Genomic DNA, 288,358 nt, shown 5'->3' with positions numbered 1-288,358 from the left:
GATAATAGTTTCTGAAACATGGAACTGCTTGAAGTATCCTTTATTCAGAGCAAATAAATAACATCTCAGCATAGAAATGGTTTTGATTTTTAATCTCTAGCTTTATATTTCCAAATACTTAAAAAAAACTTACTTACTTCATCTTACTAGCTTCCGAGAATCTTTACTGGAGGTGAACCCTATTCTGTACCACTTCAGTCCTATTTAACACTGTGTGTGTGAGAGAGAGAGAGAGAGAGAGAGAGACAGACAGACAGACAGACAGACAGACAGACAGACAGACAGACAGACAGACAGACAGACAGTTTTCTCAAAAGACACCTTACAAAATAATACTATAGAGGGATATAGCATTGCTTCCAGCTGTACGGATTCAGCTCCAGTGATCTTAGAAGCCGATGTCTTAGAAGAACTTGAACGATTAAAGATAAATAAGGCAATGGGTCCAGATGGCATCCACTCCAGAGTTCTTAAAGAACTCAGATCTGTCATTGCTACCCCCCTGACTGATTTGTTTAACCAATCCTTGTTAACAGGAGAAGTTCCTGAGGATTGGAGAATGGCCAGTGTTGTGCCTATTCACAAGAAGGGCAGTAGAGAAGAAGCTGGTAACTACAGGCCAGTTAGCTTGACATCAGTTGTAGTTAAAATGATGGAGACTCTACTCAAAAAGAGGATAAATCAGCACCTAAAAAACAATAACTTATTAGACCCAAATCGGCATGGCTTTACTGAAGGCAAATCATGTCAAACTAATCTCATTGATTTCTTTGACTATGTCACAAAGGTGTTGGATGAAGGTGGTGCCGTGGATATTGCCTACCTGGACTTCAGCAAAGCTTTTGATACGGTTCCACATAAAGAGCTGATAGATAAATTAGTGAAGATTGGACTTAATCCCTGGATAGTTCAATGGATTTGCAGCTGGCTGAAGCGTAGACATCAGAGAGTTATTGTTAATGGTGAGTATTCTGAGCAGAGTCAGGTTACAAGCGGTGTGCCACAAGGATCTGTTCTGGGTCCTATTCTTTTTAATATATTTGTGAGTGACATAGGGGAAGGTTTGGTAGGGAAGGTTTGCCTATTTGCCGATGACTCTAAAGTGTGCAATAGGGTTGATATTCCTGGAGGCGTCTGTAATATGGTAAATGATTTAGCTTTACTAGATAAATGGTCTAAGCAATGGAAACTGCAGTTTAATGTTTCCAAATGTAAAATAATGCACTTGGGGAAAAGGAATCCTCAATCTGAGTATTGTATTGGCAGTTCAGTGTTGGCAAATACTTCAAAAGAAAAGGATTTAGGGGTAGTGATTTCTGACAGTCTCAAAATGGGTGAACAGTGCAGTCAGGCGGTAGGGAAAGCAAGTAGGATGCTTGGCTGCATAGCTAGAGGTATAACAAGCAGGAAGAGGGAGATTATGATCCCACTATATAGAATGCTGGTGAGACCACATTTGGAATACTGTGTTCAGTTCTGGAGACCTCACCTACAAAAAGATATTGACAAAATTGAACGGGTCCAAAGACGGGCTACAAGAATGGTGGAAGGTCTTAAGCATAAAACGTATCAGGAAAGACTTAATGAACTCAATCTGTATAGTCTGGAGGACAGAAGGAAAAGGAGGGACATGATCGAAACATTTAAATATATTAAAGGGTTAAATAAGGTCCAGGAGGGAAGTGTTTTTAATAGGAAAGTGAACACAAGAACAAGGGGACACAATCTGAAGTTAGTTGGGGGAAAGATCAAAAGCAACATGAGAAAATATTATTTTACTGAAAGAGTAGTAGATCCTTGGAACAAACTTCCAGCAGATGTGGTAGATAAATCCACAGTAACTGAATTTAAACATGCCTGGGATAAACATATATCCATCCTAAGATAAAATACAGAAAATAGTATAAGGGCAGACTAGATGGACCATGAGGTCTTTTTCTGCCATCAGACTTCTATGTTTCTATGTTTCTATGTTTGCTGGATTTGAAAATTAAGGGAGACTAGGACAGATCTATTTCGGCCTTATTCTGGTCTCATCAGCTAGCCATACCCTCACTGGGACTTGAACTTGCAGCCTTTGCCTTGTAAGGCAGAGAATTAGCCTCTGGGGAAGGGTGTATGTGTACATACAGAATACAGTTTGACGGCTATGAATAATCTATCTATTCTCTTTTTCAAAGCCTCCAGAGATGGAGCATCCACAACTCCCAAAGGCAAGCTGTTCTTTTGGTTGATTGCTCTCACCATTAGGAAATTTCTCCTTAGTTTTAGGTTGCTTCTCTCCTAGGTTAGTTTCCAACCATTGTTTCTTAGTTTCTCTTTTGCTGCTTTTGAAAATAGTTTGACCCCCTTGTCTTTGTAGGAATCCGTCAAATATTGGACCACTGCTATCATGTCTCCCCTAGTCCTTCAAGGACTAATAAAAGAATTAGGAGTTAGTGATTCTTGACCAACAGCAAGAAAGAAATGATGACAGGCTTTCACCAGGGAGCATCAACTGGGGATTTTGAGGTTAAAGACTGCAGAGGCGAAAGGGATTGAAACTGCTACGTGGCCTAGCTATTTCTTTGGGCATTTGGCAAGAGGAAGAGGAAAGATGGTTTGTTTAAATCAGTTCTGTGCCTTTGAAATTTACCACATTCTTATGCAGACCACCCAGTTAGATGTATATGAGAGAAAAAGAATGGACTGTTATGAACAAATGTCACTCCAGAATACCAAAACGATTCATATCATTCGTTCAAAACGTGGTATGGTCTAAATTTTGTACCCCTGCACAATGCTGTTTGTAGAACTGGAGGGTTATGCAAATAGCAAGCTAGTCTTATTTGTTTACAATTAGAGGTTTATTGAAAAAATGAATATTCAAAGGAAAGAGGCAAGAAAATAATGCTGGCTGCTAGGAATATAAAGGAGCTTTATTTGGGATCCCTCTCTCCCTCTCCCCACCTCTCCATAATTAAAAGTTTCAAGAACAATAATAAGAACTAAAACTACATTAGAACAGAAAATGTGAACAAGAAAAAAACACCAGCAAAAGCTAACAATTCAATACAGTGTTCCCTCAATTTTCGCCGGGGATGCGTTCCGAGACCGCCTGCGAAAGTCAAATTTCCGCGAAGTAGAGATGCGGAGGTAAATACACCATTTTTGGCTATGAACGGTATCACAAGCCATCCCTTAACACTTTAAACCCCTAAATTACCATTTCCCCTTCCCTTAACAACTGTTTACTCACCATTATTACTGGTACTCACCATTGAATAAGACACTTAGTGATCCTGATATTTATAAACATAATTATTTATTAACAATATGATGTCATCGGGCGGGAAAAACTGTGGTATAGAAAAAAACCGCGAAGTATTTTTTGATTAATATTTTTTGAAAAACCGTGGTATAGGCTATTCGCAAAGTTCGGACCCACAAAAATCAAGGGAACACTTTTTATATATATATAATAAGGGTTTTTAGTTGTTTTATTAAATTGGATTGTTACTTGTTGTTTTTTTATCATTGTTGTTAGCCACCCCGAGTCTGCGGAGAGGGCCGGCATACAAATCCAATAATTAAAATAAATAAATAAATAAATAAATAAACACTGTATACCTTATTCCACCAGACTTGAAATACAGTGATCCCCCGATTATCGCGAGGGTTCCGTTAGAAGACCCCTCGCGATAATCGATTTTTCGGGACGTAGTGGTGCGGAAGTAAAAACACCATCTGCGCATGCGCGCCCCTTTTTCCATGGCCGCGCATGCGCAGATGGTGTTTTTACTTCCGCACATGGGAAGACCCAGCAGCTGAGGAGCCGCCTGCCTGCCCGCTTGTCCGCCACTTTTCCGCTTGTCCGCCGCTTGTCCGCTTGTCCGGCCACCGCTTTTCCGCCCGCCGCTTGTCCGCCGCTTTTCCGCTTGTCCGGGTGCTTGTCCGCTTGTCCGGCCACCGCTTTTCTTGTCCGGCCGCCGCTTGTCCGCCGCTTGTCCGCCCGCCGCTTGTCCGCCGCTCTGGGAGTTGAAGACCCAGGGAAGGTTCCTTCGGCCGCCCACCAGCTGATCTGCTTGGCAGCACAGTAGCAGCGAGGAGCCGAAGATGGGGTTTCCCCGTTGCCCACGCAAAGGGGAAACCCCATCTTCGGCTCCTCGCTGCTACTGCGCTGCCGAGCAGATCAGCTGGTGGGCGGCCGAAGGAACCTTCCCTGGGTGCCGCCCGCCGCTCAAGAGCAAGAGGGGGAGAGATAGAGAAAGAGAGAGAAGGAAAGAAAGAGATGAGAGAGGGAGGAAGAGAGTGTGAGAGAGGAAGAAGCAAGATAGAGAAAGAGAGAGAGAAAGAAAGATGAGAAAGGAAGGGAGTGACGTCATCGGGTGGAAAAATCGCGATATAGCGTTTCGCAAAGATCGAGATCGCGAAACTCGGGGGATCACTGTACTGCGATTAGACCATTTACAACTATGTCCCTCCAATCTGATCTAACAGTAGTTCATAAAATCATATGACAAAATGTCCTTCCTGTTAGTGACTACTTCACCTTCAATCACAACAACACACAAGCACGTAATAGATTCAAATTTAACATAAACCGCTCCAAGCTAGATTGCAAAAAATACTTCAGCAATAGAGTGATTAACGCCTGGTATGCATTACCTGGCTCTGTGGTTTCTTCCCCAAATCCCTAAATCTTTAACCTTAGATTGTCTACAGTTGACCTCTCCCCTTTTCTAAGAGGTAACGGGCATGCTTAAGCGCACCATAGTGCCTACTGTCCCTGTCCTACTGTCCTATTGTCCTTTTTATCATTACTTTTTACTTATGTTTATACAAACTACAATCCTATACTTGTTTGACTAAATAAATAAATAAATACCTTTGGAATCGTCTTCTGCTGCACGAATCCCAGCGACCGATTAGGTCCAACAGAGTTGGCCTTCTCCGGATCCTGTCGACTAAGCAATGTTGTCTGGCGGGCCCCAGGGGAAGAGCCTTCTCTGTGGCGGCCCCGGCCCTCGGGAATCAACTCCCCCTGGAGATCAGAAGCGCCCCCACCCTCCTTGCCTTTCGTAATTACTGAAGACCCACCTATGTCATCAGGCATGGGGAAACTAAGCCCCTGGGTTTATATTATTTATGTATGGTATGTGTTGTATTGTTTTAATAATGGGGGTTTAGATGTTTTTTAAATGTATTAGATTTGTTTACATTGTTGTTATTGTTGTGAGCCGCTACGAGTCTCTGGAGAGGGCCGGCATACAAATCTAATAAATTAAATTTAAAAATTAAATTAAGTTAAGTTAAGTTAAGTTAAGTTAAATTAAATTAAACTAAATTAAATTAAATTAAATTAAAACTGTAATAGAATAAAAGAACAAGATATTGTGAAAGTTAAAGACATAGAGAATATCCTTTGCATTCATAAGAAGGTTATATTTTAACCTCTCTAAACAACTCTCTACAACTCTCTATAATTATGCTGTCAGAAAACAAGAGCTATATTTTCATCATTTAAAATACAATCAATAAAATTAAAGCAAACCTACCCTCTAATAACAAAAACTATTAGCAACCACTTGTGGGCAAAGCTTACACATACGATTGGCAACTTTTGCTACTTTTAGAGAAATAAATTTATCTTGATTATTTCTCAAATAGTGCAGATAAAAGTTGTGATTATTTGAATGGTATATCAGTTGTCAAAAAAGGTATAATCTGAAACAAAAATATCATTCTATCAAAAACATTCATTTTAATATGATGTTATTAAATTTCAAAAATATGAAGTGTCTCCCCCCCCAAAAAAAAAACACCAGAAAAAGGAAGGGGAAAAGTAAAGAAAAGGATAAAACACAATAAAAAGAAAGGGGGAAAGTAAAGAAAAGGGAAAAAAGAATGGCTCCTGCCTTTCTTTGGTATAAATAGATAAAAAATGCATCATATAAAACATTCATTTTTATCACAGAGGTTATCTCCAACATTGACAAATTTAATTTTTCCGATCTTCTAAATTTCATTCCATGTCTTAACAAAATTATTTTGAAATATCATACAATTTATATTTTTCATAGCAATACTCCAAGTATTTTACTTTTTTCAAAATCTTGCGAGCGGACACATGTGCACATGAGATTTTGGTGATTTTTTTTGCTTCTGTGCATGCACAGAAACAAAATGTCACCACGATATCACGCATCTGCGCATACCTTCACATGCGCAGAAGCAAAAAAACCACTGAGATGTGCGCACACACAGGAGAATGGAAGCTGTACGCACAGCACAACTTTCGCTACCAGTGCACCATCCTTATCTGTATCAGTAGCAACACGCTACGCTGAAGGCGTCAAAGTGATTGCAAAGAGCATTGGAGGAAAGAATGGCTACAGCAACAACAGCCATCATTTCAAATTTAACAGAACATAACACAAATGCAATTGTCTACATTTGCATTCTTGTCACCACCAAATCCCTTCAGCAGTGATACAGAGTTCATCTAATGAGAAAGTTTGGGTTGCCACGTATCTCTTGTTTTGCCATATGGAGTGTGTTTATTAGAACTCCGCAGATATAAGGGTTACAGAGGTTTTCTTTTGCTGGCTGGCTGGCAATACAAACATATTGCATAAACTGGCCATGCATATCAGAGTTTGGAATAGCCATAATGTTTTATTTCATTTAAAAGATAAACCCCTGTAAACACATGAAGGGGCTGAATAAGATAACTATTTTATGAAGCACATTTGCTTCTTGTTATAAAATGATTATCATGAATATTTGCAGGACTCTGTGGTTGGAGCATGGGGCAGCTCCTACAAACTTGCCTTTTTGGTAATACACTTTAGATAGATGCCTATTGACTCATGCCTTTGAAACTTCCTTGCAGAAATAAAAAGAAGATGTTTTAACAGCTGGCAATGGTTTGTAATGAAATGCAGATGCGAGAACATGTGGTGTAAAGGTGTCCTTCTAGGAAGAAACTGCCTGGGACAGAAGTATGTTCGGTAAAGCAACTCATGATAGTCTGTAACATAGGTAAACTTACTTTCTTCTTTTATACAGGGAGGAGGCTCACTTGTCTGAGTTTTAATAAATGAATATTACAGGAGCTTTACTAAAACCAGGCCCAACCACTCACCTTTTTCACAAATAATTAGCATTTACATTGAGTTTCTAAATTTATCAAAGCATTGGTGCATATGAACTGAATTGGTTTAGGTCAGGGGTAGGCAAAGTTAGCTCTTCTATGACTTGTGGACTTCAGGTCCCAGAATTCCTGAGCCAATCATGCTATTTTAGGAATTCTGGGAGTTGAGGTCCATGCTGGTTCAGGAATTCTGGGAGTTGAAGTCCATGCGGATTCAGGAATTATGGGGGTTGAAGTCCATGCTGGTTCAGGAGTTCTAGATGTTGAAGTCCATGCTAGCTCAGGAATTCTGGGAGTTAAAGTCCACATGTCATAGAAGAGCCAACTTTGCCTACCTCTGGTTTAGGTCAAACCAATTGGATTGTGAAGTGGGAGCAAAGTTCAAAGTGAGCTACTGAAAATAAATCTATTGTAAACCCCTTCCCTGGTCTCTTTCTATGCTGTCTCCTCCAGTCTGATATTCCACCAATGTTTAGGGACCATAACCTTGAGAAATCCCCATCAGAGCACAGGCCAATGCAACTAAAGACTATCAGTTTAGGGATAGTGGAGCTACAGGAACCTTTTTGCCTGGCTAGGAAATTATTTAATTTATATAGCCACCCTACTCACACCTTACAATATTAAAAAATACACAACCTTAAAAACCCCAACCCCCGTACACCAGGAAAAGAGCTTGAAAAAATAATTCAATCTTACTCCATTTTGGTCTCTGTGAGAGTGAACAGTTTTGGATGTATAGTGAAGAGGTAAATATGAAAGAGTGGAGATGAGAAACACAAGAGAATAAAAAGTAATAATGCATTTAGGTGAATTAATGTCAGTATTCCATGAGTGCTATTTTATTGTTCTAGGGCAGGGTCAAAAGGCTGCTCATGTGCGCAATAGCGCTGGCGTGGATGCCCACACCAAAGGTGGGTTACCCCCGGTTCGGACAAGATTGCCCAAAACAGTAATGATGTCACTGAACTAGATCAGTCAGTGCTGGTCCATGGGCACGACCATCTTTTTTTATTGATTTTTTTTTTTACTTTTTGAAGGCTTTTCCTGTTCTGCTGCTTGAAAGAGGACCCTCCCACCTGCCCCTTAGGTTTATACCAACCTTTATTCCTTTGCCCAAAGAACAGGTGATCAGCTGTGTTTCGGGCTGATTCCAGCTACTCTACGGAAACAAAATTGCACAAATGTTGCAATGCAAACTGGTGGGGAAGGTAAGTAGACCTACATCCATAATGCAATGCCCTCCTTACCCATGTATGTGCATAATCCCTGCACTGTCCCCCTGTGCATGTGCACAGGTCTCACTGAAGTCTCTGGATTTCCAGAGACCCATTTGGGCTGTTGTTCGTTCTCCCCAGGGTTCAGGAAAGCCTCCTGAAGCCTGAGGATGGTGAAAAATGGCTCAAAGGGCCAATCAGAAGTTCGGAAATGAAATGGAAGTGGAGCTGCCCTACTATTTACCTTCAGATAGTTGCAACCAGGCCTCCCACACCTCGGCCCATTTTTTTTACAGCCAACAAGACTTTCCTGAAGGCCTCTATAGCTGATAGCAGAGCTCTGGATCGATCTTCACGGTCAGCCTTCACAAAAGCCTTGCAGGCTACAGAAGAAATTGGCCGAGGTGTGGGAGGCCTGACTGCAACTGTCCAAAGGTGAAGAAGTTTCTGAAGACCCCTGAAAGCAAAAAAGAGACTGGGAGCGATACACACAAGTTCGCCCGTTGGACCATTTTTGCCGTCCCCAGGCTTCAGGAGGCTTTCCTGAAGCCTGGGGAGAGTGGAAACAGCCAAAAAGAAGGCTGAAAATGAGTTGGCCAGGGCATACATGTGCGCTGAAGCTGACAAAGGGCAACATCTCCCATGCCCTCATATAAGCCCTCAGATATGGTTCGTGTGTCATAGGTTCACCATCACTGTTCTAGGGTATGGAAACAGAATTTTGGTAACAGCTCCAAAACTCCTTTTTAAAAACAATAACATAATGGCAGGATTATTCTTAGATCTCCTTCTACTGCTTTTTACTTGGGCTGAGCAACTATTTCACCTCTACTACCTGTATCCGAAGTCTAGAAAGCTAAACTCCTATTACATCAATGCCTTTCAGACTTGGCAACTTTAAGGTATGAGGACTTCAACTACCAGAAATTTCCTAACTGACAGTTCTTATGTGTTGAAGCTCCCATATCTTAAAGTTACAAATATGAGGAAAAATTAATCTTCCCTAGATAGTCTGATAGAAGTGTCAGTTGAATGATATTTCTGTGTGGGAATTACCTCTTTAGATGGTAAATTTTATGCACTTATTTACTTCACCAGAGCACACAGATGGACACTTGTTTTACTTATTTAATTCTTTCATTTATGTCATCACATTTCTATCTTACCTTTCCTTCAGCGGCCTTTGGAACAGATAGCTATTAACTATTGATTTTCTGTTCCAAGAAAATGCATATAACTGTTGGCTAGTTTGCAGAATCAGTAGGTAAGTTATGTAAATGCGATAAAGCATAAATGAAATGCTTCTTTTAGAGTTTTCTGCTTATTATATGCAAAGAACAGTTCCAAAGTCTTGTTGGTCATCTCATCAGAGATGCGAATAGCAGCTTGCACTGCAGGTATATGAATTAGTTTTTCAGGACGACTGATAACAGAGCAACTTAGTTCGTTCACCCTGCCCTCTTTTGATAACTACATATAAATGGTCTAACAATTTACGTCAATGGCCATGGAAAGTGCTGCATGGACTAACAAAGAAATGAGCTTTTTTACTTAGAAAAATCAGCCTTTGCCTTATAGTAGCTTAATAAATAAAAAAAGTAAATACTTTATCCAGATCTCTTGCTGACATGCTGCAGTAATGATTGGCAGTCCTTAGAAAGAAAGATGGTGTCAGGTGCACTTCCATTCAAAGTCCAGGAAAGAAAAACTCCAACTCCATGTTGATAGAGATGAATAATTTTACTAGGCAAAAACTGACAGTAGCAAAAGGAGAGCAAATTCTGAAGCAAATGGTGTGCAAATGCATATAAGAAGGCTTACATGCATTTGTATAATGCATTTATATAAGCCCAAGAAGGCCTCAAGAGTTGTTAATCTAATCCTACGTAGCTTCAGCTCTGGCAATCTCACAATGCCAGCACTACCAGATCTTAGAACCGGACCAAACTGGGAGCAACCCACTGCTGCCCTTACTCCCTTACCCATCAGGCAGCAGCCACTTACCTGTCTGCTGGCCATAGACTTGCAACTTCCTGCTGGCTTCCTTGCTGACTTACTCTCTGCAAGCTTCCCAAGAGCAATACGTAGGAAAATCAGCAGGAATAGCGAAATAGGATAACCAGCGGGAATTCTAGGAAGGAAAAGGAAGAAGATCCCTTCACTCCACCACTCGAAATAGAATACCCTACGAGACTAGACTTTCAATCCTGGGCCTAGAAAGTTTAGAACTAAGATGCCTTAAACAAGATCTAAGTATTGCCCACAAGATCATATGCTGCAACGTCCTGCCTGTCGGTGACTACTTCAGCTTCAACCACAACAACACAAGAGCACACAACAGATTTAAACTTAATATTAAGCGCTCCAAACTTGACTGTAAAAAATATGACTTCAGTAACCGAGTTGTCGAAGCGTGGAACTCATTACCGGACTCCATAGTGTCATCCCCAAACCCCCAACATTTACCCTTAGATTATCTACAGTTGACCTATCCAGATTCCTAAGAGGTCAGCAAGGGGCGAGTACAAGTGCACTAGAGTGCCTCCCATCCCCTGTCCTATTGCTCTCCTATATCTCCTATACCTTTCTTCTATTCCTATATCTCTTCTTCTATTCTTTCATTGATATGTTCTATTACTATATCTTCTTTTCTATTCTTTCTTAGATATATTTTACTATGAGTATCTCCTCTATAACCTTCATCATGTATTTTACTATGTGTATATAGATATATACCCACTAAAACCCTCATTGTGTATTGGACAAAATAAATAAATAAAAAATAAAATAAATAAATAAATAAGATCCTAAAATGCCTAGCCAATAGGGCATGGATTGTCGAGTTCAGTGATGGAGAATTTTTTTTTTCCTCAGGTGCCGAAACAACGTGCACAGGCTCAAGTGCCCACAGTCAGAATTCAATGCCTGGGGAAGATGAAAACAGCGTACCCCACCCTCCAGAGGCCCTCAGGTTCAAGTTTCACCCTCCCCAGGCTCCAAAAGCTTCCCTGGAGCCAAGGGAGGGTAAAAGCGCCCTCCCCCTCCCCCTGGAGGCTCTCTGGAAGCCACAAATGCCCTCCCAGAGCCTCTGTGTGAGCCAAAAATCAGCTGGCTGGCACATACATGCATGTTGGAGCTGAGCTAGGGCAATGGCTCATGTGCCAGAAGATAAGATTCCGGGTGCCATCTGTGGTATCTGTGCCATAGGTTTGCCATCACTGATCTAGTTCATATTAATAAACATAATCCTTCAGAAACACCATTCTTCTTAATTACAACTCCTTTTTCCTTAAGTAATATTATTTATTTATTTATTCATTCATTCAATTTATACAGGGTACGTTCAAAAAGTAATGCAATTATTTTTTTAAAAAAGTAATTTATTGAACAGATTTGCATAAACACTTAAAATTCTTCAAAGTACTTTCCTTGGGCCTCTACACATTTTTTCCAGAGACACGGTACATGCCCTGGAAGTTTAGTTTAGTTTAGTTTAATCAGATTTGTATGCCGCCCCTCTCCGCAGACTCGGGGCGGCTCACAGCAACAGCAATACAAGACAAATCCAATATTAAATTAATTTTAAGAACACCACAAGTTAAAAACCAATCATACACACTAGCATACCATACACAAATTTTATAAGCCTAGGGGGAAGGAACATGTCAATTCCCCCATGCCTGATGACAGAGGTGGGTTTTAAGGAGCTTACGAAAGGCTAGGAGGGTGGGGGCAACTCTGATATCTGGGGGGAGTTGATTCCAAAGGGTCGGGGCTGCCACAGAGAAGGCTATTCCCCTGGGTCCCGCCAAACGACATTGTTTAGTTGACGGGACCCGGAGAAGGCCAACTCTGTGGGACCTAACTGGTCGCTGGGATTCGTGCGGCAGAAGGCAGTCCCGGAGATATTCTGGTCCGGTGCCATGAAGGGCTTTATAGGTCATAACCAACACTTTGAATTGTGACCGGAAACTGATCGGCAACCAATGCAGATTGCGGAGTGTTGGTGTGACATGGGCAAATTTAGGAAAGCCCATGATAGCTCTCGCAGCTGCATTCTGCACGATCTGAAGTTTCCGAACACTTTTCAAAGGTAGCCCCATGTAGAGAGCGTTACAGTAGTCGAGCCTCGAGGTGATGAAGGCATGAGTGACTGTGAGCAGTGACTCCCGGTCCAAATAGGGCCGCAACTGGTGCACCAGACGAACCTGGGCAAACGCCCCCCTCGCCACAGCTGAAAGATGTTTCTCTAATGTGAGCTGTGGATCGAGGAGGACACCCAAGTTGCGGACCCTCTCTGAGGGGGTTAGTGACTCCCCCCCCAGGGTGATGGATGGACAGATGGAATTGTCCTTGGGAGGCAAAACCCACAGCCACTCCGTCTTATCCGGGTTGAGTTTGAGTCTGTTGACACCCATCCAGACCCCAACAGCCTCCAAGCACCGGCACATCACTTCCACTGCTTCGCCGACTGGACAAGGGGTGGAGATGTAAAGCTGGGTATCATCTGCATACTGATGATACCTCACCCCATGCCCTTGGATGATCTCACCCAGCGGTTTCATGTAGATATTAAATAGTAGGGGGGAGAGGACCGACCCCTGAGGCACCCCACAAGGGAGTAACCTAGAGGTCGACCTCTGACCCCCCACTAACACCGACTGCGACCGGCCAGAGAGGTAGGAAGAGAACCACTGAAGGACAGTGCCTCCCACTCCCAACCCCTCCAGCCGGTGCAGAAGGATACCATGGTCGATGGTATCGAAAGCCGCTGAGAGGTCAAGAAGCACCAGGACAGAGGATAAACCCCTGTCCCGGGCCCGCCAGAGATCATCCATCAGCGCGACCAAAGCAGTTTCCGTGCTGTAGCCGGGCCTGAATCCTGACTGCTGAGGACCTAGATAATCGGCTTCTTCCAAGGACCGCTGGAGCTGGAGCGCCACCACCTTCTCAACAACCTTCCCCATAAAGGGAAGGTTGGAGACTGGTCGATAGTTGTTGAGAATGGCTGGGTCCAGGGAAGGCTTCTTGAGGAGGGGGCGCACAAGTGCCTCCTTGTAGGGATCCGGGAAGGACCCCCTCCCCAAAGAAGCGTTGACAATCTCCTGGACCCAGCTCCGTGTCACCTCCCTGCTGGCCGAAACCAGCCAGGAGGGACACGGATCCAGTAAACAGGTGGCGGAACTCACAGCTCCAATGGCCTTGTCCACTTCATCAGGTGTCACCAGATCAAACCCTTCCCAGACAGGTGGACAAGTACGTGCCCCAGTCACCTCAACTGACTCGTCAGTCGACTCTGTATTCCAATTGGAGTCGAGGTCCGCTCGGATCCGAGCGATTTTATCAGCGAAAAACGTGTTAAAATCCTCGGCGCTACTCTGCAAGGGCTCCCCAACTCCCCCCTGATTAAGAAGGGAGCGGGTCACCCTAAACAGAGCGGCCGGGCGGGATTCCGCTGATGCAATCAAGGCGGAATGATACGCGCATCTTGCCGCCTTGAGCGCCACTTTGTAAGTCTTAACATGTGCTCTTACAAGTGTTCGATCGCATTCGGACTTACTCTTCCTCCATCGCTTCTCTAGACGTCTCTTCTGGTGTTTCAACTCCCGGAGCTCCTCGTTGAACCATGGAGCTCTACGGGGTCTAGTGCCGCGGAGAGGTCGCAACGGCGCAATTCGGTCAAAAGCCTCAAGCGTCTTCAGAGACCTCTCGCAAGGTCTTTGTCACGGCTGACTGGATCTCTTCTATGGACGAAAAACGGGTTCCTTTCAGGGCTGTCTTAATCCGAGGGAACAAAAAGAAGTCTAATGTCAAGGCTATAGGTGAGTGGTCAGCGTTGGCACCTGGTGTTTGGCCAGGAACTCATGGACTCTTAGCGCATTGTGGCAAGGCACGTTGTCATGATGGAATCTTTCCAGCACATCTACCTAGTAGGTAGCGTTAACTGTCTGTCCTTGAGGAACAAACTCCTTATGGACCACTCCTTTACTGTAGAAAAAAACAATGAGCATTGTTTTCACTTTTGATTTGCCTTTTTGGGCTTGGGGGACTGGTTGGTATGCCACTCAGAGCTTTGGCATTTTGTTTCTGGGTCGTATTTAAAAACCCAGGTTTCATCACCAGTGATGATGTTGTCAAAATAATCAGGTTCAATTTCTATATATTGCAAAAGTTCACTTGAAATTTCCATTCCATTTTTTTCGTGACACGGTCAGCGCACAGAGGTTTACAATAACTGATGTCCTGCTGCTTCCACAGCTTGGAGAGCACAGAGACTGGTTTCGCGGCAAAACTTAGCATCCCCCCCACCTACTCCAAGTGCTTCAGTCCCACTCTGACCAATAGGTGCGGCACGGGAAATTCAATTGCATTACTTTTGGAGCGCACCCTGTATAACTGCCCATCTCAAAATCATGTTAAGTAGTTAGTCAGTTAATTGGTTCATAATGCGTCATTAGCAGATCCAAGAAGAGCCAGGCAAAAAAATTTACTAAAATCTGAACAAGCAAAGATTTTACAAATTTCTTGATATAACAAAGTAATATGAAAATTCTTCTAAAAGAAAAAAGGCTGTTCTTTAAAAAAGGAACATGAACTAATGTTTCAATTACATCCCCTTCACAAGAGAAAATATTTTCTAACAAGATTTGATTTTTTTAATTGATTGATTGGTTGGTTGGTTGATTGATTGATTGGATTTGTATGCTGCCCCTCTCCGAGGACTGTTTATATACCTGCCTTCTACTGAGGGAAGAAAATTAAAGATCTACATGGGTACAATATTTTTCTATAAAAATATGTTCAAATATCTTGCCATCTGAAGCTTGAACATCCTACTGCCAATCACTTCTTATGAACAGTTATTTTTACTGTTTCTCAATATCATTTCCCCTCAGTCTTAATACTGAATTAGCAATCACATCCCTTCCTCAGAAAAATGTGTGAGGTAAGACCTTGATAGAGCATTTTCTTTTTAAAATCCTCTACCCTTCAGAGTTTTCTTAAGAATGCTTAACCATGCACATTTCCTCACCAGGCAAAAAGTAAAAGAACAAAGATCTCAGTTCTGACGCACGACTTATATGAAAGGTAAATGCTTCAGTTGTAGTAAAATCTGTTACCTTTGAGCTGATTATCATTAAGATCTCTTTTTTTATCCAAAACAACATCAATAACATCAGACAATATTGCTCCACTTTACCTATGAGACTTTTATATTCAGCATACTGAAATTGCTAAAGTATAACACTAGAATTTTTCAAAAACTAAGAGATATTTTGAGTAGTTCGATCTGTAAATGTCTCACTTTTATAGTGAGTGGGCGGTTACCGAGAGGGTTACTTACATAGTTAGATAAAATACTAATGATATTATCAAAAATAGAACATGTGAATTGAATGTTATTTTCCCTCTTATAGCATTTTCAACACACACACACACACACTTCTACTGCCACTGTGCCTCAGTCAAAACACAACTGTTGAAGATAATCAGTGCTGCACACTAACATTCAGAAAAATCCCAGTTGGGAAAACTCATTATCAAATAGATATGTTTGTATTTTGTTCCTGGAAGAATGTAAAGAAAATAAACTATAACAGAAAATAAAATAACGGACTTTGGGAAGCACTTTCTGAAAGCCCTTAAATCGGTGATTCCCAAAATGGGCAGTACCACCCCTGGGCGGAAGTGGGAACAGTTAGAGGGGGTGGTAAGAGACAAGGGGGATTGCGGGGGAATGCCAGGGGGGTGCGGCAGGTGGTTCACCATGCTTTTCCCACCAGTAGGCATTTCCAGCCTATCCACCCCTCCCGCTTATAGAACTTATTCCCGTGCCAACAACTTGCCTCGCCTTGCCTTGCCTCGCCTTGCCTTGCAAACGCCTTGCCTCATCGTTGCTTGCTCGCCCTGACCCTTGCCTGCCTTCAGCACTGAACCCACTGAACTAGGTAAGACAGCCTCCCTGTTCTTGGCACCAGCTAAGTGATTTGCCCACTCCCACTGCCTCATGGAGCAGGACTATGTAAGGCTTGTGCCCAGTGATGGGCTCCTACGGGAATGGCCAGGAACACAGTTCTGGTAGCCAAATTTGGAGCTCCAGCCCAGAGCACCCAATTTGCACTGAAAGATGTTGAAACAAAATGCATAAGCCATGCCCACAGTGTGGTAGTAAAAATTTTGGTAGCCCATCACTGCTTGTGCCATTGCATGCATGAACTGAAGAACTGCCGTGAGCTTCATCATACCAGCACAGCTGGGGTCCTCCTGTGGTTCCTGCATGCAACGGCACAAGCCTTGCAGAGTCCTGCTCCATGAGGCAGTGACGGTGGTGTGAATAGTCTCACAGGGATTCCTTTCTGGAGATGGGACATGTTGGGCCGCCAGACGTGCATCCTACCTAACACTTGTAGCTCCATCGCATTCCTTGACATTGTGTCCAGAGAAGCCCATTTTAAAAGAAAACATGAGATGTTTATTTTAGAACGGGCCGCCCTGCTACTGCTGTCTTTTTCGCTCACCTCCCACCACCCTTTCGTTCTGCTGCTGCCCCTTTGGCTGTGCCTATCACTGCTGCCTCCCTCCCTCGCTTGCTTGGCCACCATAAAAAGAGATGCTCACAGCCGCGAGAGTGACAGCAAGCAAGAGGTGGATGCATGCACACACCACGGGACTAGCTCAGATCCTCTGGGCTCTGCCTATGGCAATTTAAAACGAGCATCGATTCCTGCCTCTCTGCAGGCAAGAGTACATTTTAAAACACTACCACAGGCAGCCCAGAGCAGCCAAGCCAGTCCTGTAGGGTGTATGCATAAGAACATAAGAACATAAGAAGAGCCATGCTGAATCAGGCCAAAGGCCATTGAGTCCAGCATTCTGCGTCACACAGTGGCCCACCAATTGTACATGGGGATCTGGAGCAGAAGGAGAAGGCAAGACCCTCCCTTTCCCCTGACCTCCAACAAATGGTACTCAAGGGAATCCTGCCTGCCTCAACCAACATAGAGGCGGCACATGGACATCCGTTTCAATAACCACAAATACACTTAGAAACATAGAAACATAGAAGACTGATGGCAGAAAAAGACTTCATGGTCCATCTAGTCTGCCCTTATACTATTTCCTGTGTTTTATCTTAAGATGGATATATGTTTATCCCAGGCATGTTTAAATTCAGTTACTGTGGATTTACCAACCACGTCTGCTGGAAGTTTGTTCCAAGGATCTGCTACTCTTTCAGTGAAATAATATTTCCTCACGTTGCTTTTGATCTTTCCCCCAACTAACTTCAGATTGTGTCCCCTTGTTCTTGTGTTCACTTTCCTATTAAAAACACTTCCCTCCTGAACCTTATTTAACCCTTTAACAAATTTAAATGTTTCGATCATGTCCCCCCTTTTCCTTCTGTCCTCCAGACTATACAGATGGAGTTCATTAAGTCTTTCCTCATACGTTTTATGCTTAAGACCTTCCACCATTCTTGTAGCCCGTCTTTGGACCCATTCAATTTTGTCAATATCTTTTTGTAAGGTGAGGTCTCCAGAACTGAACACAGTATTCCAAATGTGGTCTCACCAGCGCTCTATATAAGGGGATCACAATCTCCCTCTTCCTGCTTGTTATACCTCTAGCTATGCAGCCAAGCATCCTACTTGCTTTTCCTACTGCCCGACAACACTTCTCACCCATTTTGAGACTGTCAGAAATCACTACCCCTAAATCCTTCTCTTCTGAAGTTTTTGCTAACACAGAACTGCCAATGCAATACTCAGATTGAGGATTCCTTTTCCCCAAGTGCATTATTTTACATTTGGAAACATTAAACTGCAGTTTCCATTGCTTTGACCATTTATCTAGTAAAGCTAAATCATTTACCATATTACAGACCCCTCCAGGAATATCAACCCTATTGCACACTTTAGAGTCATCGGCAAATAGGCAAACCTTCCCTACCAAACCTTCCCCTATGTCACTCACAAACATATTAAAAAGAATAGGACCCAGAACAGACCCTTATGGCACACCGCTTGTAACCTGTCTCTGCTCAGAATACTAGCCATTAACAATAACTCTCTGATGTCTATGCTTCAGCCAGCTTGAAATCCACTGAACTATCCAGGGATTAAGTCCAATCTTCACTAATTTATCTATCAGCTCTTTATGTGGAACCGTATCAAAGGCTTTGCTGCAGTCCAGATAGGCAATATCCACGGCAGCACCTTGATCCAACACCTTTATGACATAGTCAAAGAAATCAATGAGATTAGTCTGACATGATTTGCCTTCAGTAAAGCCATGCTGATTTGGGTCCAATAAGTTATTGTTTTTTAGGTACTGATTTATCCTCTTTTTGAGTAGAGTCTCCATCATTTTAACTATAACTGATGTCAAGCTAACTGGCCTGTAGTTACCAGCTTCTTCTCTACTGCCCTTCTTGTGGATAGGCACAACACTGGCCATTCTCCAATCCTCAGGAACATCTCCTGTTAACAGGGATTGGTTAAACAAATCAGTCAGGGGGGTAGCAATGACAGATCTGAGTTCTTTAAGAACTCTGGGGTGGATGCCATCTGGACCCATTGCCTTATTTATCTTTAATCGTTCAAGTTCTTTTAAGACATCGGCTTCAAAGATCACTGGAGCTGAATCCGTACAGCTGGAAACAATGCTATATCCCTCTGTAGTATTATTTTGTAAGGTGTCTTTTGAGAAAACTTGGCATACATGAATCTGTCTAATCCTGCCTTGAAGCTATCAAGGCTGACAGCTGTCACGACCTCTTCTGGAAGTGAATTCCATAAAACAACAACCATCTGGGTGAAGAAATATTTCCCTTTATTTGTCTTCACTTTCTTACCTATGAGCTTTAGGGAGTGTCCCCTTGTCATAGTATTGTGTGATAGAGAAAATATTTTTTCTCTATCCACCTTTTCTATCCCATGCATGATTTTATGCACTTCAATCAAGTCACCCCTTAAACGCCGTCTTTCAAGGCTGAAAAGATCAAGGCGTTGCAACCTGGTATCATAAGGGAGGTGCTCCATTTCCTTTACCAATGTTGTTGCCCTTTTTTGCACCTTTCCCAGTTCCATTATATCCTTCTTAAGGTGCGTTGACCAGAAATTTATACAGTACTCCAAGCGTGGTCTCACCATCAATTTGTACAGAGGCAATACAACACTTACCGACTTATTTTTGATTCCCTTCCTAATCATGCCATGCATAGAATTTGCTTTTTTTACTGCTGCTGCGCACTGGGTTGACATCTTCATTGAGCTGTCCACCAAAACCCCAAGATCCCTTTCTTGGGTTGTCTCAGAAAGTTTGGTCCCCATCAGTTGATAGGTATAATTGGGGTTCTTTGCCCCAATGTGCAAAACTTTGCACTTGTTTAGGTTAAAATGCATTTGCCACTTTGTTGCCCACTCACTCAATTTCAAGAGATTCTTGTGGAACTCCCGATAATCAGTTTCACTTTTCACTACCCGGAACAATTTAGTGTCATCAGCAAACTTTGCTATCTCACTATTGATGCCCATCTCACATCCTTCCCAGTCCCTGGTCACCCGCAAACTGCGTTCCACCATGAGACGGGCATCCTACCTAAGACTTGTAGCTCCACCACGTTTCTTGGTCTTGTGTCCAGAGAAGCCCATTATAAAAGAAAACGTCTTGCGGGTTCAATCAAACCTCTCAAATTTGGGTGATATTTTCTTTTACAATGGGCTGCCCTGGATACAAGACTGAGGAACTCAACGAAGCCACACGTGTTAGGTAGGACTCATGGCCTGCCCAGCCCCCACTCCGCCCCACCTGACCGGTTACCCCCAAACTGCATGCCACCACGAGATGGGTGTCCTACCTAAGACTTGTAGCTCCATCATGTTCCTCAGTCTTGTGTCCAAGACAGCTGGACGTAACTTCAAAGATATTGTGTAGTTAATTGTCTGTTCAAGCAAATGTATTTGTTAATGCTTTGATCACAGGGTTGTAGAATTAAAATTGGTTCTCATGGGCTCACTAACTTTCATTACTGTAAATCGCACCATGGAGGTAAATGAAGCTAAAGTTCAGTACTTTAGATCAATTTCTCAACCATTTATTTTCCTTAGTCTGCATGGATATTGCTGAGTTGGCTGTAACAGCCAAACATTGTTTTAGTAATCCGAAGATTGCTGAATCAGTTACATGTTTTTTCGCTGTATCAGGAGGAACAGCAGAATGTGTATTTCTTTCCTTCTACCCTCCCTCCTTTTTTTCTGTTTCTCTGTTGGTCTTCTTTCCTTCCTTCCTTCCTTTCCACCACCTTTCTGTCTTTCTTTTTCCTTTTTCTTTCCTTTTTCTTTCTCTTCCCTCCCTCCTTTCTTTTTCTCTCTATCTTCCTTCCTTCCTACCACCTTTCTGTCTGTCTTCCTATTTCTTTCTTTCTTCCTTCCTTCCTTTTTCTTTCTCCTTTCCCTTCACTTTCCTCCCTCCTTTATTTTTCTGTCTGTCTGTCTTCCTTCCTTCCTACCACCTTTCTGTTTGTCTGTCTTACTTTTTCTTTCTTTTTTCCTTTTTCTTTCCTTCTTCCCTCCCTTCTCTTCCCCTTCATTTTTCTGTCTGTCTTCCTTCCTACCTACCACTTTTTGTCTGTCTTTCTTTTTCTTTTTTTCCCTTTTTCTTTCCTTCTTCCCTCCCTCCTTTTTGTCTTCCTTCCTAGCTTTGTTTCTTTCTTTCTTTCTTTCTTTCTGTCTGTCTGTCTTTTTCTTTCTTTCTTTCTTTCTTTCTTTCTTTCTTTCCTTCTTTCCTCCCTTCCCTTTCCTCTCTCCTTTCTTTTTATGCCTGTCTTCCTTCCTACCTACCTTTCTTTCTGTCTGTCTTTCTTCCTTCCTAAGAGCCCCCACCCTGCTCCACCCCACCCAACCTGTCACCCCAAAACTTCATCCCACTGCAAGATGGGTGTCTTACTGGAGTTTAACCGCTCTGTGTGTCTGTCAGCTGGTCTCTTTAGAGAAAAAAAGATTGCAAAATACAGAAACTTCTGGCAGCAAGAAGAATTTCTGTATTTTGCAATTTTTTTCCCCTAAAGACACCAATTGACAGACATAGTTTGGGGGGACAGGTCAGGTAGGGTGTCTGGCACAAATGGTTATGGACACAGAAATGGTGCAAGCATCTGAGGACACAGAAATGGTGCAAGCATCCTGTATTCCTGGTACCTTAGAGTGACAGTGAAAGTGATGAGGGCTCTGTCAGGATTAGTACCTGAGGTAATATTCCAGGTACTGCTAGAATGTAATTAGTGTAAATTAAAAGGAATACTAAGTCATGATGGATCAGCAGAATGTGCTACAACTGATTGCATAGGCAATCCATAGGGTTAGCCTGTGGTTAGTCTTTGGTTGGTCTACAATTGTGGTTAGTGGATTATGGTGTCGTCTAGTAAGATACTGTTGTCACGGTTTGTAAATGATTAATGTCCGTTTGAAAATTAACCCACCGTGAAGGCGACGGATGAGAGCCCATTCATTTGTTTTCAAAGCAAGATTTCTTTTTATTATAAAAGTAGAAAAATAAACATGTCCCGGTGGACAAAACAACAAATACGTCTTACATGATGGAGGTTAGAATAGGAATGGAAATCTTTGCATGAAGAAGAAGGATGTGAGGTTAGATGTGGCAGGATATTACATCATAATAGGATCTTAATAAAACACACACAGTTAACTATTTAATTACTGAATGTCTCTGGGGCTGTCAATATTCAGCGTGACAAGTGTTGGTGTTATGTAAATAGAATATAGAGAGTATAATTTTGCTATGAAGAAGAAGTAAAAGTCTTCTCAAGAATTCCTGCAGTATTGTCTTCATTCTGAAACGTCTTCAGTTCCTGATATTGTATCTGAGTCTGGGTGGGCAGCTTCCGAATGCAACTCCGACAGGTTATGGGCTCAGAGTCCTGAACCAGGATTGGCAGTAAAACAGGATTGGTAACCAGAGCTGGTAGGAATTTAGACATAGGCAGGAGAACAAGTTTTGGCAAGAAACCAGGTTTCTGAGGGAAACAGAGTCTGGATTTCTCAACCAAGACTTGAATACAAGAAGTCAAAAAGGATGAGGAGAGAAAAGTTGGTGTGGAGCAGCATCATGGCCTATTCTGGAAAACTATGCCTGCTACAAAATCCCAGCTATTTTAAATTATTTTTAAAAAAAAAATAGAAAAAAAATATTTATTTATTTTTTCTCATAAGGAAAAATCAACAGAGTTATTCAAATCCTTAGAAAACCCCAGTTCTTTGGAACCTATTTCCTTAAAGGAGAAGGTGCTCAAATAGGTTTATGAGGGGACAGAGGTCATTTTGTTCCATCTTCCTGTGCCGTGAGATCCCTCCCTGCTTTCCCAAATGAAATTTACCTGTAAACGTAATTGGCTTTGTTTATGACCCATTTGCTTTCTTTGTAGTCACGTATGCTTTGGGATTGATTGTTCCTCCAATTCATGCTGAAGTGTCTGAAACAGAAGTAATACATGAATGCAGAAAGGGAGAAAATAATATTTGTGAACGAAGCAAAGACTCTATTTCATATAACCAAAAAGCACCCCACTTATACTTTCAAATCCAATATGGTTAAAGTGACCAGACGTCCCACTCTTAGCGGGACAGTCACGCTTTTTAATCTTTTGTCCCGCATTCCGCGCCCTTTGAAAACGATCCCGCTTTTTTTCCTCCCAACCAGCCCCCTTGGGAAGAGGCTGGAGGGAGGGGATTCTGCTCACCCGTTTCCCCTACCCCGCCCCTGGACAGGCCCAGTCGTGTGCCAGTACTGCAGCCCTGCGGAAGAGGGAATGGCAGGTGGGAGGATTTGCCGCGACCTGGGAGGAGCTTAAGGGACAGCTGGGCCTCTGCTGGCTGCTCTTCCTTCTCAGCCCCCTGCTCCAAAGAGGAAGGGTGGTTGCGTGGGTGAGTAATGGGGCAGTGGAACTGGGGGAGGTCATCCTTCCATTCCCTCCCCCCCCCCCCCCGCAGCTGGCCTTCTGTGGCGGTCTTGAGCTGGACCGGGTGTGTGAAAGAGCAGTGGAGGAACTTGGAGGGTGGGTCAGGGGGCTGTCTAGGTCCGCTGGGCAGAGATTCCATGGGAGAAGAGAAGCACCTACTGAGCCTTTGGACCCGCTTCACCCCCTCCACCTCCTCTCCCGCCTTCGCCTCCACCCTGGCACCATTGGGGCAAGGAAGAGAGAGAAAGAGAGAGAGAGAAGAGAGAGAGAGAAAGAAAGAAAGAAAGAAGGAAGGAAAGAAAGAAAGAAAGGGAGTGAGAGAAAAAGAAATAGAATGGGAGAAAGAGAGAGAGGGAGGGAGAGAGGAAGGAACAGAGAGAAAGCGAGAGCAAAAAGAGAGGAAGGAAGGAAGGAAGGAAGGAAGGAAGAGAAAAAGGGACAGAGAGAGAAAGAGAGAGAAATAGAAAGGGATGGAGGAAGAGAGAGAGAGAGAGAATTTTTTTTGGCTACACTTTTTTTACCCCCCACCCCAGCTCAATGGTGTCCCTCTTTCCCAATCTTAAAATCTGGTCACTTTAAATACGGTATGCCTTATTATTAGATTGACTCAGCCTTCCATCCTTCTTAGGTGGGTAATATGCTGCCTTTGATCTGTCTTTATTAACACAAAGTATATCCAGGCAAGGTCTTCATCTGTTTTTTTCATGGAAAATTAGGAATATCTAGGCAAAAGGGCAGGTTTGCCTAGATATCCATATCTTTTTAAAAAATGTCTGAATGATGGCCACAACCATGCAACTGAAGCCTCATCTTTTAACACATTTTGACATATGAAAAAAGGGGCAGGGCTTTGAATAGCTTTTAGAGTCCTTATGATTGCCCAAAACATAGTTGTGGCTGTCATCTTGAATTTTCTTTTTAATTAACCCTGCAGATATCTACAGTTGCTTCCATTTGAATAACTGCTGTGTTTTCCTTCCTCCTTTCATTTCTCTCCCCAGAAAGCCTATTAAGGATAAAAAGGCTGAATGGCTTTGGAGTCTCTGTTAATTAATAGCCCTTTCTGATTAAAAACATCTACAAGGGAACAAGTCCTTCTATCATTTACCTACTCCAGACAAAAGGATACCATACAAAGATCTGGTGGTTGTGAATGAGAAAATAAAGAAGAAATGATTACTGTATTTTTGGAGTATAAGTGTCAGGACCAAGATTTAAATGTGAATTCAAAAGCTTTCGCAGAAGTTGCCTTGCCTTTAACCGAGTTACTAAAGACTGGACCAGCCCCTACTAAGCCCAGACCCTCTCAACCACTCAGGTGGACGATGGAATGCCAAAGGGCTTTCGAAAGGCTCAAATGACTTTTTTCAAAGGAGCCCATCCTGCAACATCCTGACCCCTAACGGAAGTTTGTGATCCAGTCCGATGCCAGCAATGTGGCAATAGCTGCGGTGCTTTTACAAGACAATGGAAGGGGACAGTTGCTGCCTTGTGCATACCTTTCCAAGAAGCTGACCCCCACCAAGAGGAGGTGGGCTATTTGGGAGAAAGAAGCCTTTGCTGTACGTGTAGCACTGGTTACATGGAGGCATTTACTGGAAGGCGGAGCCATTCCTTTCGAAGTGTGGACTGACCACAAGAACCTGGAAGCATTAAAGACCCCACAGAGGCTTTCTCCTAAGCAAGTACGATGGGCCCAATATTTCCCACGGTTCAATTTTACACTGAAACATATCCCAGCTGGGAAGAACCTCATTGCTGATGCTCTATCATGAAAACCACAGTACAATAGCAAGAGAGAGGAAGAAGTGCATCCGATTATCCCATGTCTTTCCCCCCCCCTTGTGAAAGTAAGGAGAAAGCTGCATCTGTTGTCACCCAAGACCAGACCAGAAAATAGGTTCCACCTGGGAAGGGGGATTGGGAGAAAAAATTGAAGTCAGTTTTGCCTACTGACCCGTGGTTCAACGATCATAAGGAAATCCTAACACTGAGGGAAGGATTGGCTTGGAAAGGAACCAAGTTGTATGTGCCTGCCAGCCTGCGACTAGATATTCTCCAACAGAGTCATGACTCCAGACTAGGGGGCCACTGTGGGTTCTTGAAAACATTGCATCTGTGTCGGAGATAATTCTGGGGGCCTAGAATGAGAGCAGAAGTCAAAGACTATGTGAGAAGTTGTGCCACCTGTGCCACTAGAAAGCATTGGCCGGGAAACCCCCCTGGATTGCTGCAGCAAGTAGCCAACCCTACTAGGCCCTGGGAAGAAATAGCAATGGGTTTCATAGTGGAGCTCCCCGTGAGCAAGGGTAACACTGTTATTTGGACTGTCATCGATTTGTTCTCTAAACAAGTCCATTTCATCGCTTGTTCAGGGCTACCCACAACCAGATATTTGGCTAAGCTGTTCCTAAAACACATCTACAGGTTGCATGGAGCACCCCGCAGAATCATATCAGATCGGGGGGTCCAATTCACAGCCACATTCTGGAGAGAATTCATTCGCACCATTGGTTCCACCCAAGGACTCAGTTCTGCGTTCCACCCTTCCACAAATGGAGCAGCAGAAAGAGCCAACGCCCTAGTGGAACCATACCTTAGATGTTATGTGAGTTACCAGCAGAACAATTGGGCTGAATTGCTGCCTTTTGCAGAAGTAGCATACAATAATTCTGTACACAGTAGCACGGGACTAACTCCTTTTCAGGTTACCAGTGGTCGAGATTTCGTTCCCATGCCAGAACTACCTACAGAACCTCCCTCGTCCATCACGTTGGTGGAGTGGATGGAGAAGCTGAAGAGAGGATGGGAGGACACGAAGAAGGCGCTGACAGAGGCAGTGCAAGCCTACAAGAAACAAGCAGATAAGCACCGATCGCCCCAACCGCTTTTCAGAGTGGGAGATAAAGTTTTTCTCTCTACCAAATACATTCGGTTAAGGCTGCCTAGCAAAAAGCTAGGTCCTAAATTCTTGGGCCCTTTTCCAATAGTGAGAATAATCAACCCGGTCACGGTGCAGCTTGCATTACCTAGAATCCTAGGGAGGATCCACTCTGTATTTCACTGCAGCCTACTTAAGCCGGTGATCAGATCCAACGTTAGGCCAAATGCACAGCCGCCCCTTTCCCCTGTAGTAATTCAAGGAGAACCTTATTATCAAGTGAAAAGAATTTTGGATTCCCGCATTTTCCGGGGAATGTTGCAGTACCTAATTCATTGGAAGGGGTACCCTCTGTCGGAGGCTACCTGGGTAAAGAGTCGGGACATCAGTGCCGATCGGTTAGTCAAGCAGTTCCATGAAAATTATCCGAACAAGCCAAAGGGTCCCAGAGGCTGAAGGTAGGATGGTTTGAAACGGTGCAATCCCTAGTCTCAGGCGAGGCCGCATGTCAGGCCCAAGATTTAAATGTGAATTCAAAGGCTGGCTTGACACAGTAAAGAAAAAAAATGTTTTGTTTTAAGTGAGATGATATGCACGTAACACACATTCCTTCACGCAGAATCTAAAGTAACTGAACACAGGAAGGAATTAGAAATCTCTGCATTGGATTTGTCCACCTGATTGTCCTTGTGGGGATGGTAGATGAGCTTTTTGACCTGGATGTAATCACAAGGGACCTTAAGTTGGAATGAAACATGTTGAATCAAATTTGGCTCTATTAATAAATATGACTCTACGCTAAAGAAATAAGACATGGAAGTTCATTTATTTTCTCAGATGTCTCAATTGTTCACCTGACAATAAGATGCACCTTTTCCCCAAAAAAGAGGGTGGAAATGTTGGTGTGTCTTATACACTGGATACAGCCATTTTTAGCCTTTGAAGCCCTGCCATCTCATCCCATTTTTCACAAAAATGGGTTAGGCAGAGTGTCTAGGAAGCCTGCAGATAGCTCTGGGGACTGGGGGAAGGCAAAAATGCCTCAATTGCCATCCCCCAGCATCCAGGAGCTTTCTGTAGGCTTCCCAGATCCTTTGCCCACCCAATTTTTGTGAAAAATCTCCAAAAAATGCCCCCCCTTTTTTTTTTTCAAAAAAAGGGGATGTTCATGCCTTCTAATTCCCCCATCTAGCATGACTGGAGGAGGAATTCTGGGAGTTGAAGTCCACTAAAGCTGTGGAGTTTGAAGACTCCTGGGTTAAGGGTTAGAGGTGCAAGGGTCTTCAAGCTTGGCAAATTTAAGACTTGTGGACTTTACAAGTCATTCCTGAGCTAGCATGAGCTGGAGGATGAATTCTTGGAGTTTAAGTTCACAAATTTTAAAGCTGTCAATTTTGAAGTTTGTAAAAAATGTAAAAAGGCAACTCTATGGTTGCTCTGTTTGGCTGAGTCATCATCCCAACAATTGATCAAAATATAGGTACAAAAGGCTGTCTTCCATGTCAGCTGATTTAAAAGAAATATAGATATAAAATATATTTTATAAATATAAAAATATATTTTAAATTTAAAAATATATTTTAATTTCTAAAATGTGCAGGTTAAGATGCATTCATTGTTCTAATAAACTGAATATTTGAAAATGAACAAATTGTCTGGACTAGGAAAAAATGCTTTTAACTCACTTTAATGGGACAAAAAGATGCAATGGGTGGCAGGTTTCCAGCAAGTCCATTTCAGAAGAAATTGATTGTTTTTGTTCCTTATCAATAATTATTTTTTAAAAACATAATAAAACTCTGGCACTCTTATCATTTCAATGCTCTGATTGTCTGAAATCAGATCTATAATTGCTCTGCTAGTTGAGTCATCATCTCAACTGTTGATCAAAATATGGATACTAAAGGCTGTCTTCTATGTCAGCTGATTTAAAAGAAAAAGGGCAAGGTAAAAGAAGAGTTAGCTACCATGGTGATTAATTAACTTATTACAAACATCCTAATACCTAAGCATGAATCAAAATGCAATTGGAAAAATTGGAAATTTGGAAAAACTAGAGCTTTTAGAACTCTTGCCTGTTCTATGCTAAATCAAATTTTCTCCTACTGGTTTTCCAAAAATCTGTATGCAAGGAGATTGGAGGGGAAGGGAAGGGAAGAGGGGAGGGGAGGAGAGGAGGGGAGGGGAGGGGAGGGGAGGAGAGGAGAGGAGAGGAGAAGAGAAGAGAAGAGAAGAGAAGAGAAGAGAAGAGAAGAGAAGAGAATCTTGGAATCTACAATCTAGCACTCTGCATGGTGCTACCCTTGAAGAGTGTTCGGAGACTGCAAATAGTCCAGACTGCAGCCGTGCGAACTGTTATGGGTGTACCTCTGTACGCCCATATAACACCAATACTCCACAAGCTGCACTGGCTACTGATTAGTCTCCGATCACAATTCAAGATGTTGGTTATCCGATATAAAGCCCTACATGGCTAAGGACCTCACTATTTATGGGACCGTCTTCTGCCACATACCTCCCAGAGGCCTATTAGATCGAACAGAATCGGCCTCCTCCAGGTCTTGTCGACTAAACTATATAGGACTGCGAGGGGGGGCCTTCTCTGTTGCTGCTCTATGGAATTAACTCCCCCTTCCGATGTTTGCACTGCTCCCATTCTATTGACTTTTGGAAAAGCTGTTAAAATCTGGCTTTGTTGACATGCCTGGGGGCCGTGATGTTTAACGTCAGGTGTGCCCGAATTATGTTTGTTTGGTATGTATGTTTGTTAGATTGGTTTTTGAGGGTTTTTTAATGGGTTCTTAGGGTCAAGGGGTTTTATTTACTGTAGTTGTTTGACTTCTTTTTTATTATTGTATTGTTTTTATTGTTGTAGGCTGCCCCAAGTCCTACAGGATTGGGCGGCATAGAAGTCGAATAAATTAAATCCCCTTAAGAAGACCACCTCATATAATTTCAGACAAATGCTTCTCCAATCTCTTCTTAAGAGCCTCCAGTAGTGGAGCACTCACAATGTTTGAATGCCATCTGTTTCACTGATTAATTGTTCTCATTTCTTTCACTGTTCGCCAAAACACATGGCACATTGACATAAACAGAAATCTTTCTGTAATAACTTGTTTAAGGAAGAAATCTGAAGGTTTCCTAAATTTGCATATATTTGTAACCTTTGTAATGGTGTAATAATTACCCTAAAGTGAGAGACTGAAAGTATTTGACTTGTTCAAAGTCACGTACTAAGTATTACCGAGAAATAAACTGGCAATACCGACTGACCTAGCCAAAGCTCTAAAGTTAAGCAAGTTGGACTGGTTAGTACTTATTAGTTAAATAATTCTAAACATATATGAACTGCCAATAATTTCAGAATGGTTACCAAGAAATTACATGGATATATTCATGATGCTATCAGCATTTAAGCTCAACTTGGAGATTTTAAGAATGTGATTGTCAAAGCCAAATAGGAGACAGCAAAAAGAGTCAATACTCATTTCTATCATAGTTATAATATCTGAAATGATATATTGAAAACTGCATGTACAGAGAGTTTACATTTTTAGAACAATGCTTCCATGCAAACATTGCATTTTTTTTCCATTTTTTTTTATTTATTAGATTTGTATGCCATCCTTCTCCGAAGACTAGGGGTAGCTCACAAGGTACAATATAAAATAATGCGTACAATCAAATCTAATTAGTTAAAAAACTACAAGCTAAAAACCCAATATATTAAAATCAATCTACCAATTCAATCACAACCATACATAAGGTTTAGTGATTTTCTTTAATGGGAGCAATGAGTGTTCTGTCATAACCAGTTAACAATCAATAAATTTTGTTTTTCAGTTCCACTTCATACTATGCCTTTAATAGTAGACACAGGATTTAAAGCTTTTGATCAAGAAAATCGAGCACCTCCCTTATGATACCAGGTTGCAACACCTTGGTCTCTTCAGCCTTGAAAGACAGCATTTAAGGGGTGACTTGATCGAAGTGTATAAAATCATGCATGGGATAGAAAAGATGGATAGAGAAAAATTATTTTCTCTATCACACAATACTAGGACAAGGGGGCACTGCCTAAAGCTCATAGGTAAGAAAGTGAGGACAAATCAAGGGAAATATTTCTTCACCCAGAGGGTCATTGGTTTATGGAATTCACTTCCAGAAAAGGTCATGACAGCTGTCAGTCTTGATAGCTTCAAGGCAGGATTAGACAGATTCAGGGATGCCAAGTGCATCGGTGGTTATTGAAACGGATGTCCAAGTGCTGCCTCTATGTTGGTTGAGGCAGGCAGGATTCCCTTGAGTACCATTTGTTGGGGGTCAGGGAAAAGGGACGGTCTTGCCTTCTCTTTCTGCTCAAGATCCCCATGTACGATTGGTGGGCCACTGTGTGACACAGAATGCTGGACTCGATGGGCTTTGGCCTGATTCAGCATGGCTCTTCTTATGTTCTTATGTTCTTAACCTGCATTATCTATATCTATAAAGGAGAGGAAAAAAGTAGGACTTTGTTCATATTCTAATTTCTGTATTTTAGAATAGTCAGTGGATTCCTTTGCAACAAGTTATTATATAGCGACAAGGAACTGACTGAATGAAAGGGACAAAGTGGCAATAATAATAATAATAATAATAATAATAATAATAATAATAATAATAATAATAAACAGAGTTGGAAGGGACCTTGGAGGTCTTCTAGTCCAATCCCCTGCTTAGTCAGGAAACCTTATACCACTTCATACAAATGGTTATCCAACATCTGCTTTAAAACTTCCTGTATTGGAGAATTTACAACTTCTGGAGGCAAGCTATTCCACTGATTAATTGTTCTGTCAGGAAATTTCTCCTTAGTTCTAAGTTGCTTCTCTCCTTGTTCTGTTTTAGACAGTGGGTTTTTTTTAGCTTTAGACAGTGATTTTTTTAAATGACAGGATGCAGTTCAGTGGCTTCACCTTGGTAAGTTAGTAGGATGGAATATTATTTTGATTAATTGCCTAAGTATCAATATTGACAAGTCTGGAAAGAGCTGGCAGTCCAACACTGGTAAAGTCCAAATTATTTTTTTAAATTGCACTGGTCAAGTTCAGTGACAGACTCCACCAAAACAGATGTATTTCCTATTGTGTTTCAGAATAACAAACCAAACAAGTCTGTAGATCTTAATTTGGTCTTAAATTATCTAAAAATCTAATTCCCTCCACGCAAAGTAAGTGCTAGCCTTACTTATTTCAATGACACAACTGCACCACTTTTTTGTTCACTATCTGCTCTCTGATTGTAAAAGTATTAATTCAACCCCTGAAAAAGGGTTTGTCTTTGCTCTAAATTATGCAACTCTTGTCTTCTTACCAAAGATTTTAAAAATAGTATTTATTTATTCCTTTGGAGTACATGCAATTTGAATTAAGTAAAATATCAATGCACTTTTTTCCCTTTAAAATGCCAAGACAGGTGAATGAGTAATTGTTTACCACTATGTCCTGCTTTCACAGAATCCTGGCAAGCGAAGTTATAGTTATATTGTATACTGTGGAATAATGAGTTCAAAACTGTATAATCTAGAAAACATTTACTACATGAAATGGTTTTACAGGCACTAAAGTTGAAACATCATTTGTTATCATTGCCGCAACAGTCTCTAAATGTTTTAAAGCCTAGCCAAGATATTTTCAAACTGAACCTGACTAATCTGAATGTTTTGGTCTATTAATTAGATGGGAAATACAGTTCACCTTGATTAATATGATTATATCATTCAAGAGCAGCTCAAATCCCTGAAATAATATGGGATACAAAGTGAAGAGGGTTGCTTCAATTTACAACATCAAAAATAATCTGGTTTCCATCCAAAGATAGACAGCAGGCCAGAATATCGAAAGAAATGGATCTGATTTAATTTTAAAGAGAAGAATGTTCCATCAGGCAGATGCCACCACAGAGAATCCAGTCTCCAGTGGCCCACCATATGTAGGTCCCTAAACAATGGTATCTGCAGCATGCCTTCTTTTCCAAATGGAGGAGGTTGGTGTAACTTCAGCTGGTGCAAAATGCAGTGGCGCATGCAATAATGAGTATACCTAGGTATGCCCATGTTACTCCATCTTTACGTGAGCTGCATTGGTTGCCTGTTGGTCTCCGAACCCAATTCAAGGTGTTGGATATTACCTTTAAAGTCCTAAATGGCTGAGGGCCAGACTAATTATGGGACTGCCTCTGACCTCATACTTCATTATGGCCAGTAAGGGCTCACAGAGTCAGCTTTCTCCAGGTCCCGTCTGACAAGCAATGCCAGTTGCAGGACCTCGTGGAAGAACCTTTTCTGTGACGGCTCTGACCCTCTGGAATCAACTGCCCCCAAAGATTTGCACTCCCTACCAGTCTTTCGGAAAGCCGTTAACACCTGGCTTTTCTGGCAGGCTTGGAATTAGATCGATTGCTGCGTGTGTATGGTTCTTTTCAAGATATTATTTTATTATTATTATATTACTGATTTTATTATGTAATTTTGATTGTATTTTAATACTATTGTATTTATCCCACTTGTTAGTCGCTCTGAGTCCGCTTTGGAATGAGCGGCGGATGAATGAATGAATGAATGAATGAATGAATGAATGAATGAATAATCATGGAGGTGTAGTCCGTTAGGTAGCCCCCTCCAGTGTCATGAAGGGCTTAACACCAGACTCTTGAATTGTACCTGGAAGCAAACTGGTAGGCAATACAGCTCACAGAGCAGAGGTATAACATGTGCTGTTCTACTAAGAGCAGGGGTGGGCTACTGACCGGACGGGAGTGAACGCAGTGGGGCAGCGAAAAGGAAGCTCCACCCCAGAGCACCCAATTTGCACTGAAAGATGTTGAAACGAAATGCATAAGCCATGCCCATAGTGTGGTAGTAAAAAATTTGGTAGCCCATCACTGACTAAGAGCATATATAAGTGCCCAGGTTGCTGCATTCTCTACTAGCCAAAGCTTCCAATTACTCTTCAAGGGGAGCCCCATGTAGAGTACACTGTCATTATCCAATCTGGAAGGGACCAGGACATGACTGTGGCCAGGGCCTGCCAATCCAGGAACAAGTGCAACTGGGCACAAGCTAAAGCTGTGCAAAGACACTCCTAGCCACAACTGCCATCTGTTCAACAAACAGGAATTGTAACTCTAGGAGGACCTCCAGACTGTGCACTGGTCTGTCTGGGATAGTGCAACCCTATAACCATCATCCATCACCAAGGATAATATAGTCCTAGAAACGGTGGGGGCCCAAATTGAAAGCCACTTACTTTTGCCAGATAATACCTTTTGCCAGATGTTATAAACACTAGACCCTGTGGCACTCCCACATAATTCATTTAATTGTCCATTTGTTACCTCAACACATTAGCGTTATGATGAGGGTATCATGGGAAGGTTTGTGTGTAACAGGCATACAAGCTCAAAAAGCCACAACTGTCTTCTCTCAAGTATGCCCATTCTTTTGCTCGAGGCAGAGACACTTTTTGGGTGAAAAACAGCTCAGCTAAAACAAAGGCCAAAGACCTTCTACAACAGGTACAAAACCTGGTTTCAGGAGTTGTAGGTTCTCAGCCAATAGCTGGACTTCCAGCAGTTCAGAGAGGAAGAGGGGAGATAGAGTGGAGAAACATGGCAGTTTGGATGATCCTGGCCTGCTCTGGAAAATTATGTCTGCATTTTCTTCCATTCAATCATGTCTGATTCTTATGCTACAAAATACCAGTTACAGTGGTACCTCTACTTAAGAACGTCTCTACTTAAGAATTTTTCTAGATAAGAACCGGGTGTTCAAGACTTTTTAAACTTTACTTAAGAACCATTTTCTACTTAAGAAACCGAGCCTAGAAAAGCTTCCCAGGAAATTTGAGAGCAGCACGAAGGCCCAGGCAGTTTCCTGCCATTCCCCCTTTAAACCCGTCCATCTCGGCCTTTTCTGGGCTGCCAGAGGAGCCTTTTGGTGGTGCTTAAGGAGGCTTTGGCAGTCCAGAGCGAAGGGAGCATTTTCCTTTCTCTGGGCGCTTGGACAGGGAATAAACGTCTGCCAGCGCACAGAGAAAAGAAATGCTCCCTTCGCTCCGGACAGTCGAGGAGTCACCACAGCAAAGGAAAGGGGCCGGCTACAAAGCAAGTGAGCATGAGGAGAGGGGAACCCTTCAGCATGGGAAGGAAGAGGTATCAAATAGCAGCAGCAGCAGCCAGTGTATGGGAGGCAGTGTATAGGAGGCAGCCTCGCACAGGGCGTATGGGAGACACATGCTCCTCCTCACTGCCTCAGAGTCCCTCTTTTTTTTTTAAGCTTTAAGGTTTGGGATTTTTTGATTCACTTCACCTCACCTTCTTCCTTTGGCAGCAACTGTCCTCCTCCTCTTCTTCCTCTTTCTCCTCCCACCCAAATTCTTTTATTTCTTTCCCAATGGTTTGCACGGATTATTTGCTTTTACATTGATTCTTATAGGAAAAATTGCTTCTACTTAAGAACGTTTCTACTTAAGAACCTGGTCACGGAACAAATTAAGTTCTTAAGTAGAGGTACCACTGTATTTAAGAAATAATACTGTTTTTAAACTCTGAAGAAAATGTTGTACTTTTTCCCTAAGGAAAAATCAACAGAATTACTCAAAGCTTTGGAAATATCTACAGTAACTTCTCAAGTCTTTGTGGAATATTGTTTTCAATGAGAAAGTGCTGGTAAATTTGGGAGGGAATGGGGTCACTTTGCTAGAAATGTGATAAATACACTAGGGTATAAAGCTTTTTTTTATATCTTGTAAAATGATGTACATATTTTTCTGAAATACTCTCTATTTTCTATTATAAATACGAGGAGAAAATATAAAGAAAGAAATAGCGCTTGTTATTTCTAAAAATTATTTATTTAATAGATAGCAAAACTAGTTGTGAACATAAAACATTTCATTTGTTTAAATAAATCAATGTTATATATTGGATTCTTATGTCATTCTCAACAAATAAAGTGCACAAACACAAGAACAATTGTACATATGATGGTTGGTACTTGAAATCCCATAGAAATTATTGTCAGAATTCAAGTTTAAAGCTTCCAAACAAATTTCAATTTCAAAGAGTTTTTGTGGTCCTGATGGAAAGTAAAAGTGACTTCAGAGGAAGCCATAACATAAACTTTCGTTTAATGAAGTTGATACATTCTAAAGATGATACATCATAAATATAAATTTCATAAATTTTATATTCAAAGTCCATAATCTGATAATGAAACATTTCAAACATTCATAAAAGCCATTGCATTTGCAGGAGTCTTTGTAATATTCTAGTTAAGATTTTTATGAGTTTTTGATCTTCCAATTTCTCACAAAAATTAAATCCTGTATCTCTCCTGAAATCATAGATGTATCAAGGCTATCAGGAACTCCACCAAAAAGCAGAGAGAAAAATCTTAAGCTATACAACATGCATGATTTACGGTAGTTGGTGGAACAATGGTGCCATATCCAAATTTTAATAGTCTTAAATTACTGAACAATATAAGGTATTGCCAATAAATAAATCAATAAACCTTGTTTATGTGGCAAGTCCTGCCTAAATAAAATGGCAGTTGTAAATCTAATCAGTACAATAAAGCCATTGAAATGCCAGATGTGTAGATCAATAATTTTACAGAAAGTGGAAATTTTGGTGAGTGCCCCCAACTTGTACAGATTAAATAAAGTACTACATTTCAGCTTGGTCTCATCTGGCATGAATCAAATTCAAACACAGAAATTTGTAGTAACATTTTGTATTTTGTTATGAGTTTGCAAATGCAATGGCCTTTTTCATTGATACAGAATTTGAAAATGGCTATCGTGGTGCCCCTTTTTATCTGTATATTTCTACAAGTCCTGTTGTTTACCCTCATCTTCCATGTTCTGATTAAGAATTACAATCAAAAAATCCAAATGAATGATGTATATTTCTTTAAAATACAGAAGAGCACTTATCTGTATTTATGAAAACAATTTAACACTTCTTTATTTATTATATACACTTTTGGAATTAAAAACAACAATGACTGCCATCCCAACAAAGCATTATTGCCCATTTGGAGATATGTCGTGCAATAGTTTTTAAAGGTATTGTAGGTTTTAGAAGAAAATTTCTATTTATTTAAGGCAACATAAATAGGCATACACACATACATTCATACATACATACATACATACATACATACATACATACATACATACATACACCCACACACACACAAACACAAAAAATTTAAAAACGGTATCACTACTGAACAAATAGTAAGAGCACTTAAACTTATATACCACTTCACAGTGTTTTACAGCTTTCCCTAAGCGGTTTACAAAGTCAGCATACTGCCCCCAATAGTCTGGGTCCTCCTAATCCCAGTTTATGCTACAAAAGTGCAAATATAACAAGTATTAACAGAAATAGAGAAAAATACAGTAGGCAGTAATTATAATCATTTGTTTTCCATTAAATTTTGCATGGAACAGTATTAATTTCAAACAGCAGCATTAATTTCATGGGTGATACCCATTGTTCATTGCCAATAGTTTTGTTAAAACTTGCTCATAATTTTTTTTGAGGTCCACATTCCTGATCCTCAACTTGCAAAAACCCAACGTGAAATTAATAACATTCAACAAAACATGAAATAAAACAAATAGTGCTTTGATATCATACACAGAATTTGTTTAGTAGGATAACATTTTACTGTCCATAATAAGTCAAAAAACCAGTGTACTGATTGGGTGGGAGTGAATTATATTCAGTGTAGGCAGATACAGTATATGGATTAGTCTTTTATTCCATTCCCACCTCTAAGATATTCCTAGCAACTTTATTTTTTGCAAGTTTATATTTATGTTATATTTATTTAGCAAATTTATATAGCCACCCATTTCACCAAAAGTGGCTCTGGACAGCATACAAGCAAAATACAGTAATTCAAATTGTATTGCAATACTAAAAACATCAGACATAAATGAAAAAGCCTTAAAGAAATGAAAACATGAAAGAAACTCAAGATAGCAGAAGGGCAATCATTATTCAGCTTCACTCAATCCATTTACATGGCTATAAAGGCAGTACTTAAAGAAAATATTCAAAGGGTTTACATTTATGTATATTTATTTGGATTGAGGTTTAAAATAGGCCACCAAGTCTAAGATCTAAAATTCTTTTTAAAAAATGGCTTAAAGGAAGTCCCATAATTTCAATATATATATATATATATATATATATATATATTCAATAGCACCATATTACAGAAGAAGAGAGAGAGAAAAACAGTATCAGAAATGCTCAGTGTATCCATAGGATTACTCTATTAAAACAAAGTCAAGAGATATGTTCTATCCTGCCTAAGGCAAATAAAAATCCTTACTTCTCTCAGCTTTACTTCTTTGCTAATTTAATGACAAATGCACAAGCGCACCTTGAAAAACTCACATTTTATCTCCCATGGCATATAATCCAATAAACTATTTCAAATGTTTGTTTTAAAATATTCCAGCATTTTATAATTACTGGAATATGAGGAAAATGTAAAGACAGTAAGAAAAGAAACTAATTTGAATATTTCCATTCATATTTCAGGAAGAATATAGTTCTTCATTTATGAACTACAAAAGGGTGATTGGTTCTTTTGCTGATTTAACTCTTACTCCCTACACGCATGGGGCCTATTTACTTACTTTTCTCCTTTTCACCTATCTCAAGTAAACAGAAAAATTAAGTTCAGTGAAAAATAAAGATATGCTATAAGCTAGCACAATCATAAAGGAGTAAGGCTTGCAACCTGCATCCTAATTAATACATTAAACCAAACAAAAATCTCTACCTTCTTGAGATTACTATTTGCATCTGAAGGATGAGTACCCTAACAATTCAGGCAAGGATTGAAGAGTGATCTGAGCAGAAGACACCTCTATTCATTGAATAAACGCTTTCTCCTTTTCTCTTTGCAGGGCAGGATAGCAAACAGGGTCGGCATTGCTCATTTGCCCAACATTAAGAAAATGGCTGCCCATTTCAACCAGACCTTAGAAGAAACTAATGGCATCTGTTTTAGTTGTAGTGCTTGGTATTCAACTTGGTATTCAACTTTCAACTTCTGCTCCCCAGAAACATGGCAAACACTCGCCAACAGCTACTTCTTTTTCAACCAAAGGAAGCTTTGTACAAGGAAGCTCCTCAATAAAAAAAAATTTGAGACAAACATTTTGTAGAATATATTTACCCCAAAGTCTAAAAATGAGTGGTATTTTTTGGTGCCGTTGTTTCACTTTTTTCTTTATAACTGTCCTTAGAGCAACTGTTCTTTTTTACCATGTCTTCAGCCCACGTGGGTTCAACAGGAATTTCTATGGAATCTTTCTTTTGGAAGACCTTCTTCAGTGATGGAGAAAAGCTGCCTATTGTTTCACTGTAACCATTCATCTGAGAAAGGAGAGCATCCTTCTGGTTGCAGCACAACTGGGGATCGCAGGATCTGGAGATACACGGTGTACTGCAGAGGACCTTATGACAATTGTGGTCTAGGTACTCTGGCTGGATGGTCACTGAATGGATCCCTTCTTCATGGAACACCTCCCTGATTTTGTAGGAAATAACGGGGTAGTCAGAAGTAGAATGACACTTGACATGGAGTGTGGCAATGTTCTTCCCCTTGATAAATTCCCAGACATGAAGCTCATGAATGCTGCTAACACCTGGCACCTCCAATAATTTGTTGGCTAGGAAGAAGGAAAAAAAGAAATACAGACAAAGTGATAATCACATTTTTATCCAGGTTCTATAGTATTCCATTTAATATTTAACTGCATCTACAAACACAAAGAATGCCTCTTCAAATGGACGGAATAAGAACCCGATTATAAATTTTCCAGGCTGTACAATAATGTAGGGCTGATACAACAGAAAGCATCCCCAGATAAAATAATGAGTCCATGTCTCACTCTTGCAACAGCTTCCAAATAAGAAATAAGGAGCCAGAGGCTGTTGGGTGGAACCTGTTGAGATTCTTCCTGACAACATTAATGATTACATTGGAAGAAACAGAAGAAAGTTCATTTCTGCTGCTTCATATATCTTGCAGGTGGGTTGAGAATTCTGGGAGCTGAATGGGAACTGGAGGGCAACAGGATGAAGATCATAAGTCTCAGTAAAAGTGGGAAAAAACAGTATCCATTTGTAATATATTTGTAGTATGTAAAGCAGACCTGGGCAAGGGGCCGCCCGTGGGCTGCATCCGGCCCGCCCGCTGTCTATGACTGGTCTGTGGAGGTCGGGGTCCGCTCCAGTGCGAGGATGAAAGAGCTCACCGCATCTGCCGGGACTCCTCCGGTTCCGGCTTTCCTGATGAATCATGAGGAAGGCAGAAACCGGAGGAGTCTCAGCAGACGCGGTGAGCTCTTTCATCCTCGCACTGGAGCGGACCCCGGCCTTCTATCGAGAGCAGCCAAGCACAGAAACCATGCGAACCCTCCAGTGCAGTGACTAAGGTGCACCGTGTTGCCGTAAAGCAACAGTTAGGCAAAGTTAACAATTTTCTAAAGTGAACAATCACAAGCTAGTTGCAGTTCATCATCTCATCATTAAATAATGATGTAATTAGGTCCTCCATATTTTCACTATATTGTAAATCTTTGCATTGTTTAACATACTGTTTGTTAATGAAAAGATAGCATATGTATACTATATACAGTATTGGGTAGAACTGAGTTAATTATATTAGTCCAACCCTCTAAAACCATCCCAATTTCTCATGCGGCTCCATGGCAAAATTAATTGCCCACCCCTGATGTAAAGTGCTACTTTGGAGTATGTTCTTTAAAAACTGAAGAATGCACTCTTCCACATATTGATCTACGGGATTGATTCAGCAAGCAAATCTCATTATACATTTCTAGGTTCAGAGGAGTGGGGGTGGGGGGATGAAATCAACCATAACAAGACAGACAGATAGACAGACAGAAGTATGTATAGGAATTTCTGCAAACAGCTTCATTCTTCCTATGTGAGCTGTTCTCAAAATATTTTATGTGTTTTTATTAATCCTCCAAGACTTGAGTCATATTGCTAGGAAATACCCACATGTAACCTTTGAGCATGTAATGCTGCAGTGAATGTATAGTCCAGAAACAGCACCAGCTTTTGAGGATGAAAACAGTCCTTAAAGCAACTTACCCAATATTTGCATATTCACATTTTTGGGGACCATTTGCAACAAAATGGTTGCCGTCTCCTTGATCAGTGGAAAGGCTGAAGACAGTATGATAAACACCATAACAATAGTCAGGCTTGGATCAATGTAACACTGCCAGTTACAAGGTGTGTTCTCATCCAGAGGAAGTATATAGAATATGGAAGCAGCAACCACAACAACAACTGAGCCAAGAGCATCTCCCAGCACATGCAAAAGAACGCCTGAAACAAAGCATAAGGAAAATATTAGGTAACCAGAAAAAAAATGGATATATTGGAATACTTTAAGATTCCAAAATTTTGTATAAACTTGTAAATAGAGCAGCAATAAATAAGAATATCTCATCTCTAATTATGGCTGCCTTGTTCTGGAAAAATCTTTCAACTCTAATATAGTACCTCTGATGTTCAAGGCTTCGGACTTTTTTTCTTTTTTATGTTTCTGATCCTCTTCAGGTTTTTTCTCCATATCCTCAGAATCACCTGCATTCAAATAAGAAACACTGTATTGTTTATAAGTTCTACACACATCTTTTCAAAACCAACTTATCTTAATCATTCAGAACTAGCAAGTTACTTATACATGCAAAGTGTAGTAGAATTACAATTACAACCAGAATTGTTTAATTTTCATAAGAACCACCTTATACAACCTGACATCTAATTACCGGTAATTCTGAATCTCTTCTCTATTATTGTAGTTTAGAAAAAAGTTATTTATAGTTATCAAAAGACTGTGAAAACAAACATTAACTACCACAAAGATTGCTTCAGTTTATTTACTTTAATGTTACAAATACAATTATTTATATTTATTCAGTAATAAATTATTATGCAAATACTCTGCCAGTACATTGTTATACATGTAATGTAATAACAGTAGGAATGAGTGGTATAAATATAAGAACAGGCAAATAGAATAATCAGAAAAGAATGAATGAGAATTAGCAGAAAGAAACACATGCAACACAACACTTTCCAAAAGGAATGGAGTGGAATGGAATAGAATTCTTTACTGGCCAAGTGTGATTGGACACACAATGAATTTGTCAATGGTGCATAAAGTCCCAGAGAGTTTGGCAGCATAAAAATCGAAAGAAAGAAAGAAAGAAAGAAAGAAAGAAAGAAAGAAAGAAAGAAAGAAAGAAAGAAAGAAAGAAAGAAAGAAAAATTGGGGAAGATGCTGCGAAGGTCGAGCAGGGAGGCAAGCGGGTGGCACCTGCTTTCGGGCGGGGCTCAAGGGCGCTGCCGCTGTTTTCCGCCATCCCCGCTAAGGCGACGGGGCTGCCAGCGAGAGTCCGAGATGGGCACCCGTCCTCGGGGCTCTCATAGGGCGGGGGCGGCTCCTCTGGGCCGCAGCAGCAGCAACAGGCCCAGTCCTGGAAGACGAGGAGTCCCACGACGTTGATGGCCAGGCCGATGGCGCCTACCACCAGGATGAGCAGGGCGTTGTTGACCGCCTCCGGCGCCGCCAGCCGCTGCAGCGACCTCACCAGGATGGTGAAGTAGAGGGCAAGCAGGAAGACGGTGTTGCAGAGGGTGCCCACCACCTCGGCCCTCCCGGAGCCGTAAGAGGCGCCGGGGCGGCGTCCGCGTTGGCGGGATAGGCGTCCGGTGACGATGCCCATGCACAGAGCGATCACGTCGGAGAGCATGGCGAAGGAGTCGGAGATCAGCGCGATCGAGTTGCCTATGTAGCCCGACACCAGCTCGGTCACGAAAAAACTCGCGGTCATGACTAGCATGAAGATTAGCCGGCACGTCCTGCCCGTGAAGCGTCCCATGAGGAGAGCTGGAAGCGCCGCTCTTTTACTACCGCTTGAAGTTTCTCCCAGGACTCGTCCCGGGACGGGCTGTGAGTTGCCTCCCTCCTTCCTTCCTTCCTCTGAACTGGCGACAAGTGGCTGGGAGATGGTGGCGATCTTGGCCCTTTGCTTTATAAAGGCGCGGGCAACGCCCCTCTGGCCAGGGAACGGAGTAATTTGCAGGTGTGGTCTGGACACATTTAGTAAATACTGTACTAGCCATTCATACAGCAACAAATTAATCTCATATGCAAAACAACATTTTATTTTCTATGTTAAGCAGAAAATCCAGAAACAATTTCCCAGCAGAAACAAAATTAGATCAAATTAGATTTCTTTATTGGCCAGGTGTGATTGGACACACAAGAAATTTGTCATTGATGCACGTGCTATATAAAAGAAAATATACAATTCTTGAGAATCATGGGGTGCAATACTTAGTGATTGTCATAAGATGCAAATAGGCAATCAGGAAAAAATATAAATCTTAAGGATACAAACAACAAGTTACAGTCAACCCGTATAAATGGGAGGAGATGGGTTATGGGAAGGATGAGAAGATTAATAGTAATACTACTGCAGACTTTGTAAATAGTTTGACAGTGGTGAGGGAATTATTTGTTTAACAGAGTGATGGCCTTGGGGTGGACGGACTGTTCTTGTGCCTAGTTGTCTTGGTATGCTGTGCTCTATATAGGGTCATTTGAAGTAAGAGTTGAAACAATTTATGCCCAGGATGCGAGGGGTCATTAAATATTTTCACCACCCTCTTTTTGACTCGTGCAGTATACAGGTCTTCAATGGAAGGCAGATTGGCATCAATTGTTTTTTTTCCCCCTATAGTTCTGATTATCCTCTGTGTCTGTCTTGGGTTGCAGAACCAAATGAGACAGTTATAGAGGTGCAGATGGCAGACTCAGTGATTCCTCTGTAGAACTGTATCAGCAGCTTCTTGGGCAGTTTGAGCTTCCCAAGTTGGCGCAGAAAGAACATTATTTGTTGTGCTTTTTGGATTGGGTTTTGAAGTTAGGTGACCATTTTAGGTCTTGAGACATGATAGAACCTAGAAATTTAAAGGTCTCTACTGTTGATAGTGTGTTGCCTAGTATTGCAAGAGGTGGTAGGATGGGAGGGTTTCTCCTAAAGTCTACCACCATTTCAATGGTTTGGAGTGTGTTCACTTCCAGATTGTTCCAGTCACACCATGAGACTAGTTGTTCAACCTCCCATCTGTGTGCAATTTCATCGTCTTGAATGAGACCAATCACTGTTGTATCATCTGCAAACATCAGTAGTTTAATAGATGGATCATTTGAGATGCAGTCATTGATGTTTAGAGAGAAGAGAAGTGGTGAGAGTACACAGCCTTGGGGGACCTCTGTGCTAATTGTACAGGTACCTGATGTGATTTTGCCCAGCTTCACCTGCTGCTTCCTGTCTGTTAGGAAGCGTGTGTTCAGGTACTGCTGGCTGATTTAGTTTAGTTAGAAGAATGTCCAGTATGATGGTATTGAATGCTGAACTTAATAGATGTATTCTTTTCACTGATTTTAACAGTTCATTTTGACATCTCTGCTTGGTCCACTTTTTCCATCACATTGTGGGGATTGACTTTTTCTTTTTTCCTCCATTTTTTTACTTCTAAAATTCTCAGATGTAGTCAACATATATAATAACGAAGTTCCAGGGCTTTTTTCACACTCCCTTCCAATAATTCTAAAAGGAAAGCCTCTAGTTTAAATTTCTCTGTCCAGGTATGGTTGTAGCAAAAGTTGTAGCCGCCTGGAACAAGGCTTAATCAGGGGCACTGGATCGGATTGTGCCTTTGCAATCTCTCTGTGACAGTGGATCCAGGAGAGCTCCTTCGTTTACTGAGGAGCTCTGGGAGATGAAGCGCTGGCAGAGACATCTAGAGCAGTGTTTCCCAACCTTGACAACTTGAAGATATTTGGACTTCAACTCCCAGAATTCCCCAGCCAGCGAATTCTTGGAGTTGAAGTCCAGATATCTTCAAGTTGCCAAGGTTGGGAAACACTGGTCTAGAGCAATGCTGGAGAACCAGTAAATCTGAGTCTGACTGAACACTGTTAAGCGCCTTTATTAGGACTTACCTAGTGGCTGTACAGGCGGCAAAATGTTAGCATTTTTCCACACTTATTGCATCCACAGATTCGCGACCACCTGCCCTTTTTAGGGCAACTCATTTCCATTCCCTCAGGGTACAGCTGAGTAATTTGTTCAGTTTCTGGTGTACAAAGTCGCCCAGATTCAGATGGACCTGGAGTCTGATTGGGCAATTCCAATCGAGTTGACAGGAGTAGGTCTTAATCCTATTGTGTGGGATGAGTTTGATCCTGTGGCTCCTGGGGAAGTAGACAAGGCTATGAGAGCAATGATTCCTCCACTTGTTTATTGGACCCGGCCCCTCTTGCCAGATCTTGGCCAGCAGGGAGGTGACACAAGACTGATTCCAGGCTCTGGTCAATGCCTCCTTGAGTGAGGGGTCTTTCCCACAACGTTTAAGGAAGTGGTTGTGCAGTTCCTCCTCAAGAAGCCTTTCCTGGGGATTTGGGGCTCCCCCACGGAACGCAGGGGAGTCAAAGAGGTGCCATAGGGCTTGCTACTCACTCCCATTTAACATCTATATGAATCCATTGGGTGAGATCATCTGTCACCATAGGATGAGGTATCACCAAGGGACCGTTGGCTGCCTTAAGGCCGGTGGCGTTTGCAGTGGTAGCGGGGTACAAAGGACCCTGGTGGTAAGTCAAGAAGAAAGGTGGGGGAGGTCTGCTGATGTGCGTAGTTTATGCAGACACCCGTCAGCATGCCCCGCACTGGTCGCGGCGGTGTGACGCTCATCCAGGAGGCAGGCATCATCCCCGGTATAAAGAGGCAGGGTGCAGCCCACCTCATCTTTTCCTGCGATTGCCGCCGGCCTGTCTTGCAGGCACCCACCCGCCCTCCCTTTGTCGCAGTGTGGCTGGTGGTCGCCCACGAGGGGCCGAGTAGGAATTTTTGGTGGCCATTACACTCTTAGTTTTGGCTGGGTTTTTTGCCTACTCCACACTGGTAGCAAGGGAGGGCTTGTTTAGGGGGTGTCCAGCTTTTGTTCATGGATTTAGGTCAATTTGGCCAAAATTCAGACCATTTCTTAGCTTATGTCCCTTTGGTCATGGGGAAAATGGGAAGTAACAGCAACTGTGTGATCTCCTTTGGGCACTTTTAGAAGGTGACGGGCCACTCCCGCCATGTTACAAGGCTAGGCCGGCCCGGATATGGCGGCGAGATGCCCTTAGGGCTCACCCACCGCATGCCCAGAAATGACTACCTGGGTGGGTGTGTCCCCCCACATGCATGTGCGTGGCGAGGAGCAAGAGATGGTCAAGTTTAAGTTCAAGGCCAAGGGGAGCCTCCCTTGCTCAGCAGGGGCTTCGCCCTATAGTTGCCCAGGAATGTTGAATGGTAGTTTCCGCCCGCTTTGTCTTATTTATTTATTTTATTTTATTTATTTATTAGATTTGTATGCCGCCCCTCTCCAAAGACTCTGGGCAGCAGGTCCTGAGTTATTTAATAAATGTGACCCATTTATATCCCAGTTCTGTGTCCTTGTGCTTACTCCGCATCCACCGCAATATGCTGATGATACCCAACTATAGACCTCCAACCCGGGTGGAGTGATGCAGTGGACATCTTTGGCAATGTCTGGATTTTTGGGGGGTCTGGATGGGGAATAACAAACTTCAACTGAAGTCTGGTAAGATGGAGTGGCTATGGGTGGACCCTTCTGTGTCCAGGAGATCATCACCTTTGCTTCTGGATGGTGTTGCACTACCCCCCCAAAAGACCCAGTGTTTAATTTGGGGGTCCTTTTGGACTCATGGCTCCTGATCAAAAAGAAGGTGCATCCATGGCCAGGAGGGTCTTTTCCTAATTTTATATTGTGAACCAGTTACGTCCCTTCCTGGAGAGGGAGGCTCTCTCCATTCAGTCACTCACACTCTGGTCATCTTCTAGTTGAACAATTACAACATATTCTACTTGGGGCTACCCTTGAAAAGTATCCGGAAACTTCAACTGGTACAGATGATGGCTGCATGAGCTATACTGGGTGCCCAAAGAAGGGCACATATGCTCCGAAAACTGCACTGGTGCCAGTTTGCTTCCAGATCCAATACAACTTGTTAGTGTTATAGCTCTATATAGAAGATATGGGGATTTATAGGTACTTATGGGACTGGATTTGCCCCACTGCATCAGCCCATCCCACTTGTTCAGGCAGGGAAAGAACGCTACAGACCCCATCAGAGAATTCTGACTGACGGAATCAAGGAAGAGGGCCTTTTCTGCTGCTGTCTCTGCTTTGTGGGTCATCTTGCCCCCCAGGTGAGGAAAATCCCCAATCTTCTGGTCTTTCAGAAAATGTTCAAAACCTGACTGTGTTATTTTGCATGAGGGACACAGGGGCCCTTGGGTTGGTTGGCCCCACGTAACCACCATACACACCTGCTATATATTAATCACTCTTAATCCCCCCACCTTGGGTCTCTCAATCTCTTGCAATTTTATAATGTTTTACATTTACATTTTTAAATATTAAATTATTCAATTTGAATGTTTTATTGTAATGATTAAATTGTCCACTACCCAGATTCCCCCTATAAGAAAAATGGGGATTAATTAGTTTGATTAAAACAACATTCCTTTGAGTTTGTTCCAAATAGAAATTTTCTCCTCTTCAAAATATCTGTTAGGAGGGATTAAGCTTTCAAAATATCTGTTAGGAGGGATTAAGCTTTGCTTTTTCTCAAAATTCTGACAGGAATTTCCTTTAAGACAGTTATGATCACATCGTCAATCTTCTGTACCAATCAATCAAAGCAGATTATTTGATATACCTTGTCCATCTCTAATTCAGGTTTTTTTTCCTCCTACTAAGCTATTAATTGGTACAGAACACAATGGTAGGGATATTTCTGAGGCCCCTTGAATGACTCATGTAACACAGCTGCTGGACAAGCTTTACTGGTTGCATTTGCTTCTGGGTCCTATTCAAAGTGCTGATTAGTACCTTTAAAGCCTGTTTTGAAAGGGTCCAGGGTATCTGAGGAGCCATCTTGCCCCAGTGCGATTGGCCCATCTAGCAGAAAAAGGCCTACTTTGGTCTGTCAAAGAATTTTAACTGGCGGGGTGCAAGACAAGGCATTTTCTGCTGTGGCCACTTCTCTCTGGAATATGTTTCTTCAAGATGGCGTCGATGACGACTGCCTCAGTGAAAAGCTCTCTTTAGGAGAAACCCACCCATATTTCCACATATCAACAGTAGAGTCCTTACACACAATATCGACAGTAGAGCCATTTTTAGGGTCTACCATTCCGCAAGTAGAGCCATTTCTAGGGTCTACCATTCCGCAAGATCTAAAATGACACCTAACATCAAAAACGCCATCCAAAAAGCACAACAAATAATGTTTTTTCTGCGCCAACTCAGGAAGCTCAAACTGCCCAAGGAGCTGCTGATACGGTTCTACAGAGGAATTATTGAGTCTGTCATCTGCACCTCTATAACTGTCTGGTTTGGTTCTGCAACCCCACAAGACCGACACAGACTTCAGAGGATAATCAGAACTGCAGAAAAAACAATTGCTACCCACCTGCCTTCCATTGAGGACCTGTATACTGCACGAGTCAAAAAGAGGGTTGTGAAAATATTTACAGACACCTCACATTCTGAACACAAACTGTTTCAACTCCTACCCTCAAAACGATGCTAAAGAGCATTGCACTCCAGAACAACTATACATAAAATAGTTTTTTCCCCAATGCCATCACTCTGCTAAATAAATAACTCCCTCAACACTGTCAAACTATTCACTAAGGCTGCATTACTATTAATCGTCTCATTGTTCACATCACTCATCTCCTCCCACAAATGACTGTATAACTGTAACTTTGTTGCTTGTATCCTTATACTGTAGTTGTATCTATATGGACTGGTTACTAATATGATTTGATGGCTTATTTGTACCCGGACTATCATCAAGTGATGGACAAGGTATATCAAATAATCTGCTTTGATTGATTGGTACAGCAGATTGACGATGTGATCATAATGATTCTTGACTAACTTATCTTTCTTTTATGTACACTGAGAGCATATTTACCAAGACAGATTCCTTGTGTGTCCAATCACTCTTGGCCAATAAAAAAATTCTATTCTATTCCATTCCCTTCTATATATTCTGCTGGAGATGAGGTCCAGCCAGACTTTTTGAAAGAGCCTTAAAACTTGGTTCTGCCAACTGGTGTGGGGTCTCATTGGGTGTATTCTTTGCTACCAGTGGCTGATGGTGTAGAGAGAAGATCCTCATGCTCCTGTCACCTGTCCTCTTAGGTTTTAGTCTCTAATTAATCTTTCTTCATTTTATTTGATTCATGATCATCTTTTTATCATTCTGTAAATTGTCCAAAATCATTTCAATAGTAGGATGGGTGACATATAAATTTAAAAAATTAATATATAAACTTTCATTTGGATTCCTGCACTGGAGTTCCAGCTGATAGCCTAAACAACCTTGTTCAACTCTCATGATTTTGTGAAACTAGAGGGCACTCTTGCACTTTCTATTTAGTGTGTAGAAAGGACTATAATCAAGCAGAAACTTCAGCTGAAAAAACAGAGTGAAACTAGAGGGCAGTCTTCCACTTCGTATTTAGTGTGTAGAAAAGACTACAACCAAGCAGAAAAAACGGAGTGGATTTTTTTTTTCTGAATCCTTCAGTTAACTCCCTCACTACTACTGTTCTTCAGGTTCCTACAAATGGACTAAAACCTTAGTAGGAACTAAGTATTTTTTTTCTGTTACACTAAGGTGTAACAGAATGAAACGTAAGAAAGATGCAATTTCACAAGCAGAGATGGAATATTTTAGAAACATAGAAACATAGAAGACTGAAGGCAGAAAAAGACCTCATGATCCATCTAGTCTGTCCTTATACTATTTTCTGTATTTTATCTTACAATGGATATATGTTTATCCCAGGCATGTTTAAATTCAGTTACTGTGGATTTACCAACCACGTCTGCTGGAAATTTGTTCCAAGGATCTACTACTCTTTCAGTAAAATAATATTTTCTCATGTTGCTTTTGATCTTTCCCCCAACTAACTTCAGATTGTGTCCCCTTGTTCTTGTGTTCACTTTCCTATTAAAAACACTTCCCTCCTGGACCTTATTTAACCCTTTAACATATTTAAATGTTTCAATCATGTCCCCCTTTTTCCTTCTGTCCTCCAGATTATACAGATTGAGTTCATTAAGTCTTTCCTGATACGTTTTATGCTTAAGACCTTCCACCATTCTTGTAGCCTGTCTTTGGACCCGTTCAATTTTGTCAATATCTTGTAGGTGAGGTCTCCAGAACTGAACACAGTATTCCAAATGTGGTCTCACCAGCACTCTATATAGCGGCATCATAATCTCCCTCTTCCTGCTTGTTATACCTCTAGCTATGCAGCCAAGCATCCTACTTGCTTTCCCTACCGCCTGACTGCACTGTTCACCCATTTTGAGACTGTCAGAAATCACTACCCCTAAATCCTTCTCTTCTGAAATTTTTGCTAACACAGAACTGCCAATACAATACTCAGATTGAGGATTCCTTTTCCCCAAGTGCATTATTTTACATTTGGAAACATTAAACTGCAGTTTCCATTGCTTTGACCATTTATCTTATTCCATTTATTTTATTTATTTTATTTCTATTTCTGAAATGCCCATTTCCTTCAAGGAGATAGAATCAGTTGGAAGCATTATCTGTGTTTTATCTGTGCTGTAACAACTTACACATTTATATCATGGGTTTTCTTCTGAATGCTTCCATCAGAAGAGGATGGAAGCAGTCAGAAGAAAACCCATGATATACATGTGTAAGTTGTTACAGGAATTGAATAGATTGCACTATGTAAAACACTACAAAGACTTCGACTAATACCAGATTGGTCCAATTTCAAAAGATCCCTGAAGTCTCTAGAGTAATCAGTCTCTTTCCTAATAGCTATCTGGCAAGAATAGAAGAAGCAAGAAAATTCCATTCAGAAGGCAGAGATATTTCACTTTTTCCTAATTGACTGGATTCACACATCGCACTAAACTGTGGTTTGTTTAACTGAGGATTATTGAATACATGAAGGTTGGAGACAATAAAAACCATGGCCAGGCAAACCACATTATAATTAAATATAATGTATGACACCCCCCCCCCCAAAAAGAGGAGCTTTATCATTGGCTGTGATTTTTCATTAAACCCTCTACAGAAAAAAGAAGTTCTTTCTCGATAAGAGATTATAGAATAGAATAGAATAGAATTTTATTGGCCAAGTGTGATTGGACACACAAGGAATTTGTCTTGGTGCATATGCTCTCAGCGTACATAAAATAAAATATACATTTGTCAAGAATCATGTGGTACGACACTTAATGATTGTCATAGGGGTCAAATAAGCAATGAAGAAGCAATATTAATAAAAATCTTAGGATATAAGCAACAAGTTACAGTCATACAGTCAACATGGGAGGAAATGGGTGATAGGAATGATGAGAAAAACTAGTAGAATAGAAGTGCAGATTTAGTAGAAAGTCTGACAGTGTTGAGGGAATTATTTGTTTAGTAGAGTGATGGCATTCGGGAAAAAACTGTTCCTGTGTCTAGTTGTCTTATAAAAGTAACTATCAGCATTTGAATGGTACATCAAATCCTGCTTTCCAGGAAAGGGAACCGTGTACAGTGATCCCTCGATTTTCGCAATCTCAATCTTCACGAAACGCTATATCGCGATTTTTCCACCCGATGACGTCACTCCTTTCCTTTCTCATCTTTCTTTCTCTCTCTCTTTCTCTATCTTGCTTCTTCCTCTCTCACACTCTCTTCCTCCCTCTCTCATCTCTTTCTTTCCTTCTCTCTCTTTCTCTATCTCTCCCCCTCTTGCTCTCGAGCGGCAAGCGAGCAGCCGGGCGGGCGGGTGAACGGGCAAGCGGCAAGCAGCAAGCGAGCGGCTGGGTAGGCGGGTGACGGGCAAGCGGCAAGCGGCAAGCGAGCAGCTGGGCGGGTGGGCGAACGGGCAAGCGGCAAGCGAGCGGCTGGGTGGGCGGGTGAACGGGCAAGCGGCAAGCGAGCGGCTGGGTGGGCGGGTGAACGGGCAAGCGGCAAGCGAGCGGCTGGGTGGGCGGGTGAACGGGTGAACGGGCAAGCCGCAAGCGGCAAGCGAGCAGCCGGGCGGGCGGGTGAACGGGCAAGCCGCAAGCGGCAAGCGAGCGGCTGGGTGGGCGGGTGAACAGGCAAGCCGCAAGCGGCAAGCGAACAGCCGGGCGGGCGGGTGAACGGGCAAGCGGCAAGCGAGCGGCTGGGTGGGCGGGTGAACGGGCAAGCGGCAAGCGAGCAGCTGGGTGGGCGGGTGAACGGGCAAGCGGCAAGCGAGCGGCTGGGTGGGCGGGTGAACGGGCAAGCGGCAAGCGAGCGGCTGGGTGGGCGGGTGAACGGGCAAGCGGCAAGCGAGCAGCCGGGCGGGCGGGTGAACAGGCAAGCGGCAAGCGAGCCGCCGGCCGGGCGGGTGAACGGGCAAGCGAGCGGCCGGGCAGGCGGGTGACGGGCAAGCGGCAAGCGATCTTGGGGTTTCCCCTTTGCCTGGGCGGCGGGAAGACCCAGGGAAGGTTCCTTCGGCCGCCCAGCAGCTGATCTGCTCCGCAGCGTGGCAGCAGCAAGGAGCCAAAGATGGGGTTTCCCCTTTGCCTGGGCAACAGGGAAACCCCATCTTCGGCTCCTCGCTGCTGCCACGCTGCGGAGCAGATCAGCTGCTGGGCGGCCGAAGGAACCTTCCCTGGGTGCCGCCCGCCGCCCACGCAAACTCCACCATCTGCGCATGTACGGCCATGAAAAAAAGGGCGCGCATGCGCAGATGGTGTTTTTACTTCCGCAACCCTACATCGCGAAAAATCGATTATCGCGAGGGGTCTTGGAACGGAACCCTCGCGATACTCGAGGGATTACTGTAGTTGAAAATATTTTGTAATTTGCAATCTTTTTCCTGTATGCCCAAAATATGTGAACTTTCATCCCAAAGAATAATTCTGTAAAGTTCCCTGGTCTTTCACTCACAATAACTCATTGATTATAGTTAACTTGCAGTGTTATCTAGCTGACATCTATACAATCACCAAATCCTTAACTGCTAAAAAGGGATATCGTATACCCTTGGACCTCACTAAATTGCAGAATTGTCACTAGTGTCACAGGGTACAGACAAGTCAGGGAGTACAAAAAGTCAACGAGTGCAAAGAGTTTGTAGCATACGAAAATCTGCTTCCTCAGCTCCTGATCTGCAAGGAATAGAAGCTATGTATCTAAGTAATGCCAATACTTCACTTAAAAGACCCCCGAACAAAGGTAACTGATCCAATTTTGAAGTGAGCTTTTTCCACAAAAATGATTGAAGAAATAAAATTTATCTTCTAAATGCATACATCAGGAATGCCCAAACTTTTAGCAGTCAGGGAATATTTTGATTTAATTTTTTAGTGGGCAAGGACCAGAATGAGTAAGAAGGTTGGTGAAATTATGTCATAGGTTTGAGAATGGCATGGACTGTGATTCGTTGGTTAAAGTGTTAGACATGGACTTTGGAAACCTAAATTCATATTCACCCTCAATCTTGAAAGCTTATTGGGTGACATTGAGCCAATCATTCTTTGGCCAACCCATTGGGGAAAATGATAAGCATCTTTTCTAGAGATATTAAAGTTCTGTTAGATGAATCCACCACATTCTATTTAGAAACACTCAACAGAATAAATCTAGAGAACATATTTAGTTAATAACAAATTAGCAGTCAGAAATTATTTATCCCTCCCTATGAAACTCAATGTAAAATGTCCAACTGTTTAGTTCTATTTAGTTTTGTTTTGCTTAACAGCTTTGTAAACTTTCTTGTCTGCAGTAGAATGACTCACAATAATACCAGTGGTTAAAAACAAAAATGTGTATCTTTGTGGCAGTCTATAGGCTTGGAATAGACATATGCACTGATACAGCTTCTTTCCAGGTGTAGAATCTTACTTGTACAACTATGTTTTTTAGTATAGCTTTATACATATGGCTCCTTTCCAGGCATAGCACCTTATTTGAAGAACATTGAGAACTTGGGAGAAAAGTATTGTTTTATGCCAAATATTATATAAAAATATGAGTAAAATTTAATGTAAACATATTTTCCCATCCTCTAAAAAAAAGAGCAAAGGATAGCATTTAATGAATCACTGTCATGTTCACATACACACATTCAAAATTCAGAGCAATGTGTTTTTAATATGTTTCCTATAAATGAATTAAAATATTTTGAAGACTTACATATAGTCGGAATACGAATCATCACTGGACTATCAGCAGCAAAGTATTCTAAAAAGAAGGCAGTCAAGAATGTTTTAATATTCTGTAAATGGCTCGCACTGACTTCATTGCTATGCAATTGGCAAGTTTTGTGTTGGTAGAATAGATGCCCTGCTTTTTCTTTTGAGTACGAGATCCATAAAGTAGTTTCCTCTTTCAGCTTCATTTAATTAAGTTTTAACAGTTTAGTACATGATCCCCCCAGAGATCAGGATTGCCCCCACCCTCCTTGCCTTTCATAAACTTCTTAAAACCCACCTCTGCCGTCAGGCATGGGGGAATTGAAACATCTCCCCCTTGCCCATGTAGTTTTTGTGTATGATTCGATTGTGTGTTGTTTTTTATATATTGGGGTTTCTTTTTTTGGACTTTTAATCTAAAACTGTAACCTAGATTTTTAAATATTAGATTTGTTACTATGTATTGTTCTTCACCATTGTTGTGAGCCGCCCCGAGTCTGCGGAGAGGGGCAGCATATAATCCAATAAATCTAATCTAATTGGATCTCACACAGGTATAGGAGATATTCAACATAATTTACATTTTTTTTTCCTGGTAAGGATAATGAGAATATATCTTCTCACTGTATGTGTTGCACAGTAGGAACTGAACCTTAGATAGATTTATCCCAGTTCTTTATCCATTTGAACTATCTTATTAATGAAGTTCATGCTTCACATAATTGTCTTATATCAATTTAATACTGTACAGTAGTCCCTCACCTATCGCTGGTGTTATGTTCCAGACCTGGCCGCGATAGGTGAAATCCGCGATGGGGAATTTATCGACTGATAGTACTTATTTAAGTATTTATATTGTAATTGTTTGGTAAGTTTTCATTGTTTTAAGTGTTTATAAACCCTTCCCACACAGTATTTATTTTAGATACAGTATTTAAATACAGTATTTACAATTTTTTTTTTTTGAAAAACCTGCCGATCGAGTTCGGCGGGCTGTTTAAATCTGCCGATCGACTTCCTCAGAAACCCGCGATGAAGTGAAGCCGCAGTAGGTGAAGCGCGGTATAGCGAGGGACTACTGTATATAATTTGTTAGGTGCCACCCATACCTTCTGCTTACAAAGGTAGATAATCGAATAATTATTAATCACTTTAGAATTTTTCTTCTTCTTTTTCAATTGTATATAATTCTCAGATGCTACCTGGAAAAATACCTGCAATTTTCTTGACAAGCATTTTTCAGAAGTGAATTGCCATTGCCTCCTTCCTAGGGCTGACAGAATGTGAATGGTCCAAGGTTATTCATCTGACTTCTAAGGTGGGACTGGAACTCACAGTCTCTAGCCTGATGCCTTAACCACTACACCAAACTGGTTCTCACAAATTTTGAAAGATGCTTACAATCATGAACCTTAATAGCAATGTTGGGCTACCAAAGTTTTTACTACCACACTGTGGGCATGGCTTATGCATTTTGTTTCAACATCTTTCAGTGCAAATTGGGTGCTCTGGGGTGGAGCTCCAAATTTTGCTACTGGAACTGCGTTCCTGACCGTTCCCGTAGGAGCCCATCACTGCTTAATAGGTGCTCAATATATATACTCAAGTGTTCATCCAGCGCAACCTTGCATGTGACTGACCTACTGAATCTTGTCCAAAAGAGGACTTCAAAATTATAATTTTTAATATGACCCAAAAAAAAGTAGAATGAAGGACTTAACAGTTTATTAAACTTACTAAACTTAAATAAAAATCAAACATAATTTGTTCAGGTGATATCCATTTTGGCTGGGCATTCCTATAGCATGCTCAAAAGGCAATTCCAGGCTTCAGCTCTACAAGAGCTGCATATCCTGAGTAGTTTGATACTTTAAGTGGAAGTAGATGCAATGATAACAAAAATATCCTGTTTAAAACTACACTGCTCAAAAAAATAAAGGAAACACTCAAATAACACATCCTAGATATGAATGAAATATTTTCATCGAATACTTTGTTCTGTACAAAGTTGAATGTGCTGACAACAAAATGAAATTGACTGTCAATGAGTGTTGCTTCTTAAGTGGACAGTTTGATTTCACAGAAGTTTGATTTAATTGGAGTTATATTCTGTTGTTTAAGTGTTTCCTTTATTTTTAGCAGAACTGTATGTTATACTGTAAGACCAAATACAGAGTTACTGCATTTACTGCATTTCTCTTCGATAAATGAAGTCAAATATCAATCTTTGCTTCTAAGTATTGGTTATGGAAAGGACATGCCATTATTATATTGCTTACCTGTTTCCACATCTTGGTCTACAGAACCATGACAGTAACAACAGTCCATAAAGATGACAAAACTAAGCACATTGAAGAGCAAGCCTATGATTCCGACAATGAGAACATAGAGGGCTTGTTCCGTCTTTTCTGGGTTGAGAAACCTCTTCACGGCTTCAATCAGGATGCTGAACATCAAGGCAGTGGCAAAGACAGAATTGCCAAAGGCTCCTACAACATCAGCTCGCAGAAAGCCATATGTGTTTCTCTTGTGCCATCGTATGCGACTAAAACGGACACCAAGCAAGCCAATAATCAATGATATTAGGTGGGACAGGACTGCAAAGCCATCAGAGGCTAGAGCAAGAGAATTGCCCACATACGATACTGCCATTTCTACCACGAAAAGTAGAAAGGTGACGAAGGACATAAAAAGAAGTCGACTGCTTCTTCCCGTGAAGCGTCCCATGGCTTCAATGCTCTGTGGATTCTCTGCGTCTAGGGCAAGCACCTTAATAGCACTAGCAAAGATTTCAGCAATTCTCTGCTTTTTATCATCTCCTGCTGGATAATAGAATAGAATAGAATAGAATTCTTTATTGGCCAAGTGTGATTGGACACACAAGGAATTTGTCCTGGTGGATATGTTTAGATGTTAATTTTTGTAAGATGCAATAAAACAATAAACCCTGTTTCAAGGGCAATTTAGCAAGAGGTTATCTTGCACTGATTGTTACATAAGGAATGCATAAAACATAATGCTATCTGCCTCCTCTATAGTCACACGCTGGTTGTTTATTCCTCATGAGAGCCAAGGTACAAAACTATGGAGATTTTTGTTTATCTCACTGGATCTAGTCCTTTAAATAAGACTAGATTAAACAAGAATAGGTCTTTGGTTTCATTAGACATATAATCATGTATTGTTGTTTTTCCTCTTTTATTTTCTTCAAATAGATGGACAGATAGATAACAAGGAAGGGAGATGTTTTACTGCAGATTCCTCCTCCGTTTATTAAGAGGTTCTATGCCAAACAACTACAAGGCATAAAAGAAAGTGTTTTCTCTCTCCCGAACTAAAGTCTGCATTATGTGCTTGGTGTATGTAAAAGGTCAAAGATCTTTACATTAATAAGATACCCCAAGTCCATATTTCTGAAGCTTCTCAAAACTCATATCACCATTTTTTCAGAATTAAATTTGGATGTGCATTCTTGTTTCAATACACCATTTGCAAGGTTGAGATTACAAATTAGTCTTGCATAAAAGCCAACCAGGTGTCATTTGTATGGGAAAGATCCAGGTTCATTTTTTTCGCAGCCTAGCCTACTTTTAAAGGAATGTTGTGGAAATAAAATAAGAAAACCATGTTGGACATTGGAAAATATCCCAATTGACCTGAAATAAAATGGGAAAATCTTCCTTTTTGAACTTTTGCTTCAAGAACAAACAAAAAACATTCTAATCCAGATCTCTCCAGATACTTTGAAATACCCCTCTCATTACCTTACACTATCCACATTGGCTGAATAACAATGGACAGAAAGTAATAAACAAGAGAAGCAACCTAGAACTAAAGAGATATTTCTTGACAGAACAATGAAGTAGTGGAACATCTTGTCTTCAGACATTGTGGGTGCTCCATCACTGGAGGTTTTTAAGAAGAAATCGGACAGCCATTTATCTGAAATGTTATAGGATCTCCTGCAAGGTCCCTTTATGTCTGGCACAGTGGAGGGAAATATACCATATCCAGGGAGGGGCTTCTGCCTGGATGGAGGGGAACACACAGTGAGGTAGCGAAAATGGAGCTCCACCCCAGAGCACCCAATTTGCACTGAAAGATGTTGAAAGAAAATGCAGGGCATCCTGCATAAGCCACGCCCACAGTGTGGTAGTAAAAGTTTTGGGAGCCCTTCACTGCCCACATCCTATAGATCCCCCTCCCCTATGTATGGCAACAAAGAAACAAAGAAAATGAAATATGGCTTCAGCCAAAGTCGTTTTGAAAGTTGACATCAAGTCTGGCAAAATCCTTCTGAATTTTGAGCCTAATCTGACACTATTTCAATAGGATGACTTTTTAGTAGCAATATTTTCAACAAAAGCTTATTGTCTGCTATCACTCTTTATCAAATTATTATAATAATTATATAATAATAAAAATAATAAATTATTATTTATCTTTATCTTCTCTGGTAATATCACTCTACTAACCAAAGCATACAAAACTTTCCCCAGACCAATCCTTGAATACAGCTCATCTGTCTGGAATCCACACTGCATTTTAGACATAAATACATTAAAAAGCATATTTTACGAGAAGAGTTCTCCGCTCCTCTACTCACAATAATATACCATACGCAACCAGACTTGAAATCCTAGGCTTAGAAAGCTTGGAGCTTCATCGCCTTAAACATAACCTAAGCATAGCCCATAAAATCATCTGCTGCAATGTCATTCCTGTCAACAACTACTTCAGCTTCAACCACAACAATACACAAGCACATAACAGGTACAAACTCAAAGTAAACCGCTCCAAACTCGACTGTAGAAAATATGACTTCAGCAACTGAGTTGTTAATGCATGGAACTCACTACCGGACTCTGTTATTTCATCACCAAACCACCAAACCTTTACCTTTAGACTATCCACTGTTGACCTCTCCTGATTCCTAAGAAGTCAGTAAGGGGTGTACATAAGTGCACCAGCATGCCTACCATCCCTGTCCTAAGTTTCTCTCTTATTAGTACCAATATCATGTATATAAACAATGTTATTTCTTTGTACACACTACCAATAGGTACTTGACAAAAATAAATTAATTAAATAAATAAATAAATATAAAGTTGAAGAACAAGAGCAAAAAACCTCCCAGTACCTGCATGTCTTATTGTGCAGTTTCCAAAGGCATTTTGATTCTGCAACCAAACATTGATTTCAATAGGTCTTTAAGCTATTCCTTGGTGCATTAACCAGCCTCCTTAGAATGAGAATTGCTGAGATAACAGTTAACAAATTGAATTATAAAGTAGGAAAACTTCTGATTGATTTTGCCTCTCTCTTTCATTAACTCAACAGGTGATGTTGACGCATTCCCTCCCATCTGTCTTATAGGTAAAATATTATTTCAGGCCAAATACTCCATAAAATCTAATAATATAAATAATGCACCCTGAGAAAGAGAGTCACCGGGGAGATAAAGCTTACAATGTGTACACAGCATTGTAGCTGGGTGCAGTTTCAATATTATATCATAATCTGTGCTTAGTCAGCTTCTAGTTCACTCAGACGAAGCTTCAGCTTGGCTGGTTACATTGATTTAAAGAAAACACTTTGACTTCTATTTAGAGATGTGCTGTACAAGTGGAACATCGTGCTGCTTTGCATACAAAAACAATCTCACTAAATTCCCTATACATGCAGATTCATGAAAACCTTGTTGTAATAACATAGTGCTACATATATTTCTCCCCAGTACCTTATCTAAAGAGTAAGGAACCACCAGTATTGGACAAATGAATGAATGAATGAATGAATGAATGAATGAATGAATGAATGAATGAATGAATGAATAAAGTACTTCAACCACAACAACACAAGAGCACACAACAGATTTAAACTGAATATTAACCGCTCCAAACTTGACTGCAAAAAATATGACTTCAGTAACCGAGTTGTCGAAGCGTGGAACTCATTACCAGGCTCCATAGTGTCATCTCCAAACCCCCAACACTTTACCCTTAGATTATCCACAGTTGACCTGTCCAGATTCCTAAGAGGTCAGTAAGGGGCGAGTAAAAGTGCACTAGAGTGCCTTCCATCCCCTGTCCTATTGCTCTCCTATATCTCCTATACCTGTCTTCTATTCCTATATCTCTTCTTCTATTCTTTCATTGATATGTTCTATTCCTATATCTTCTCTTCTCTTCTTTCTTAGATATATTTTACTATGAGTATCTCCTCTATAACCTTCATTATGTATTTTACTATGTGTATACCCACTGAAACCCTCATTGTGTATTGGACAAAATCAATCAATCAATCAATCAATCAATCAATCAATCAGTGATGCAACTAATAATATTAGAGATAGAAAATATTTGTTTTCTTGCATAGGTTTTATTACCCAAACTAGGTAACATCATCAGTATACTCATGCTATTACCTAGTTTGGATAATGAAATATCTGCAAGAATACAAGCTTAGTGAGCATCAAGATCCCTCAGGTCAACCCTGAGCTACAAATATTCTCCTTTACTACTACAGAAAATCGTAAGGAGCTACTATTTATATCTCATAATTATTGGATCTCTACTTTCCTAGTTTTTTAGAATGCATCCACTCACAGTGCAAATTTAACATAAAGTGTTCTCACAAAACATAGAAATATACATATTTTTAAACAATTTAAATGTTGAGCCTTTTCTTTAAGTGAAGCTTATAACTCAGAATAAGTCTACATATTCCGTTTTATTGCTTTTATTATCTGTAGAGTTTGGCAAGGTTTTTATTTATTTTGGCAATCAAAACGCCAATATGTTTGAGATAAATTGGTCATTTAAAGTAATGGACAGAGTCAGTTGTTTAGTACTTTTATATCCAACAAGTCTAAAGTTGTAAAGGTCAGAGTCTTTATGTTGATTATTAAGAACTAGGTCTTCTTAATTCCTTGTTTTGAAAAAGATGTGTAGACTGAAAGAGACATATTGCAAAGTTTTCTTTTAATGCACATTAATTATTAAGCTGCATTTTCACAATACAATATATTTTAAATGTTATTTAAATAGGCTGTTCTTTTATTCCTGGATGAACATTTCTTGGCCCAGATCCTCAGGATAGCAAAAAAATCCTACTCAATGTTTAGAATCTGACAAAACTATTTAAATAAAGAATAGAATGGAATGGAATGGACGGGAAGGGAAGGGCCAAAAAACAAAACAAAAAGACAGAAACACCATTTAAAAAGAGAGAAATATCTTATTTCTCTCTTAACTGTCCCAATCTTAATTGTTTCTTATCAAAGTTTATGCAGTTATTCATATAGTTTCACACATTTACATTTCATAATTGATCTTATACAGTTCTTCTATAATTCCTCTTTAATTTATTGTTTACTAAATACCTTGTACTATAATTAGTTCATTATGCCCTTGTCTGTTAGAATGTTCTTCTATACTAAGTCACTATTTTCTCACTCATTAACATCTATATGTACTCTACCATCTCTACGAGTTCTCAAAGTTTAACATCTCTATACTACCTATTTTATTAGGTTTTCTTCCTTTTATCCAACCATTTATACCATTTGTCCCAAATTTGATAATAGTCTGTATCTTCTTTTACTTTTAATCTCATAGTTAGTCTTCTCATTTCTGCCAATTGTGTAGAACATTAGAAAAGATTCGTCCCCAGCTGTAGATTTGGGGAAGACCTTGGGGGGGAGAGATTACTGCTGTATTACTTATAGCACCAATCTCTAGAATTGGAATGGGACCTTTAGGCTCCTACCCTTAGCTGCGCCTCCAGCCTCCTGCCTCAGCCCCTATAGAGCCAGCTTTCCTCCTTTGCTGATCCTTCCCCGGCCATACTTCCTGGCCAATGGGTCTCCGACCTGTGCCTTTCGGCCTGGCCCATTGGCCAATGCACCAGTCATTCCGCCAGTGCAGCTGCATTGCCGTGACTCGCACATGCAACGGCACAAGCCTCACAGCATTCTGCCTCCAGAAGCTGTACTAGTGTGATGAACCTCGCAGCAGTGCTACCACTTGCGCATTCAACAGCACAAACCTTGCAGCGTCCTGCTGCGAGAGGCTGTGCCGGTACGACGAGCCTCACGAAGACCCATTTATGGCGGAGTTTGAGGGAGAGAAACAATATTAACCCCACTTTCTCAGCATACTACCCAAGCAACCCTCCCCTCCTGCGGAGACTTTAGGAATCCTTTGTAAGCAGAGTCACCCACTATTTTGACATGAACCGCCCCATTCTTGACTGAGGGCAAAGCTAAAGCGGGAAGAAATGGCTGTGAGGACTTACAGAAGTCAGGCAGTGGCATGACAGGTGTCAGTACGTGGGAGGCTTGCCTGTGGAATTTCTAAAGTAAATTAGTACAGGGCGCATGGGACAGTTCTTCCCTCACTCCTGCCCTAGCGTGATTTTTAAGCCTGTGCCTCCCTCCATCCCGTAGAAACAGGTGGTGGATGGGGCTAAACGAGAGCTTATTTTGGGATAGGGCTTATTTTAGGTGCAGGCATGAAAATCAGGTTACAGTTTTATTAAACACAGTTTAATAATGTTTTTTAGCACCCTTTTTATACTTAAATTTTCTGCATTTCATAATGCTTTATAGCACTCTCTGAGCAGTTCACAACGTCAGCATATTGCCTTCAACAATCTGGGTCCTCATTTTATTGACTTTTGAAGGATAGAAGATGAGTCAACCTTGAGCTGGATGGGATCAAACTCCAGGCTGTGGGGAGGAAACAGGGCCGGAAAAGGCAGAGAAGTCTCTGTGGGGCCTCTCTAGGAATCTCCTGGGAGGAAACAGGGCTGGAAAAGGCAGGGAGAAGCCTCCATGGGGCCTCTCTAGGAATCTCTTGGGAAGAAATTCCTAGAGTTCACCTGCAGCACTATATTCTACGCCACCATGACTTCCACTTCGAGCTACACTACATACTGTTGCCACCATATTATTTTTTTTTAAAGACAGTTAAGGATCTACTACTAATTGTATTTATTGTTTTTATTTTAGGCTAGTTTGAGATTTTTTTAGGGTTACTATGTTCTGCAACACATATTAATTTATGATTCAGTTGATTCTGGAAATCCAGAAAATAGTTTAATCTAGTAGTCAGATTTTGTACAAATGCAAGCAATAATGTGGACCTATCTCAAAGCAAAAATGAATGCTCTATTTTCCATCCTGTCAGATAGGATGCTAAATTAGAGCTTACAGTATCCTTCACTGCTAGCCATTATTAATGCTCTTAATTCACAGGTCCAGAAAGAGCACAGTGGATAGATTACTATTGCCATCGCTTTTTCAGAGCTTCCAAAAGTCTGAATTCAATACATGGAATGACAATAAACAGAGCAAATAGCTTTCTCTTGCATCTTTGGAAAACTTCGTGCTTGGGTCTCCATGGAGCCTATCAGTCTGGACATAACTACAGTGTGCCTTCCAAGTTCCCTCCTCCCATTTGATTTAGTTTCCCCAACCCCTTTTAGGGTCTTGTAATTAAAAGAAATTGGGAAGCTAGCAAAGTTAAGTGTCTCTCTTTTTTTCCAAGAAAATTTCTGATCCTCCCAAAGACACTTATGGAGGCCTTTAAAAAATTAATTGAAGGAAATGTTTTTAAAAATTGTATATACAGTGGTACCTCTACCTAAGAATGCCTCTACTTATGAACTTTTCTAGATAAGAACCGGTTTCCACTTACAAACCCGAGCCGCCAAAACTGTAACCAGAAAAGGCAGGGAGAAGCCTCTGTGGGGCCTCTCTAGGAATCTCCTTGGAGGAAACAGGGCCGGAAAAGGCAGAGAGAAGTCTCTGTGGGGCCTCTCTAGGAATCTCCTGGGACGAAACAGGGCCGGAAAAGGCAGAGAGAAGTCTCTGTGGGGCCTCTCTAGGAATCTCCTGGGAGGAAACAGGGCTGGAAAAGGCAGGGAGAAGCCTCCATGGGGCCTCTCTAGGAATCTCTTGGGAAGAAGCCGCCCCGAGTCCACGGAGAGGGGTGGCATACAAATCCAATAAATAAATAAATAAATAAGAAACAGCCTCCACCCTACCTGTGGTTTCCCCAATCGCACACATTATTTGCTTTTACATTGATTCCTATGGGAAAAATTGCTTCTTCTTACAAACTTTTCTACTTAAGAACTTGGTTAAGGAACGAATTAAGTTCATAAGTAGAGTTACCACTGTACCTCCCTAATTCCAATTGTAATTCTGGATATATAACATAGGATTAAGATAAAAGGATTTTTAACAGCATAGCCAACTGTAACTCACAATCACTCAATTCTTAACAGATGTTTCATATAATACCCAGCCCAATAGAAAAGTCAGATTCTCAAATTCTTACAGATGAGTAATCAGTTAGACCCACTGAATCCAGGAGTACTGTGTTCCAAAGGACAGATGCCATGATATAGAAGACATGCTTCCTGGACCTCACCAGAAGACTCTAATATAGAAGAACATGACTTGCAAATACTTAGCCCTAATGGATCTTATACTGAGCAGGAAACACCATTCTATCTTCTCAAAGCATTTTTCTACCTCTATGCCTCTATGATTGCCCATTAGACAGATAGATTTTCTTCATCAATACAAAACATAAACCAAGTAACAGATGACAATACTTATTTATTATAGAGATACTGTATACAGAAAGATTTATGCAATACTGCAAGTTGCGACGAAAGGATATGACTCTCTATGGCTTTGTTAGCTGTTATTTTAAAAAGTAACAACAAAAACCTGGGAACATCTCAGTCTTTAATTTTAAAAGTTGAGTTGAAATATAAGGAAACTATCATTTCCAACAGTAATTTAATAACTGCGTCCAAAGAGAGTGTAAAACTTTGCAGGGTTCTTCTCACAGACACATTTTGCTCCATTCTGTAGCTCACAAAGTGGTTTAAAGGGGATGCAGAGACTTTTTGCTCCCATGGATGGAGCGCCAGGTTCAATATCTTGATCTCTGAAACAGAAAGCAGGGGTTTAGTTTTTTGTTTTGTTTTTTAAAATTCTCAGCTCGTTTAATTTGGAACAGCTTATACTTGTCAGTTAGAAATTGTCAGGTATGGCCTAGTTGGTGCTTACCTTACAAAAGTTAAAACCATCTTTAAGCAAACAAATTAATTACATTCTATTAGTCTTGAAGGATGTGAGACTGCCCCTTAAATCCATCTACTGGGAGACTTCTGGGCTTCTGTGTGCAGCTTGCTGGTCACTATGACTGCACTAGATGGACTAAATGGACCAGAGGTCTAAATCCAGCAGGGATTGCTTTTGTTCACCAACACATACATCATGTCACTATTGTTTCATACAGATATATTTTTCATAAGTTAGTTGTTTACATTAGTCACACATGCAAGTTTTTACAAAATTTTCTTTATGGTTTTCAAACTGTAACACATTACAGTGATCCCCCGTTTATTGCGTCCCCGACCATTGCGAACAGGGTACTTCGCGATTTTTCAACCCGGAAGTCAAAATACCATCTACGCATGCGTGCCCTTTTTTTTTTTCTATGGGCACGCATGCGTAGATGGCAACCGGGAGATCAGCTGCTGGGCGGCTTCCCTGTGTCTTCCCCTCTTGCTGGCATCAGCGAGGAGTTTCCCCACCGCCCACGCAAACTCCTCGCTGCCGCTCGCCCGCCCTTCGCCTGCCCACGCCATTCGCTCCCCCTCTTGCTGGCGGGAGGGCGAGAAGCCCTCCCCAGCACCCGCTCGCCCGCCCTTCGCCGCTCGCCCGCCCTTCGCCCTGGTGGAGAAATTCCAGCCCCCACCTGGTCCCGCCCGATCCTCCTCCCTGAGGCAGCTCACCCTCCCATGGCCGCTTCCTCCACCCTCCATCGCAAGCCCTCGCCACCGCAGGCAACGCGCGCTGCGATCTTCAAGCCCGGCTCCTTTCGGCCCAGCATCCCGGGCCAAGCAGCTGCCTTCCGTGACTGAGCCTGGCTGGCCCGGAAGATCGTCAGGCTCAGTCAAGGAAGGCAGTCGCTTGGCCCGGGATGCTGGGCCGAGAGGAGCCGGGCTTGATCCGCTGAGCCTGGCTGGCCTGGAAGATCGTAGCGCGCGTTGGCTGCAGCGGTGGCGACATTGCTGCCGGCTTGGCTTCGCTCGCTCGCTGCTGAGGAGCCGAAGATTGGGGGGCGGGGCGGCGAGCGAAGCCAAGCCGGCAACAATGTCGCCACCGCTGCAGCCAACGCGCGCTACGATCTTCCGGGCCAGCCAGGCTCAGTCAAGGAAGGCAGTCGCTTGGCCCGGGATGCTGGGCCGAGAGGAGCCGGGCTTGATCCGCTGAGCCTGGCTGGCCTGGAAGATCGTAGCGCGCGTTGGCTGCAGCGGTGGCGACATTGCTGCCGGCTTGGCTTCGCTCGCTCGCTGCTGAGGAGCCGAAGATTGGGGGGCGGGGCGGCGAGCGAAGCCAAGCCGGCAACAATGTCGCCACCGCTGCAGCCAACGCGCGCTACGATCTTCCGGGCCAGCCAGGCTCAGTCAAGGAAGGCAGTCGCTTGGCCCGGGATGCTGGGCCGAGAGGAGCCGGGCTTGATCCGCTGAGCCTGGCTGGCCTGGAAGATCGTAGCGCGCGTTGGCTGCAGCGGTGGCGACATTGCTGCCGGCTTGGCTTCGCTCGCTCGCCGCTGAGGAGCCGAAGATTGGGGGGCGGGGCGGCGAGCGAAGCCAAGCCGGCAACAATGTCGCCACCGCTGCAGCCAACGCGCGCTACGATCTTCCGGGCCAGCCAGGCTCAGCGGATCAAGCCCGGCTCCTCTCGGCCCAGCATCCCGGGCCAAGCGACTGTCTTCCGTGACTGAGCCGGCTTGGCTTCGCTCGCTCGCTCGCCGCTGAGGAGCCAAAGATTGGGGGCGGCGCGGCTCTTTTAAAACATCGCCGCCGACATAGGGGGCTTGCTAGCACCCCCCCAAACCCGGGTTGGGGGTTCGGGGGGGTGCTAGCGAGCCCCCCATGTCGACGGCGATGTTTTAAAATAGCCGCGCCGCCCCCCAATCTTCGGCTCCTCGCTAGCGCTGCGGAAGTTTAAAACACCATCTGCACATGCGCAGATGGTGTTTTTACTTCCGCAGCGCTACTTCGCGAAAACCCGCTCGTTGCGGGGGGTCCTGGAACGGAACCCTCGCAACGAGCGGGGGATCACTGTATTGTAGCTGAAAAATATACATTCTAAAATCTCTTTCTCTTTTACTCAGCTACATAACACCTCTCTCTCTCTCTCCCTCCCTCCCTCTCCCTCCTTCCCTCCCTCCCTCTCTCTCCTTCCCTCCCTCTCTCTCTCCCTCTCCCTCCCTCTCTCTCTCTCCCTCTCTCCCTCCCTATCTCCCTCCCTCTCTCTCTCCTTCTTACCTGGCAGTTGTTTTTTTTATCCAATCCTCACATTCTATTTCTCCACAGAAAGGAATCTGCACTATCTGAAATAAGAAATCATGCATATATTTTAGAGGTCATGGAGCAAGAGTTACTTTTTAAATAAGACTTTTATTAAATTGTAATAATATCCATTGCTTTAGTGGCTCTCTATTTAGATTTGCAATACCAAAGAGCTAAAGTAACTCCAGCTATCTTAAAAGAAATCACACTGACTCTACTTGCTCATAAATTGTCTTTGTACATTCAGTACATAGACAACTGCTAAAATTTATTCAATGTTTTCTTTAAGTCTTGTAAGGCTTTAACAGGCACATTTAATGAAAGCATAAAGGCACCTCATTAGTGAAATCAGCTAAAACAACAAATTAAACCACAGAATTTTTTGGGGAAATCTGATCTTTATAATAAAAAAACCTAAACATTGTAAAGAGAAAAATGTAGGAGATCATCCTCATTTTAACAAAACCATGGAAGATATAAAGCAAAATTCCTGCTTTAATTTCTGGTTCTGTTTTCAAAAATTTGATATCATGCTATTCTAATGAAATTTCAAAATTTCCAGTGCATTTTCCAGATATGATAGGGCAACAAAGTTTTATCTTTTCTATTTAACAATGAAAAAACCACTTCTTTGCAAATATTTACAATAATTTTTAGTATTCTGATATACATTGTAGTCAGTATATTAGCCCAAAGTGAGACATTTGCTAAAATAATTTTGCCCCATTTTACAACCTTCCTTGCCACAGTTGTTAAGCAACTTGAAGTTGTTAAGATAGTAATACTGTTGTTAAGTGAATCTGGCTTTTTTACTGATTTTACTTATCAGAAGGCTGCAAAGGGTGATCACATGACCCCATGACACTTCAACCATCATAAATATGAATCAGTTGCCAAAGCACCAGAATTTTGATCATGTGATCATGGGGATAGTGCAACAGTCACAAGTGTGGAAAACAGTCATAAATCACTTTTTTCAGTGTTGTTGTAGCTTCAGACTAAATGCACTACTGTAACCCGAGGGCTGTCTGTAATTTGTAATAATTCAGTTGCATTTTGTGCAACTTATTTAAATCTTAAATGGATACAAATGGAAATTTATTCAAATTCAAAGTTCATAAAAGGTCGACCCACATCTATCAGTGCAACAGAACAGAACTAGTGCAGTGGCACCCAATCTTTTAGACATCATGGACCAGTTCCATGGAGAGAGGTTTTTCTGAGGACTGGAGGGGGCATGGTTTCATATGCTGCCTACATCCCATGGATGGGGCTTCGCTTGTTTGCATGGCCCAATTTCTAGAATGCCACGGGCCAGAGGTTTGGAGAACTAGTGGATCACACTATCCATTCTTCCCTACACTTCCTCCCAAGTCTATATTATATCTAATGAATTATAATTGAGATTGCCTTATAAATTGAAAAAATGCATACTTACATACCTACCTGCCTATCTCCATCAAGTATATTATTTATTCTAAAGCAGTGTTTCATAACTATTTTCTGTTAGGCCCCCCACCCCAGGAAGAAGTAAACATTTGGAACCCTCCAGTTCTCTGCCGAGACGATTGTTTCCAATATTCAGCACATTTTCACTGAAAAAACCTCAAACAGCTTATCAGTATGATTGGGTTGTAATGTGTTTAAGTGACGCCTTAATTTATTTGGCTGTCCGCTGCCAACATTTTTAGACACACCACAAACATACCGGTCTTTTCTCGTCTCCCACCATAGTCACTGTTCCCCGAAAGCTGCGTGCGTGCGCCCCCCAAAATACCCCCGCGTGCAACCTTTTTCACGGCCGCGCGCTCCCCATCCCACTGCCAGCCCGCGGGGGGGGAGCGGGGGCAGGGAGGCACCGGTAGCAGAAGGGAAGGGAGCCGCGGCCGCCCCTGCCTCCCCACAGTGCCTCAGGCCCCCTCGGCCTTTCGGTGCTGCCGCCCGATCTGCCCCCTCTGCTCCTCCACCGCCTCCTGCCTTTCAGCACGGCTCCTCCCGCACCCGGAACACACGCCCTCTCACCTTTGCCGAGAGCACTTTCGTCCCGGGCTCTCAGCAAGGGGGTTGCAGGAGAGGCGGGGCAGGCGTTCTCTCAGCAGAGGCCAGCGAAGGTGATATTCAATGTCGGGGGCGCACGGGCGGTTGCGCGTGCTCCCTATCCCCCTGCTAGCCCACTCGGAATATTCAAAATAAGAAAAGCCTTCGCCGGCGAAGGTTTTTCTTATTTTGAATATTCCGAGCGGGCTAGCAGGGGGATAGGGAGCACGCGCAACTGCCTGCGCGCCCCCGACATTGAATATCACCTTCGCCAGCCTCCGCTGAGAAGAACGGAGAGAGAACGAGAGTGAGTGAGAGCAACAGACAGCAAGATAGAGAGAATGTGAGAAAGAGAGAGAGAGAGAAAGGGGGGAGAGAAAGAGATAGCAAGAGAGAGAGAACAAGAGAGAGAAAGAGTGGGAGAAAGAAAACAAGAGAGAAAAAGTGAGTGAGAGAGAGAGAAAGCAAGAGAGAAAGAAAACAAGAGAGAGAAAGTGAGAAAAAGAGAGAGAAAGAGGGAGAGAGAGAGAGAGAGAAAGAAAGAGAGATGAGAGAGGAAGGAAGAGAGTGAGAGAGAGGAAGAAAGCAAGAGAGAGAGAGACAGAGAAAGCAAGAGAGAGAGAAGAGTGGAAGGAAAAGAGAGAGAAATGATAGAAAAAAGGGGAGAAAAAAGAGAAATGAGAAAATGATTGAGTCAGAGAATGACAGGAAAGAGAGAGAAACAGAGAGAGAAGTGACTCTTGATTTAAAGCATATGGTAAAAGCACTTAAATAATAACAGAGAAAAAAACGCCAGCCCTCACCTGTTTTTAATTAATAGTTATGTTTTTGGTTTTGCTGGTTGATTTAGTTTTAATAGTAATGGATTTTGGTTTTTTTAAATGATTAATTTCTTTTAATAAAAAAGAAGGGATTTTTTCCTTATTTGTTTATTTGTTTATTTATTTATTCTTCTATGCCGCCCAGTCCCAAAGGGACTGTCACTCAGACACTATACTTTTCTGCCCACACCGGAAAAAAAATAGAGGGTACATTGACCGTAGTCACAGTGAAGCCAAGCGCTACATACGCTTTGTCATATTTCCTCATCTTAGCTTTTGGGAGACTTATGTTTGTCTCATTATCTCCGTCTCTCTCCTCCATACTTTTCATCTGTGAAATATTTTTCCATGGTATCTCTTAAGGGTTTGTTATATACATTTCATATCTCCTGCTCTGTGCACTGTGTGCTATTGTTCGGAGCAAAAAAACCCTACTCCCTGCAGCCAAAAACCATGTTTCCCGGAATCACGCCCCCACCCCTGGCATTGCTCTGCACCCCCCCCAGGGGGGGCTGCCCCACTATTTAAATAACACTGTTCTAAAGGAACTTGCATTTTACATGTTATGCTAAATAGCTAAGTGGTGCCTTAGAATAAACCTACTGTAAACCAAAGAGTAAACTTTGCTTTCTATAAACCAACAGCAATATTTTACTGCAGCGACAATTATTTTATTGCTCTATCATATCAGTTCCAATAACCTCTTGTCTTTTGATATCTTTGCATGCACTTTAATTATCCTTATTTAAATCAGATAGAAATGGTTTCTTGACGTAAATAGTGTGTCCTATGAACTGAGTGCATTAATTATATCATTTTTAAATTATTTTACAATTTTTCCCATTTACAGGGTCTGATCAGACATTCAACTCTGTTTTTTTCCCCTGCTGATAAAGCAAGAAGGCAAGGGTTCCAATGGTGGGGTGACAGCATTTACCCATACAAATGTTTTGAAAAGAGAGAAGATGAAAGCAGTTGCTATTCCTATGTTATCTTTCTGATAACCACTTGGCATAGTTCACCTCCATTGCCATTCTAATAGAAGAGAAACATCTCTATATCATTGAGATGCCCAGTATTGCTGAATTAGCAGTCTGGTGAAGAAAATGCTCAACAAGAACTCACTTGAAACAAATACCCAAAATGGTTAACTGAAATAGCAATAGCATTTAGACTTATATAACGCTTCATGGTGCTTTTACAGCCCTCTCTAAGCGGTTTACAGAATCAGCATATTGTCTCCAACAATCTGGGTCCTCATTTTACCCACCTCGGAAGGATGGAAGGCTGAGTCAACCTTGAGCCAGTGATGAGATTTGAACTGCTGAACTATAGCTAGCAGTTAGCTAAAGTAGCCTGCAGTGTTGCACTCTAACTACTGCGTCACCCTGGCTCCTGTAGCTGCTGTATTAATTAAAGCTAATAGATAAATATGTTTTAAAATGAATAACTAAACAATTTGTTGGCTGCATTGCTTGTATATACTGTACACTATTCATTTATCCAGATTTATAATTGAAAGCGTCTGCAGTTCTTGAGCTACTTTATATGGATCAAACGTTCCTTATCAGGGATGCATAAGGCTTGTTGCCCTGGGACGGAAATGTTCTGAAAACTCCAGAATGCTTAGTTTTTCTTCCTTGATATAGTGATGCTCCAGGGGATGTTTTGTGATTCTCAGGGGTAAATTCTCCCAACTTGGAATAATTTTGAGATGTACTAGACATGGCATTCTAAGTTCTATTTCAGGACCAAGCCATCCTTAAAACAGTTTTGCAACACTCCAGTTCTCATTGTTTAAATAAGCAAGCCACATTCCACAACAGCGTAGTCTGGGGAAAATTTTGGGATTTGAGGAAAATGGAGCATTTGAAAAATCTCCAGAATATTCTGTTCCAGGATCAAGAAAGCTTCCAGAATCCTAGCAATTACATTTTCTTTTTTTAAAAAAAATCTCATGAATGCATATTTTACTGCGTTTACTGCTTACTGGGGTTTAAGAATGCATACCCTGTTTTGCCGAAAATAACACCCCCGAAAGTAAGACAAAGGAGAGGTTTTGTAGAATTGCCTAATATAAGGCATCCCCCAAAAGTAAGACATAGGAGATGTTTCATTTCGCAGCATTCCCGAACAGAACATATATAACATATATTTGAAGAAATTATAATTGTTGTAAATGGAAATAATAGTACATTAGTAGGATTCAGAGTTTGTCTGGTTACGCTGGTTTGTGATGACAACTACTGTACAGTATATAATAAATGTTCATTTTTTTTGTTCAGCAATAAATGTGAGTTCTTCTTCATTGAAAAAAAATAAGACATCCCCTGAAAATAAGACGTAGCACATCTATGGGAGCAAAAATTAATATAAGACTCTGTCTTATTTTCAGGGAAACAGGGTAGGAAGGGACTCATAGCCCCAGTGCAATGACAAATTATTTACCTTTCCAGAATCAAGCTCCTTCTGAAACTCTTCCATGGAATTGGCCACCACCATATGACTCTTAAGATCTTCAGCAGCTCTAAGATAAAGAAAACATTAATTCCAGTTACAGATACTCTGTGATTGAGATTCACTAGTCACTTAATGATTGTTCAAAGTTATGATGGCCTCAAAACAGGTGCTTGCATTTATGATCAGTTGCAGCATCCTTGTTATGTACTTGCAATTTGTTAATTTTTTTATTTTTTATTTTTTGCTGGTGGAAAAACCGATTCATTTAAGGACCACACAATTCACAACCATGGGATTTTGAACTTAGTACTGTGTGGTTTGCTTAATGACTGATTTAAAAATGGTCAAACAAAGATCCAGTCACACGGATGCTTTGACATGACCATAATATGACTGCAATTCCGATCATAATTGTGGTTATAAGTCGAGGAAGATCAGTAATGAAGTTGTTTAAAATATTAATTCGAGTCCTCGGAGAAGGGCGGCATACAAATCTAATAAATAAATAAATCTTTTATAATCCCCTCATATTCAAATTTTCTTAAAGTGGCTGTTAGTCTGCTGTCAGGTCAGATTTAAGGTACAGTGGTACCTCTACTTACGAACTTAATTCATTCCGTGACCAGGTTTTTAAGTAGAAAAGTCTGTAAGAAGCACCAATTTTTCCCATAGGAATCAAATAATGCATGCAATTGGGGAAACCACAGGGAGAGTGGAGGCCCTGTTTCCTCCCAAGAGATTCCCAGAGAGGAGGCTTTTCCCTGCCTTTTCCAGCCCTGTTTCCTCCTAGGAGATTCCTAGAGAGGCCTCACGGAGGATTCTCCCCACCTTTTCCGACCCTGTTTCCTCCCAAGAGATTCCTAGAGAGACCCCACGGAGGCTTTTCCCTGCCTTTTCCGGTTACAGTTTCAGAGTCTCAGGTTTGTAAGTGGAAAATGGTTCTTGAGAAGAGGCAAAACAATCTTGAACACCCGGTTCTTATCTAGAAAAATTTGTAAGTAGGTAGAGATACCACTGTACTGGAAGAGGGAGATTGTGATCCCGCTATATAGAGCGCTGGTGAGACCACATTTGGAATACTGTGTTCAGTTCTGGAGACCTCACCTACAAAAAGATATTGACAAAATTGAACGGGTCCAAAGACGGGCTACAAGAATGGTGGAAGGTCTTAAGCATAAAACGTATCAGGAAAGACTTAATGAACTCAATCTGTATAGTCTGGAGGACAGAAGGAAGAGGGGGGAAATGATCGAAACATTTAAATATGTTAAAGGGTTAAATAAGGTTCAGGAGGGAAGTGTTTTTAATAGGAAAGTGAACACAACAACAAGGGGACACAATCTGAAGTTAGTTGGGGGAAAGATCAAAAGCAACATGAGAAAATATTATTTTAGTGAAAGAGTAGTAGATTCTTGGAACAAACTTCCAGCAGACATGGTTGGTGAATCCACAGTAACTGAATTTAAACATCACTGGGATAAACATATATCCACCCTAAGATAAAAATACAGGAAATAGTATAAGGGCAGACTAGATGGACCATGAGGTCTTTTTCTGCCATCAGTCTTCTATGTTTCTATACAAAGCCTTGAACAACTAAGGGCTAAAATTCCTTAATTTTTTAAAATTAATCAGACTCTTAAGCATGCACGCCCTTCAGGGCAAGTCCTGTACTCTGGACTTGGAACTTGAAGAAGGCTGTTTTTCTGTGACCAAGAGTGTAAGATCACCATGATGGCATTTATCCAACAGGAAGATCTCCAGCTGTATGGAAAACCAAACAACATTCTACTTCTCTGGACTATGTAAATTTCAGAGGTGGCCTCACTGTTTTCTGCAAGTTAATTTTCTGCTTGGAACTGAGATGCCCTTGTTGAGTTCTTATCTTTTATTTATTACTGTAAGTTTAATTTACATGTATTTGAAATCATATAATAGGACTACAGATTGTGTTTGTATTCTTCATTCTATCACACTCCCTTTTCCCCATGCCCAAGTCTGACCTGTTATAAAGATTAAAATGAATTTCTTCCAGAACACGGCTGAGCTGGTTTACTGCTTCATTTTCAGAAAAGGTCAACTTTTCTCCTGTGTCCCTTCTCACAGCGACAAATTGATGATTCTTCATATCACGTGGTCCCACTTCAAGCCTAATTGGAACACCCTATAAGTCAAAAAGTCACAAGTAGAGTGTATTTTTTTTCTTCACGTTTTCTGGATATTATTAAGCAAAACATAATAACAAAACTGTCAGGCCGAAGCCATCATGTGGACTTAGAGATTTTGGCCTGCCACAGTAATACAGCATAAGGGGGGTTGGGAGGGGTAGAGAGCAGTCAGTGGGAAAATTACTAGACACAACCAAAGATTCCTTTCTCTAAGCCAAGGTCACCATTTGTTCTGCCTCAACTGAAGAGAAGAGGAAGTTGATAAACCCCTGCACACAGACTGGCTCTCGTGATGAACTTGTGGGTGTGGGGATGTAAGATGAACCTTAACCAAGTGGGATTGTGGGAAGTATTCAGAATCGGAATGGCTAGGGCGTAACCAACATGGTTCTGTTAATAAATCAAGCTCTAATTGAGAGAATTGGACAGGGATTTGATTTATTTCTCAGGTGCTATTTGGAGCGCTGACAAAAACACTCTCATGGGTTCCAAGCTTATATCTATTAAAATGTAACATTTTTCACAAATTATTCCTCAATTCAACAGCCAATATTAAGGAACCTGTCTACTAAGGTTAGATTAGAAAGCTTGGTTTATAGCAAAAAAAAAATCCTTTTTCCAAGACTCAGCACTACAGTAACAATTCTTGACAAATGAAAATGTTCAATATGTACTGATTTTTACATTTATTGTACATTTTTATTCCAATTTCAAATTATACAGGTTAAAAAGCCTATAATAAAGAACTAATCAGAAGAGAACAGAATTCAAATATCTACCTTAAGCTCCCAGTGGTTGAATTTCCAGCCAGGTGAATAATTCTCTCTCAAATCAGTTCGCACACGGATATTAGCAATGCACAATCTTTTACAATATTCATTGCATTTTGCCAGTAAAGCCTCCTTCTCTTCTTCCAAAAGGGAATTAGTGATACCACAAGGAATAATCACCACCTGAATAGTCATAAAATACCTCCAGTAGTTATAAAGTTATACAGAAGAAAACCTCACTAAAATGAAGCTGCTGTGCAGCTGCATGTATAAGGAGCAGTTCCTAAAGAAGCTGCATGACTCTGGAAAGTATATGCATCTGCTTCATGAAAGACCCAGATATACAATTTTATGTTTTCCAAAGATTTGCATAGTTCCATTAAGTCTTCATGTGGAGTTAGAGAGTTCACCCTGACATTAACATACTACTTGCAAGGATTATAATATACAGCTATAAAATGTGCAGGATGGATTTTTATTTTATAGTTTTTAAAGAAGATAATCCAAAAACTTTGGAAAATTACTCAAACTACCTGATTCAAAGGAAAAGGGATACAAAAATTAAAGTATGCTGTTAATGCTTTTTGGCCCATGCATTCTTTCTTCATTAATGATATCTTTTTTTCATAATTTCTACCTTTCTCGAAGAGAAAGCATTGTAAATATATAATTTATCATTCTTTATTTTCATACGTGGAATCTAGTAGATTTCTGAACAACTCTTTCTAGTACTAGAATCTTTTAAACATTTTTTTCTCATACTAATAATTGATTCTAATTTTACTTTGTATATGCACATATTTATTAAACAAGTAAACAAACAACATTGAAATATGGCAATCACACCAATTTGCTAAGAAAGGCAATAAACATCAGGATTATTTTTATATAAAATCAAAATCTCTACCTCAGCCCCCTTTTTATCTACTTGTCTATTCAAAGCCTCAGAATAGCAACACAAATAGTTGTATCTACTTGCACTTTTCCCTGCTGCCGCAGCAACACAAAAATGAAGGCACCCCACACATGGTACATGGCCTCCTTTGCCTCCTTGTGGTACCAGATAGAATGTGGTCCCTGAAGCCCTCTTTGAAAACAGCTTTCCCTAGTTAAATTTAATTGCCAATTGTTGAAGGATTGAACCCAAATCCAAGTGGCACTAAATTACGGATGTTTAGGATCCTCTAAAATTTACAAGACAAGTAACTACAGTTGAAGTAGGACTTCTGAACTAGTCAACTATGGCTTAAACCTAGTTTGTCTATATCCCCTTTTCTACAAAATGGCAAGGAAAAAAGGAAAAAGCCATCAAAGATATGCATCAAAGAGTGTGTGTGTTTTTAACTCACCTGATAACATGCCACTCTAGGTGGAAGCACCAAACCCATATTATCTCCATGAATCATGGTCATAACACCAATGGTACGGGTTGTAATGCCCCAAGAATTTTGATAAGCAAATTGTTTCTCTCCTGGTATTCTGGGATCTTCAAAGACAATCTCGAACATCTTTGAAAAATTCTGTCCCAAGTGATGAGATGTTGCTCCCTAAAAATATAAGAAAATTAAAAAGCATTCAGTAAACTTCTATGTATGAATCTATGGTAAACAACGAATTTGGTACTGTACCTGGATAGCTCGCCCACTTGCAGATATAAATGCCTCAACTGTTGTGGTGTAGTCTCCACCCGCAAACTTTTCTTTTTCTGTCTTTCTTCCTTTCACGACAGGAATTGCAAGAAGTTCTTCATATACGCGAGCATATAGATCAAGAATCTGCAATACCTAGCAAGCAAAAGTTAGAAACCATTTAATTTTCTAAGTATATATGCTAAAAGGATTTTAATATTTGATAGAGTCCTATAAGCCAAGAATTCTCAATAAGATTCAAACATAGTTGTTCTGATTAATATTCTGCCATTAATTGTAGGTTTAAATTGCAGTGATAACAACAGAGTCACAATGAATAATATAGATTTTTGAAAATAAATGTTCAGTTATTCTTCAACTTCATAGCTCAATGCCTAAACTAAATGTGATTTTTGTTTAACTTTACATTTGTACTCCTCCTACAAGATTTACATCTTTAATAAAATAAAATATATTGATTTTACAAGCACCAAAAAAGCAAGTAGCAAATTATAGCAATCAAACATATTACTATAAACCTCACAGCATACAACAGGAAAATACAGCTAGATTCACTACTGCATTGCATGTATTCCCAAAAGCATAAAAACAATTCATTAACTTATCAAATCTTTGTTCTCACCCAGGACGCACATGGGGCAAAAATAACATATGTGATATCATAATGCAAAGGCTGCAGCTTGCGTACATGCATCAAACTTTTAAGTATGTAATGGTGGCATTTTCGTGGACTCTGCTGTTTCTGCAAATGCACTTGTCATGGAAGTGTCCTGGAGGAGACAGCTGGGTTTTTTTAATGATGATGAGAATGAGGATGATTACTCTGTTGCAGCTGTCCATTTTAATATACTACGCAATACCTTCACTCACATAAACAAACAAATGTATGTGCAAAACTTAAAAATGTTTGTTCTATGTGTAAAATAGCAGTGTAATATTTAGGCAAGTATTTCAAATTTATCCTTTGAAAGCTTTGAAAGTTTAAATGCCTATGGAGATTGTTGTCCCAAAGGTGCTTTTTCAAGAGGCAACTGGGCTTTCTGGTTTTTCTTTGTAGAGATTTCACATCTCATCCAAAAAGATTCATCAGAGCTGAAGAAGCTTCTTGGATGAGAAGCAAAACATCTTCAAAGAAAAGCAAGAAAGTCTAGCTGACTCTTCAAAAAGCACCTTTGGGACCTTGAAAGGTTAACATTTTTAAATTGTCTTTTTTAATTAATGGGTTTTTAGATATTTTTAAATATTAGATTTGTTATTGTACACTCTTTTTATTATTGCTGTGAGCCGCCCCGAGTCTACGGAGAGGGGCGGCATACAAATCTAATAAATAATAATAATAATAATAATAATAATAATAATAATAATAACAACAACAACAACAACAACAACAACATTGAAAGATTGAGCAGTGCTTTTAAAAAATTATATGGTATGTGGTACCTCTTCAGCTGCTTCTTCATAAGTAGAGAATGCCGTGTGTCCTTCTTGCCACAGGAATTCACGAGTACGCAAAAAAGGTTGTGGATGCTTGAACTCCCAACGCTTCAAGCAATTTAATAAAAATAGAAATAAGTCATCATAATCTTCATCAATGTTTATAAAGACACCTTTTGGGCATGACTCAGAACGATTGTCCCTTATGATAAGTTATAACTTAAGAAATTTAGGGATCTACAGTTTCACTCACATACTGTGAAAAATCTATTTAAATGGGAATGATCTGCATCACCGGAACAAAATATTAAGTTCATTTTTCATTACCTTTAGCCATGTATTAGTTCCCTCCTATGGTATAACTAGACAGGTAGTCCTTAACTTACAATAATTTATTTAGTGACCGTTTAACCCACCTGCTTATATGCCAGTGTTAGGTTATATATGGCAGATATGTCCAAAGCCGGCCTGTTTGTTCACCCCCTTTTTTCTTAAGGCACACAGCGTCTTCTATAGATAGCTTATTTGACCATAAATGGGCCTTTTCACTGACATGCCTAATGTTTATAGTCAGCCAAATTGAGCATCTTGGAATCGGGGTGGATCAATTAGGTCAGTTTCATATGGGACTGTTCAGGTGAGCCATGTGTACCTGCCCAGATCAAGCAAGGCTAGGCTGGTTGTGTTCCAACAAAGTTCTGGGAGGACTCATTCAGGCTTTTTGGACTAGGGGTAGAAGAGATGGTAATGGTAGGAAATACATATCTTGGCAAGGCCGACTATTCAGTTTCTTGGGGAAGATCAAGCTAGGTAGTTTTGACTGTACTGCTCCAGTGCAGCTGGAGAAGCAAAATTTTACCACACTGTAATGAGGGACAGAAGCAACAATTGCTAGTTAGCAAATAATATTCTATTAAAACCTCTACTTACTACAACGTTGCACCACTGATTAAGCTTGATTGGAAGATCTCTGTGAGACTGAATCCATTTTGCATATGCAGGATACATTACTAAAAGTCAAACACATGGATGATAATATTTTTTGAAAGACTGCAATGTAATCTGTTATTTATTTTGAAATTAAGTTGCTTTTCAAGAGATCAGTAATAGACTAAGGATCTGCTCTCTCAGTGCTTGTCATCAAATAAGATCTAGTAGAAGGGCCCTTCTAAGCGTGTTACATCTGCAATGTGACATTCCAAAAGAGGACCCGGCTGATACAACTGCCCCAGTTGCAGAATTTCTTTGCAGAATTTTCTGTATTTGAATACAGCTAGAGTTAAGGATTGTAAGTTAACTTTAGAGGACAGTTTAATACATCTCTAAATACGCAGGCATTTCTTTGGTTAAACTGATATTGCTGGTCTCCTGATCTGGTTTAGTACTTATTGTTTTAACACTTTCTTTGTAGAGATTCCTGATTTATGTTTTAAAGTTGTACATTTTCAGGCACTTTGTAGAATTTTTAAAAGTAAAAAAATGGGCAGTACAATTTTATAATCCAAAGATAATTATATTTCTAATATATTTATTGATTTAAGTGGATTTAGTCTCCAAATTTACTTCAGTTAAAAATCAATCCATATTGCCCATCTCCTCTTTCCTTGAAGTGGAATGCTTCTGAGCAACACTCTGATAGCTCTTGGTCTGAATCAAAGTCAATTCCATTCTTGTTTCAAAAGCCATTGTCACTAGCTTGCAGTAACACCACATCAAGGAGAAATTTAGTGTTTTTCTATTGCATTTTTACCTGTTTCACTAGTAGGACGTACAGCAATTGGTTCTGCCAGCTCTGTTTTGCCAGACTTGGTAACCCAGGCAACCTAAAAACCACAGAATGTTTTGTTTTTTTACAAACATTTTGTTAATATACATACTTCTATATATACGTACCCACACAAAGTATTTTTAACAATATGGGAAGTATAATTTAATTAATACTGATATAAAAACCCAAGATATACAAGCATTCAAAGATACATAGTTCAATGCCCAGTCCAAAAACTAGCGCCGTTAAATACACCTAGATACTTTTTGTTGGTCACAGAGTTTTATTTGGGGCTAGTTTTTTGAAATCCTTGCAGCATATTCAGAGCAAAGGTAAAATTTATATAGTATTTAAATTTACCTCCGGAGCAAAATCTGCAATGTGCGTCTTCTCTTTTTCCAATGCAGCTTGAGATACAAACATGGGGAAGTAGCAGTTTTCCACTCCAAGTTTCTTTATTCCACTATCAAAAAACTCCTTGATAGCTTCCCATATTGAAAAAGCCCATGGACGGAGGATGTAGCAGCCACTCACGTCATAGTATTCTATCATCTCTGATTTTGTAATTACCTTTATTTTAAATAAATAAGCTTTGGTCATGTATAATATTGCTGGGTATGCAGAAGAATAAACTTTCAATAAAATAGTGCAATGAAATATTAAATAAATATTAAAGTAAAAAAGATAGAAGATAGAAGTACCCAGAGATAGAGGGGCTCCTTCTAAAACAATTTAAATACAGACTGCAGATGTTTTCTGTAAAATGCCAAGTATTGGCATTTTAAATATGGAGTATAAATAATGTACATGTAGTATAAATAATGTACATGTACTACATATATTGTCTACATGTACTAGATGTACTATACATTGTGTACACGTACTACTACATAATGTACATACATAATGTACATACATAGGTTATGAATACAACTGAATCAGTATTATAATTAAATATATCCCACTGATTTCAAGGAAGCATAAAACCTATCAGGAAAGACTTAATGAACTCAATCTTTATTGTCTGGAGGACAGAAGGTAAAGGGGGGGACATGATCAAAACATTTAAATATGTTAAAGGATTAAATAAAGTTCAGGAAGGAAGTGTTTTCAATAGGAAAGTGAACACAAGAACAAGGGGGCACAATCTGAGGTTAGGTGGGAGGAAGATCAGAAGCAACGTGAGAAAATATTATTTTACTGAAAGAGTAGTAGATGCTTGGAACAAACTTCCAGCAGATGTGATTGGTAAATCCACAGTAACTAAATTTAAACATGCCTGGGATAAACATATATCCTAAGATAAAATACAGGAAATAGTATAAGGGCAGACTAGATGGACCATGAGGTCTTTTTCTGCCATCAATCTTCTATGTTTCTAAATTGTGTGTTAGGTTGAAATCACTTTTATCACAAATGTACTATCTAAATTCCTTATAAAAAGTAACTATATTAAAAAGAACACCCTGTTCCTTGTTAACATTAACCCACTCCATTATGTGCGGCAGATGTGTTGCAAGTCCCAGCTACAGACTTTCATTTGGTAAGTCACAGGAGACGTGCCGTCTCCTTACGCCACTGTCTTATGGAACATTATTCTCCCCCAAATTAGAATAGCCCCATCGTTTTTGATATTCCAGAAGTCCTTCAAGACCTGATTGTGTAATCAGGCCCACAACACCCAGGGAACTAGAAATATGCTGAGATGGCTCTATTGCTAAGTGGCCGTTCTTTCCCCACATACCCCTTTGCTTAGGCTCAGTATATTTGTTTTGATAATTTCCATTTTAATAGGAATTTTACATTTTTGCATTGCCTCTTTTTACATTTGTTATTTCACTATTGCATGCCACCCAGGATTGTTTTGTAAAATAGGTAGCTATAAATAAACAAAATAATTTTGAATTCACTTCCATTTCAGTATTGTAACCTTTTTCATATTGGGTTTACTTTCTTTTCATTTTGAGCAATAATTCACAGAAATTAACAATTTTCTATTACTTCAGTGATGAACTCTAGATCTAATCTAATAGATTTAATCATTAAAAATATACTGAGATGTTTAGTTAACGTTTATATTTTAAGAATATAATTTACATAATTCCCGATTACTATGCTGTTACAAACAAGTCAGTTGGAGGAAAAATACATCCATTTGAGATATACTTGCCTGAGAATACCATTCAGCTAGATTTTCTTCCTTCTTAGCTTCTAGACCCAATCTGTAGCAAAGAAAAAATAAATTAATATAATTTGTTTTTAAAAACTGAATATTCTGAAAATTATGGATTTACCATCATAACTTCCAAAAAATGGCTCATTTCTACTGCTGCTTTTTCAGAGGGTGGGTATCCTTTGGCAGCTTCCCATAATTTCCTTAACTGTTCCTTAAAATATTTTTCAGTTGTAGAAATTTTTCATAAAGCATTATCACTTCAAGCATCATAATTATGTCTTTATTACTTTTGTTTCTTTTATCTTTGTTATCAAAGGTGAGATTACACATTTTACACGAGATCAAGCTAATGGCTGGTACTGAATAAATTTTCAACAACATAGTTAAAAAAGTTGCTCAATTACAATTGAACGACAGAAAAATAATCCTTGCTATAGCATTTCTATGAAAAGCAGTACTGCACACATATCATCTCTGCATGGTAAAATCTTGATTTTTACAGGCTAACAGAGCTGTTGGAAATAAATTGTATTCCCAAATTTTGTAAGCAATATATGCTTATACAAATGACATAAATTTCCTGGAAAGCTTTCTAAGCAATATCTTAGGCATTATTATTCTTGTTATTTATTGGTGAAGCCTGAATTAAAATTATGTCATTTTTATATCCGATGTCCGGGGAAAAATCAACTCAATTCAAAAGTTTAAAATTGTAGTCCACACAGATTAAAATTACAAAATAGCTATAAAATCAAGCTATTTTGGGTAGGTATTTGAAAATTACCTCTTCCATTTGTCACAATATTTGTATTATATCTTAAAACGTTTACCTTGTTTGTTTCTTAGGTCCTTGACCATCCCCTGGTCCATCAGAAGACAGGCCGTAATTACTTCCTTGGTCTTTCTGCATTCCTTTCTTCTGTCCCTCATTCTGTTTTTGTTGCTTATTTTGCTTTTCAGATTTGTTCTCCTTCTCCTTTTTCTTCTTCTTGTCTTTATCTTCTGCACCAGTTGTAGAAACTGGTTTGTACTCTACTCCCGTCAACAGCTTGTACTGAGCTTTCAACTGAAGTAGTTTTTGTACTGCAGTATCAATTTTATCCTTTGGGAAGGCAACATTCCCATAGAATTATAGACAATAAAAAGAAAACCAAGAAGGCAATTAGTTGTGTCAAATATGTAATATATTATTATAATTGATAGAGAAAGTATAGAACGAAAGTGTGAATAAAGGAGATGAAGTGAACTTAGAGCAGTGTTTCTCAATTATTTTCTGTTGCGCCCCCCCCCCCCCCCCGAAAGAAGTAAACATTTTGTGCGCCCCCCTCCCCAAACTCTCCATCAGGACGATTGTTTGCAATATTCAGCACATTTTCGTTGAAAAAACTCAAGCGGTTTATCAGCATGATTGGGATATAATGTGTTTAAGTAACACCTTAATTCATTTGGCTTCATGCTGTCCGCTGCCAACATTTTTAGACACAGTAAACATACTGGTCTTTCCTTGTCTCTCCGCCGTAATCACAGCAAAGCCAAGTACTACATATGCTTTGTCATATTTCCTCATCTTAACTTTTGGGAGACTTAATGTTTGTCACATTATCTCCATCTCTCTCCTCCTTTCTTTTCATCGCTGTTAAATATTTTTCCACCATGTGTCTTAGGGTTTGTTATATGCACTTCACCTCTCTTATTCTGTGCTGTGCGCTATTGTTTGATGCAAAAAACCTCTACTCCCTGTGGCAAAAAAGTATGTTCCCCAAGTTCATGCGCCCCCCCGGCATTACTCTGTGCCCCCCCAGGGGGGCCCGCCCACTATTTGAGAAACACTGACTTAGAAAGACATGGATTTTTCTGGGTTCTTAGAAAAGCATCATTAGTTATTACATCTTAACCGGAGAAAGCTAAACTACTGAGTGAACACAAGGAATGAAAATAATTTTTATTAATTGGCATTCAAAAATTATGTGTAGCTCCCCTGTTGTGGCCACTAATGTATTTGCTGTCAATTTAGATTAATATGCTTTAATATAGTTTAATATTTTGTGTTTTGTGAACAATGTATACAAATACCTTACACAGCATGGAAATACACAGAAATGTCTGTTTAAAAAGTCATTTTTCCACTCTTCTTACACAATAAAAATGATACTATAAATTCCTTGGAAAAATAATCTGGTTTCTCTACATTATATTTGATGGCCAAAAAATGTGTACATTTGCTGAACAACTAAATCCTGATGAAATACAGTGGAGAAGATCTAAATTCATCTTGAAAAAAGTTTAAGGTTCTTTTAAAATATGTGGCATGTTTCTGAACGATACAGCTAACTTACCGCACAGTAAAAATGAACTAGTAAAAGAGTGGGAAAATAATTATTTTAGTTTTGTTCCATATGTAAGGACCAGTTGTTTTGGTGACAAGTGATGTTTCCCAGATAAACCTTCAGAGATAATTGGAAGATTTAGTTTGTCATAAGTTGCAAACAATGCTGATTTTGCTAAAGTAATTTGCAAATGTTGTCGAAGTAATTCAGAATGGTTAGAACATCCAACACGTAATGAGAAATCAACTTATTTTCAGAGAACAGGATGGCAGCAGAGAGTAAAAATAAGTGCAATACTTATTACAAGCTCTCTTCAAGTATATGAAATTGTTAATTAATAGAATTACCTTTTCTGCCTTCTCCGATTTTAACTTCCGAACCTCTTCTCCTTGGACAGCAACCTGGTTAAAGAGAACTTGTGCTTCTGGAGAGCCAGAACTGCTGGTTTCTGTGCTTTTGGGGTGCTTTAAGTCAGATGTCTGAGCTGGAGCTGGCTGCCCTGGTTTATAGTCCTGGCCAGTTTTTTCTTTATATTCTGCTTTTAAGGAAAGGAGCTGTTTGACAGCTTCATCACTTTATCCTGTGAGAGTATTGTCAAGAAACAGCAAATAAATATAACCACCTCAAAAACTATCTACGCACTTTCTTTTCTATTTTTTACAATTCTGCTCTTTATTATAAAATAAACAGTATGTTCTTGGGCATCTTGTAACACACTGTATTATTTTATTGAAAAGATTTCTTGCACAAATGCATGCAAATATATTTGTTGAAATACATTTGCTTTATGCAAATTAACTTTTTGTAAATTATGCACCCACACAAAATATAGGACCCAAGATGGAGCAGGGATGAAGTCTTCTTGCCCTGTCAACCACCTCCAGCAATGAGCAGCCCCTTGGGGCACCCCAGGTTCAATGGAGAAACCAGGTTTTAACAATCTTCTGGAAGGTCAAAAGGATGAGAGAAGTTCTCAGCTCAGGTTATAGAGTATTGCACTGGGTCAAGGTCATAGCACAAAGGCTCTTCTCTCTGAACCCACCCAAATTCCTTAGCATGCACCCTCTGTAACAGGCCTTTCCCACTGGCATGAGTGGGGGAGGCTGGTCCCAGATAACCTGGACCTATGCCATATAAGGCTTCAAAAGTGATAACCAATACCTTGAATTGGACCCAGAAGAAAAATGGTAACCAATGCAGCTCAAGAACAGTTGTGTTATATTTGTCACCTTAGTGATCCTTACACTGCATTCTGCACCTGCTGTAGCTTCTGTAGGGTAGCCCTATATAGAGTGCAAGGGTAGCCCCATATAATAATAATAATTTAATAATAATTTATTAGATTTGTATGACGCCCCTTTCCGAAGACTCGGGGCAGCTCACAACAATGATAAAAACAATATTATACTATATTATATAGAGTGCATTGCAGTAATCCAATCAAAAGATGACACAGGCATGAATGGTTGTGCAGAACCTCATGCTCCAGATAAAGGCCCAAATGGCACACAACATGAAATTGCAATAAGCCCTCTCATTATAACTGACTCCTGCTCTTTGAGTTGCTAGTTGAGCATCATCAGGTTATCTCTGGGTTAGTGCAACCTGTTCATTTTTCTTCAATTGTTCCTGTTGCTATCAGTTTTTGCATGTCAATTTTCAAAACACATATTTTTCTCATGACAGTCTAATGTACACAAATTGGTGTCCATACGTAAGAAAAAAATGGAAATTACTGGCTGTCAGATTCTATTTAAGTATCTAATCAAAGGTAAGCTAGAAAGCTAATGCATTAGGATTAAATGCCTACACTGTTACCTATAAAGCCCTACATTATTACCTATAAAGCCCTACATGGTTTAGGACCAGATTATTTATGGGACCGTCTCCTGCCTCAGATATCCCAGCGGGCCAGTGAGATCCCACAATCAGTCCCATCAGCCAAGCAATGTCACCTGGTGGGGCCTAGAAGAAGGGCCTTCTCTATGGCAGCTCCGGTCCTTTGGAATCAACTCTCCCTGGGGATTCGCACTGCCCCCACCCTTTTTGCCTTTCGAAAGATTTTAAAAACACACCTTTGTTGGCAGGCCTGGGGCTGTTGAGTGTTGACATTCTGTTTCGGCTGATAAAATGGTTGTGATTGGGAGGAGTTTACATAAATGGGTTTAAGTGTTTGGGATTTTAAGGCTTGGGTTTTATGGCTAGGGTTTATAATTTATATCTGTATTTTGTATTGATTTTATCCTGTAAGCCGGATTGAGTCCCCTGGAGAAGGGTGGCCTAGAAATTCGAATGAATACATACATACATACATACATACATACATACATACATACATACATACATAAATTCTTAAAGTGGAAGACATAAAGGAAATAGCTTTTCCCTTTCACAATGATGTTGAAATAATATTTTTTGAAGCAAATAGTCAAATATATTATAGGTCTAAGTTAAATGCTTATGAAATTTAAGTAGAAATAGAGATACAGGGGGGAGAGAGAGAGAGAGAGATAAGGAGGGAAAGAGAGGAAGAGAGAGATGGAATATTTATTATTATTCTACCTTGGAAGCCTTTTCTCCTTTGAGTCTCCGCACTACCTCGCCTTGTTCAGCTACTTTACTATACAGAACTTTTTCATCTATTTCGCTAGAAGATGTCAAACCATTCATAGTTAAAGAAGTAGAATCAGAAGACAAGGAGGAAGGAGGAAGAGGAGTTGCAGGTGGATGTCCAGGTTTATAATCTTGACCTGTCTTTTGTTTATATTCTGCCTTTAGAGCAAGAAGCTCATTTACTACAGCATCTATTTGATCCTGAAGCAAGGAGACAAGATATCTCATCAGTAAATTAGGTGCATATAAATGCTTCATAAGTTGAAACTTTCTAGAACCAATATTTCTCTGCAATTGGCATAATATGGTTCACGTTGGTCTAAAATATTTTATTTCTACTTTAAATAGAAAAGCAATTAACAAGCTTTGTTCTCTAGACCGAGTGATTTTTTAAAATTTCTTTTTAGAATGGAAGCTAGCATACTTGGATATAATTCAACAGGACTTTTTAAAAAAAATAAGATTAAATAAACAGAATTGATGCTGAGACATGTTTTTTATAAACTAAAGTGAAGTAAGTAAAGTAAAGTGAAATAAAGCTAAGTTCAAATTATTTTGTATTTTTTCAATGTGGATAAAATAATCATCTGTTTTGTATACAATAACATGCAACTACATAACATTGCGGTAAAAACTATATAAAAGTAAAGAAAGGAATGCTTGCTATCATTTAACAATATATTTTTTCAAAGATCTAAAAACCTTTGACATTAGTCTATTTTACTTGTACTACTATTATATTTTTGTTGAATTATATCTATGAATTTCTTTATTTAGGTCATGAGTCTTTACAGTCATGAGTTTTCCTACAAGCATCTATAGGGACAGAGAAATTGAACTAGGAAAGACATTCTGGTGAAATGCTAGTTTTCACTCCTGGCCAATTTTTTCTTTTCATTACTATGACAGAAGTATCTATCTGAATTTTGAACCAGAAATAAAAGAACATACTTAGAAGGGATTAAGTCAGAAAAAGGGGGGAAACCGATATGGATCTAAAGATACACATGGCCAAAATTGAAACAAACAATGCAAATACAGTATTTAATTATTTTAAATTATTCACAAACAGATATACTTTTTTAATAACAAAAAATATGGCTGCCTTCTTCTAATTCAGCAGCAAAAAAGTTCCAAAACCAAGTTAAATCTTCTGTTAAAAGAAGATAACAGCTGATCTTGGAAGAATCCAGAGAACATTTTCTCTCAGAAAAAGATACTAAGAGATATGTTATGACGATTTCAAAGGTTATAATGGAACACATGGCTTTAGACAGAATCAGATAACAATAAATTTAAGGTAATAATAATAATAACAACAACAACAACAACAACAATAATAATAATAATAATAATAAATTTTTATTAGATTTGTATGCCTAATTGATGTCTTTACTAACCTTGGAAGCTTTTTTCTGCTTTAAGTTTTCGGACCACTTCTCCTTGCTCAGCTACACAATCATAAAGAGTTTTGCTGTCTACATTGGCAGTGGCAGCAACCTCACATTTGGACGACTGGATGGGAGCTGCTGCAACTGGAGGATTTCCCGGCTTGTAGTCTTGACCAATCTTCTCCTTGTATTCTGCTTTCAGAGCCAAGAGTTTTTTCACAGCAGCATCAATGTCCTCCTTTCCTGCTTTCTTCTGTTTCAAATCGCGGACTACATCTCCCTGAGCAGACACCCTCCCGTAAAGAGCTACGGGATCCTGGGCTGAAGCGGAGACTGAAGTAGGGGAAACATCAGCCCCAAGTGAAGCAGAATGGCCTTTCACGGCAGCACCAACCTTTGAAAGGAAAACCAAATTATGCGTTTACAAAAGTAAGGAAAATAATTAACTACAATATGAACCTTTAGGGCGGGCGGGAACCAATATTGTCTGGTATCCAAATCCCATTCATAAATACCCTGTTTTAATTGTACCACATTAATGACTCATGATCAATTTGTAATTGATTATAATCCTAAAATCTTGTTCAAACGTTCTGTTCCCAGATCATATATTATGCATCCTATACAGGTGCATTTGTTATTCCAACCACGACAAATGCATCTGTCCCTGTTGAATATCAAAGAGTTTATAATCACTTGTTATAAGCAACACTAATGTCCATCTATATTATTTTATATAAAACAATATATAGTGGTACCTCTACCTAAGAACGCCTCTACTTACAAACTTTTCTAGATAAGAAACCGGTGTGCAAGATTTTTTTGCCTCTTCTCAAGAACCATTTTCCACTTACAAACCCGAACCTCCAAAACTGTAACCGGAAAAGGCAGGGAGAAGCTTCCATGGGGCCTCTCTAGGAATCTCCTCGGAGGAAACAGGGCTGAAAAAGGCAGGGAGAAACCCCCATGGAACTCCTCCAGGAATCTCCTGGGAGGAAACAGGGCCTCCACTCTCCCTGTGGTTTTCCCAGTCACACGCATTATTTGTTTTACATTGATTCCTATGGGAAAAGTTGCTTCTTCTTACAAACTTTTCTACTTAAGAACCTGGTCACGGAACGAATTAAGTTCGTAAGTAGAGGCACCACTGTATATCAACTGGATCTGCTTACTTCTTTCTTTGCTGTTTCTGACTTGGTCTTCTCCTTTGAGCCAGAGGTTGGCATTTCTTTTGTATGCCCATCGGGAATATAAATCAAAATGCATGGAGCTTCTTTACAACTATATGGGCTAGAAACAAAGTTTTTGAATAGTAAGAATACTAATTTAATAAATCAATCAATACAAAAAAATACTACTTAAACTTTAAATGTTTATAGAAATAAAAGTGCTTTGAAATTATATTTGTGAGAGAGGTACAAAACAAGAAAGACAGCAGAAAATTGACATGTAGAGTTGTTAAGTTGATCTTGAGTTAAGCTTCAACAATCAATATCAAAATACATCATTATTATATATTTCACCTATCCCCACAACAGTAAATCCAGGATAAAAAATGTCTTTATTTGGTGAAAAAAAGAGAGACAGACAGAAGTACTAGAGGGAAAGCATTTCTTAGATTTCCAATATGGTGTACTTCAAAATTATTTTTTCACAACAATAACAAACCCATATTAAAGACATGAATAGTCAACTTTGCAGTTGAAAACATAGTTTTAAAATTACAATTTGTATAGAAAAGTTTAAATTTGCAATTTGTAGATTCCACAACTAGGAGAAAATGTTACTGAAAGTGGCTTAGCTTGCTTTCAAATTTTGTTGTTGTTAAACTGTATTATCCTACTTTCATTTATTAAATACAACATAATGCTCTTCTATATATTTAGATAAATATAATGCAAAAATATAGACCTTTTAATAGACAGCAGCAAATACATTAATTCTATTCCAACAATTTTGTCCTTAAAAAATGGCCATTCCAAATGTCCAAATCTAATCAAGTTAAAATCAAGCTGTTTTCTAAATACTCACCTAATAGGCTCATATGGTTGATCACATATATAAAAGCCTCTTCTCTGAAGCTGAATGATGTCTCCTTTTTTCAAATCTTTTAGGCAAGGATCACCTAACATCAGTTCTTCTTGCTATAAAAAAGTGAAAAATAAGTTGCATAATTTCCTAAGAATTTCTATTATGAATTACTATACCTATGCTAAATTACTATAGTTAATATGAAAATTAACATTTCAGCTGGATACTGAAAATCTTTAATTCTCCATGAAGCAATTCATGAAGATCCAAATAAAATACTAAGAAAAAGCAATCATACAATCAAATACATAATTATGGCTAGCCTGATCTTTCCTAATATGTGACTCTTGCCAATAATTGAATGAGCCAAGGTGGCGCAGTGGGTAGAGTGCAGTACTGCAGGCCACTAAATCTGAGTGCTAGATCTGCAGGTCAATGGTTCAGATCTCATCATCAGAGGTCAGCGGTTCAAATCTCATCACCAGCTCAAGGTTGACTCAGCCTTCCATCCTTCCGAGGTGGGTAAAATGAGGACCTGGATTGTGGGGGTAATGTTAAAAAGTGCTATTGCTAACATGTTGTAAGCCGCCCTGAGTCTAAGAAGAAGGGCAGCATAGAAAAATCAGGTAGGTAGGCAGGCAGGCAGGCAGGCAGGCAGGCAGGCAGGCAGGCAGGCAGGCAGGCAGGCAGATGATAGATAGATATGAATGAATGAATGAATGAATGAATGAATGAATGAATGAATGAATTAATTAATTAATTAATTAAGGCATGAGCTACAAGGCTTACAAGACACAATTTTATGGAAGATGGGTTACAACAGGAGGGTCAAACTTTTGGTATCACATTTTCGTCACAACATATTGCAACTTTCCCTCCCTTCACTTAACCAGGGATGGACTAGCCAGTATCTGACACATCCAGCCCATGGCCGTGAGTTTGACACCTCTGGGTTAGAAGGCTGAATGTTAATCAGGAAAGTAACAGATAAAAATCTCAATTCAGCCACAGAATTTATTGGGTCTATTTGAATCTAAGTCAGACTTAAGGATGAGTGATATTTAATGAGGGAGGAGGACTTGAAAATTGTTTCTTGAAATATACGTAGGGCAGACTATCATTTTGTGGCACAAATGCAACAGTTGATAATCATATGAAAGTTACTTTGCTATTTCTGTTGATGTACTGTTTGAAGTCTTCCTCCTTGCCTAAGACAGGCTTGGTGATCAAGTGTTCATAGTTCATACAAATTGTTGGAGTGAGAGAAGCAGAAGAGGTTTCTGTTAGCCAGGTGATTTTAGTAGTTTTTTTGTAATCCTTATTCTCCAAATTTAATTTAGCATCCATAGATGTGATTTTCCCAGTGAGGTTCCTACGAAGAAAAAGAATATTTTAATGATCCGCGTGTTTTAAAATTAAATGATGAAACCTTGCCCAAGAAATTGGTACAAATTAACTTAAACTTCCAAGAATCAGTGAATCTTAAGAAATGGCAGTCAAATTCAGTAGCCCAAATCTATTATTTAATTTTAAGAGGATTCTTGTAAGAAAACAAAAAGCTTGTGGTCATGTAAGTCACTACATCCAGTTATTTCAACCCCCTCCCTCAATTAGTTCTCTGTATCACCTATTCTATGCCTTCCAAGAATTTCATAGAAACATAGAAGACTGACGGCAGAAAAAGACCTCATGATCCATCTAGTCTGCCCTTATACTATTTTCTGTATTTTATCTTAGGATGGATATATGTTTATCCCAGGCATGTTTAAATTCAGTTACTGTGGATTTATCTACGTCTGCTGGAAGTTTGTTCCAAGGATCTACTACTCTTTCAGTAAAATAATATTTTCTCATGTTACTTTTTATCTTTCCCCCAACTAACTTCAGATTGTGTCCCCTTGTTCTTGTGTTCACTTTCCTATTAAAAACACTTCCCTCCTGGACCTTACTTAACCCTTTAACATATTTAAATGTTTCGATCATGTCCCCCCTTTTCCTTCTGTCCTCCAGACTATACAGATTGAGTTCATTAAGTCTTTCCTGATACGTTTTATGCTTAAGACCTTCCACCATTCTTGTAGCCCGTCTTTGGACCCGTTCAATTTTGTCAATATCTTTTTGTAGGTGAGGTCTCCCGAACTGAACACAGTATTCCAAATGTGGTCTCACCAGCACTCATGTGCAGTGTAAAGGGTAAAAAGTGGATTATATACTGTAATAATTCTACCCACTGCACATTTTATATATTTAAGAAGGGAAAATTCCAGTATGAAAACATAAAATCCAATGTAAAACATACTTGTGTATTTTGGTGATGATTATGTTGCCCCAGTTAATAAATGTAACCATTTCTCCTTCTGTCAATGTCTCTGCATCTGCTCCATCAATCAGTACTTTGGGACTATACCATATAGGCTTCAAGCCAACTTCAGCATTCTGCATATTAAAAGAAAAGGATAAAGAACTGGTTTGTGTTGGAAAAATTAAAACACTATAATCTATTCTGGGGGGGGGGGGGGGGGAGGCAAATGTATCTTTGACATTGTGGTATATTGTTTTTCTTGAAGCAAGAGGGAGCAATCTTTTGGATGATCTAAATCATGAATGTCAAACTCAATTTCATTGAGAGCTGCGTTAGGGCTGTGTTTGACCTGGGGGGAGTGGTCAGCTTGGCATAACCTGTGTCTGGGGTACCTGTGGTGGCCCAGGCAGGGCTGGGGGAATCCATTGTCTCCAGCAGAGGAAGGAGAGACCATGGAAAGTACCAAACCCTTATCCTCCAAATGAGCCTTGCCATCTGCTGGTGGCCAAGTGCTAAGGCAGGACTTCCCTCCCTCCCTTTTTCTTTTTCCTTTCCCCCTTCATTCTTTCTTCTTCCTTCCCCTTTCCTTCTTTTTCCTTTCTTGATCTTTTCCCATCTTTCCTTTTTTTTCTTCCCAAACCCTCTGTGCACCCCATTTTTGCAAAAAAAAAACCAACCCAGGAGGTCAAATATGGTGTATGAGACGGACCTACATTTCCACCCTCTTTTGGGGGGAAAGGGTGCGTCTTATATTCCAAAACATGGTATATCTAAATAGTTTACATAATTAATACATTTAAATATACAGTGATTTAAATACTTTATAGGTTTTTTTCCCCCATGGACTTTTCTCCGGAGTTGAAAGCTCCATTCCAAACTTCATCTCATTCTTTCCTAATCCAAGCAAGTGAGAGCAGTGCTCAAATCTCACAACTAAACAAGGTTAAGCCTAGTTAGTACTTAGATGGGGAGATATCCTGGGTGTAAATTAGGAAAGAAGTGGAAAAAGCAACCAGGAAGAAGGCAGTGGCCAACCATTTATTTAAAAAAAAAAGAATTGGTAAGAAAACTGCATGGGTGCAGCAACCAGGATTTGAACTCAGGCTGAAGGTACAGTATTTACATTTTTAAAACTCTTTTGTTAATTCATCTGCTGGCCTTCCTAATGCTGACACCCTCTTAACAATATTCAAACTTGGTAATCTGGTTTTGCTTTCTTTTCATTGTGCAGAAAGTTCCAATGATTCTAATGTCCGTTCCAATGATTCAATATTTTTATTACAGAATTCTTTACGCAAACCTTTGGATGTTTGGCCACTTCTTTCATCTCTTCTTTAGCCTCAGGAATATTTATGGTGACTATTTCATCCTTTAGCAATGCAGTGAACCGAGGTGCCACTGGGTCTATAACCTATATCCCAAGAATAACAATTAAAAATATATAATTATTTGATTATTCAATTATATTTCAAGCAAAAAGCTTTAAAACAAGAAAATATATGAATGTAAAAGTACACATATACACACAAGCCATCTAGGAATATTAACTGGTATTCTTTATGTTACTGCACTGTTGACTGCAATTAAACTTCTTGAATTTAAATTATAAAACAAGGCCAAAACAAAATATGCTTATGTAATTTTCCTGTCCTTTGAAAAAAAAAATTTAAATCACTTTTTGGGAGAGAGTTTGTAAGCATATGCATTTCTAACTGGAAGAAATTAGGCTAAACATATGTAGAGGAAACTGTACTTAGGCTAAATATGGGTGCTGATTGTAAACTTTTTCTTTGGAGCTGAGTCATTTTAGCACTCATCAGTTTTAAAAGCAGGCATGTCTACATGAACGCATTACATTATCATCAGTAATGGGTTGCAGCCGGTAAGGGCTACTGTATAGAGTGGTAGTAAAAATGAAGATGTGTGCACAGCTGTGCATGAACGGCGGGTGGGGAAGCACGCCCATGTGAGATTTGGCTTCTGCGAATGCCCAGGAAGCCAAATCTCACACAAGGATGCTCACATACATGAGATTTCGCAGTTTTTTGGCAGATTGTTGCTTCTGCACATACGCGGAAGCAAAGAAATTGCTGAAAATTGGCAAAATCTCACACTCACGAGCATCCTCGCAGGAAATTTGGGTTCTGTGCATGCACAGGAAGCCGAATCTCACATGGATGTGCGCCCACCCACCAGACAGGAGTGCACCTGCGTTGGTCTCCGGGAGCACAACAGTAGCGCAAGAGACAAGAAACCCTCACCTGATTATCATTAACATTAAACTTTTCTAAGATTGCAAAATAGGCAAAATCTGAATATCTGCTCTTCAAACACACACACAAAAATTGTATTAAAATGCCAAACAATACACTAAAATTTAAAATACTTCTATTTGATATTTTTTCTTTTATATACAGAAGACCACCATTTTCTCCTTACCAAATCACTGGCTTTAAAGCCATATATTTTCAATAAATGTATTTCAAAAAGCATGCATTCTAGCATGATTATTTAAATACAACAGCTTTAGAGCACTATAACAAGGCAACATTAAGATAGAACCCTTCATTTAAAAATGGCCTTTATTTCTGCTTCATTGAAAAAATATTTTTCTAACTTACTGAATATTTAAGCATAACATCTTCCACCAATATTGTTTCTATTGTTAACATGCCACCAAACCATTTATTTTAAGCATTACCATCATTTTTCAATGACTTAATATTTTATACAACTGGAGTTTTTAAGGAAGCATGAGAAAACTTTGGCCCCCCAGCAATTCTCAGAATGTCAGTTGCAATCCCCAGAATTACAATAGTTTAAACAATTGTTAAAAACTACTACTTATTAGCACATATATTCTTTGAGGGGAAAACCAGAGCACTCATGACTATCCTATTTTTGGAATATAAGGCGCACTCCCCCCCCCCCCCAAGAAAGGGTGGAAACATTGATGAATCTTATACACCAAATACAACAATTTTTGGCCTCCAAAACCCCCACTCTGCGAATCCCATTTTTCACAAAAATGGGCACGCAAAGGGTTTGAGAGATCTGCAAATTGATTCTGGGGGATGGAGAGGGCAAAAACTAACAAATAATGGGCCATTTTTCACAAAAAAGGGTCATGCATAGTGTTTGGAGACCTGTAGAATGATCCTGGGAAGGGCAAAAACTTTTTTTGTTGTTTATCTCTTCAAACTCTTAGTATGTCTTATACTCCGGTGCGTCTTATAATCCGAAAAATATAGTAATAAAGACTATATTCTGCTTTTTTGGAAATACATTCTTAGAAAGGTCTATATAGATTCTCAATCCTCCAGATTATGGTTGTCCCAAAGATGTTTTTTTCAAGAGGCAACTGGATTTCTTGTTTTTCTTTGAAGATATTTCATTTCTCACCCAAGAAGCTTCTTCAGCTCTGATTGGATGGTGGGGAATGGAAGGATTTATACTCCTTGCAGACAGCTGGTCATTTACATTCTGTTAGAGACTCGTTGAGGCTACATGGAAGTTTATCTCTACTTCTCAAACTGACACAACATGGAAAACAAACTCATCAGCACAAGAACTGGGCGTGGCTAGTTTAATGAAAAGAAGGACCAGGGGGGACATAATGGCAGTGTTCCAGTATCTCAGGGGTTGCCACAAAGAAGAAGCATCTAAGGGTAGAAGAAGAAGCAATGAGTGGAAACTTAACAAGGAGAGAAGTAACTTAGAACTAAGGAGAAATTTCTTGACAGTCACAATGGTTGATTGGTGAATGCCCCGACACTGGAAGTTTTTAAGCAGATGTTGGATAACCATCTGTCTGAAGTAGTGTAGGATTTCCTGCCTACGCAGACCTCCAAGGTCCCTTCCAACTCTGTTGTTGTTGTTGTTGTTGTTGTTGTTGTTGTTGTTGTTGTTAAGATTCAACAGTCCACCTGCATTTAAAAAACAAGGGCCACTCTTTTGAAGACATCAAAGTCCACGTTTTGGACAGAGAGGACCGCTGGTTCGACTGAGAGGTCGAAGAGGCCATCTATGTCAAAACTGAACAGATCTCTCTCAACAGAGCGGGAGCAATACAATATTATCTATCTCCTAACAGTTTCCAAGAAGGCTCCACACCAATTTGCATTATTCAGATAACTCTAAGATTACAGATAAACCTCAAAATGGCCTCAATGACTCTCTAAAAGAATGCAAGTGACCGGCTGTTTGCAAGGAATATAAATCCTTCCATACCCCAACATCTAGTCAGGGCTGAAGAAGCTTCTTGGATGTCTTCAAAGAAAAACCAGAAAGTCCAGTTGCCTCTTGGAAAAAGCACCTTTGGGACATTCTTAGAAATGTATAAGAGAAGTATCACTTGTGCCTTTGCTGCCTATGATAAATACAAGCAAATTGTTAACATAATAATCCTTATATTACAGGTTTCAGTGTCAGCTCTCTGGCTCTGTATGAGATTTACACACTAGCAACCATTATGTAATTAAACACTATGCAATGACATAAATAACTTATTTTATCCACAATTTTTTGAAAAACTCAAAATCTTTAATTAATCTATCTGATCAGAAGATTTTACTGGATTACAAAAGAGGGATTCTGCTCTGCGCTACTCATTAAATTTTGCCAATGTTTCTATTGATAATTTTCCTTTCTTGAGAGCCAATAGTAACTTATAGGAAATTTAATATTTTGGCTTCACTCTTGGTCAATGAGAAATCACTATACTGGTCAATGTACAGTTTTAGCAAGTGTGCAGTCCAACAGCTTCAGCTAAAAATTATCTTTTATAAATGTATTACACAACTAATGCAGCAACAGAAAGAACCAATTGATAATCCCTCAGATAAATGAAGAGAACAAAGTAAAAGAACTATAGGAGACTACAAGACACATGCCAGGCAAGCAAATACTGAAATCTGAGGAAAAATGAAACCTATTTGAAAGCAAAGATCCAGATGCAAGTTAAAAAATAGGAGCAGCCATAGAATTGTAGACAGACGCCAACAGGTCGCCTTATTATAGTGTCCAAGCAGTTGCTGCCAAAAAGTAACTAATCATGTGAAGATGCAGTATTCCTTCTTTAAACTTTCAACTGAAGAACAATGGAAAAACTTTACTGATAATCTTACAAAGGAAATATTATAGCCCTCTGTGTACTGCAGAAAGGCAACTTGAAAAGATTTTAAATTTTCTTCTCTATTGAGAAATCATATTTTTGTCTTTAGTATAGGAATAATGCATTTTTATGGATATATATATATAGCTCTTGTTATGTAAGCAAATGTGACGGTATATGAGAAACCGCATATGTTATGTTATGTATGCTTATTGTAAGCTGTATGCTAAGGCAGAAAAAGCATTAAGTAATACCTTCTTACAGATAGCTCGCAGCTTGATGGCAGAAAAATGAAATGCAGAATTTTGTATAAGATTTATAAAATTAGCAAAATACCATTACCTTCCCATACAGTAAAAAAAAACAATTCAATAGATTTGGCAAAAGCAAGATAGATTAATGTAAGCCTTGTTAATGAGAAGGACATTCCATTTTCCTGAAAAAGAGGCTGATGAGGCAACAAACTACATTCACTAATCTTAAAAGTGCATTCAGAGAATTCTGGATTCACTATCCACATTAAATCAGGTTTCCACCTGAAAGCTCATCGAATTAAAATAAAAACAAATGTACCTTTTTGTTAAATGACCAAATTTTATCCCATTCCATATTTACAACCGATCTTGAAGATCCCTGTAAAAATAAAGGAAAAAAATACATAATTTAAATAAGTTACAATTACAGGCATTTGATACACAATGATAAATGGCGTAAAGCCAATACTGGTTCTATTGCTAATCGACCAATTATCTTATGTATATTTAATTTAATTTCATATATTTAATCAGTCAATGCAAACAAAGTCAGAAATCCTATATCTGTCAAGCAGCAAGAAGGAAGTAACTTGTAAATCAAAGTACTTTAACTTAAGAAATGAGTTCTGGATTGATGCATACGGTACTCCTCCTCCAACCTCTTTTTTGCTGTCGGAGGCACTGTCAAAGTTCGGTTCTCAGTTGCAGAGGCCCTTTCCTGAAGGCAAAATGGAGGTTGGGATCACCCCGCATGAGTGGCGCCCAGCAGCCACAGAAATGGGCATCCTGTTTGGTGAAACAGTGGAAGACATCCCCAAAAATAAGACCTAAAGCCTCTTTTTGAGGCATAAGAAGAAGAAGAAGAGGAGGAGGAGGAGGAGGAAGAGGAGGAGGAAGAAGAGGAAGAGGAAGAGGAAGAAGAAGAAGAAGAAGAAGAAGAAGAAGACCAAATCTTATATTCAGGGAACACTGTATATAATTTGAAAATAAAGACTTACCTGTGCAGCTATAAACTGTTTCAATCCTTCTACTGTCATACCTCTTCTAAGGACACCACGAACAGTTGGAAATCTTGGATCATCCCTTAAAGAAAGGGAACAATACTTAAATACTGAAGAAATGGGATAGCTTTAAAAAATATTTTTATGAATTCAAAACACCAGTTAGTTCTCCCATCCATTTTACACAACCTTCTCTTAGATTTCATGTGTTCCAATTTCTAATATTGGCTAATTCTTACCATCTGTTTAATTTGTGGCCTTTCCCCTAGAAATAATAAAAAATATCAAACAAACTTAGAAAATTGATGGTAGAAAAAGATCTAGTGTGGTCCATCTAGTATGCCCTTTGAATGTATTTATTAAATTAATTTATTTATTATTTTAAATTATTTTTAAATTGTTGAATGATGGACATGCGTTTATCCCAAACATGTTTAAACTCAGTTACTAATGCCTGACCTATTATTTTCTCTGGAAATTGGTTACAGGCTCTCACTACTCTTTTTAGTGAAGTGATATTGATATAGTGAAAGTTTATAACATTATTGTTGAATTTATTTCCTGTCATCTTGAGGTTATGCCCCCAGTTCTTGATTTTTGCTTAATATTGAAAATATTGCTAATATTCACACCTTTAATCTATTTAAAGGTTCCAATCATGCCCCCTTTCCCCTTCTGTCCTTCAGGCTGTACATATTCAGTTCTTTATAATCTCTCCTCCTCAAAATATATCAGACTTTGCAGCATTTTGGTTGTCCATTTGTCAATCTTATTAATATCTTTTTTTTAAATGAGGTCTCAGAATTGTATTCCAAATGGTGTGTGTGTGTATTTTTTCCTGGTGGTGATGCATCCCACAATTTTTGTTTGGTTCCACAGCTGTCTCAGCACACTACTTGCTCATTTTGCAGTAATCTATGATCAAACCTAAATATTTTGCTTCTGTTGTTCTATCTAACTTTGTCTTCCAGTACTGTGCCCCCCATACCGTACCCTGCCAGATGCATTTTATTGAGCAAGTTACCGCACATTACCACAATTTACCCCCAAAAGCATTAGGGAAGAAACTGAGAATCACATTAGTGGCTGGAGAATTTGAATAGATTTTATATTCACTCAGACACTACACTTAGACACTGAAAATCATCCTTTCCCTTTAGACAAATTGTTTTACATCCTTTCATATTGATCAAATTAATATGATACAATCTTTTGAGTGCTTAATGGACCACAAAGGAAATGGGAGGAACAGAAGCAGAGAGGCATCTGAAGGTCTCATAAAGCCTATGAACTAGTAAAAAAAACCCGTAAAAGCCAATATTTTGGAAGACTTAAAGAAAATTGTCTAAAAATAATTTATTTCTTCTTTTAACAGCAAACAAATAAACATAATAATGTGTAAGGATCATATTTAATTTAAAAAGTTTATATAACTTGAGGTTTTATTCATTAATAACATAAATTAATATTAAATTAATATAAATATAAATATAATGAATATAGAAATGAAATAATCTGGTACACATTTTAGAAGCATCGAGACAGATACCAGCAAGCTAAGCAGCTTCACTTACCAGCCATCTACCAGCCCTTCATTGACAAACCAAGTAAGCTTTCTTTTAGAAAGCAAAGTATTGTTGAGGTTTAAACGGCTGTACTCCCAGATGTAGGGCTTCCTTATTCCCAAGGCTTCAATGATCCAGTAGAATTGCTCATCTCTATCATGGTATTCTGTTGTTCTTAATGCATGAGTAACTCCTTCTACACTGTCTACTATGGGGCAGGCAAAGTCATATGTGGGATAAATACTGAAAGTTAAGCAGAAACAGAATTAACCTTCAGAAACACCTGATAGATGTCACGTCTTACCACTGAAAAATTTCAAAAGCAATCATTGCAGCAACAGTATTCATTAATCTGCTGGTGCAAGTTTAAAACAAGAAAGAATGTTTAAAGCAATTGCAAATTTTATACTATATTTGAATAGACTCACAATAAATATTGGTTATTCCTAAAATATTAACGAGATTCTGGAGAATCTATTATGAAATCTGGATAATATGTTACTTCCTAGCACTAGATACTACTATATTCCAGAAAGGTAGGCAATAGATAAGTTTTTTATTTATATAAAAGCAGGAACTCATACTTAAATATTAGTTAATACAGCAAATTTGATTCAAATATTACAGAAAGTAAACTAATATCAATAGATAAAATGTATCCAATTAATAAGAACATGTAGAAGCAGGAGAGCAGTTTTAGGGAAGAATCAATATGGAAGAGATACTGTTTCTTGTGGTCACTACAAAGGCTACCAAATCAAAATTTATCCTCCTGAATTACAAATGTTCATGGGCAGAAGGCTTTACAATATTAGTTCTTGCTTTTTTTAGTTCAGTTTTTCTCCTCTCTCTTCTTTAAGAGTGGTAATTCATCCTAATAAACTTTCTCAACTAAATAAGACTTTCGTACATTGCTAAACTGTGTACTTGTAAATATCTCAATAAAAGAAGATCTAAAATAAGTATTTGTAGAATTTCTTGGCTCATATCTACCAATCTTCAACTCTTCAAGAGATTTAGTCTCTAGCTTCTTTCTCAATAATATACTATTTATATGGAAATAAACTATTTAAAATAACTATAAACAATTTAAGAACTTAAAATTGCTATTTGTTTTAAGAATGGATGTCTTTCCATAGACATGTATCAATATTATAAATATTCAGTATCAGATAATATCTGACTCTACAAAAATAAATGAAACATGAAATGTTAAAATTGTTTCCAAGAAACCAGAAGCTAGGTTGTAAAAAAGAAAGAAAAGTAGAGTCTAAGAAAATGAAAGGAAATCCTTCCTCAACACATACTTGTATTTATTTCCAGTACGTGGGTGTGGCTGATTTTTACAACGATATAGAGTTGGGTCTCTCATGCATCCATTATTACTATTCATATCAATTTTTGCTCGTAGACAGCAGGTCTGCCCAAAGTCTGTTCCTTTTTTCATATCCTCCCACATCTGAAAATTCTTCTCAACAGCTATCAGATTACAAAAATTTAATTAATGTTTACATATGAAAAATAATTTACATTTACCTACAAAGTAATTTGCATTTACATACAAAGCATGTGTCTTTGAACCTCAACATTATTTTCAGTTGGTTTGACATTATCCAATTACAAATTACCGTATTTTTCGCTCCATAAGACGCAGTTTTTTTCCTCCCAAAGTAGGATGAAAAATCAGCCCCGTCTTATGGAGCGAAGATGCAGGCAGGGAGGGGGGGGGGAGGCGCTGGAGCAGAGGGGGAGCGGCGATATACAGCATTTGAAGCAGCGCATTTGAAAAACGCTTTCCCAGGCAGCCGGCTTGCTGGCCGGGGAAGCAAGCGATCCGGGACTGTGTGGCTTTGCGCCGCGAGGACAACAACGGCGCCCCACCACCCGTTCCTGCAGATGCGCTGCCTTGCGCCTCGTTTCCTCTTCCCGCCGCCGCATTCGGAGCCCGAGAGGGGGAAAGAGAAGAATGGAGAGAGAGCCGCGCGCCGGAGGCGGACGCCAATGCCGCCTCAACAGCAGCCACGGGAGGGGAGTCGCTGGAGCTGCCCCCGGACTTTCCACAAGCCCAATGCCGCCAGCCCACATGCCCGCCTCTCCCCGCGGCGGCGGCGGCGGTAGTGCTGCCCAGCGCTTCGGCATTGTCCGGGCTTCTCACTGCCGCCTCAACAGCAGCCACGGGAGCGGAGTCGCTGGAGCTGCCCCCGGACTTTCCACCAAGCCCAATGCCGCCAGCTCACATGCCCGCCTCTCCCTGCGGCGGCGGCGGCGGCAGTAGTGCTGCCCAGCGCTCCGGCGTTGTCCGGGCTTCTCCCGCCACGCGCAGCCCAGCAGCTCGCTCCGGCTGGCGGCGGCGGAGGAAGGCGAATGCGGCTTGGAAGCTGGGAGGGGGGCGGAACGTCTTTGATCACTTAGCTCTTCCTCCGAAAGGAAAGCGTGGAGGCTGCCTCTCTCCTCCCATATTTTTTTTCTATTTTCCTCCTCTAAAATCTAGGTGCGTCTTATCAGCAGGTGCGTCTTATAGAGCGAAAAATACGGTAAACATTATTCATAGACCCCATTGTCTTGATTCATACATTACAGTCAGTCAAAATCAAACAAATAATATATTGGCTGACAGGACAAACCAACATCTCAGTGAAGTTATTTTTAACATTATTTCAAACACAGAAGAGTTGTGTAACTTATGATAATGACATAATTATCAAATATTAGATATGTTTTATTGATTCAATTAAAAAAGGATAAAACATCTTACAATTATTCCTGTGTTTAGATTCTATTCTCTGTTCTCTCTCTGCTTTCATCTGTTCTGCTGGTGTGTCATCTACATAAGCCTTTCCTTCATGAATGAGTTTCTCAGCATACTTCATTATTTTTTCAAAATGATCAGAGGTATATGTAAATTGATCCGGCTTAATGTGAAGCATTGCAACATCTTCCAAGATCACCTGCATTTATGATTTTTAAAACATTAGATTGGCATTTAAAAATTGTTTACTATTATCACTGTATTAGAGATGGCAACCTCTCCTAAGTTGCTATATGTTATCTTTTCAAAGAGCTGTAAATGTGTAATTAAAGAAATAGAATTTTATAAAATTCACTGACAAAGTCAATGCTGCCCACTTAAAGGACTACCAGAAGTTTCCCTATGTCAATTCAACATTTTAATAAATTCACATAAACTATTTGTGGGTTGGATTCTTTGTCCCTAGAATGTCAGCATCACCCAAAATTACTGTAAAGCATTTTGGGAACCACTGCTGCAAAATCTGAGAATAACCAAGGAACTATATGAACAGAAATCTGCACAATACAGATGCTATTTGGGCTAGAGAATCAGGAAGCAGTAAGAAACAAGGTACTTTGCATAATACATAATAGATATTGTTAAAATAACCAGACATTCTTAGCACACAAACAGTATAGGGGTAGACTCGCCAAAGACCAAAAGTGCTATTATTTGTTTTTTAAATATTGGATTCACTTAAAATTAGGCTTGTAATGAAGTTATTTCATTGTAATTTATATGTTCTATAACATACTCTTCCATAGATCTCAATATTGGTTATTCTAATAATACAAGCAATTTGAAGTTAATTATATGTCATCACAAAGATTTGCTAGAAATGAAATCTTCCTTATTTAATTTTCTAACCCACACTAAAGCAATATAAAAGACAATTGCAGTAAACAGTTTTAGAAGATAATAAATTAGTAGCCCAATTCATATGGATCGGTTTTAAAGTACATAACTTTTCAACCTTCTCAAAATGAAACCTAAGCAAGATTCTCTATACTAATTTGAAATGAGAACTAAATTACATCTTTCTAACGCAATCATTTATTATTGTTTCAATTCTATAGCGAAGCTTTACATACTTTTATTATATACTCCAATTACTTCATTCTATTAATATGTTGCATATACTGAAAGCGTCTGCGACTCTGCAGATCCCCCTCATCCCCCCTCCTATTTCCTATTCCCCCTTATACCTACTTATTCTCTACTTCTTATTCCCATTTTCCCCTTTTAGGTCTTCTATAAGAATATTTATTAGTATGGATTACGTATATATACTTTGTACACTCTCTTTATAATATGAAATGTAATATTATAAAACAAATACTCAAATATATTGTTAATTTTCTGTATACTTTAAACTTTTTTTGCATTACAATGCATTTATATGTTTACCTTTATATACCCTCTTCACTCCTTGGACCTTTTTTCCCTACTTCTCCTCCCTTTTTTCTTTTGTAAAACTCAATAAACTATTTTTATAAAATAAAAAAAAGAAACCTAAGCAAGATTCCATGCATATCAGCTACTTTTTAAAAATCTCAAGAAATATAGAGCGATATTTCCTTTTATGCCTCTACAGCCCTGAAAATATCATCCAGAACTTGATCATTTAATCAGGTTCTAATGTCATTTCAAATATTATAGCAGCATGGGAAGATGCCAGGGATTATTTCAATTCTAAAATAAACCATGCATAGATGTCTGAAATACCTTTTCAAAATCTTCTTTTTCTTTCTCTGGATTTGTATCATCAAATCTCATGATCAATCTACCCTTGAAGGTAACTTGGTAATGCTGATTCAACAAAGCAGCTTTTGCATGACCAATATGCAAGTAGCTAAAAATAAAATAATAAAAGAAAACAACACCATTTAATGGTTTCAATATTAAGGAAAAAAGTAAATAGAAAATAGAAAAGAAATGAAGTAACTTATAAAGTCCTACTACAATAGACTCCATACAGTCAATATATTTTATTTATAATTAAAAACTTGGCAATGTTTAAATTTCAATGGCTTTCTTAAATTAATTACCCTGTCCCTTACTAGTCAACCTTTACATGATGGTTGAAATTTTCTGAAACACGTTTACAGTTCATTCAAGATAAGGGCTAAGGACATGTAAAGGAGCTCTGAAATTATTAATAAAATAAAAAATTCCCTATATTAACATTTTAGTAAATTCACATAAACTGTTTATGGGTTGAAGTTTTTGTCCATAAAACTTCTGCATTGTCCCAAGCTGCTATAAAATTATTATCAATATACACAGATTCTTCATTTTCAATATTCCTTTATAATTTTCAATTGTTCACTCCATTTTCCATGTCAACACAATTATTTTGGGCGTTGATAAACATTCAGATTCATACTTATTGTTGCATCATGCAATATATAATGCTCACAATAATTCAGGTTCTTGAACCATATATTTGCCTGTAAATAAACAACTAAACAAGCATCACACAATTTTGCTTATTCCTTGCTTAATAGTGACCCAATTACTAAGCCTTCGATTTAATTTATGCCTGCAGAGTGGGGGATAGCAAGGTTGGCAGAGGTGGTACACAATAAGATAATCAAAACAGCAAAAAAGTAGGGGAGGGGGAGGGATAGACAGGTGGAAAAGCTGAATGGGAGGTGAACTTTACTGAAGATTTGGGTTGGGAGGGACCAAGGCAGAGTACAGTGATACCTCTACTTACTAAAGTAATTTGTTCCATAACCAGGTTCTTAAGTAGAAAAGTTTGTAAGAAGAAGCAATTTTTCCCATAGGAATCAATGTAAAAGCAAATAATGCATGCGATTGGGAGGACCACAGGGAGGGTGGAGGCCATTTCCTCCCAGGAGATTCCTAGAGAGGCCCCACAGAGGCTTCTCCCTGCCTTTTCAGTCCCTGTTTCCTCCCAGGAGATTCCTAGAGAGGCCCAACAGAAACTTCTCCCTGCCTTTTCCGGTTACAGTTTCGGAGGCTCAGGTTTGTAAGTGGAAAATGGTTCTTGAGAAGAGGCAAAAAACATCTGGTTCATATCTAGAAAAGTTCGTAAATAGAGGCGTTCTTAGGTAGAGGTACCACAGTATCTTGAATTAGGATATGTCCTCATCTAACGATCAGTGGATTTGCTTTACAATGGCAACGGGAGTATCAACATTGCCATCACTAAGCAATGCTGTCACATGATTCATGATTTATGAATGCATTGCTTAGCAGCAGACATTCCAGTATCAACATTGCCATCACTAAGCAATGCTGTCACATGATTCATGATTTATGAATGCATTGCTTAGCAGCAGGCATTCCAGTCCCAATTATCATCGTAACTCAATGGCTACCTGTATGCTTCTGTTACTTTCAATAAATATTATTTAAGCTCTCTCTTTACCATCTCCTCCAAACCCCAAACTATGAATATAATACTGAATCTAACGTGCAAACTACACTGCATGTTCTTTTCTAAATCACATATTGTCTGTCATGTACACTGGAATTTTAAAATGCAGTTTTATAGAGAACAGTTTCATTGTACAGGAACAATTACCACATTTTTGTAATAGAAATGGAAAGCAAAACTTCACTTTATTGCATGTTCAATAATTTTGTCAAAGGCAGGTAGAATTGAGTTGTTATAAAACAGTTCACCTTACCCACTTGCTTCAGGAGGAAATCTAACAATGACTTTCCCCATCTCTGCACCTGGGAGTTCAACAAATTTTCCAATATCTTGTTTCTTTTCTGTTGTCTTAAAATTAAAATACAAAGGACATTATTCAATTGCAAGTTTACACCCAGGAATTAATGAAAATAAATAATAGGTCTACTAATAAATAATTATATGAAAGCACTACTGAATATTCTGTTCAAAAGTAATTTACATTAAGGTATCTTATGTAACACCATTCTGTTTCTGCACCAAATAGATCCACACGTTAAAATGGAACAGATATTTGGGGGAAATACCACCAAGCAATTATCAATTATTCTTTTATTAATACAGGCCTTGTTCTGGACAGGACTACTGTAATCCACAAATCTTCCCCAAAGACTTAATCTTCAAAACAAATAAACGCTTTATTTTCTCTTCAGCAGTTCAAAAATACACACAGGATTTTTTCTAGTAGCAGACAAGCCAGCATGCAGGACTGGGGATTCTTCTCGAGGCAGAGAAATGATGGCTTTATAACTCAATTAACATTCCATTCCAACTAACTGGGAGGCAGAGGCTGTGAATCTCTATAGTTAATCAGAAAGCTTACCATTACAACAGAGCACATAGCGGAATTGCTTCTGTCTCATTTGAATAGTCTTTCATGATTTATCTATGGCTTTCTTTTCAAGAAGCAAATAAACATACACAATACAATATTTTATCAAGAAGTTTGTCTGAATACAGCCTCCTTTTTCCGGTTTCTCCTGGAAGTGACGTGTCCAACACACAGATCTACTAACTGCAGATTCAAAACCTCTTTCTCTGCACTTCTTCCTTTCGTTTTATCATTCTTCTATATTTTGAATTTAACCACTCACTGTTTGATAATTTATCACTATCTGACAGGGAACCACTTTCCATAGTAAATACAGCCCCCTGAGGCTCTTCTTCATTTTGATACACTCTGAAACAGAAATCGCTGAACACTTACCACTTTTATTTTTCGAACAGTGTCTCCCGTAGTCCATTTGGAATCTACAGATTGAAAACTGTTTTGTGCTTCAAGAAACTTGTACCAGCGTTTTACATGAACAAGACCATTATTTTGAAGTAACTGCTCCTGGAATATATTGTTGCCTATTGGAAAAATAAGATTTATTATAAACTAAAAAATATCACGGGGCAAGATAATATAACACAATTTATACCAAAGATGAAATAATTAATAAAAGCAACTTAATTATAAACAATAATTGGAGAAAATAGCTATTGCAAAGAGAGCATTTTAATATCTTATTTTAGTCTGTGGAGGAGGAAAATAGAATCACTCAGGCCAAAATTCTCCAAGATACTTAATTACATTTTTAAGGGGGAAAACCAGTCAGCATACTTGTTGGAATCATCACAAACAATAGGACAAAACTGGTCAAAGAAAATGTATTTGAACTTTAAGTTTAATGTGCTATATCAATTCTTTTTCCTCTGAAAATGCAAGGGGGGGTTGCATTTACAAAATTAGAGCTGAATTTGTGGAAGAGATACTTCTATATAATGAATAGGAACATCTTCTATGCATAGATCAAAGACATTAAATTAGATACAATTATCATATTTTATTCTGGTAAAATGTTGCTTTCATGTCATTTTATGTTCTACTTGGGCTGTCCTTTTAGACTACTTAGAAATTGAATGTTAAAAGGTGACTAATATCTTAGGAGTCCCACACTTTGTGGCTCTGAAAGTTGTAGAGGCTTCTCTCTTGTATCTCATTTTGGGAGGCAAAAAAAAGCTAACTCTTTACTAGGGTATCTAGAGCATTGAGCTCTATACCTCGCCTATCCCAGAAATGCTTAATTATATTTTGAAGACAGTTCATGACTATCAGTGTCCTCATTATTTACATTTGACTTTTCAAATATATTTTACATACGTAAATCTGACTTTGGAGAAATTTTAATAAATAATTGTGTTAGAATATGTGTGCCTTACATATGCTATACACACATGTGCTGCAGTAGTGGGTTCTAAAACCTTTACTGCTGGGTTGTATGTGCGTGTGCATGATTTTGCACATGCACAGAATTGTCCCGGACAGGTGGGCGGAGCCTCCCACCGCTGGCACTACCGGTTCTAAGAACCGGGCCGAACTGGGACCAACCCACCATTGATGCACTGATATTCAAGCGTCAACTTTATGTACTCCTAAATTTAATAAATAATGAAAACAAGATAAGAGAAATGCCTATAGATTTTAATTTCATAGAAACATAGAAGACTGACGGCAGCAAAAGACCTCATGGTTCATCTAGTCTGCCCTTATACTATTTCCTGTATTTTATCTTAAGATGGATACTGTATATGTTTATCCCAGGCATGTTTAAATTCAGTTACTGTGGATTTACCAACCACATCTGCGGGAAGTTTGTTCCAAGGATCTACTACTCTTTCAGTAAAATAATATTTTCTCATGTTGCTTTTTATCTTTCCCCCAACTAACTTCAGATTGTGTCCCCTTGTTCTTATGTTCACCTTCCTATTAAAAACACTTCCCTCCTGAAACTTATTTAACCCTTTAACATATTTAAATGTCTCAATCATGTCCCCCCTTTTCCTTCTGTCCTCCAGACTATACAGACTGGGTTCATTAAGTCTTTCCTGATACGTTTTATGCTTAAGACCTTCCACCATTCTTGTAGCCCGTCTTTGGACCCATTCAATTTTGTCAATATATTTTTGTAGGTGAGGTCTCCAGAACTGAATACAGTATTCCAAATGTGGTTTCACCAGCACTCTATATAGCGGGATCATAATCTCCCTCTTCCTGCTTGTTATACCTCTAGCTATGCAGCCAAGCATCCTACTTGCTTTTCCTGCTAATACAATACTCAGATTGAGGATTCCTTTTCCCCAAGTGCATTATTTTACATTTGGAAACATTAAACTGCAGTTTCCATTGCTTTGACCATTTATCTAGTAAAGCTAAATCATTTACCATATTACAGATGCCTCCATGTCAAAAGCTATGGACATTTGTACAAATGAACTTCTATATATGTATGTTTCAGTACATAAATAAGCTTTTATCAAGATATTACCATGCTGTTGTATTAACAGCAGCAAGGATGGTTTATGCTTTTATGTGCAAAAATAGAAAGATACTTTAATTCCGACAATGGTTGGAAAAAGTTAATCAAAGGGGAAAAAAACACATCCAACTTTGTTTCTGCTTGGTGTTCTTGAGATGGAAAAAAATGAAACTTTTGATTTTTCTGATATGTTTGTTGTTACAGAAACAGCTAGTACATATTAAGCATATAAAAGTAAAAAGTTGTAATTGTAATGTTACTATCTTATTCTACTGTGCTAAAAAGGGGTCAGGAATTGCTGCTTTTCTTTGTTTTTTCCCATTTGCTTCTTGCTCTTCCCTTTTCCTTCCCCTCTTTTCCTACTATTTTCATTGTCTTTTGTCTTTTACATCTTGATAAGCTTAATCATTTTAATTTTTTTAAAGATTTTTTAAAAGATATTTACTATGTTCCCTTACCTTTTAATGCTGCCCAAACACTGAAATCCGCAAGGCTCAAACAGTTGCCTACTAAATAGGTTCTCAGAGAAAGGGAGTTATTGAGCTCTTGGATGGCTAAAGCAAACTCAGTAGGAGTGGACAGTTTTGTGGTGCTGAATTCCATCCAATGGTCAATCTTTGAAAAAGAAAAAAAAATGTGTGTGATAAATTACATAAAATTTTGAATTAAAGCCAATAAAAACTATAAATTTCATTAGAAAAAAATCAGTACTAGAAATAACTAAAAAGAGCTATTTAGATAATAAAACTGTGGAATTTCAAGAGTTATTATCCTAGCACTGATAATGTTACCTAACTTAGGTAACAAAACCTCTGCAAGAAAACAACCAAGCTCAGAGAGCATCAAAGACCCCTCATGCATTCAAGTGCTGCAAGTTTGGTGCTATCATTTCATTACAGGAGCCCCTCTGAGCAGTACAAAAGCAATATTGTGCAGTTGTGACACAAACTCCCAATTTTTTGTACATGTGTGCAACATCACAGCCTAAACGCCAAAGGGATGGAGCTTGTCTCACATCAGTGCAATGCTGCTTTTCATCAGTTACCCTTCTTGTCCCTGTTCTTCCATCTCTTCTAATGTGGGTGTTTTTTCTGACATAGAAATTTTAAACAGTATGGAAATGTTGAAATTGAGCACAGAAAACTGCATTGACAACTCTACGTAATGGTTCCTTCTGCTCTGGGAACAGGCCCATAAAGGGAGGAAAGTATACAGTACAGATAGACTTCGACTTACGACAGTTGAGCCCAGAATTTATGTTGCTCATCAGAAATTTGTTAAGTGAGTTTTGCTCCATTTTATGGCTTTTCTTGTCACATTTGTTAAGTTGTCAAATTAGGAACACAATTGTTAAGTGAATCTGGCTTCCCAATTGACTTTGCTTGTCAGAAGGTCGAAAAAGGTGATCACATGACCCTGGGACAATGCAACCATCATAAATACAGACCAGCTGTCAAGCATCGGAAGGTAAATTGCGTAGCCATGAGGACGTTGCAACAGTCATAAGTGTGAAAAATTGTCATACGTCCCTTTTTTCAGGATCACTGTAACTTGGAACTGCCACTAAATGAACTGCTGTAAGTCGAGGACTATCTATATTATATTTCAAAAGTAAGGCTTCTATAACATGAGAACTGCTAGTCCCTGGGGTATATTGCTAGAAGATATTTTTTAAAAGCCCAACCTGAATCTCCAAGAAATTAGATCATTTCTTACCTCAGTATGCTCCAGCAAATTAGATCCATATAATCCAGCAGATGGGGCAATTCTAGCCAGATAACGAACTATAGAATTCACATCAGTGAAGGTAACTTGGCTGTTTAAAAAAATTGGACATTTTATGCGTTTATCCATATTTGAAGTAGAATTGTATTGGAATTCATTTTAATATGCAACGCAGCATGATGCTTCTAGATTAATTCATAGCCATTGCACCCCATAAATTAAATATTGCAAACACAGTAAGAGCTAATGAAAATTTAACTCTTCTTTTAAATTTTTGATAAAATAAAAAGCTATTTTAAAAAGCTACTGTAAATTGAAGACACCTTCACTTTCTTTTCCATACATAAGTGCAACACTTTATAATAAAAGTGTTTTTGCTTATGCTGCTCCAGCCTGTAGTAAGAATGACGGATGGTTGTATGTTTATTTTATATTGGGTTTTAAGTCGTATTTGTTTTATAATATGTATTTTGCTGAATTTTTAATTTTTGTATTTACTTTATTGCTCTACTCTGGGCTTAATCTGTCAGGTGGGGGCAGCTTATAAATTTGATTAAATGAATGAATGAATGAATAAATAAATAAATAAATAATAATAAAAGAATTCTCATCACTGGGCAAGTATAAAAAATGGTTGATTGAACAAAAACAGGTCTTGTGGTTCATCCTTCATTGAAGTGTAGCTCTGTCAATTTTATGATAATAAATTTATTGTGAAATGCTGCATTTCTGTATTTTATTTTAAATAGTGTGGCACATTTTTATGTGACTAAAATGGTCAAACAAAGGAGGATAAAATAAGTTTTAGATCTTTCTTGGAGGGACAGGGAATAAATCACAAGATGTAGAAATGATTTATATCACTAAGATTCTGTGCAAACTCTGTGGCCTAGAGGTTAAAAGCTACTGCCTTATAGGTAGACTGCCCAGGTTCAAATCCCGGTAAGGGTATGGCTAGCTATGAGAGCTAAATAACTTGAAATAGATCTATATTAGTCTCCCTTTGTTTTCATTATCATTAAAAAAATATGTTACATATATTTATATACATATGTATATACATATGTGTGTGTGCGTTTCATTCAAAAAAGGCATTCAATTTTCATTGTTTCATTACCTACAAGTCAGTTTTTAATACTCCAATTTCATTTTTTTAAGAAGCAATGCCATTACAGTGATACCTTGTCTTACGAACCCCTCGTCATACAAACTTTTCGAGATACGAACCCGGGGTTTAAGATTTTTTTGCCTCTTCTTCCAAACTATTTTCACCTTAAAACCCTGCCACTGCCACAGGGATGCCCCGCCTCCGGACTTCCGTTGCCAGGCGAAGCGCCCATTTTCACACTAGTGGGATTCCCCTGAGGCTTCCCTCCATGGGAAACCCCACCTCCTGACTTCCGCGTTTTTGCGATGCTGCAGGGGAATCCCGGCAGGAGAATCCTAGCGTTGCAAAAACGGGCGATTCGCTGGCAACCAAAGTCCGGAGGTAGGGTTTAACAGCGGCTGAAGCCTCAGTAAAATCGCAGCATCGCAAATGTGTAAAGGCCATATAGAAATGATTAGTAAATATTAAGAAATAACAACATCAATATCATAATAATTAAACTTTAAAAGCAATAACAGCAAAGACACAAAAACTTACTCAGATATCCGTAGAACAGTTTCTTTGCCTTCTTCAACTGAAATTTTAACATGATCCTTTACATGTTCTACAGTCAGCAACGCTCCTAAAATGATTACAAGAAGGCTTATTTCATGGATATAATTTTTAAAAATTCTCATAGCATTTCCTTTTTTACCTGAAGTTTATCGGTCAGAAAAACATTAACATAGTATCAATTGTCAATAACATTTTCAATATTAAAGATAAGGCCTAAAATGCAAGGCCCTCTGAGGTCATGTTTGGTATGTTTTTGTTTTAATTACTGAGATAATAATTTGCCAGTTTGTTCATGTCATACATGATTCAGAGTCAATGAGAATGGGTGTTTATACATATATATATACAGCTCAAAAAAAAATAAACGGAACACTCAAATAACACATCCTAGATCTAAATGAATGAAATATTCTCATTGAATAATTTGCTCTGTACGAAGTTGAATGTGCACAACAGCATGTGAAATTGATTGTCAATCAGTGTTGCTTCCTAAGTGGACAGTTTGATTTCACAGAAGTTTGATTTACTTGGAGCTATATTGTGTTGTTTAAGTGTTCCCTTTATTTTTTTGAGCAGTGTATATACAGTATGTATATATGTATATAATAAACTTCATGGGTCTATGGGATTAAGTCACATTTATATGAATATTTACATTCTACATATAAAGTAGCTAATAGGTGTGAAAACTTGGGAATGGATTGAGATAGGAGAAATAATGCAGGGGAATTTAAGTCTTCTCCTTTTAGGAAAAAAAAGAGTAATTTCCAATAGATTTAGGGGAAGAAGAGAATCCCAAAATGAGGTCTAGTGAGCAGCAGTGATGGCTGGAACTTGAAGCTAAAGCTTAGCAATATCAAGTTCTCCAAAATTTAATGAAGTGCTATTTTGGAAAACCTTCAAATTTCAAGACTGTAAACAATTCTGACAAATTATTATAGTCCTTGGATTACAATAAGAAACTACCCTACTGTAATGTTGTATTATATGAAAGTAATAAAGATGTGTTAAATTTTAAAATCAAACTTTTCTCAAAAATCCACTCAATGTACAAATTCCCACAATGGTACCACAGCAGCAAACATCAGATCCTACCATAGTTGACTTTGAAAAAAGCTAGATATGGGTGGGCTTGGTTAGCACTTTAATGGGAGACCGCTGGGAAATGCTACACCTATAAGCCAGACTGGGAAAAATTCTGATAAGATGGCAACTCACTTCCAGCTTATTGATGAGAATCACACGTCATATTATCAGAAGTTGAGCTGAACTCAAGAGAGCCAGTAGCATTTCATCTTTCTAAATCATTATTTAATTCTGTAGCAAAATATATAACTATATGTCATGCAAAACAGAAAGTTCAACATTTTATGTAATTAAGAAGCATCACTGCAGGCAAGATACAATCTACTACACTACCGTCTGTTTGGGATGCAGAATGACAAGCTAAAATTACACACCTAGAAATTTCATGACGAAGCGTAAATGCTCATGAGCTACACCCTACTATGCCTATGGCAACTCAGATTTTAAAAAGAAATACATTTAAGGAACTTTTATTAAGCGATTATGCCACAAAAACATGTAAAAAGAAATGTTTAAAAGTGCAGTAGTCAGTATTACTATTATCAGATCGTTACATTTTCAATTTTTTTCTCAAGTGTCATTTTTCATCTGTATTCTGTTTTATAATATTAAACCATTCCGTCACTGCCACATCTTATTATATTCAGCAGGGCTTATACATAACTGCACACTATTCTCAATAACAGTTAAAGAGAATCTCCAAAAACGATCACAATCTAGGAAGATCACATAACCCTGGGAACTGGAAATATAATCTACACATCCAAGGCAAAACTTGATATTTTCAGTTTCACTTTAAAATCCAGAACATTTTAAGTGGCAGAATATAAACGAACTTGACTACCGACAAAGAAGAAAATGACCAAGCAATTATTATTATTATTATTATTTATTAGATTTGTATGCCGCCCCTCTGCGAGGTCTCAGAGCGGCTTCCAACAAACAATACAGTCTACAAATCCAATATTAAAACAAAACATATTAAGAAACCCTTATTAAAAACAATCACACAACTCAACACACCATGCATAAAAATGTTGTAGTTAGGGGGGAAATGCAGCACACATACAGTATTAGCACAAGTTTAAATATCCATGTGTTAACTGAGCTGGGTTTTGAATTTAGTTTTACTTCATTATCATTGTAACCTCGTACAATGAAATTAAATGCCACCTTCAAGTTAGACTACTACATTCACTACTAGTACATTCAGAAGCCACACCTCGTTGGCAAAAAAAAAAATGGACTTTTCTTCATAAAGCCTGAGTGGGCAGGGGGATGAAAATAACCCAGACCCACAAATTACTGGGTGAGAAACGCCTACGGCCTATACATTTACTCCCCCTCCCCATAGAGGCTCCCACAATCTGTGCCACGTGTCAGTGCCTCTCTGTCTAATTCCCCCTCCACTGAATGTCTGAATCTCCTGGCCCGCATCTCTATCAATGTCAAAAAGCCTCCAAAGCCGGCCAATGGCTTCCCGCGGACGGTGCCTGATGCAACATGGCAGCAACACCTGGACCGGGCAAGGCAGCCTTGAAGGGGGAAATAAGGAGACGGAGGGACAAGAGAGAGGTTGAGTCGCTCGCAACCGGCATGTATTTCGGGCAACGGAAGCGCGGAATTCGTTACCGAGAGGCAGATCGACGGCGTTGACGGTCAGGCTCAGCGCCATTCCAGCGGCGGCACCGGGAGAAAGGACCGAGAAGGAAGGCGACGCGACGGCGAGGGCCCAAGACCGCCCACCGCTCTGCCAATCAGGCTCTAGTCCCGCCTCCCCTCTTGTCACAGGGCTGAGACCGAACCTCCTTCGCGCCTTCGGCTCCCTCCTGCCCGCGGACGCCCCTCGGGAGTTTTCTTCCCCACACCTGCCTCTCGCAACGCCCGTTCCCACGTTGAGGTTGCCAGGCTATTTAACAGATTGAGTTGGAAGGGACCTTGAAGGTCATCTGGTCCAATCCGCTGCCCAAACAGGAGATCCTACATCTGTCACTACCTGATTTCTAAGCACATTTTGTGTAGCCCTTTAAAATTTTCATTTCTTGACTGTCCCAATCTTGTTTCTTATCAATTTTTTTTTGCAGTTATTCATATCGTTTAACACATTTACATTGCATAATTGGTCAACTCAAGAGAGAAATAAGATGTTTCAGTTTTTTTGGTTATTTGGGGGGGTTCTTTTGTCTTTTTTTTTGTTGACATTTGCTTGCTATTACTACCATTATTATGATTATATATATTGTAAGTTATTTTTGTAAATACATTATGTATTTGTACATACATTACGCATGTAGCTTTTTTAAAATAATAAAATTTATTTATTAAAAAAAATCATTTTGTGTAGACTTTATTCATTCAATCATCCATCCATCCATCCATTCGATTCGACTTCTATGTCGCCCAATCCTGAAGGACTGAAATAGTAGTTTGTATAAACATAAGTAAAAAGTAATGATAACCGGTCAGGTCCCACAGTCGGCCTCCAGGTCCCGTCAACTAGACAGTGTCGCTTGGCAGGGCCTAGGGGAAGAGCCTTCTCTGGGGGGGGAGCAGCCCTCTGGAATCAGCTCCCCCCAGAGATTTGTACTGCCCTCACCCTCCTTGCCTTCCGTAAGAATTTGAAAACCAATTTATAACACCAAGCCCTAGCTACTGGCCGACAAGTGCGATGTATGCTTGTTGTTGAATGTGAATGAATGATTTTTAATGTTCCAGGGTTTTTAGAGTAGTTAATAATATTAGATTTTAGACTTGGTATTGTATACTGGTTTTTTTTATTATGTGAGCCGCCCAGAGTCCTCGGAGAAGGGTGGCATACAAATCCAATCAATCAATCAATGACAATAGGACAGTCCTATTGTCCTACTGCCCTCTTTTATTGTTACTTTTTACGTGTTATGTTTATACAAACAACTATCCTATACATGTTTGACAAATAATTTTTTTTTAAAAGTCTTGACAGAATGAAGCCTAGGTTTGCTCCTGTTGAGATGGACAAAGGTTGGAAAGCTGAGCCCCCTTTTTGGTCTTCAGAAACATCCCCCAATGAACAGGGACCAAACTCTGCCATAGCTTTGGCACCAAGCTCTTTCTGAGAGCTGCACCTGTTTTCAAGATGTAGTGCAGAGGAAGGACCATTAATTCAAACTGCTAGTTTTTCAGTTTCGGAGCTATCAAGTCAAACATACAGGGATAAACCAGGAAAAGTGCCCACTGGAGATTAAAGCAATCAAAATTATACAAATAAAACATTCACAAAAAATATCAACAATTATAATTTTATTTCAAGAAATGTATTTTTCAGTGTATAAAAGCTAACATTGATATATCTCCTGATTTTTCCATATAAACATCTCATGTGAAAATGGAGGAGGGGAGAATTAGGCACATAACTGACATACATCCCACACATCCATGTATATATACTGCTCAAAAAAATAAAGGGAACACTTAAAACAACACAATATAGCTCCAAGTAAATCAAACTTCTGTGAAATCAAACTGTCCATTTAGGAAGCAACACTGATTGACAATCAATTTCACATGTTGTCAGCACATTCAACTTTGTACAGAACAAAGTATTCAATGAGAATATTTCATTCATTCAGATCTAGAATGTGTTGAGTGTTCCCTTTATTTTTTGAGCAGTGTATAAACAAAAGAACTAACTAGCTAAATAAAATGATCCCTTCATGTGATACATGTACGAGTGAGGCTGCCATAATAGAAGTCATTTGAAATAACTGGTTCATTTATTTAATTTTTTGTGTTCAAATCAAGAAATAGATTGAATAAAGGAATTGATAATTGGATAGGTGAGCATATGTGATACTAATAAGCATTAAGAGAGCTGGACAACTTTATTGAAATCATTAATATTCCAAATTTACCAGAATGTATATTAAGTCAAGGAAGCAACAAATCTCTAACTAAAGATCATGGAACTGGTCTGAAGTGTGGCCCTATCAAAAGTGACAACTTATTTCAGGTAAGAAATTCTTTCCAGCCAAATGGAACACACAATCTTCTGGATTTTATTTTATGGCACAAGGGCTTTTTTGACTGCCTCAGGAACTCGACTGGCATAATAGTCATGATTTCTTAAAGTGGCAAGGACTCCTCCGGAATTCATGTGTTTGACCTCTTTATTATAATGAAAAAAGTTCCCATGAATATCAGTAAGTTTGCCTGTGAAGAAAGAAAATAAAACATGACTCTAGATTTGAATGGATTTAGACATCATACGTGTATTTCTAGAAAACGACAATTAAAAACAGTTCATAAAAACTAAACATTCCATTTCCAAATTATTATTGGCTAAATTTGAATTTTTCTTATGTTTTGGTATTAATACACAACATAATTAATGTGCTTTAATACACAAAACTGACATAAAAATCAGTATAACTCTCCTGAATTTAAAAGTATTTAAAGTTAGATCTTTTATACACGCATCACTCCCTTCCCCACGTATCACTACATCTCATAAAGAAAAGCATTAATGAATTAGCTGGAAATTAATAGCCATCTATTCTACTGTAAGATTTATGCTTACACTGAAAATTATTAATGCTTATTATTATGCTTAAGACATCTTACAATTAGAGCAGCATGTCTTCCTTTTCTTTAAAGCATATATGCTTTAAGAAATTAACTCTTAATTAATATGATTCTTAAAGTAGCTACAACATTTTTCAGACTTTCCTAGAAACCTAGAGATAATAACAGCATATTTTAAAAAGTAAGAGCAGGGTTTTGTGTTCCTTTGGGTTATGAAGCACTTATTTCCATACAATGTTTATAGGTTGGAGAGCCCAAGCATTCTATTATAATAGCATAGTCTGCAAGTTTTGTTTTCTTGTTTATTTGTTTATATATAAAAATTCAGAAATTGCTTTTTATTTCTTTTATTATGTCAATGTCAACAGATATGAATAAAAGAAATCTTAATTTAAATCTAAGCACCTTACGTATATTGGTTTGCATGTACAGACAAAAATATCGCTATCAGGTAACGATATAATCACTATTACTATAATTATATTACACAATAAAGAAGAATTAGAATCCAAAAGAGCAATCATTGTTAAGTTATTGTGCAGCTACGCAAAGAAAAGTAGCAGAGATGACCATCAGCTAGGAAATAACATATATTAAGCCAGTAAATACATCTGTATGCTTCATTGAAAAGAATATAAACATATTTTTAAAATACTAGGTTTTAAGTTGGCATCATTAGCCTTAGTTATAGCTCTTTACAAAGAGAAATGTTTATACATTTCCTTCTTTCTATTTCTACAATGTGTTTACTAACTTACCTCCAACTGCATGCAAAATAGCCTCTGGTGCACACGTATCCCACTTCTTGCATCCAGGACTAGCAAATACGTAAGCAGAAGCTTTGCCTTCGACAAGTTGAATGATCTAATACAAATAAAACAACCCCAGTCATTTAATATGCACATATACAATGTTTTTAAAGATTAGGAATGAGTTCACATACAGATCAATGTTTTAATTTTTAATTTTCTATGGCCTTTTTCCTTTGCTTTTATATATACATAACAAGCATATGCCTGTATATATATGTATAGTTTTTCTATACACATAATTGTACACATTTTTGGATGGTATATTATGATTCAAGGTGTAAAATTTACCATTAACATTTTAATTAGGTTAGGGCTTATGAAAAAAACATCTTTGACAAGAGGTGAGGACATTATCACTAAAGAAAGTAACGATCCATTTCTAAGCCACTCTTTTAAGAATCTCTACCACCTGAGATGACATGTAAATAATGACATGAGAGATGACATATAAATAACTAAAATCAAAAAAAGGCCACTGCAATTAATAAAATTATTTCCACAACTCCTATACCCCATCCACACAATATGGTTGAAATCAAATTGAAAGATGCACATCTTTCAATTTGATTTCCTCTATTGAAAAACCTTATCTATTGTAAAAATGAAAGACTCATCCTGAACTTTTAAAAAATCAACCCTGCTATGACATTAAAATATAGGGATGTCCGTACCTTATTACCAGCACCTCCAACTCTCACCACACTATCAGGCTGCATTGCACTAATGCAGTCGTTTACTATCTTGCTGCTGTGCGATCTTGTGGTGGTAATGATGTGCTGCCCAGCTGGTACCTCTTTCAGCTGAAATCCAAAGGCACCTAAACCAAGGATTCCCCATATTGTCCGTCCTAGAACTGCATTGGTACCAGCCTGAAAAAGGATTTGAACATTCTAGTTTCATCTTGAAAAATAAACAAAAGGAGTAAATATGTTTGATAGTTGGACAGACAAAACAATGTCGTTTGGCGGGCCCCAGGGGAAGAGCCTTCTCTGTGGTGGCTCCGGCCCTCTGGAATCAACTCCCCCCCAGAGATTAGAACTGCCCCCACCCTCCTTGTCTTTCGTAAATTACTCAAGACCCACCTATATCGCCAGGCATGGGGGAACTGAGACACCTTCCCCAGGCTTTTATATTTTATGTTTGGTATGCATGTGTTGTTTGGTTTTAAATGATAGGGTTTTATATGTCTTTTTTCTCTTTTAATATTAGATTTGTTCAACTGTAACATTGTTTTTATTATTGTTGTGAGCCGCCCCGAGTCTTCGGAGAGGGGCGGCATACAAATCTAATAAATTATTATTATTATTATTATTATTATTATTATTATTATTTATGTGAAAGAATAATGACCCTATATTTAGCAAATTACATTCTCCATGAAGGTTAGACAAAACTAACCTGCTCCATTACATTATCAACAGATTTAATATGAACCATTTAAATATATATTATTTGCAAAGATACATTTCTTTCTTTTAGAAAAAAAAATACAATTCTGCTGCTGAAAGGGTAAGACTTACTGTTATGCAAGTAGGTAGAGGTTTGCCGAAGAGCTTCATCTAGCCTCTTTGTGTTGCAAGATCAAAAATTTGAGTTGGTCACCAGGACCAGATGTTTATTCTTCCAAGCTTTCGCATTTATGTGGAGCCCATCTTCAGGGAATCTCTCTCTCTCTCTCTAGAATGTGTCAGAGGTTCCCTGAAGATGGGCTCCAGTACTGACTCAGATTCAATCCAGCAACATTATCCTGAGATACATATATCTGCCTTCATTTGCAAGAGATACTTTTTGTTATTCAGTGTATTTTCAGCTTTACTACTTTAATTACCAGTGTGTTTCTTTTGTATTGTTTTCATTTTGTCAAAACGACTGCTATAGACAATGTCCATAAGGTACATTCTCAAATATATAGAAATTAAATTAGTAAGAAGAGAAGGCATACACACAGATGTTGAAAATCTAGAGTAGTCAGGATAGGGAGATACTTCAACAACATTAGCTAATTTCTGCAAAATTTTCAGAAAGTTCACTGGATTCAGACCTCACCTTGGCAAAATTCAACACATATTATAATTTTATATAGGAAAATGAGTTACCGGTATTAATTTTTGCAGCTATACAAGTGATTTTCTTTTGTTGAAACCAGTGAGAACATGAAAAGATTATTGTACTAAATACCAAAAATATAATATATGTCAAACACAGGAAACCAGGAGTCCACGCAGTTCAAATCAATATAGGTTTATTGTAAGCCAATTTTCTCTACAAGAATCTAAATTATTAATGGCCAAAGCAAATTGGAATTCAAGGTTGGGTGGATTTAGATCTTTTGGGGGCATGAAGGGACTTGAGACTGACCCATCCATTGGGCTCAACCTGGTCATGTCCTACAGTACATGCAGTCTGAAATTTAGATTTATGCTAGTCCCAAATCTGCCATGGGTCCTTTTAACTAGGGTACAGAAAAAGAAAAGACAGAAAAAGAAAAGGCCATTCCTCCTTCTAAGTAACAAGTCAGTTAAACCTATTATTCTAGTTAACTAGAAGTGATATGCAGTAAATTAGAAGAACATTAAGAAATTAAAGCATTTCCTACCTCATAGTTGTAATATGGTTGATTGATGACGCCTGCAATAGCTTTTCCTTGGTAAGCAATACCAATAAGAACGGTTACATGGTCAAGAAGTCCTGAAAGAGATAAACATCTGTCAATGGAAATGAAAATCAAGGTTCTTCTAATTTGACTTACATGATAATTTATAATTTCACTGACTGTTTATACTTGATCATGTTTATACACTGAGTTGCCTAAGTATGTTTGTTAAATAAGCCACATCTGATTGGGTTGACATTATGCTAATCATCAGTCAATACACAAAGCTAAAACCAAAACAAACTCTCATTAAAGTTTTGCATGTTATAGCAAAGAATAGTACAGAAATTTGCTGAGTTTTATTATTCAAGGTTATTTTTCTTCTATTTCATTAAACAATAAAGCAGAACCTACACCTGCCTTGCTTTAACAAGTTATCTTCTGGTTCACTACACTGCAGAATCAAATCCATGGAACATTTTGTGATATTTAACCAAGCAATTACTGAAGACATAAATTCTGTAGAACACTGATCATAATACAATATCATACAATCTCATTTGTATCTATTGTTAGATTAAGAAGTAATGTAAGTATCTTTGAGGGGCTTTTTCAGTTTTCTGCATCCCCATATAGCTTTAAAAAAAACCCCACAGAGGCAATGAAAATAACAATTAGAAATGGGTTTAGGGACCCTGATTTGTGCCTCTTTTAATAATAAAAGCAGTGAAGAACTAAATAATTATGATGTTATTTGTGTGCAAAAGATACGCCTGACTGCATTTAATTCAGAGTATACTGTATTTGTGTAGGAGAAATGAGAAATTTATAATCATTCAGACAATGCTGAATCACTATTTTCAGCATCCCTTACCATTGGATAGGCTGAATGGAACTCTTAGGAGTTCCATAGTGCAAAACATCTGGAGTATTTTTTTAATGGATCTTAACCCAAGATTGCTTAACAACTGCAACCAGGAGTGTTGGGAAGGAGTGCTTTACCACTGCTGAGTGAAGCAGTCACGTAGGAATCTTGCTTAACAACTGTTTTGCTCAATAACTGATATTCTGGTCCCAACTGCAATGATAAGGTAAGGACTACCTATGCACCAAACTGTCTCTCAAAGGGCTTTTAAGTTCATTGTTACATGACAAATCAACAAAAGTCCAATTGATCAGGTTAAGGATTTTAAGTACCTAGACATCCACTTCCACTTCTTTCTCTGGAATAACCAATTGGATGAACTTTCCATTAGAACTCAAAAACTTTCTAATGTGATCTTAAAATGGCATCATGGCAAGAATTATCCAACAAGAAAGACATATAAAACAATGGTTCTGGGCCTGTTTTATAGTGCATAATTGTCAGCTTAATGTACCCCATATTAGATAGGGGAGAGAATCCCATAGAAATCCTTGATTTCTTACGAAAACGTTATAATTAAAACATATAAAATGTGGTGGTTACTGTTTTAGGTGGTAGCTTCTAGAACCTGAATTGTGGGGGCAATATGCTGGCTCTGTTAAAAAAAGTGCTATTGCTAATATGTTGTAAGCCACCCTGGGTCTAAGGAGAAGAGCGGCATAAAAATCAAATAAATAAAATAAATAAATAAACACATCCACATACATTTATAGTGTAAACGCCCTGCTAAAGAAAAGCTGAGCCTCACTCAATGAATCATTCAATTATCTATTGTCATTGCACACTTCCAAACTTCTAAACGGTCACTGTGACTTCTATATATCATATGGTCGCACATAAATGATAGATCTTAATCTTCTAGACAATTGTCCTTAAGGCTATAAATGCTAAATAACCCTCACCAAAAAACACACACACAAAAAAGCAAAGAACAAACCTTCCGTATATTCTTTTGTTCCATCCAGAGGATCGACCCATACAACAAGCTTTGAAGGAAACAAAAGAAAAGCAGAAAGTTTCAAAAGGGGAAAGTGTGGAGAGTAAATCATTGCTAGGGTGCAGTGGCTGCCCAGCTGCAGTACTGTAGACCCATAAATAGTCAATCACTTCTCAAATCACAATTCATTCCACCCCACAGTGATTACTGATTCTCATCCCACAGTGGAAAATAAATCAGGGATCATAAAAAAGTAAACCCTTTTAATTACCTCTTCCTCTTTGATATCTGTATACTGGGGTGGACAGATTTGCTTCAGTACCTCCTCACATTGGCTTTTCTCAAGTAAGTCTTCACTGACTTCTTCAAAGGGAATATCCTGGGTTAAAAAAAAAATCTGTGCATAATTAAAGCCAAAAATGGATATTCATTTATTAGCCAACTGGAGACAAGTTTAAATAATTTGAATGAAATCTGGACTTTTTAGTGTTGCAATATGCCAAAAATTATCAGCAAAAGTCTATGCAGATGGGCCTGTAAGAATTGGCTGCAGAATTGGTTACAATTGATTATAATTTGGTTGCAATGATGGCTAAACAGTGTAAATCCAAAGAGTTCTTATAACAGTTACATGCAAGTTACATACAAATGAATAAAACAGCAGTCATAATCATATGGAAGAAAAATGGCAGAGTGACTGGGGTGCAGGATATATCAACAGTATATATCTCACTGGTTGGTAGTGGTTAGGGTATTTTTTTTTAAAGGGATAAATATAGTGTATTGAATCAAACAAGTACAAAGGAACATGCTGACTTCTCACCTCTTCACCTATGATTGTCACCTTAGGAAACTTCAGAACCAAGGATGAACAAATGCTCATCTGTACCAATCGATCAGCTTTAGTCTGCAAGTCATTAGCTCCACACTATTAAAAATGAAACCTGGTCAATTTATAATCGAAGTAACAACTTGGCTAAATAAAATTGTATTATCATTAGGAAGATGTAAAATTACTGGAAATTTTGCGACATGTATTTGGATTTGTATATTTTCAAGTGTATGTATCATCTTACTGTCATGTACTGAGTAAATATTTTAAAATATTCTTCTTCAGAAAAATATTTGCCTTGAGCAATGCTGTTACACATATCTAGTTCTCTAATAGGTACTGATCTTATTTGCAAATGCCATTTTAAAAAAAATTGAACAATTATATGGTTTTATGTATAATCATATTTATTGAAGGTATTTGAACATACTGTATCGATCAGGTACAGCTATATATACTGTATAATCCCAAGGTATGTCCATGTTACACCAACACTCCACAGTCTGCATTGGTTGCCGATCAATTTCTGGTCACAATTCAAAGTGTTGGTTATGACATCGGACCAGAATATAGCTTTTGAAATAATCTATAGCATGTCGGTGATTTGGAATGGAACTGCATGTATATGGAGGGAAGTATGCAGTGGAATACCCCAAGGCTCTGTTTTAGGCCCAGTACTATTCAACATCTTCATCAGTGATTTGGACAAGGGGATAGATGGGGAACTCATCAAATTTGCAGACACCAAATTGGCAGGAATAGCCAACACTCAAGAAGATAGGCTCAAGATACAGAAGGATCTTGACATACTTGAACATTGTGAACTATCTAACAAAATGAAATTCAATGGTGAAAAAAGCAAGGTTCTACATTTAGGCAAGAGAAACAAAATACACAGGTACAGTATATGTGGTACCTTGCTCAACAGTAGTAACTGAGAGAAGGATCTAGGAGTCCTAGTGGACAACCTTTTAGATTTGAGCCAGCAGTGTGCAGCAGCTGCCAAAAAAGCCAACAGAATTTTAGATTGCATTAATTGAGGGGTTTAAAAATGATGTGGAGAGACTTTAGAAAGAGTGAAGAGAAGAGCAACAAAGATGATTAGGGTATTGGAGGTTAAAACATGAAGAATGGTTTCAGGATTTGGGTTTGTCTAGTTTTATGAAAAGGAGGACCAAACTATTTGCGCATACATCTAAAATAAATGAGGCTACAATGCTAAACACCCTTATTACTGATTGAGCACTACTAAACACAACAAGCCTTACTTTTGAGCACAGATACACAAAATTTGTTCTGCACATTAAACCAGCATCGTTTAATTCTTCATTTGGATATATAAGTTGGAAAATATAACTGAAAACCCATAGGATTCTATTGATCATTTACCTTCTCCACTATGTCCAGTTCTCCTCCAGCCATAACTTTTCTGACAATGGTTCCTGCTTTATTAGCCACGGAATACGCTGAGGCCACAAGACGCATCAATACATTTGGATTAGAAGCCATGATTACTACATAGAAAAAAGAAAAGGAAACAAAGGCAATCTTGTAAGAAATGCAATTATCTTATGAAAGCAATACCTTTGGCACCTGACTTACACTGTAAAAGATTAAAGGATCTTTTTCATTAGAAATAAATAGATTTCAGCAGTAGAAGACACATCAGAAATGCCCATGTAGTTATGAAGTCAAAAATATAGATTATAGTTATTACAAATCTTTGAATTATATCTCCTTTCAAAAAGAATCCTTTAAGGAATTTAATAGTCTGTTTCCAGCTTCAAAGAGCTGACTCAGACATTTCCAAATGTAGAGGGCATAGGCAGTGGCCTTGAAGGACAAGAGGAAGAGCTGCTACTAAGGTTTCTTAATATGGTCTACCTTGAAGGGATTATACCAATCCACCACATTCTCTAAGCGGTCTACAAATGACAGTATATTGCCCTCAACAATCTGGTCCTTGTTTTACCAACCACAAAAGGATGGAAGGCTGAGTCAACCTTAAGCCAGTGAGGATCAAACTCCTGACTGTGGGCAGAGTTAGTTTGAAATCTTTCATTCTAACTACTGCACCAGCAAAATAATTATATGTTTAAACCCCAATCTGCATCCATTCTTCAGACTGAATATTTTTACCTGCTGCCAATGCTATGTAATAATATGTAATCATAAATTGGACTACAACCCTAGGCTTTCCAAGCAGAGAGAAGACCTGTCGGAATGCAAGGCCAGGTACCAGCACCTGGAGTCTCAGCAGTCTAAGATGGTCAGCCAGTTGCAGGCCATGATGCAGTCCCACTGGAACAAGGCCCTCTGGCTCTTCTCCACCAGGGGTGCTTCCCTCCAGCCTTCACCCAAAACCCTGCACAAATCAAACTCCAATTTGGAATTTCTGCATAAAAAGACCCTGAAGTGGGACAATCTCTGCAATAATATACACGTTCATTGCACATATCTCGCCCAGGGGTTGTAGTTTGAGGACCCCTGATTTAGTGCAATAAAAAAAATACAATAGCAAAAATAATTTTTCTCCGGACCACCAAAATTTTCTCGCAGACCACTAGTGGTCGCCAGACCACCAGTTGGTGACCGCTGATATAGGGCCCTTTGAAAGATAGGTGGTGACAGCAGGAACTACCTAGTTGCTATCCTAAAGCAGGATACAACTAGGTTGTGAAAATCCCGAGGGCTTCCAGAAGAGATTTTAGACCTCCAGTTTTCCACTGCATTGTCTCAGTCATTTGCTAAAGTCTATAGTAAGATATAAGTAAACAAGAGCAAATATAACTTTGAATTGTCACTGAATGATTGGTCAGTAAGAGAGGTATTCAGTAAAACAATACAGATTGGATTTATATACAGTATTTCACAGTCATGATTTGCTTAGCCAAACCTATTTCACTAAGCCACAATTTTCTGGACTCACATAAAATAAACAATGGCTAGATACACTAACTCAAACAAATCACGTTATGGTTTTAAATGCTATGTGAGCTCAGGATTTTGAGGAACCTCAAAAAATGACAAACTTCCAGAGAATACCATGCATTTGTCCATATTCTTATTTCCTTAGACTTATATATGCTTTTTATTATAACTAATAATCATACATAGTTTGGTTTGATTTGATGTGCAACTTCAAAGAAGATGCATTTGCAGATTTGTTATTGACTTTCTTCTTGCATTATAAAATTGCAAACATAAACTGTGCCCTGTAGCCAACTTCCCTTCAACTTCCCTGTAGTATATTCCCAGTCTTTACAGCTCTTTGGAAGAGTGGGAGGTTCTGGTCCATGTATTGTGACTAAGGCAATCTTTTTTGTAGTTTGACCTATTCTAGTTGAAAGCATACCAAGCCCAAGAATAAGTAAACAATGGTCTATAAGTTTCAGTAATAACATATGACCATGTCTATTCCTCAAACATTGAGAAAACTAAGATTTCATTAGTATGGCAAATTAGCAACTTGGATAGCTGTGAACATGCAAAGGAGTTAATAAATATTGACAATTATCACATACCTAATCCTCTTTCCTCACTGTGAATTGTGCAACATTAAAAAAAAAATCCTAACTTCAGTCTCATATTAACAAAGAAGGGAATCTGAGAGCTAGCAACCTTTAAACTGCATTCAGTTTGTTAAATTATTACATTGGAAAATAAGCTAAAATACTTTACTTTGTCTGCCTGCTTTTTATTCCCAGCAATATTGGTTATTGGTTTAAGGTTTTACAACTAGCTTTTCTGGTTTAAAGCAGAATATATTTTCCAATTCATCACTTCCTTGTAAGTTTTACGTAGCCACTTTACATAATTTGAACTATATTTGGTTTGCTGCTTTTTTTCCTACATGTTTCTTTAGTTTTTAAACAAAAATTAAGAAATTACCTTTTTACAGAAATAGTAATTTAATATTCTGAACAGTGAAACTTGAAGCCCATATTCCTATTAGCCCTGGTACTGGTCCTGCCCATTTTAAAGAAATTTGGATTGCATTGCCTTCAATATACCTTTATCATAACAACTATACGGTGAGCACTGAAGATCCATTTTCGAAACAACCACACCTGAGCTGAACATAAAATGGACTGAAGCCTCACGCACATGAACATATTTATTCTTGTCTTTCATCTTTTAATTGATGCTTATAAAAACTATTATGCTGATTTTAGGGTGAGCAGCAGAACTTTCCTGCTCATACCTCATATTATGGGAAATGCCAACTTTATTTTTAGCAATTATACTGTTGAATCTTGCCAGTGATCACAGTGAACCAAAAATATCATTTATGAAGCACCACAGTCCTCCTTTATTTGGTGAAAATCGTGGTGAGCATTTGCACAAAACTTATTGAAAATGGTTTTACCTCATCCCCCTCAGAAAGGGTCTGCAACTTAAGTGTCCTCCTAGACTCACAGCTAAGATTAGACCAACATCTGATAGCTATGCCAGGGGACCTTTGCACAGGTTCACCTAGAGCACCAATTGTGATCATAATTGGATCAGGAGGCTCGTCTCACGGTCACTCATGCCCTTATCACCTCAGAGTTACATTACTGCAACGCGCTCTACATGGGGTTATCCCTGAAGAGCATTGGTTCAGAATGTAGCTGCACGAGCTGTTGTGGATGCACCTAGATACACCCACATTCAGGGCCGCCGATAGACCGATAGACCGGTACTACTGGGAGTGGTGTAACGGGCCCAGCAATTAGGGGGGCCCGCAGTCACCAGCTCCTTGCACATGCGCAGACTGTACCCTCCTTCTTTTGCCGGCCGCCTGCCTGAGCCTCACCTCAGCAAAGTAAAAGGCCCGGGCCAAATTGATTAGGTGAGGCAGGCGGCCCGGCCGGCAAAAGAAGGAGGGAGGGTACAGTCTGCGGAACGGAAGCCAAGCTCCCCATCGCTATGGGAAGCCGGCCGCTTCTGCTGAGCCCAGTCCTCGCCCGGTGGCTTTCGGCTCCTCCCGCCGAGGAGCTGCAAGGCTGGCCCCGGAGCCCCGCGCGGCCAGCGTTCCCTCGTGCCCGGCGGGCTCCCCTTTCCTAAACCCCCGCCAGCCCCCTCATTCCCTTCCCACCCTGCTCTCCTTCCCCGAGGCGTCCCTTGCCCATCATCCCCTGCCGGGCATGGGGGCTTCCGCCGCCACCCGCCGCCTTCCGCAACGCCCCCCAAGGAGCCGCGTGGGTCTCCAGCCTTCTCCTGGTGAGTCACCGCGGCAAGGATGCGGGCGAGGGAGAAAGGGAAGAACCCGGCGCCTCGAGCGGGGGAGGGAAGGAGCCGGCATAGTAAAAATCACAATTTCTTTTGTTGCTTTTTCTTTCTTTCTCTCTTTCTCTCTTGCTCTTTCATTCTTTTTTCTTTCTCTTGCTTTCTTTCTTCCTCTTTCTTTCTCTCCTTCCTTCCCTCCTTCCATTTCTTTCATTCCCCCTCTCTCTTTTTATTTCTCTTTCATTCTCTTTCTTTCTTTCTTTCTCTTTCTTGCTCTTTTTCTTACTCTCTTTTACCTTCCCTTCCTCTATTTCTTCTTTTCTTTCTCCTTCCTACCTTCTTCCCTCCCTCCCTTCCTTCAGTCCTTCCTCTCTTACTCTCCCCTTTCATAAGTTTCCTTCCTTCCTTCCTCTGTTCCTGTCCCTTCCCTTTCTTTCTTTCTTTCTTTCCTTCCCTCCCTCCATTTCTTGCTTTCCTTCTCCTTCCTCCCTTCTTTCCTCCCTCACTCCCTTCTTTCACTCCTTCCTCTCTTACTCTCCCCTTTCACACCTTTCCTTGCTTCCTTTGCACCCTTCCTGTTCCTGTCCCTTCCCTCTTTCCTTCCCACCCTCCGTCCATTCATTCACCCATTCCTCTCTTGATCGCCCCTTTTACCATTCCTTCCTTCCTTCCTTCCTTCCTTCCCTCCTTCCTTCATAGCTCGCCCTCGCCTTTCTTCCCTTCCTTCCAGATGGGAGTGCCCCCTCAAGACACCCACCCGACTGCTGGTACCCTGCTTTTTCTCTCCCCTCGTCCTTTCCAGCTCCTCTCCGGTGGCTGCCGGGTGTGGGATCCCCCTCCCCCCTCCCCTCGCTAGAAAGCACATGATTTTGTCAACAAGAAGGGAGAAGTGCCAAGGAGCTGTAAATAAGCCTCGCTCTGCCTGACCGATGCCAGGAGGATCTTTCTTTCCCTTGTCACTCCCGCTTCTTTCTTTCTCCTGGACGAGTCCACACAATCGGCTTAACCCAGTTCCTGAAATAGCCTATGGCAGTGCTTCCCAACCTTGACAACTTGAAGATATCTGGACTTCAACTCCCAGAATTCCCCAGCCAGCATTCGCTGGCTGGGGAATTCTGGGAGTTAAAGTCCAGATATCTTCAAGTTGCCAAGGTTGGGGAACACTGGCCTATGGGACCGCCTCGCGTGGCATGAAGCGGGAAATGATCCCTGGGGGATGGAGTGGCTTGGCGACTTAAAATAGTTTTAAAATGGCGGGGGGGGGGGCAGACACTTAGGCTGTATGGGGCCCCAAAATTCCTGATGGTGGCCCTGCCCACATTACACCAATTCTCCACGGACTGCAATGGCTGCTGAATGGTCTCTGGGTACAATTCAAGATGTTGGTCATTACCTTTAAAGCCCTACATGGCTTAGGATCACACTATCTTCAAGACCACCTTCTACCACATAGCTCCCAGCAAATGATAAGGGTCCACAAGGTTGGTCTTCTCCAGGTTCTGTCAGCTAAACATTGTCAGCAGGCAGATCCGCGTGGGGAGAGCCTTCTCTGTGGTGTCTCCAACTCTCTGGAACCAGCTACCTCCTGAGATCCAGACTACCCCCACCTTACTGGCCTTCTGGAAAGCTGTAAAGACCTGGCTTTTTCAGCAGGCCTGGGCCCTTGATCTGACGGTGTACTATCTTGATCCAGCCATATATGACATGCATGGTTTTTAACTGTTGGTTTTAAATTGTTTTTAAACTGTTTTGTTACACGTTTGAATAGTATGGGGTGTGTTTTTTTGGTTGTGAGCCGCCCAGAGTCCCCAGGGAATTGGCCACATACAAATTGAAGAAATAAATAGCAAAGCAAAATCTCCTGAAGTTTTAAAATTGCAAAAGTTTAACCAAACTATAACATATTTCAAACACGTACTTAACTGAAAACTTTCTGGACAGGCATGTAAATAGGATTGCACCAGGAACTACTTGTCCACTCTGTTCATATTTATTAGTTATTTTCTAAGTTCCAATCCATTATAGTAACTATCATATTTTTAAGACCTGTGCCACATCTAGTCACTCAAATGAACACAATACGATCTTGACCACGCCACTAGAACAACTCCAGCCTACCTGTGTCCCCCCCTTAGTGACTGTAGATGTCTTTTTCTAATTCGAGGACGCCGCCACGATGGGATTGAAATAAAAGCGTTATTTCACACAGACCCCCCACCTTCTTCACTGTCACAAGATCTCTGTCGATGAAAATCTAAAAGCAAATAACCCCTTAAAGGACAAGAGGAAAAAATGAAAATAGCAGCCTACCTCCTTTCCGAGCAGCCCCACTGTTACAAAACACTCACAAGTTTGCTCAAATCAAGGTTACTCGGCGTCGATTTCCTATTCTTTCTCCGCCCCGCCTACCGGGTCTTTTATCAATCACCCCAGATTGATAAAATTGATCAGTTTTGTCTGGATGACGTTTGCCTGAATGTCCCCGAGGGCTCTGTTCCTAATTTATGCACAGTGAAGACTCACTAATTTACGCAATTAGGCCACTTTTGGGGGCTGCTATGCCGGGATTGGGAGGGACCTAGAGCCACGCTTACAAGACTCCCCCGCTTACCAAGGGAGGAGGACCGAACTCCAGGGGGCGCTGAGAATCCCACCGGAGCCGGAAAAAGAACCGGGAAGGAAGTTTCGTCTCGTTGCACATCCCAAACGTTTCCGGAAGTGCCCGCGGACCAAGTGGGCGCGCGATGTGGGCGCTGCTGCGGGCCCCGCCGTTGCTGCGGTTTCGCAAGCATGCGGGCTGCTGTTGGGCTCGCGGGACGGTGTCCGCGGGACCCAGCGCGGGCCAAAAGGCGAAGCCGGACTCCAAATATCGCGAAACGCTCTTATTGCCCCAAAGCGATTTCCCCAGCCAGTTACCTGGCCGGCTGCAGCCCGAAACTGAATTGGAGATACAGCAGGTAGAGGAAGAGAATGAATTAGGGGGCAGCGAGGGGCTGAAAAGCCGAGATAGACCTGAAATTAAAAGCGCACGAGTTAAACCGAGAAGGTGCACCTTTTGTTATATTGTACGAGTCTCTGTGGGGAAACCTTTGCAACCCCCCAGAACAGGGCAAAGTTGGCTCTGTAGACTTCAACTCCCAGAATTCCTGAGCTAGCATGATTGGCTCAGGAATTCTGGGAGTTGAAGTCCACAGGTCATAGAAGAGCCAACTTTGCCTACCCCTGCCCCAGAACAAAGGGATGAGTGGAAAGGATGCACTGATTTTGTCTTTCTCTCAGTGCTGTCACCTGGATAGCTCATCCCGTTGCTTTTATTTTATTTCATTTTTTAAATTTATTTCTCAAACACATGCAAAATAGCAGGTAAAGGTCTAAATTTAAACATAAGCAAACTAAGTACAGATAAATTTGGACAATAGCAGTAAGACAAGGACGGTAGTAGACAATGGTGCGCTTATGCACTTACAGACCTCTTAGGAATGGGGTAAAGTCAGCTGTAGACAGGTGTGAGATAATAAAATAGAATAGAATTCTTTATCAGCCAAGTGTGATTTGGACACACAAGGAATTTGTCTTGGTGCATATGCTCTCAGTGTATATAAAAGAAAATATAGATTTGCCAAGAATCATGTGGTAGAACACTTAACGATTGTCACAGGGGTCAAATAAGCAATGAAGAAACAATATTAATAAAAATCTTAGGATACAAGCAACAAGTCACAGTCATACAGTCCTAAGTGGGAGGAAAAGGGTGATAGGAATGATGAGTAAAAACTAGTAGAAATAGAAGTGCAGACAGTAAAAAGTTTGACAGTGTTGAGGGAATTATTTGTTTAGTAGAGTGATGGCCTTCAGTGGAAAACTGTTCTTGTGTCTAGTTGTCTTGGTGTGCGGTGGAGATTAATGGAGAAAACGGTGATTTGTTCTTGTAAAGACAGGAGCATAAGTGCAGCCATGTTTTGTTATATAACCAAAAATATATTTTATAATCCAGTGAACTTCTGTATGTAACTTTGTTTGCTTGCAGAAATGAACTTTTACCTGTCAGCTAAAATATATTTGATTGATTGATTGGATTTATATTTTGTACAAAACACGATACAGATTGTGCTCCTTTGGAATTTCTTCGTGACTTTTTCTCACAATAGTCTAAGGTTAAGGTTTTGAGGGTTTGGGGAAGAAACCACAGAGTCAGGTAAAGTGTTCCAGGCATTGATCACTCTGTTGTTAAAGTCGTATTTTCTGCCATCAAGTTTGGAGTGGTTTACATTAAGTTTATATCTATTGTGTGCTGGTGTATTGTTGTGGTTCAAGCTGAAGTAGTCATTGACATATAGGACATTGTAGCAGATGATTTTATGAACTAAGTTTAGGTCGGTTCGAAGGCAACGTCATTCTAAATTGTCTAAGCCAAAGATTTCAGGTCTGGTGGCATTAGGTAATGTACATTTCAAAAGACCCGTGTCAGAATTTAGTCGGGCCCTGCAGGAAGAAAAAAGGTTCCCTAACTAGCTTCCTGGTTTTGCAGCCTCCTAGACTTTTCTCAAACCATGCTCCATATATATCACCTGTTGGTAAATAATTGGAGGAAGCGCAGGGTGGATAATTTTTAAAAAAATCAAATTTAGTTTAATAAAATGCTTTTGGAGTAAAAATATATCTAAATATATACCTTAATAAAAGATATGTTGTCATGTTGTCATTATGCAGACATCTGCATAATACAGATTATTTTGGTAAATTTATTTATGGAGTGATTCCTGAAAAAGTCTTGTTTGACTAGATTGGCTAATAAATACTGTAGTTTCCTCAGCTCATAGGGATAATTTTTAGGATACAAGAAAATTTTTAAATTGAGTTTTGCTTACTTGCCTTTGTTGTCTCATTATTAATATACTTGGATAAATCTAATTTAAGTTAGCTTGCAATTTGATAATTGATCACCACATGTATGTTTGGAGAACTCTAATATTGTAGAACACTCTTAACTCAGAGGCTTCCAGGTACATTGACAAGGCATACTAAAGATGATTGGAATTCTTTTGGAAGACTAAATTAGATTAAATATATTGTCATCTTCAAAAATAATTCAATACGTAAGATGTATTATATTAATTTTGGTGTATTATTCTTCAGAAATGTGGTTTTTCAGAACTATATTCTTGGCAAAGACAAAGGAAAACAAAACAAGACTTTTGTCTCCATGATGGACCACCTTATGCCAATGGAGACCCACATGTTGGCCATGCTTTGAATAAAGTAAGTATTTTCCTAAGTTAATTTATTTATGTAGTTGTTTAAGCCATGTATACAGCCATCTAACTCATAGTAGTGACTCTGGATTAAAACCAAAATTAAAACCATCGTGACCTAAAAATCCTAAAAGCTCCATTTAAAGCCGTAGCCACCAAAATAAAAATTCTTGTCACCAGCTTATCTAACTTCCTGGCCCAGGTATCTGGCAGAACAGTTCAATCTTCAAGGTTAAAAGGGACAGCACCATCCATAGCCACAGAAAACATGACCCCCAGTTTAACAGAATGGGTTTGTTTAATGTGAGGGATGAGCAGCATGTCCATTCCCCTGGGGGAAGGCATAAACAATAGGAGATAAATGGTCTCACAAACAAACTGGTTCTGTGCCATGAAGGACTTTATTAGTAACTACCATCACCTTAAATTGGATCTAGAAGCCTACTGCAACTCATGCAGCAATGGTATATGACAGTATTGAGACTTGCCGAATATTGGCCTGCTTTATTACAAAACATTCTAGAATATAGATCCATGATGGCAAACCTTATGGAGCCATATCTGCTGGCACGCGAGCCATTGCCCTAGCTCAGGGGTAGGCAAAGTTGGGTCTTCTATGATTTGTGGACTTCAACTCCCAGAATTCCTGAGCCAATCATGCTAGCTCAGGAATTCTGGGAGTTGAAGTCCACGTGTCGTAGAAGAGCCAACTTTGTCTACCCCTGCCCTAGCTCATCTGCAGAGTGCATGTGCGTGTCGGCCAGTTGATTTTTGGCTCGCACGGAGGTTCTGGGAGGGGTTTTTTTGCCTCCAGAGGGCCTCTAGGGAGGCAGGTGTTTTTGCCCTCCCCAGGCTCCAAAAAACCATCTGGAGCCTAAGGAGGGTGAAAAACGTGGCTACCAGACTCACAAGAAGTCAGGAAATAAACCATTTCCGGCCTCCGGAGGGCATCTGGGGAGTGGGGGAGGACGTTTTCATTGTCCCCCACTCTCTGGGTAAAAAATGGGCCTACTGGACCTACCAGAAGTTGAGAAACAGGAGCGGAGGTTGTGCAGACGTGGGGGGGGGGGGCAGAGCAGCATGGTGTGGTCGCACATGCATGCACAGGGGGTGGGTGCATGGAATTATAGGTATGGGAATACTCATTTTCGGTACCCGAGGGAAAAAAGATTCACCATCACTAATGTAGATGGTGTCCAAAAATTGGGATTTCCCATTCTTCATTCCAAACTTCTTGCATATCTGTTGTAGTTATTTTTAATTGTTCCTTGTTATTTGAAAAAGTGCATGACCTCTCTTTTAGGTCATTATAGTAAATGTAACTAATTTTAAAACTAATGGAGTTGATAGATGCTGCATAGGAATTACATCTATACATTGTAAGCTGCTTAAAACCCACCTCTGCCGCCAGGCATGGGGGAACTAAGATACACTTTCCCCCTAGGCCTTTACAATTTTATGCATATGTTTGTATGTATGACTGGTTTTTATATAATGGGTTTTTAACTGTTTTTTTAGTATTGGATTTTGTTGTACTGTTTTACTGCTGTTGTTAGCCGCCCTGAGTCTGCGGAGAGGGGCGGCATACAAATCCAATTAATAATAATAATAATAATAATAATAATAATAATAATATACAGAACTGAGTCATAGATGATGCAGAGAACATAAATGCAAGTGTCCTGGTGAAAGCAATAGTATTTTGCCATAAGACATGTATTAATGTGATTTTTTTTCCACGTTGAAGTGTAATTTGAAGAAAACCAGAGTTTGATATGAATCTGTAGTTTTGCTAAAAGTTGGAGCCTTTGTGGATTTTATTGGTATACATTATTTGTGCAACAGGTAATTTTACTTAAGCATTGTTAATTGTTCTATTAGAAGGTACCTTTCAGAATACAAATAAATACAAAACATTTTGTTAAGTTATCTGGATCTAACTGCAGTATCTAACTGCAGTATAAATATTGTAGCATTCAAGAAAATTATAAAGCAAGATGGAAGTATGAAGTTGAATAACTATTTCTCTCCCCCCCCCCCCCCCTTTTCAGATTTTGAAAGACATCACAAACCGGTTCTATGTCATGAATGGCTATAAAGTGCACTATGTGCCTGGATGGGATTGCCATGGGTTACCCATTGAGTTGAAAGCCTTATCAGAATGTGAAGAAACAAAACATATGGCACCAATGCAAATCAGAAAGAAAGGTAGAGTATCTTTATTTTGATAAACACTTTTACTGAGGTCTGTGAATGTTACTTCATGACAGACATGTTTTGGAGAACAGCAACATCATTCTATTTTCAAATATTTGAGACATGCCTTTTAAGATGACATACGTAATTAAAAAGCCTGTGGACCTCCGTCATCAGTTCACCAAGTCCAGGAGCACAGGGAAGAAGACATATAGCAGCAATCCCCATTGTTCCCTCTGGATCAGCTTCAGAAAGAAGGCCTCACATCCAAAGATGTCTGGGGCAGGGCCCACCAGAGATTCACAAATAACAACTGCCACATCCCCACCTCTGCCTCAGAGTCTCAGTTGAGGTTGCACTCAAAACCATGGAGGGCACAGGGAAAACCCCACTCTGTGCCCAACCAAGTCTCAGTGATACAAGTCAGATTGGTTCTCCCATACACAACCAGATATCAAGGATGAGGTGAGTTTTACTGCAAATTCATCTGGCATTGAGCAGCCGCTGTCAGAGGCCAGAATCAGCTCCCAGGACTGAACATAGAGGGATAAGACACAGAATAGAATAGAATAGAATTTTTATTGGCCAAGTGTGATTGGACACACAAGGAATTTGTCTTGGTGCATATGCTCTCAGCGTACATAAAGTAAAATATACATTTGTCAAGAATCATGTGGTGCAACACTTAATGATTGTCATAGGGGTCAAATAAGCAACAAAGAAGCAATATTAATAAAAATCTTAGGATATAAGCAACAAGTTACAGTCATACAGTCAACATGGGAGGAAATGGGTGAAAGGAATGATGAGAAAAACTAGTGGAATAGAAGTGCAGATTTAGTAGAAAGTCTGACAGTGTTGAGGGAATAATTTGTTTAGTAGAGTGATGGCGTTCGGAAAAAAACTGTTCTTGTGTCTAGTTGTCTTGGTGTGCAGTGCTCTGTATCGACGTTTTGAGGGTAGGAGTTGAAACAATTTGTGTCCAGGTCTGTGATGGGTCAGTACAAGTATTGAATGTTTTATTGAATAAAATGAGATGTGTAGGATAAATTAAATGTTCTTCTAGTTCTGGTAGGATTCAATAAAGAATTATTTATTAGACTTATAATTACATTAAGTAGAAAAATAATGATATAAAATATATTTAAGGTAATGCCGCACTTGGAATACAGTACTGCATTCAGTTTTGGTCACCACAATGCAAAAAGGACGTGGAGACTCTAGAAAGAGTGCAGAGAAAAGCAACAAAGATGATTAGGGGACTGTAGGCTAAAACATATGAAGAACTGTTGCAGAACTGGCTATGTCTAGTTTAATGAAAAAACAGACTAGGGAGACATGATAACATTGTTCCAATATCTCAGGGGTTACCACAAAGAAAAGGGAGTCAGGCTGTTCTCCAAAGCACCTGAGGGTAGAACAAGAAGCAATGGGTGGAAACTAATCAAGAAGAGAAGCAACTTACAGCTAAGAAATTTCCTGACAGTTAGAACAATTAATCAGTGGAACAGCTTGCCTCCAAAGTTGTGAATGCTCCAACACTGGACGTTTTTAAGAAGATGTTAGATATCTATTTGTCTGGAGTGGTGTATGGTTTCCTGCCTAAGCAGGGGGTTGGACTAAAAAACCTCCAAGGTCCCTTCCAACTCTGATATTATGATATCAGATTACACTACACTACACTAGACCAGTGTTTTTCAACCAGTGTGCTGTGAGACATGGTCAGGTGTGCCGTGAAGCTCAGAGAGAGAAAGAAAACAAGAGAGAGAGAAAGAAAGCAAGAGAGAGAGAGAGAAAGAGAGAAAGAAAGAGCAAGAGAGAGAAAGAAAGCAAGAGGGAGAGAAAGACAGCAAGAGAGAGAAAGAAAGCAAGAGAGAGAGAGCAAGAGAGAGAGAGAAAGAAAGAGAAAGAGAGGGAGGGAAGGTGGGAGAGAGAAAGAGCAAAAAAGACGAAGGAAGGAAGAGAGAAAGAAAGTGGGATGGAGAGAGAGAAAAAAAAGAGGAAGGGAGAAAAAGAGGGAGGGAGAGAGAAATAGAGCAAAAGGGAGGAAGAGAGAGAGAGAGAATTTTTTTGTCCAAACTTTTTTTAGCCGCCCCCTCCACCACTCAATGTGCCCCATGGTTTTGTAAATGTAAAAAATGTGCCGCGGCTCAAAAAAGGTTGAAAATCACTGCACTAGACTACATTATATTACTATTTGTAGAGCCAGTTTGGTGTAGCATTAAGGCAGCTAGCTAGAAACTAGAAGCCTGAGTTCCAGTCCTTCCTTAGGCATGAAGCCATCTGAGTGACCTTGAGCCAGTCACTCTCTCTCAACCCTAGGAAGCAAGCAATGGCAAACCTCTTCCCAAAAACCTTACCAAGAAAACTGTAGGAATTTATCAGGAAGTCAAATTCAACTGCTATCCTTATGTGTGTCTACCTAAAATAACTAAAGAAAAATAACTAGCTTCTGACGATTCTTTAATTTATACTTGCTTTCAACTTTTCCTAGCACTGGGTGAATTCATATTAAAAATGACTATTCCTTCTTCAGCCAAAGCATTTGCAAAAAAGGCAATTGAGAAACAGAAATCAGCATTTATGCGCTGGGGCATAATGGCAGATTGGGAGAACTGCTACTACACATTTGATCCAAAGTACGAAGCCAAACAGTTGAGTGTTTTCCACCAAATGCATGAAAAGGTAGGTTAATATATGGTCAAGGTATATTTACATTACATACAAGGCCAAATCGTTTTGATTTCTTAATTTTGTTTATTTCCTAGGGTTTTATTTATCAAGACTATAAGCCGGTGTTTTGGTCTCCTTCAACGAAGTAAGATATTAACATATTTTTTACCCTTATCTTTGGGGATGGAAGAGCTTTGCACTAAAATACAATTCATGCTGATTCTTCATGCAGGACAGCTTTGGCTGAAGCAGAACTTGAATACAACCAGCAACATACTAGTCAAGCTGCTTATATCAGATTTCCCTTGCTGAAACCCCCTCCCAAAGTAGCTTCTGCAGTAGGTATGTTCTATTTATGTTCTGAATTCATTTTGTTTAAATGTGCTTCTAATGTACTTACAATAACTTGTGCTAAATATAATTGCACCACTAGATGGATTACCTGCAGTGAGTTTGATAATCTGGACCACCCAGCCTTGGACTATTGCAGCCAATCAAGCTGTCTGTTATATGCCAACTCTGGAGTACGTATTTATTTACTTTATCACTAGAGCATAATGTTCTTGAGAGCTATGTGTTATTTAGTTGAAGATCACATGGGACTAAAGTATTTTACATGTGGGCGTTTTAAAGCAAATACAGTGTTCCCTCAATTTCCACGGGTTCGAACTTCGCGGAAAGTCTATACCATGGTTTTTCAAAAATATTAATTAAAAAATACTTTGCGGGGTTTTTCCCTATACCAGGGTTTTTCCCACCCGATGACGTCATGTCATCGCCAAACTTTCGTCTGCCTTTAATAAATATTTTTTTTAATAAACTTTAATAAATAAACATGGTGAGTAATAATCTGAATGGTTGCTAAGGGAATGGAAAATTGCAATTTAGGGGTTTAAAGTGTTAAGGGATGGCTTGTGGTACTGTTCATAGCCAAAAATAGTATATTTACTTCCACATCTCTACTTCGCGGAAATTCAACTTTCGCGGGCGGTCTCGGAACGCATCCCCCGCGAAAAGCGAGGGAACACTGTATTATATTTAAGATCACAGAGTTACCTATGTTTTTTCTATTTCTTGCCCTTTCTTTTACTTATTTATTTATTTATTTTATTAATCAGATTTGTATGCTGCCCCTCTCCGTAGACTCGGGGCAGCTAACAACAATAATAATGCAATGTAAACAAGTCTAATATTTAAATTAATTTAAAAAACCCCAATTTAAGAAACCAATCATACATTTTATTTTTATATTTATATTTAATATAAATATTTATTTATTTTATTTACTTATTTTATTAGATTTAGAAGCCGCCCAACTCCAGACAGACTCTGGATATTCCAATTTTCTTTTCTTTTATAGCCCTTTATTTATTCTTATTCTACAGAAAAGATGATTTTATGCTACATGTGTAAACCTTACCTAGCCGCCAACAATTTTTCCTCTATGGTAAACAGAAAAAAGATGCAGTATATGGAATAACTAAACATTTGTTGCATGTTTGAAATGAATTATAAGATACCAAATATAATGTACAAAAATAATTCAACGCAAGTTTTCAACTTAGATTAGGGATTTGTTAGTTGTCATGAGGAATTCTGTAAAAATTCATTGATATAACATTTTCATGAGAAATGTTTTTGTGTCAGCACCAATATTAGTAATGAAATGGTAATAAATATTACATTTTGGGGATCTTTCCAATACGTTCATGTTTTTAATATAAAATTACATAGTGCTAATGTAACTACTGAAAATCTGAAAGATCTAAATGCATTTGTAGGTACTCCATTGTGAAGTGTGCCAGTACTGGGGAACATTTTATAGTTGCTGCGGATAGAGTTCAGTCTATAGCTGCTGTTTTGGATACACAGTTTGATGTGATTTCAACATTCAAAGGTAAAAATGCTTAGCAATAAAGCCATTAATTTTGAATGATACAATAATAGAGAAAAACAAAAGTGAATTTGTTCCTGGCAGGGAAGTTTTAAAGTGGCAGATTTGTTGCATTCAAAAACACCTACAGGCACATTTAGAATAATTTTTTCATACAGTTTTGAGAACAATACTAAATTGGAATTTTTACTAGGAAAAAGCTGGTTGCCAATTCCCGGTGGCAAATAACAATCTTACATGTATTCATGCAACCAACAATGGATGATTTTGCTGTTGTGTTTTATTGCAGTTGTTTTCTGATCTTTTATTGTTTTGATTACATTGGCATTAGGAACATCCTTGACTTTCATAGATTGAAGCAGGAAGATTACACTTGAGTGAGATCTTTAATATTGTCGTTCTTTTAAAACTGTGTGTGAGAGTGAAATTTATTTTGAGAGATCTTGTAATAGCACAAACAACAGGACAGAACTGCATTAGAATTTTTATTGTTTTAGTACAGTCATATGATTGAATTAAAAAATCTTAATTAAGCAAATTTGGTTTGTGTATGAGTAGAAACAGACATTTTGCCCAAGAATGATGTGCGTGTTTTATATATATATTTTAATGTGCTTATAATGTTATTAGATTTATTTTCTGCAACAGGGTAGGGCCAAAATCCTGTATCCCTATTGTGGCACAATTGAAGGTTCTCCATAATCAAATTCTTAGTTATTTCCAAAACATTTTAGATATTCCATGTAGAGGATTTTCTTATTTTGGATCACATTGGTTCATTATCTATTAGAGACACTAGAAGGAAATATGTTACAGTGATCCCCCGCTCGTTGCGAGGGTTCCGTTCCAGGACCCCCCGCAACGAGCGGGTTTTCGCGAAGTAGCGCTGCGGAAGTAAAAACACCATCTGCGCATGTGCAGATGGTGTTTTTACTTCCGCAGCGCTAGCGAGGAGCCGAAGATTGGGGGCGGCGCGGCTGTTTTAAAACGTCGCCGCCGACATGGGGGGCTCGCTAGCACCCCCCCTAACCCGGGTTAGGGGTTCGGGGGGTGCTAGCGAGCCCCCCATGTCGGCGGCAACGTTTTAAAACACCCGCGCGGCTTTCCAATGAGTCCCGAAGACAAACGTCAAACTTCCGCGTTTGTCTTCGGGACTCATTGGAAAGCCGCGCGGGTGTTTTAAAACGTCGCCGCCGACATGGGGGGCTCGCTAGCACCCCCCCGAACCCCCAACCCGGATTTGGGGGGGTGCTAGCGAGCCCCCCATGTCGGCGGCGACGTTTTAAAACACCCGCGCCGCTTCGCAGCTGTCTCCTGAAGCCGAACGCGGAAGTTAGTGTTCGGCTTCAGGAGACAGCTGCGAAGCGGCGCGTGTGTTTTAAAAGGTTGCAGCCGGCCTGGGGGGCTCGGGGGGGTGCTGGCAAGCCCCCCAGGCCGGCTGTGACGTTTTAAAACACCCGCGCCGCTTCGCAGCTGTCTCCTGAAGCCGAACGCAGAAGTTAGTGTTCGGCTTCAGGAGACAGCTGCGAAGCGGCGCGCGTGTTTTAAAAGGTTGCAGCCGGCCTGGGGGGCTCGGGGGGGTGCTGGCAAGCCCCCCAGGCCGGCTGTGACGTTTTAAAACACCCGCGCCGCTTCGCAGCTGTCTCCTGAAGCCGAACGCGGAAGTTAGTGTTCGGCTTCAGGAGACAGCTGCGAAGTGGCGCGCGTGTTTTAAAAGGTTGCAGCCGGCCTGGGGGGCTCGGGGGGGTGCTGGCAAGCCCCCCAGGCCGGCTGTGACGTTTTAAAACACCCGCGGCGCTTCGCAGCTGTCTCCTGAAGCCGAACGCGGAAGTTAGCGTTCGGCTTCAGGAGACAGCTGCGAAACGGCGCGCGTGTTTTAAAACGTCGCAGCCGGCCTGGGGGGGCTTTCCAGCAACCCCCGAGCCCGGGTTGGGGGCTCGGGGGTTGCTGGAAAGCCCCCCCAGTCCGGCTCCGATCGTTTTAAAACAGGTGCGCCGTTCTCCGCTGACTCCTGGCGAACTTCCCCGCTTTAGGAGTCAGCGGAGAATGGCGCGCCTGTTTTAAAACGATCGGAGCCGGCCGGCTCCGATCGTTTTAAAACAGGCGCGCCGTTCTCCGCTGACTCCTGGCGAACTTCCCGGGCGAAGGGCGGGCGAGCGGGTGCTGGGGGGGGCTTCGCCCTCCCGCCAGCAAAAGGGGGAAGACCCAGGGAAGCCGCCCAGCAGCTGATCTGCCCGGCGCCATCTACGCATGCGTGCCCATAGAAAAAAAGGGCACGCATGCGCAGATGGTGTTTTCACTTCCGGGTTTAAAAATCGCAAATTACCCTGTTCGCAATGGTCGGGGACGCAATAACCGGGGGATCACTGTATTCCATTTCTGTTGTTGTTTATTGTTCCTATGCAACATTGTTATGTTTTGAAGCTACAGTACAGGTAGAATATGACAAAAGAGGCTGTTTCTAAGTTAGAAAAGCAATGAGACAAGACTGTATATTCTCCCTTTATTTATTCAAACTATATGCTGAATCTATATTAGGGAACATTGAATTGGGAGATGTGAGAAAAAAAGTATTTTTGTTGATTATGTAGTCAGCCAAATGTTAGGCTGGATTTGGCATTTTTATTCACCTTTTGAGGCATTCCCAAAGACCTGGAATAGGCAGCTCTTGTTTGATGACATGGCAGGGTATAAGTTGCTCCAGGTAAAGCTGCCTTTTTCAATTGACTGGTGGAGATTTAGTAAGTGATGATGGTGTTCTAATCTTACTCCAGATGTTATTGGTTATTTAAAATAGTAATTGATTATTACGACTATTCATTTGATTTGTAATCATGCCCATTCTAAATAGCTAATAATGTATTATTGGTGAATCTGTATCAAAATACTTTAAAAATATAGTATCCAATTTCAGTGTGAGGGTCTTATTGTGCAATTATTAAAATTTTATTTCCCCCACTACGGTAGTAGGAAGAAAATGGCAGACAGTGAACCATTTTAATTCCGCTTTCTTTCAGGTACAGATTTGGAAAGTGGAATTTGTACCCATCCAACAATTCCTGGAAGGGAGTCTCCTCTTTTGCCTGCAAACCATGTGACCGTATCAAAAGGAACAGGATTAGTGCATACAGCTCCAGCTCATGGTATGGAAGATTACAGTGTAGCTTCTCATCATCAACTGCCCATGGTACTGTGGTCTTATTTTGCTTTGTTTTTAATCTATGTTTTTCCTGCTCACACCAAAACTATCATGTAGCAAACCCTTTCAAGTTGAAAAGGAAGAGTGGAAATCTTTTAAAATGATTTTGTAGCTACCTAAACTCTATCTAAAAAGTGAGGAAGAAGGTACAATAGTACCTCTAGATACGAGTTTAATTCGTTCCAGAACCGAGCTCATATGTCGATCAACTCGCATCTCGAACGAATGCCTTTAGACTTTGTTTTTCCCTGCCGAAATAACTAGAAGCAAGGATTCTTGCGCCACCTAGTGGAAGCTCGGCTCGTATCCCGAATTTGATCTCGGGTGTCGAACAGAAATTTCGCTCCCGTCGTGGCTCGTAACTTGAAATACTTGCATGTGGAGCAGCTCGTATCTAGAGGTACTACTGTATAGCAGTAGACTTTAAATCACAAGCTATAAGAGTTTTCTGTTGCCTACTCATCCCATGTCTTTTACATATGCATATATATATATACAGGCCTGAAGGTTGGAGAACATCCTGAAAGTCATTGATATGCACTTTGTGTATACTGAAAATTGTTGCAGTGTTCTATAAAGTTTAATTCTGGGTTCTTTAAGCAGATTTGTACTACTGTAGTGAGACTTACCTTACCTTACTTTCCCTGCGTCTTTCCAAATCAGCTACAACTCTTTAGAATACATTTCAGGAGGAAGGGAGGAAGAATCCCTGCTTCCAGATGCATCCATTCCATTATAAATTTTAAATGAAATAAGGAAATAGTTTTCATTTGCTTTTGACTTAAGAATTACCATATTTTTCAGAGTATAAGATCCACCTTTCCCCCCCCTAAGAGAGGGTGGAAATGTCGGTGCGTCTTATACATCGAATACAGCCATTTTTTGGCTTCTCAAAATAATAATAATAATAATAATTTATTAGATTTGTATGCCGCCCCTCTCCGAAGACTCGGGGCGGCTCACAACAATAATAAAAACAATATTATAGCAAAACCTCAACTTGTGTCCCATTTTTGCAAAAAATGGGCCCGTTTTTTGCAAATTGGGGTGCATGTAGGTTTGGGAGGCCTCCAGAGTGCCCACAGGGGCTGTAGGAAGGCAAAAACACCTCACGCTTGCAGGAAAATAGGTGTTTTTGCCTTCCCCAAGCCCGTAGGAGCACTCTGTAGGCCTGGCAAATCCTCTGCATTCCCCAATTTTGCAAAGAATTGTGAAAATGAGGCATTTTTTGCAAAAGTAAGTGTGCTTTGGCCTTACCCCAGCCCCCAAGAGTATTCTGCAAGCTTCCCAAACCTTCTGTTTGCCTCATTTTTCACAAAAACAGGTGAAAAACAGGTCCATTTTTGAAAAAAAAAATGGGGTGCACAGAGGGTTTCAGAGGCCTGCAGAATGCTCCTGAGGTCTGCTAAAAACCTGGGTTTTGCTAAAATTGGGTTATTTTTGCCTTCCCCCCAGCCCTTAGGAGTATTCTAGGCCTCCCAAACCATTTTTGCAAAAAACAGGTGTGTTTTTGCCTTTCCCCAGTCCCCAGAAACATTCTGCAGTGACCTTTTTTTTTTTTTGCCAGAATGGGCCCATTTTGTGAAAAACAGGGTACACCGAGGGTTTGGGAGGCTTGCAGAGTGCTCCTGCAAACTTTTGGGGGGGGGGGGGGGGGAACTTTTTTTTCTTACTTATCTCTTTGGTGCATCTTATACACCAGTGCGTCTTATAGTCTGAAAAATACGGTATGTTTCCTCTTAAGATAACTCCTTGCCAAAACCTATGCCTCTTCAATAATTAAAATAACTCTGTGACTTATTTTTCAGGAAAAAGATACATATTCTCCGTAGTTTAGTGGTAATTGGTCTAATCACATCTTTGTGAAATGATATTTGATAACAAATTTGAGAACTTTTTTTTAACAAAGGTTTGAACATTTTTCCTTTTCCTTTACCCAGGATTGTCTGGTAGACGAAGATGGGCTTTTCACAGAAGCTGCAGGTTTAGAGCTCCAAAAGAAAGCTGTTCTTGGAGAAGGAAATGAGACTGGTTTGTATTGTATTTTGTGCTATAAATTGGGAAGGGCAAAAAATTGCAACCTCTTTTCTTTGACCAGAAATGGGCAACTTCTTTTTTCTTGGCTGCCCTCAGTTGTGCATAAGCCTTAGAAATGTTTATATAACACACCGCAGTGGGCTACAAGCCGGAACGCTAAATTGTGCTTGCCGCTGCGGCTCGTAAGTGCTTGCAGGGCCAGCGCGATTTTGCTTCTGTACCTTTGGAGGTTGCAAAATCACATACGGAGACGTAGGTGCACCCCTGTTTTGACATGCACAGAAGCAAAAAAACTTCACCAAAATACGGGCGCACCTGTGGCTCTGTGCGCAATTTTGCTACCTCCACAGGTGCAGAAGCAAAATCGCGCTGGCCCTGCAAGCACTTATTGTTCTGGTTTCTGGTAGAAATTTAGCAATTACAAATAACTCTTATTAAATGCATTATATCATAAATAAAGAAACTCCATTTATTTCTCTGCTCTTCTGGAATTCAAACACATTCCATACAGGCACTTGGTACGTTATCTCCCTTAACTGCATTTCTCACATTCCTTTTCCTTCTCCACTTAACAAGATATATTTTCCTAACAGCGTGATTTCTAAAAACAGCAGAACTGACTGTTAATCAATACAGAATACTTTTGTTTACTTGAGAGCGGCAAGAAAAACATCAATTTTTCCCTTCGGCAACGTTGAAACTCCACCCTTCTTCCCCACTGACCCCCTGACATGCCAAATACATCACTACAGTATTTAACCCATTCCTCTCCTTAATATCCTCTTCCAGACACCTGTTCTCTATGTTTTTGGGCCCTTCTGAATTTAGGGTTAACCCAGCGAACGTCTGATTCTCCCTCACTAGATCCTGAACTCATAGCCCCATCCTGTGGCTGGCCTCCCACCTGTTCTACTACCTGTAACCCCGGGGCCCCCACTAATTCCACACTATCTGAATCCGAGTCCTCAATATCTTCATCATCCCCCAACTGACCAGGAGTATGTACAACACTTATGAGCCGCCACGGCAAGCACAATTTAGCGTTCTGGCTCGTAGCCCACCGCTGAACACACACACACACACAAAGAAACAAACGTGTAGTGTATATCAGTATTAGGCAAGATTAAACCAAAATTTACAGGGGGCTGCCATTACTGTTATCACAATACCTGTCTTCTATAGAGTAGATTTTCAGAGGACGAACAGAAACTTTTGCCAGAGGTCTGAATTGACTGCCCACAAAAGATTTCTGAATTAAAGCTGAAAATAAGTAATATATTTTTACTCTTCCATAGTCATTGAGATGCTTCAAGCAGCAAAGAATTTATTGAAAGAAGAAAAATATGAACACAGCTATCCCTATGAATGGAGGACTAAAAAACCTGTGATTATTCGAGCCAGCAAACAGTGGTTCATTAATACAGAGAATCTCAAGACTGCTGCTCAGGTATATAATGTGTTTCTGATAGAAATTGACCTCTGTAGCTTTCATTACACTTTATGATACATTATCATTTTTATAATTTAATTTACATCATCATCCATCATTTGTATTGTATCTACTGAGCAACTTCAGATTGTACCACTAAAATTCATAGTGTACAGTACTTTTTTCCTTTTTTTGTTTTTTGTTGGTTTGTTTGTTAAGCAAAATTGGTTAACTCTGTCCCAAGAAACCTGCTAAAATTCTGGCCCCACCCATTCATACCATATTACATTTAACCACTATTATCCACAATCTCTAGAGCTCTCTTTCATTTGTTAAAAATAAACAAAAAGTATGGTCTCCAACTGATAAAAGACTTAACTTCTATCTTAAATGGTCGATTATATGAATCTTATTTCTCCATGCCACTAGGTGGGGTCCTGATTGTTAGTCTGTATGTAATCAAATGAAAGCATAATATCTGTCTGCCTTTCCTGTAAAAGAATGTATAGAAAACTGACAGATTACAAATCACACGGACAATAAGAAGCACTCCTGAAGAATTAAATGGCGTTGGGCTTATTATTATTTTAGCAATGCGTGTGAACGTTGGTTGAATTGTTACATGCATAATATTTGAAATATTTTGAAACAGTGTTTATTTGATTATCAACTTACCATCATTACTTTTCACCACTTTTATTTTACTATAACAATCCACTAAAGCAGTGTTTCCCAACCTTGGCAACTTGAAGATATCTGAACTTCAACTCCCGGAATTCCCCAGCCAGCATTCGCTACAGGCCAGATATCTTCAAGTTGCCAAGGTTGGGAAACACTGCACTAAAGAATAGTGATTCCTCTTCTCCTCTTAACATTTAATCTTTGGTATTTCCCCCATATCATTTCTTTGTCTTTTTCAGGAAGCATTAAAGAAAGTAAAAACTGTCCCGGCCTCAGGAATGAACAGAATGCTAGAAATGTTGGAAAGACGGACCTATTGGTGCATATCAAGGCAGAGGCGCTGGGGAGTCCCCATTCCAGTTTTTTACCATAAGTCAACCGGGGAGCCTTTAATAAACAAGTAAGTATCTCACCAACCTATTTGGAGGGAGGGAAAAATAAGAGTGCAAAAAATATTGTTTTCATTCTTCAACAGAGCAGTAATTTGCCGAGTAAATAGGTGCAGTACTGCACCATTTTTATCATCTGCTATGCATTCATAGAATTGCTTTGGAATGGCTATGGCAGGGGTCAGCAACCTTAAAAACTCCCAAAGAGCCATTTGGATCCATTTCCCACTGGGAGCCACAAAACCTGGATGGAGGTGGCCAACTAGAGATCATTCACTCCCACCTAGTCATATGATACACACCCAGCCACGCCAACCCAGCTGGTCCTTAGGGCATCTCCATCCCTCCCTCTCCCTCTCTTAGGGCATCTCTCTTCCTCCTTCTCCCCTACTCTCCTGCCCCCCCTTTTAGACTCCAGACCGCCAGGCCTATATTTTCCCCATTTATTTATTCCCCCATTTATTGGGGGAAAATCAATTTTTATTTGCCCTGTGTCAGCTCCAGAGCGCATGCACATGCTGGCCATACTGCATGCACATTTGTGGCCTTAGGGAACGCCATTTTGCCCTCTGGGTGCTTCAAGGAAGCTTCCCTGAGACCCCGGAGGCAAAAAAAAAATCACCTAACGGACAAACCGGAAATTTGGAAAAATGCACTTCCAGTTTGCCATTGTACTGTTTTTTGCGCTCTGGAGTGTTCAAGGAAGCTTCCTGAAGCCCCGGAGTGCAAAAAACAGCACAATGAGCAAACCGGAAGTGTGTTTTCTGAAATTCCGGTTTGCCCGTTCTGCTGTTTTTTGCACTCCAGAGCTTTAGGAAGCTTCCCTAAACCCTCCAACGTGCAAAAAAATCCAGCAGAATGGCAAACCAGAAGTGCATTTTCTGAACTTCCAGTTTGCCCGTTTGGGCATTTTTTTGACGTACCAGACTTCAGTAAGGGCTGTGCACATGTGCGGGTATGTGTGCATGCATGGGGGGGGCCGCAGGAAGTGGTGTGGGCACACTCACACACCCCTTTTGACACACGAATGAAAAAAAGGTTTGCCATCATTGGTATAGGGTGTAATCCATTCCAGAGGGTTGGTGTGGGATATAATGCTTTCAGTGTTCTATGTCCATTATTAAAACAAGTGAGGAAGCTTTCATGATATAGTAATTTGAACACACATCTACATTTTATATAACCGAGTGGGTACAAGATGGTGGTATTTCAAAGCAAGTAATTAGTATAGGAGTAAGAAACTAGCTAGCCGAGAACACACTACAATCAGTAGAAAAAGTAGTTTTGTTGCTGTAAGATTGCACAGGTGTGTCTTCATTGGAAACACACACAAAAATCCAAGCTGAAATAAAAGACTGTTTTTATTTCTTAACTGGACAAATATTCCTCAAGCGAAGTATATTATTTATTTGATTGAAATAATGCTATTATTCATAAAGAGTGCAAATCAAAAGTGGGCTTGGGACACTATTGAGAATTATTTTAAACTTGATGGACCCAGAAATACATGTTGACAAGCAAACCTAAATGTTTTGTGTCATTCCCTCTGGTGTTTATGTATGTGCTAAATCATAGGGAGTACGGTGGCCCTTGGCGTGTTGACCAAAGGCGCTGGGCTTGTTGACTAAAATGTTGGAGGTTCAAAATTCAAATACTACATGATGGGGTGAACTCCCATTTTTGCCCCAGGTCCTGCAAACCTCCAATTGGTATCAATTGGAAGGCATGCAAATGCAAGTAGATAAATAGATACCATTTTGGTGGGAAGGTAACAGCATTCTGTGTATCTCTGTCATTTATTTATTTATTTATTTTATTTATTTATTAGATTTGTATGCCGCCCCTCTCCGTAGACTCGGGGTGGCTGACAACAATAACAAGAACAATGTAAGGACAAATCTAATAATTTAAAAAACACTAAAAACCCCATTATTAAAAGCAAACAAACACACAAACATTCCATGTATAAACTGTATGGGCCCGGGGGAGATGTGTCAATTCCCCCATGCCTGACGGCAGAGATGGGTCTTAAGAATTTTACGAAAGGCAAGGAGGGTGGGGGCAGTTCTAATCTCCAGGGGGAGCTGGTTCCAGAGGGTCGGGGCCGCCACAGAGAAGGCTCTTCTGGGTCCCGCCAAACGACATTGTTTAGTCGACGGGACCCGGAGAAGGCCAACTCTGTGGGACCTAACCGGTCGCTGGGATTCGTGCGGCAGAAGGCGGTCCCGGAGGTATTCTGGTCCGATGCCATGAAGGGCTTTATAGTCATGCCTGCCACGTAACCTCAGAAGCATCTTCAGACAATGCTAGCTAGCTCCCTCATTAGGAAAGGGACACGAGCACTTTCACCTAGAGTTGGAGATGATGAACAGGGGAAACCTTTACCTTTTTAAGAGTCTGTCCTATTGATTGCATGTAGCAAAGGGCTTGCTCGTTTTTCCGCTTGCTATAACTATCCTTGCAGCAACTGTTAGTGATGTTGAGAATGAGACAGGAGAGGTATGTAATGCATAGTTCATGAGGCTGCTTTTGTTAAGTAAAGGAGACACAGTGTCTCTTTTTATACCAGAATCAGAGCTGCTGAACCATTTTTTTGCTTTTGCTGTAAATCCTCCTTATCTCAAGCAGTGGGGTCCAGCTTTGGCCTAACTCTTAATCTCCTTGATTAGCATTCTAGGAATCCATTTATTTCTTTGTAGTGCTTGATCATTCCCTCACCACTGTCTCACCTACCCACAATAATTCCCTCACCACTGTCAAACCATTCACTAAGGCTACATTACTATTACTCTTAGTGTTATCATCGTTCCTATCACCCATCTCCTCCCACTTATGGCTGTATGACTGTAACTTGTTCCTTTTATCCTTACGATTTATATTAATATTGATAGCTTCCTGACTGCTTATTTGAACCCTATGGCAATCATTAAGTGTTGTGCCTCATGATTCTTGACCAAGGTATCTTTTCTTTTATGTACACTGAGAGCCTATGCACCAAAGACAAATTCCCTGTGTGTCCAATCACACTTGGCCAATAAAGAATTCTATTCTATTCTATCATAGTAAAAACAATTTTCTACTTCTATTTGTAAACCTAAATCCAGGGTTTCTTGAAATCCAGAACAATTAATAGTGCCCTCTGTTGGTGAGTTTACAACTGCAGTATTGGTGTTGCATGGAGAAATACATTTAATAGTAATTTAAAATTAAAGAAGGGATACAAAAATTCGCATCCTTTTGCATTCCTCCCCAAGTGAGTGAGGAGGAAAATTTGCAATCAGAGACTCCTTTTTTGACTTTGGGGGAGAAGATTAAACAACAAAACGGGTATATTTAGTCTTGCAGGCGCTTAAGCCATTCATCATATTACCCATGAAAAGCCTGGAAACACTTCAAGGCCCCCACCTTCCTTGTCTTTCGCAAGTTACTCAAGACCCACCTATATCGCCAGGCATGGGGGAATTAAGACATCTCCCCCAGGCTTTCTTATATTTTATGTTTGGTATGTATGTGTTGTATGGTTTTTAAATTGTTGGGTTTTTTTAATATAATGTTATTATTAGATTTGTTCCATTGTTATACTGTTTTTATTATTGTTGTGAGCCGCCCCGAGTCTTCGGAGAGTGGCGGCATACAAATCTAATAAATTGAATTGAATTGAATTGAATTGACTTCCAAAAGAATTCTGATCTTACCACATTTGAAATATGACTGTTGAAATGTTATGCAAAATATGGTACATCTCCAGATCTAACAAGTTGCAAACTCAAAAGACTAATTTTTACTGCTTTACACATAGAAAATCTATGTCGTGTGACTCGTTCAATGTGTGATTGTTCTGGAAAAGCTGTGTATATTACATATACCATTGCTGTCTTTTTTCAGAGAAAAATATAGATAGAAGCAAATGTAGTTCAAAAACTGTAAAAGGTGGGTTGGGGAGATGAAATATAAAAGAGGAATGGACAGATTGATTGCTATGAGAAGAGGAACCAACTATGGTATGGATTTCTTTGTTGTGCAAAGTGTTCTATACAAGGTTTTCTATACATTGGAGTCAGAAAAAAATGTTAATAGTGGTAGAGAGACTGCAGATTTGTCTGTGATGGTCCAGGAGGGAGCATATATTCTTCTGGGTAAAAATAGTGGGTTTTTAAAAAAATTGTAGCAAAAATATGTTTCTCATCTTATTTTTAATTTTTTTTTAGTTTTTCTCCCCATCAGAGTAGTACTGCTACCAAACTGCAGGCTTGTGTAATCTTATATGTAACATGTGCCACTAATCTGAAACGAAACTTCAGACAATTAAAACTTGGACAAAATACTTGCCAATAAAGCAGCTTTTTCTCTATGGCAAACTAATGTTACCTCACCATATGGAAAAGATACAAAAACGAAGGCTGTAATATTTATGTCATGGGGCTCTTGGCTTGGAATGATAATGGGAGACATAATTCTCATTGTACATTTATTTATGTTTATATATCAATTTCTAAAATACTTCCTAGAATAACCCCTAGGTAATATACAGTATTAAAAAGGACAACATCATTCCATTTAATAAAACAATACCAGTAAAAACCTTCCAGAAGGTAAATGTTAACAAACCCTGCAGTATCCCATGATGGCAGGGTGTCCAGCAAACCTTGAAAATAGGGAAATCAGGGAATTATCAGGGAAATCGGCAGTTCGGGAATTATCAGGGAATTCGTGAAAAAAATGGAATAAATCGGGGGGGGGGGGGGAAACAAACTATTAAAATGTTTAAAAGTCATGGGGAAATTATGTTTAAAAAAACGGATCGTGCTACCTGGCATAATCAAGAAAAAATCAGCATAACTGTGGCAACAACTGACTTCCACAGTACCGATATTTCTCCACGGTTTAGCCGTTTGGTATGATGTCATCTACGGCCGCGCCTTAACTAGATCGCAAGTTCCAGGGAAATATGTCAGGGAAATATCAGGGAATTTCAAAATGCTTTCCCCCTGGACACCCTGGATCTGTATTGAATGAAATAAAAGTTCTGGCAAAAGGAGCCTTTAAAATCTATTGGAAGATGGGGTGGGAGCAGAGGATAATAAAGTTTTGGGGATTCTAAAAACTGTTCATTCTAGCGGTTCAAATCTGATGTTTGATCATTCAGTAATGGTGGGGGGGGAGAGCGACTAGGTGTTATTGGTCTAGATGTTATTGGTTGTATTGAACCTTCCAACACAACCTAGTCCTAATCTCATAGCCTGCCGGGCTTGTTCAGAAAAAAAAAAGAAAAGAAGAGGATACGTCAGAGGATACGTTTCTATGAGAAAAGCTTTCCCATTTGTTCATGATTGAGGTGCTCAGGGTTGGCTGACTGCAAAGGGGATGGGAAAGATTGTTTTTTGAGCTGGGGTTAATTGATGAAAGGAGAAATTATGTTTGTCAGTGTTTTACGCATTATTAGAGCCCACCGGTTGAGAGTAAGAGACTTGTTTGTTCCTCAGTGCCTAGTTATAAAAGAATTTTGAGACATATCTTTTTTTAAAAAATAAATAAATATGGTTTTCTGGAAGCTTTTGTCTCATTGGTTTGCTTGTATAAACTGCCAGGGTTCTGATTTTAGACACACCTTATAATTTGCCCTGGTATGGCGCCTTAAACTCCTCCTTGAGCAAATATTCTGCAACAGATAAGGGAGACCTTTCTAAGAGCAGAGTTGAATAAAAAAATTAACCAGGGTTCACAGGGAGAGCAATTTTCAGTGAACCACCCAGTGCTGGGAAGTCATTACAGTTCTCACCAATTCCTACTGGAATTAGTGGCTTTGATCTAGTTTATTAGGTTCTTTCCCCAGCACTTTTAGTAGGATCATCTACATAAGATAATTAGACTATTGAAAAAAATGTGCTCTTGTGCTCTATATATTTTTTTAAAAACGAGTGAATTGAGAGGTTTGAAAACTAAAGAATAATAGATTTTATACGATTGAATAGATGTTGCTTTTGGTGAAGAAATTCCAGGATAATGATAATAAAATACAGATAAGTCTCCCTGTCCCAGATAAATCCTTTTTCAGACCATGAAATCACAATGAGCCAAATTCTGTTAGAGTTTTTTAATCCAGAGAAGTTTTGAAAGAATGGCTATGCTTTATCCACGTTAAACCATTCTTCTGTTGGGTTTTAACATTGCATGTACTAACTTTAGTTAATGTGAATATGTTTAAGCGCCTAAAGTCATTCAGTCCATCACTTTATCACTGGTAATTGAACAACAGACTAGAATTCAGTGGGACAAAATTAAATGGACAGCATAAATCTTATAAGTACAGCAACTCAGTACAAATCCTGAATGTACTGTCCTGCTAATATGTTTGCCCATTTATACAATTTAAATAAAACACAGGCCTTTTTAGAGAACCCTTTAAACTGCCAGAGGAAAATTACATCTTTTCATAATTTCTTCAGAGAGAAAATAAACACAAGTTATGGAGGCAGCATTTAATTTTTAATTTTTGATTTAAACTGCAAGCCATATCAATACACTAGAAGGATAAGTCATTAAAAAACGAAGAGGACTTTTGTTTTTAAAATTAACTTTCTTCATTGATATTGATTCATGCACTTAAACACAGAAACACATGTTCCTTGTAGAATAGTGAACATGCAGAGTATTGGCCTACAGAAATGACAGGCAGATTTACATAGCACAGTCTGTCAAATCATAGGTCATTACCCTAGATCTCATTTCAGGTTAGAAACATTGATCGAGTCTTCCAGAGCTCTTTTGCTGAATATATGGTTCTTTAACTAAAATAACCAGAAGACCAGCGTTACTACAAAAAAAAAGATGCTCAGAAAGGGAAAAAAAACCCACAAATGTTACCAGTAGAGGTGGTCCTTAGGTAAAAACATAGTTGTCATAACAAATTTGGTTGAATTTACTTCTTCAGTCATAGATCAGTGGCTTTCAAAAGTAACACCACCTCCACTGGAAAGAGGCTTATTCCACATGGAGTTGCTGTTACACTTGATAACACTGTTTACGATCCATTAGTTATCTGCCATTCTGAGCCTAAATGGGGAAAGGAAATTACCTTTCTTTCATTCTATTGCAATTTGGTACTTTCTCCCCTACGGATACCCAAAATGAATGTTGTGAGAGTGTAAATTGGAATAAACAGCAGCAGGTGTCAGTTGTCCAACAAAGGCTCTGTAAAAATAAGGGAAACTGAGTTTGAATATAGATAAGTCTTTCTAAAGAAAACAGCCCTCTGATATTGTAATTGAGGACATGACATTTTTAGTTTAAAAACATTAAACTGATTAGAACAGATGTAAGTTTAGGGATGGAACATATCTTTGAAATTAAAACGCTGATTGTGAAGGTCTTACATATAAAGCTCAATGCAATAATTTATTTAACTGTCTTAATCTAATGATGCTATAGGTCTTAAATGTTTTCAGCTTTAAATAGAAAATATCATGGATTGGCATAGACAAATCCTGAATAATTCTGAATAAATTTAAGAACATTCGTGGTAAGAAATAATAAATTATATAGAAAACCTGTAATTAGTATAAATATTTGTGTTGGTGTGACTCGCGGTTAATCGGAACTATTTTATTCGCTAAATCAGCTTCTTTCTTCAAGCTCCAGCTTAACTTGAAAAGCAGGTTTAAGATGTGTTAAGATTTTCTAAATTGCTGCAAGTTACTGCCCTTTGCTTAAAAAAAAGGAATACCTTAAATCAGCTTGCATCGTCTAATCCTTCAACATATATTACGATCACAGTGATCCAGAATACAACTACATTTTATAAATGGGCAATATCACGATTCTTAACTAGTTTGAAAAATCAGCTGCATCTTACGTAAAAAAAGAAGTTACCTGGGACACCACGCTGTTAAGAGGAGCAAGGATGGTCAGCATCTGTTTCTCTCCACACCTGAGAAATATCTGAATGCTGCTTAATTTCCCACTAAATAAGCATTCGGCGGAATCAATATCAAGATTCAAAATGATTGGTTGGCGTCATGGTAGCGTGAATTGCTCTGTGGATTTCCAGAGTAGAAACCGAGAGAATGACACGTAATATGAGTTCTGCCCAATGTGGCGTAGGAGTGTAGGGCAAAGTTTTACAGCAGGGCTCCCGTTGCTTACACTTTGAATTATGGTTCTCAAACTGAAGCCTGCCATTTGAAGAGTGATAAGTCGTTATTTGAGGAAGGTGTTGAATGTACATGCAGAGAGAACTTTTAACTTAAGATTGTTGAGGGTTTTTTTTAATATACATTGTACAGTTGAGAACAGGGAAACAAACATATACAGTATCTGATATTTGTAACCATTTTGGCAAGAGCCACAGGAATGGCCTCAAAGAGAAAACAAACAGAGGAAGGAAAATACATTAGATTAATACTGTACATTACATTTCCTTGGAGGTCTAAAGTTTTACAAAACCATAGCAAAATTATTGATTTTATAAGAAGCAAGAACAGTTAACTATCAATGATTATAGTTTGTTTGTGTGTGTATGTATATATAGCTTAGATTTATATTTAAATGTAAAATCGCTGTGAAGTGGCATATAAATCTAAATACTATCACTATTGCTATATTTATTATGATTTTATTTTTATTATAACTATATCAAGCATATTATAAAAACTTTCTTGTAGTTTATGATATAAGAATCTTTGGAGACTTATCTTATTTTATATAGTATGTTAATTCTAATTTCAATAACTACATCTTACAAACCCCTCGTCATACAAACTTTTCGAGATACGAACCCGGTGTTTAAGATTTTTTTGCCTCTTCTTCCGAACTATTTTCAATTTACGAACCCCCCGCCGCCGCTGGGATGCCCCACCTCTGGACCTTCCATTGCTATTTCTTTCAGTCCTTTCATTGTTTATCTGAGATACTGTAGATTGCCCATAATGCATTTAGGAAATTGTTTATTTGTAATTTATATATGAAAACCTCTAGTGGTTCCTGGTTTTTCCAATTAAATGTCATCCTACAGAACACAGATTAATAATTTCTTGTCTTTCTATCACTGGTTCTCTTTTTTTTTCCTTGCAGAAAAAGTACTGAGAATGTTATTAAACTAGTGGAGCAACATGGCAGTGATGCCTGGTGGACCCTTCCCATTGAACAGCTTCTTCCCAAAGAAGCTCTGGCAAAGGTAATTTAGAGATAATGGAAAGCCCTCTATGAAGATCTATGCTATGAAGACTACTATGACGGCTATTCTTCAACTATGAAGAATAGCTGAAATCTGGAATTAAGGGGCAGGATTCAGGTAATCCAAAGGCCTGGCAAATCAAGGGTTAACCTGGATCTGACCTGTTGTAGTGGCCTAGTCTACTGTAAGTGATGCTGCTGTAAGGTTCTGGGGATTTTACAACAAGTATACCTGTATGGTTCTAAAGTATATAGGGTGAAAATTATTTCCCACATCTACCCAAAAGGTGTATCATGAAGCAGCAGAGATTTAAAGCAATGTCATAAGCACCTTATGTATATACGTGCAGAATGCAGCTGCGAGAGCAATCATGGGCTTTCCCAAATATGCCCATGTTACACCAACACTTCACAGTCTGCATTGGTTGCCGATCGGTTTCCGGTCACAATTCAAAGTGTTGGTTATGACCTATAAAGCCCTTCATGGCACCAGACCAGATTACCTCAGGGCCCGCCTTCTGCTGCACGAATCCCAGCGACCAGTCAGGTCTTCTCCGGGTCCCGTCAACTAAACAATGCCGCTTGGCGGGACCCAGGGGAAGAGCCTTCTCTGTGATGGCCCCGGCCCTCTGGGACCAACTCCCCCCAGAGATTAGAATTGCCCCCACCCTCCTTGCCTTTCGTAAGCTACTTAAAACCCACCTCTGCCGCCAGGCATGGGGGAATTAAGATTCCTTTTCCCCCTAGGCCTTTACAATTTTATGCATGGTATGTTTGTATGTATGTTTGGTTTTTTATATTAAGGGGGTTTTAATTCATTTTTAGTATTGTGTTACTATTGTACACTGTTTTATGATTGCTGTTAGCTGCCCCGAGTCTTCGGAGAGGGGCGGCATATAAATCCAATAAATACAAATACAAATACAAAGTTACAATCAGATGAAAACGTTATGTAATCAAGTGAAACAGACTACACTCCAAGAAGGCTTATTATATAATTTGGTAGCTTTTCAGATGCCAAAATAGGATAGTCTCTTGTAACAAAAACAACAACATGGATTCATTTTTCTAATGTGCATACAAATTAACATGCAAAATAGAGAAATATTCTCTTATTCATCTTGCCATTAAGAAAATTGATGATTATGCTGTTACTGATCCTTTGGTGCAGAAATTGGAATGGAAGAATTCAAGTTGTCCTTATTTTCGTAATTCATATATTTTTAACCCATATATTTTAAAATCAGGATGCTAATGATATCCAGGAATATGTACAAGGACAAGATGTGTTGGATATTTGGTTTGACAGTGGAACATCTTGGGCTCATGTTTTAGAAGGTAAGTTCTAAATTCAAAATATCTCAGAATTGCCTGGTAAACTTTAAACATAACTGGGCTTGCATTTCATGAAGGAACTATAGAATCAGAATCAGAGAAGTGGAAGAGATATTAGAGGTCATGTGCTTTGCGAAGAATCCACTGGATTATCTCCAAGCTGGAAATATATCTACACCTGGAGAGTGACAATTTAGAGAAAGGTGTTTTTAAGATGACAATGTGTTACTCAACTTTCATGTAGCACAATGAATTTTTAAAATGCAATAAGAATATAGGGAAGACTTAGTAATTGTAAGCATATATAATACAAATCAAGGGATATGGTGGTTGAGGGGCTAAGATGCTGAGCTTGTTGATCACAAGGTCATTGGTTCAGCAGTTAAAATTCCTAGCTCCACATAACGGAGTGAGCTCTTGTTATTTGTCCCACCTTCTGCCAACCTAACAATTCGAAAGCATGTAAATAATGCAAGTAGGGAAATAGGCACCACTTTGGTGGGAAGGTAACGGCACTCCATGTGCCTTTGGCATTTAGGTTTGCCAGCCACATGATCACCAAGATATCTTCGGATAGCGCTGGCTCTTTGGCTTTGAAACAGAGATAAGCACCGCCCCCTAGAGTCAGGAACAACTAGCACGCATGTACAGGGGAAACTACCTATAATGGAGATCATGGGGGTAGGTATCTTCTAGTTTATCACTTCTCATTTATGTAAAACAATTTGTACAACTAATTTTATAACAATCCAGAGATTTCTAGCAGAATGGTAGGAAGCTCCTATGCAGTTTGAAATCAATTTAGTGTAGGACATCAACTGCTTTTGAACTTTAAACCAAGAGTACACAAATGTTTGATAGCAATCTTGTTGAATTGTAAAACAAGTTGGCCCTGGATTATTTCCTTGAAACTCAGGGAAGCAATAGTATCAAGAACGATTTTATCTAAGGATTTCTTGCACTTTGAGTTGAAATTATTAAGCTGTGTAAAATTCACTATCACTTACTTAAAGTTGTAAAGTTCTTACCATATTCTGAGAAATAAAAAAATATGAAACTGGAGGTACTAAGCATGAAAGGTTTTAGAATAGAATTCTTTATTGACCAAGTGTGATTGGACACACAAGGAATTTGTCTTTGGTGCATATGCTGTCAGTATATATATAAAAGAAAATATATATTTGTCAAGAATCATGAGTTACAACACTTAATGATAGTCATACGGGTCAAATAAGCAATCAGGAAGCAATCAATATTACTAAAAAAATCTTAAGGATACAAGCTACAAGTTACAGTCATGCAATCATATGTGGGAGAAGATGGGAGATAGGAATGATGAGAAAAAATTAGTAGCAATAGTAGTGCAGACTTTGACACTGTTGAGGGAATTATTTGTTTAGCAGAGTGATGGCATTTGGGAAACAACTGTTCTTGTGTCTAATTGTCTTGGAGTGTGGTGCTCTATGGCAACATTTTGAGGGTAGGAGCTGAAACAGTTTATGTCCTGGATGCGAGGGTTCAGTAAATATTTTCCCCGCCCTCTTTTTGATTCATGCAGTATACAGGTTCTCAATGGAAGACAGGTTGGCAGCAATTGGACATTTATTTTTCCTTTCTTGTACCTATTACTTAAGCAGATTTAGTAGCCAAGTGATAACCACTTAAAAGCTCTGATAGTCTTCTCTAGCCATGAGAGGCAGTGACTGATCATTGTCTGATCATGCAGCAGCATTTAGCCCAGCTCTGTACTAAAAGTCCCTGCTCTATAGGTATTTGCTTCCCAGCCATGCCAGAAAATTTATCTACTTATTTCAACTAATGATTTGGGTTTCTATAAATTCCTCTTTCATTTACAAACAAAATAAAATCATTGGAATGAAAGATTACCCATGTTTGAGTCTGCCCATGTCACACTAACACTCCACAGTCTGCATTGGTTGCTGATCAGTTTCTGGTCACAATTCAAAGTGTTGGTTATAAAGCCCTTCTTGGCACCGGACCAGATTATCTCCGGGACTGCCTTCTGCCGCACAAATCCCAGCGACCAGTTAGGTCCCACAGAGTGGGCCTTCTCCGAGTCCCGTCAACTAAACAATGTTGGTTGGCGGGATCCAGGGGAAGAGCCTTCTCTGTGGCGGCCCCAGCCCTCTGGAACCAACTCCCCCCAGAGATTAGAATTGCCCCCACCCTCCTTGCCTTTTGTAAGCTCCTTAAAACCCACCTCTGCCGTCAGGTATGGGGGAACTGAGATATTCTTTCCCCCTAGGCCTCTACAATTTATGCATGGTATGTTTGTATGTATGTTTCGTTTTATAATAAGGGTTTTTTAGTTGTTTTAGTATTGGATTGTTATATGCTGTTTTTATTCCTGTTGTTAGCTGCCCCAAGTCCACGGAGAGGGGCAGCATACAAATCCAATAAATAAATAAAATAAATAAATAAATTATGAGATTAAGTTATATATTCCTGGTCCTAAGCCTATGGCTTCTCCTGTTAAATGTGTGCTTTTTAGGAGAATAATAGGGAGATATGCAGACAATTCCATCAGTCATATTTTTTTTCATGCCACTGTGGCCTTGTTCAGTCATTCAGACATTCTCTCTTCAGACTCCATGTGTTCAACTGGAAGTTTGGTGGAATACAAATAATACAAATAATAATAATACAAAGCCGAGGTGGCGCAGTGGGTAGAGTGCAGTACTGCAGGCCACTAAAGCTGACTGCTAGATCTGCAGGTCAGCGGTTCAAATCTCATCACCGGCTCAAGGTTGACTCAGCCTTCCATCCTTCCGAGGTGGGTAAAATGAGGACCCAGATTGTGGGGGCAATATGCTGGCTCTGTTAAAAAGTGCTATTGCTAACATGTTGTAAGCCGCCCTGAATCTAAGGAGAAGGGTGGCATAAAAAAATCGAATACATACATGCATGCATGCATGCATGCATGCATGCATACATACATACATACATACTCACTCACTCAGTATGACTGGAACTCTGCTTTACTAAGTCCAAGCTAATGCAGAGAGGTATACTTTCAGCCAAGCCAATTTAAGTCCACTTCCCATTCAGACTTTCAGAAATGTGGCAGCAGGCAGTAAAGTTACTATTCATTATTCCATTTTAATGTCCTCCATGTATCCAACTAAAGCCAAGGTCAAATCAGGCTATAAGATGCTCTGTTTCAGGTCCAGGAGTAACTGTGAAGGTGTAACAGAAACCTGTTAGGTTGCAAAGCAAAGTAATGAAACTGTTGTCCTGTTGCTGGGACCACAGTGTTACTTCAAAGGATATTTTTCTTGATGTTCAATCAAGATCAATGCACACACAATCATTTGTGTATATGCATGAAATGGACTTAGAATTGATTTAGTAGTTGGAATGTATTGTATACAGTTGGGCTAAGGTGGGCTTTGTTGCAAAACAACCAGCTGCTTTTGATCTGTCTACCTGTACAAAAGTTACAAACTGCTATTTTAATGCAAGATTCGGAGCTACTAAAACATCATAATTTGAATTCTTCCTGCACAATTAGTCCAAGTCTCTAGTTAAAAATGGAGAAGCCAATGTAGCATCAGATAAAAAAAATATGTGACCATCAATATCATTTTTGAGAACTCATAAATGTAGCAGCCTAATTCCCTGCGAAGCTATCTACTAATGTTTAACTAAAACAATACTGTTTTATAATGCTGACAGGGTATTTAAAGGAAAAGGCCTAGATAATTTTACTTGCAATTAAAACACACCATGTTTAATCTATGGGTTAAAGTCTCTTATCAAAGATACACAGTACATTGCTCAAATAAAAACAGAAAAGGATTTTAAGGACCTATGCCCTCTAACTGTAAATAATAACCCTAATTAAAGCTTTATCAATTGTTAAAGCTCATGATCTATGATAAACTGTTAAATGTTTGTGGGAGAAGAATGTAACATCTAAGCTAACCAGTAAATTATATGCAATTTTAAAAAATCATTCTCAATTTGTATAAGATTTTTCAATCTCAGATGGTAAGAATAGACATTGAATCCAGTATTTTGGAAGCAGAAATAGTGTAAAGTTTTCATAACAATGACTGGGTGAATTCATTATTTGAATTTATCAAGAAATAAATATGACAGAAACATAGAAGATTGACAGTAGAAAAAGACCTCATGGTCCATCTAGTCTGCCCTTATACTATTTCCTGTATTTTATCATAGGATGGATATATGTTTATCCCAGGCATGTTTAAATTCAGTTACTGTGGATTTACCAACCACGTCTGCTTGAAGTTTGTTCCAAGCATCTACTATTCTTTCAGTAAAATGGTATTTTCTCACGTTACTTCTAATCTTTCCCCCAACTAACCTCAGATTGTGCCTCCTTGCTCTTGTGTTCACTTTCCTATGAAAAACACTTCTCTCCTGAACCTTATTTAACCCTTTAACATATTTAAATGTTTCGATCATGTCCCCCCTTTTCCTTCTGTCCTCCAGACTATACAGATTGAGCTCATTAAGTCTTTCCTGATAAGTTTTATGTTTAAGACCTTCCACCATTCTTGTAGCCCGTCTTTGGACCGGTTCAATTTTATCAATATCTTTTTGTAGGTGAGGTCTCCAGAACTAGACAGAGAACAAACATAAACATGACAGAGAACAAACATAAAGAATCACATACTTGACAGATTCTTTATATTATTATTCACTAAATCAATATATCCATTAAAAATAAATAATATACTGTTCTTAATTATCTTACAGTTCATAATTGCTTAAAACAATATTTTTTCTTATCCATCAGTGGATTGCATCTCATTACCCTATGTCAGAATTATTACCAGTGTAATTGTGTTAGTAATACATCATGTTTAAAAATCATTAATATGGTCAGGTGACTTACAAATTATGATTGAGAAGAAAAAAAATATTCCTTTTAATATTTAGTATTCCTCATAACACTGATTCAGAATTTTTATTAATAAATAATTTTTAACACAAGAAATGTGCTAGTTTAACACAAGAAATGTGCTAGTTACAGCTAGATCTAAATACAGTAATACCTCATCTTACGAACGTCTTATGTAAGGCGAAAAGTTCGTAAGACGAAACAATGTTTCCCATAGGAAACAATGTAAAAGCAATTAATGCGTGCAAGGGGGGGGGGGAAATAGCAAAATGGCGCTCCGTTGGGTGCCACCGCCCGGCTGTCACCTTTTAAAACAGCCGGGGGGGATTCTCAGCGTTCTCCTGAACCCGAACCTTTCGGGTTCGGGAGGCCGCCAAGAAGCGCCGCCACCCAGCTGTCACCTTCTAAAACAGCTGGGGGGCTTCTCGGCGTTCTCCCGAACACCAAACCCGGAAGTTCGGGTTCCGGAGGCCACCGAGAAGCGCCCGGCTGTTTCAGAAGGTTACGTCTTCGTGACATCAAAGCTCCACCCATGGAATCCCCTATTGGGATTCCCCACCTCCATTTCAGCCTCCAGATCGGCCGAAAACACCGCTGCCAGTCGCAAAAACGGCACTCCGCCCGGCTGTCACCTTTTAAAACAGCCGGGGGGTTTCTCGGCGTTCTCCCAAACCCAAACTTTTCGGGTTCGGGAGGCCGCCGAGAAGTGCCGCCCCCCGGCTGTCACCATTTGAAATAGCCGGGCGCTTCTCGGCGGCCTCCCGAACCCAAACTTCCGGGTTCGGCGTTCAGGAGAATGCCGAGGAGCCCCCCGGCTGTTTCAGAAGGTGACAGCCGGGGGGCGGTGCTTCTCGGCGGCCTCCTGAACCCAAAAAGTTTGGGTTCGGGTTCAGGAGAACGCCGAGAAGCCCCCCGGCTGTTTTAAAAGGTGACAGCCAGGCGGCGGCACCCAGCGGAGCGCCATTTTGCGATCTGCGGTGGGTTCGTAAGCCGGAAAAAGTTCGTAACAAGAGGCAAAAAATTTCGGAACCCCAGGTTCGTATCTCGAGATGTTCGAATCACGAGGGGTTCGTATCACGAGGTACCACTATATATACATTTTTGTCAAAGTAATTGAAGTGTTAGAGGGAAAGGCAGTCTTACAACTTTATATGGAATTTCTTTTCTAGCACTTCAGTGTACACTAGCTGCACTTTTCAAAGGTTCTTTCTGCTTTCCTTCTATTATATTCACAGGCATAAGCTACATTGATCTGGCAAGTCAATAACATAGCATAATTGCTAGCTGTCAGAGTCTATAAATTAGGTTTGCCTAAAAATTTAAAATTTAATTTTTTTAAATTTTGTTTTAAAAAAGAAAGAAAAAAGAAATTAAATCCATTATAAACACTTCAGAATTGCCATTTAAGTAACAAAGAGTACTACAGTGGTACCTCGAGATACGAGTTTAATTCGTTCCGGACCTGGGCTCTTAAGTCGAGCAGCTCTTATCTCGAACGACTTTTCCCCATAGGAATTAATGTAAATAATTTTAATTGGTTCCAGCCCTCAAAAAACTCACAAAGTTAGTCTAAATTATGCAGAAAGACATGTTTTTAATGAAGAAATGTACATGTACATATAAATGAATAATGAAGTTTCTTTCACTTAACTTGTAAACTTTCTTAAACTTTTAAATTTACATATGTTCAACTTCTCTGCCACCCAATCCTGTAGGACAGAGGTCCCCAACCCTTTTTGCACCAGGGACCGGCTTTAAGCGATCAAGAGAGGAATGGGTGAATGAATGGACGGAGGGTGGGAAGGAAGGAAGGAAAGAGGGAAGGGACAGGAACAGAGGAAGGAAGCAAGGAAACTTATGAAAGGGGAGAGTAAGAGAGGAATGAGTGAAGGGAGAGAGGGAGGGAAGAAGGTGGGAAGGAGAAAGAAAAGAAGAAATAGAGGAAGGGAAGGTAAAAGAGAGAAAGAAAAAGAGCAAGAAAGAAAGAAAGAAAGGGGGAAGGGACAGGAACAGAGGAAGGAAGCAAGGAAACTTATGAAAGGGGAGAGTAAGAGAGGAATGAGTGAAAGGAGGGAGGGAGGGAAGAAGGTGGGAAGGAGAAAGAAAAGAAGAAATAGAGGAAGGGAAGGTAAAAGAGAGAAAGAAAAAGAGCAAGAAAGAAAGCTGCAAGCACCCCCCCCCCCGAGCCCCCCAGGCCGGCTGCAACCTTTTAAAACACGCGCGCCGCTTCGCAGCTGTCTCCTGAAGCCGAACGCGGAAGTTAGCGTTTGGCTTCAGGAGACAGCTCCTTGGCGCTTGTATCTCGAATTTGGGCTTGTAAGTAGAACAAAAATATCTCTCCCCTCCCAGCTCTTATCTCGAGTTGCTCTTAAGTAGAGCAGCTCTTATGTCGGGGTTCCACTGTATACATTTTTTAAAAATATACTTTTTATAAATGTTGTCTTATTTCCACTCCATCTGATTCAACGCCGAAGTAAGTCAATACTCAGAATGGTTAAGAATCTCAATTACAAATACTACACTGGTTGTGTTTTTAGATGCAGGTGAAAGAGCTGATGTATACTTGGAAGGAAAAGACCAGCTTGGAGGTTGGTTCCAATCTTCCCTCTTGATTAGCGTAGCAACACGAAAAAAGGCACCTTATAGGTAAGTTGGTGGATGAGTTTCTGGGGCAGTTATGGTAATATACACTGGCTTTTAAGAATAGCGATAGCAAATTTATAGTGCTTTACCACCTATGTAAGTGGTTTACAGAGACAGCATATTGTCTCCAATAATTTGGGTCCTCATTTTACCTACCTCGGAAGGATGGGAGGCTGTGTCAACTTTGGGCCAGGTGAGATTTGAATTGCCAAATCACAGGCAGATAGATGTAACCTGCAGTACTGTACCCTAACCACGGCGCCAACATGGCTCTTTGAATGTATGTATGTATAACAATCTAAAGAAAGCATTGGATTACCAAGAGGTCTTTCTTTTAGGACTCTTATTATTCATGGATTCACTGTCGGTGAAAAAGGAGAAAAGATGTCTAAATCCATCGGCAATGTGGTTGATCCAGATGTTGTTATCAATGGAGGCAGTGTAAGTACCGTAATTACATAGTTCTGCTTGCCATCTGGAAATGCAGTTTATGGGTTCCTCGGAGTAATTTGGGTTCAGTTATTTCCTTCCCGAAAATACCTTTTTGCCATTAAATCCTGGCCCGATTCACTCATTATTATTGGCAAAATAGTAATTTGGGCAGCTCAATATATTTTCTAACATTAATAGCAGAGTTACCATTGTAAAGACTGCAAAATTCCATCAAGCCACCAGATGGCAGCATGGCGCTACACTTTTTGACATCAACACCTGCTTTTTGCCATCTCATGGTCATGCAGATTTTTGCAATTCAGAAAAAATAGCCACATGAATAGTCTTAGTATGCCTTGAAAGCAGCATACAACAGAACATTGGTTTTGGTACTTTAAAATATGGATGGTGCATTTAACATAGTTTATTAACCTCAGAAGCCTTTGATTTTGCTCTCATGGCCATACGGGGAAAGTCCAAAGTTCCTGATGAAAAGATAAAGTCCAGCTCCACATATCCCTTGAGTTAGATTATTTTACTGGCAAACTTCCCTGTATGTCCTCAAACAATCATTTGTTCATAGACCTGAGAGCATCAGCCATAGAAACCAATAGTAATAAAAGTGAACAGTTTTATTGCTGCTCAGTTTGCTTACGAGTGGTTGCTTTGTGGGGAAGAGAAGCTGCCAGGCCTGATGACTTTAACCTTAGCTGGAGTTTTTTTATTTAGCCGGGTGTAGATCTATGTTGTTACACACTATGCACAGGGGTGGTCTTTTTTAATTTCTGTGTTGAGACTAGCTTCCTTTTTCTGTATCTTTCATTCCCATGGCACCTAAAGCAAAGTGTTAAGCAAAACCAGTGGAAAACCAGGACCTGACATCATTGTGCCTTGCCATAGTTTGTTCACCTTTAAGAGCTTTGTGAATGAATTTACTCTGTGCACTTTGATCAGTTAAAAAAAAACCCCAGATCTCAACAGGCAGGCAGCTTGGAGGACCTTTGTTAGCCTTTCATTTGCACAAGCTGCTGGGAGGCCCTTTGTGCCTGGTTCAAGTAGAATGCCTGTGCTGGGGGAAGAGAGAAATGGTGGTTTTGGTGAATTTATTTATTTATTTTTATTGATTGATTGATTTTGTCCAATACACAATGAGGGTTTTAGTGGGTATACACATAGTAAAATACACGATGAAAGTTATAGAGGATATACTCATTGTAAAATATATCTAAGATATATTTTATAAGATATATTTATAACCAACGTAACGAAGTATAGTGGTTGAGGTGTTAGGCTACCAATAAAGGTTAGTAGATTCAAGTCTACCCACATCCAGGGAAATTCACCCTATAAAGATGTAAGAAATGGGAAGATGATACAAATAAATATGTTTTAGTCTTATGTGCCAGCCATAAAGGGAATGAAAAAGGGGACTTTTTCTCCCCAGTGGGTTTCTGCTACCCTTTCTCTACTTACTACTGCATCTTGTAAGGGTTAAGGTTAGGGCTGTTGATCAACCTTGTTCACAAAGAGTCAGCCCTAAGTTTAAAATTCAGATTTACTTGTGAGACTGATATTAATGTGTAGGAAATATTGTATAGAAGTCTTTCTTATCTTCAATCCCTAGATGATAATGATGATGATGATGATGATGATGATGATAATAATAATACTAATACTAACAACAACAACAACAACAACAACAACAACAACAACAACAGAGTTGGAAGGGACCTTGGAGGTCTTCTGTTCCAACCCCCTACTTAGGCAGGAAACCCTACACTACTACAAACAGATTGTTATCCAACATCTGCTTTAAAACTTCCAGTGTTGGGGCATTCACAACTTCTGGAGGCCAGTTGTTCCACTGATCAACCTTAGTTATCAGGAGAAATTTCTCCTTAGTTCTAAGTTACTTCTCTCCTTGTTTAGTTTCCACCTGTGGCTTCTTGTTCTACCCTCAGGTGCTTTGGAGAATAGCCTGACTCCTTCTTCTTTGTGGTAACCCCTGAGATACTGAAACACTGCTATCATGTCTCCCTTGGCCCTTCTTTTCGTTAAACTAGCCATTCCCAGTTCCTGCTAGATCAAGATGCATTCTAGATGCTTGGCCTGAGCGCCATATCACTATTAGCCAACTTGGTCAGCATTAAGGATTTATAGGTTTTGTTTTTCAACAAAATTACCTGGGAAACATTTATACTGTCATGAAAACTGCACTCTCGGATTCATCCCAGAATTGTTGCTTCTTTTATATTACGTTAAACCTCAGAAGGAGGCCGTCCTTAAGCAGTTATATCAGCAGCTGTATATTGCTTTATTATTATTTTTTGTAGAGGAGCTCAAGTCAGGAACACAAGGTGTTCCCTCCAATTTTTTCATTTAACAACCCTGCGAAGTAAGTTTAGGCCAAAAGAGAGTGACTGTACCAAAGTTATCCAGTGATCTTCCATGCCTAAAGAATCTGGGCTTGTCTAGCACTTTACCAAAATGCTGCATTACTTCTACAGTGGTACCTCTACTTACAAATTTAATTCGTCCCGTGACCAAGTTCTTAAGTACAAACGTTTGTAAGAAGAAGCAATTTTCCCCTAGGAATCAATGTAAAAGCAAATAATGTGTGCGATTGGGGAAACCAGGGAGGGTGGATGCCCTGTTTCCTCCCAGGAGATTCCTAGAGAGGTCCCATTGAAGCTTCTCCCTGCATTTTCCGGTTACACTTTCGGAGGCTCGGGTTTGTAAGTGAAAAATGGTTCCTGAGAAGAGGCAAAAACATCTTGAACACCCGGTTCTTATCTAGAAAAGTTTGTAAGTAGAGGTGTTCTTAGGTGTTCTGCCGGACTCTCTGGTAGGAGCCTCCCAAAAATTCAAAGGTACAAATTTCAGACACACATACGTTTGAAAAAACAATGTTCTTTATCACAAAATTCAAAATAATCTAAGCACTCTTTTCGTATTGCAAAGAGCACTCGTCCCAAAACAACCTGGTAGTTTGTACAATTTCCCTTAAGCAGTCATTAAGTACTTAGCTTGCAGCTGTGAAGAAAGTCACAGCCCTTCTTCTTCCACGAAGTGAAACACACTTTGCTCTGCTTTGGTTTCAAAGTGGTGAAAAGTCAACAAACAAAAGCCAGAATCAGCAAGACATTCATGAAACACAAGGATCAGATAATTCTCCACAAGGGCCAAACCCACACGCTGCTATTTATAGCAGCAGCACTAATTACAGCAGCCCCACCCAACCACAGGTGGCCTCATTTACTTTTGTAATAATCCTTTAGTTGTTGCTTCCTATGCATCACTCTACGCATGCGTGGATGTGTCATTAATTCTTGTTCAGAATCCAGAGATGATACAGGTGATTGATCTCCTCCTGGGCTGTCTGCCAAACTCTCCTCCTCCCTGTCACTCAGGCCTCCTTGGTCAGAGGAGGCTTCGTCGGCAGATTCCACTGGGAGCAAAACAGGCCTGCAGCATGTGGATGTCTCCCCCACATCCACCTGCACATTCCTTGGGGCAGCAGCTGGGCCAGAGCTAACCACATTAGGTAGAGGTACCACTGTATTTGCTAGGCTATGAGAATATATGTGTGCACGTGTATATTTTACAGAGCAGCAAGCAGGACATTTGTTTTCTGGCAGTATCCTTTGACTGATGCCAAGATTGTTCAAGTAGTAAATAGGGTTTGACCTCCCTCCTTTTCACTTTGCAGCAGGCAGCTAGTTTGGTGTAGTGGTTAAGGTGTTGGCCTAGAAACCAGGAGACTGTGAGTTCTGGTCTGACCTTAGGCACAATAGCTACTTGGGCAGCCTTGGGCAAATCATTCCGTCAGCCTAACCCACCTCACATAGTTTTTACTGTGCAGAAAATATGAGGGGAGAATATTATGTACTTTTGCTGCTTAGAGTTACTTATAAAATAATAAAAGTGAGATAAAAATCTAATCTAATAATAAAGAACATGAGCAGCTTGTTTTCTTTTTTAGTGAGGCATCAATCATGCTTTGTAGGGTTACAGTATTCAGTATTTTACTTTCACATAAGATGTCCAACAGATACTTTGTCAGAAATCAACTTTTTCACGATTCTTATTTATTTCATTTATTTTATTTTATTTATTAGATTTGTATGCCGCCCCTCTCCGTAGACTCAGGGCGGCTCACAACACAGTAAAACAGATCATAACAAATCTAATAATTTACAATTTAAAATATTTTAAAAACCCCATTATTAAGCAGACATACGTACAAACATACCATACATAAATTGTATAGGCCCGGGGGAGATATCTCAGTTCCCCCATGCCTGACGACAAAGGTGGATTTTGAGGAGTTTACGAAAGGCAAGGAGGGTGGGGGCAGTTCTAATCTCTGGGGGGAGCTGGTTCCAGAGAGTCAGGGCCGCCACAGAGAAGGCTCTTCCCCTGGGTCCTGCCAAACGACATTGTTTAGTTGACGGGACCCGGAGAAGGCCCACTCTGTGGGACCTAATCAGTCGCTGGGATTCGTGCAGCAGAAGGCAGTCTCAGAGATATTCTGGTCCGATGCCATGAAGGGATTTATAGGTCATAACCAACACTTTGAATTGTGACCGGAAATTGATCGGCAACCAATGCAGACTGCGGAGTGTTGGTGTGACATGGGTATACCCACGGAAGCCCATGACTGCTCTCGCAGCTGCATTCTGCACGATCTGAGTTTCCGAACACTTTTGACAGAATGTTTACATTGTTCTGGGGAAAAGTCTTTATGGCCAACTTTGCTGCACAGTTATAAAATAATATGTTGAATTTATTTTGGAGAACGGGGATTCATTGAGCAATTGCCAGCACTGAAAGGTGTTTCCTCTCCCTCTTATTAATGTATAGGATCACAGCACTGAGCCACCATACGGGGCTGATACTTTACGCTGGTGGGTTGCTGAGTCCAATGTTTATACAGAAGTGCAAATTGGACCAACTGTGCTCAGTTCTGCTCAAGATGATATTAACAAGGTAAGTTGAAGCCACTACAAAAATAGTTCAGCTTTCTGGAATATGTAGTCAGGAAAGAAGGTGTATCAATCGTATCTCAATAGTAGTTTTCTTTTCCTTTGCCACTGGAATAGTTTTCACTTGTGTATCTTATGATAATAGTAATGATTTTGCCCTTCATGGTTGTGTTTATCTGTACCTTCAAATAAACTCTTAGCAAATACATGGACAGCTACTTGCAATTTTATTGGCAACAAATGTTGAGCTTTAGATTTGCCATTGCCTTCTTCCTAGGGCAGAGAGAAAGTGTCTGGCTCAGGTCCACCAGCTAACTTTTGTATCTAAGTCAGGATCTCTTGGTTTCTACTCTACCCTTGAAGCACAAACTGACTGTAGCCCTTCATGGTTATTGATCCTAGAATAAATTGTCCCATCGATTGGCTTTTGGGAACAGGGATTTTATTTATTTATTTATTTATTTATTAGTTGGATTTGTATGCCGCCCCTCTCCGAAGACTCGGGGCGGCTCACAACAAGTGAAACAAATCATAATAATCCAATTAATTAAAATATTTAAAGATTAAAAAAAACCCCATATACTACCAGACACACACACAAGCATACCATGTATAAATTGAACATGCCCGGGGGAGATGTTTAATTTCCCCATGCCTGACGGCAAAGGTGGGTCTTAAGGAGTTTACGGAAGGCAGGAGGAGTAGGGGCAGTTCTAATCTCCGGGGGGAGTTGGTTCCAGAGAGCCGGTGCCGCCACAGAGAAGGCTCTTCCCCTGGGGCCCGCCAACCGACATTGTTTAGTTGACGGGACCCGGAGAAGGCCCACTCTGTGGGACCTAATCGGTCGCTGGGATTCGTGCGGCAGGAGGCGGTCTCGGAGATATTCTGGTCCGATGCCATGAAGGGCTTTAAAGGTCATAACCAACACTTTGAATTGTGACCGGAAATTGATCGGCAGCCAATGCAGACTGCGGAGTGATGGTGAAACATGGGCATACCTAGGTAAGCCCATGACTGCTCTCGCAGCTGCGTTCTGCATGATCTGAAGTTTCCGAACACTTTTCAAGGGTAGCCCCATGTAGAGAGCATTACAGTAGTCGAACCTCGAGGTGAGGAGGGCATGAGTGACTATGAGCAGTGAGTCCCGGTCCAGATAGGGCCGCAACTGGTGCACCAGGCGAACCTGGGCAAACGCCCCCCTTGCCACAGCTGAGAGATGGTTTTCTAATGTGAGCTGTGGATCGAGGAGGACGCCCAAGTTGCGGACCCTCTCTTAGGGGGTCAGTAATTCCCCCCCCCAGGGTAATGGACGGACAGATGGGATTGTCCTTGGGAGGCAAAACCCACAGCCACTCTGTCTTAATGGGCCTTTAAAACTAGATCTCACAAGCCAGCCAAGGAAGTTCTCCTTGTCTGTCTGTTCCTTCTACATGTGGTATTCAATGTGTGACTGCAAATTTCACTAATTGTTGGTATAAAATATTGAAATATATGTCGCTTGTACTTAGACCTCAAGTGCAATATACCTGTCCGAGTGTTGTATTATAATCAAAGGACTTTCTCATCATTAATGGAAACTAAGACAACTTTATTCATTAGGAATCTCTCTATATCACTGCAAACCAAACCTTTGCAGAAGAGACTGGTGAAAGAACTGGAGGAAATATAGTGGCTATTGAGTATCATCCCATACAGCTTTAGGATTAGCAACTCTCTTGGATAATTTCCAGAAAAGTTATAAATACTTCCATATCATCTCTCCCTAAATCTCAAAAAAAATAATAATCTTAAGGTAGAAGAGCTTGTCTGAAAAATCTTCAGGTTTCTTTTTGCCCCCCCAAATAAATAGCATATTTGAAATACTGTACATGGTTATATTTTTGGCAAATGTTTTTTCAAATAATTACTTGAATTTCATGAACTATTTTGGAATTTGTTGATAGCTTCGAAATACACTCCGTTTCTTGTTGGCGAATCTAACTGGCTTTAGCCCAGAGACAGACTCTATCCCCACATCAGAGATGTATCTGATAGACCAGTACATACTCCATCTACTGCATGGCTTCGGTAACCAGGTAAGCACTAGGGAATAACTGGAACTATGGACACTTGTAGTATAGAGTGGTTGATCTGTGAACTGGGTAGATACATTTTTGGAGACAATAATTCTCTTAACTGTTGCATTATTGTACTAGAACAGAAGTGCTATAGATATCAATTTGCGACATAAGAGAATCCCTTAGAACAGACCCCTACCACCTACTACCTTTCCGCTAGCATTTGTATATGTAGAGTTTCTCCATCCATTTCTCCATCTTTAGTAAACATTCTACCCAGTAGAAAACCTTAACATTATGTTTACCAAATACAATAGCAAAATGTGAATAGGGAAGAAAATTGCAGCTTGAAGGTAGAAGATATGTCTTCAGAGACCAGCATTTAACTACCAACTTCATATGTTCTGCTGTAGATGTTTGCTGGATTTTAGGTCCTGCATAGCCAAGACTATTTGGATACTTTAGCCATCGTCTTTCTTCCTTTGCTGAAATCAGCAAACTCAAAGATGAAATAATCTAAGCCACAATAATATCTTGGAAGGTGTAGTAGGGCAGCGATGGCAAACCTTTTTTTCCACATCCATATTCAATGCCTCAATGGAGCACCCACTCCATTTCCTGACTTCCAGTGAGCCCAGTAGCCCATTTTTCACTTTCCACAGGCTCCAGAGGCTTTCTTGGAGGTCAGGGAGGGCAAAAATGCCCTCCCCTGTCCCCCTGGAAGCCCTCCGGAGGCTGAAAACCCCCTCTCAGAGGCTTCATGCAAGCCAAAAATCAGTTAGCAGATGCCCACATGTGCGCTGGAGCTGAGCTAGGGCAACGGTTCGCGTGTTAGCAGGTTCGCCATTACGGGTGTAGGGAGTGGATTGTCAAAGCCTAATTTTATGATGAGGGACACAGTTATAGTACTAGAGAAATCTTGGACAGGGTAGTATGGAGGAGAAGGAAAGGACAATACTTGGTTGGTCTGCTATTGCTGCTATTGCTTTAAGTAGTATGAATGCGCAAAAATGATTAGCTAAATGACAACCAGGTCATGGTTGTCCCAAAGGTACTTTCTCAAGAGACACCTGGGCTTTCTTTGTTTTCCCTTGAAGACATTACACTTTTCATTCAAGAAGATTCTTCAGTTCTGAAGAAGCTTCTTAGATGAGAGATGAAACAGCTTCAAGGATAAAGAAAGTCCAGTTGCCTCTTGAAAAAGCATCTTTGGAATTAACTAGCTAAATCTGCCAATAATTTAAATTCTTATTAAAAATACTGTTTATAGTCTCTAGCTTCTACATTCTGGTGCTTCCTGTCTCCTTTCCATCTTTATTTTTCTTTGGAATAACAGTTACTTGCATTTTAAATTAGTTTTTTTGGGGGGTTTGTACTTAGGTTACACAGGCATATAAGGAACATGACTACGGAAAAGTCATCCGATTACTTCAAGCCTTTTGTAGTAAAGATCTCTCCAGTTTTTATTTCAGTATAATTAAGGACAGGTAAGTGAACTTTTTAAATACCCTTATCAGATAAGGAAGCCTCAAAGAATGAGAAATGCATGCTCTGTGCGGTTTGTCCACAAGATAAATGCTTCCTGAATGGACACAGTGAGATGAGTTATTTTGTAACTTAACAGAAACGGGTGGTTTCTTCAGCTCACATGCAAGAGGGAGATTATGATCCCGCTATATAGAGTGCTGGTGAGACCACATTTGGAATACTGTGTTCAGTTCTGGAGACCTCACCTACAAAAAGATATTGACAAAATTGAACGGGTCCAAAGACGGGCTACAAGAATGGTGGAAGGTCTTTAGCATAAAACATATCCGGAAAGACTTAATGAAATCAATCTGTATAGTCTGGAGGACAGAAGGAAAAGGGGAGACATGATCGAAACATTTAAATATATTAAAGGGTTAAATAAGGTCCAGGAGGGAAGTGGTTTTAATAGGAAAGTGAACACAAGAACAAGGGGACACAATCTGAAGTTAGTTGGGGGAAAGATCAAAAGCAACGTGAGAAAATATTATTTCACTGAAAGAGTAGTAGATCCTTGGAACAAACTTCCAGCAGACGTGGTTGGTAATTCCACAGTAACTGAATTTAAACATGCCTGGGATAAACATATATCCATCCTAAGATAAAATACAGAAAATAGAATAAGGGCAGACTAGATGGATCATGAGATCTTTTTCTGTCGTCAGTCTTCTATGTTTCTATTTTGATATACATAATTTATTCCAATAATATTTAATGTTTAGAATTGTTTCCCCAATTATTTTGCTTTCTAAAATCCAGACTTTATTGTGAAGAAGAGAAAGATGCTAAACGCCGTTCATGTCAAACAGCCTTGGCAGCAGTTTTGGATACAATGGTTCGTTCTTTTGCACCAATTCTTCCACACCTGGCTGAAGAAGTATTCCAGTATATCCCATATAGAAAAGGTATGAGACTAATAAAACTATTAAGAAAACAGTTTTATTACTGTACCTTAATAAAGTACTGGTAATTGTCCATGCAAGTCTGCAGATTTATGGAATCCTAGCCAGATCACTAAATTCAAATCCTTGCTCAGTGCAAAATTTAAAATTAAAAGCACCCTAAGGAAGGCAGAGCGCCAAAAAATTGAGGCCTTTGAACTATGCTGCTGGAAAGGACTCCTGTGAGTCCCTTACACTGCAAGGCGATCAAACTGGTCAGTCCTAGAGGAGATCAACCCTGACTGCTCTTTAGAGGGCCGAATCCTTAAGATGAAACTCAAATAATTTGGCCACCTAATGAGAAGGACAGGCTAATTGGAGAAGAGCCTAATGCTTGGAATGATTGAGGGCAAAGGAAGGGGACGACAGAGAATTAGGTGGCTGGATGGAGTCACTGAAGCAGTCGGCGTGAGCTTAAATGGACTTCGGGGCATGGTAGAAGACAGGAAGGTCTGGAAGAATGTAGTCCATGGGGTCACAATGGGTCGGACACAGCTTTGCAACTAACCAGATTCTATAGAGTAACTTTAACACTTACTCTGGGGCATAGTTGTCAAACCCGCGGCGTCACATTGCATCACATGATATTTTGGAGTGTTTTTCCCACTGGCAGAGCTTGGGGGGGGGGGGGGGCATTGTCTGCATGTGAGGCCTCCGGCCCGTGGGCTGCCAGTTTGACACCCTTGCTCTAGTGCAAACTGCTGGTCTCTCTTGCACTTCTAAAAATTATTGGGGGACAGGTACATATAAACTCAAGTGTGTCCCACTTAAGGTGAATGGGGAACTTTAATTCATAGATATTACTTCCTTGATCAGAGACAAATGAGCCGGGGTGGCGCAGCAGGTAGAGTGCTGTACTACAGGCCACTGAAGCTGACTGTAGATCTGTAGGTCAGTGGTTCAAAACTCATCACCAGCTCAAGGTTGACTCAGCCTTCCATCCTTCCGAGGTGGGTAAAATGAGGAACCGGATTGTGGGGGCAATATGCTGGCTCTGTTAAAAAGTGCTATTGTTAACATGCTGTAAGCCGCCCTGAGTCTAAGGAGAAGGGCAGCATAAAAATTGAATAAACAAACAACAAACAAACAAATATTGGTGTGTAATCTAATGAATTCGCCTCAATGAGCAACCTTATTTCCATCAGCTGAACTTTCTGGGTTGGGTTCAGACAAGCCCACATAAAATTTTAACCCTTATTCTTAGCTTTATATAGTACAATGCCAGCGGTAAAATGCTCCTGGTTAGCTTTTGCCTGTCGGTCGTGGGAGAGGCAGTGCGAGGCTCCACCCACCTACCCGGACGCCACCATTTGGGTTCTTTTATCCTCTGCGCATGCACAGAATGCTTTGTGCATGTGCAGAGGGTAGAAGAACCCAAATAGTGGCGTCCAGGTGGGGTAGGCAAAGCCTCACACTGTCTTCATAACTGGCTGTCAGATGACCGACAGACGCGACCAAACTGGGAGCAATGCTGTTTATCTGCAGCTATTACAGAGCTGCTAATGCATTTGTTTTCCCCACCCTTTTCTTTTGCAAGAGTCCGATAGTGTGTTTCGTTCCGGATGGATGACCACAAGTGCTGTATGGAAGAAACCAGGCCTTGAAGAAGCAGTGGATGGAGCATGTGCAATGAGAGATGGTTTCCTTGGCTTTATTGCAGGCAAAAATGCTGCGGAATATCAGGTGATTCTAGTCATTGAGCCTGGCCTGTTCTTTGAATTAATGGAGGTGAGTAGAAAAATCATAACCTAATATTACATCTTAACTAGTTCTTTCGTTTTCAAATGTTTAAGAACAGCTACTGAGAAAAGCCATTTATAATGCCTTAATTCAGAAACACTTAAAGACTATAAAGAGATATTTACGGTACTCAAAGTTAATTACAGGTAATCCTTGACTTATGACCACAGTTTACGGTACTCAAAGTTAATTACAGGTAATCCTTGACTTATGACCTGTCACTAACTGTTGCAGTCGTTAATTGAGCTGTGGCCAATTTTATGACCTTTGTGCTGTGGCTGTCTTCCCGCATTGACTATTGCTTGTTGCTTTGCTGGGAAGGTCATAAATACCGTATATACTCGAGTATAAGCTGAGTTTTTCAACCCAAAAAATGGGCTGAAAAACACAACCTCGGCTTATACTCGGGTCATTGACAAAGTCACCACACGAGGGCGCCATTGCTTTAGCGCACACCGTAGTTCCTCTCCCTGGCTCAAGCAAAGGAGGCAGCCATTTGCTCCAACCGAGAGGGGGGAAAAGCAATGGGAAGCCGGTGAGGTCGTGTGTGTGTGTGTGTGTGTGTGTGTGCATGCCCCCTCTCCCCCCCACCGTGAAAAAAGCCAGCTACCTCTTGCTGAAACCCAGAGACTTTTTTTTTTACTCCCTGTGTGTATTTGTCAACAGGTTTACAGTAACTATTCCTTGCTCTCTCTGCATTGCCCTTAGTTGGATTAAAAAGGCCCCCTGATGTCAGATTCTCCTCCCCCTCCTTTGAAAGGATTTAAACTGTTTAAAAAATGGTATTTTGTGGTAGTTGCTGTCCTTGCTTGGATAGGATCTAATAATGTGTTATGAGGCAGAGCTAGACAGGAATTCTTTTTCTATCTGTCTATCTTTCTATCTATCTATTTTTCTATCTATCTATTTTTCTATCTATCTATCTATCTATTTTTCTATCTGTCTGTCTGTCTATCTATCTTTCTATCTATATCTGTCTGTCTGTCTATCTATCTATCTGTATCCATTTCTATCTATCTATCTATCTATTTTTCTATCTTTCTATCTATCTATTTTTCTATCTATCTATTTTTCTTTCTATCTATCTATCTATATCTATCTATCTATCTATCTATTTTTCTGTCTGTCTGTCTGTCTATCTATCTTTCTATCTATCTATCTATCTTTCTATCTATCTATCTATTTGGTTTTCTATGCTGATAACCTCACAGCAGCTAATGCTGAAGCTCTTCTTTGGATACACTTATTTATTTGTTTGTTTGTTTGTTTATTTATTTAATTGGATTTGTATGCCATCCCTCTCCAAGGACTCAGGGTGGCTCACAGCATATATAAAAACAGAACAATAATGTAAATCCAATTAATGATGAGAAGGAATCCAGTTTTGAAGGATTTTAACTCTTAGGTTTTAGCTTTGTTGCTGATCGAGCTACTTTTTTTACTTTTTAATTTATTGTTAATATTGTTAATTTGTTTACCCTCTTTTACATTTACAGAGCTAGTTTACTGGTTTTCTTTAAAATAAATATTCTAAAACATGTCTCAATTAATGTAATTTTATTGTTTTCCATTTTTATAAGTTACCAGTAGCCACTGCATTTTCTAACCTCGGCTTATACTCGGGTCAATACGTTTTCCCAGTTTTTGTGGCAAAAATTGGTGCCTCGGCTTATACTCGGGTCGGCTTATACTCGAGTATATACGGTAATCATGTGATTCCCCAATGCGTCAGCCTTTGTAAATACATTCTGGTTGCTAAGTGCCCAAATTTTGATCATATTACTATTGAGACATGGTTATGATCGTAAGTGCAGGGATCAGTTCTAAGTCACTTTCAGCACCCTTGCAACTTTGAATGGTCATTAAAGAAGGGTCATAAGTTAAGAACTACCTGTAATGGTCCAATTCTGAGATAGAAATGTTCATTTATTATTACAACAAATATTTTAGATTTAGATAAGCAAGATATAGAATCCAAAGACAAAATATAGAATACATTTATTTGCCCTATGATTCTGTGATCTTGAGCACAAACGTTTCTTGTTTTCTTGCCCATTTCAAAATAGAGGCCTCCTTTGACTTCCATTTTGTTTTTGTTGGATTTTCTGCCTTTAGAGCAGTGTTTTTCAACCAGTGTGCCACGGCACACTAGTGTGCCGTGAGACATGGTCAGGTGTGCCGCGAAACTCAGAGAGAGAAAAAAAGCAAGAGAGAGAGAGAAAAAGAAAGCAAGAGAGAGAAAGAGTGAGAGAGAGAGAGAAAGAGAAAAAGAGAAAGAAAGCAAGAGAGAAAGAGCGAGAGAGAAAGAGAACAAGAGAGAGAGAAAGCAAGAGAGAGAGAGAAAGAAAGCAATAGAGAGAGGGGGGGAGGGAAGGAGAGAGAGAGAAAGAGAGCAAAAAAGAGGAAGGAAGAGAAAGAAAGGGATGGAGAGAGAAAGAGGGGAGAGAGAAACAGAGCGAAAGGAAGAGAGAGATAATTTTTTTGTCCAAACTTTTTTTAGCCCCCACCCTCCCCCCGCTCAATGTGCCCCAGGGTTTCGTAAATGTAAAAAATGTGCCGCGGCTCAAAAAAGGTTGAAAATCACTGCTTTAGAGAACAAGATATGCAGTTCAGTAATACTCAACCTTAGACTCTGAACTGTTTGTAACCAGGATTCCCTCCATTACTCCATTTTTATTTGATGCTTTCAGTTTCTTGAAATAGAGGCAAAGTATTTGAGGATTCAGATAACCCAGTTTGTAAAATAACCTCACGATTCAGATAAAACCATGTTTGTAAAAGGATTTGTGTGTTGGTACTGTAGAGCCCTACTATAAATCTACAATTACAGACTAACATGATTTAGCTATATAACACACACTTGTGCTCACAAGTTTACATACCCTGGCAGAATTTATGATTTCCTGGCTATTTTTCAGAGAATATGAGTGATAACACAAACAACATTTCTGTCACTCATGGTCAGTGTTTGGCTACAGCCATTTATTATCAGTCAACTGTGTCTACTCTTTTGCAATCATAATGACAACAGAAACTACACAAATGACCCTGATCAAAGGTTTACATACCCAGTTCTTAATACAGTGTGTTGCCCCCTTTAACATCAATGACAGCTTGAATTTTCTTGGTATGTGTGGCTGAGGCTTTTTATCTTCTCATATGGTAAAGCTGCCCATTCTTCCTGGCAAAAAGCCTCCAGGTCCTGTAAATTCTTGGGCTGTCGTGCGTGAACTGCACCTTTGAGGTCTCCCCAGAATGGCTCAATGATATTGAGAGGTCAGAGACTGAGATGGCCACTCCAGAACCTTCACTTTATTCTGCTGTAGCCAATGACAGGTCGATTTGGCCTTCTGTTTAGGATCATTGACATGTTGGGATGTCCAAGTACGTCCCATGCGCAGCTTCTGGGCTGATGAATGCAAATTGTCCTCCAGTATCTTTGCTAACCTACAGCATTCATTGTGCCATCAATTCTGACCAAACGTCCTGTGCCTTTGTAGTTCACACATCCCCCAAACATCAGCGATCCGCCTCCATGTTTCACAGGTGTACTTCTCATCATAGGCCTTGTTGACTCCTCTCCAAATATAGGGTTTACGGAAAGCTCCATTTTGGTCTCATCAGTCCAAATGACTGTGCCAGAAGGTTTGAGGGTCGTCTCTGCTGTTTCCCTAACAATTTTCCTGGCAGTTGTGGCTGAAAGTTTAGTTGGTCTGCATGACTGTGGTTTGGTTTCAACAAAACCCCTCAATTTCCATTCCTTGATTAGAGTGTGAACATTGCTGATTGGCATTCTCAATTCCTTAGATTTCTTTTTATATCCCTTTCCTGTTTTATACAGTTTAACTACCGTTTCCCACAAATCCTTTGACAGTTTTTTTGCTTTCCTTATGATTCAGAATCCAGACACGCCAGTGCAGCACTGGACGAAGAATGCAAGGGTCTGTCAGGAAGCCAGAAACTCATTGGCCTTTTATACACACACACTAGATTACATGCAAACAGATCACAGGTGAGGATGGATACCTTTAATGACCATTCACACCCCTTTGTGTCAACCTGTGTGCATGTTATCAGGCCAAAAGTACCAGGGTATGTAAACTTTTCATCAGGGCCATTTGGGTGGTTTCTCTTGTCATTATGACTGCAAAGAGTAAACACAGTTGATTGATAATAGATGACTTCAGCCAAACACTAACCCTGAGTGACAGAAAGGTTTTCATGTTGTTCTGCCTGACTGGGCTCAGGCAATGTGTAACAGTCCAAGGAAAAGAAATCAAACTCTGCTAACCAGCAAACTTGTATTAGATAAACAAAAAAGGGTTACTCAAAAACAGTTCTTAGGGTCCGAAAACAATGAGAGTGCAAGGCTTACTTCAGCCGCATACAAAACCACAGAAAAAAACAAAGACAACCTGGAATGAGCAAAGACGTTTCAGGAGTCCTTTTGAATCTTTGGAGTAAACAGCAAGTCCCAGAGTTTTCACCTCCCACTTGTCTGAAAAAGCTGGGTTGAAAACTCCAACGGCACGGAACAGAAACTTCAGAGCAGGAACCACAAAATAACACAGATAAACAGCCAGTTTGTCTTGGCCTTTGTTCCCTTTTATCCCTTTAGCCCTCATTAAGGGAACCACACCCAGCCCAGGTGCTCCTATAATGACTTGTAATACTCCTTAAAGCGATCCCTTCTTTGCATCGCTCTTCGGCTACGCAGATCAATATATTGATCTGCAGAAGAACCCAGGGACGAAAGACTGTCTGAGGGACTGCATGCCAAATCCCCTGGGCTGTCTGCTGAATCCTGCATCCCAGTGGCCTCGCCCTCCTGGCTGTCTGCCACATCTTCCTGGCTGTCAGCCAGGCTTTCGCATTCACTTTGTGCCGCATCTCTCCCATCTGTGGGAGCAACGACTGGCCCAGGCCCAAACACAACACATGTTAGCACTCATATTCTATGAAAAATGGCCAGGAAATCATAACTTCTGCTAGGGTATTTAAACTTATGAGCACAAGTGTACTTCCCTACCGTGGGCATATCGTGGGTGTTCTTGAATTATAAATAATGCACACCATCATCATAAATGGAAATTATAATAAAGTCCTCCACATACATCCAATATCACAGTAGCAAGCCTGAATTTAATGTTAATACTGAACAAGCCAAAGTAGACTTAAGTTTGCATGTCTTGCCACCAAATCACATTATGGCTTTTAACTATGGCAAATCAAGCCTAGCTTATTGTATAAATTTGAATTGTCACAGATTGTTTGCATTTGTACCCTTTTTAAGATCTAGTTAGCATGATCATTTATCACTAGGTGCTGCAACCTGAGGAGTGCTCTAATACATCTCAGTTAAATGAAATAATGATGACATCACAGACAACATTACTGACCGAAATACCTAGAGATGTGAATGCTGATGATATGATTAAAGGCACATTTCTGATAAACTTAGAAGGTAAAGTAGATTTTTGTTACACATCCACATTTTGTTGCACATCCATGTCCAGATTATGTTAAATGTGTTTTGGGCATGTGATGATAGGACTAGAGGACGACTTCTCTTGATGCCCCAGAGCAGTGATGTTAAACCTATGGCAAGCATGTCACAGGTGGCACATGGAACCATATCTGAGGGGGCACGAGGCGTTGCCCTATGTCAGCTCCAGCGCTCATGCGCGTCATGACCAGCTGACTTTTGGCCTTTTCGGCCATTTTCGTTCTCCCCAGGCTTCAGGAAAGCCTCTTGAAGCCTGGGGATGGCAAAAAACAGTCCAACGGGCCAATCGGAAGTTTACTACCGTGTTTCCCCGAAAATAAGACACTGTCTTATATTAATTTTTGCTCCAAAAGTTGTGCTACGTCTTATTTTTGGGGGGTGTCTTATCTTTCTCAAATGAGACAAATTCACAGGCAGAAAAGCTGACACCCCCAAAGAAAGTTACCATACGGTACCTGTCAGTATGGCACCCACACACACAAACGACGGCACTTATATGGTACAACAGTATACTCCCGCTATTGCAGCTTCCGGCCACCAGAGTAACTACAGTCTATGCACTGTAGTGGAGACTGTAATGGCGGTGAGACAGCAGCAGACTGTGTCTGCTGTACTGGACGGCACAAAGCGATGAAAGGAGCCAGCAGGGGACGCCACATTATTACGGTACCGCTATGAACAGCTTTGAATGGTACTGTATGTTTTTCCACCGTATCGTATGTAAACTTGACTACGCCTTATTTTCGGGGGGTGCCTTATATTAGCAAATTCTGCAAAACCTCTGACATGCCTTACTTTTGGGGTACGTCTTATTTTCGGGGAAGCAGGGTAGTGTGTGTCACCCCCAGCCTCCTTTTCGCTGTCAGAGGTCTTCAGCTTTGGACAGTTGCAGCCAAGCCTCTCACATCTCGGTCCATTCCTTTTGCAATCAGCCAGGCTTTCCTTAGGGCCTCTGCAGACGATAATAGAGCTCCAGATCGATCCAGAGCTCTGTTATTGGTTATAGAAGCCTTCAGGAAAGCCTTGCCGGTCGCAGACGAAATGCGCCGAGGTGTGCAAGGCCTGGTTGCAACTATTGGAAAGTAAGTAGTAGGGCAGCTCCACTTCCGTTTTGTTTCTGAACTTCCAGCTGGCCCGTTTGGCCAATTTTCAGTATCCCCAGGCTTCATGAGGCTTTCCCTGAGCCCTAGGGAGAGTGAAAAACCGCCCAATTGGCCTACTGGAAATCCGGAGGCTTCAGTGAGACTCTGCACTGGGGAGCAGGATGGGAGGGGAGGGGGGTCACACGCATGCGTGGGGAGAGGACATTGCATTATGGGTGTGGGCAAGTGCATGCTATCACATACACGCACACCCTTTTGGCACCTGAGCCAAAAAAGGCTCACCATCATTGATCTAGAGCAGTGTTTCCCAACCTTGGCAACTTGAAGATATCTGTACTTCAACTCCCAGAATTCCCCAGACAGCGAATGCTGGCTGGGGAATTCTGGGAGTTGAAGTCCAAATATCTTCAAGTTGCCAAGGTTGGGAAACAGTGATCTAGAGAGAAGTCAGCAAACAATGAGCTTTCACGTGGTATTAATTTGAACCTTTTCCAAAATAGGTGGTGATATCCGGGAGGAGTCTGCCTATAAAGTCATTGTTCTACCAGCTGCCAAATCAAAATGCCCCCGTTGTCGAAAATATACTGCTGATTCAGCAGAGACTCCGTGCACACGTTGTATGCAAATTCTTGGTGAGAAATGATAGCGGTTAAATCTCTTTGCTGGCTAAAGCAAGATTCACATTTTGAGAAAACATGGAATTACACAGAAACCAACATATTTTTTTGTCTGAAAGCTAAATTCAAAATTCAGGTGTATATATTTAAGCTTGTACACTTAATAAACCGCTTACTAAAATGGCCTGATCGTCCTTTTCTTTGTAAGGCAGAAAAGCAGCACAAGAGGAATTCAAATCCAGGAAGGAAGCTGGTTTTTTTAATCCAGTGTTAGCTAGCTCAATGTTTCCCAACCTTGGCACCTTGAAGATATCTGGACTTCAACTCCCAAAATTCCCCAGCCAGGAATTGAAGTCCAGATATCTTCAAGTTGCCAAGGTTGGGAAACACTGTAGCTGACAGTTCACTTTATTTATTTTATTTATTTATTTATTAGATTTGTATGCCGCCCCTCTCCACAAACTCGGGGCAGCTCACAACAATAATAAAACAGTATACAATAAACAAACCTAATATATAAAAAGTATCTAAAAACCCATTAATTTAAAACCATTCAACGCAAACTATATAAGCCTGGGGAAAATGTCTCAATTCCCCCATGCCTGATGGCAGAGGTGAGTTTAGACTTTAGACTTAGGTGGTGCGGCTTTATTGCTGTTCATGGCTCTGAATGAACCTTTTTTCTGTAGTTGCTTCCAGCACAATCAACCCCCACCCACCCACGCAGATCACCTATCAGTAAGAAAAAAAATATGTGGAACCTTCATCCTCGTCTAGATTTCTCAATCATAATTAAGAAATTACTTTGTTAAATAACTCTTTGTCCTTTAACTGTGCAGCAATAAAAGAGAGTGGCTGGCTCTTCCTTCAGTTCTGAAAGTTGTGACAGCCTTTTAGTAAGATCACCTGATCCAGTATTATCAAATTTTTACAGAATGTGTGGGAGTTTAGTATTCAATTAATTTTTCACTATGATTGTTATCAATTTAAGAATGAAGTACAGTGTTCCCTCAATTTCCGCGGGGGATGCGTTCCAAGACTGCCCACAAAAGTTGAATTTCCACAAAGTAGAGATACAGAAGTAAATTCACTATTTTTGGCTATGAACAGTATCACAAGCCTTCCCTTAACACTAAACCCCTAAATTGCAATTTCCCATTCCCTTAGCAACCATTTACTCACCATGTTTATTTATTAAAGTTTATTTTAAAAATATTTATTAAAGGTGGATGAAAGTTTGGCGATGACATATGATGTCATCGGGCAGGAAAAACCGTGGTATAGGGGGAGAAAACCACAAAGTATTTTTTAATTAATATTTTTGAAAAACCGTGGTATAAACTTTTTGCAAAGTTCAAACACGCGAAAATCGAGGGAAAACTGCATTGCTTTACAAAGTCTACACTTACACTCTACCACAGACAAATGGAAGGATCTGAAGGATCCTTGAAGGAAGGAAGCCGCCCCGAGTCCTCAGAGAGGGGTGGCATACAAATCCAATTAATAAAATAAATAATAAATAAATCTTCATGAACTTGGTTCTATCATCCAGTCCCACTGAATTTCAGACTACTCAGTTACAATAACAGAAGGCTTACGGACAAAAAGTTATCCAGTTCCTTCAATTATTTTATGCTAACTTCAGCACTCCCTCCAGGGGTTTTCAAACTTGGCAACCTTAGATATGTGGACTTCAGATCCCAGAGTTCCCTATCCATCATTCTGGTTAGGGATTTCTGGGAATTGAAGGCCACACATGTTAAAAGTCAGTCCAATTTCTCAATGGTTAACATTGTCATATATTGGAATAGAGCCTCGGTGGTGCAGTGGTTAGAGTGCAGTACTGCAAGCTACTGCTGCTGATCACCAGCTGCCAGCAGTTTGGCAGATCGAATCTCAGGAGGCTCAAGGTTGACTCAACCTTCCATCCTTCCAAGGTCGGTTGTTGGAGGCAATATGCTAACTCTCTGTAAACCGCTTAGAGAGGGCTAGTAAAGCAATTTGAAGTGGTATATAAGTCTAAATGCTATTGCTATTGCTAATCGTTGTGGGCCAAATATAACATTCAACATAGGGAAGACAGTGCAGTACACCAAAGTTACAGTAAGCTTATACAGCAAGGAAAGTTGTTGTAAATGAGACCAATGCTTTTACAAAAGTGATAAACTAAAATTAGATTCCTGATTTTATTTCATATTTAAAACATGAAGAAGCAACATCATTTTTTGATCATTTTTCCCACCAGATAGCTTGCTCTTCATAAGTTGATACTGTTTTTATTGTGAAAACCCAGCTATAATGTAACTGTAGAAAGCCATCCTTTAATGCTTACGTTTATGGCTAATTGCCTCTTGATTAAATGTAATTAGGCTATCATTTTGAAGAAGTATTACTTAACTAGCGTACATAATATGTAAGAGCTCTGATTTCTCAGCTTCTGATTGAATTCATCTTGCTTTAACATTTAAAAAGCAGTCTATTTTCTAGCACATAGTAAATTCCTAATATGTTAATTTGAACAGCACTAAATTGTTCTTAAGCAAACTATTACACAAATGCTCGGTATTAGAAATAAATATTTAGAGTTATACACAAATATACACACCGCTGGTATTACCCACCAAAGGTGGATCTTAACATATATTTATCCTCTCCTAAAGTCTTGAGCTGTTAGATTGCCAAAGATGCTTGAGACTGTTTTGTCAAGATGATTCTGGTTCTTATATACAATTCTTCATTTTTATTAGAGACCTGTTTAGCCAAGGTGCTTCAGTTTCAATCTTGTTGTCATGACATTCCCTCCACAGCTTCAATTAGATGCAAGGCAACACTATACTGCCCGTGGTTTTCTGGTAGGTGTTCTATCACTTTATTTACTAATTTAGCCGTTGTAGTAATTGGCACTTCTACATTTTTAAGATCCTGTGGATCCTGCAGAGAGAATTGAGACAATCTTTAGGTTGCTCTAATAGAAACAGACATGCAGATCACTTCCAAAACCCAACGGATAGACCTAAGATAATTTCTATTCATCATTAGGAACATCCCTGTAAACTAGTTGTATGAATCAATACTAATTCAGTGAGGAATATAGCAGATAAAGTACTTTTGTAGCTTTAGGACCATTTCCAAGAATTTTCAGCCTTGCTACAGCTGTTCTTAGAAGATTAAAAAAAGACGAATGACTTCATTCCTCTTGCTTTATTTGGAAGTTTGACAGCTAAGAACTATAGAAAAGCTGTAGTTAATTCACCAATTTACCTCTAGGGTTAATTCTGAGATGGAAAAAGCATCTTTTAAAAGACTGTTCACCCTACCCTTAAATTAACCATGTATACACCATCATATATCTGAGTCCTTTGGGATTGGGTGGCATAGAAGTCGAATAAATAAATAAATAAATAAATTATTATCTATGTTTTTGTGCAGTACACTGAAGTAAAATAAAACTCCGCCTCCACCTGCTACAGGTATCATTTGGACCAATATGAAGCGGGTGTTTGCATTGTTCGATACATTTGTATAATAACGTGGATTAAATGAAGCCATTTCCACTCTGCACCGTCCTTATTCCAAAAAACATGCCAAATGCTGAGTTACGTGTTCCATATAAATGACTCATTAATTTCTCAAATAAATTTACACATAGGCAAAGTTCAGATTCCACTCCATATAGACTTGTTAATATTTAAGCAGAGCATGTGATTAAGGAAATATTGGTGTAATTGTCATACTGGTTCCTATCTTGTCCATCTAACAGAGCATGCTCAAATGAGCTGGCCCTGTTTTCCTGCTGCTATACTACTTTTCATTGTCATGTATGAAACCTTTTTCTATCAATTTCATTTTTTGTACAGCATTAATAAATGAAAGCACCTATCAACTTCTTAAGTTAAAGGTTGTCTGAACACGCTGTTCCTTATTTTGCAATATGTGTAAAATTAAGGCAGTGGATCTTACCATAGCTTTAAGCCAAGTGCAAAGTGTTGGAGGCAGCCTGGCCAAGAGCTCCATGCCTTCTTTTGTTTGAGTGTGTAGTAAGGCATAGGCCAGCCTCTGCCCAGCCAGCACCAACAACTGGGATGCCAGCACTTCTTTGTCCTCTACCTGAAGAATAGCCTGCAAGCACAAGACATTAACGACCGGCATGTCAGCAGTTACTTTGGCAACACACAATACTTGTTTTTCCAAAAACAACTTTCCAAAAGAAGCCACTGGTGAATGCAGGTCAGTCCAAGAAGGCACCTCCCCGTCAAGCTATTTTTCATTTTAAAGTGTATCCTATCAAATGTTCGTTAAAGCATTAGAGACCAGTTTGTTCATGAAAATTTAATCCTGTAATCATCAAATGTAAAAAAAAAAATTACAGCCAACATGCAAAGGTAGCCAAGTTTAAAAAATAAAACTTGAACTCCTATAATCCCTGCAAGATTTACTCGCTGCAAGGGGTGCATAGGGGGGGAAAAGGATGAAGGCCATGTGTGATTGTGTATATGTGCATAAATATGTTCTAAACATTGACATATATACATATATGTGGTACGAAGGCACCACCACACAAATATAAAAAGCTTTCTTGATCCACATACATTTACATGAACAAGAAACTGCAATACCAAATTTGGAGATTTCAAGTGTCTCCTAAGTAAACTCTCTTGACTTAGGTGTGACTTATTCCTGAGCAAATGCCTGAGAAGGCTCCACAAGCTTTTTCTTTCCCCTTAATCCCTACTCTTCCTTCCCATTTTCTGCTACAAGACTGGAGGGCACAGTCCTGAGGACACAGATGCAGAAGAGGGCTGATAAGGTGGAACAGTGACATGGGCTCGCCCCCTTGGCTCTGAATACTAGCAGAGTCCAGCGCAATTATGCTACTGCGTCTGTGCAGGTAGCAAAAATCACATTCGGAGATGTAGGTACACTCATGTTTTTTTTTGCTTCCACGCATGTGCGGAAGCAAAACAACGTGCCGAAACATGGGCGCACCTGCGTCTCAGTGCGTGATTTTCCTACCTGCACAGGTGCAGCAGCATAATTGCGCTGAACTGCACTAGCACTCAGAGCCAAGGGGGCAAGCACACGTCACTGTTCCACCTTATCAGCCCCCCTCTGCAGAGGTGCACCTCTATTTTCTGTATTTAGATATGTAAGAAGGCATCCTTTCTAGATGGCACACCAGATGAATCTATGCAAAAACATTGGTGTCAATGCCAGTTTATTTTAGTGACAGGAAGAATTCCTCTGTCCTATTAGCTGATACCTGCACCTGAACTCACTGGATCATGAGTATTAAAGTCAGAATTATACCTAACAACATTTTCCAGGATAGCACTGCTCTAACCCTACAGCTTTTCACACAACTGTATAGGTTTGTAGTAATAGAGATTCCATATGGTCCTCGGAGGGAAATAGATGTAGACTAGTCAATATAGCTGCTTCTGCTCCCCAACCCACACCCACATAAAAGATGCTGCAGTGGAGGAAAAACACATGAATGGTAAGTAATATAAAGCAATGGGTCTTGATTCAGCAGAATTTCATCTAAATTTGGAGGAATGGAGTGGCAACAAATTGGCAGCCAATTTGGAAATGTTCTCCAGCTTAAATAAGACACGGTATTTTAACATCATATAGTTGGTTGTTCTCTACTGTCTCTAATATGCTCCCCATAATCACTTAGAATAAATTTTTAATCTGCTAAAGTGCACAGAAACAGACAGTTTGTTCTTTCTCTAGATCCCTCTTTCCCAACATGGGGGCCACACCCCACAGGGAGGCAATTTGATTTTTAATGGGGACAATTGGAACCTTGTTAAACGAAGTTACAGTGTTCCCTCACTTTTCGCGGGGGATGCGTTCCGAGACCGCCCGCGAAAGTTGAATTTCCTCAAAGTAGAGATGCGGAAGTAAATACACTATTTTTGGCTATGAACAGTATCACAAGCCTTCCCTTAACACATTAAACCCCTAAATTGTAATTTTCCATTCCCTTAGCAACCATTCAGATTATTACTCACCATGTTTATTTATTAAAGTTTATTAAAAAAATATTTATTAAAGGCAGACGAAAGTTTGGTGATGACATATGATGTCATCGGGTGAGAAAAACCATGGTATAGGGAAAAAAACCTGCAAAGTATTTTTTAATTAATATTTTTGAAAAACAGTGGTATAGACTTTCCGCGAAGTTCGAACCCGCGAAAATCGAGGGAACACTGTAATGGCCTTTTAGGCTTCCTCTCTGTGAGCTAGGAATTCACCTTTGGAATAGTAAGAATTATATGTCACCGGAGGTGGGGGGGAGGATCAGGATTTTAAAGATGCTTAGGTGGGGCCTGGCCAAAAAAAGGTTGGGAACCACTGCTCTAGATACAATGCTGCAAGTTTTTTTCATCAAACGTATTCAAAATGCATCTTTGCATTTGTAGAAAGAAAAAAGACAAGCCAGGATTTGAGAGCAATGTAAAGGAGATTCACTAATAACCATGACAAAACCGTACAACTTGTATATCTGCTGCTGCCCTCAACAGGCAGAAATTCACACCTGCTGTACGTACAACTTCTGTGTGTAAAATGTGTACCTCTTCTCCAAGATGATCCAGGCCATAATTATAGAGCTCACACACATAGTACCGTCTGATGATATCCTCAGAAATTTGAAGATGATGTGCCAGGTCCAAAGCCAAGGCAGGCCAATTCCTGTCCTTCAGTGACACTGGTACTTCTTTCGGTGTGTCCGTCACCTGAGACGGAGCTTGGGCCTGGGCCAGCGCACTCACCAGCTTGGTTAAGAACTTGCAAACAAAAGAAAACCTCCACGTCAGCAGCAGTTTGCAAAAAGGACACCAATGCTCATTCACTCCCTCCCCAGATTTAACTTACTTGATGGCGTAAGCTAAGCAGAGTGGGATCCACTTCTCCACTAGGCAGCAACTGAATGGAAGTCAAGTCTTTGAAAAAAGCATTTTTGCCCTGCCGGAATGAGACACAGGAATTTTGGAACCAAGATAGAAAACAGCTATACTGTACTTGCTTAATACAGTGGTACCTCGACATACGAGTTTAATTAGTTCCAGACCCGAGCTGGTAAGTCTATCAACTCGCATCATGAATGAATGCCTTTAGACTTTGTTTTTCGCGCCGAGATAACTGGAAGCCAGGAGATTCTTGCGCCACCTAGTGGAAGCTCGGCTCGTATTCCGAATTTGAGCTCCCAGAAATTTCGCTCGTGTCGCGGCTCGTAACTTGGAATACTCGCATGTGGAGCAGCTCGTATCTAGAGGTACTACTGTATATAAGTATACAGCATGCAAACTAATAGGAGTAAATGGGCCACTTCCCAGGTCAACTCAGCATTATTTTCTGCTCGGAATTTGTAAAGTCGATTAGCCTTGATTCCTATGTAGGTACGAGGGTCGCCCAAAAAGTAATGCACCACTTTTTTTTTCTTCAGCAATTATTTATTGGACACAATGAAACTTACACACAAGAAAGAATGATGTTTCTTCTACACTCCCTATTTTTCCACAGAATCTCGGTCCCGTTCTATGGCCTTCCTACAGTGAGACACAAGGGCATGTATGCCCTGCTGGTACCACTCCTTGTTCTGGTGACAAAGCCATTTCTGCACTGTAATGGCCTCACCCTCTGTGTCCAGCGACTAACCGTACTTCTGTCAACTGCAGATTCTCCATAAACTACACAAACACTTGTGAATGTTTCCAACAGTTTCTTTCTCCCCAGTGAGAAATTAATCACTTACAGACGCCATTTTGAAACACTGCTGCAGCTACGCTATCTGTCTGAAGAAACACAAAATTTACACATGCACTCCTGACAATTCAAATAATGTATATCTAAAGTTTCACATTTGTACCATAACTGTAGCCTGGAAAAAAATGGTGCATTACCTTCTGGGCAACATTCGTAGATGAAATACAAATTCTAACTCGGTAGGTTAGGTCCCACAGAGTCGGCCTTCTTCGGGTCCCGTCGACTAAACAATGTCGTCTGGCGGAACCCAGAGGAAGAGTCTTCTCTGTGGTGGCTCCGACCCTCAGGAACCAGCTCCCCCGAGACTAGGATTGCCCCCACCCTCCCTGCCTTTCGTAAACTCCTTAAAACCCACCTCTGCCATCAGGCATGGGGGAACTAAAACATCTCCCCCTTGCCCATGTTGTTTTGCCGTTTGATAGATTGTGTGCTTGTTTTTATATATATTGGGATTGTTTTATAATTTTTTAAACTTAAAATTGTAATTGGATTGGTGGGCATTGGATTTTGTCACTATGTACTGTTTTTACTATTGTTGTGAGCCGCCCCGAGTTTGCGGAGAGGGGCGGCATATAAATCCAATAAATCTAATCTAAATCTAATCTAATCTAGGAGACCTGACCAAAAATGTCCACCAACTTCTATATTTTTCTATTCTAAGCACAGCTTCTCATTCAATGTGTGAATTTATGTCACTGCACAAGTTATTCTGGCCTTAGAGATACTCTTTATATTCAATTAACTTGGAGCCCTCATTCCAGAGTTGTCAGTTTTCAACGAAGCATCACGTCCACATACCTTGCTATCGAAGAGAGAGAGGGGTTTCACACTCTTCAGGGAGAACTTCATGATTCCATACAAGACAATGCAGAGCACGGACTGGTGCTCGACGAGAGGATAATGGATGTGCTTCTGTTCAAGTGCTAACTCCACTAACGAGCTGTGCCCTTCAACAGACACCCAGGCATCTTCTGTGTCCAGCACAGGAAGTGACATTTCATCACACCGTATATCAGCCTGAGAAAAAGCACTGGTATTTCAAAATGGTACATTTTGAACATAGCACATTGGCCATGCTCAAAGAAACTCAGAGGTGAGTTGGAGAAGGAGGAGAATTACCAGCAGGACCAGTAGTAACAATCACATCATGAAATCTTACTTGGATTAAAATACAAAAATGGATAATAGAAATGCTACAAATTAAGGTAAACAGAAGACCCGAAGCGTTCCTCCTTGGGATTATAGACCAAAAAATAGATAAAAATAAATATTATTTATTAATACATATATTGACTCCAACTAGGATGGCAATAGCCCAATATTGGAAACAACCAAAACCTCCTGACGATGCTTTGATAATAAAAAAAATATTAGATTGTGCAGAATCGGATGCATTAACTCTCAAATTAAAAAACAAGGAAGACTCCAACTACTATAAAACTTGGAAGTACTTTTATGATTGGTTTAAGAGAAGAAACGAAAACTCAAATTAAAATACAACAATAGCAATATCTTTTTTCCCTTTTTTGATATAACCAATTACAGTGGAACCTCGACATACGAGCAGCTCTACTTATGAGCTACTCGAGATAAGAGCTGGGAGGGGAGAGACATTTCTGTTCGTCTCCCGAGCTCAAATCCGGGATACGAGCTGAGAAGAGCCGGGCTGGTTTGCTTTCCTTCCTTCCGGCGCTGATGCAGAGCAAAGCGTCAGGCCCCCCTGGCGCTTTCGGCGGCTTCAAAAGCAACGCTGGGCTCTTTTGCCACCAAAAGCGTCAGGGGGGCGTGACACTTTGCTCTGCATCAGCGCGGGAAGGAAGGAAAGCAAACCAGCCCGGTTCTTAACAGCTCGTATCCCGGCACTTGGTGAGTGGAGAGGCGGTCGCCTCCCCTGCCGCCCCACTCTGCGGGCCCTTGGCTTCTGCTGGGGGTGGGGGGATCTGAACGCTTTCCTGAAAGGGACGGAGAAAGCCCTCTCTCGCAGCGAAAGCGCTCCCAGCCAGGGGGCTGCAAGAGAGGGCTTTCTCCGTCCCTTTCGTGAAAGCGCGCCGCGCCCCTCTCACAGCTCGGAACTGACAGGGCGCTGCTCTCTCTCTCTCTCTCCCGTGAGGCGGGGAAAAAAAAAGCAAAAAACCCCTTCTTGGGGGCTGCGAGAGGGGCGCGGCGCGCTTTCCTGAAAGGGACGGAGAAAGCCCTCTCTCGCAGTCCCCTGGCTGGGAGCGCTTTCGCTGCGAGAGAGGGCTTTCTCCGTCCCTTTCAGGAACTTCCCCGCTTCAGGAGTCAGCGGAGAAGCGGCGCGGCTGTTTTAAAAGATCGGAGCCGGCCTGGGGGGGCTTTCCAGCAACCCCCGAGCCCCCAACCGGTTGGGGTTGGGTTGGGGGCTCGGGGGTTGCTGGAAAGCCCCCCCCAGGCCGGCTCCGATCTTTTAAAACAGGCGCGCCGCTTCTCCGCTGACTCCTGGCGAACTTCCCCGGGCTTGCACGCATTAATCGCTTTTCCATTGTTTCCTATGGGAAACAATGTTTCGACATATGAGCTTTTCGACGTACGAGCCTCCTTCCGGAACCAATTAATTTCGTAAGTCGGGGTTCTACTATATAAAGGATTTATATACAGTAACTTTTAGGAAAAATTTGTATGAAATTAAATCAATTAAATAAGAATATATGGAGGCGGCTAAGAAAATAAAAATAATTAAAAATATATGGATAACCAAAAGGAAAAAAATAGATGGCGCCGGGCAGATCAGCTGCTGGGCGGCTTCCCTGGGTCTTCCCCCTCTTGCTGGCGGGAGGGTGAGCGGCGGGCATCAGCGAGGAGTTTCCCCACCGCCGACGCAAACTCCTCGCTACCGCTCGCCCGCCCTTCGCCCGCCCACGCCGTTCGCTCGCGCCGCTTCCCAGCTGAGTCCTGAAGCGAATTGGCTTCAGGACTCAGCTGGGAAGCGGCGCGAACGAGCGGCGCGAGCGAACGGCTTGTCCGCCGCCTGCCTGCCCGCAGGCCCGCCGCTCGCCCACCATTCGCCCGCCCACGCCGTTCGCTCCCCCTCTTGCTGGCGGGAGGGCGAGAAGCCCCCCCCAGCACCCGCTCGCCCGCCCTTCGCCCGGCCACCCGCCGTTCGCTCGCTGCTCGCCCGGCCACCCGGGTTCGGGGGGGTGCTGGCAAGCCCCCCATGCCGGCGTCGACGTTTTAAAACAGCCGCGCGGCTTCCCAATGAGTCCCGAAGACAAACGCGGAAGTTTGCCTTTGACGTTTGTCTTCGGGACTCAGTTGGCAAGCCGCGCGGCTGTTTTAAAACGTCGCCGCCGGCATGGGGGGCTTCCTAGCAGCCCCCCAAACCCGGGTTGGGGGCCCGGGGGGTGCTGGCAAGCCCCCCATGCCGGCGGCGACGTTTTAAAACAGCCGCACAGCTTCCCAACTGAGTCCCGAAGACAAACGTCAAAGGCAAACTTCCGCGTTTGTCTTCGGGACTCAGGCGCGAGCGAGCGGCGCGAGCGAACGGCTTCTCCGCTGCCTGCCTGCCCGCGCGCCCCGGCTCGCCCGCCCTTCGCCCGCCCACGCCGTTCGCTCGCGCCGCTTCCCAGCTGAGTCCTGAAGCGAATTGGCTTCAGGACTCAGCTGGGAAGCGGCGCGAGCGAGCAGCGTGGGCGGGCGAAGGGCGGGCGAGCGGCAGCGAGGAGTTTGCGTGGGCGGTGGGGAAACCCCAGCGCCGCTTCCCAGCTGAGTCCCCTTCCCAGGAACCCCAATCTTCGGCTCCTTGCTAGCGCTGCGGAAGTAAAAACACCATCTGCGCATGCGCAGATGGTGTTTTTACTTCCGCAGCGCTACTTCGTGAAAACCCGATCATTGCTAGGGGGCCTGGAACGGAACCCTCGCAATGATCGGGGGATCACTGTATATGTATTTTAAACCAATAAAATTTATTTTAAAAAATAATAATTAAAAAAAGAAAACTTTTTTTTAAAAAAAATTGTAGCGCTAAAAAAATTAAAACATTTATTCAAGTGGAATGTGGCTAAAAATTAACATTCTATTACTATCTTCTGGTTTGCAGGAATCTTTGGCAACAATCCTCACATAAGGTTTAATGTGCAGAGCTATAGACATTACTTTGAAAGTCTTCAGACTGATGCGAGATGATGAATGTATTAGAAATAAGGTGCAGTTTAGATTGAGGAAGGAGCTGTTACCTCCAAGAGTATCTGAAGAAGGTCTGAGCAAGACCCAAGGAAACAGGACACTGCGTTGTCACTCATCCCTACATCCTGTTTGACAAAGAGGAATTCATTTGTTTAAAAAAGCAAAAACCTTCTTGAATACATTTTAAAATATTTGTAGACAGAAGAGGCTGTATTCATAGCAAATCCCAGAAATCAATTATACGTTTAATGCAAAAAGTATCTTTTTGTAAAAAAAAGAGTCATGCAAGTCTCAATATTCAATACATTTTTTTTAATTTATAAGGTTCTGTGTCTAAATGTTTTATATGTTTTATTTGTATTTATATATATTTCATCAATAATCAAATTCATATTTAAATAAATTGAAAATTACTAGGTACATTTATCTGCCTCTGATCATTTTTCAGTGGCATATGTTATTGGCAAGGTGAAATCATAACATACACCACCACCACCACCACCCCCAAAAAAAGAACTTTGCAGATTTATAAAGGCTGGCCATGTAATGATAATTAAAATTGTTTAGGATTTAAATGGAAGTGGGGAGGTACATTAGCTGGCACCAAAAACTAATCTAGAAGGATTTTTAAAGGATTGCAAAATATCCAGGTTAAAAAACAGATTCTCCGAAAACACTCTGGAAGATATAATGTAATAGAATATATAATTTGTGGAGTGTCAATCATAGTTATCCAATGCTAGTTCTTTAGGAGAAAGATTTCCATTCTATTCTATTCTATTCTATGGTGTTAAACTAATTCAGCCCAAGGCTGCTCAGGTCTTTTCCTACTTTATTCTTCCAATTGAACTTTAAAAGAAATTGAGCAACTGGCATCAGCATCATTTCTAATACAACACAGGTGGATAATGGATATGGAACTTACTTTGTCGAAAACAAATTCCGCATCACTCAACCAAATATGATTGAGAAAAAATACAAGCTAACTGGGCCAGCAAATGCACTTGTTTGTAGCAATAATTTCTTAAATGGGCAGGTGATTGAGCTAGATGGTCTCAAAGATTCCTTCCAATCTTTAGATTCAAGGAAAAAGTTTTATTTTTAACTTTGTAGAGAAACAAATGAAAGCTCGTTCAAACCTAAAGATTGGAACTACCTTATTATTGTGTGCAAATCTGCTTGAAGTCATGTTCGCTTCGTGGAAATTTGTCTTAAACGTGATCTTAGATTAAAAACCTAAATTAGAGCTGAGCTCAGAGAAAGGCAAGCCAAATAAAATGGTTTAAATAGCTGGAAGCCAAGGCTCTGACCTTAGCTTAAGTTGGCAGAAAACCCCCAAAATTCTGGGTAGTACAGATGCTATCAGATCTTGTATTATGGTTGAGATCTTGTATTATTATGATATTTTAAATAAAGAAAAAGGATTACTTGCCCGTCTGCACAGCCTGTCCTTTGGTGCTTTTCCAACCTATAACAGAAATTTGTTTAGAAGGACTCAATATACTATTATATTCCATCTCAACAAATAGATAAGTTGCCATCTCTTTTTTACCACAAATAACATTTTTTTATTTTACAAAAAGCCTCCCCACTTCCCATATATTTATGAGTATGTGTGAAACAATGTTTCTTTTAAGTTATGACTAGTAGCTATGTCTTAGTGCTTTTCCTCAGAATTATTTCAAAGTTTAATTAACTAATTAGTATATCAATCTAGACAGAGTCAGCTTAGTGATCAAGTGATGGGGAAAATACATAGTTCACTGATGGCCTTCAACAATAATAACAGACATGTTGAAAGTCACTGAGAAACCTAGTTTGAAGAAAAAATATGTTCAACTGAGAGGGATGAGAATATTTTTTTTCTTCCTAGAATTCACCTGCAGGATTCATTCCTTCTTTTTCTTCTTTTCTTTTTTTTGGAGGGGGGGTGGGGCACAGGAGGGAGAAACAGGACTTGTATTTCTAGACTGGTGCCTTAAGCTCTCTCCTGAATTGCTGCCAACTGCAAAGAGTAAGATATCTTAAGAGCTGCTGACTGCCTACTGACAGGAGTAGGTCTGTAATTTGGGGAGACTGCATGACTACCATGTGAATCCAGAAAAAGATTCAGCTTGTTGAAGCAAGTGTTGACAGATGTAGCAAGCATGCCCACATTGTTGTATGTAATGATATTTTTCCTAATGGCTTTCAAATCATCATCTTTCGGCTGTGGTGAGGAGGGCGTTTGCCCAGGTTCGCCTGGTGCACCAGTTGCAGCCCTATTTGGACAGGGAGTCATTGCTCACAGTCACTCATGCCCTCATCACCTCGAGGTTCGATTACTGCAATGCTCTCTACATGGGGCTACCTTTGAAAAGTGTTCGGAAACTTCAGATGGTGCAGAATGCAGCTGCGAGAGCAATCATGGGCTTCCCTAGGTATGCCCATGTTACACCAACACTCCGCAGTCTACATTGGTTGCCGATCAGTTTCCAGTCACAATTCAAAGTCGTGCAGAATGTGGCTGCGAGAGCCATCGTGGGGCTTCCTAGATTCGCCCACGTTTCTGCAACACTCCGCGGCCTGCACTGGCTGCCGATCTGTTTCCGGTCACAATTCAAAGTGTTGGTAATGACCTTTAAAGCCCTACATGGCATTGGGCCAGAATACATCCGGAACCGCCTTCTACCGCACGAATCCCAGCGGCCGATAAGGTCCCACAGAGTTGGCCTTCTCCGGGTCCCGTCGACCAAACAATGTCATTTGGCGGGTCCCAGGGGAAGAGCCTTCTCTGTGGCAGCCCGGGCCCTCTGGAATCAACTCCCCCTAGAGATTAGAATGGCCCCCACCCTCCTTGTCTTTCGCAAGTTATTCAAGACCCACCTTTGTCGCCAGGTATGTATGGTATGTTTGTGTGTATGTTTGGTTTTTATAATAAGGGTTTTTAGTTGTTTTATTAAATTGGATTGTTACATGTTGTTTTTTATCATTGTTGTTAGCCGCCCCGAGTCTGCGGAGAGGGGCGGCATACAAATCCAATAAATAATAAAATAATAATAATAAATCAAAAGAATTAACAGTTCTACTTTCTACTGTGTTTGTCAGACACCACCTTGTGTGTCTTTTTTTGCACTCCACACAGGGTAATAATATTCAAGTATCTGAATATAATTTACAAACAAAGCCAAGCTCTTTTCTCTAGAATGCCAACAATGAAGTAATGGGTTTAAATTAAAAGAATCAGTTGAATATCAGGGGGAAAAACCTCAGTAAAGGTGAGCAGTGTTTAAGAACATTTGGAACCAACTTGCCCTGAGATGTAATTAGATCCTCTTCGTTGAGTAGGTAGAAGTAGAAACCTTAATAGTTTAATATCAGAATTGTATAATCTAGATTTAGTCATAAGAAAGGTTTGAACTTAGTGACCTGAAAGTCTAAGCCCACATAGCTAACCAAGTTTCATTCACTGAAAGACAACCCACATATGAAAGTGATATTAAATACAGTGATCCCCCGGTTATTGCGTCCCCGACCATTGCGAACAGGGTAATTTGCGATTTTTGAACCCGGAAGTCAAAACACCATCTGCGCATGCGTGCCCTTTTTTCTATGGGCACGCATGCGTAGATGGCGCCCGGCAGATCAGCTGCTGGGCGGCTTCCCTGGGTCTTCCCCCTCTTGCTGGCGGGAGGGCGAAGCCCCCCCCAGCACCCGCTCGCCCGCCCTTCGCCCTTCGCCCGGGAAGTTTGCCAGGAGTCAGCGGAGAACGGCGCGCCTGTTTTAAAACGATCGGAGCCGGCTGGCTCCGATCGTTTTAAAGCAGGCGCGCCGTTCTCCGCTGACTCCTAAAGCGGGGAAGTTCGCCAGGAGTCAGCGGAGAACGGCGCAACTGTTTTAAAACGATCGGAGCTTTCCAATGAGTCCCGAAGACAAACGTCAAACTTCCGCGTTTGTCTTCGGGACTCATTGGAAAGCCGCGCGGGTGTTTTAAAACGTCCCCGCCGACATGGGGGGCTCGCTAGCACCCCCCCAAACCCGGGTTGGGGGTGCGGGGGGGTGCTAGCGAGCCCCCCATGTCGGCGGGGATGTTTTAAAACAGCCGCGCCGCCCCCAATCTTCGGCTCCTCGCTAGCGCTGCGGAAGTTAAAAACACCATCTGCACATGCGCAGATGGTGTTTTTACTTCCGCAGCGCTACTTCGTGAAAACCCACTCGTTGCGGGGGGTCCTGGAACGGAACCCTCGCAACGAGCGGGGGATCACTGTATTCTATTTAACTTGGGGTTTTTTAACATAATGCAATACATACCTTGTCCATTAAATAGGTAGCAGCAGAAAGCCTTTTCACTATGAATGTGTTCCACATCATTAGAGCAATTCCTGAAATAATTACATAAATTTAGACACACCTGAAGGCAATTTAAATAGTTTTGCCAGGTGAACTCATAGCATGTTTCAAAAAAATTAATAATAAATATGTATACAGTTTATCTATATATGCATCCCAAGCAGTTTCATTAACACTGAAACAGTAATTGGTTAAGACTGGTACTAATAAGTACAGCTTAGGAAAGCCAACATAAAAATATGTGCTTTTAGAGAACACTAGAAAAACTGGCAGTTGGGGTAGTGTTCTTTTCAGATGGGGAGGGGGAGTATAATGTATAAACTTCCAGGCCACAGGCTGGATGAGTCACGCGCTGGCCATGGCCACACCCAGTTTAGCGACGGGGCAGCATTAGAGCATGTTAATATAAGGCAACTGGCAGTTGGAACAGAGTTCTTTTTAGGTGGGAAGAAGAATATCTAATTCCTTAGCATCAGTATGTATTCTTATATACTTTATGTGAAACAAGTCCAACTTTGACACTGATTTGAGAATACTTCAATACTTCCATGCAGTTTTGATTTGCAGATAAAAAAGACAGCTTTGGACTCCTCAACACATAGATAATTATGAAACAAATTCTCTATTTTGCATTGACGCATCCAAAATAGTTCTTTATTCTTACCATGTTGAATATGACCATTATCAATGCATCCAAGATGTTCTATGGCTCTGGTGAGAATATATGCTTCCTTGGATTAGAAAAACAGAAATAATCAATATTAGTCAGTGCAATGAAGCACATAAACAATAATCTTCCCAACTATTTATTAAGTATTTCAATTTATTTCAGGTTTTGTTCTAGATAATATTTTTTGTGTACAGATCTTTTTGACCAGATAGTATAGGCTATTTATTTATTTATTTATTGGATTTGTATGCCACCCCTCTCCATGGACTTTAACACACACAAATGCTATCTACACACAGAAACATTTTTTTTAAAAAAAAACTACTGTTCTGTATTGTTTTTTTCAGCTTTGTTTAAAGGTTATTCAGGAAAGAACAACCACAGCTAAGTTGACTCTTCTCCAAGTTTGAAATAAAAGTTATAATAATCACAAAGCAGCATATCATGGGACATATCCAGTGGTGGGCTACTGCCCGGACGGGGGGCGTAACACAGTGGGGTAGCAAAAATGGATCTCCATCCCAGAGCACCCAATTTGCACTGAAAGATGTTGAAAGAAACTGCAGGGCGTCCTGCATAAGCCACGCCCACAGTGTGGTAGTAAAAAATTTGGTAGCCCTTCACTGCACATATCATAAATAATTTCTAAATGCTCTGATGTATTATTTAAGGTTACTTGATATATTGATATTAAATATTTGATAAAATATATCAAATATGTTTGATATATGTTAATTACCATACTCTGTAAAATTGCAGCAAGTTGTAATAGTGATAAAGTACAGTTTGTATCGTTGACATGTAACCCAATCTTTCATTGAAACAGTTTTTGTTATCAATACAAAGTGTCCCTTTTTTTTCAATCTTCAAAACAGTGACAGCTCAATATAGTACCGTATTTTTCGGAGTATAAGATGCACCTTAGTTTTGGAAGAGGAAAATAGGGGGGGAAATCTGCTTACCATATTATTATTATTATTATTATTATTATTATTATTATTATTATTTAATTATTATTAGATTTGTATGCCGCCCCTCTCCGCAGACTCGGGGCAGCTCACAACAGTGATAAAACAATATACAATAACAATAACAATATATTCATCTGACCAGCATCCTTAGTCTGGCACATTATTTTATCCCCTGGTTAGGGCTTTAAAAAAAAACCTTAGTCAGAGAGAGTAACAATGAAAGAGTTTGCAAGCCAATAAGAGCTGGGAAAATCATTAGCACCTTTCTAGGGCTTGAAAGAAACATTTGGAGCAAGTAAAGCAATGGGGGAAAAAAGCTGCAAAGACTTAGGGCTTGGAAAACATTCTTTGCAAAGAGTGACAATGAAAGAACCTGCGAGGTAAGAGCTGGGAAGTTCGTTAGCACCTAGTTAGGGCTGGAAAAAAAAGCTTCCCAAACAGCTACATTCAGAATATAGGACACACCTGAATTTTCAGCCTCTTTTAGGGAGGGAAAAGGTGTATCTTATACTCCGAAAAATATGGTAGTGATTTATATGCTATCACATCTAATAAATTTTGACAATACCAATGTGCAAAATGTGCATTATCACTATGAAATAAAGAGCATAGGATACCCACATTCCAAAATAAAATTCTTATACAATCATAAGGCATAATCGCAACTCGAGGGTCTTCTTGTCCAACCCCTTATATCATCCCACGTAAATGGTTGTCCCATTTTTTCTTGAAAACCTCCAGCAATGAAACACCTCATAGGCCCAGGAGGCAACTATGTCATTGATTAATTGTTCTGTCAAAAATTCTTCTTTAATTTCAGTTTGAATCTCCCTCTGATGAGGTTGCACCCATTGTTTCTTCTCCTGCTCTCAGTGTGTGATATCGCCCTTGAATGACTCCTGCGACTCTTCCTTGGAGGCCAGGCTCAAGGGAGAATGAGCTTGTTCCAGGCACATTAGGGACAGATTAATTCCTGAGCCTGAACTGCCAGCAGAAAAAGAATTGCATTGGCTGCCGATCAGTTTCTGGTCACAATTCAAAGTGTTGGTTTAAAGCCCTGCATGGCATTGGACCAGAGTACCTCCGGAACCGCCTGCTACCACACGAATCCCAGCAACCAATAAGGTCCCACAGAGTTGGCCTTCTCCGGGTCCCGTCAACCAAACAATGTCATTTGCTGGGCCCCAGGGGAAGAGCCTTCTCTGTGGCAGCCCCGGCCCTCTGGAATCAACTCCCCCCGGAGATTAGAACTGCCCCCACACTCATTGTCTTTCGTAAATTGCTCAAGACCCATCTATACCGCCAGGCATGGGGGAGTTGAGACACCTTTCCCCCAGGCTTTTTTATATTTATGTTTGGGTATGTATATGTTGTTTGCTTTTTAAAATATGATAGGGTTTTATGTGCTTTTTAATATTAGATTTGTTTTCGCTGGAATATTGGTTTTATTATTGTTGTGAGCCGCCCCGAGTCTTCGGAGAGGGGCGGCATACAAATCTAATAAATTGAATTGAATTGAATTGCAGGCTTTGGTTGGGGACAGCTTGCAGGCCAATGAAGAGGAGTAGGAGGAGCTGCCTTCCTTCGTGGATCTCACAGCACGCCGGACAGAAAAACTGAGGTCGTCCAGGCTGCTGGGGAGAAGGTCCAGTTCCTCTTGATGGGCTGCACCAGGAAGCTATTTAGCACTGCAGGCAGAGATAAGCATTGCTGGTCTCTGTTTCCTGCTTAACATTTGAGACTCTGAACTTCTATAACCAGTGAGCTAAGGTGGATGTACTTTTAGTTTTGCCTGGGGCTTTTTGTTTATTTGTTGGACTTATTGTATTTTTCAGAGTATAAGAAAACACCTTAGTTTTGGGGGAGGAAAACAAGGAAAAAAGGCCTCTGCCTCCCAGCAATATGTCAAAAAGCAAACAACAAACAGCAGAGATGATATACACTGTTTGCTGTGTATTTCTGTGCATGTGTGCCTGACTCATAGAAATAGCAAAGAATTGGAGAAATGTACATTATGGCAGTATATTAATATGTAATCATATTAACTCCTCCCAATTATTTAAATAGATCTACTCCAAACATGACTAAGTCAGGGTTTAGCTCAGCTGCCTTATCTTAATACTAATACTTAATACTAATATTAATACTAAAACAGGACATTTCAGATTATACTTTCATAGATCTTTAAAACTGATGTGGCTTTCTGGAAATATTCTCTGCTATTTAAAAGAAGATACAATAGCACTGGGCCTCTTCAGATCAAGCATTTATTTTAAAAACTTTCATTTTGTTAAGTTTTCTAGTTTTTAAAGCAGTCTTTAAAAAATAAGTCTAATAATTTGAACATTCTAGAGGTATTTATAGTTATTGACTTACCTTCTTGCAGCAAAAAACAAACAGCCAGTTTCAGCCTTTGCTTCTCCCTGCAGCAATTTGCCTCCGTGTAGCTTTACTTTCACTTTCATTTTAGCAGGTGGGCTTGCCGCAACTTTAATCAAGTAGCTGAGTGTCAGGAGGTAGATAATCAGTGGCTTATGCTAATCAGGCTCTGCTGCTGTTTGCTGCAAGGAGGTAAATTGCTGCCAGACAGAGACCATAGAGTGGGGGTGGCTGGGTGGGGCTACATTCGGTGTATAAGACATGCCCAAGTTTTCATCCTCTTTTGGAGCATCTTATTCTCCGAAAAATATGGTACTTTGAGCAGCTTGCTATTTGTTTTATGAACTATTTGGCCATTGTCTGGGGAATTAAGCTGGGCTTATCGCGGATGGTTTCGTTTGGGGCAGTTCTAAAACCAGGTGAAGGAAACTGCTGGGGAATACCAGTAAAATCTTCTATAAACTATGCTGACGTGTATGTGTGAGTAAGGCAGCACAAAGTGCTATGGAGAATAAATCAATCCTCTCGTTCTTATGACAGTATTTCCGCTATTGGAAGATGTTCTGCCGGCGTGTGCCAACCGCCTGTAATTATAGGGTAATTATTCCAAGTAGACACACACACATGACTGAATGCAAAAGAAATGTTCTTTATCAACAGAAGAGAAGAAAAAACTCCCTTTTAAACTTCAAAGGGATTTCTTGTACAAACAATGCACAGTTTAAATGCAAACCAGTTTCTAACCCAATAACTGGGAAACTGAGTCCACTAATGTTCTCCAAACAGTGATAAACACTCACAATGAAGTATAATCCAGAGTCCAGGAATTCCACACACAGTCTTGAATACAAACAGGAAACAACAATCCACGGTCTTGACGAAACTACGATCAGATAATCCTCCACAATGGCCAAACTAGCACGTTGCTCTTTTATCAGCAGCTCTAATTACTGGAGCCCCACCCAAACACAGGTGACCTCTCTCATCTCCTGTAATATTTCTTAAGTTGTTCTCTCCTATGCATAACTCTACGCATGCGTGAGTCAGTCATACATTCCTCCTCTGAATCCAAAGAAGATAAGGAAGATAAGGAAGATTGATCTCCTCCTGGGCTGTCAGCCAAGCCCCCCTCTTCCATGTCACCCACACTTCCTTCGGCAGAGGATACTTTGCTGGCAGACTCTGTCGGGAGCAAAACAGGCCTGTGGCATGTGGATGCTTCCCCCACATCCACCTCCACATTCCTTGGGGCAGGAGCTGGGCCAGAGCTAACCACAACATAAGATGACTATCACATCATCCCTAAGTTGTGGTTTTGCTTTGATGCAGCCGAAGATTGCATTGGCTTTTTTGGCAATTTTAAGCAATTTTTTTATCCTACCTATTTTCCACCTACAGAACCTGAACAAGAAATAATAAATTACTTTCATTATCTGAAAAGCTCGGGTAAGATTGTGCATATCATGAAAAACACAAGGAGTAAGAAAATGAAAGGCTTCCTTTACCTCTGGGTCTTTGTTCCACTGTACAACATACTCCCAGCAGGAATGAGCATGGAGGACATCCATCTCCAGACTACAAGGGAATTGTTCGTATGCTAAATGGAGTAGTTCTGGGAACATGTTTTAAGAAAGGATGGTTATTATATTGTATTCCACTGCTGCAATAAACAGAAGTAAAGAGCATGGCTGAAACTATGTTTTACCTAATGCGAGCTCCATGTTTGGCTGGTCTTCTCCATCTTCAGCTACAAAATTGCTGTCAGTCTGCTGTGATTCTTCCTGGCTTTCTGCTTTATTGCTCTGTCGACCTAATCTGAGTAAGGACAAACTGAGGTCTTGCTTAAAAATCCATTTGGCTACACTGTCAGCAACACCTCCTAAAGGAAAGTCAAAACAGTCTAGGATCAGTTTGCAAAATCCCAGAAAACAATCGTTCTTTCTTTCTACTGTAATCTTAAACTATGGAATTTGCTACCATCGGATACAGTAGTGCACAAATAGGGAGACAGGAATGGACAAATTAGTTCTCAGTGACTACTTCGGGGATTTCATTTTATCTATGAAGAGTTAAAACATTTATAAATATAGAGGTCTGATGACTGTACTACTTCCTGACTCACAAGAAGCATATTATATTTTAATGTCGATTCTTTAAATAGTTGATCAATGTCTATGCCTGTGCATCTGGGAGTGTAGATTGCTGTTCCTGTGCAATGTTTCAACGGGCATGAGATGAAAATGCTTTGAAGGACAGTGCCTAGGAATTCTACCTCTCATGCTACTCAACCCTTCTCGGGCTGGCCGGCCCTATAGGATTTGAGGAGACTACAAACCTGCATGAAGATGATACCTTTCAAACCAGAGAGTTCTTGTCTATGAAAACGACACCAGATTCCATGGCATGAGAGAAGAACTAAAATTGGAATGAATTGAACCTTGTGGGCTGGGAAGGTGTGTCATCCTACACACACCAAGCTTCATGTGCCAATTTAGCCGGGCTATTTATTTATTTTTCTATGCGCGTACCTATTTGTAATTCTATCTGTTATGGAATTTGGACTTTATTAAGGATTAAATGGTTGAAATCAGCTCAGACTGTTCACAAACAAAACTCTTCATGTCATGAAACTGTCCCCAAGAGGATTTCAATAGAAATACGAGAGTCGCCCAGGAAGTAATGCACCACATTTTTTTCTCAGTCTACAGTAATGATACAAATGCAAAACTTTAGATATACATTATTTGAATTGTCAGGAGTGCGTGTGTAAATTTTGCGTTTCTTCAAACAGATAGCATAGCTGCAGCAGTGTTTTGAAACCACATCTGTAAGTTACAAGAAGCGTGTCGTCATTTAATTTCTCACTGGGGAAAAAGAAACTGTCAGTAATATTCACAAACCTTTGTGTACAGTTTATGGAGAATCTGCAGTCAACAGAAGTACGGTTAGTCGCTGGGCACAGGGGGTGAGGCCATTAGAGGTGATTCGCACAGTGCAGAAATGACCAGAACAAGGAGTGATACCGACAGGGCTTACACGTCCTTGTGTCTTGCTAGAGGAAGGTCATAGAATGGAATGGAGATTATGGGATGGAAAAATAGGGAGTATAGAAGAAAGATCATTGTTTCTTTTGTGTAAGTTTCATTGTGTTCAATAAATAATTGTTGAAGAAAAAAATGTGGTGCATTACTTTCTGAGCAACCCTGTCAGTCTGAGTCCCCTCTCTTTTTTGCAATTTCCTATTTATTTATTTATTTATTTATTCAATTTTTATGCCGCCCTTCTCCTTATACTCAGGGCGGCTTACAACATGTTAGCAATAGCACTTTTTAACAGAGCCAGCATATTGCCCCCACAATCCGGGTCCTCCTTTTACCCACCTCGGAAGGATGGAAGGCTGAGTCAACCTTGAGCCAGTGATGAGATTTGAACCGCTGACCTACAGATCTACAGTCAGCTTCATTGGCCTGCAGTACAGCACTCTACCTGCTGTGCCACCCCGGCTCTTTCATTTCATTTCACACATTACTCTTGGAATTTTCCTGGGCTGTGTCGGAAGCAGCTACCTCGGTAGAAGAAATTTAACTGCCACCCCTTTCCATCCCAACCCTTTTGGGGAGACAAAAACAATCACCTTTTCCTCCTTCGAGCAACTTCTTTACAGAAAGTCTCCCGAGGGGCTCAGCCTGCAAAGAAGCAGCTGGGCTTGTCTTCTTGCTCACTTTACTATTCAGAAGTGTCTGAAGAATTAGGCAATCTTCTAACTGTTTCAGGAGGAGCTTCCAGTACTCTATATCAAGAGAAAGGGCTTCCCAGGAATCTGTATCAGCACCTACAGTTATTTGGGGAAACTAATAAAAAATATGTTTTATGAACTTCTCATATTACCAAGCTGGCATTTTACATATTGTGTGCAGAAAGTCCAGATTTACAAACTTCAATGATGAAAGAAGGAAGTTACAGCTTTCCGCCATATGTTCAGCACATATGTATTTTATTCATACATTCTATTTTTAATAAAGTTCCCTTAGAGATGAGAAACAGCATCTTTAACAGATAAATGAGATAAAGATATAGGTTAAAAAACTAAAATGATTTACTCAAAACCTCTTGGCTTCGCTATATGCAACACTCCATTTACTTATGCATAATTTAGAATATTAGCTATATCGTAATGAGCTATTGAGAATATTTTCAGTTCATATTTTCAATACAGATCTACCGTACACTCGCCCGCCCTTGTTTGTTTGTTTGTTTTTGTATGTCCTGTGTGTTTGTCTGTTTTTTTCCCATCTCTGATTGTTTTGCTCTATTCTGTTTTATCTTCTGTCTTTGGTTAATGCAGTGATTTTCAACCTTTTTTGAGCCATGGCACATTTTTTACATTTACAAAACCCTGGGGCACATTGAGGGGGGGGGGGGGGCTAAACAAAGTTTGGACAATTTTTTTTCTCTTTCTTCCTCCCTTTTGCTCTATTTCTCTCTCCCTCCCTCTTTCTCTCCCTTCTTCTTTTTTCTCTCCATCCCTTTCTCCCTTCCTCTCTTTTTTGCTCTTTCTCCCTCCCTCCCTCTATGTCTTTCTCCCAACTTCCCTCCCTCTCTTTCTCTCTCTCTCTTGCTTTCTTTCTCTCTTGCTCTTTCTTTCTCTTGCTTTCTCTCTCTCTTTCTCTCTTGCTTGCTTTCTCTCTCTCTCGTTTTCTTTCTCTCTTGCTTGCTTTCTTTCTTTCTCTTGCTTTCTCTCTCTCGCTTGCTTTCTCTCTCTTGTTTTCTTTTTCTCTTGCTTTCTTTCTTTTTCTCTCTCTCTTGCTTTCTCTCTCTCATTTTCTTTCTCTCTTACTTTCTCTCTTTCTCTCTCTCGTTTTCTTTCTCTCTCTGAGCTTCGCGGCACACCTGACCATGTCTCATGGCACACTAGTGTGCCGCGGCACACTGGTTGAAAAACACTGGGTTAATGCATATTGCCTAAAATCTGATATACAAACTTTTGTTTTTATATTGCTGTCTGTACCTCAATGTATTTACTGTATATATCCTTGTAAATAAAACTTTATAAAAAAGAAAAAAGAAACAGCAAGGGATGCACCTTTAGTAAATACACGTAAGATGTGTACATATTTCATATTAAATTGCCAGAAGTTTAATTTGAGGATGGAAAAAAGCCAGCAGTGCTGCTTTACTTATTCTAAAAATAAAATGGGTCAACAGAGAGATCTGCATCCCTTCAACTCCTTGGAGAGAGGACATGATAACATAAATAAATGTATTATTTATCTGTGTTCACAGAAGGGGTGAGTTAACTTTTGTTTAATAAGAAGTAACATTTGTATTTTGTTTACATTGCTTCTACTGGCACCTGATGTGCTTATTAACAATAATAAACTATAAAGTAATTGTAACTTAAAAATATAAACCAATGAATCAAGGCAAGATAAAATACACCAGCACTGAGCCAGTTAAAACATTCTTCTAACTACAAACCAGGAGTTTGTTACTGGCATCTGCTAGTGAGAGAATTACAGAAATCCTAGACTCTTTCAAAGGCCTGGACAGTAGCTGTATGGATTTTAGTGTAGCCATTTCATAGTACTTATAATGGGTAAGCAGCATATGAAATATAGTTACATTCAGGATTGCCAATATAAATAAACAATGAGACCTCACTTGTATATTTTCCAGGATACTTTATAATTGGAAGTTTAGTGGCAAGTATTAAAAGTTTATTTTGGGGTGGCGGAGGCTTCTTTTTTGGGTTTTTTTGCTGTGGACAGAATCTGAAGATACATACCTTTTTTTCTGCAACACTATCACTTATCTGTGCTGTTACTGAATGCCCAACATGAGCAAATACCAAAGCCGCTCCGTTATTCTCAGATTGAATACAGGCTGTTCTCATCTGCTGCCACCAGGGGGAAATGGACTGAGAATCCCACAAATCATCTGCAACAACCAAAGACAAAAACATGCATATAGGATGTCAACGAATATTAGAAAATATATTTACTACAGAGGTTTTATTCCCAAAATATTTACTTGTGAACAGGAAAACTTGTTTACTGACAGACTAAGAAAAACTATGAAAAACAAAGTGGTAGGCAAGGACTTCACCAGAAGAGCCCTTCATTCCTCCATTCAAAATAGAATACTCTACGAGACTAGACTTTCAATCCTGGGCCTAGAAAGCTTAGAACTAAGACGCCTTAAACAAGATCTAAGTATTGCCCACAAGATCATATGCTGCAACATCCTGCCTGTCAGCAACTACTTCAGCTTCAACCACAACAACACAAGAGCACACAACAGATTTAAACTTAATATTAACCGCTCCAAACTTGACTGTAAAAAATATGACTTCAGTAACCGAGTTGTCGAAGCGTGGAACTCATTGCCGGACTCCGTAGTGTCATCCCCAAACCCCAAACCCTTTACCCTTAGATTATCTACGGTTGACCTATCCAGATTCCTAAGAGGTCAGTAAGGGGCGAGTACAAGTGCACTAGAGTGCCTTCCGTCCCCTGTCCTATTGCTCTCCTATATCTCCTATTCCTTTCTTCTATTCCTATATCTCTTCTTCTATTCTTTCATTGATATGTTCTATTACTATATCTTCTTTTCTATTCTTTCATAGATATATTTTACTATGAGTATCTCCTCTATAACCTTCATCATGTATTTTACTATGTGTGTGTATGTGTGTGTCTGTATATATATATATACCCACTAAAACTCTCATTGTGTATTGGACAAAATAAATAAATAAAATAAATAGATATGTGTGCATTTAGAAATCTCGGGTAGCTGTTAAGAGGGGGAGAGGATTAACTACCCACAATAAGATCAAAGGAGTATTTGCAAAGTCTGTCGGCTGAGTATGTGTAAAGAATGTATGGGAGATTACCTTGATGGAGATTTGCAAGATCTGTTAACAATAAGGAAGGAGTGACAAGAAAGGAGACGAGATATGATTATCAGACTTGCAAGATTGATTTCAATTACACACAAAATCTAAACTATTTTTATTGGGAGTGGCTATAACAGAATCTTGCAAGTCCATATCTATATCTGCTATATATAGTATATGCTATAGTGGTGGACTGCTAGCCAGTACGCCTTATTGGGCTTGTCTCCGTGGCTCTAGAGGTACCGCGAGTTCGAGCGGAATTATGCTTCTGCGCCCGTGCAGGTAGTAAACTCGTGCACGGAGATGCAGGTGCACCCGTGTTCAATGCATGCGCGGAAACAAAAAAAATATCATTGGAACACAGGCGTACCTGCGTCTCCGTGCACGAGTTTGCCACCTGCAGGGGGCACAGAAGCATAATTCCGCTGAAACTCACAGTACCTCCAGAGCCACGGAGACAAGCCCAATTAAGCATACCACTTAGTAGCCCACCACTGGCTCTATCTCCTCCCCCTTCTTATAACTTTATGGATTAGGGATGTCTCTATATAAACCTCTTCCACCCTTTCTATTTGTGTGGATTTAAGAAGTGTTTCATTGCTTTATAACAAACCTTGCATATCTTCATCAAGGTAATTTTCTAAACTCTTTACAGCAGTGTTTCCCAACCTTTTTTGAGCGGCGGCACACTATTCACATTTAGAAAATCCTGGGAAACATTGAGCGGGGGGGGGGGGCTAAAAAAAGTTTGGACAAAAAAAATCTCTCTCTTCCTCCCTTTCGCTCTATTTCTCTCTCTCTCCCTCTTTCTCTCTCTCCCTTCCTTCTTCTTTCTTTCCCCCTCTCTCTCCATCTCTTTGTTTCTCCCTTCTTTCCTCTCTTTTTTGCCCTCCTTCTCTCTCCCTCCTTCCCTCCCTCTATGTCTTTCCCTCACCCTCCTTCCCCCTCTTTCTCCCTCTCTCTTTCTCTCTCTCCATCTCTTGCTATCTTTCTCTCTCTTTCTCTCCCCCCTCTCTCCCTCTCTTTCTCTCTTTCCCTCTCTTGCTATCTCTTTCTCCCCCACTCTCCCTCTCTTGCTATCTCTTGCTATCTCTTTCTCTCTCCCCCTCTCCCTCTCTCTTTCTCTCTCTCCCTCTCTTGCTATCTCTTTCTCTCTCTTTCTCTTCCCCCCTCTCCCTCTCTTTCTCTCTCTTTCTCTCCCCCCTCTCTCCCTCTCTCTCCCTCTCTTTCTCTCTCTTTCTCTCCCCCCTCTCTACCTCTCTTTCTCCCTCTCCCTCTCTTTCTCTCCCCCTCTCTCTCCCTCTCTTGCTATCTCTTTCTCTCCCCCCCTCTCTTTCTCTCAGCAGCGGCATTGGGCAGTAGCCGTGGGGCGGCGGCAAGGTTGTCAGCTGTGAGGCGGAGCTCCGGAACGGAGGCACCGACGGCGGCGGCTAGACGTGTTGCTAGACGCCGTACATGCTGGCATTGCGCTGGCCATGGACATGGGGCTGGAGCCTCCGTCCCAGCCCAGACAGCAGGCAAGTGCCAGCCACGCAATTCTAGCATGTCCAGCCGCCGTCGGTGCCTCTGTTCCGGAGCTCCGCCTCACAGCTGACTACTCTGCCGCTGCCCCACGGCTACTACCTGTTGCGGCTGCCGCCGCCGCCATCACCCTCCCGCTGTGCGCCGCCCTTCCGCTGCCGCTACCCTCCCACCAGGCCCCAAAGCTCACCTGCTGCAGCCGCCAGGGAAGCTCCAGCCGGGCGGAGCGCTGCAGTTGCCGGAAAACTTGGAAGGCGCTAAGAAGGAAGCTCAGCTTCCGTTCTCACAACTTTTTGCCCTTCGCAAAAAGTTTCGAGACCAGAAGCTGAGCTGCTTTCTTCACGGCACACCTGACCATGTCTCGCGGCACACCAGTGTGCCGCAGCACACCGGTTGGGAAACACTGCTCTACAGCATGTGGATATTCAGATCTTTTCAACGACATCGTGGGATTTTTTTTTTTTATTGGCATGCAACATTAGCTCAGTAATATCCGCTTTCGATCTCTGGCAACTGCCTGTTTTTTAAAATTGAGCATGTTTACTGAACTTCTCCCACCTGTCATTTTGCTCAGAAGTGACAATGCAGCTTGAAGGCAGAAAATTGACTGGGTTCTTTGAAGAAAGGTCTTTTCCTTGGAAAGCCACACGCTGAGCAGAAGGGACTAAAAAAAGAGATAGAAAGTTTAGGAGGTTTAGTGAGAATAGATTTAGGAAATCACTTTTCCAATCAATTTAGTAAAATTTTCTAAACAAGAGAGAAGTTACTTCATCGTTCATCTGTTGACCACTGCATTAATATTGTTAACATCCTCTAGAGCAGTGTTTCCCAACCTTGGCCATTTGAAGATATTTGGACTTCAACTCCCAGAATGCCCCAGCCAGCAAATGCTGGCTGGGGAATTCTGGGAGTTGAAGTCCAGATATCTTCAAGTGGCCAAGGTTGGGAAACACTGCTCTAGATATATATAGTATTTCAAATTTGAAATCCTAGTCATGTGTATTTGTTACATCATTCTTTCTAATTTTAATCATGATTTAATTGGGACCCCAGTCCCTTATCTTCCACATTTAAATTCCACGAAGAGTTATCCTAATTTTAAAATGCCAAACATTTTTTTCTGATGTTTTAAATCATTTTTGCTTAATATGATTAAGGGGAAATTACTTTTAATTTTTTCCCACATACATCTCAACAAAGTAGATAATCTCAACAGAATTTTAATCCATAAAACTTTTTTTTTCATTTTAGCTACATGGCAACTAATTGTGTGTTGTATGTGTCCTGTCAAAGAATCCTCCTGTCAAAGGTCTAGGGTTCACTGCTTTCCCATGCCTCAATTAAATTCCAAAGGAAGATACCATGAGGGAATTCCTTAGCAGGGGGTTTCTTCCAAATCAGAAAGCATGAATAATTGAAGAGAGTACAAAGAATGTAAAATATGTTTAAGAAGAAATAAAATACAAGCAGTCTTAAATCTTGCAACAATACGTAAGTTCAAAACAATAAATCACAAAAGTATCAAAAGTTCCCTGTGAACAAAACAGAAAATAAGAAGCCTTTTTTCACAGGGAGAGAAAACTGTGGAAACTGAAAGATAAATTTTAGTACAACACTTCATGGGAGTAAATTATAAAATGTGTGCCTCAGTCTTCACTCCCGGTAACCATCTGAACAAATCCTAACAATTGTCTAGGTCAGGGGTGGGCAATTAATTTTGCCATGGGGCCGCGTGAGAAATTGGAATGGTTTTAGAGGGACGGACTAATATAATTAACTCAGTTCTACCCAATACTGTAAAGACCCAGACCCTGGCCTGACCCAGACCCACTCTACAGACCCCTAATTGTTTGCTTTACGGCAATATGGTGCACCATAGTCACTGCGTGGAGTGTTTGCGTGGTTTCTGTGCTCGGCCGCTCTTGGTAGGAGGTCGGGGTCCGCTCCAATGTGAGGATAAAAGATTCATCAGGAAAGCAGGAACTGGAGGAGTCCCGGCAGACACAGTGAGCTCTTTCATCCTCGCACTGGAGCGGACCCCTGACCTCCACTGACCAGTCACAGATAGCGGGAGGCGGTCACAGACTGCGGGCGGGCCGGATGCGGCCCATGGGCTGCCTCTTGCCCAAGTCTGGTCTAGGTTATTTTTAATTATTTTTTTATCCTGCCTTCACTATTTCTATATATTTCTTTATTTCAATAAATATTAAAGGTGGTATTCCTTCTTCCTCTTCTTTTCCCCACAGCAACCCCATGAAATTTATTTATTATTTATTTATTACTTAGATTTGTATGCCGCCCCTCTCCGAAGACTCGGGGCGGCTCACAACATGTAAAAACAAATCATAAGCAATCAGGCAAATTTAAAATATTTAAATATTTAAAAAACCCCATATGCTAACAGTCACACACACAGACATACCATGCATAAATTAAACGTGCCCAGGGGGAGATGTTTCAGTTCCCCCATGCCTGACGGCAAAGGTGGGTTTTAAGGAGTTTACGGAAGGCAGGAAGAGTAGGGGCAGTTCTAATCTCCGGGGGGAGTTGGTTCCAGAGGGCCGGGGCCGCCACAGAGAAGGCTCTTCCCCTGGGGCCCGCCAACCGACATTGTTTAGTTGACGGGACCCGGAGAAGGCCCACTCTGTGGGACCTAATCGGTCGCTGGGATTCGTGCGGCAGGAGGCGGTCTCGGAGATATTCTGGTCCGAAATGGGCTGAGCTGAGACTGACTGGCCAAAATAATCCAGCCAGCTTTCAGGCCTAAGGCAGGGCTAGAACTCTGGCCTCCTGGTTTCTAGTCTTTGCTGGTTGAGGAATTCTGGGAGTTGAAGTCCACAATCCTTAAAGTTGCCAAGATTGGAGACTCTTGCACTAGACTAGACCAAGCTGACTCTATAACAAGTTAAGCATCCCATTTTTATGATAGAGATGTAGCAAGATTGGTTTTATTACATATGCTTTTTGTTGCAGATTAGTAATCTAATTATTAATTCAATTAAATTCGAAATTCTTTAAAACACATAGGAATACAAATGGGCAAATTATTTCTATTTATAAATGTTGTCTTCCCATCTCTTCTATGTTTTAATTCTCTTCCTCAGCCGCTTAATGCTATAATTTTGATTCTTATTCATCTATTTCCCATATATTGTCTATAAACCAACAAGCAATTAGAATATAGGCCTGACGACCACAATAAAGAATAAAACAGGCAACACTCACCAGTAATATCTGGGGGCTAAATCCTGCAGACTTCAGAGTTTGACACATTTCTTCTATTGAACTTTCTCCATGTAGACATTTCCAGAAAAAAAACCCTCCTGTACATACACATAGAAGACATCATACATTTTTTCATTTCTTCCACCCATTAAATTATTTCTGATTGAAAACAGTGCAATCTATCAGAAGGTGAAGATCAGACCTATTCACAGTGAGAGTAAATTACATCAATGAGAGCTATTTATATTCTGCATTTTCTTCCTGTTTACAGGTAGTCCTCAATGTATGGACATTCATTTAACAACAGTTCAAAGTTATGATAGCTTCGGTAAAAGTGATTTATGATCTGTTCTCCCACTTATGAATAATGCATCTCCCCCATGATAACAAGATCGCAATTTGGTTGTTTGGCAACTGGCTTACATTTATGATCAGCTGCAGCATCCTGTTGTCACATGATACCAATTTGCAACCTTTTTTCCAGATTTGGGACCAAAAAACCCACACACATTGGGGACACTGGATTCATTTAATAACATTATTCATTTAACAAGCAGCATAAAAATTGGGTCCAGCTCAATTATTGACTGCAACACAATGACTTATGATGGAAATTTCAGACCTAAATTGAGGACTAGCCGTATACAACCTTGTTCCCATTGCACTAAACCAATATTATTGCTGTATAGATCAAGGCAAGTTTTTCACCTGCTTTGTAAGAGCACAAAGAGTACTGTACTTCCTAATATGGATGTTTTCAGGGGGCTCCTTCAGAAAATCTTCCTAACTAAATTCAAAAAAAGAAACCTATTACCCAAGTGGAAAGCTCCTAAGGCAAGGTTGCTAATAATCCAAGCTCATACCTAAAGCCACATATTCCTTGTCATCTAGCTTTTTCACATTAATTGCATCTTTTTCATAATCCAGGTAATCCAAGAAAGTTTTCACAGGCAGCATTCCATCTTTATCCTCTACAAAATGTACTGAAGGCTGGGTATTCTGCTGTTTGTACTTCTCAAGTAACATCTGCAGCCTAGCGAATTCTTTTTCATCTAACCGGAGTAATTTAGCCAAGATCTTAAAAGCAATAAAACATTAATAAGAGAAAGTCAGATTTATCCTCGAAACTGCTCTCACATTCACTCATGACAAATTCTGTGATAAAACATTTTGATTTAAGATATTTTGCTAAGTAATTGCTATGTTGCATGTTTCAGGATATTTTCCCCCCTATCTCTTGTACCATTGAGGATAATATTGAGAGGATCTTACTCACGCTGAATTTATTTCACACAACAATTGAATGTATTGATATTTCTAAAAATACATTGCTCAAAAAAATAAAGGGAACACTCAAATAACACATCCTAGATCTGAATGAATGAAATATTCTCATTGATTACTTTGTTCTGTACAAAGCTGAATGTGCACAACAGCATGTGGAATTGATTGTCAATTTAGTGTTGCTTCCTAAGTGGACCGTTTGATTTCACAGAAGTTTCATTTATTTGGAGTTAAATTGTGTTGTTTAGGTGTTCCCTTTATTTTTTTGAGCAGTGTATATGCTTGGACATCTGGAATATCTCACATTTCAAAAATGTAGCTGCCCATTAATAAATAAAGATAATAGAAATATTTAAAATACATTAATTTTGGATACATGATTGAAATAACCTAGAATACTAACAGAACTAATTTTATTCTAGTCATAGCTCAAAGCTTTTCTCAAGAAGGCTATTAAAAACAGCATCATAGAAAAAATTCCAATTATTTTAAAGAGCTGAGGTGGCACAGCAGGTAGAGTACAGTACTACAGGCCACTAAAGCTGGCTGTAGACCTGTAGATCAGCAGTTCAAATCTCATCACCGGCTCAAGGTTGACTCAGCCTTCCATCCTTCCGAGGTGGGTAAAGTGAGGACCCAGATTGTGGGGGCAATAGGTTGACTTTGTTAAAAAGTGCTATTGCTAACATGTTGTGAGCCGCCCTGAGTCTATAGAGAAGGGCGGCATTAAAAAATCGAATAAATAAATAAATTTCATATAATTTTGTGAAAAGCAAAAAAAAAGATCTCATAAGAAATATGTCAGGCTCCAAGTAATGCATCCATTACAAATCAAACTGGGGCACTGCTTTTCCTCAAAAAACAAGTTTATACTTATTTCCTCAAAAAACAAGTTTATGTTTTTTCCTCAAAAAACAAGTATATTCAGGCTTGACAAAATATAGTATACCAAATAAAGTGTATTACACTGACCAACTATTGCCCAATTCCAGAGCTATTAATTTTTATCCTCATTTTTTATCATTTTATGCCTCCAAAAGCACAAACCATAAAGCAAGGCTTGGTACTTCCCTAAGGTTTGATGAGTTAAAAGCCATCACAATTAAGATACCAGCTTTTTGATAAAATATCTCCTTAATGCAGAATATTGTCAGTTCCAATTTCAGGACAGTAAGTTCAAAGAGCTGAGTTCAATGCCGCAGATCCACCTGCATAAATGGACTTCCTTGTACAATGCATAGAAATCCAAGACAGAAGGAACAGGAAGACTGTGGAAATCTTAGTGCGCTCTAAGGTTGGTCTTTTGCTTACAGAGATTTTATAACTGAACTTGATTAGCACTACAGGAAGCTCTGATGAGGTGACTTAGTTTGGTGATAAAACATCTGCAAGCAAACAAGAGAGCACTAAGAATTCCACAGCTCAATAATGACCTACCAATATTGTCTTCTTGTCTGTAAAAGGAAGACTCCATTGTGCTCACAAATTCTATAAATGCATATCATTCTTACATACCATAAATACGTTTTTATTTTAAAAAGAGGGCTTTACTGGTTTTTTCCACTTTCTTTTATATAAACCAGTGTTTTTCAACCAGTGTGCCGTGGCACACTAGTGTGCCGCGAGATATGGTCAGGTGTGCCGCGAAGCTCAGAGAGAAAGAAAGCAAAAGAGAGAAAGAAACCAAGAGAGAGAAAGAACGCGCGCGAGAGAAAGAGAACAAGAGAAAGAAAGAGAGAAAGAGAGAGAAAGCAAGCAAGAGAAAGAAAGCAAGAGAGAGAGAGAGAAAGAGAGAGAGGGAAGGAGAGAGAGAGAGAGACATAGAGGGACGTAGGGAGGGAGAGAGAAAGAGAGCAAAAAAGAGAGGAAGAGAAAGAAAGAGGGATGGAGAGAGAGAGAGAGAAAGAGGAAGGAAGGGAGAGAAAGAGGGAAGGAGAAAGAAATAGAGCGAAGGGGAGGAAGAGAGAGAGAGAGGTTTTTTAGCCCCGCCCCCCGCTCAATGTGCCCCAGGGTTTCGTAAATGTAAAAAATGTGCCGCGGCTCAAAAAAGGTTGAAAATCACTGATATAAACGTCTGCGTTTCAAGGGTATTTTTCTTTTCATAAAATCAAAGTTTCACAGTACTTACATTATCAAATGGCTCTGCCTCAGGCTGTATATTCTGAGAATTTAGATTGCTGACTGACTCGTGAAGCTGCAGCAGTTTTAGTTTATTAGTACAGAACTGTAGCAGCCCTTCATCAATACAATCCATCTCTAGACAGAATGACGGAAAGGAAAATAAGGCCCATTAGTCTCAATGAATGTGCAATCGAGCTTTTAAACCTCTCTGCAGCTTCATTAAACAGGCTGCTAAGTGGAATATTTTCAGTGTACAACAGCCGGCAAGGGGATACCATTTCATCAAGTTAAATCCTGGATGGGCTTTATCCATAGGCAAGTAAAGTGTCAACTTCCCATTAAATAGGCAGTTGAAATCAAATCCGAACCAGACAAAAAGCAACATTTGAAAGCTCGTAACAAGAAGCATCTGAGGAAGATGTTTCTATGAATTCACCAGCTTACAATGCTCATCCGCAAGATGAATTTCCTACAAAGCTGTCTCCTGATCATGCTTACTTTATTTCCACAGTCGCCATCTCAACAAGCAATTTGCCTCCCAGTGTTGAAAGATAAACATTCAATCCACAATAGTTAAAACATGTTGTGTTTTGTAACAGAATAGACCAGTGGTCCCCAAACTACGGCCCGTGGGCCAAATGCGGCCCGCTGAGGCCATTTATCCGGCCCACGGGTGAGTGACAGGAGCACATCTAATTTTCCATGAATAAAATGTGGTATTTTGTTAGTAACTAATATCAATCATCAAAAAAGTTGCAAAAGTTTTTTTTTCTAATTTTGTCATCCAGTTACATTCATTTTATTTTAATTAAATTCCCTCCTTAAAAAAGTACACCAATTATATTTCTAACTTACTAACCATTATGACAAAGTGCTTCCTTCTTTCTTTATACATTTTTCTATAAGCCAAGAAAACCTTGTATAGCCAATCAGATGTTAACAAAAGAAAATTAAAAACAAAACATAAACATATATGAATTTCAGACTTCTTCCCCCCCCCAACTCTAAATAGTACGTTCCTATTTTGTTTTTTACGTTAAAATAAGGTATGTGCAGTGTGCATAGGGATTTGTTCATAGGTTTTTTTTATAGTCCAGCCCTTCAACAGTCCGAGGGAAAGTGAACTGGCCCTCTGTGTAAAAAGTTTGGGGACCCCTGTAATAGACAGTCAAAAAAGAAATAGGCACTTACCCTGATTTCTTAAGGTCTCAATCAATGTTTGTGTGATGTTCATCAGAAAAGATAACGGCAAACGCTCATTTGCCAGGATGCTTTCTAAAGCCTATCAGTAATAGAATATAATAGAGACTTTCAAAGCTCATGCTACTATTTTTTAAAATAAAACTTAGTAATAGTTTACATACAGTATACTTCATTTGTTTCTCTATTCCTTAACTATAGTATCACTTGAGCTGAAAACTTTGCTGCTCCTAGATCCTAGGAACCATAAAGAGGAAAATATGAAATGCCAACTAAACGAGTCCTTTGTTTATGAAACGTCTTATTTATTTATTTATTTATTTATTTATTTTATTTTATTTTATTTTATTTAGTATTTAGATTTGTATGTCGCCCCTCTCCGAAGACTCGGGGCGGCTCACAACACGATAGAACAAATCATAAATAATCCAAATAACTTTAAAATATTTAAGATTTAAAAGAGCCCCATATACTAACAGACACACACACAAGCATACCATATATAAATTGAACATGCCCGGGGGAGGTGTTTCAATTCCCCCATGCCTGACGGCAAAGGTGGGTTTTAAGGAGTTTACGGAAGGCAGGAAGAGTAGGGGCAGTTCTAATCTCTGGGGGGAGTTGGTTCCAGAGAGTCGGTGCTGCCACAGAGAAGGCTCCTCCCCTGGGGCCCGCCAACCGACATTGTTTAGTTGACGGGACCCGGAGAAGGCCCACTCTGTGGGACCTAATCGGTCGCTGGGATTCGTGCGGCAGGAGGCAGTCTCGGAGATATTCTGGTCCAGTGCCATGAAGGGCTTTAAAGGTCATAACCAACACTTTGAATTGTGACCGGAAATTGATCGGCAGCCAATGGAGACTGCGGAGTGATGGTGAAACATGGGCATACCTAGGTAAGCCCATGACTGCTCTCGCAGCTGCATTCTGCACGATCTGAAGTTTCCGAACACTTTTCAAAGGTAGCCCCATGTAGAGAGCATTACAGTAGTCGAACCTCGAGGTGATGAGGGCATGAGTGACTGTGAGCAATGTGTCCCGGTCCAAATAGGGCCGCAACTGGTGCACCAGGCGAACCTGGGCAAACGCCCCCCTCGCCACAGCTGAAATATGGTTCTCTAATGTGAGCTGTGGATCGAAGAGGACGCCCAAGTTGCGGACCCTCTCTGAGGGGGTCAATAATTATCCCCCCCCCCCCAGGGTAATGGATGGACAGATGGAATTGTCCTTGGGAGGCAAAACCCACAGCCACTCCGTCTTATCCGGGTTGAGTTTGAGTCTGTTGGCACCCATCCAGGCCCCAACAGCCGCCAGGCACCGGCACATCACTTCCACTGCTTCGTTGACTGGACATGGGGTAGAGATGTAAAGCTGGGTATCATCAGCGTATTGATGATACCTCACCCCATGTCCTTGGATGATCTCACCCAGCGGTTTCATGTAGATATTAAATAGCAGGGGGGAGAGGACCGACCCCTGAGGCACCCCACAAGGGAGAGACCTCGGAGCCGACCTCTGACCCCCCACTAACACCGAAAGCGACCGGCCAGAGAGGTAGGAGGAGAACCACTGGAGAACAGTGCCTCCCACCCCCAACCCCTCCAGCCGGTGCAGAAGGATACCATGGTCGATGGTATCGAAAGCCGCTGAGAGGTCAAGGAGCACCAGGACAGAGGATAAACCCCTGTCCCGGGCCCGCCAGAGATCATCCATCAACGCGACCAAAGCAGTTTCCGTGCTGTAATCGGGCCTGAAACCCGACTGCTGGGGACCTAGATAATCGGCTTCTTCCAAGGACCGTTGGAGCTGGAGTGCCACCACCTTCTCAACAACCTTCCCCATAAAGGGAAGGTTGGAGACTGGACGATAGTTATTAAGTACGGCTGGGTCCAGGGAAGGCTTCTTGAGGAGGGGGCGCACGAGCGCTTTTTTATAGAGTGTTGGAAAAACTCCCCTCCCCAAGGGAGCGTTGGTAATCTCCTGGACACGGATCCAGTAAACAGGTGGCGGAACTCACAGCTCCAATGGCCTTGTCCACTTCATCAGGTGTCACCAGATCAAACTCTTCCCAGACAGGTGGACAAGTACGTGCCCCAGTCACCTCGACTGACTCATTGTCAGTCAACTCTGTTTTCCAATTGGAGTCGAGGTCGGCCCGGATCTGGGTGACTTTATCAGCGAAAAACGTGTTAAAATCCTCGGCACTGCTCTGCAAGGGCTCCCCAACTCCCCCCTGATTAAGAAGGGAGCGGGTCACCCTAAACAGAGCGGCCGGGCGGGATTCCGCTGATGCAATCAAGGCGGCATGGTACGCGCATCTTGCCGCCTTGAGCGCCACTTTGTAAGTTTTAATAAAAGCTCTTACTCCTCCATCGCTTCTCTAGACGTCTCTTTTGGCGTTTCAACTCCCGGAGCTCCTCGTTGAACCATGGGGCTCTACGGGGTCTAGCGCCACGGAGAGGTCGCAAAGGCGCAATCCGGTCAAGAGCCTCCGCCGCAGCCCTGTTCCAGGCCTCCACAAGAGACTCCGCCGAACTGTGGACGAGTGCCTCTGGAATAACCCCAAGCGCCGTCTGAAAGCCCTCTGGGTCCATCAGGCGTCTGGGGCGGAACATCTTAATTGGTTCCGCCTCCCTGCGGGGAAGGATTGGAGCCAGGAAGTCAAGCCGTAGTAGAAAATGGTCTGACCATGACAAAGGCAATGCTTCTAAGCCCCTTAGTCTCAGACCATTACTCAATTGCTCGGGAAGAAATACCATGTCAGGTGCGTGCCCTCCCTCGTGAGTCGGACCCTGAACTACTTGAGTCAGGTCCATGGCTGTCATGGTGGCCATGAACTCCTGTGCCAACCCTGAGGTTTCGCCGAGTGACGGCAGATTGAAGTCCCCCAGGACAATGAGTCCGAGGAACTCCACCGCCAACCCGGCTACCTCCTCGAGTAGCACAGGCAGGGCTTTTGACACACAGCTGGGAGGCAGGTATGTGAGAAATAAGCCCACCTGAACCCCTAAGTCCAACTTCATCAAGAGAGACTTGCAACCCGCAATTTCCGGAGCAATGAGTCTACGTAGGCAAAGGCTCTCCCTGGCTATAATAGCCACTCCTCCCCCCCTTCCCTGGGATCGAGGTTGATGCCATATCTGAAACCCGGATGGGCAAATTTCAGAGAGAGGAACACCTCCCTCTGGGCCCAGCCAGGTTTCAGTAATACATGCCAGGTCGGCCTCCTCATCCAGGATCAAATCCCGGATGAGGAGAGCTTTATTTACCACCGACCTGGCATTAAGCAGCAGCAACCTGAGTCCAGGGCCAGAGTTACACTCATCACCAGTACCCAAGATTGGGCTCACAGAGCCAGAACAGGGGACCGTTATTAAGCAACGATCCCTCATTCCCCTGGAACGGCTAACTCTGTGGCCCCCGCCATATCTGCCTCTCCCCAGCAACACTGGAATATTCCGACCCTCTGCCACCCCAGAGATCGGTGCCCCTTCCTCTCCTGTCTCCCGAGCATCAGGTGGGCCAAATCTATCATTCATACTATTATCAATCGTCTCATCCATACCATAACCCCACCCACCCCCACCAACCCAATCATACCAGTCATTCCACTCATATCCACAGGTATATTTATCCCAATCATCCATTAATTTAGAACCCCCCCACTAATATTAAAAATCGATTAAATTAATAACAATTTAAAATAGCAATTAATAGCAATTTAAAAAACACTAAAACACTAAAAATGTATATAAATATATAAAATATAAGATAAAAATTATGTAATTATATAAATTGATTTTTTGGTGGTGTAAAATCAGGTCTTAAACATTATTTAACCATCAGCAATCAATCAGTCCAGGTATGATGTTCTTTTGGTCTTCATAGGTCTTAGGTCTTAAGTCTAATTCAGAGAGTCTTGGTCTTAAATCTACTGTCTTATAACTGTCTTTTAAATCAATCCACAAGGGGGCATAGTTCTTCAATCAATCCACAAGGGGGCATTTATTACAGAAATGTTCATATTTTATAAGCTAGATTTATGCATTGTGCACACAGGAATTTTGTTGTAAGTAAATCCAGCTTGGAATTATTGTAAAATAATTTTATGTAGTGCAGTACTCCTTCAGATAGCACATGTGCAGTAGGTGCTGAGGGCTGAAATCAAATCTGTAAAAAGCAGGAGAAAATCAAAACCCACTACTATCAAACCTGCAGGGTGACAGAAAAGAGAGCAACTCCCTTTCTTATAATAATAATTTATTAATTTAAATCATAATTAATAAAATGTGTGTATGGTAGTCTGCCTTTCCTCCAGTAAGTATTGTTAAATTCCTTCCTGCCAGCACCAAGAAGGACAAGAATTTGAAGCTAAAACCTCCTAGAAAAACATTCTAATCACCTATATAAAAATGGAATTAAAAACAACCATTAATTTGCAGATAAAAAGCAGATTAATTCTGCCAAATAACGCATTTCCTAATTACCTGTTTTTTAGTAGCAGGATATTTAACATCTAGTATTAATTCCTTTACTTCAACCTCAACTGTATCTGGAAAGAAAGATAATAAAAATAATTTCAAAAAATCATTGAGACAGGAGGTTCTATACAGGAGGTTCTATATTCTTCCTCTGGTAAATAAGAGGAACAGAATATTATTTGCTTAAGGCCAAATACTTTACAGCCAGCTACTGGTATAAATTTAAAATTCCTGGTTTTTCTGCTGTGTCACAGAACATCACAATGATCGTCATTTGTTTGCAGTGCAGACAAGGCCGAACATGCTCCAATCCAGTTAACAACAAGTAAATAGTCTATGTTTCTTCTAATCCTCTTATCTCAAGTGTTCAGTTGAAATGTGTTTCTCTAGCACCCTGACTGCTTTAAGAAGTTAGCTTCCCCATCTTCACAACAACCCCCAGGAAGGTTCACTACACAGGGGCCAGAACTGTAATCAAGACTACCACAAAATCTGGCACAGAAAAGTAAGGAAATAGAGTAAGGCAAGTGAACTCTTGAGAAAAAAATTCACTTGTAACTGATGGTTCAATGCACCAGTCGCGCTTCCATAATGTATACTTACATTAGTTCTTTTATGCCATCTTTATTACTTTATAAGTAACTCAAGGCAGTGAACATATGTAATACAGTTAGTCCTCGACTTAGGACCATAACTGAGCCAAAGTTTCCGTTACTAAGCAAGACAGTCAAATGAATTTTGGGCCATTTCATGAACTTTCTTGCCACAGCTAAGTGAATCACAGTATTTATTAAGTTAGTAACATGTTTGTTAAGTGAATTTGGCTTCTCCGTTGACTTTGCTTGTCGGGTGGCCATAAAAAGAAATCACATGACCCCAGCTCACAGCAACAGTCGTAAAGACACACCATCTGCCAAGTATCGCAAATTTCATTATGTGATGAACACAAACATTTTACCATGGTAGCAAACACATTTAATGCAGTCTACCTAATAACCTGTGATTTAATTTTTCTCTGCTGCATTGCCAAAATAATGTTGAACTAAGTGCAATTTTAGAAATACTGTATTTTAATTTGAAAGATTTAGTATTTAAACATTTGCTAATATTATTGGGATATTATACAAACATTTTACAGTGCCATTCTACAGTGAGAGTTATCAAAACCGAGTTCCTCATGCAGGATGCAATTTTATTGCTACGCTGGCTACCACAAAATTAGGTCTAATTGCACAAAGTATTGGTGTTTGTCCTTTTTTGCACAAGAGGCACAGCAGTTCATTATGCTAAGCAACACTAAATTAAGTTCAATCGCCTGAAATATAACTGTAGTCTCATCATAGCCATGACCTTTAAAAGGACACCAGTGTTATGATCTTGAATAGGAACAAGACAAAACCTACCCAAATTTAATGTTTTAGCTTTCAGCAAGGCTGCCAATTTCTTCAATAGATGCATATCCTTTGCTCGCTCACTCTTCTTGTCGCTGGAAAATATTAAAAATATATGCAATCATTTGTCTGCAACAGTATATTTGAAACTGGTGAAAAAATAATAATTTGTCATTGCACTGATTCCTCTTTCAATATTACTGAACAAGTCAGGCCATGGCCATGAAATATCAAAAATACATGTCAGGCTGCCCTCACTTCCTTAGATTTTTATTAATATTGGTTATTTATTTATTTATTTATTATAATATTTATTTAATATTTTTTATTTAATATTTAATATTATTTAATTTTAATTTTAATTAGTTACATTTAATTATTATTAATATTAATTAATTAATATTAATTAAATTTAATAATATTGATTAATATTGATTATACTTCATTGCTTATTTGACCCCTAGGACAATCATTAAGTGTTATACCACATGATTCTTGACAAATGTACTTTAGGTACACTGAGAGCCTATGCACCAAGACAAATTCCTTGTGTGTCCAATCACACTTGGCCAATAAAGAATTCTATTCTATTCTTAGGAAGAAACAGAGGCATATGAGGCAGCTGTGAGTTCACTCTGTTGTGCATATAATAATTATTTGATATGTAGATGGAATTCACTCTCAATATCTGACTGTGATGAACCAGAACCATTCATTACATGCCTGCCCGACTTTCAATATGTCTGGGCAGCTTTCTGCAATCAAAGAAATTATATAAAATTAATAAAATATAAATATAAAACATGGCAGTATGAGCAAGGGAAGCTTACTCTCCCTCACCAAAGGCTAGTGAGGAGAACACACTGTCCCGGAACTTGGGGAACACTTCATGCCAGAGATTTGAAAAAGGGGAGTACATCCCCTTCAGATAACCAATTAAAAAGAAATTGTCATCAGATAACCTCCCTCGCCATAGTGCTCGCCAATAGAGCTATGGCCTAGGGCTTGTATTCGGAGAAAGTTATACCACGTTTCATTAGATAAGCACTACTTGATACAAATGCATATTTCAAGAAATACTATGAGCAAAACAGTAAAAAAGCAAGATGGTGAGAATTCTATATTGTGGTTTTAGTGATGAAATAATGGTAATACTGTTACAAAGGGCAAACTCTGGCTTTTCAGAATGTGCTGTGATTATAAGTGAATTTGCAAGGAAAAGAATCCCAACATTTACTGACCCTTCGCATCCTGGATACAAACTGTTTCAACTCCTACCCTCAAAACGTCGCTACAGAGCACTGTACACCAAGACAACTAGACACAAGAACAGTTTTTACCCAAACACCATCACTCTACTAAACAAATAATTTCCTCAACGCTGTCAAACTTTTTACTAAGTCTGCACTTCTATTTCTGCTAGTTTTTTCTCATCATTCCTATCATCCTTTTCCTCCCACTTAGGACTGTATGACTGTGACTTGTTGCTTGTATTCCTAAGATTTTTATTAATATTGATTGTTTCTTCATTGCTTATTTGACCCCTATGACAATCGTTAAGTGTTGTACCACATGATTCTTGACAAATGTATCTTTTTCTTTTATGTAAGCTGAGAGCATATGCACCAAGACAAATTCCTTGTGTGTCCAATCACACTTGGCCAATAAAATTCTATTCTATTCTATATCTCTCAGAACTGGAAACTTGAGTATGTTAGATTATCCAATATCTGCACATTTTTTTAAAAAAACCTTTACAATTAATCTTATAATATTGAATTAGTTCAATTATGCAATGTAAAACTCAAGAAGTCTTACCTCAGGGCTAAATGGAAAGGTACGTGAACTGTTTTTACTGTTCCTGATACTGGATCAACAAGGCAGATCTGATAAGTCTGAGGCTGCCAACCTTTACTTGTTACACTGTTCAACCCCATTATTTTATAGCCAGGATACAGCAACCTAAATATGGGTTTGATAGATATAATTAAAAAAAACATAACAATCAACATATACTTCTGTACAAAACTATAGGCTCTAAAATATCAAATAATATTTCAAACCCATAAATAAATAAATGCACACATCTCATATAAGACACGGGTGGGTTCTTCTCACCTCCTCCTATTTTCTGACGGGAAAATTGGCTTCCACGCATGCACAGAGAGCCGAAAATTGGCCGAAAATTAGGGAAAAAAGATAGCAGCGTGCACGATCTGGCAAAGACAACACCGAAGCTGTTACAGCAAAATTACTTCATCGGTGGGCCTCTACTGGAGCGGTACACCAAACCGCACTAGTAGGAATCCTCCTCTGATATAGGACAATTCCTGGCTGAATGCAATTTGTCAGTTTGCTTGCAGATTTAAAATTATTTTCTCACATCTTTAATTTTTCTGTACTTGTATGTGCCCGCATAAAGCATATAGCTAGCAAACAGAGCCCTGAATGAGAATGTTTTAATCAGCTTAATTTCAATTATTTTCCTGGAGATTATTCCGTCCTACATTTTAAATTACCAAATATGTCTTACCTGCAGTGTTTTCCTACATTGAAGGCTGCAACCCTTGGACCTTGTTGGGTACTCCATACTTCCAAAATTCCTCTCCTAGGAGCATAAATCACAAGGAATTGAGCCACTCTGCTTGGTCCCTGAGGGGTACTAGGTGAAGAAAAATCTATCTTTATAGATTCTCTTTCATGTAGGTCTTCTGCAATCTGAATCCAACCAACCTGGGCATCACGATAGCCTGTGCGTGAAGGATAAACGGATTAAGATGCTAGATTTATTTGGGTATAGTGACTAGTTACATTGATGGACTAAGAGTAAGGAAAGCCAGATTTTAATGCTCCTTTAGACATAGAACACAGAGTGGTGACTTTAGACCAGTATCTCTTAAGCCCTAGACAGGGAAGTTTAAAAAACCACTGGACAACAATCTATAGTCTGCAAATGGAGAGGTCTTTGTCCTGAATGGATTGATTCAGGCTAGTAATAATCATATCTCTGTATAAACAAAATATATGAGAATTCAATACTACCCTGCAATGTTACTACTCCAGAGCTGAACTTTACACTTCACAATCCTTTGTAAATCTGAATAGCTCACATTTTAAACACCAACATTCACTATTTTAAATTCATACTTAAAACTGAAATAAAAATTATCTCTCAAATGGATTAAGTACCATTTGAGAATACCCTACGAAAGCAGACTATCAATCCTAGGTCTAGAAAGCTTAGAACTACGTTGCCTAAAACACGATCTAAGTATTGCCCGCAAGATCATATGCTGCAATGTTCTATCTGTCAATGACTATTTCAGCTTCAATCGCAACAACACAAGAGCACACAACAGATTCAAACTGAATATTAACCGCTCCAAACTTGACTGTAAAAAATATGACTTCAGCAACCAAGTTGTCGAAGCGTGGAACAAATTACCTGACTCAGTAGTGTCAACCCCTAACCCCAAACATTTTTCCCTTAGACTATCCACGATTGACTTCTCCAGATTCCTTAGAGGTCAGTAAGGGGCGTGCATAAGTGCACCAGTGTGCCTTCCGTCCCCTGTCCAATTGTCTCTCCTTATCTCATTTATCTTTTCTTCCTTTCAAATATGTTCACTTATACTTTTATGTCTTTTCTTCCATTCTTTTCTTTACTTATATTATTACATATCTTTCTCTTCAATGTGTATTATGTATTGGACAAAATAAATAAATAAATAAAATAAGTGACCATTGTTTAACCCCTCCAGCTTTATTACAAGATGTTAAAAGGTACCTTTCCACATACGAACAGAAAGACCTCTTGTAACATCCAACAGAAGAATCCTTCCAAAATCATCAGTAATTGCTGCTAAAGAATTACAAGGTGACAAACATATTCTTTCTCCATGTCGACGAGAATCTGGGATTCCAAACCTACAGCCAAATAAAACCAAATATAGAAAACAAGGTTAATAAATTTTACTATTTCATGAACTTTTGTGGCATCACACCTAAAACAGTTATAAAGCACAAAGTGCTGCGTGTCTTTTGGGTTGCTTCTGATGATTGTTCTGTTATGAAATATCACAGCTACCTCTTTGGAAATACTGATAAATGTAATCACATTTGCCTCAGCAACCGGCAGCCCCAAAACCTAAAGAGGGCCTGCTGATTTATATTTGGGTTAGGAAACACCTTGGAATTGCAGGGCTGTTGACTAGCCTGGGAAATGACAGCAACCAAATAATGGGCAATGTTATCTTTCAAAGTCAAACTTTAGACTTATGGAAATTTGTAGGGTTGAGTTAGAATTCCAAGACAATCAAACAGGGGCAGGTTCAAAACACACGGAATAAACAATATATAAATTTCTGTTGAACTATTAATCTTAGCTTTTTTTTTTGCCTTTTTCTTATCTGTATTATCTATTCATCAAAGGTTAAGCCTTTGACAACCCAACCAAATGTAGTTTACGGAAAACCATCCTTTAAGATAATGTCTCTTTCTGACTCCAGGAAGAGGGGTTTTTTTGTTACCAAACTTATTCAGAACTCACAATTCTTCCACACAAAAATGTAATTTTTGTTAAGATTTAATTGCAACAATATAAGAATCCCTTACATTACCAGAGTAAAGAGAAAACGCTAGCTTCAGCCAATTTATTTCTACATAGAAAGAATCTCTTCAGGATAAACAGTTGCAGCAGGAGGAAAATAGAAACATCTTTATTATGCACTAAACTGCTTGGATGAAATATTTGTAGTCTGCATATGCTTATGGCCAGTGAAGGGCTGCCTGTCGCCGGTGCTACCGATGTGTTCCCAGCATGCGTCCATGCCAGCACGAGATTTGGCTTCTGCACATGCACTGTAAGCGAAATCTCTCATGCGTGATCATCAGCAATGGGTTACAAATCGGAACGCTAAATTGTGCTCGCTGCCGTGGCTTGTAAGGGCCAGCAAGATTTGTTTCTCCACCTTTGGAGGTAGCAAAATCACACATGGAGCCATAGGTGCGCCTGTGTTTCGGTGAGGTTTTTTTGCTTCCATACATGCCGAAACATGGGCGCACCTGCGGTTCCATGCACGATTTTGCTACCTCCATAGGTGGAGAAGCAAAATCGCACTGGCCCCACAAGCACTTATGAGCCACGGCGGCAAGCACAATTTAGCATTCCGGCTCGTAGCCCCACCGCTGGTGAGCATCCTCGGAAGCAAAAAAAATGCCCAAAATTGACAAAATCACATGTGCATGAGCATCCTCGTATATGCACAGAAGTTGAATCTCGCGCGGGGGAACAGGGGGCGTGTCAGTGATGCATAGCTGCATATGCATCGCAATTTATTTTTATTTTTATTTTTTATTATTATTACTTAGATTTGTATGCCGCCCCTCTCCAAAGACTCGGGGCGGCTCACAACATGTGGAAACAAATCATAAATAATTTGACAAATTTAAAAATATTTAAAGATTTAAAACAGACCCCATATACTAACAGACATACACACAAGCATACCATATATAAACTAAACATGCCCAGGGGGAGATGTTTCAGTTTCCCCATGCCTGACGGCAAAGGTGGGTTTTAAGGAGTTTACGGAAGGCAGGAAGAGTAGGGGCAGTTCTAATCTCCGGGGGGAGTTGGTTCCAGAGGGCCAGTGCCGCCACAGAGAAGGCTCTTCCCCTGGGGCCCGCCAACCGACATTGTTTAGTTGACGGGACCCGGAGAAGGCCCACTCTGTGGGACCTAATCGGTCGCTGGGATTCGTGTGGCAGGACGAATTTCCGCCACCAGACTATAGTGTGGCCCGTACCGAGTGCAATACAACATTGGTTATGGCTCAAGCATCCTCAGGGAATAATGGCAAACACTGGTAATTAGATTATCTCATAACCTCTCTGGAAAATGTAGCTTAAAAGACTTGCCTCACAGGTAAAGGAGTTGCCGCTTCAACCTTGGGTTTCTGTTTTTGCACAGACTCTTCTTCCTGTTTGTTTTTCCAGCCAAGCCAGCCACTTTAACACAAAGATGAAAATTTCAGTGCTTCAGTTTAAAGGAAACACACAAAAGGAATAAATTGACTGCACCTTCCATCTATTATACATTACCTAGCAGCATTAAAGAATGCAGATGTCAGCTTACTTGCAACCGTGAAAGCAACATGAGACAATAATGGCTGTGAACTGCCCTAAAGAGAAGACAAAAATGCTGTTGTTTACAAATGGGGAAAAATAATTGATTCATTTTTATCAACTTCAGTTCTGAGAATTTATTTACTTAAATAAAACTGTCTGTCAAGTATAACTAACTTTCATCCTGCATCATCTGTTAAACTATATCATTTCAGAGTAAGAAATTAACCTTTATTTGCATTATTTTGATAATGTTCTAACTGTACAGTAAAAGATGTGAGAGCTTCCAATTTTGCAGGTTTAAAAATGTATCATTTTTGTCAAAAGAATATGGTGACAATGTTGTTGTTTTATTTTCTTTAAAAATTATTTAATTCATTTAACTTACGGGACCACCTTTTGCCGCACGAATCCCAGTAGCCGATTAGGTCCCACAGAGTTGGCCTTCTCCAGGTCCCGTCGACTAAACAATGGCGTCTGGCAGGACCTAGGGGAAGAGCCTTCTCTGTGACGGCCCCGGCCCTCTGGAATCAACTCCCCCGAAGATTCGAATTGCCCCAACCCTCCCGTCTTCCGCAAGATGTTAAAGACTCACCTATGCCGCCAGGCATGGGGGACTAATTCCCCCCTCTCTTCTGACTATAGCACTTGAGAATGGTACGACTGTGTTGTATTGATTGTTTTTAATATTAAGGGGTTTTAATTCTACTTTTATTAATTGGATTTGTATCCTTGTTTACTGTATTTATTGTTGTTGTGAGCCACCCCGAGTCTTCAGAGAGGGGCAGCATACAAATCTAATAAATTAAATTAAATTAAATTAAAGAATTGTACTGAGCAAGTTAGTTAATTGTTAAAGAAAATAAACAGTGGTGGGGTTCTACCAGTTCGGGAGAATTGTTAGTTCTGACGATCAACTGGGAGCAAACCGGTTCACCCCGACAATCAAATGGGTCTGCCCGCCCACGCTATTTTCCAACTTTTATCTCCTCAGCTGAATCACACAGCAGAGCTGCTGCGCGAATCAGTTGTGTTTGTTTGTTTGTATATTTATATTTATATTATTTATTTAATTTATTGGATTTGTATGTTGCCCCTCTCCGTAGACTCGGGGCGACTAACAGCAGTAATAAAAACAGCATATAACAATCCAATATTAAAACAGTTAAAAACCCTTATTATAAAACCAAACATTCATTCATTCATTCATTCATTCATTCATTCATTCATGTATTTATTTATTTATTGGATTTGTATGCCGCCCCTCTCCGTAGACTCTGGGCGACTAACAACAGTAATAAAAACAGCATATAACAATCCAATATTAAAACAGTTAAAAACCCTTATTATAAAACCAAACATTCATTCATTCATTCATTCATTCATTCATTCATTCATTCATTCATTTATTTATTAGATTTGTATGCCGCCCCTCTCCGTAGACTCGGGGCGGCTAACAACAGTGATAAAAACAGCATGTAACAAATCTAACATTTGAAATGACTAAAAAAACCCAAACCTTATTAAAAACCAAACATACCATGCATAAAATTGTAAAGGCCTAGGGGGCAAGAGTATCTCAGTTCCCCCATGCCTGGCGGCAGAGGTGGGTTTTAAGAAGCTTATGAAAGGCAAGGAGGGTGGGGGCAATTCTAATCTCGGGGAGGAGTTGGTTCCAGAGGGCTCTTCCCCTGGGTACCGCCAAGCGACATTGTTTAGTTAACGGGACCCGGAGAAGACCCACTCTGTGGGACCTAACTGGTCACTGGGATTCGTGCAGCAGAAGGCGGTCCCTGAGATAATCTGGTCCGGTGCCATGTTACACCCCTGAAGAAACCCAGAAGTGAAGATTTCTTCAAACTGCACACCCATGCAAAGCATGCGTTAGGCCTGGTTGTGTGCAAAGCATGTGTGCAAAGCGCAATCACAGAACTAAATAAATGGTCATAATTCAAGGACTACCTCTAAGCTAACTACCTGTAAAGACTATATAGGACCTAGAGAGGACTCATCAAATCTCAACATAATTTCTGTCTTTCCCATTCAAGAACTTTATTGACACTAAGACTATTCATTAAAAGTTCAGCTTTGAAACCTTAACAGCAACTTCTTCCTTTCAGTTCTGTTCGAAAGGACAGAGAGGGTAGATTCCCAAGCTTTATGCTTCAGATTTAACATAATATTTCAAATATAATCAATGCCATGCACTGGAAAGATTTTTTATTAATTTATCAAAGATATAACCAGGAGTCTTTATGTACTACTGTAGTGGTTTTTAAAAAGACATTACTCTGGTTTCCTTTTTTTCCTTTAAAGCAACCAAAAATGTGAATTTCCAATTTGTAGTTAGCAAATTGTAGTGAAAGAAGGTTTAAGAGTGAAAGAAGGTTTAAAAAGGTTTTTAAAGTTGACACCTGATGACTACATCCATATAGGTTTCTTGGCAGTTATTTGATATTACCATCTTCTAGGAAATATTTCTCAACCTGCCCTACAGATATGAATTTCCAGGTGCACCTCTGAGTGTTATCCAAGTCCAAATCTGACATTAACCAGGATTGAGTAGACACTGCCCTCTGCTGTGGCCCTATGGGCAAATTTCTTACCTGAGAAATATGTGTTCAGTACAGTTCATTAAATTCTACCCTACAGAAATTCTTTGGGGGTTTTCCCCTCCAAAGATTCATGCTGTTACCTTTGGAGAGGGGGAAGGCACGAGAGGGTTTGGTTTCTGCAATTGTTACATTTGCGGAAGACTGTAGCGTGAACTAGGTCACCAAACCAGTAGATCCTGATTGACAAAATCATCATTATGCAGGTGAAAGTTTTTTTAATTAAAAAGTAAGCTGCTCTTAGTTTCATTTTCCATTAGCAGCAAAGCAAAATAACTCAGAACAGAGTCAACAGCAAAGGAAGTGGGTCTTTTATCCAGCCCATTGAGTTTTATCTCTAGTGGCTGAGCAATTTCTTTACCTCAAGGGCATAGAAGAATCCAGTGAAAGGATTAGACCCCACAGTAATATACTGAGACATAGCAGGGGGGTTGTTCTTTATAGATGCATTAAATCCGCCAATAGTGGAAGCAGTCTTCATCTGATCAAAAGGTGATAAAGTCATGATACCTGTATGAGATAATGAAAATAAAGGATTGAAAGTAATGAAATCCCTTTAATATATTTTTTTTATTTAAAATATTTAAATTATTGCAGTTCTCCCACTGCAAGTTAGCCGAGGTGAGTTTTCCATAGCAAGTTGGCTGTGGCGAGTTGTTCCATTCTACTACCCTGTTTCCCCGAAAATAAGACAGCGTCTTATATTAATTTTTGCTCCCAAAGATGTGCTATGTCTTATTTTCAGGGGGTGTCTTATTTTCTTTTTCAATGAGGAAGTATTCACATTTATTGCTGAACAAAAAAAAAAGAACATTTATTATATACTGTACAGTAGTTGTCATCATAAACCAGCATAACCAGACAAACTGAATCCTATCAAGAATTTCTTACTACTACCGTACCATTATTTCCATGTGCCACTATTATAGGCATCTCTGTTTCTAGTCCAAGTGCATTGGCTACTTTCTGGGAGATGCTGGTGTAGATCTTAGAAATGTAGTTTGAGGCACTTCAGCACTTCCACCTGGCTTCCTGGGCTAAGTACCTGGGCTAAGGTTTTAGCTTAAAACAGTTTCAAAGCAGTATCAATTATTAATTAATTGCAAGGAGTGTGCATAAGTATACTATGGTGCCTATTGTCCCTGTCTTAGTGTCCTATTGTTCAAATTTACCTGTACCTACTTTGCTTTTCTTTATGTTCATACCAATACCTTCTATCTTGTACATGTTTTGAAAAATAAATAAAAATAAATAAATTCACCTTCTTTGGTAAAACAGAATTATTTGATAGCATTTATAGACCTTAATGCAGTCTAAGGGAAGTCTATCTGCAGATCATCAATCTTTGCTTTAAACACTCTCCAGTACAATATACATGATTTTTTTTTAAAAAAGAGTAATTCATGGTGAATAAGGATAACAATTCAGTAAGGATGGTCAACGTAACACTTACCAACACTAACATGATCAACAATAGTATCCACATCCTGCAAACCCCACTTCTTATAGGCTAGTGGAGGTGGCTGAACATTTTCATTGCCTGCAGCTGTAGCTGACCAATTGATTAGAGATAAATCAAAAAGAATAGTTATTTTTAAAACGTTTAACATGGATTGGTCAACTCATAATGTATTACCAAAATATTTTTACTTGTAAAGTATAGAATAAATTGCACTGTTTATATTCTACGAGACCGCCTTCTGCCGCACGAATCCCAGCGACCGGTTAGGTCCCACAGAGTGGGTCTCCTCCGGGTCCCGTCAACTAAACAAGGTCATTTGGCGGGACCCAAAGGAAGAGCCTTCTCTGTGGCGGTTCCGACCCTCTGGAATCAGCTCCCTCCAGAGATTAGAATTGCCCCCACCCTCCTTTCCTTTTGTAAACTCCTTAAAACCCACCTCTGTCGTCAAGCGTGGGGGAACTGAAACATCTCCCCCTGCCTATGTAGTTTTCTGTGTATGATATGACTGTATGTATGTTTTTTATATATTGGGGTTTCTTGTTTTTTAGACTTTTTAATTGTATTATTGTTATTTTAGAGTCTAACTATTAGATTTGTCATTATATATTGTTGTTACATTGCTGTAAGCCACCCCGAGTCTACGGAGAGGGGCAGCATACAAATCTAATTAATAATAATAATAATAATAATAATAATAATAATAATAATAATAAAATAATTATGACTGCCAGTTTGGTGTATAAGTAATCTTTGGGTTACAATAGAAATTGGAACCAGGAATTTCATTACTAAACAACATAGTTGTAAAACACCAAATCATGTGACTACACTGCTTCACTATGGCAATTCCAGAAGTCCTGGTTGCCATCATTAAACAACCACATGGGTCCCTATGTGAGGACTTCAGGTGATCACAATTTCCGACTTCCTGGTGGCTCCTCCCTTGACTTTGATTGTGGGAAGCTGGCAGGGAACGTCAGAAATCACGATGACGGTGGCCATGGGGACACTGCTATGACCTGATCACAAGCCAAGAACCAAGTACTGTACCTGGATTCCAATGACATGACCAGGGAGACACTATGATTACTGGAATTCTGAGGACCAATCATAATTCCTCTCACTTAGTGTAAACTTTGAATTGATACTGAATAAATGATAGTAACCCAAAAGTTACCTATAGTTAAAGGCTCTTTGCTAGAAACTGAAAGAGCACAAGTTTTAATCTATATAAATGCCAGCTGAGGAGTTTGTGCCAGTCACTCTCTCAGTCCTAGGTTAGAAACCAATGGCAAACCACTTCTGAAAAACGTTGCTAAGAAAACTGCAAGGACATGTCCCTGGAATCACCAAGCATAAAAAAATATATATTAAAGAAAGAAAAGCTACTAAAACAGAAACCCTATAAATAACTTGCTTAGGGGTACAATAAATCCTACTAAGCTCAACACTTACTTCCATGTAGATGTACATACAATTCTAGCTACTATAGCACACTAAATCAGTAATCAAAATTAAAATCCTTGCTCAATTACAACATTTAGTTGAAAGTCTTTAGAAATCCATAGGAGCCTTGCAAGAGTGTGGGTTGCTACCACAATAGCTATCTTATATGTTATAAATGTATTGGTATGTTTCTTTCCCCCACCCCCTGCAAACTATCTAGAGATACTGTATGTGAAAATTATTAAGCCCTCTTACTTTTTTAGAAAGTGCAGCAATTAATAAGGAATTTATCTAGTTCACATCAGCACACTCTTCAGGTACAAACATTCAAAAAGTGTGAATTTAAAAAATAAATATCCAATCTTGCAAGATTTGGACGAAATCATTCCTGGTACCCGGCACAATCATACACCAGTATGTTCAAAACTGATAAAGTCAAAAATATTCTGAAATTTCACACAAGAACATTGAAACCTTTTGAGAATACACATGCCATGTATTAAATCAAGTTTGTATTATACTTAGGGGTTTTATAGCACTAAGGGTTTTGCAAGCAGTACATTGCTATCCTCTGAACAAACTGTAAGATCGAAAAGTAAAACTATGTCCCTTTATAGCAAGTATTGCTAAGCAAGAAACTATTTTAATAAGGCTGAACATACCCCTGGCTACTTGATTTCGACAAGCCCGGAGAGACTGAAATAAGCTAAAACCGTCAATTGTCACAATTGCTGAAGGATATAGGATGCTCAGTTCCTCGTTCTAAATAAAAAGAAAGATACTAATCACTTTGAGAGAAAAACAATATATATGCAAGTACCCACATATGCTATTCTGATTGCTTGTTTGCTATTTCTACAGAAGCACTAAGTCCACATCCAGAAAGGCGTCCATGGACATTTCTGCAGCAGCATCAATATCTAACTCTAGCTATTGCTAGAGCACAAATAGCTCTTGGAATCAATATAAATTTTATATCACACGATTCTAAAATATTTTGGTGAGGCATAAATATAAGATTACACTAATGCTATCCTTAGCTCAGCATGCAACTAATCAATGGAACACTATTGTATATCTCTAGCGAAAGACAGTACAAGAGACAAAATGAGAATTTGTGCATTTAAGGACTATACAGCCCAGTGGTGAGTTGCTCCCAGTTCGACCCGGTTCTAAAAACCAGTAAGTACCAGCAGCGGGATGCTCCACCCACCTGCCCAGCACATTTCTACACATGCATAGAAACGTCACACGCGTGAGAGTGTGCAAACCGATAGTAAAAGATTTTAGAACCAACTACTGGCCGCAGTTAATATGTGAAGAGTTAAGTACTGTTTATCTTTTTCAATTTTTGAATCCAATATTCCCAATAAATACAGTTCTTGTTTCATTTGAATTTTATATGCCATTATTTTTTCCACCCATTGCCAGAATTACCTCTGCACAATACTGAAAGCAAAAAAAGCTTTCCCCGGATAAAATAGCGATCAGTAAGATTTTAGAATAAAATGGATAAGACGATGGTGCAATTCAAATAAAAAGAGGAATTGGACTATTATAGAATATGGAATAGATTTTACAATTGGCTAGAAATTAGGAATCAAAGTAAGAAACAAGAAAAACTAAATCCTGAATGATAAAATATTCGTGTATATGAAACTATAGGTTACATTTCTAATGGCAAAAAACATGTACCAACTTAAATGGTGAAGTAGGAACATATATATATATATATTGACACAAAATACTGTACAATATATTGTAATAGTGCTCTTAATGCTTACTATATATTTGTACATATTCTGCATTTGTTCAATTTGATTTTTGTCTTACTATTTTTTATTTTTCTTTCTCTTTTTTTGTATTTGTATTTTGCATTTTTTTAAATGGAAAATAAAGTATTTTAAAAAAGAGAACCTATTATTGATACAGTGTGAGTTTAATTCACATTTCTGCAATTGAATCCACAGAATGGGCTGCCTATGCTGAACTATGATTATATTTGCAAATATAAGCATGCAGTACCTATCCATAGATTTCTGTAAAAGTAAGCCTTGACTTCAGAAATATTTACACAGGAACAGTTAGTTTTGCTACAATTTCAGTACTTTGTGTATCTATTTTAATACCTGTTCTGTTACTCCAGGATGTCGTGGAATCTCATAAGTTCTACATTTCAGCTGCAGGACAGGATCTTCATTTAAAAGCTGTGCCAGAAGTAATACGCCACTCTTTAAAAAATGAAAACATAGCAACATGTACATTAATAATTTTATAGGAATAAAATTCATAATATACCCTGCTTCAATTCAGTAAATTAAAATATAAGTTTACAAATCAAACCCTGTATATGTTTTATAATTAATTGTTTAAGCTTTTTATTTGTATATGCTTTGTTTTGAGCAAGTGGTTGTTGTTATTTTTAATTCTTTGAGCCATCCATAGATATGTAAAGCCATGATATGCAGCTCCATAAACTGAATGAATAAATGAATATTGCTTTGAAGGGCGCTGATTGTTCCATTTTGTTTTTATATTTCTCATCTCCTTTATAAACTTGAATAGTTACATAGTTATGCCTGCTGTAAAGATATAATTTGTTTATTTGACCAATAACCAGCAACATAAAATAATAAAAAGGAAAATTAAAAATTGCAATTAGGATTGACAGGGAGAAATAGCTGCAATAATATAATGGCAACTATAAAATAAATCAAATTTGATATACTCTGAACCCTCAAAGAAGTTGTGCAAAATCAAAAGATGCAGCAAGACCTGGCCCATAGAAGAGTTGGACATGACTGAATGGATAACATCATCATCATCATCATTTACCTACCACTAATAAATCTAATATAATAAAACTATACACTAAAATATATGCCCCCTAACTGCAAAGATACATCTTTCCATGGATTTGCATGACTGCTCTCTGAAGATGGTCATGTTTCCAACTAAAGGCACATTTGGTTTGGGGTTTTCCAACAGGTGTGATGGGCATATCCAGGTACTCTGAATGACAATTTGGCCTTCAATAGTGAGCCAATGTACACCCTAAATTGGCCTGTTTTTCAAGGCTCCTTCCCCATGAAGAAAATACCTTGAAAGAAGTATAGCTAAAAACAAAGTCTTTCCGTTACAGAATTAACTATGAAGGCTTGACCCAGAGTTTTCCAAATTTGGCAACTTTAAGACTTGTGGTCTTCAATTCCTAGGAGTTGAAGTCCACAAGTCTTAAAATTGCCAAGTTTGAGGACCCCTGCTCTAACCCTACAGTGCTCAAGCCATGGCTTAGACCTTGGGGAGAACTAATGAGATCATGATGACTTAGCAGCATTCTCTTGGTTTAAGAGCTCATATAATAAGCTCTTAGTTGGAGTAAGATTCTCCAGATTTCCAAAGGAAGATTATTCCAGGCAGAGTCTGACAAATGAAAAACACTGATTCCTATTTTCCTCCTGCTTCCTGCCCTTTCAGTACATGTGGACCAGAGCAGTAAGTTATATTTGATGCAGTAAAGTTGCATAGATCCTTTACCTGGCAACATCACGCCAAAGGCAATTTACGTGGCTTACATTATTTTACTGATTAAAACCAGCACTTTGAATTCTGCTAAAAATCCTACGGGCAGCAGCCATTGCAGAGAAGAACTCAATGGCCCACCAATATATGCGTGTGGTAGTTCTCACCTATCACAAAGCTGGCCGTTGTATTTTACAATGTCCATGGAATTTCCAAAGGCAGCCTCATGTGAAATGCAATACCATAAAATCTAAAAGAGGTGACAATGGCAAGCAACCCAGGAAATAGCTGATGTACCTCAGTATAGAAACGGACGTAGCCAGAGGTGAATCCTACAACAATACAGGTCCAGTCGGGACGGCCTGTGGAGCTCCTGTCTCATATAAAGAACATGGAATAAATTTTATCAAAACGTATTCTCTTATAATGCACACTTAATAAGATTATTTATTTATTTATTTATTCATTCATTCATTCATTCATTCAATTTTTATGCCGCCCTTCTCCTTAAACTCAGGGCGGCTTACAACACGTTAGCAATAGCACTTATTATAGCAATTATTTAACTGTTTAAAAAAGTTTGCACTTACCTCTTTTGACTTGCAAGGGGGATACACAACGCACTGGTTATATATTCACTAGAAGCAAAATATAAAAATATTAAATTCTTCAATAATATTTCCTCACATAAGGTATAAAAAATTCTCTAAAGCTTTAAAGAGAAAAAAAGATATATCCAAGCTGCTTTCCAACTGTTTTTGACCCAGTAAGTGGGAGAGTCGTCTCCAGAGAATGTGGCCCAAAGGAACTAACAAAGTATACCTTTAAAAATCTGAATTATAAACGTTTATACACAGACCAGCAATCTTATCTATTGAGTCATGCCCCTGGCTGCTCACTTAATGTGTTTGGTACATATACTTTTTAAATATAGCAGCAGATTAGATCTATAATTTTCAAATATGCCAAATTTGTATAACAGAATGTGAAAAAACACCTATGTGCACATTTTTAAGCGCATGAAAAAAACCTTCCAGAGAAGACATAGGTTCAAAGAAATAAAAGCATACAGTACAGTGGTACCTTGTCTTACCAACTTAATTCATTCCGTGATGAGGTTCTTAAGTAGAAAAGTTTGTAAGATGAAACGATGTTTCCCATAGGAATCAATGTAAAAGCAAATAATGCGTGCAAAACCATTAGGAAAATCCCAAACTTTAGAAGGGAGGCGAGCGGAGGGCGGGGAGGAGCAGCGAAAGGGGGCAGTTGAAGGAAGCAAGGCTAGCAGGGTGCTTTGAGAGGCAGCGAAAGGGAGCGTGGGAAGGAAGAAAGGCAAGGAGGGCCTGTCTCTGTCTCTCCAAGCCGCCCCTCCCTTTTCTTTCTTCAAACACACCCTTTCAGTGCCTCTCCAAGCACTCGGTTTGCCTTGCTTCCTTCACACAAACCCTGGCAACAGAAGTCCTGAGGTGGGGTTTCCCAGTGAGGGGAGCCTCAAGGGAATCCCAGCAGCGCAAGAACGGGCGCTTTGGCTGGCTACGGAAATCGGGAGGCAGGGCATTCCAGCAGCGGCGGCTTGGGTTCCTAAGGTGAAAGTAGTTCGGAAGAAGAGGCAAAAGAATCTTAAATACCGGGTTCGTATCTCAAAAAGTTCGTTAGAAGAGGAATTCGTAAGACGAGGTATCACTGTACTTTATTTTTAACAACACTAAATCAATTGTCCCTTATTCAACAAGGCATGTCAATGGGCAAAATGAGGAACTAATCAGGGGCAGGTTCCTCCTACCGTTATATGGCTGTGCTGCACGCGCATCACAACATTGCACACGTGCACCCATCCCCTCATGTGATTTTGCTTCCGCGCATGCACAGTAGCAACAACCCCCCCCCCCAAAAAAATAGTTTTTAAAAATGGCGCTGCACACAGACTGGCAAAGACAGCTGTGGCGCTATCGCACACAAATTGCACAATCAGCAGGCCACTACTGGACTACCGCACCAGGGCACAGCAGCAGGAACCCACCTCTGAAACTAATCATAAAAAACAAAAATCATGGAAAGTATGAAATGTTTAAAAAAGAAATAGTAACATGGTCAGATAACAAGTTCTTTTACCGAAAAAAAAATGCTGAAGGGGAACAATAAAGTGTAATTATGTTCCCTCATTAAGGGCAAGAATTGAAAACGTTTATACATCAGCCAGTCTAGGTAACCTCTGCAGTCTTAAGGGAAGATGTCCAACCCCACAAATCCATGACTGTGGCTCAGCATAAACAGATCCTGCCATTACAGATTGAGTTCAGGAAAGACTTAATGAACTCAATCTGTATAGTCTGGAGCAGTGTTTCCCAACCTTGGCAACTTGAAGGTATTTGGACTTCAATTCCCAGAATTCCCCAGCCAGCATTTGGGAAACACTGGTCTGGAGGACAGAAGGAAAAGGGAGGACATGATCGAAACATTTAAATATGTTAAAGGGTTAAATAAGGTTCAGGAGGGAAGTGTTTTTAATAGGAAAGTGAACACAAGAACAATCTTAAGTTAGTTGGGGGAAAGATCAAAAGCAACATGAGAAAATATTATTTTACTGAAAGAATAGTACAGTGATACCTCAAGATACGAACCCCTCGTCTTACGAACATTTCAAGATACGAACCCGGTGTTTAAGATTTTTTTGCCTCTTCTTCCGAACTATTTTCACCTTACGAACCCAAGCCGCTGCTGCTAAGATGAAGGGGTTTCTTTTTTTCCACATTTTTGAAGAAAGAAAAGGGAGGGGTGGCTTAGAGGGAGGAAAAGACTCGGCGTTTTTGCAAGCACTGAGGGGAGTGTCTTTTTAAGAAAGAAAAGGGAGGGGTGGCTTGAAGGGAGGAAAAGACTCGCGTTTTTGCAAGCACTGAGGGGAGTGTCTTTTTAAGAAAGAAAAGGGAGGGGTGGCTTGAAGGGAGGAAAAGACTCGGCGTTCTTGCAAGCACTGAGGGGGGTGTCTTTTTAAGAAAGAAAAGGGAGGGGTGGCTTGAAGGGAGGAAAAGACTCGGCGTTCTTGCAAGCACTGAGGGGAGTGTCTTTTTAAGAAAGAAAAGGGAGGGGTGCCCCCCTTGCCTTTCTTCCTTCCCACTCACCCTTTAGCCTAGCCTTGCTTCTTCCACCCGCCCCCTTTAGCTGCTCCTCCCTGCCCTCTGTTCGCCTCCCTTCTAAAGTTTGGGATTTTTCTGAAGGATTTGCACGCATTATTGGCTTTTACATTGATTCCTATGGGAAACATTGTTTCATCTTACGAACTTTTCACCTTACGAACCTCCTCCTGGAACCAATTAAGTTCGTATCATGAGGTACCACTGTATATCCTTGGAACAAACTTCCAGCAGACGTGGTTGGTAAATCCGCAATAACTGAATTTAAACAAGCCTGGGATAAACATATATCCATCCTAAGATAAAATACAGGAAAATAGTACAAGGGCAGACTAGATGGACCATGAGGTCTCTTTTTGCCATCAATCTTCTATGTTTCTATGTTTCTATCTTTTCCTTTCCAAGCTTACATTTCTTCAATACTGCAAGTGCCATTCCAGCCAAGAGAACCACTCCAGCCAACTGCAAATTGCATTTCTTCTTTCCCTTTTTCATTCTGTTTCCATTTTGCTGAGGATAAGAGGGGGGGGGGGAAACAATCAGGCCACAAAGTCTTGCTGTATTTTAATTTCACATGAAATAGAAAACTTTTTGAAAACTTTAGGAAAAAAAGGGAAAAAATAATTGTTAACTAAGAAGTCCATCCAAGTCCATCTGTACATTGAGACTGAACAGAAAAAAAATGGTGCTGCTGATCCAACTCAAAACAAAAATATATCTGTTTGCAGAAAAAGACTTGCCTGTCTCTTCTCCCCTTACAGCCTGCTGTACTGTATACTTTCCCAACTTCTGGAATAGTGTGGAGCATTGAGAAGGGGAATATGAAAAACTGACAAAATTATCTGGCAGCAAGATAATATTTTTGCATTGAGTAAAGCCATCTTTGAATCAAGACCCAGTTTTAGGATACAGGGAGTCCTCAACTTACAACCACAATTGAGCCCAAAATTGAGCTAATCCAGAGAATTCTGAAGTGAATTCTCCCACCCATCCCCGGCCGCCATTTTGTGATCTTTTTTGCCACAGTTATTAAGTGAATGTTTGCAAGTGTTAAGTTAGTAACATGGTTGTTAAATGAATCTGGTTTCCCCATTCTTTGCTTGTCAGAAGATGGCAAGAGATGATCACATGACACTGGGACACAGCAACTGTCATAAATATGAGTTGGTTGCCAAGTATCTGAATTTTGAGCATGCAATGGTCATAAGTGTGAAAAATGGTCATCACTCACTTTTTTCAGTGCCATTGTAACTTTGAATGGTCAATAAATGAATGGCTATAATCAAGGACTGCCTGCATTACTGAGAGATATTCATGAACTATCTGGAATTCTACCGGTATTCTACCGATTTGGACCAGTTCGAGGAAACTGGTAGTGGCAACTGCGGTTGGACATAATGCTGTCCTATTTAGCCATTAGAGAATAGAATAGAATAGAATTCTTTATTGGCCAAGTATGATTGGACACACAAGGAATTTGTCTTGGTGCATATGCTTTCAGTGTACATTAAAAAAAAGATACATTTGTCAAGAATCATGAGGTACAACACTTAATGATTGTCACAGGGTACAAATAAGCAATCAGGAAACAATCAATATGAACATAAATTGTAAGGATACAAGCAAAAAGTTACAGTCATAAGTGGAAGGAGATGGGTGATAGGAACTATGAGAAGACTAGTAGTAATAGTAGTGCAGCCTTAGTGAATAGTTTGACAGAGGTGAGGGAATTATTCATTTAGCAGAGTGATGGCATTCGGGGAAAAACTTTTCTAGTCTCTAGTTGTCTTGGTAGTGGCAACTGCGGGAGGAGGTAATGCCAATAGTGGCGACTGCGGGTGGGCTTCCGGATGTAATGGCCTCCTATTTAGCCACATTTTCAAGCCTATGCGCATGCACAGATGGTGCGTGTGCATAACTAAAGCACATGTGCGAGAGGCTATGCGCATGTGCAGAGGTGGCACATGTGAGCAAAGCTGGCATGCACACAGTGACATTTGCGAAGCAGTAAGGAAGGTAAGTGACCACTATCCCTGGGAATGACTGTAATAAAAGCTCAAGTAGTTTTATAAATGAATTTAATAACTTCATCACACCCCTCTCCAATTAGGCTTCAATCAACATCCTTGAAAAGAACATTACCTGCTTAAGTTTTCCATACCTGCTTATAAAAATAATACTCTATTGTCATTCACTTTCCTAAGATTATTGTCAATGGCTAGACATAACTCAGAAAAGAATTAAAAAAGAAAGCACTGCAGACAATGCTTAAGTGAATGACAGTTTAATTTTGTAACTTGGTTTGAGATACATCATAAGCAGTACTTATGTTAATTTTCAGTAAAGTCCAGTCATGAATTAATTTTATATTTAGTGTCTTCTATTTTACATTGTAAGAAATTTAGTTATGGTGCAATTTGATGCATCTGAGCACCTGGTGAAATGGAAAGTTATTCTTAGGCCAAGTTGCTCTATTATTAAAATATACCATAATAAAATTCAATACAAGCCTGGGTGATGTAATTTTTATGTAATAAAACATCCTTGTGTTTTTCTTCACTTTGTGCAATCTCCGTGGCCACAGGATAGCTTTTCAAGATAAAGAAGGGATCTGTAAAATTGCCTGTCATTTGAGAATTCAGTGAGTCACCACAATGACTACATCCAATTTAATTATTTTAATATCACCACTATACGAGATACAGGTAGCTGAGATGGGGCAAGGAAGAAAAAAAGTTAACACAATCTAAGAGAAAAGAATCTCTTCCTTTAATTATAAACATTACAAATAACAAGATAATAAATTGCTAATTTGTGTAGAAGCCCTATCCACTCTAAATCATGCACACATATGAAACCAATTTTCATCTGAAGAAAATAAGAGGCAGGAAGGAAAGAAAGTCATAGGAACCAACATTTTAAAAGAAAATAAAAGATACGGTACTTGAGAAGCAAACATCTATTTAATCCTAGTACTGGGAGATAGACTTAAAATGGAATTCAAATTTAGTCGCAAAATTTGAGTTATGGTATTATCATATATATGTGGTTAAAGTATCAAGAAAGGAGGAAGCTTATTATTTGCAATATCACCATATGTTTCACAATATACCTATCACAGATATAATATCAGTTTCAGAGATAACTCTGTAAAGCTAGTAGATTGATTTTACTAGAATATTTGTTATGAACTATCATTCTGCATCATGATAAACAGAAATATCAGTGACTATCAGGATATGTGATTTTAATCATAACCCAGTCTTATTTGGAATATTATTTATGAATCTGAATAAAAGATATTTACTGAAATATATTTTCAAATACAACAGCATAAAAGAAAACACTTACGGATAAAAAACACTGCTTTCTGCTCACGAGCTATTACCATGAGATCATTTGCGGGTGACAAAGATATTACACAGTCCTGAAGCCAAGAACCTGCTTGCGTTTTGGATGCTAAATCGTCTTCTTCTTCCTCCTATAAATGTTGATTATTGAAGTAGTTACAGTACTTTCCTGAGCAAAAAATAACTATATATATATATATATATAGTTATGTACAACAATATTAGCATTTAAGGAATATTGAAGATAGCAATGTGACTGCAATCTTAATGTATGGTTGAAATCATTTAAATATTATCAAAATTATACGTTTTGTTTTATTAATTGTAATATTGTTACCTGTCCTCAAATGCCATCAATAGAGAAACAAATCACACAATACGGAGACAAATCACACATACAATAAAGGATAGCTGTATGGCAATCTGTATTTAACCTAAAGATGTGTATTATCCATTACAAATTGATTAATGAACTTCAGAGTTTCTAATGGATTATTCAAAATGTTTTATATAGATTTCAAGCTTGTTTACAAAAGATACAATTAATATAATAATAAATTTAATAGTAAATAAATAGTAAATAAAAAGACTTACAGGCTCTTGAGTTTCTGCTTCATTCCAGGAACCCCAATTCTCCTCTTCCCAGTTTGATGATTTACCTATATTTACAAAACCTAGTTTAGCTTAGCAAATCAGAGCCATCTGTTATACATGCTAAAATAAAATGCTGCATCCCATTGTTCATGAAAATATAATTATTATTTAAATAACAAGAATGGTTTTAAAATGCCAGAAATTCCTAGCAGAAATGCTAGAATATCTTATAATTACCTAAACAGAGAATAAAAGTATAAGAGATAATCTATATTTAAATTCATATAGATTAAATTAATAACATGTCAAACAGTTTCCACCTGTTTTAGAAAGTACCGTATACAAGCAATAAAAAGTTATTTATAACTAAGTTGAATATAGGGTATATTTACCTTCAGTTATTAGCTCTTAAAACATTTCTAGACTGCACAAAGGCTGACTGAAATGGATTCAAACAAACCCATTTCTTCCAGGTTCTCTGAAGCTGAACACTGTCTACAATCTTTCCAAAGAAGGAAAAATGAAAGACTGGATGATAATTGTCCAGAACCATTGAGTCCTTCTTAAATCCCAAGGCTCATTTCAAGGGCCAAGTGACTAATCCTTCACTCAGGGAAATTTAGATCACTGCAAAGACCCAGCCACAGATCACCTGCCAAATAGTTTTATGATAACAATCCAGGAGAGCCCTAAATCTAGCAAACAGATGATCAAGGTTACAGACTAGAAAATTTTGACTGTTCCAGTCAAATTTTGCTCTGGGTAAATCCACAAGCCCTTACTTGGTCAAATCTTAAAAGACTTCATGCGGTACATACAATTTCAACAGAAAACAAGGAATATTTCACTGCCTATCACCATACTGTATTCTCCAGCATGACATGGAGTCTATCTTTCTCCAATGATGCTCCAGGTATCATCTCCAATCCCTTTCCTGGAGCTCAAGGTGTGTCCTGGGATCATAGATAGAGGCTCCATATGGGCAAATTGATCTAAAAGTCCTTTGCCTATTCTAGGCTATAATAATAATAATAATTAATAATAATAATAATTTATTGGATTTGTATGCCGCCCCTCTCCGCAGATTCGGGGCGGCTAACAACAATAATAAACACAACATATACAATCCAATAATAAAAAACAACTAAAAACCCCTATTATAAAACCAAACATACACACAAACATACCATGCATAACTATAACTAAAGCCTCAGCTGAACTGCCCACAAGATCCATGTGGAGATTCCCAAACTCCTTTTGGATTTATCAGTCATTTGGGGTAGGGCAACCTAACACCCATTACCCCCCTCATGGAAGGGGGCACCAGTGAACCAAAATGCAATCTGACAATGACAATGGAATAATGGCAAATAATACCTTTTAAAACCCAAACACGTCTCAACTACCCTGAAACAAACCCAGATACAATGTTTAACCCTCAGTAGGCGCCAGGCCTAACATGATATGGGACCGGTCCATGGTTGCCAGGATCTCCTGAGCTGCCTCACACTTGATGTCACCAGGTAGCAAACTGAAGTTCCTCAAAAACCAAAAGCCTCAAAATCCCCACCACCAGCCCAGGAATGGAAATCCAGCAGCTTAAGAAAGGACAATGTTGTACAGCAGAAAGAGAAGTACAACAGGAACAATCTGATCTGTTCCATGGAGTCCAACTTCAACTAGAGAATTGCACCTCATGGTCCATCCAGTCTGCCCTTATACCGTTTCCTGCATTTTATCCTACAATGGATATATGTTTAACCCAAGCATGTTTAAATTCAGTTACTGTGGATTTACCAACCATGTCTGCTGGAAGTTTGTTCCAAGGATCTACTACTCTTTCAGTAAAATAATATTTTCTCATGTTGCTTTTGATCTTTCCCCCAACTAACTTCAGATTGTGTCCCCTTGTTCTTGTGTTCACTTTCCTATTAAAAACACTTCCTTCCTGGACCTTATTTAACCCTTTAACATATTTAAATGTTTCGATCATGTCCCCCCTTTTCCTTCTGTCCTCCAGACTATACAGATTGAGTTCATTAAGTCTTTCCTGATACATTTTATGCTTAAGACCTTCCACCATTCTTGTAGCCCGTCTTTGGACCCGTTCAATTTTGTCAGTATCTTTTTGTAGGTGAGGTCTCCAGAACTGAACACAGTACAGTATTCCAAATGTGGTCTCACAAGCGCTCTATATAGCGGGATCACAATCTCCCTCTTCCTGCTTCCTGATAGGAAAGGATATGATTCGAGGGTGTTCAAAATGTATCTAGCATTTTGTTTTTTGGGGGGTGTATGGAATTCTAGGAGCTTGTTAGGTAGCAGGCATCAGTAATATTCATTCTCTCTCTCTCTCTCTCTCTCCCCCCCCTGTCTGTGTGTGTGTGTGTGTGTGTGTGTGTGTGTGTGTCTTTTGAGTTAATTTTGACTCCTGACTACTTCATAGACATTTTCTTGGCAACAGTGAAAAAGTGGATTGCCACTTTCTTCTACTAAGATTTTTTAAAACTTCCTTGTTTGGGAAATTGGCCCAAAGTCACCCAGTAGTCTTCACCCCAAAGGAAGACTAGAACGCAAAGCAAATCTGATTATGTAGTGCTTTCAATCAGTTCATCAACATTATGTTTACGTGGAACAATTTATTTCCCCTTCAACATTTTTAGACAATTGCAGTATACATAGAAATTAATGAAGCAAACATAGAAAGCCTTACTGATAAATTTGTTTTTATGCTGCATGAAGAAAGAAACTTAAGGAGAAATATAAACACTATTACTTTGAAAACAAAAATAGATTGTCCTTTATATTAAACAACATTAAATTATAAAGATTTATAAATCAATGTTTTGTGCTATTTAGAATATATACATGTATTCTTAAACATCAAGCTTTAAGTATCACCAAAATTATTGCTATAGAATGAAATCTATACCATACCTGCATAACACTATTCTATAAACATTTATCTGTAGATACTCTGTTCATATTTTTCATATTTTTTATTTTAGAAATTCACAAGATGAACTAAACTGCATTTCCAATCATAATTTGAACAAAATTTTTGAAAATTACAAAATGTGAAGAGGAAAATTGTAACTAAAGTATTATATTTAAGTATGTTCTTAAATTTTCTAGGTTCGTTTCGTCAAATTTTTTTGTACTGCAATAATTTTTTTTAAAATTGAAGGGAAAATAAGAAGTTGATCCATGTAAACATAATGTGTATGAAGTGATTGAATTCGTATTTGAAATTATAATACTGATTTTAGTAGTATTTGAAATTATCCAACTCCCAAATTATGTAACCTCGTGATTTTCTAAAGCTTCATAACACCAATCATGTCATAGTAATTCAATTCATTAAAACAGCATGAAATTTGCTAAGGAAGTAGCACTGTTCCATATGATGCATAATGGCAAAATTAAACAGTTATTTCAACAGCTTAGTTGCTTTTATTATGTGGGTGTTTCTTCACTGAATATTAAATCTATGTCACAAGTTAAAAATCAGTTTAAAGAAATGTCTTCTACATTTTTCAAGCCATGCCTCGTCATTCTATAAATCATTTCTTTAAAACCATTTTTCTTATCTAATTAAATATAGGAAAGAAATTATGTAAAATGCCTCAGAAGGATGTTTGTCTAACCATTTGTCCATCACCAGGATAATTCTTGGGACCTCTACTGTGATCCACGTTACACCACTATTTCACAAGCTGCACTGGTTGCCAGGATCCAGGATTCTTCCAGGATCAATTCAGAATATTTTAAAGTTCTTCATAGCATGGTCCATGCTACTTGAGAAACCGTCTCACCCCAATGGGATTGGCCCACTGTACCAGTACTGGAAAAAGGGCCATGCTACAGAACCCATCAGTCAAGGAATTCTGGCCAGTGAAGTCCAGGAGGAAAGCCATTTATGCCATGATTCTCATCCTTTGAAGCAATATCACCACACCACCACCACCTGTGAGATTGATACCACTTTTTGATCTTCTGAAAGGGTTTAATTAAAGATCTGGCTCTGTCAACTGGACTGGAACCACAATGGAGGCATGTCACCCTAGAGGTGATTAATGAATGAAGATAATATCCCATCTCTTCCCCATGTAGCTATCTTTTCCATCTTGTTAATTTTAAATGAACTTTAGTATTATTATTTTAACATGTTAAGTTTTAAAGTTGTTTTTATATTGTCAGCACCCTAGAGGCACCTTGAGGCTAGATGATTAGCGTACATGTTTACTAAGTTAATGAATAAATTCTTCCACAATCTAGCAGAAGTAAATTTGGTGTGAAGGGAGAAGGCAAGAGAAATACATTTTTAAAATCAGCTGGATTTAGGAAAATGTTCTCCAATACTGTATGTCCATATGAAAGAGGAAGTCAGGCAGCTTCTCAAAAGGTTGTTAATTCCTTATTCTATGCCTCCCTCCTACTATTGTTTTGGCCATTTGATATACAGCAGAGCTTTCTGAATAGGTTAAAAAGACTTGCAGAAGTTATTCTCCACACTTTCCCTAAATTAAATATCAATTTCTATGGGTAAGAAACCAAATAGTTACTAGTGGGATGAATCTTATAACTAGAACTATGTTTACAGTTATATTTTCACTCAGAAAGCAAGCCATAAAAAACAAACACAATCCCCTCACTACCACAAATTAGGTAGTCATGTTTCTCCCATTTGAGGAAATTGCAGAGATCAGTATATCTGGAGTGCAACAGAAGAACCTCATCCATATTATCCCACATCTTCTTTTTCTCCAATTCACCTGCTTCAAACCATGCTTACAGATAGGTCACTTGATTTTTAGTTCGTTACATTTCACAAAACTGTTAGACAAATGAAGAAAAAAGAATCCACATTAAATGAAAAATAAATGTCAGGGGTTCATCATCTCCATGCCATGTTACCATCATCATATTACTCATGACCAACATCTCAGAGCTAAGCTGCTACCCATCAATATATGCACTTTTTGTTGCACAGGGTAAGGCATGAGAATACTGTATTATGTATATGGTTCATGACACATTAATTAATGGAATAAAATAGAACATAAATAAATACAGTGGTACCTCTACCTAAGTCTGCGGAGAGGGGCGGCATACAAATAAATAAATAGAGAGATAGATAGATAGATAGATAGATAGATAGATAGATAGATAGATAGATAGACAGACAGACAGACAGACAGACAGACAGACAGACAGACAGACAGACAGACAGACAGACTTTTCTAGATAAGAACCGGGTGTTCAAGATTTTTTTGCCTCTTCTTAAGAACCATTTTCTACTTAAGAACCCGAGCCCGGAAAAAATTCCCAAGAAATTTGAGAGTGGCACGAAGCCCCGGACAGTTTCCTGCCATTACCCCTTTAATCCCAGCCATCTCGGGCTTTTCTGGGCTGCCAGAGGAGCCTTTCGGTGGCGCTTAAGGAGGCTTTGGCAGTCCAGAGTGAATGAAGCATTTTCCTTTCTCTGGGCGCTTGGAGAGGAATAAACCACTTCACTGTGGTGACTCCCTCACGCTGCCTTCCATACACCCGACGTGAGGTTGCCTTCCGGAGCGTCTGGGTGCAGAAAGGCAAAAGGGGGCAGCCAGCTCAACTCGGCTTCAGCCAAACCGAGGAATCACCACAGTGAAGGAAAGGCGTTGGGTACAAAGCAAGCGAGCGAGAGGAGAAGGGAGCCCTTCCGCGTGGGAAAGAAGAGGAAGCAGGTAGCAGCAGCAGCCGCCTTTCAAAGGAGCGGGAGATTCCCCCCTCTCGCCTGCCTGGGTTTCTCTCTCTGACACAGTGTATGGGAGGCAGCCTCGCGCTGGGTGTATGGGAGGCGCATGTTCCTCCTCGCCACCTCAGAGTTCCTCTTTTTTAAGGCTTAAATTTTTGAATTCTTTTTATTCCCCTCGCCTCACCTTCTTCCTTTGGCAGCTACTGTCCTCCTCCTCTTCTTCCTCCTCCTTCTCCCACCCAAAAGAATTACTTGCTTTTACATTGATTCCTATGGGAAAAATTGCTTCTACTTACAAACTTTTCTACTTAAGAACCTGGTCACGGAACGAATTAAGTTCTTAAGCAGAGGTACCACTGTACAATGCATGATATAAACTGCAACATGGACTGCATCTCGTTCGCTGAGAACTCTCTGAATTGGTGGTGTTCATGGAAAATTATATAACCATTGAGCCTTGCAATCTCCTATTTTGATTAATCACTGAAGATAAATTATGACTGTTTAGCTAAAGCTAGTTACTAGAGAGCAACAGTGAACTTTTTAGCTAATAGAACAATCCTCTTTAGATATTCCTATGTTAGCAAAGAATTAGGTCACATAAAACCGACTTACAAATAATTTCAGAATCTTTGTTTCTAATTCAGATTTAAGTAGAGCTTGTAGATTTCTTTTATTTTTATTTATTTATTTATTTTATTTATTTAGTCCAATACATAATACACATTGAAGAGAATAGATATGTAGTAATATAACTAAAGAAATGAATAGAAGAAAAGATATAAAAGTATAGCTGAACAAATTTGAAAGGAAGAAAAGAGAAATGAGATAAGGAGAGACAATTGGACAGGGGATGGAAGGCACACAGGTGCACTTATGCACGCCCCTTACTGACATCTAAGGAACCTGGAGAGGTCAATCGTGGATAGTCTAAGGGGAAAATGTTGGGGGTTAGGGGTTGACACTACTGAGTCAGGTAATGAGTTCCATGCTTCGACAACTCGGTTGCTGAAGTCATATTTTTTACAGTCAAGTTTGGAGCGGTTAATATTAAGTTTGAATCAGTTTACATTACCCAAAACAAAATTGGTTTTGTTAAGTATAGTAGCTCATTAGTCCATTTACCTTGGCTAGTTTGTAATGTCTATAGCAGTGTTTCTCAAACTTGGCAACTTTAAGATGTGTGGATTCCCAGAATTGTAGATGTCAGGAATTCAATTACCATGCAGGCTGAGAAATCTTAGGAATATAAATCCACACATTTTAAAATTTTCAACTTTGAGAAGTAGTGAACTATAATGTTTGCCAATCTAAAATCCCTATTCACTGTTAACTTTACTAGTTTATTGTGACATATAAAATTGGCATGATTTAGTAATTTAATAGTGGATATTATCTGAAAATCTAGAGTTACTCAGACTTCTGTTACAGATCTTTTGACACATGTGGCATTTCACTGCACAAAAAGTTTACTAAGAGGAAATAAACTGTGAAGTCTTTGGTGCCTCCTGAGCTTAGTAATTTGCTTGCAGATGTTTCATTACCTGACTAGGAAACATCATCAGTGTTGGTAATATGAGCCAAGGTGGCGCAGCAGGTAGAGTGCTGTACTGCATGCCACTGAAGCTGACTGTAGATCTGAAGGTCAGCAGTTCAAATCTCATCACCGGCTCAAGGTTGACTCAGCCTTCCATCCTTCCAAGATGGGCAAAATGGGGATCCGGATTGTGGGGGCAATAGGCTGGCTCTGTTAAAAAGTGCTTTGCTAACATGTTGTAAGCCGCCCTGAGTCTAAGGAGAAGGGTGGCATAAAAATCGAATAAATAAAATAAATAAATAAATATCATCAGCACTGTCACCTAGACTCGGGTAGAGAAACATCTGCAAGCAAACAACTAAGCATTAAGGACTCCACAGTTCAACCGAGCTATATTATATTATGTATTCGTGTTCTTATCAATAGCTTCTAACGCCTATGTGACTCTTGTGCTAAATCATACTTTTGTGTAGGTGTTTAGATGCCTTTGAGGCAGTACTTTTTACTCCTGGCAACTGCCCGCTCAGGTTGTGGCAGTTTTCTTGGCAAGATTTTAGAAGGGGTAAGTCATTGCCTGCTTCCCTAGGGCTGAGAAGGAGTGACTAGCCCAAGGTCATCCAGTTGGGGTTGTTCCTAAAGTAGGGGTAGGCAAAGTTGGTTCTTCTATGACATGTGGATTTCAACTCTCAGAATTCCTGAGCTAGTATGATTGGCTGAGGAATTCTGGGAATTGAAGTCCACTAGCCATATAAGAGCCAACTTTGCCTACCTATGTCCTAAAGCAATAATGTAATTCAGTCATCTATTTTCTAGCCTGATGCCTTAACCACTACATCAAATTGGCTCTCTAAACTGCACTTAGGAGTTGTTTTGCTCCTTTTACTTATTTTAACACAAATGTTGCCATTCGTTGTTAGTTATTTTGTGGAAATGCTGTCTTTGATTTCAAAAATCACAATGTCAGGTCTACTCAGCCTGGTGTGAGATGGCTTTTTAATTAAAACATTGATTAGGCTCAGCCAGCACCTGCAGGATCCACAATACCTCTTCAGATCATAACCAGGATAATGACTAGTACCTAAAAGTACTAGATTCTTTTATACAGCTGTCCAGTATCAACTCAGTGACAAATTGTTTGCTGCAGACTCCATCCAGAAGCGGTTGATCCTGAATCAAAAATAGGAAACCCGGTACACACATTACCTGGTAGCATATGTGCAGGGAGAAAAGGATAGCTGGAGGCAGTATGCTGATTCTGAAAACCACTTAGAGAGGACTGTAAAAGCACTATGAAGCGGTATGTAAGTCTAAATGCTATTGCTAAATATATATGTATATGGTCTACCTGCCGCAGTCAAAAATAAAAAAAATACCATATCTCACACACATATTTACCTTTTCTATGGTCTTTTTACAGGTTAGTCCCCATTGCCAAACAGCCTGCCTGGGTGGGGAAGATTAAGTTGAAGGGATGACCTCCCACTTATGACTGTATGACTGTAACTTGTTACTTCTATCCTTAAGATTTTTATTAATATCGATTGTTTCCTCGTTGCTTATTTGACCCCCTATGACAATCATTAAGTGTTGTACCTCATGGTTCTTGACAAATGTATCTTTTTCTTATCAGCATAAAACTTATTAGGAAAGACTTAATGAACTCAATCTGTATAGTCTAGAGGACAGCAGGGAAAGGGGGGACATGATCAAAACATTTAAATATGTTAAAAGGGTTAAATAAGGTTCAGGAGGGAAGTGTTTTTCATAGGAAAGTGAACACAAGAACAAGGGGGCACAATCTGAGGTTAGTTGGGGGAAAGATTAAAAGTAACGTGAGAAAATATTATTTTACTGAAAGAGTAGTAGATGCTTGGAACAAACTTCCAGCAGATGTGGTTGGTAAATCCACAGTAACTTAATTTAAACATGCCTGGGATAAACATATATCCATCCTAAGATAAAATACAGGAAACAGGGCAGACTAGATGGACCATGAAGTCTTTTTTTGCCGCCAATCTTCTATGTTTCTATATTTCTATGTTTCTTTTATGTACCCTGAGAGCATATGCACCAAAGACTTGTGTGTGCAATCACACTTGGCCAATAAAGAATTCTATTGTATTCTATTCTATTCTATTCTATGACGACCCCAACTCTTCTTTATACTTCTTACACATGCAAACCTGGAGCTAAAAGAAGTGGAAAGCGGTATGAAGGCAAGTCCCTTGCCGACACCGCGGACGGAGGATGTAATGCAAATTACGGTCACCGCTACCTTCAACCCCGACCCATCCCCGCCCACTCAGACCCGGGGTTTCGAGGCTCACCCCCGCCTTCCTTGGCGCCCCACGATTCCCCGGCGCCGCTCTGCCGCAGGTGAGAGCACAGGAAATCCCGCGCCGACTCCAGGTCCTGGAAGCTGCAGAAAGGCACGAGACTGCAGGCCATGGCGTCACCCGGTGCTTTTATTTATTTATTTTATTCCCAAGCCCGAAGCCCCGCAGGCGCCCCCGCCGCCCGCCCCCCCTCCCCGAGTCGCGAGCTGGGACTGCCAACCCCACCCGGAAGCGGTCAAAGGCCCTGCGGACGCTACCACGCAGGCGCCGAGGGAGCCGGCCCAGGAAAGGGAGGAGAACCAACCGGGAACGCCAGCGATGTCCACGTGGTTGGGGAAGAAGGGGCGAAGTTATCGGGCTGCGGAGTCGGCGGGGTGGATTGAGAAGAAGGAAGGCGGAAGCCTTCGTTGAGGCGGTAGCTGTCCGTCATCCTGACCAGGGCTCTCCAATCTTGGCAACTTTGAGACTTGTGTGGACTTCAACTCCCAGAATTCTCCAGCCGTCGTAACATTTACTTATAAGTACCCTACATAAATGGATTCAATTTTTAAAAATCAATTATAAGGGTCAGACTGTATCTTGAGATCATTTAACTCAACCTCCTTCTGGGGGTTGGGAATTCCCTTCTGGGGGTGCAATCTGGGTGGGTTTTTTTTGTTTTGCTTTATATAATTGTACAAAAACTGCTGCAAGAAAACAGTCATTGTGATACATCTTCAACTTGTGATCCACTGAAAAACCAGTTTATTATTTTTCATAGCTTGATAGTATGGTCTCCCTCTTTGCATATTAGAGTGGGTTCACCTATACATTGAATAAATAAATAAAATGTTTCTCATGCCTTAGTTCCTTTGCACCCAAATTAATAATTCTGCATTCCTCTTGATCCATTTTATTAATTTTTGCCCCTTTCCAATGAGTGAAAATTCTCCTGAATATTCATACTGTCCTCAGTTGGCTATACCTTTTATCTCTGTATGACCGCCTAATCTGATAATCATGTTTATTAACCTTTATCCAAGGCATTTATAAATAGTTGAACCATACTAATACAAGAACAGATCACTACAGTATATAATTGAACACTTCCAGCTTCATACAGAGCCATTGACATATACCACTTAGTATAATTTAGTACAATTATTTGGTAATGGAATAGAATTCTTTATTGGCCAAGTATGATTGGACACACAAGGAATTTGTCATTGGTGCATATGCTCTCGGTGTACGCAAACTATTTGAAAGCATTTCACCGAGGCAGCCTTTGTCAGCACCATCTTGGATTACTCAAATACAGATAGCATAGACCAGTGTTTCCCTACCTTGGCAACTTGAAGATATTTGGACTTCAACTCCCAGAATTCCCCAGCCAGCCAGGGTTTTGATTATGAAGTAATGGGCACTGATGTAAAGTATGTAAATTCAGATGCTCTTGCCCTGAGCATGAGAAGTCAAAAATAGGATTTAATCACAAGATAATGGTATGTGTTACATGCCCAGATCTTCCTAGCTATGGTGTTGTATGAGGGGCCTTATATGAGGGATTTTGCTTCTTGGCTCGCTTTCTGTGGGGATGCACTTTTCTCATCTTTAGCCTTCATAAAATATTAGGCATATGCTATAACTTTGTGGGTTAGGGGAGGCTTTTGCCTGTAAAAGGAGCTGACTCAGGTTGCAAGTGGTTTTTTTTTTCTTATTTCCATTTCAAAAATATTTGTCTGGCACTATGCTTATATTCAGTGGTTTTCAACTCAGAAAGAGCCTCCCAAATGACATCTGCAATCTCCTTCAAGAGTCTTGGATATAGGCCCATTGTCCCTTCATCAGTGCTTGAATAGAATAGTATAGGATACGATAGAATAGAATAGAATTCTTTATTGGCCACGTGTGATTGGACACACAAGGAATTTGTCTTTGGTGCATATGCTTTCAGTGTACATAAAAGAAAATATACATTTGTCAAGAATTATGAGATATAACACTTAATGATTGGCATATGGGTCAAATAAGCAATGAGGAAACAATATTAATAAAAATCTTAAGGATACAAGCAACAAGTTACAGTTATACAGTCACAAGTGGGAGGAAATGTGATAGGAATGATGAGAAAAAACTAGTGGCAATAGTAGTGCAGACTCAGTAAATAGTTTAACAGTGTTGAGGGAATTATTTGTTTAGCAGAGTGATGGCATTCGGGGAAAAACTTCTTGTGTCTAGTGAGGAAAGCTACCCAAATAGCACACTAACATCTGCACTCAAGTTTTCTGTTCCAGCTCATCGGACAGAGTGGAACCAATTATCCAAAGAGGTATAATGAGAAAACTAGATAACTAATTTTTGGGATGCTTTAATTTAGAATTCTTGCACTAGCAGGGGTTTAGGCTCAAATGGCTATTTAATTCAAAAGCATTAATTTAAATTATAAGGTGGGAAATGGGGGTAGGAACAAAGTAGTAAGATATGGAGTGGCTCTTAAGATATCCCACAGATGTATCCTTGCCCTCATACTATTACAGTAGTTTTTTAAAATACCATAGTGAGAAAAATTGGATGAAGTAAAAGGACGAAAGAGTCGGGAACTCTAGACTAGAGCATTCTGCATTGACTTAATTGTTTACAGGAATTTGCAGAAAATCCTGTGATAATAAGGGTCCCCAGGCCATTCCCATACAAAAAAAGTGAAAAATTGTTAAAAGTGGTGACCTGGAAACAAAATGAAGATATCTCTTTCACAGAGAATTTAATGTAGTGTGTGATTTAAAATATATCCCACAATTGTCAAAATTCTTTTATAAAATTTGCTGAAAAATAAATGTTCCCTTTGTACAAGCTTTTCTAACATTAATTAATAGCTGCTTCATTGCAATACCATTGCTTCGTGTCATTTATTATTTCAAATGGCAGTTAAATACATTCTCTTATTTCTGTTAAGAGTAGTCTCCCTGAATTGCCCCAGTGTGAATTTCTGTTTAATGGAGGGTTAATTACTGGTTCTTGTGCATGTATTTTCCTTTCCTTTCTTTAGCAAAATCCCTATTCTTGCTATTACAGCAAAAAAAAAAAAAATACATGAAAAAAATCTATAGCGAAACATTTCCTTGGAAGCACTGGAGGTATTAAGGCATGCTGTTAGTAATATTTGAGTTTTTAGCAGCAGGAAAAATTGAAACATCAGGATCTGTAAACAGGTAAAAGGGACTAAATATTTCACAAGCTAGCAACTGTTCATGCCTCCCTTTCAAAATCTTCAAATGGTTTTCAGAAGGGGATGCAGATCGCCCAAACCATTAGCGACTCACTGGTGATGTGACAAGGGCGTCACAGATCCAGTTAGGTTGGTGCCAGGCCATGAGCACCATCATTTGGGGGGGGGGGGGATTTTTGGTGAATTTTTTACTGTTTTGAAGGTTTTTCCTGTTCTGCTGCTTGTAAAAGCGCCCGCCCGCCTGCCTCCATGTTTAAGCTGACCTTTATTCCTTCATCCAAAGCACAGCTGATCAGCTCCACAGCTGTATTTTGGGGAATTCCAGTAACTGAGCTTGCACGGAAGCCAAATTGCACAAGGAAACGCAACCAAGTGGAGATGTGCGCATGCGCAAAACGTTGAGATGGGAACCGGTGATGTAGGTAAGCGGAACCCACCCACACTCATGAGTGGATGAAAAAAAATCTGAATTTCAATGGCATCTAAATTTCTCCAAAGAAATGAACAAACAAAGCAGTGGTTAGGAAATCTAGGTGCAAAATATAATATGAAAATTGACAGCTGTCATAGACAACATATCTACATGACTTGGATGTTCTATGGCTCCTATCCCTAGTCATTGCAATACCTGATTGGGGAATTCTGGGGGTTGAAGAACACACATCTTAAAATTATCACTGTTGAGAAATACTGAGCTAGCTTATAAGAGATGACCTTTTGCATCTTCCTGGTTCTAAGAATCTTTTACATTGTGTTTGGCTTTTTTTCTTTCAAGCACAGAGGACCATTTTTATTTATTTCCTTTAGTTTTCAAAATGTACCCTATTCCAATCAAATGATTCTTTGCAGCTTGCCCAGAATATAAAACAAGTTAACTTTCTTAAAGCCCATTATAATGATTAATTAACTGAATAAGTGATTAAAACCAATTATAAACATAATGGGTCTCTACAGGATAAACCCCAACTATCAATAAGAAAAAGGGGTAATAATTAATTTAATATTATATAGTATATTGTTTTAAAATTGTATATAATAGTTATTAAACATGTTCTTTTTTCCTTTGATATGATCTGATTAACAAAAGGTTCTTATCAGAGACTTCCATCAAGAGTAGAGCGATTAGAGCTCCTCCTTTTTGTTATATGTTTTGTTGTTTTTCTATGTATGCCTTTTTTGTCTTGTCTTTGAAAATAACAAAAATTATTAAAAGAAAAGAAAAAGGGGTAAGATGTGGATAAAAGTTGGGGGGAAATAATGCACTATACCGACTCCAGAGAATTCAGCCTACAAATAGTTCTGTTTTCAGCACTTTCTTTAAAAGCCAGGAAGGAGGGGGCTAGATTGATCTCTGCTGGGAGACTGCTTCAAAGGATTGGTTCTGTTATGGGAAAGCAGCACCTGTAACCTCAGCCCCTCCAATCTTTTGAAAATGTAGGACTGTAAGTGGCTTCTCCCTGGATGTTCTAATAGACAAGAAGGTGTTCTAGGACAGCGTTTTTTAAAACTTGGCAACTTTAAGATGTGTGGACTTTAGTTCCCCAAATTCCCCTGCTGGCATGTTGACTTGAAGTCTAATCAACTTAAAACAGCCAAACTAGATCTAGACACTACAGCATTTGGATTTTAAATTCCAATGTTTGTTAGAAAGTTTGTTCTCCAACCATGCCAACCCAGTCTGTTCAAACTCCCAAGAAGAAATTATTTTAAAGTCCATCATTTCTGAGAGATTCTTTGGGACAGCCTCCCAATGGCGATCAAGCTAGTTCCCTTTTTACTGGCTTTTAGAAAAAATATGAATAATTAAATTATTTCAGAGAGCATTTTCTCATGTTCATACTTGACATCATTTTGTTCTTTTTTCCCCTTATCAGTTTTTATTTCTTTTGTTTTTGGTATTTTTTTTAGTCTGGGATTTTTATGTTCTGATTGTGAATGTGATTGGTTAATTAACCTGACTGGAGGTATTTTGCTTTTTGTCTTATTTATTTTTATTTATCATATTTGTATAGCCAATTATTTCACATGAAGGTACTCTGAGTGATGTACAACCCTTCATTAAAAGAAATAAATTCATTAAAACATTCTTTCCTTTAAAAAAATCTACTCTTGATTTTCCTCTGCTTGTTCTTTTTGAGCAATCTATTTTGTGGTGGAATTATTTTTAGACTTGGCAGCTGTTAGACTTTTGGGAGTCAGAAATTCTAATTTTGCTAATCTTCCAGTCATTTTTGGATTTAATGAGATGATGCTAAAATTACTAAAGGCATATGTGATGTAGTGGTTAAGGCATCAGGCTACAAACTGGGAGATTGTGAGTTCTAGACCCGTCTTAGACACAAAACCAGCTGAGTGACCTTGGGCCAGTCACATTCTCTTAGCCCTAGGAAGGAGACAGTGGCAAACCACTTCCGAAAAAACTTTCCAACAAAATTGCAGAGCTTTGTCCAGGCAGTCTCCAAGAATCGGACCCAATTTGGAAGAAAAAAAATGCTCTAAAAAAATCATATCCATGTTCTGTAAAATGCATCTGTAGAAAAGAGGCTTCTACTCCGAATTTATTATTTATTTATTTTATTTATTTATTTATTGGATTTGTATGCCGCTCCTCTCCGGAGACTCGGGGCGGCTAACAGCAATAATAAGACAGCGTACAATAATAATCCAATACTAAAAACGATTAAAAACCCATTAATAACCAAAACAATACTAAATACTAAAAACCAATACTAAAAACCAATTAAAAACCAAACATACATACAGACATACCATGCATAAAATTATAAAGGCCTAGGGGGAAAGAGTATCTCAATTCCCCCATGCCTGGCGGCAGAGGTGGGTTTTAAGAAGCTTAGGAAAGGCAAGGAGGGTGGGGGCAATTCTAATTTCTGGGGGGAGTTGGTTCCAGAGGGCCGGGGCTGCCACAGAATACTGTCACAAAATACCATTCAATGTTCATTCCATATACAGTACTCTCATTCTATTGTTTTATGTACATGTACACAACATGGATTCTAGCAATTGATAAAAATAGAAAATTTAAAAAATTAATAATTAATAATGAGAGCCACAGATCATGTGAGAACTTAAACAAGCTGTAGGAAATAAAGTTTTAAAAAGTTTATCGTAAAATCATATAAAAGGATTTTTACGCTCCTCTGGAGCAAATGCTCCATAAGCCATCATAGAAAAGTGACTGTAACATCCATCAAATTGACAGATACTGGCAATAGCTCAGAAAGTACATGATCACATTCACACACATATTCCTGACTGAATCAACCTGACAGACACGATAGCATTAGGGCAGTGCTTCTCAAATGGTGAGGGGTGCCCTCCTTGGGACCCAGGGAATGTGCTTTTTCTTCCACAGGGAGTAGGACATGCATCCCACCTGACATTAATACCAATACCTCTGTTGTGTTCCTCAGTGTTGTGTCCAGGGCAGCCTGTTCTAAAAGAAAATATCTGACGAGTTCAATCAAACTTTTCAAATTTGTGAAACATTTTCTGATATGTGTCTGTAAACCGTTTCTAAACTAAACACTGATTGGCTAAGACGCGGCAAGTCAAACTGTTTCCAGCTTTCCCAAAGAGTATAAATAGCCGCGGTTTCAAGCCAGTCTCTCTGTTGGAGACTGAGAGTTGAGCTGAACACTTCTTTTTTTCGCTGCTAATAAAAGAGCTGATTATTAGCTCATGGTCTCCAGTCTCCTGATTTAATAGTGGCGACGAGGGTGCCCGACCTACGTGTCCCTGATGGCCTCCTCCATGGCACAAGCGCCGGCTTTCTTCAACCCCGATCAAGACACTTGGACGACCTATATGTCCAAATTCAGAATATTTCTTCAAGCAAGCAACTTCCAAGATGCTTCCAATGACAGAAAGCGTGCTATCTTCTTGAACTACTGCGGCCCTGCAATTTACAGCCTCTCCACCACGCTGGTCGAACCCGACACCGTAGAGACTGTCACCTGGATGGCACTTCAGGAAAAGCTAGCTACCCACTTCCAGCCCACCACTCCAGCCCGTGTCAGCCAAAACCAATTCGCACAGATGCGGCAGGCTGACGGGGAATCCATCAACGACTTCGCAACCCGACTCCACGCCCTCCTGTCAAAATGTAAATTTAAAGACCCAGAGGACCGCCTCGCCGTCTCCTGATTTAACATTTTCTTTTAAAATGGGTTGCCCTGGAGACAACGCTGAGGAACGCAACAGAGGTTCCTCTGCAGGTAGGAAGCGCATCTCGCAGTAGACCGCAATTTGGGGGTGGCAGGTGAGGCAGGCATAATTGAGAAGTACTGCTTAGGGGAACAGAAAATATTTTCTATGGCAATGTTCCTTAACCTTAGCTACTTTAAAATGTGTACACATCTACTCCCAGAATTCTCCGTGCTTGAACTCCACACACCTTAAAGTTGCCAAGGTTGGAAAATACTTTTCTGCGATGTGTAGATTCCTTGTGTGGCACTGCATCAAATTGAGTTTTAGCTGTTTCTAAATTATAAAAAGAAACTAAAATTGTGGCATGCCAGAGGAGCATGCTCCAAGAAGACTATCCTTTGGAAGAATGGTTCACCACATTTATTATTGCTTCATTTCGAAAGTTATTCAGCTTACTTTTCTAAGTTAGCATAGCAAGGATACCAGGAGTCTACAAAGAAATTTACTGCTGGATGTTGGCAGGAGAGGTTGGGCAGGTTCTTCTCTCTGCCAACACTTTCCTACATTTCTATACTTCTTACAAAAAAGTGATTCTATGATTCGATAAAACTTATAACTGAAAATAAGTAGCTTGAGCATATGTGTCCAAGGAATAGGGTGGCATCCAAATCAAATAAATAAATACGTGCGTACATACATAAGGCATAACCCAGCCATAGGTATCTGTCCCAAAAAAAAGGATGTGGGATTTGTTTTTGTTTGTACAGTAACCTGCAGAAGCAGAAATGTAAACAACTGATTAAAGGAAAAATCTGAAGCCAGGAGATGTTCTTGACCCTCTTTTTCTACAGCAGATCTTGTATCAGTGAAGCTCAGGATGATCAGAGCTAGCGCTGAAAACTGTCAGTGCATTTATTAGCCATCAAGAGCTGCAAAGAAAAATAATTTTGCCTGATGTGCTGCTGCTGTTATTTTCAGCAATGACAGAAAAATATACTTCGCAGAATTCTTAGTATTTAGTAGGCTTATGGATCTTCACCTGACATTTTCTTTAGCCTTGTTTTAAAAAATGTCATGCAATATTAAATGCTCCTTGATGTGTAAGAATATTTTATTTCTTGATTTCTTCCCCCTAAGTTACTGTAAAATCACTGAGGATATTCGAAGAGAACATCTAATGGGTTGTGGGCTGTATGCGATGTGTCTGCAGGCGGCTGGTAAGGCCTATAGAGGCACAAAATGTTCTGCCGCATGTTGGGCAAACATGGGTGGACACCATTGTCACAGCATTTGCAGCTCTGGCTTTGCGGAGTGCTTGCTTCTCTTCTACTATGAATATTCTTCTAGCCTCAGATGTCTGTCAGCCTTGGTGGATCAGCATGCGCCATGTTGGTCGATCTTGTGCCAGGGTTTCCCAGGAGGTGGTGCCGATCTCGAGGGATTTGAAGGAGGCTTTCAACGTGTCTTTGTATTGCTTCCTTTGTCCCCCATGCGATCGCTTTCCTTTAGACAGCTCACCATAAAGGACCTGTTTAGGGATGCGATGGTCTGGCATCCTAAGCAACATGGCCTGCCCAGCGTGTCTGGGCTTTCATCAGCAGGGTAGGAATTGATGGAGAGGACCTCAGGGTCAGGCCCCTTATCCTGCCACTGGATCCTCAGAATTCTATGCAGGCAGGTCATGTGAAAGTGGTTCAATTGCCTAGTATGTCTCCTGTATACAGTCCAAGTCTCATACAGGGTACAATCAATGATGAAAGGCAGATAGCAATAGCATGTAGACTTATATACCGCTTCACAGTGCTTTCCAGCCCTGTCTAAGCGGTTTACATAGTCAGCATATTGCCCCCAATCTGGGTCTCATTTTATCCACCTCGGAAGGAAGGCAGGCTGAGTCAACCTTGAGCCTGGGGAGATTTGAACTGGCGAACTATAGCCAGCAGAAGCAGCTTGCAGTACTACACTCTAACCACTGCGCCACCAAGGCTCATAGATAAATAACAAAGTGTCTCAGTTAATAGCAAATTTACTACCTACATTTTCATGTTACAGTGTGCTTCATTAATTTCCTGAGTATTTATATAATACATGTTCTATATGTATTTGGCAAAGGAAAATGAGATCTGTCCTTTTGCTTCATGTGTCAATCACACCTGCCATATTTGGTCTTTTAGCTTTATCCATTTATTTATTTATTTTATTATACTTTCTTTTATCATCAGCTCCTTGTCAACCTATGGGCATACTAAGTGCAGCAATAGATTCCTGCTAAAGCCAGTATCAATCAGTCAAATTAGAGTTGCGAAGGACCTTGGACCTCTAGTAAAACCCCTGCTCAGGCAGCAGATCTTATACCATTTCAGACAGGTGGCTGTCCTATCTTTTCTTTAAATCCTCCAATGATAATGCACCTACAACTTCTGAAGGCAAACTGTTTAATTGGTTAATTGTTTTTACTGTTAGGAAGTTTCTCCTTAATTCTGGTTGCTTCTCTCTTTGATTAGTTTCCATCCATTGTTTTTTGTCTTGCCTTCCAAAGCTTTAGAGCAGTGTTTCCCAAACTTTTGACAAATGTGTATCCCTTCTATAATTTTCGTAACGCTTAGTACCTCTCGTCAAAAAAATGGATGTATTGTATTTTAATAACAATCAAAATATATTTATTTTTTATTTTTTGAGTACATACACAAAACAATAATAAAGAAAAAATAAAATTATTCATAATAAAATATAAATAATAGTTATATTATAAATAACATTTATTTGGATCAATGAGGATGAAATTGTTTGTGCTGAGATGACAGATCATCATAATTTGGTTCCTTGGTTGTTAATTTTAATCTGAGATGCAGTTCCATGCCCAATAGTCTGTTCTTTTTTTGACTTAATGTCTACAAATGCTGAAAAAGCAACTTCACATAAATATGAAGTTGGAAAAGGCAAGATATATTTCAGAACTTTTTCTGAATGTGTACCCCCACCAAACTCTTCCCGTACCCCTGGGGGTACACATACCACACTTTGGGAAACACTGCTTTAGAGAATAGCCCCTCTTCTTTGTGGCAGCCCCCAAATACTGAAATACTGCTATCATGTCACCCATTAATTCTTATCTCTAAATTAGCCATACCTAATTCCTGTAATTGTTCTTGATATGTTTGTATCTCCAGGCCTTTAATCATCTTAGTTGTTCTTCTTTGCACTTATTCCAAATTCTCAACATCTTTTTTCTAATGTGGTGACCAAAACTGGATCAGTATTCCAGGTGTGGTCTTGCTAAAATTTACAAAGCGGTAGTAATACTTCATGTAATTTTGATTCTTTGCATAATTCTATACATGCACTGTATGTATTGCACTGTAAGCGTTCTATTGCCTCTATACAAATCGATGGTGAGACCACATTTGGAGTACTGTGTACAGTTCTGTTCATCACACTTCAAAAAGGATATAATGAAACTGGAAAAGGTGCAAAAAAGGGCAACAAGAATGATCAAGGAAATGGAGCACCTCCCTTATGAAACCAGGTTGCAACGCCTTGGTCTCTTCAGCCTTGAAAGACGGCATTTAAGGGGTGACTTGATCAAAATGTATAAAATCATGCATGGTATAGAAAAGGTGGATAGAGAAAAATTATTTTCTCTATCATACAATATTAGGACGAAGGGGCACTCCCTAAAGCTCATAGGTAAGAAAGTGAGGACAAATCAAGGGAAATATTTCTTCACCCAGAGGGTCGTTGGTTTATGGAATTCACTTCCAGAAGAGGTTGCGACAGCTGTCAGCCTGGATAGCTTCAAGGCAGGATTAAACAGATTCATGGATGCCAAGTGTATCGGTGCTTATTAAATGGGGTTCTTTTTTTAAACTTTTTAAAATATTTTAAATTTATTTGGATTTGTTACGATTGTTATATTTTGCTGTGAGAGCCGCCCCGAGTTCGCAGAGAGGGGCGGCATACAAATCTAAATAATAAATAAATAAATAAATAAATAAATAAATAAATAAATAAATAAAACTAATGTCCAAGTGCAGCCTCTATGATGGTTGAGGCAGGCAGGATTCCCTCCTGTACCATTTGTTGGGAGTCAAGAGAAAGGGAGGGTTTTGCCTTCTCTTTCTGCTCAAGATCCCCATGTACAATTAGTGGGCTACTGTGTAACACAGAATGTTGGACTCAATGGGCTTTGGCCTGATTCGGCATGGTTCTTCTTATGTTTTTATGTTCTAATGTGTGTATTCTATGCATGTATGTATAGTCTCCAGTGCCACTCAGCCAGAATTGCAAATTGCAGGACAAGGATTGGCTATGCATGCCATTGTAAGTTCTTTGAAGAAGACGTTCATAAATTAATAATGTCTTTAAAGATTTCTAGACTGAGCCACTATCCAGATCTAAATATAATTTCATCTTATATAGATCGTTACAAAAGAATCTTACAGTGAATTTTACAGTGTTAGGTGACTCACTGATACTGCTGAATTACCATCCCAGTCATTGTACAATACTTTTTATAACATTTGTGTTCTCAGGTTTTCCACCCTTGGTAACTGACGTCATTGATGCCTTTTAGAAACCTTATTTTGATATGGTTCTGTGACAGGCATTTTCAACAGTGTCTCAGGCTGTTTATTCTTTGCCTTTATATAAACAGGATTGAGCCATTTCTATGACAACCAAAGTAATATTTTTATCATTTATGTTCTTACCAGAATGTCATATATGTTTATCAATTCACATTTTAATTATTCTTTTTCTTTATAAAATGAATGGTTTTTAAAGGGGCGGGGGAGTCCTTACAGTATTTTACAATACAGTCCCAAACATCTCCACTCAGCCTGAGTCATAATGATTTTATTAAAATTTATTCTCAGGGAAATGTGTGCATGATTGCAACTTTGATTTAAAACAAACCACATTTTTTAAAATTGTGAGTCTGTAAGGAATTGGGCGGCCTATAAATCTCAATAAGAAATAATAAAATAAAGTAGCATTTTATTTACAATACAATCATCTGTAAAGAGATCAATGGAATTAATGCTTCTAACATCAGCCAAAAATCTGCTGGGCGCTGCTCACTTGAGACTTCTTATCCAAAACATAATTTCATACCTTATATGTAATTACTTCCCTTGGAAAAAAAGGCTGTCTCACTTCTAGGTCATACACATTTTTCTCACAGCTACCAGAAAGTTCCATATAGTGTTCAGGCATTTGTCTATTATTTTTCGCTAAAAGCAATTCTTTAAGGGGATATGTTCTTTTATAAGTAGTACATTAAAATTGTTGAAAATTGCAGCTTTGATTTCTCTCACCAACTTCTAACTGTAATTATTCCTACACACCACAGGCTTTGTAAGAAGGTTTTGTCATTCATGCTTAACAGTTACAATTATTATTGTCCCCTGCTGAACACGATGGAATGTATACACCAAGAAGTTTTGATGTCACAGGAGTAGACTACAGTGTGGAAAACTTTAGCATTTAATAAAATTACTAGAGGAATGGATTCAGGAGCAAACTAAGTCTTTATTTGTTCTTTTTAGATTCCAAGTGATAGTCTTCATTTGCAATAGTCATTAACAGAAGTGCCTATATAAATACTGACCTACAACATTTCAATTGAGGCTTTCACATTTTGTGGTGGTATGGTGGTTAAAATACAGTACAGTATTGCAGACTACTTCTGCTGATTGTCAGGGGTTCAATCCTCACTGGCTCAAGGTTGACTCAGCCTTCCATCCTTCCAGGGTCAGTAAAATGAGGACTCAGATTGTTGGGGGCAATATGCTGACTCTGTAAACTACTTAAAGAGGGCTATATTTTATTTATTTATTTATTTATTTTATTTATTTTGTCCAATACACAATACATATTGAAGAGAATAGACATGAAGTATTATATATAAAGAGAAAATATAAAAATAAAGGAGAAGATATATGAAGGAAGAAAAGATATATGATATATGAGATAAGGAGAGACAATTGGACAGGGGACGAAAGGCAGGCTAGTGCACTTATGTACGCCCCTTACTGACCTCTAAGGCAGAGGTCCCCAACCACCGGTCTGCGGACCAGGACCGGGCCGTTGGGGTTTTTCAGCCGGTCCGCGCCGCCGCTGACAGCTAGCTCCGCGGCCCTGCGCCATATGGCGCAGAGGTTTTTACCTCTCAGCCCGGGAAATTTCAAATTCAGCGCGGAGGACCGACCTCCACGCTGGAATTTGAAATGAGAAGTTTTGCTGCTCTACAAACATAGGGCAGCAACACTTCCTTAAGGAAAGGCAGGAAACAAAGGGGCCAATTGCAGGCCCGCTTTCTTCCCTGCCCCTTAAATCCCAGATTTTCTCCTCCCCGCCCCCCGGCAGCCAAACATTGTTTAGCAGCCGGCGAGTAAGGTAAGAAAATCGTCCGGGGGGGGGCTGGGCCTGGCAGTGCAGCTCGCTGCCGGGCCTCTCCTCTAACCATCCGTGGGGTGGGGCACTGGGGTTGGGGGCCACGACCGGTGGCCGTGGAAAGTTAACAGGCCTAGTGGCGCAGCCGGCGCTAGGCCTCTAAGCGTCCGTGGGGGGGGGCGACCACGGGCTTCCAAAAGGCAAGCGGCCTAGCCTCTTGCTGCCCGTGGAGGGGGGGCGCCGATGCCAAAAGGCAAACGGCGCACCCCGCCGCTTAGGCTTTTGTTGCTTCTGGAGGGGTGGGCGCCGATGCCGAAAGCCTCAGCGAGGTTTGGCTGCCGGGGGGGCGGGGAGGATTAAATCCTCCCCCCCTCCAGGAGCAGCAAAAGCCTCAGCGACGGATCGCGTCGTTTGCCTTTCGGCTCCATCGCTGAGGCTTTTGCTGCTCGTGGAGGGGAGAGCGCCAATGCCGAAATGCAAAGGGCGCACCCCGCAGCTTAGGCTTTTGCTGCTCGTGGAGGGGGGGTTGGCGGTGCCGATACCAAATGCTTTCCCTCCGCGGTGGGGGGTGCAGGGCAGGCGCAGGCAGCCCCAGGAGACAAAGAGTGAATGAGAGAAAGGAAAGAGAGAAAGGGAGAGAGGGAGAGAAAGAAAGAGTGAGAGATAGAAAGGATAGAGAGAAAGAGGGAATGAGAGAAAGGAAAGAGAGAGAAAGGGAGGGAGAGAAGGAAAGAGTGAGAGATAGAAAGGATAGAAAGAGGGAATGAGAGAAAGAGGAAATGAAGGAAATGAACCCCACCCCCATATGACCAAAGCCCCCCCCCCCCCCCGGACCATGGAAAACTGGTCTAGCTTAAAGCCGGTCCCTGGTGCAAAAAAGGTTGGGGACCTCTGCTCTAAGGAACCTGGAGAGGTCAATCGTGGATAGTCTAAGGGAGAAATGTTGGGGGTTAGGGGTTGACACTACTGAGTCCGGTAATGAGTTCCACGCTTCGACAACTTGATTGCTAAAGTCATATTTTTTACAGTCAAGCTTGGAGCGATTAATATTAAGTTTCAATTTGTTGCGTGCTCTTGTGTTGTTTAGCACTGTTTAGCTTATATAGCACTGCAAAACGTATATAAGACTAAGTGCCATTGCTATTTCACTTTACACAAGACAGAGACATAGTAGACAAGATAACCAGCCCTGATGATACCTGTGCCAGGTTCAACATTCCCTCCTAATGATAAAAGCATGATGCTAGTTTTGCCACACTTGAGCTCTAAACCAGTTAACCTTTTTAATAATAAAATGAATACAAAAATTTGGCTTTGGTGCTTTATGCCTATTTGCCAGATTTTGTATCAGTAAAAACTTCTGGAAGAGCTCGAGGAATAACTTTATCAAGAATGCATTGCACTTATCTTAAATTGATCGAACACTGGCCTTGATAGTTTATGCCAAATCAAACCAATTCAAGGTGTGCAACTAGAAAAATCAAACTTCTCATTACTATTATAAGATCCAGGTGTCTTTTCAACACCAAAAATGTACAAGAAAGAAATGACAGTTTGCAAATCAAAGAAACAGAAAATAGTGTTTGGGCACATACTACCTGTGCAGTGGCTAAAATACATGCACAGAAGCATTCAGCAATAAAGCTCATGTCCTTTTATCTTACACTAGCCTGCTCTTATCTGAAAAAGAAATCAACCAATAAGTTTAAGGAAAAGTCTTTTTATTTTCCCCACTTCATTCAAACCAGCACCTTTTACCTAATGGGGAATGTTTCCTGCCAAATTCACCTCATTAACCTGTTGGAATCACTTCTGAAACTGAACTCATAGTTTCAAGACTTCACCTGTTTAGTATATGCCTGTAGCATTTTGCAGGGAATGTGGCGTGGGATGATTAAATGGGATCCAATTAGACAAGATTATACCTTCAAAGGAGCAAGAGCTAAAGATTATACAGAAAATAATAATTATCTGGAATAAGCAGATAAAAGCTGCCAACTTTTCTTTGGATTGTTATAAGAAACTCAGGATGCAAAAAACCTAAGAGGCAGGTTCTTGCTTATCCCAGCACCATCTCCTTTTTTTTTAACTGATCAAATTCATGAGAATTTTTAACCTTTATGTTCGGCTCAAAAACACATCCTAAAGTTCTGTTCCCGGGTCTATTTGACCCGGACCACAAATTGTTCATTTTAGATACTTATATTTGGTCTTTTTGAAAGCTTTTTTCACTTGGAAACAAGTTTGAACATTTCTGCACACAATGAAAATGAAAATTGAAATGAAAAAATTAATGCTTATTGGTTTATTTTGCTAATAAAATGCGCCCTCCCGTTTTTGTGAATTTTCTTTCAATTTATAGTTTTGCCTGCAAAATGCATTCTATTTTACTAAAGTTGGTGTGGGATTGGTAGCTTGAACATTCCTGAGAAGTGAGCTTTGCAAAGTGAATTTTGCCTCATTTTAAGAATTTTCTTGCTACATTTGTTAAATGAATCACTGAACATTTATTTATTTATTTATTTGATTTGATTTGATTTGAATGCCACCCCTCTCCGAAGACTCAAGCTGGCTTACAGCACATAATATAAAACAATGAAATATAAAGACAAATCCAATTAATTAAAACTACATAACCTAAAATCCCAATATTTTAAAAATCAATCATACACATTCAGATCTCAACCATACATTACATTCTTTGGCCAAGGGGCCAAGACCTAATTGCCCCAAGCCTTAAGACCTAAGACTCTTGCAGAAGGCGAGGAGGGTAAGGGCCAATGTTCCCTCTAATTTTTTTTCGGTGTGGGCGGAAAAGTATAGTGTCTGAGCGACAGTCCCTTTGGGACTGGGCGGCATAGATAAATAAATAAATAAATAAATAAGAAAAAAAATCCCTTCTTTTTTATTAAAAGAAATTAATAATAAAACAAAACCAAAATCTATTACTATTATTATCTTCTCTTTTTCCATCCCTGTCTCCTCCCCCCTTGTGTTTGTGTGTGAACTCTTGAACCATTTCCAATTAGAGGTGAGCTATTGGAAATGGTTCAAGAGTTCACACACACACACAGACACACACAAAAATGGCTGGGGTTTTTTTTCTCTGTTATTATTTGGGTGCTTTTAACCATATGCTTTAAATCAAGAGTCATTTCTCTCTCTTTCTCTCTCCCCCTCTTTCTCTCTCTCTCTCTCTATTGCTTTCTTTCTCTCTCACTCTTTCTATCTCTCTTGCTTTCTTTCTCTTCTCTCTCTTGCTATCTCTCTCTCCCCCTTTCATCTCTCTCTTTCTCTCATTTTCTTTCTCTCTCTCTATTGCTTTCTTTCTCTTCTCTCTCTTGCTATCTCTCTCTCCCTCCCCTTTCTCTCTTTCTCTCAGCAGCGGCATTGGACAGTAGCCGTGGGGCCACGGCAGGGTGATCAGCTGTGAGGCGGAGCTCCGGAACAGAGGCACCAACGGCGAGGGGGCTGCAAGAGCGCTTTCTCCAAGCGCTTCGGGAACGCCTGCCCTGCCTCTACTGCAGCCTCCTTGCTGGAAGTCTGGGACGAAAGCGCTCCCAGTGAAGGGGCTGCGAGAGGGGCGGGGCGGGCATTCCCGAAGCCTGCGGAGAAAGCCCTCTCTCGCACCCCCCTGGCTGGCAGCGCTTTCGTCCCACCGCCGCGGGGGAAGTCGCGCCCCAAGGCAGGAGGCGGCGAAGGAGGAGAAGGGGCAGATCGGGCGGGCGGGGGGCAGGACCAAGAAGCCAGGGTCACGTTTGGCCGGAGGCACCGTGGGGAGGCAGGAGTGGCCGCAGCTCCCTTTCCTCCTACTGCCGCACCTCCCCGCCCCCCCGCGGGCTGGCAGGGGGATGGGGAGCGTGCGCCCATGGAAAAGGGTGCGCGGGGGGTATTTTGGGGCGCGCAGGCGCGCAGCTTACAGGGAACAGTGGTAGGGGCAGTGTGAATCTCTGGGGGAAGCTGATTCCAGAGGGCTGGGACCCCCACAGAGAAGGGTCTTCACCTTGGCCCCACCAAGTGACATTGTCTGGTTGATGGACCTGGAGAAGGCCCACTCTGTGGGACCTAACTGGTCGCTGAGATTCATACGGCAGAAGGCGGTCCCGCAAGTAATCTGACCCGATGCCATATAGGGCTTTATAGGTCGTTACCATTACCATTACTTGTTAAATTAGTAACACAGTTGTGAAGTGAATCTGGTTTCCCCATTGGCTTTTCTTGTCAGAAGGTCAGAAAAGGTGATCACATGACCCAGAGACATTAAAACCTTCATAAATGTGTCAAGCAACCGAATGTAAATCATGTGATCACGAGGATGCTGCCACAGTAATAAGTATGAAAAATGATCGTAAGTCACTTTTTTCAGTGCCGTTGTAACTCTGAATGGTCACTAACTGAACTGTTGTAAGTTGAAGTCTACCTGTATTGAGACACATCTTTTTCTTTTCTTCTCTTACACTATAATTCAAATCTGTCTTAAATTCAAAATTTTCTTCTCCAATATTTTTTACCCTTTTCTTTGTATGGCACTAGAACTGTGTCTCTGCATTAATGGAAATATTCTGTTCCTGTTACATACACACAGAAATAATGTTTAGGCATGGCTGCAGATCATCTCATAAGAACAGGACTTCCTGGTAAAAATACTTAATGTAGCCAAGCAGTAAAAATTCAGATGCATAATAGAGGGCAGTAAAGAGCAGTAAATTTGTCTCTGGTGCCATCTTATGGTAGTTTATATTTCTGCAACCCAAATTTAGTAAACCTACATGAGGAATGCAGCATTATAAGCTTAGTGAAATGCAAAGTATTCATTTCTTTCCGAATTAGCATTTTTCCTCCACGGGAAAAAATGGAAAAGCAATTCAGAATAATAAATGTATGTATTATTATATATTAATAAACATATTTAGAAGTAAAGTATTTTCCTGGAAGCAATCTATGGCTATGTCAGAGTTTAATTTAGGAATAAAAAACATTTTTGCAGGTTAACATTCTTCTCCCTGTCTTTCAATCATATACAAAGAGAGATGGAGGAGAGAAAGAGAAGGCTAGCCATAGTGATATAGTGGAGCTGGAAGTGCCTGATTCTGGTCCTCAATTTGCACAGAAACAGATAACTTTGGGCCAGACTGGGAAGTTTGTGAAATATCTACCTTCCAATCTGTCCCAGACCAATATGGTAGATTACAGCCCATAGTCTTCAGTGAAGAGGCGTTCTTCCTGCAGTGGATTGATTAAAGCTGCTGCTGCTAATGATGATGAGCAAAATTTTATCAGTTTTCAAAAACAGTGTTGAATTTACAATTATCTCTGTGAAATAAACAACTGTAGTTTTCTCCTTATATAGTGCCAAGGCATCCAAGCAAGGGAAGGGGACAAAGAAATAAAAAAAGGCAGCCACAACCACATGTTCAAACCCCTATCCCCTTTTTAAATAGTTCACATGCTCTGCATATATTAAATGCTTCAATGATGCAGTCATAACCACAATCTTGACTTTTCTGATACCCTTCCAAATTACCCGGTCGATGATCTTGAAGCATCATTTTTGAACATGTTGCATCATTGTCCCAACATGTAGTTAGCCTTTATGGCTATTTCACAATGGTGCAATATAGTACTCTGTGTGTGTGTGTGTGTGTTTCTAGGAGAGACATCTTTGTATGTACTCTGTAGCATTTATTGAATGTATTGTGAGACATTGTGAACTGTGATAGTGCAGTGATTCAAATACAGTATTTCAGCATAACTCTGCTCATTGCCAGGAGTTTGATCCTGATTGGCTCAAGATTGACTTAGCCCTCCATCCTTCCGAGGTTGATAAAATGCCTTGGTAAGGCCACATTTGGAATACTGCATTCGGTTTTGGTCGCCACAATGCAAAAAGAATATTGAGACTCTAGAAAGGGTGCAGAGAAAAGCAATATAGATGATTAGGAGACTGGAGGCTAAAACATATGAATGGTTAAAGGAACTGGGTATGTATAGTTTAATGAAAAGGACCAGGGGACACATGATAGCAGCGTTCCAATATCTCAGGTGTTGCCACAAAGAAGAGGGAGTCAACCTATTCTCCAAAGCACCTGAGGGTAGAACAAGAAGCAATGGGGGGAAACTAAATAAGGAGAGAAGTAGCTTAGAACTAAGGAAAAATTTCCTGGCAGAACAATTAACCAGTGGAGCAGCTAGCCTCCAGAGGTTGTGAATACTCCAACACTAGAAGTTTTTTAAAAAGATGTTGGATAACCATTTGTCTGAAATAGCATAGGGTTTCCTGCCTAAGCAGGGTGTTGGACTAGAAGACCTCCAAGGTCCCTTCCAACTCTGTTGCTGTTGTTGTTATTGAGGACACAGATTGTTGGAGGCAATATGCTGACTCAGTAAGCTGCTTATAGAGGACTGTAAAGCACTGTTAAGCGGTGTATAAGTCTAAGTGCTATTACTATTATACATCTGGAGGATCAACGTATTTAAGCCATGCTGTTGTTCTATTACATGTCTCAAAGGTGCCAGACATTTACATTTCATTAAAATATTCCTAATAAAATAAATAAAATAAAATAAATAAATTAAATAAATAAATAAAAGGTATTTCTACAAAACACTTGTTCTCTAACACAGGTGAGATTTGCAGCATTTCATTTCCTTAGTTCTCAAAAGTCTTCTGGGCAAAAAGAAAAAAAAGGAGGAAAAAGAGAAAGCTTTTAAGCTACCTGTTTTGATTTCTCATCATTTATAATAGGTATTAGTTTTGGATAGTATCCCAGAATGAAAGTGGATTCATAAATCATTAAAAGGTTTAAACAGGATTTTAGTGTGTCCTTTGCTGCTATTATCTTTTGTATTTGAAATTAAGTTCAATTCTATTGCGCTTGATTTTAATCTCTTTAGGAATGGTGGGCAATTTGGACAACTCTATTATCAATGCTGGTGGATTTCTGCCACATCAGTGCATTAGGTCCTCTAAGGATCAGAAGTTGCAAAGGAAAACCCAGTGGTTACATCAGCATCTCTGTGCTACTCTGAAGAAATCAGTAATCTATTTTTCCAGTATGCCATCCTTGGATCATTGAGTGCAGCTTGTTAGTTGTAGAATGTCCGAGGGATATCCCAAGTACAATAGGTTTCTTAGTTTCATTTAGAACAGTCCCTGCTTGGGACTGTAACATTCCTCAGGCTAAATATATAAATATGCAAATAAATATAGGCTAACTTCAGGGGAAGTTGAAAGGGGATCTAAAATACACTGACTGTATGGACTGGAAAGTATTGAATCAAGAGGAATCTAATAGCATATTTATTGCATTGAGAGCAGTAAAGGTCAGCCATTCGCGGCCCTACTGGAACGCTCCGGTGAAGGGGGAGTGCAGGACGAATCGGCTGCTGCTCGGAGGGTGAGGGGAGCAGACAGAGCGCTCCTCTGCTGAGCGAGATCCTCCCTCCTCCTTGCCCACTTCTACACAGGTAAGATGTCACGGTCCGGAACGGAATGAGGGAGGGGGGGTGGGCAGAGGTGGTCTTACTTGTGCAGGGAGGATGGAGGATGTCGTTCGGCGGAAGAGCGGTCTGTCTGTTCCCCTCACCCTCTGCTGCTGCAGCTGATTTGTCCAGGCTTGGTGGCGAACTGGAGAGTGGTGCGCCGCTAGGCCCGGACCCGGACAAATTGGCTGCAGAAGCAGAGAGTGAGGGGAACAGACAGGCCACCCTTCCACCGAGCGATATCCTCCATCCTCCCTGCACAAGTAAGACTACCTCCGCCCCGCCCCCCCTCCCTCATTCCGGACCACAATGTTTTACCTGTGCAAAAGTGGGTGAGGAGGGAGGATGTCACTCGGCAGAGGGGCACTCTGTCTGCTCCCCTCGCCCTCCAAGCAGCAAGACCCTCCTCATAGATTCCGCTCATCAAAACTCCTTGACTCATGGGATATGCACAATCACGGCACACGAACGGCCTGATCCAAAGCACTCTCTCAGAACTTCAGGTTTAAGAGTATATCCCCCACTCTCTCTTCCTCCTTCCCTCCCTCCCTCTCTTTGTAGATATTGTATATGGGGATGTGATACCAAGTACCTTAGGATGTCATCATGCAAATTAGTTGAATGACTTCTGCGTGACTCAGCTGCCACAAATTTTATATTTTCATTATTTGCCTGATGATGGACATGATACCAGCGTGGCTCTACGGGATGCCTATGCTTATTCTGAAGGACCAGATTAAAGCCAACTGATGCCCTAAACATACCCCAACAATGCTCCCCTCAACAAAAGTGAAACTCACACTATGAAATGGAAACAAGTATGATACCTGATAACACCATAAAAAAAATTTCTCATTTTTGTCATTCATCTTGCCAAAGAACCATTTTCTAAACAATGCAAATTAACATCAATGACATTACGACAATTACAGAAAATTTGAGTGAGAAAATGAAAGTTATGGACATGTTGGTCTTTTTAAATAATTTGATATTTTGAGTGCTACAAGTGTTTCTGAAATAGGCACTGCCCATGGCTAATCATTGGTAACTAGACTTCACTTTAAAAGCTAGCTATTATTTATCATTGTTGGCAACTGCAAGGAAACTGAACTCTGGGGGATGGTTTGGTATGGTGAAATTTGAATGTTGAATTTAGTGCCATTCATTCAAACCAACTTTGACAGCACTGTTGGGAAAAGATTTTTAGCAACTAATTCTATCCCTCAGTTTGCTCAGTTTCTCTAACATAAGACTGTGGAAGGGTATTTTCTAGATCCATATGCCAATTATTTGTAAATAGGAGCTGAGGTTTTCTCAAGAAAGACTTGAATAGTTTAAAATATCTTAGTATTTACCTACCAACATTGTTTATGCCCAGAAGAGATGTTTGTTTCTCATGTGTGTGTGCACACATACACAGAGTAATATGTTTATAGGAAGGAGTTGTCAAATATTGTTGAGAGCAATGTCAACCATTCTTCAATCAATGAACACTCAAAGTTCTCACATTCCAGATAACTGTACTTATAACCCCAGAGAATGTTTGAATAATCCTTGGGCAACTGCGACAACTGAGTTTTTTTTAAAGAGTGGCATGCTCCTTGTCATGAACACAGGCATTGATTGACAGTGGTAAAAGAGCAGAGCAAAGTGGTCTGGCGGAACATGTGACACCACTCAAATTATACACAGTTTATTAAATAGACTGGACTTCACCAGATGAACAGTACGGTGTAGGAGATCAAGTATTAGTTGCCAAGCTATGTGTCACATGAGCTGCTGAAATGTGCTTGGAAAATGACAGCTCAAACTTGGATGGACAGTATTTACTGCTTTTTGTCCACGGGCAAAAGAGAAAAAACATCAACCTCAATAATGTAAGTGAACATATTTTGTGTTTGGAAACATATCTGGGTGTAGAGGTTAAGGCACTAGGCTAGAAACTCTGAATTACAACCCTGGGTCTTAGACTTACAACCCTGGGTCTTGAAAGCTTAGAACTACATCGCCTTAAATATGACCTAAGCATAGCCCATAAAATTATATGCTACAACATCCTTCCGGTCAATGACTACTTCACCTTCAACCTCAACAACACACGAGCACACAACAGATTCAAACTTAACGTAAACCGCTCCAAACTCGACCGCAAAAAGTACGACTTTAATAATTGGTTGAAGCTTGGGACTCACTACCAGACTCCTAACCCCCAAAATATTACCCTTAGCTTAGACCATCCCCTGTTGACCTTTCCAGATTCCTAAGAGGTCAGTAAGGGGTGTGCGTAAGTGCTTCAACGTGCCTCCCGTTTCCTGTCGTAATGTCTCTTTATGTCTTACTATCATCATGTACATGAATATTATTATCTCTAATGTTCTTCTAATCTTTTATTCATGTATATTAATATGATTATTTCTTCACATTCCTACATTATGTACTTGACAAAACAAACAAATAAATAAAAATAAATAAAAAATCTAGTCTTCCATAGGCATTCATTCCCCTCACCCCCTCTCTGTCTCTCTCTTTCTGCAATAGGAAGAAATTGGTTGCAAACCATTTTTAAAAAATTTGCCAATAAAACTTCAAGGACTAATCCAAACAGTTGCCAGGAGTCAATATTGACTGAAAGGTATAAACAAGTGTTTTGAACTTTCCTTGTTTTTTCCTTTGTTTCCTTACTATTTTGTTAAATGGATGGGTCTCATTCTTTTTCTCAAACCAGTTGCCTCAACTTTTTAAATAAACGCCATCACTGTTTATAAAGCAAATTAGTAAAGTTACAAATTAGTTCAGTTTCCACTGTTTAAAATTGGCTGTCTTATAGCTAATAGCCAATACTGTTACCTTATGATTAATAAATTTAAATAATGATAATTACAAGAGCCCCTTTAAACAAAGTTGTATAACTATATTTATTTGCCCGTCAGATTGAATTTCAAGTTATGTAAACTTTGTAACAATCATGGAGTGTAAATATTTTCTTGCCCATTTATTTAAAAAGTTTTAGTGATTTTAGTTTCAACTTAATAGTGTTTGCAATAAGTGAATTGGCTTCTACCTTTCAGATATATACTAATAGTTAATTTTCATTGTATATAGAGTAGTTTAACTTATTCAATTACTGTATTTAGTGTTTCATTGAAATTGTACTCAATGACCACAATAAAGATTTAAAAGCTCACCAGCATACACAGCCATGACATGTATTCTGGAAGAATGCAGCGATTGTATACTAAAGTGCTCTTGTTATAGATGACTGAACCACTTGGAAAAAAGCTGTGGGGCCAAATCTCAGACTGCATCAGAGACTTTTATATTTCATGTTTGATGTGTATGTGCTGAATGGTTTTTAATTGTTGAGGTTTTTATATATTTTATTATTAGATTTGTTCCATTGTTATACTGTTTTTATTGCTGTTGTGAGCCGCCCCGAGTCTTTGGAGAGGGGCGGCATACAAATCTAATAAATTGAATTGAATTTGAATTTATTGATATTGTCACTTTTTTTCTTTCATACACATGATGTGAATTTGCATAATATATTCAAGAGGTTAGGGAAATAAAAGAATCTTTTCCAGAAAGGAGGCTTGTTCATAAGGTTTTTAGTTGTTTTATTAATTGGATTTCTACATGCTGTTTTTATCATTGTTGTGAGCTGTCCGAGTCTGCGGAGAGGGACGGCATACAAATCCAATAAATAAATGAATGAATGAATGAATGAATGAATGAATGAATGAATAAATAAATAAGGAAGTAAGACATGACAACCATGAGGTGGGGATAATTAGATCACAAATCGTTTAAACAGAAGAACTTGTTTTTTTAAAAAAAACGAAAAAGCTTCAATAATCAAAAATAAAGAAAGGCTACATAAAAGAGAAACAGAAAAGCAAAACAAACCAGAGAGAGAAAAAGGACAAAAACGTAAGATAGATAAGAAAGCAGCTGTTTTTAAATACCTTGACCACACAGAGGAATGCTGATTGGTGGGAGAAAATAGTTCCCAAATCACATGGCTCAATGCATGTTTCAGAGGTCAAGAAAGTAAAGATGTGCTTTATCACAAGCACAACCATGTGATGAAAATGTGCTGCCTTTTTATATGTGTTGCAATGCACATAAAGGCTTTGATCACACAGGTGTACCGCCATCTTGACTTTCTTTCTTCACCCTTCCCTATGTGGGCTTTATTTACAAAAGAAAAAAAATAGTATTTCCAGGTTGGGACAAAGTGCAATATACTAAGTTCTAATAGTGTAGACACTATTTTCAGTTGTCATGTGCAGGGATGGGTTCTAACGTATCTCGCTGTTGGTGTGCTTTCACATGCATCGTGTGGGATCTGAGATGTGGGTGCTGGCCCTATCGTGCCGAGAGCTGGTTAGGGGCCTGGCCAGTTGGCCATCACTGCTGGTTCGATGACTAGTGGGAAATTCTCACTAGCAGTTCTATAGGACCAGCAAAAACTCATTTCTGGTCATGTGGCCAGCATGACTATAAACTGAGGCTCATGGAATGTTACCTTCCCACCGAAGTGGTACCTTTTTATCTACTTGTATTTGCATGCTTTCAAACTGAAGTGGGCAGAAGCTGGGCCAACCAATGGGAGCTCACGCTGTCATGTGGTGTTTGGGTCTCAAACATGGCAGACAGCTTTTCATATGACAAGTTTAGCCTCTTTAATTGCTGTGCCATTACGCCCTCACCTTCATATTAGCCACACATAAATGAAAAAAAAAACAGTGAGGACAAGATAATTTTAACTTTCTGTCTTTTGGCTTATGAATTTAAAAACCACTGAGGTCTACTGAGTAACATAGAGAAAATGCTATACACAGAGGTAAACTGGGACCCTCCTGTTTTGACATTTCAGAACGCCCTTAAGATTTGTTTCAGGGGGCAACCATTTAGATTTACATCCTGTAATGTGCTTTTAATAGGCTTGGAAGGGTATCAATTGAGATTATGATTTTATACATGATCAGAAACCTCTGAACCGGGATAGTTTAATATGATATAAATGAATCAAATAATAAAGTGTATATTATTAAAAGAATAAAGTGTATATTATTTTGAAATGGCCAGTTGATAATACATGTGTAACAATTCTGATATTATTAGTCTTGATCATTTATGTGAAGGCTACAGAGTGCTCCCACAGCTAAACCATTTGGTTTAAAAACAGATATGAAATAGGAGATCATTAATATGAGGTATAACAAAATGAGATATCTGCTCCCCTATTTAAAAATTTTTTTTTTTTAAAAAAAGCACTCAGTATATTGTAGCTATTGAATATATTTAATCCGCCACTGTTTCGCAATGTTATAGAATATTTTTTTAACACAGCAATTGATCCTAACTATATTAAAAACCCCAAATCTGATCTATATGCC

At 39.8% G+C, this 288,358-nt stretch overlaps 5 protein-coding genes across 7 annotated transcripts; 1 reads left to right on the top strand and 4 right to left on the bottom strand.

Moving 5' to 3' along the window:
- Window positions 1–38,468: 38,468 nt before the first annotated feature.
- SLC30A10 (solute carrier family 30 member 10) lies at window positions 38,469–42,266 on the bottom strand. Its single transcript, XM_070728469.1, has 4 exons — window positions 41,647–42,266; window positions 40,827–40,910; window positions 40,410–40,649; window positions 38,469–38,956 (listed from the first exon to the last, which is right to left on the bottom strand). Exons 1-4 carry the CDS (start codon window positions 42,209–42,211, stop codon window positions 38,469–38,471), a joined length of 1,377 nt encoding a protein of 458 aa, XP_070584570.1. The 5' UTR covers window positions 42,212–42,266.
- Window positions 42,267–64,243: 21,977 nt separating this feature from the next.
- Window positions 64,244–116,651, bottom strand: EPRS1 (glutamyl-prolyl-tRNA synthetase 1). The gene is given in 32 exon segments (XM_070734392.1): window positions 64,244–64,600; window positions 66,996–67,060; window positions 72,326–72,404; window positions 74,341–74,501; window positions 75,285–75,458; window positions 76,625–76,822; window positions 76,904–77,059; window positions 78,365–78,466; window positions 79,289–79,368; window positions 80,109–80,181; window positions 80,487–80,696; window positions 82,297–82,348; window positions 83,133–83,404; window positions 84,977–85,209; window positions 88,643–89,027; window positions 89,806–89,923; window positions 90,665–90,777; window positions 91,829–92,036; window positions 92,964–93,100; window positions 94,267–94,377; window positions 98,653–98,712; window positions 99,332–99,416; window positions 100,909–101,142; window positions 102,207–102,378; window positions 103,655–103,847; window positions 105,416–105,542; window positions 107,350–107,444; window positions 108,343–108,488; window positions 110,896–111,052; window positions 112,154–112,253; window positions 113,808–113,892; window positions 116,544–116,651. Coding segments are annotated over 32 exon segments (4,575 nt in total). The 5' UTR covers window positions 116,587–116,651; the 3' UTR covers window positions 64,244–64,449.
- Window positions 116,652–118,173: 1,522 nt separating this feature from the next.
- On the bottom strand, window positions 118,174–133,418 carry BPNT1 (3'(2'), 5'-bisphosphate nucleotidase 1). Of its 2 annotated transcripts, none has more exons than XM_070734390.1 (9): window positions 133,092–133,418; window positions 126,960–127,084; window positions 125,562–125,666; window positions 125,010–125,117; window positions 124,739–124,787; window positions 122,880–122,971; window positions 120,955–121,152; window positions 120,230–120,335; window positions 118,174–119,099 (listed from the first exon to the last, which is right to left on the bottom strand). In XM_070734390.1, exons 2-9 carry the CDS (start codon window positions 127,077–127,079, stop codon window positions 118,951–118,953), a joined length of 927 nt encoding a protein of 308 aa, XP_070590491.1. In that variant the 5' UTR covers window positions 127,080–127,084; window positions 133,092–133,418; the 3' UTR covers window positions 118,174–118,950. The 2 variants fall into 2 exon arrangements, with proteins under 2 accessions (XP_070590491.1, XP_070590492.1); XM_070734391.1 differs by lacking the exon at window positions 133,092–133,418 and adding an exon at window positions 132,900–132,997.
- IARS2 (isoleucyl-tRNA synthetase 2, mitochondrial) lies at window positions 133,408–187,660 on the top strand. Its single transcript, XM_070734389.1, has 23 exons — window positions 133,408–133,738; window positions 135,918–136,040; window positions 138,085–138,241; window positions 140,766–140,914; window positions 140,998–141,047; window positions 141,135–141,244; window positions 141,336–141,426; window positions 142,684–142,799; window positions 145,814–145,983; window positions 147,936–148,026; window positions 149,328–149,479; window positions 150,382–150,542; window positions 159,601–159,703; window positions 160,950–161,040; window positions 168,466–168,574; window positions 168,910–169,012; window positions 173,867–173,992; window positions 175,932–176,063; window positions 177,426–177,532; window positions 178,332–178,477; window positions 180,051–180,241; window positions 185,576–185,717; window positions 187,363–187,660. The coding sequence occupies exons 1-23, from the start codon at window positions 133,526–133,528 to the stop codon at window positions 187,503–187,505; spliced, it is 2,976 nt and encodes a 991-aa protein (XP_070590490.1). The 5' UTR covers window positions 133,408–133,525; the 3' UTR covers window positions 187,506–187,660.
- Window positions 187,661–189,641: 1,981 nt separating this feature from the next.
- On the bottom strand, window positions 189,642–261,927 carry RAB3GAP2 (RAB3 GTPase activating non-catalytic protein subunit 2). Of its 2 annotated transcripts, none has more exons than XM_070734388.1 (35): window positions 261,704–261,927; window positions 252,103–252,167; window positions 251,510–251,639; window positions 248,569–248,668; window positions 245,618–245,665; window positions 245,325–245,400; window positions 243,635–243,736; window positions 242,168–242,267; window positions 240,051–240,143; window positions 238,959–239,107; window positions 235,962–236,041; window positions 235,779–235,868; window positions 233,647–233,786; window positions 232,393–232,609; window positions 231,678–231,821; window positions 229,872–229,954; window positions 228,475–228,539; window positions 223,982–224,072; window positions 222,798–222,925; window positions 220,249–220,462; window positions 219,386–219,483; window positions 216,719–216,824; window positions 213,527–213,678; window positions 211,376–211,592; window positions 209,447–209,620; window positions 209,247–209,353; window positions 204,386–204,452; window positions 203,683–203,753; window positions 200,825–200,860; window positions 199,443–199,517; window positions 196,051–196,269; window positions 194,362–194,451; window positions 194,061–194,273; window positions 191,440–191,598; window positions 189,642–190,410 (listed from the first exon to the last, which is right to left on the bottom strand). In XM_070734388.1, the coding sequence occupies exons 1-35, from the start codon at window positions 261,822–261,824 to the stop codon at window positions 190,267–190,269; spliced, it is 4,164 nt and encodes a 1,387-aa protein (XP_070590489.1). In that variant the 5' UTR covers window positions 261,825–261,927; the 3' UTR covers window positions 189,642–190,266. The 2 variants fall into 2 exon arrangements, with proteins under 2 accessions (XP_070590489.1, XP_070590488.1); XM_070734387.1 differs by having other exon boundaries at window positions 240,051–240,149; window positions 261,704–261,891.
- Between the last annotated feature and the right edge of the window lie 26,431 nt (window positions 261,928–288,358).

The sequence above is a fragment of the Erythrolamprus reginae genome, chromosome 1 (genome assembly GCF_031021105.1).
Source record: "Erythrolamprus reginae isolate rEryReg1 chromosome 1, rEryReg1.hap1, whole genome shotgun sequence".
Lineage (NCBI taxonomy): Eukaryota > Metazoa > Chordata > Lepidosauria > Squamata > Dipsadidae > Erythrolamprus > Erythrolamprus reginae.
The sequence above is the reverse complement of the archived record's forward strand: the minus strand, read 5'-3'. Positions and strand labels throughout refer to the sequence as shown.

Excerpts from the sequence above, each read along its gene's own strand:
- IARS2 (XM_070734389.1), top strand. The coding sequence starts at position 133,526 with ATGTGGGCGCTGCTGCGGGCCCCGCCGTTGCTGCGGTTTCGCAAGCAT. Across the intron at positions 141,427-142,683 it reads TGTTATATGCCAACTCTGGA|GTACTCCATTGTGAAGTGTG; the intron begins GTACGTATTTAT and ends ATGCATTTGTAG. Across the intron at positions 169,013-173,866 it reads TTGTTATCAATGGAGGCAGT|GATCACAGCACTGAGCCACC; the intron begins GTAAGTACCGTA and ends ATTAATGTATAG.
- SLC30A10 (XM_070728469.1), bottom strand. The coding sequence starts at position 42,211 with ATGGGACGCTTCACGGGCAGGACGTGCCGGCTAATCTTCATGCTAGTC. Across the intron at positions 40,650-40,826 it reads CGAAGCCTTGAACATCAGAG|GCGTTCTTTTGCATGTGCTG; the intron begins GTACTATATTAG and ends GCTTTGTTTCAG. Across the intron at positions 38,957-40,409 it reads TGTGAATATGCAAATATTGG|CCAACAAATTATTGGAGGTG; the intron begins GTAAGTTGCTTT and ends CCTTCTTCCTAG.
- RAB3GAP2 (XM_070734387.1), bottom strand. The coding sequence starts at position 261,824 with ATGGCCTGCAGTCTCGTGCCTTTCTGCAGCTTCCAGGACCTGGAGTCG. Across the intron at positions 229,955-231,677 it reads CCTTTCCATTTAGCCCTGAG|CGACAAGAAGAGTGAGCGAG; the intron begins GTAAGACTTCTT and ends AATATTTTCCAG. Across the intron at positions 211,593-213,526 it reads ATAGTGTTGCAGAAAAAAAG|TTTCCCCAAATAACTGTAGG; the intron begins GTATGTATCTTC and ends ATTTTTTATTAG.
- BPNT1 (XM_070734390.1), bottom strand. The coding sequence starts at position 127,079 with ATGGCTTCTAATCCAAATGTATTGATGCGTCTTGTGGCCTCAGCGTAT. Across the intron at positions 125,118-125,561 it reads TGACAATCATAGGTGAAGAG|GATATTCCCTTTGAAGAAGT; the intron begins GTGAGAAGTCAG and ends TTTTTAACCCAG. Across the intron at positions 119,100-120,229 it reads TATTTTGCATGCAGTTGGAG|GCAAACTTACTGATATTCAT; the intron begins GTAAGTTAGTAA and ends CTTTCTTCACAG.